This window comes from Myodes glareolus, chromosome 25 (assembly GCF_982192425.1).
Source record: "Myodes glareolus chromosome 25, mMyoGla1.1, whole genome shotgun sequence".
NCBI lineage: Eukaryota > Metazoa > Chordata > Mammalia > Rodentia > Cricetidae > Myodes > Myodes glareolus.
In genome coordinates, this window is record NC_142050.1 from 34,249,058 (window position 1) to 34,537,415 (window position 288,358).

A 288,358-nucleotide genomic window follows, 5' to 3' on the forward strand; every position below is an offset into this window, starting at 1 on the left:
ATAGCATAGCAGCTGGCAGAAAAATTGCAGGAGATCGGGGGGTCCATGATGTAATGTAAGAAATACTGAAAATCCTAGCAGGCAGTCACATTGTGCAGGGAAAAGGTCCGATTTGATTAGTGAACTAGTTACAGGGAACTGGGGAAATAAGGTAATTATTTGCATTCATTTAAAGGAGGTGATTTTATTTAATTCATTCAATTAATTTAAAATAGATAAACTTATTCCTTAACCATTGATAACAGGAAAGAGAGTATAGCCTACGATTCTCCTCTTTTAATTTTTCTTTTGAAACTCCTTTTCATCTTTCCCCCGAGTTCTTTCCTGCCAAGCGCTCCTTCTGTGCCTGCAGAAACAATCACAGCCAAGGTCTGGCCTGTGTCGTTCCAGCTCCTTCCTCACCGGGTGATTTGTGGATTGGGGCTGTGCTGCTGCCTCAGTTCCTCCATGGTTTTTGTATTCCTAGCCACTGTCCTCTTCAGCCCAGGCCAGAAATTCACCCTCTGACCCTCCTTGGTCTCTGTTACCTATCTAATCCTTCCCCTCCTTTACAGGACTACAATCTTAGTTATTTTCTTTACCACCCCCTCCCCCGCCGCCAAACTCCAATGACTTCCTGGCACCCACAGGATCAAATGTAAACACTTTTTCAGGAGCCTAAGTATTTGCCACTTTCTCAGTCCTGGCTTCTGTCTGCTTCCTTTCCCGTGCCCCAGACTTAGCTAGCTTCACCAGCCACTTTTCCTTAAATGGACACTGCCTTCCTGCTCTTCCCAGCCAGCCTGCTTTCCTCACCCTCATCCCCTGCCCCCTCCCTGCTTCTCTTTGATGATGAATCATCTTCAGGACCACAGACCGAACCACACCCACCACGCAGAGCCTCTCTCCTCTCCTGCACCCATGTGCATTATAGTTTCTTTGCTCTGCATTTGCCTATAAGCAGAAAAATCCTGCGCTTCTAGAGCATTTTATTGTTTAAATAATAGGCAAGATGGCATTAATCTGATGTCTTATTTTATGGAAGAGCTCTTTGGCAGTTCTTTTATACAATGCAGGTTGTAATGCAAAGGGAAGACATTGCATAGTGGAAGTTCTTTATTCCGTTAATTTCTCCTTAGGAATTTTTGAATGTAGAAATGTGCAACTCGAAGTGAACTTAAACTCCTATAAGGAACAAAAGGAGCAATTTTAACTTTTATTTAAAGAAAAGAATGATAGCAGAGGAAAGAATTAAAATCTTTCATGGGGGTCCCTTTGTAAGTTTTCCTAGTCTGGAGGGAACTCCTACTACTCAGGCAGTTGAGGAAGGGGTCAAAAGGGTGTTACTTTCTTTTGCAAGTGCTTAGAACAGTACACGGATGCCTTTGTGTGTAAATTTTCCACATAGGAATTCGAGGAGAGATGCCAGCTAATTTGAGGGAAAGGGTCAGTTAGAGCGGCTTCATTCAAAAGAAGAGAAAGGCTGCCTTTAAGAAGAACCATTTGTGCTGCTTTAGAAACAGTGCAGTGCATTTCACAGAAAACTGCAGCATTCATGGCTGCATGGAAGTCAATTAATCAGGAGCCATTAAGTAAATGAAATCTTCTAATGTTTCCTTGGTTCTCTGAAGTATCAATATATTACCATGGTCTGGCCAGGCTCTCAGCCATTACGGATAATAAAGCCGGAGTCGCACAGACTCGTGGCTCTCAGGGCTCTCGCTCTGCTCACCACAGGCAGGAAGTGGGATGGGAGTGAGGTACAACCTTTGAGTCTTTATTTCTCAAAGCCTTTGTGAGGATGCTCCAGGGTCTATCCAGCACTTCCAAACTCCATTGTGGGAGTGGCTACCTACCTACCATCTCTGTCTGTCTGTCTGCCTGTCTTGTGAAATTGTATGAACAGAGGCAAGTCTTCAATTTCATTGGCTGGAGGATGCATCTAAAGTACAGCACAGGTGTTTAGAAAATGTCTAAAAAATCAGGATGACTGCTATTGGCTAGTTATCTTTCAGTAAGTCACAGGCTTCAGTTTCTGTACTTAGTAAATCTGGTAGAGAATCGGAAGAAGAATGAGAGAAAGAGCTGGCGGGAAGGCAGAAAAACCGCCACCATTTGAAGTGGTTTGGCCACGAGTAAAGAAGCTTGTGTCCATTAGTGACACCCAGGGTTAAAGATGTGAGTGGGAGGAGGGACTCGATAGCAAAGAGGAAATCGGGTTGTGGGCATTGGAGAACACTCAACATTTACAGATCTAGAAATTTCAGGCAAACTTAAGATCTTTTCCTGGCATTTCAGTTGACTAATCCTGGGCAAGGACTATATCTCCCAGTTTCTGACGCTAACAATGCTATGCCAGCTTGGCAACTGTAGTTCTTCTGAGCAAGGGACGTCGGGATTAACACACAACACAACTTCAGGTTCTACAGACAAACCTTTATTTCACTTTCTCACACAGTATATATAGACCTCAGTAGGGGAAGCTGAGTCAGCAAAAGCAGGAAGCTCATCACCGTAACTCATATGGCTTAGGGGTAAACATCCTTAGAAACATTACTGGAAGCAACAGATTGTTCCTGGTTTTGTTCCTGCTTTCAACCAACCACAAGAGAGCAAAACAGATCAAATGGAGGTGCGAAGGCCTGTTCTCTAGGGACCCAACAAACTGCACTGATAAAATAGAGAGATAAGAAAGGACGAGGGAAGGGAGACATCTATGCACGGGCTCCTCTCTGCCTTCTGTCAAGAATTACCTCTGTTATCACTCTGTGTCATTCCCAAGATGCAAGTGAAAAAGGATCTATCAAGTTTGTGTGCAGCATAGAGAAAAAACTTGGTACGACTACGAGACTGTTCCCAGCGGTCCCGAAGGTGAAATGCTTCTCAGGAGCAAAGTGGGTATAAAGGATTTCTGTAACAACTTCACACAGACAGGCTAGTGTTTTTCATTTCAAGTGCTCATTATTGCTCTGTTTCTACTCTAATAATCCTGCCTTACTTCTAACTTTTCCATGCTTCTTCTTCCAGCACCGTCTTCTATGTTAAAAGCTCTTCTCCTACCGGAGCCTTGAAGTAACAAAAAGCTGAGCTGTTGACTATGGCAGCACAAAGGCCCAAGGTCATAGGAGCAAAACCTCAACCAGACAAGGGGGGTGCACAGTGCCCAATGACAACTGTGAGACACAGATCTACTGTTAGTAGACTGGCAAGTGGTTTTTCTTAGTAAACTTGGTTGGACATCTGTGACTCCGACCTTGAGTAAGTTGTAAAGTTTTCTTTTTACAAAAAGCCTTTAGTCTAGTTAAACTTGTTCTGAGGTAAAAATGAGCTAATTATGTGTAGTTAAAAAGGCAGGCTTTTAGGTGTCTGTGGCCCTTGTGGAACAATAGATCTAGCTATGAGGCATGTCCCAGTACATAGTCTGTATATCAGAACTATATAGCTAAATGAAAAGTCATCTATTTGACCATCCCCAGATATGTGTGCTGATGTAGGTGGGTCTTCTGTCTATGTGCTACTTTTATTGGTCAAATAAAGAGATTGCCTTGGCCTTTGATAGGACAGCATCTTAGATAGGTGGAGTAGACAGAACAGAATGCTGGGAGAAAGAAGCAAAGTCAGACAGACACCATGATTCTCTGGCCTGAGACAGACGTAGGTTAGAATCTTGCCGGTAAGCCATGAGCTTGTGGTGACATACAGATTATTAAAAATGGGTTGAATCAAGATGTGAGAGTTAGCCAATAAGAGGCTAGAACTAATGAGCCAGGCAGTGTTTAAATGAATACAATTTCTGTGTAATTATTTCGGGGTTAAACTAGCCAGGTGGCGGGAAGCGGCCTGCTGCTGCTTTTACCACAGTGTGTCTACAAGACTGAGATGCAATCGTAAGAGTACACGAACATATTGTATGAAAATGTATGATAATAGGGAGTTACCATAACTGCCATCCCACAAGTGAAATTACAGAAGACAACCACAGTTTTCAGAGTAAGTTGTAATTGCATCATGACCTGCAATCGCTGGTCATAAACACTCCTGATGGGCCATAAGAAAGAAGACTTGAAGATTTTATACCTGAGATTTAACACTGTCAGAGGGTGTTGAGCTGGAGTCTGTCCAGAACTGTCCCTGCTACCTATTTGAATCCATTATATCTTGCATTCTCTTAATGGAGTTACTTTTTTATTAACTCTGCAAATATTTGTGGGGCTTGTGGTGTATGTCTGCTAGTCTTCTAGCATACGGGACTATCTGAATGAGAAGGATGCATGATTTCCATGTGTGTGAATGGTCCACTTTCAAGAATGGTCTTAAGTGTTTTGTGTGGTTAATTCTACCTTAGCCATGAAATTCTACACAGTTAACAACTGTCATAGCCATGTAGGACATAAGAAAATGTCATAAATACCAAGATGCCAGGAATGCGTGAATGTGTTAGTGTTTGTGACTAAAATCATAGATTTCATACCCAAGAGCTTAGAAGGAAAAGATGGTTGTTTTGATGATTAAGATTCCTGGGCAGAGCACTGAGGCCCTGGTGACAGAATTACATCTTCCATTCACAGCAAGAGCCTCTTTTTCACTCAGCCTGGACCACTCTAGGTGGAGCTTCCAAGTGGGGTGGATGAGGCTGCATCAGCGAATTCTCCCACAATTTCTCACTGTACTGAGATCCAGCCGTTTTTGGTGTGATACGTGTCTCCAGCCTGCCGGACCGCACATGATTTCTCTTTGGTTCATACTTGTTTCTCTCATCTTCCCATGTTTCTCAGAAAGTTCAGTACCTATCTAAATTCCAGTTTTAGACAGGGTGGGCTCTTTTGCCACGAGTCTTCAGGAACCCATGCAGATGTGCTGGAGGCAGTATTTTAAGTTTACAAAAATCAAAGATTTTTCTCACAGTGTCCTACTTTTTCCTCTTACCTCTCTGTGTTTTCACAAACATCTTTGCCAAATATTCTCTGTATAGCATATGTGGAAGAATAGAATTTCTCAGGCCCCAGCCTTAACTCACTTTCCTTCCTTATATGTGAATTTAAACACCATAAAGCTTTTGACAAGCTGGGGTTCTTGGCTTGGTTTCTGACTTTCTTCTTTCCATCACATCCTTATGGTCCACTTAAGAACCACTTGTGATTGTATCACAAACAACTTCAACCTCAGACCCAGCACTCAACTATTTATACTCTAAATCTGCATCTAAAAAAATGACCTCGCAGTGACTTTAGACAGAAGCCTGGGGATCTTTCCTCAGGCAGGCTTTTCTGTCACACCTCCTAGCAATCTGCCTTGAAACCTTATGACTCCCGCCACCAGATTCCTTCAGTGATGAGCCAGCTCTCTGCACCCCTGCTGCCTCCCAGCCCCTGCAGCAGCAGCACTCAGATGCTGCATGATCCCCATGCAATGTCCCTCCTGTGGCTCAGAACCAACTCCAGTTCATGCTCATGGGACAATTGGAGTCATTTCTAAGTTAAATTATTTTCCATGTTTGCAATATTTTGTTAGCAATTTAGAAAAAAAAAACTGTCAGGAAATTCCAGGATTTGGCATCGCCTTTGATCCTAGCTTGACCTCATACCACTTTTCTTCTCGCCCTCTCTCTAGGCCAGACATGGTTTAGTCCTGGTCCTCATCCCCTCTTCCCATCCATGTGCCTTCAGCTCCCTGCTGCTCCCTAGGGTCAGGTGATTCTTTGATGGTTTGCTGAGAGGGATGATTTCTTTTCAATTTAAGCTTCAGTGTAACTTATTTCAAACAGTATCTTTCTGCTACTGGCTTGTTACATTGTTCCTTCTTTGCATGCTGATACATAGAACCACATCCTTCCATTTGTGATATTTATTTGAAATTCTTGCTGCTTCTTGACAAGCTGAATTTTTGCTCTTACCCAATCCATACTATAAGCATTTTACAGACCTAGGGGTCATAACTATTTTGCCTCTTAGAGTGGGAAAATAGAGCAACAATTGCCCTTGCAACTTGCAATGCAAATTCAGCACATATTCATGAACGTTTGCTCTTTAAATCAATTAATCCAGTTGTTTTTGTCCCTGACTTACAGAGGAAATATTGTCTGGTCGTGCACATCAGCTTGCAAATTATGGGTAAGTGGTATCAATAATGATAACAGGGACAGGCCAATATCGTTTAACAGTTTCTAAGTGTCAAAGACTGCTATGTGTGATTTACTTATTTTTGTTCTTTTAAAAAGAATATGATGATGGGATGTCCCAGGCGGCTCGCGGAGTCCGGCAAGGATGGCTGTGAGTCCCTGCAATGCCATACGGCCGGGGGAGTCAGGCGGGCGGTTACGGCGAAAAAAAGGCTCACAAGACATAGTAAATAAACATAAGGCTAAACATTTATTACTTAAAAAGAAATAAAAAAACAGAGAGACAGAGATAGACAAATATAAAGACATAAAGACACAGAGACAGAGAGAAACGTGTGCACACGACAGGAGACAACCACACAAGAGAGAGAGAGAAAGATGGCAAAGGGGGAGGTCAGAAGTGGCTGGGTGGGCATGGTTAGTTCTTAAAGTGACAGCAGAAGACTAACGCTTATATTAACTTTTTCATGAAAATTAAAGGTCTACATATTGCCAGTAGACAAAGAAATCACTCTTAATATGTTCCATTTATCTTAATTTATAGATTTAAATGTGTATTATTGTTGAGGAGAAAAACAAAGAGAATATGCCTCTGCTTTTAAGGAATTTTTAGTTTGAATGGGAACACAAAATACAGTCAACAAATGAAGGTTTCATCACAGACTACTGAGTACACAGTGGTATTTACGGCAACTGTGTGTTCAAATGACAACCTGGAAGAATCACTTGGCATGTGGCATGCATGAAAATAGACTGGCTGACGTGAGCTAGAGGACGGGAGGGACAAAAATTGGAGGACATTTGGGGCTTATCTGGGTTTAATTTTAGAGGCAAAGGATCTCTACTTGGCAGAAACTAAATCAGGATACTAGGAGCTGAGAAGCAGGGCTGGGGAGTGGAAGACAAATGGTTGAATATAATCAATGTGTGCTGGATGCACATACGTAAATATCACACTGAACACATTCATGCACATAATTAATAGATACCAATAAAAATGTAAGCTCTCGTACTATTTCTCCCTGTGATGCTTAGTATTTGGCGGAGCCTCTTTAAACTCAGGCCTTGCTATACCTTCTGCTTGAGGGTGGAAGGGAAGAATCAGTGTTCAAATGTAAAGCTCTCTCACTGCGAAGGTAAAGTTGCCTCTTAGCCAGGCTGTAATTATTTCTGCAGCTTCTTCATGCCTTTTATATCAGATTTTGTTTTGTCTTCTTTGCTTTCAAAAACTGATTTCTCTTTCCTTCTTGGTTTAGCAAACTGCATGCTCTTTTAACCCCTACAAAACCCTGGCCACCTCTGTGCACTCTGCTTGTCTTCTCGTCTTTTCCCCTATTTGTGCACATGTTACACACTCATCTATGCCACAGGATCTTTTCTCCAAATTTAATCTGTCCCCTAAAACAGGCTTGATAAAAACTTTTCTTAATTTGCCCAAGTGATTCCCTAGTCACAGACATATATATATATATATATATGTTTGTGTGTGTGTGTACATATATATATATATATATATGATTAGCTATAGATAATGTCATAATTATTCCATTTTGTTGTATTTTCTAAATCCATAATCTGTATGCACTTATCAAAACATATTATACTAAGATCTGAAACATGAGCGCCCTCTGAGCCTGAAATATGAATGTAATTATGATAAATATCCCTCATGCTCAGGAAGAAATCCTGTGTATGATTTTAAAATTCTAACATAATTTTCCATTTTCTCATGGTAGGTTTGTGATCGTGCATTCATTTTAACTTCTTCAGTGAAAAGATGGAATCTTATACCTACCTTTTTAATATAGGATTGGCCTTAGCCAATAAAATGTGAATAATCAAGTTGCATGAATTCTTCTATATCATTCTCACGAAGCTCTAGGGATTCTGTCCCTGACCCCTGCATGATCATTTATCTATCCCATGACTAATGTAAAATGACATCAACAGATGTCCCAGTAGACGGACGGTGACAAAGACTCTGAGCCGCAGCTATAAGAATGAGACAATCGTACATACAAACTCTTACTTACCCCAGGTAAGAGGTTAGTTGAGGGCAGCTATGAGAGTGAGTACGAGAAATCTTTACCCAAACCCAGATTCATGACAATTGAATCACCATTCTAATCTACCATGTTTGGAGATGACTCGTTACTAGATGAGAATGATTATATTCAAAATTTCCCTTCAAATCTCCCTCAGTCACTGAAAGAGAGGGGAACTAGTAGTTAGGGAGATATGGAGGAAGGTGAGGGGGAAACAGTTGGATAGGTATGACCACAGCTCATTTTAGATGTGTTTAAAAATCCCCAAAATAAAAAGTATTTAAAAAATAAAAATCATCTTTAAATCTAGTTATTTTGTAGTCTTAATTTTAAAGTTAAAATAATAGCATAAATAAATATAAGACACCTTAAATTTTAAAAATAGAGAACCAAATATTATGAACATGATATGTGAAGATAAAGAGGTTGAAGACCATTTCATTTTCTTACGTGTGAGATAGAAAATTAAAATTGTATTCTTCTTGCTATTAGCTCTGTTTGTAATATGTCTTTGGCCTAGTGTCACTCCATAAATTCTAGATGTATTCAGAAGAAATGAAAAAGAGGAAAGATGAAAGGCACAATGTGCTGACATTCTTCTCTTCAGCACAATTGTGCAGTGCTCAGATGTCATTATTTTAAATTTTACCTGTTGTCTGCCCTTCATGTTCATGGATTTGATTTACTTCTGTCAGAGACTGAGCCAAGACAGTAAGAACTAGTTAAATCCCACTACTTCAGAAAAGCACAAAATAGTCCATCATTCCAGGTCATTTTCAAATAGAATAAAAGTTACTTTGGTGCCAGGATAAAGGGGAGAAAGAAACATGAATAAAGCAGAACAAAGTGGAATCCCAGAAATCACTAACATTGTTCTCATCCCAGGACACTGGGTCAGCCAAAAAGTTGGCTCTGCTAGCTGAAGGAGGCACATTTGGTAGGAAGGAAGCCAACAACAGCAGACAAAAGAAGCGAAATGTAACTAGCCACTCGGTCCCAGCAAGAGGGTAGCCCAGTCTGTGTTCATTCTACAAGCACGGTGACTTTCCGTTTCAACCTGAGTTCTAGTTGTGCTTGTCTGTATTAGATTGGAGAACTAGGCTGACTTCTGCACATCCATGGCATGCGTCCTCCTTCCCCTCATGGAACTCATGCATGGCTCGGTAGCAGTATTTTAGGCGAGGTTGGTGATAAGACAGTTGCCATGGTGGTTCTCTTCATGTAGGCATGTGCTTTGATGGGAATCCAGATCTCACTCACATGTCCTAAAGCATCTGACTTCACCAACATGAAATTCTCTGCCTTTGCATGCAGTGGTATTTTTATAGTTATGTGCTATATAAAATATCATATTTATTGACAGACTTTCGTATGTTGAATCATTCCTGCACCTCTTGGATGAAGCTGACTTGATCATGGTGGATGATTTTTTTCTGATGTGTTTTTGGATTTGATTTGCCAGTGTTTTATTGAGTATTTTTGCATAAATGTTCATGAGTGAGATTGGTCTGTAATTCTCTTTCTTGGTCATACATTTATATGGTTTGGGTATAGGGTAATTGTAGCCTCAAAAAAAAAGAGTTTGGCAATGTTTCTTCTGTTTCTATCATGTGGAACAATTTGAGGACTATTGGTGTTAGTTCTTTGGAAATCTTGTAGAATTCTGAGATGAAACCCTCTGGTCCTGGGCTTTTTTGATTGGGAGACTTTTGATGACTGCTTCTGTTTCTTTAACAATTATAGATCTATTTAATTTAATCAAGATCTGGTCTTGATTCAATTTTGGTGATATTTATCCAGAAAGTTGTCCATTTCCTTTAAGATTTCTCCTTTTATGGAGTGCAGGTTTTCAAAATGTGACCTAATGATTCTTGTTTGTCATAGCCAGAACCTGGAAACAACCTAAATGTCCCTTAACTGAAGAATGGATAAGTAAAATGTGGTATATTTACACAATGGAGTACTACATAGCAGAAAAAATAATGACATCTTGAAATTTGCAGTAAAATGGATGGATCTAGAAAACATCATATTGAGTGAGGTAACCCATATTCAGAAAGACAAATATCATATGTTCTCACTCATCAGTGGCTTTTAGACATAAATCAAAGAAAACCAGCCTACAATTCACAATCCCAGAGAATCTAGACAATAATGATGACCATAAGAGAGACATACATGGATCTAATCAACTTGGAAGTAGAAAAAGACAAGAACTCCTTAGTAAATTAGGAGCATGGGGCCCATGGGAGAGGGTTGAAGGGGAGGGGAGAAGAAAGGGAGGTGAAACAGAGAAAAATATATAGCTCAATAAAATTAATAAAAAATGCTGTATTTATTTATTTTTATTAAACTAAAGTACTATCTAGAAATTTAATACAAGCCTTGGCTTGCTTTGCATCTCTAATAAATAGTCATATAAAATGATTGTCTTTGTTTTTGTTTTTGTTTTTTGGTATTTGTTTTTCTTTTATTTTGAGACAATGTCTCACTATGCACACCAGACTTAACTCAAAACTGATATCCTTCTGCCTCTCCCTCCTGAGTGTTAAAATTACAGGCCTATACCACCACAACTTGCTTGGTATATGACCTTGAATATAATATTCCAGAAGGTTGTTTCAGATCCAGCTCCAAACACTGAGCAACATATTTCCAAGACTTCATGATCATTACTCTTCGATGACCTTGTCAGTGACACAAAACCTTAGCAAGCCCTGGTGCTGGTGTTGTCTCGCCTATGTTCTGGGTAACTGGTGTGGGCAGGGTTCATCCTTGAGTTAGGGGAATCGACTTTTCTAACCCCGATCCTTCTCTTGAAATTATTGTGCTTTCCCCCCCTTTTTGAAAAGAAGAATAAAAGTTGCCAAGTTTTCAGGCTTTTCAAAGAACTAGTAGAAAATCTGTGAACTCTATTCAAATTTCTAACCACCACCCCCACCACATACAACTTGTGTAAATGAGGTTCACACATGGAAAATAGGTACTCATTAATATTACAATGATTTATTCTTGGTTTCTATTGTTACCACACCTCATCTGAAGATGCAGGACCTACTCTTTGTCTTAGCTGGAGTGAACACAAAATGTTTCTGATTGATTATTTTCCTGGATTTCAAATTCAGTTTAAATCCTTCCAAAACAAGATTAGCCCTATAATAACAAAAGAAGGATGGCAGAAATGGCCAGGTCCATAGATGGTTTCAGCAGAAATAGAACCCTCAGTATATGGGAAGGAACATACTTGAATTTTTCTGAAGATGAGTAACAGCTTTTAAAATTTTATAGAATGTTTCTTTCTACTCTTAGCAATTTAACACAAGACACCACCAATTCAGAGTCCAAACGAGCAGCTAGTTGGCTAACACAAAAGTTGGCACCCACTAAGAGCAACATTCTCTTTATTTTATTTATTATCACTGTGTGTGTGAGATGTCCTGTGAGTGTGGGTGTGCACATTCTACAATTCTCCTGGAGAAATCAAAGGCCAAGTTCCAAGAGGTGGTTCCCCTCTTTCACCATGGGATCTGGAGATTGTACTCAAGTTATCAGGAGGTCCCACAGCACCTTTAGCTGCTGAGCCATCTCATCCATCCACCATTTGGTTTATTAAGAAATAAAGTGAAGGAGACTGACGAGATGGTTCAGTTCATAAAGTGCTTGTTCTGTAAGCATGAGGATGGGGATGTGTTTTTGGATCCCCAGCATCCATGTAAACATCAGATACAATGGCATAAATCTGTCACCACAAGTTAGGGGGAAGGCAAAAACCTGGAAGATCCCAATAGCTGGCCGGCCAGCAGGTCTACCCAAATCAGTGGGCACTAGACTCAGTGAGAGAGCTCCTCTCAAAAAAATCAGATGGGGAGTAACTGAGAAAGATACCTGCTGTCAAATGATTCTGACCTCCTCGTGCACAGCATGGATATGTGCACACACACAAACACATACAAACGCATGCACACACATGCAAAACCAGAATAAAATGAAACAAAGATGCCCTGCAGAGACCAGCCTTCTACACTCTCCTCTCTCATATCAGGGCCAAAACCCAGCCTCCTTCAAATATTTCCCTCTGCTTCCCTGCTCTATTTCTTTGCTGCCCATCAAATTATTCCTGACACATGTCTGTGTTCTATAACTGATCCTGTAAAGTAGGATCCTATTTTCAATTATCCGATAAGTGTGTTCAGGGATTAAGAGGCTTTAAAATGTACATGTGAGGTCTGAATCCTGCCCCATCATTTACTTGCTATATGTGCTTAGGGGATTTTCTTAACTTTCTCTGGGCATTGCTTTTCGGTTTTTTGTTTGTTTGTTTTCTACATAGTAGGGTTCTATTGTCTCCATCATGGAGCACTAATAAGAAAAAATTCATTTAATACATGTAAATCTCAGAATACTTGGTACAAAATGGGAGCTGCACATGTGTCCAGTGTCACTTACATTCTAGGAATATATATATATATATATATATATATATGTATATATATATATATATATGTGTGTGTGTGTGTGTGTGTGTGTTAACACTTGAAAACATAATTATCAACAAATCTCTTAGATTTATGAAGGAGGAAATGTAATTATAATTTGGGATCAAGTGTCCTGATCTGGTGGCTTTAGGTCTCATCACTTTTATGTTATTCTTATCACACAGCATTTGGAACAAAAACAAGATCTTGACCTTTTGTATTTGTGAATTAAATCCTTAGATCACACCCCTCAAGAAAGCCAGTCATGTGGTGGTAAGCAGGCTTGCTGCACGGGAGGATTAGGATAGGAGACTTCACTGTCTGAAGGAGACACCTAAGTAAGTTCAGATAGCTCATCTTCATTCTCTATGTTGTAACTCGAGCATAAATTCTTTGATAAAGCTTTCTCTGAGCTCCATGTTTGCTTTTCCTGATAAAAACCCCTAGAACCTGATTGCTTAGTATCTTCGTACACCATCAGGTCCGGGAAAGGGCTCTATCTCTGCATACGTGATTCAGCATCTATCTAGGTGAATATTACCTGTATTGCATTTATTCCTCATGCTCATTCACTGCGTGTTAACCAATAGACAACACACGGCACTGCAGGGAGAATCTCAGCTCTGTCACACCCGCTTCAAAGGGTTTGTAGGGAGATGGGTCCTGAATTGTGTGTGTAAAGTGTCTATGAGAGCCGCTCAGATAGACAGCTCTGGATGTCTGGCAGCTCTGCGACTTCTTGCTTGATCAGGAGTCCATTTTCTTAGCATTAAGCTACCAAAATTCTTCTCGTAGCATTTCTTCTCATTTCCACATCTGCAAACTTGATGACACCCATCTGATGCAACGCACCAACCAAAATGGCCTGGCTGGTTTTCTTCTAAAATTGTCTGATATTTTATGGGGGGACTAGTTGTCCTGATTGCACTTTGATCCCAACCAAATGAGATGAGTCAGTCACATTGGGAAATGACTTTTGTGAAAGTCTGAAGAGTCATGGCAGGAGCTTCCCAAAGTAATCAAGGAGAAGAAGAAAGACAACCATGGAAACTTCAGCCTTTGATAGCAATCAGAGACTGAGATCCCATTATTTCCAGGTGTCCTCAATATGCCAATGGATGATTATACAAGACTTTCTTTTTTTTCAGTTGTCTTAAATTTCTTCACTTTTCATTTACTTTCTATTGAAGGAAATAAAGGAAATGAATAAATATGACTATTTGTAGCAGTTATAAGAAATGTCTTTAAGAATTGTCATCTCTTTCTCATTATTTATTTCTCCCAAGTATCTTTCTTCTCTTCCTTATTTATTTCTGGCTATTCTTTGTGTACCCAAGAGAATATTGATTGTTCATTTTGTGACAGCAACATTGTCTTCTCTGCCCGAGAATTTTCACAAAGTTTAAAAGATTGGCATCCAATACATTAATTTCTTCATTATGAGGTCCATTTTTGCCTCTCCATTCACAGGCACCACAGAGGAATATTTCAGCCCTATTTTTATGGGCAAAAATTCAACATCCTTTATAGATGAAAACACTCTATTTCTCAATTATTTGTATTCTAATATCATTAATTTATACTTCACATCTTAACTATTTGCCATTCTCAAGAAACTCAAAGCTGACAAGCACTAAAGTGCTAGAGATTCAGGAAAAAAACTGGCCTCTATCTCCGGCTTTTCAGAACAGGAGACATATTGACATGAAGACATTCTGAACTGTTGTTATATTTGATACCCACAGAGGTAGAGGTAACTTAGCTCCTCGAATATGTGGTATACACCGCCACGTATAAACTCATATGTAGCAACACACAGGCAGAGACATACATACATACAAAATTAGTCTCCTTGTGTTTGCCTGTGTTTGCATATGTGGGCATCCATATGAATACTCACAAAGTCAGAACAGGGTGTCTAATCGCTTACGTCTGAGTTACAGGCAGCTGTGCATCTCCTGACACAGGTGCTGGGAACTGAACCCAAGTCTTCCGAAAAAGCAGCAAGTGCTCTTAACAGCTGAACATCCTTTCAGCCAGACAAATTCCCCTTTGCATTGGTAAATGCTCCAGCCACAGGTGTGAGACTGCAGCTCAGTGGATCTGAATCATGTTTCCCATATTGCTGCGATTGAGTGTATTCCCACGTACCTGTTGACCATCTGCTTCTCCTCATTGGAGAAAAGTCTACTTGAGACATTTGTTCACTTTTAGCAAAAGTAGTTGTTGCTGTGAAGATTTTTTTTTCCCACCAGGTCATAGAAGTTCCTTAAATATTTTGACTGTCAAAACTTCATCAGACACATGGTTTGCATTTTTTCACTTGATTCATAGATTGTGCTTTCATTTTTCTGAATGCTTTTTTTATGGCCCCCATGCATTTGAGTTGGTGTAGTCCTGTTTGTTGATAGGAGCCACTCTTGAGATTCCTTCAAAACTGAAATCAGAGCTATAGTAGGATTCAACAGCTCCATTTCTGGGTATTTATTAAGACAGCTGAAACGGAGTTTTAATGGGATAGCAGTATTCTTCACAATGGCCAAGATGTGAAAACCTCTCAAAATCTAACAAAATCTTAATAAATGGATCCTCAAATAGAATATTTTTTCATCTTTTAGATTTTTGAAGTTTTATACTTTTTATTTTATGTTTATGAATGTTTTCATATATATATATATGAAAAATATATATGCAGGAAAACATTATATATATATCTCACTATGTATTTGTCTGGTGCCCATGGGGATCAGAAGAGTGTACCAGATCCGTTCAAACTGGGTTATAGATGGTCGTGAGCCACTGTGTGGGTGCTGGGAACTAAACCTGGGTCCTCTGCAAGAGGAGTAAGTGCTCTGTCCCTGAGCCAGTCCTCCAGATCCTTACTCACATTTGAAAAGCAAATCCTGCCATACATAAGCACATGGATAAAGCTGGAAGACATGTTTCATGTGCACAAGTGAAGTGAAATAGGCCACAAACCGGAGTGCAGAGAACTTCACGGCTCTACTAAGACAAAGTACCAAAAATCAGCAAACCCACACAGTAGAAACCAAAGTATCATTGTCAAGAGCTCAGTGGAAGGGAGCAGGGCAGCCTGTGCTACTTAGTAAGTTTCATGTGTTATTTAGTGTCAATCATGTAAGATAAGTTTGTTCTAGAAATCTCCCATACACTGTAGCATCTAATACCAACAATGCTACAGTATACATTTAATTCTTTTAAGATAAGAGGGGCTTGGAAGAATAAATCAGTCAGTAAAGTGAAGTGCTGCCTTGCAATCATGAAGTCCTGGGTTCCAGTCCATAGAACTCAGAAAAAAAAAGGAAACCCTTAAGCCCAGTACTTGAGACTCAGATCTGTGGATCTGTGGGACTTACTGAACACTTGGTTCAGTAATCAGCAGGTTCTAGGTTGCGTGCTAGATCCTGTCTTAGAAAACAAGATGGAGAGAGGTGAAGGAGATCCTCTGACCTCCATATGTGTATACACACACACACACACACACACACACACACTTACACTAAGAGAGTTCTTCCACATTACATGGTCTTTGTAACATAGAGGGCCAGCTTGTTGGGGTATCTGTCCCACCCAGTACCCCACAACCGGCATACCCCAAAGAAAATCTTACAGAGGACTCTATGATTATAAAACTGACTGATCCATTAGCTCAGGCTTCTTGTTAACTCTTGTAGTTTATATTAACCCATTATTCTGAACTATGTTAGCCATATGGCTTGGTACCTTTTTCAGCTGTCAGTTCACATGTTGCTTCTTTGGAGGTCTGGGCAGGAATGTAGGAATGGGCTTCCTTCTTCCTAGCCTTCTCCTGTTCTCATCACCCCACCTCTACTTCCAGTCTGGTTGACCTGCCTATACTTCCAGCCTGGCCAATCAGCGTTTTATTAAAATACATGATTGACAGAATACAGACAATTCTCCTGCACCAGGTCTTGCCACAATTTAAGTGAGGGGGAGGGGGGTTAAAAGCAAAACAACAGCTCAAGAGAAAACTTTGTAGATAATCAATTTTTTATTTCCTAAACTGTATGAATGGTTTTATGTTTGTACAAATAGGTCAAAGTTCAATAGACCCTATGCTATTACTTTTTAATGTCACTCATTCCTTGATAAAGGTATTTAATTATATGTGTGTATATATGGTCTTTATGTTAACACACAATGAAGTTTACATGTGTAAACAGAGTTCTATGAATATCAAATGCATTTTTCACAGTTAGTCACCACTATCAGGACATATGGCAGTTCTAGCATCCTGAAAGGGGCCCTTTGCCTTTTCTCAACACGGGGTCCTCCTTCCATGACATCAGGAGCTGCTGATCACATCCACAGTTCTGTCTTTATAGAACTGTTGATAAAATGCGACTCTTTAAGAGCATTTTCTTTTATTCAGAAATAAGTAAGACAGGTTAAGCCTGGATCATATGACCTTCTTTACACTCTTCCATCTGATAGAGCACAGGTGTGTGATGCTGTTCATTCTTCACCAGGCCATCTGAACGGCTGCTGACACTTGTGCACATGAGCGTGAACTGGAGTTTATGGTTTCTCAAGTGGAAGCACTTAGGGGCGAGATGGTTAGATCCCATTATAAGTGGATGTTTATAAGAAACTTCCAAACTAGCTTCCAGGGAAGCTGCGCCACTTTCCATGCCTTCCACCAGAGAATGCGAATTCTGGCTCCTTATGTGCCTTGCTAGCACCTGTGTGTTCAACAATCTTCACTGCCACCTTGAGTAGGTTTAACATCAACCCGGGAATGTGCCTCTTGGTTTGTCTATGAGAGCCTTTGGAGAAGGGATTAACTGGGGGGAGAAGACCCAGCCTAACTGTGATCAGCACCATCGCAAAGGCTCAAAGAGGTTGGACTGAAAAGCATGAGCTGAGACCAGTATCCACCTATCTTTCTATTCCCTGAATATGGATGCAATGTGAACAATTATTTCCTGGTACTGACTTTGTGGCTCCCCTGCCATTTCGGACTGTATCCTTTCTTAATCCATGCGTCAAGATAAGCATTCCCCCTTTAAGATTCTTTAGTCAAGTATTTTGTCAAGCAGTGAGAAAAGTAAGTGATAAAAAAACCAGTACTTCTGGAGATCAGTTGAGATGAGGGAGGAGCAATGATATGAGCAAAGGGCTCAAGACAATGATGGAGATACCACACCAGAAAGAGCTGACCTGAGCTAGTGGGAGCTCACTGACAGATAGTGAGGAATTCTGCAAAGGACCAAACTAGGACCTCTGAATGTGGGTGATAGTTGCCCTAGTGCTTGAAATGGCTTTTGGAGTGCATTCTCTTTGGAGGGATACCTTGCTCAGCCTAGACACAGTGGGAAGGGCCTTGATCCTGCCGCAAAGAGATGTGTCAGATTTTGTTGACTTTCCATGGGAAGTCCTACCCTCTCTGAGGAGTAGATAGGGGCTGGGGTGGGAGGAAGGAGGGGGAGTGAAAGGATGGAAGGGAATGGGAACTGGGATAGACATGTAAAATGAGAAAAGATTTTTTAAGTAAGGAAAAAAAGGAATTAAAACTGAGCGGTTGTGGCATGCTGCTCTACAAGAGTTAGTCGCAGGACAGCTAGAACTGTTAGATGAGAAATCCTGTCTCAACCCTCACCCCCAAAAAAGTATTAAAATAAACAAAATAAAAAACACGGCACTGGCAGAATACTTTATTTTACCTTACTGTTAAGTTGGCCAGTGGTTTCACATGGTAATTTCAATTTCCATTTTCTTTTGTACAGGTTTTAGAGGTTGTCATAGATACCTTGCTCAACACTTGTGGTTATTTTCATCCTTTTTTTTCCATACCAAGATCTTTTCTAGTAAATAAATCTATTCACCTTTCCAAGTCATGTTGTAGTTGTTACATACATTACATTGGCATTATACACATTGCCACCCAGTCTGTTGCCTCACAATGGTTTAGACCATGAATTCTCTCTAAAGCACTTCTGGTGGACCTGGTTCTTTGGCAATGACACCACTGTGAGGCGGTAGCACCTTCACGCAACAGGGCCCACACTAGGCAGTGAAGTTGTTGAAGGAATACTCATGAAGGCTGAAGTGAAATCCCAGTCTCTCCTCTTGCCATCTCCATGGGGTGATTAGCTGGCCTTCCAGAACTTCCTGTCCTAACGTTCTCTTCACCAAAAAACTGTAATGTGCCAGAATGACATCCTACCCCCAAACAGATATTCAAACCACCCTTGTGATATTCAGAGCCAAGATTGCTCTTCTGGATTCACAGCTGATTTTAATTTTCCTTTTACACTGTGGATATAAAGCGGGTGCCTGAACTGGCCTTCCCCTGTAGTTAGATTGATGACTACCTTAACTGACTTCATAAAAACTTCATCCAGCAACTGATGGAAGCAGAAGTAGAGATCCACAGAAAAGCACTGGGTTGAGCCCCCAAAGTCCAGTTGAAGAGATGGCAGAGCGATAATATGAGCAAAGGGGTCAAGACCATGATGGGGGCACCCACTGAAACAGTTGACCTGAGTTATTGGGAGCTCACCAACTCCAGACTGACAGCGGAAGAACCAGCATAAAATCAAACTAGGCCCTCTGAATGTGGGTGACAGTTGTATGACCGGGGCACACTCTGGGGCCACTGCCAGTGGGACCAGAATTTAACCCTACCGCTTGAACTGGATATTTGGAGCTCATTCTCTTTGGGGGGATACCTTTCTCAGCCTAGATACAGTGAGGATGGCCGTAGTACTGCTTCAAAGTTGAGTGCTAGAATTTGTTGACTCCCCATGGGAAGTCTTAAACTTTCTGAGGAGTGGTTGTGGGACAGGAGGGGAAAGGTAAAGGAAGCTGAAGGTGAGGGAATGGGCACTGGGATTGGTATGTAAAATGAGAAAAGATTGTTTTTTAAATAAATAAATAAATAAAAAATTAAAAATCAATTAAAATTTGAAAAAAATCTCCAAAATGATTTTTTAAGTGGTTATATTATTTTTAAGAATGCTATATTTCAGCTCATCTTTGTGCTTTTAATATTTTTCTTATATAATTTGAAACACTTTGGTTATGCTATGCATAAATGTGAATTCAAAGTTATTTCTATTTTTCTAAAATTGCTGATCTTCTTGATCTGTAGGTTTGTGTTTTCTGCCAAATTTGGAAAGTTTTAAATATTGTTTCAAAAGTTTGGAATGGTATTTTTTCTATTTCTCATCTTAGGCATGAATCTAGTAGGTGCTTCATGTTTCAAAATTTTTCTAAATAAACTTGAGCCTCCTTTTGATTTTTTTCCCATATTTTGATTCTCTACTATTCCTCTTGGGTGATATTGATTTATCTTCAAAGTCTTTCTCCTGTTTACCTGTTCTGTTTTTCTCATTCAATAAGGTTTTTTGTTCAGACTGTGTTGGTTTTGTTTATTGTACTGTTTGCGTCTAAATTTCCATTTTGTTCTATTTTATAGAAAAAAAATGATGTGTCTGTTTTCACTATATCTTGTTGTTCTTTTCTTGTACATGCTGAATACTGATAGTTTCTTTTTCTTCTCCATAGGGTGCACATTAGCAATTTAAATGTTTTATTTATTATTCTGCTATAAGTTCTACAGGAGAATATTAATATGATTTTAGTCTTATTATCATCCCATTTGGGTTCAGAGTGCAAGTCCTGAGAAACCGTCTGAGAACTGTGTTTCCCATGTTAGAGCAGCTCTTGAACTTGTGCAGAACCGTTAGAACCATACCATTGGTACACCATGCCCCACTGCCCACTCTGGGGTTTCAATGGTGTTCCAGTCCATAACTCAGTAATCAAAATCTTTGTACACTGAGGAGAGCTAGTTCTGCCTATCTCAGCTTAAGTCTGGGAATCCATCTGGGACTTTAAGAGTTCACATTCTTCAGCCAAGAATGAGACTTCATAAGGTCCTCCCCTACCCATGATAGGATTTTAGATAGATTGATCTTATGCAGAAGGTTTTGTTCATGCAGCTAAAACCACTGTGAGTTTACATGTGCAACAGCCCTGTCGTGCATGGCAAATCCTACTTTGTTGTAGACATTTATGACCTCTGACCATCTTTCTGCTCCTTCATCTGCAGTGACGCTTGACCTTCAGCAAGAAAACCAATATAACAAATGTGTTGTTTAGAGTGAATCGTTGCACAGCCTTTTATTCACTGCATACTAAGAGGTTGGGGCATCACTTTTCTCTCTCAGTAACATGCATAGAACCTATCTATGAAAACTGGCTAGTAGGCCAGCCTGCCTGACCTCGTCCAGAGCCAACAGGCAAGGAAGGCCTGCCCAACCATATGACCTCCACAGGAGCCAGCCCAGGCAGGCCCAAATCCACCTCGAGCAGGTAGGACCTTGGGAGTGCTGAGCAAACTCAGGCATGAGCAGAGCCCTGTCCTCCACTCCACCATGAGGAGTGACCATCTGAGCCTGAATCCACTGGAACCTGGAAGAGTGATCAACAAAGACAGTTCCAACTGCAACAGTTGGAGGAAAAGATGGGTCAACAACAGATAAGAACATACTCAACAACAGAAAGAGCAACAAGGGACCACCAAAAATTTGTGACTCTATAACAGCAAGACTTGAACACCCCAACACGGATGCTGAAGAAGCAAATGATCTAAAGTATAATTTTAGGAAAATGCTTGAGGCTCCTAAGGAGGAAATGAAAACGTAGAAGAAAAGAAAAACAAAAAAATTGGAAGTAATCAACAAATCCCTTAATCAAGAAATCAAGAAAAAGCAATCAAGCAGGTGAAAGAAACTATTTAAGACTTGAAAACCCAAATAGAGACAATAGTGAAAAACACAAATCAAGGGAGTTCTGGATATGGTAACTATGGGTAAATGATCAAGAACCACAAATGCAAGCATAAACAACAAAATACAAAAGATGGAAGAGAGAATCTCAGGCATTGAAGATACAATAAAGGAAATTGATTCATTGGTCAAAGAAAATATTAAATTTAAGAAAAGTTTAATGCAAAATATCCAGGAAATATGGGACATCATGAAAATACCAAACCTAAGAATAATAGGTATAGAAGAAGAAGTCTAACTCAAAGGCACAGAAAATATATTCAACAAAATCATAGAAGAAACTTTCCCAACCTAAGGAAAGATTTGCTATGAAGATACAAGAAGCTTACAGAATGCCAAAAAGACTGGACAAAATTCTAAAAAATTCAACACTTCTTCATGATAAAATTCTTGAAGAGAGTAGGGATATAAAAATCATACCTAAACATTATAAAGGCAATATACAGCAAGCCAACAGTCAACAATCAACCAAATGGAGAGAAACTCAAAACAATCCCACTGAAATCAGGAACAAGATAAGGTTGCTCACTCTCTCCATATATTTTAAATATAGTACTTGAAGTTCTATCTAGAGTTATAAGACAACAAAAGGAGATCAAAGGGATACAAATTCGAAAAAAAGTCAAACTCTCACTATTTGCTGACAATATGATAGCATACATAAGTAACCCCCAAAATTATACCAGGAAACTCCTACAACTCCTAAATAATTTCAGTAATGTTGGTACAAGATTAACTTAGAAAAATCAGTAGTCCTCTTTTACAACGATGACAAATGGGATAAGAAAGAAATCATAGAAATATCACCCTTAACAATAGCCACAAATAACATAAAATATCTTGGGATAACTTTAACTAAACAAGTGAAAGACCTGTATGACAAGAAATTTAAAACTTGGAAGAAAGAAATTGAAGAAGACACCAGAAAATGGAAAGATGGGAATGCTCTTGAGTAGGTAGAATTATCATAGTAAAAATGGCAATCTTACCAAAAGCAGTCTACAGAGTCAATGCAATGTCCATCAAAATCCCAGAACAATTCTTCACAGACCTCAAAAGAACAATACTCAACTTCATGCAGAAAACCAAAAACCAAAGGTAGCTCAAACAATCCTATACAATAAAGGAACCTCAGGAGACATCACAATCCCTGACTTCAAACTCTACTATAGAGCTATAGTAATGAAAACAGCCTGGTATTGACATAAAAACAGACAGGAAAACCAATGGAGTCAAATCAAAGATCCGAATATCAATCCACACATCTACAAACACCTGATTTTTGACAAAGAACCTAAAGATATAATATGAAAAAAAGCATATTTATCAAATGATGCTGGTATAACTGAATATCAACATGTAGAAGAATGAAAATATATCCATATCTATTACCATACACAAATCTTAAGCCTACATGGATAAAAGACCTCAACAAAAAAGCGAATCACACTGAACCTCACAGAAGAGAAAGTGGGAAGTACAGTTGAATGCATTCACACAGGAGACCACTTTCTAAATATAATCTCAGTAGCGCAGACACTAAGAGCAACAATTAATGAATGAGACCTCCTGAAACTGAGAAGTTTCTGTAAAGCAAAGGACATGGTTAGCAAGACAAAACAGCAGTCTACAGAATAGGAAAAGATCTTCACCAACCCCAAATCAGACAGAGATCTGATCTCCAAAATATACAAAGAACTCAAGAAAGTTGACACCAAAAGAACAAATAATCCAATATTTTTTAAAAAAGGAAATAGATCTAAACAATGAATTCTCAAGAGACAAATCTCAAATGGCCAAAGGACACTTACAGAAATGTTCAACATTCTTAATCATCAGAGAAATGCAAATCAAAACAACTCTGAGATTCCATATTATATTGTCAGAATGGCCGAGATCAAAAACACTGATGACAGCTCATGATGAAGAGGGGAACACTCCTCCATTGCTGGTGGGAGTGCAAATTTGTACAGCCACTTTGGAAATCAGTATGGCATTTTCTCAGAAAACTGGGAATCAATCTACCTCAAGACCCAGTGATACCACTCTTGGATCCATACCCAAAGGATGCTCAATCATACCACGAGGACATTTGCTCAACTATGTTCATAGCAGCATTATTCATAACAGCCAGAACCTGGAAACAACCTAGATGCCCCTCAACTGAAGAATGAACAAAGAAAATGAGGTGCATTTACACAATGGAGTAATCCATAGTGGTAAAAAATAATGACAACTTAAAATTTGCAGGCAAATGGATTGATCTAGAAAAACAAAACATATTGATGAGGTAACCCAGACCCAGAAAGACAAATATAAAATGAACTCACTCAAAAGTGGCTTTTAGACATAAAACAAAGAAAAACCAGCCTATAGTTCACAACCTCAGAGAACAGAGACAACAAAGGGAACCCTAAGAGAGGCATACATAGATCTACATACGACAGAGAAAAAAGACAAGTTCTTCTGAGTAACTTTGGAGCATAGGGGTCACAGGAGAGAACAGAAAGGAAGGGTAAGGAAGGAAGGGACATGGAGAAAAATGTATAGTTCAATAAAAACAATAAAAATAAAGCTAACTAATACGAATGAAAATTCCAGGTTTGTGCCATTTTAATTTATCCATGTCCTATGACTGAAGTACTTGATGTCTTTAGCAGAACCTTTTCATAAAGCTCCACAGAATAGTAAAGGGCAATGACAGTGGTCAGTAATGATTGATGGGAGTGCTAGCCTATGGGACTCCAGTAATCAAAACCTAAAAGGAGTTAACACAGTCTTCACATTGGACTTTTGCTTTTGATAGCCCATGCTGTCTTGGAGAGGTTTTAAGTATTGTCCCTAAGTTAAGGGTATACATACATACATATACATATATTTATATACATACATATATATTATGTATGTATAATGTAGAATAAAGTGGAACACATAATATAGACATGTATAATACATATAATAGATAATATATAATATTGTGAAAATATCTATTTCTGTAATAGTAGGTTTCCATATGGCTTTTTGAAAGGTCTTTAGAATTAAAGATCCATCCCCATATTCCCTCTCCTACCTTGCCCTCTCCTCGCCCACAACACTTAAACTTTTCTGTTTCACTATTCCCCATTCCCACTTCAAACCTTTTCCATTCTATCTCCCATGGCTCATTTCTAGTTCCTGACTTCTAAAGGTATTCCAATTTAAACATGCACATCAAAAGATTTAAATATTCAAGGATCCACATATGAGTGAGAGAGAAATACAGCATTTTTCTTTCTGAATCTGAGTTACCTCTGTTGGAATGATTATTTCCATTTCAATTTACCTGGAAATTTCACTTTCCTTTACAGCCAAATAATATAATCTTTGGATATATGTACTACACTTTCATTATCTATTCACCAGATGATGGACATATATGATAATTTTAGTTCCTGAATATTGTGAATAAGGCAGCAATAAGCACACCATTAACAAGTATTTCTGGAGTGGGATATGAAGTTCTTTGGGATTATGCTGAGAGGTGATATAGCTAGATCTATTAGTAAATTTATTCCTAGCCTTTTGAGGACCCTCCGTAGGATTTCTATAACGGATGTGCAAGTTTGCACTTCCACCAACACCCATGTCTGCATTTATTCTCATTTGTCTTTTTGATCTTAGAATTTCTGGCTAAAGCAAGATGACACCTCAAAGTAGTTTTAATTTTCCTTTCCCTAACAGCTAAGTATGTTAAAATTAAAATAAGCAAGCAAACAAAAACATTTCTAAGACATTTACATTTGTTCTTTTAAAAATTCTCTGTTTTAGTTACATGACCCACATTTTAATTGGGTTGTTGGATTTCTTGGTCTTGATCTCAAGTATTTTTGTATAGTATGGCCAATAATTTGTATCAGGCATATGGCTGATAAAGATACTTGTTCCCATTCCGTAGGCTTTCTCTTCACAGAAATGATTATGTCTTTTCTCTATAGATGAGCTTTTTGATCTTAATGTCTTTGCTACCGTTGTTCTATTCAGAAAATCCTTTCCTGCACCTATAAATTCAAGCATAGCTAGAAATTCTGGCTTCTGGGCAAAGGCGTGTCAGTTTTCATCAAAGATACAGGTTCTCGTGGACCAGTCACGCTCCAGAAGACTGTTCTAGACCCTGTACATACAGATAGGACTAAGTTGCTTCAGTGAGACTTTTGTTTTTTTTTTTTTAGCACACAAAGTTGGGAAGGAAAAGTGGTGGGAGGTAGAGAAAATTGAAGGGAAGGTAACTGGAAAAAGTTTGGTCAAAAAACATCTAAGAAATGCTCAAACAATAAAAGGGTGTTTTTAAAGAGTTCACATTCTTATCCTTGCTATCTACCATGACTTCAGCACTTTCAGCATGCCTGTAGCAGAATCTATAACCTCATGAACTGTGGTGTTCTGTTTAGTTCCACAGTCTATGCTTAGAGTTGTCAGGACAGAGACACATGAGAGTAAAATGAGTCTCCCATTGCCAGCTCTGTCCATAATCCATTAATTGGAGAGAAAGTTCTCTCTCTTTCTTGGGCCATTGGGTTTTTCTAAGTTTCCACTGGCCCTCTGGGTATCTCTGCCATTGTATTGCTTGGGGTGGGATATAAGAAAAAAGAAAGTTAAGAGGTATGACATTCCTCCATAATAATGGTGAGTAAGAACTGTTTCCTAAAGATCCGCACACAGCTAGAAGTATGCCATTCCAATCAAATAAATAGAAGCATAATCTCTATTAATACATTATGATGTGTTTCTAGAGATACGGTAGACTCATGTGTTCTGTATACTTGGGCAATATTTCTGCCCTCTCTGTAGGTTTACTCGCCTTTTAATTGAGTTGAGCTTTGATGAATGTCATTCTTATCCCTATGCAAGACTGTCATGTAGGCCAGTCAGTGTAGTCTCCTTTACCTTCTTAGAGTGCTTCATTGTTCCTTCAGATCCAAATGCCACTTCCAAGCAGAATTAATCTCACCAACTAACATCCTTAGGATTTATTGTGTAGCTTATGTTCATAAAGAAACAAGTGAACTAGCAACACAGGAAAAAATAACCTCTGTCTTTGCTCTTTCTACTAAAAAAAAAAAAACTATCTTCTTTAGTGGCCGAGTTATTTTCAATGGACTGATGAAGATTATCTAAGGTGTAAATTAGTTGTGCCAATTAAGTATGCTACAAAAACCTAATCTATTTCAGCACTGTGATATCCAGAGAGACAATGGAAATTTAGCAAAGCCCGGGTGCCAGAGACAGAAAAGACTTTCTGTTCTAGCAATGAGTTATGGACAGAATTGTGCAAAGTTGCTAAAGGCTTAGTCACGGAAATGTCTTGGTGTCACTTCTACTGTATTTCATTGGTTTCAGTGAGTCAGAAGACCTGCAGACATGTGAAGATTCAAAACCAGGAAATACATCCTATTTCTTGGTGGAAAATTATGAGAATCAATGCCAAGAATGAAAGCACCGTGGCCAGGCTTGTGTGTGTGCATATAGTTATAGAACTATAGAAAATGTAATGTACCTAGTGAGATTTACAAATGTATAAACGCAAAGGGAACAGGGTTAATTTCAAATTTCATTTAAACCAGTCATAGAACATATATCTAAACACGATTATTTAGCAAATAATTTCGCATGTGGTATTTGGGTGTGGAACAAGCAAGGTGTAACCAATGGTGTGTTGCTAAAGGATTTAAAAGCACTTTTGATTCCTTTCTGCTGTTTTGATTTTATGATGCCCCTTTCACATTATCTCTGTAGCCTGTCATTGACAGGACAGTTTCTGAAACAGCAGGTGTTATTGAAGGATGTGTCTCCTACTGTGGCTGTCTAGTAAGATTCTGAGTTCTGATTGGCTCTTTCATCAGTTACATTAGCAACGCTATGCCTCCCTTTCAACTCTCTCTGCTTTTGCTTTCAACCAACAACTATTCTATGAAAAGCTGGGGGCACTTGGAAGAGAATATAAGTTTCTACACCTGGCTTACATATTAGGAGTGAATCAGACTTAAAATTAATCAAAGAGTTCATCTGAATTTCTTAAAATTCCCCTTGATAATCCTATAAGGGCCTTTTGAATTTGGTATTCATCATAAATGCATTAAAGAGCAAAGCAAAATTGGTTGTGATTATTTAAAAATGTTCATCCTGGGCTTTTTCCAGCCAGTGGATGTAGGAATAAAAGGATGACTCTTTGGTCCTCGTCCAAGCCAGATCTGTATGAAGGCAACAATTAAGAACAAAAGGTGGGCTGCTAAGTTGGAACACAGTTCATATAAGAATAGCTTGTTCTCGTTGTAATGATAGATAAAGGTAGTAGTTTATCTTTTCTATGAATAAAGGTATTAAAGAAACTGAGCCAATATTCACCATCTTTAAAACTTCACCCATAAACATGCCGTCCAGCCACTCACTCCTTCCTCTAATTTCTTTTTGAATCACAAATAAGTGGATATAGTCTACTTAGTCTTCACAAGAAATCGAAGCATAGGGTGCTAGAAACTTGACCAAAACCCATGTTGTGATCATATCAAACATTGTATGGTTGATATGACAAATTACCAAATAATACTCTTGTTGAATATTTCTTTTTGAATCACAAATAAGTGGATATAGTCTACTTAGTCTTCACAAGAAATCGAAGCATAGGGTGCTAGAAACTTGACCAAAACCCATGTTGTGATCATATCAAACATTGTATGGTTGATATGACAAATTACCAAATAATACTCTTGTTGACTAATTACTAGATATAGAAAAAGAGCTGCTTATGTAAAGTTTAAAGTTAATATAAATATTGCACGGTGAAGTCTCATTGTAAATCCTCTTCTCTTTTTTTACATTTTGTCTATTAGTTCTATCAACATTTGCTTTGTTTTTGTATATTTCCATAGCGTGTGTTCAGAGGGAGATTCCTAATTCTACATCTTCATTTTTTTCTTTCCACTATAGCCTAGCATGAGGTTTCTAAGTGCTCTACTATTGTTATTCACCCTCCTGACTTCTTTTGACATCTGTCACAGTTGTCTGTCTTCATGATCTTATGCTAAAGGCTAACGACAGAGGGATTATATCTATGGGAATTCTAGGTCTCTTGGCTTTGGGTAGGTGGTGAAATGTGTGAAAATGGAACCATGTGCATGGCATAAGGATGAGGAACAGGAAGAAAAAGAGGCTCTGGGAAGTGGTCCCTATTCAGGAAAGGATCTAAGATCTGGTATCCTGCCTAGAAGTCCTAAACCCTACACATCCATTTCTTTCCACCCGTTTAGGGTCCCTTGAACAGTGCCTTCTTGGAAAGGTAATACATTTTTAAAAAGTTCCGGAAAACGTCAGCCATTCTTCAGGAAATTCTAGACAAACTCATCAAGTCTTATGTAGTCTTCTTTAAACCGAGTGCTGGTATGATTCCAGGAATGTCTTAGACCTGCCCCGAGACAGAGAACTGCATACATACAACTATGAAATGCTGAGAGCAGTAAAATTTTCTTTCCGAGGCCCAAATTAGTTACTCAGTACCAAATAGTCAGTCATGAAATCCTATATTATCTATATCTATTTATACACACAAGTAACATTATACAGACTGATAATAATCATATACATACAAATAGCATTATATACGCTGAAGAGGTTCTGTTTATATAGTTAAGAAATTCGTCCATCTATCCATGTATATTTGCATGTACATATATGAATATATGCATATATATGCATAAATTCAAGATGAATTTATGCATATATACATAAATTCAATTACAAGAGGTCATGAATTTGAAAGAGAGCAAGGGAATTAAATGTGAGAGACTAGTGGGAAGAAAATGGAGGAGAAAATGATGTAATTATATTTTAATTTCAAAATATTTTCAAAATTATATAAAATTTAAAACACTGTATAAACATCTCTCTGGTTATATACCACAGCCAGAGATTTTTGCTCATATTTTTTGCCTAATGGCTCAGTATCTGTCCTTGAACATGGAATTGTTTACCCAAAAAGATTGGTATTTCCAACTATACTTAGCATTGACTCCTGACAGTGTGATTCTTTTTCTCTTATTGGATTTCTTTGTCCACCTTTGATATGAAGGCTTTTGTTTTGTCTTATTGCATCTTGTTTTGTCCTTTTCTACTGTTGTCTCTTGGAGGCTGCTCTTTTCTGAAGAGGAAGCAGAAGGGGAATGGATCTGGAAGAGAGGGGAGGTGGGAGGGCCTGAGAGGAGTGGAAGAAGGGGAAACTGTGGTTGGTATGTATCATATGAGAAAAGTATATATTTTCAATCAATAAATAAAAGCTTAATATTTCTAAAAATTATTTTGTTAATAATTAATTAAAACTTAACATGCTAAAATTGTTAAAAGGCTTAATTACTAAAAAAAACCCCAATAATTAACCTTTGGATACACATCCTAGAAATGGTTATCAATTGCCCCATTAAACATTCCCTGTGTGCTTATCAAAGCCCTGTATGCCTTTGTTAGTGAGTGCCTGTTTTCTTCAGTTAAGAAATTAGCCCTCAATGCAGTTTATCCACAGCAGAGGCGCACGTCTTTTAAAATCCAATTCCACTGTGTGAAAAGTAGTGACTGCACATATTCTGATTTGTGAGGCAAAGAAAAGGGTCAGAGGTGTCAGGGAGGAGATGGAAGGGCTCCCTAACTGCCTGAAAGGGAGTTGAAAAGACCCAAAAGTCAGATTTGAACAAAGCACAAGGAAGGTTAAATAAAACATGGATTGCTTCGCTACCTCGCCTAAAGGCAGCTCTTTCTCACTTTCAGTTACAAAGATGTGCTGGCCCCCTGCAGAAGAGTGTCTTAAGTCATGCATGGCTGTGCACAGGAGCACTTAAGAGACGGCATTGCCACTCGGGCACTAAATCATAAACTCTGAGGGCCAGGAGGTACTTCAGAAACCATCTATTCTAACTTCCTCATTTTACAGATGAGGAAACTGGGCCCCAAAGAGGTTCAACGACTTGCCCACATCAGTCATAACGACTCTGGGCAGAGAAGCAATCAGCCACATCATCAAGCCAGTGCCCTGAGGGCTGCCTGCTCCACCACTACATCTTGAGAACCAAAATCATTTCCAGCAGACTTCACCACCATCACCTCCAAAACCACCACCACCACCACCACCATCACCACTAAAACAATCACCACTACCACCACCACCACAAAACCACCACCACCGCACCTTTGAATATTTCTATCCCTTGCCTTCAAAAGATCACATCATGTTGCCTTTTGTTAATTCACTTTTCCTTCTGCCAGGTGAAACTCAGAGTTAATCTTTCACTTCAAACTGACTTAACTAATTCAAAGCAGGTTCTAATCAATACCGGAAACCTGCCTCTGCCTCCCAAGTGCTGGGATTAAAGGTGTGAGCCACCACGGCCCAACTTTCTTTTCTTACTTTATAGAACTGTTTAATCTACAGTATATATTTCTATTTCTTGAGAGTTTTTAAGGGTCAGATTCCTCTATTATGCTTGAGGTTGCAAGGTTACCTAACCGGGAAGTTAGTTATCAATCTGCGAAAATAGGCTGGAGAGATAAAAGTGAAGAATAGTACTCTAGAGAATGTTCTGGAAATCCATCTGCTTACTTGGACTACAATTCCACTCCCAAGGAGATTCTGATAAATCTTTCTTAAATCACTCTGTCTCTAGCATATGGCTTGAGGGTGGGTCCGCCTGTGCTCATATGGCTTGGAGGTGGGTCCCCCTGTGTGTTGAATAGTTTCCATGTGGCCTAGAATACTCATCCAAAGTATAGCATTTACAGACTGGAAATGGAGGTTGTGACCTGGGTTAAATATCATGTTTGCTCCTGAAGGCTGCCATTCTGGACCAGCTTGCTTAAACTCTTTCATCAGTAGGAGCAGAACATTCATGGAAACATGGTCTTCTTAGTGTCACTTCTGACAATCAAGCCTTTCCCATGGATACATCCCTGTGGCCTCTTAGAAAACTGCTATAAGAAGCCCAAGAAGTCATTACCAGACACTATCCTAAAGCAGTTAAAGAATTTTGTTTATTGCATTAGGTAGATTATCTAAAAACTAATTTCACGGTGTGTGTTTATATTCAGCATTAAAATCCTAAGCTACTGTAGCGGTGTGCTGGGATTTCAGACACACAGACATTTTGCAAAAGCAAAGGAAAAGCACTGTGCTTAGACAGGGCCAAAGGATGACTGTGAGAAAAATGGTCCCCTGTCTTTTGCTAAAACCAACTAGTTCTGGCATCTGCAGATACTTCCTCAAAATGTGAGCGTTGGTGTTCGTTTCTATGTATTTGTATAAATATATACTAAAGTGTGTATAGGTGTATAAATATTTATTAAACTGTGTATAGATGTCTATTTGATCGACTGTGCCTATGTATTTGTATAAATATATATTAAAGTGTGTATAGGTGTTTATTTGATTGGCAAAATAACTCTGTGTTTACTGAACACACACTTGTGTTCAAGCATGAATAAGTGTAGTGATGAGCCTGACATTGGAAATGTACCTGGACATATATGAATGATTATTCCAGAGGGACATGCTAACACATGAAACACTCGAGGTCTGATTGTAAAGAAGGGCAAGAACATCCCCCAGCCTCTGCTGTTTTCTCTTTTAAAAAGAACGTTTTCAAGAAATGATAATCTTCTTTGCATAAATTATGCCATTTCCTTATGATAAAAATATTTGGTCTTTCTAAAATCTAAAAGACTCAAACATTATAAGATGTTTAGATTAAGATATTTATTGTATTTTTCATCTTATTTACCTTTCTTTATGTTTCAATTTTCAGACTTTTTTTGTTTTACATAAATTGTTGCCCCTTCCCTGATTCTGCTCATGTTTTTCCCACACTGTCATTGTTGGCTTCTTTTTAATAATGTCCCAGCAAGAGACAGCAGTTTAGAGTACTTCATTGCCTTGGAAATTTTAGCTGAAAAATTGCTTCTGACCTTCATCGTCTATGAATGACACATAGCATATGAGGCCATGGCAATATTACATTGTATCAGCTACAAAGTTCACATGTAAGTAGGGCATTATTCCAAAGATGTTGAACAGAGTCTATAAAAATGCGTTTCTACTCTAGATCAAATACATTAGCCTTCATATACTGAGCATATCAATATATGCGTGGTCAGTGTGCTTTTTATATGAGATGTTATTTCAAAATAAAACCATTCTCTTTTTCTCCTATATAGAATAGAATTGAATGAATGTATGAAAAATTTTCCCAGAGGCCCCCCAAACATCCTGGTCAGCGATAGTTTTCCCAGACTCCCAGTCGCCTTGACTAAGCTGTGTGCCCTGACGCCCATGTCTCTACACACTGTCCCCACAGTATCCCAGGAGTATTTGAATCAAGTCTCTCTTAGCCAAAATGCTTGGAGCACCGTTTCTCTGGAATCACAGGTTTTACAGATTTGGGACGTTTGTATAGATATATTGAGATATTTCAGAGTTGGTTATCAAGTCTAGGCAGACGATTCATTTGCGTTTCATATAGACCGTAATCAAAAGTTAATACTGAATGTTCATTTAATAATCTTGTGCATGAAACAGGTTTATATACAGAGTTTTCTACTTGTGTGTTATTGGCACAAAAAAAATCAATTTTTTATCATTTAATATTTGGATTTTCAGATTAGACATTCTCAACTATCATAAGAAAAGAACAAAAAGCTTGCTTATAACCATGTATAATATTAATTCTAAAATGGAATGAACAAAATGATTTAGTTTGATTTTTTTTCTGTCGGCAGGTGTCAGGAGATCAATGTATTAGCCTCACAACGCTCGTCACAGAGCAGAGACCAGAACATTCATCTCTCCGGAGTGTTCAATACCATACCCACCATCCAAATCAAGAGTTGTTTGATGTATATGAAGTCCGGGTCCAGTCTGCTGTGCATGGATGCACCAACAAAGATTAAGAGCAGAATGGCTTATAAGTAGCATATGTCTCATTCTCATAGTCCTGCAGGCCGAGGAGCTCTTGAACAAGGCACTAGCCCCTTGGTTTGTGCTGGGGTCTGGCCCTGAAATTCATAAATGTAGGTTCTTATAACCTCTTCCCATGATGAAAGGAGTGATTTCTAGGGGAAACACTTTGATAATGTCACCAGTCTCTCAAAGGACCCATAGTACAGCCCAGTCATCTAAGTTATACATCAGCCCAGAAACACAGAGTAGAAACATTCAGGCCCTAGTAACTCCTGATCTCCACAGGCTACCATAACCTAACAAATCTTCTGTGCATTTCCAATGAATCATATTTCAAGGTAAATTAAAACAACATTCTTATTTCAATTCCTCTATTTTGAAAACAATTCTAACCCCAGGTTAATTTAGGAGTGGGCTGGGAGGGAAAGGTAGATGGGGACAGACCAAGATGTGACAGACGCTCCAAAACTGGAGGGAGGCTACAAAATGGGAGAGGCAAAAGAACAGCGTAACAGGGTCTGCGTTTTGACTTTGAACCCTCTACCAAACCACCATTTCTTGTCTTTATTGCCTTTAATATATATGGAATCACTTCTTCCCTGTGAAGGAGCTCATGTAATAAAACGGGTGCAAAAGATTTGGTGGAGTTTCCCAAATAATGCATGTGTAGTACTTAGTTTATTTTATGACTATTTAGTTCCTGAAACAAATCTTGAGGTTTTCAGGATGTGCTCCAAATTATTTAGTACTATAATATTTTGATTAAAATATACATTATTATATATACTTATCAATTGATGGTTATCATTATATATACCTGTTGACTAACATATATTATTATATACACCTATTGTTCAGAGACGATTATTCTTCAGGCCATGGTCATATTTTGGTATACTTACTTTTTGAGAGGTAACATTTGTTAGTTCTGTCTGATATCCCCCTTCTGTTCTTCCCAAGAGACATAAATGAAAAGTCTTAAATTTTTATATAAAACTTCCCTAAAGTAATAGCATGTATGGTTCAGCGTCTGCAAATTAATTGTCAGAAGGTAATTTTTCTAAACAAAGGAAATCAGTGGTTCTTGACTACTATGCTCTTAGCTATCTCTAAGCATACAGAATCCAAATTATCTGATCTACTCAAAACTCGTGTGTGTTTGTGTGTGTATGTGTGTGTGTATGACTGTGTGTGTATCTGTGTGTGGTGTATGTGTGTGTGTATGACTGTGTGTGTATCTGTGTGTGGTGTGTGTGTATGTATGACTGTGTGTGTCCATGTGTATATGTGTGTGTCTGTGTGTCTCTGTATGGTGTATGTATGTTCTGTTTCTAGGCAGACTTGGTGGCCATGAAATACCTGAAGCATTAAAGAATCAAAGACTTAAAGTGATCTGTGTAATATTTTGTTGTAATATTTTGTAATCATTGTAATATTTTGTTTCATGTCTCTCTTACTTGATATCTCTTGGAGAGAAAAGAGATGTTGTTTATGTTTTAAAACTTTCCTGAGATGTAGCTAACACATAATCCAATTGGCTTGTATGTAATTCAGTGTCTTTTAATGCTTACAGAGTTGTCGACCTAATGCCACAATTCATTTCAGAGTATTTCATGTATCGAAAGAAGAAACCCTGCATTTCTTTTAGTTTTAATTTCTGTGTCATAGTTATTCCTAAAGCAATATACTCTCTGTTTCCCTAGTTTCATATGTTCTGGGCATTTCATATATGTGGGATCATAAGTATTTAGTTCTTTGTTATTGACTTCTTTTCTTAGTCCAGTGTTTACATGAATTGCCCAGCCACGACACTCATCAGTATTTCATTTACTTTATTGAGCTATTGTTCCATTGTATGGGTAGATCATTCTGTTTAGTGATTCATCAACTATTAGACATTGAGTTGTCCACACTTTTAGTTGTAAAAAAAAAAAGTGTTGTTGCAAGCATCGTTGTGCGAATTTTATGTAAAACTCTCATTTTTTCCATTATACAATTAAAATAGCAGGTACTGTTTATTATGTTATCACTAGCATTGCTCATGGATGAATACTGACGACTGTGGTTTTGGCTTGTGAGTTGTCTCTGTGCTGTACAACTTGAGGAAGCACCCTGTCTCTTGAGCTGCATCACTTTGTATTCCCATGAGCGCTATAATTTTGGCTGATGCTTTATTAAATTAAAACCAGTACCAGGCACAGAGTAAGCATACTGATGTTTAGTAAATGTATTTATGAATCATACAGTTATTTCATCCTCAAAATTTCTTAAACTCCTTGAAAAGGCAGAAAAAATATTCAACAAAATGAAAATAAAGTAAGCTAAGTCTGATGTAATCATGTAAATCTATACTTGATGTACTAACATGCGCTGGCCCACTTGTTGGATGATAATAGATACAAGGAGCAGAATAAGGTATGTTAACAAAACCAATCTCAGAAACCCTTTTATAAAAACTCTTGAAAGTTTTTCTCCTTTTCCTCGGTATGTCACTTTTCTTTAATAATTGTTTATAAAACTTGCTTCCACTTTTTATACTCCAACGATCACTAGTGTGAGAGAAGCAACTCAGAGTCATTGCCCACGATGGATTTCTGATGACTGCAAGTGTCTGGTATATTACGTCCTTGGGCCATGAACACCTGGCCAAGTTCCCTGCTTTCAAAAACTGTACGATGAATTCAGTTCCAAACAAAGACTGACATATTCATGGCTGTATAAAATCCAAAGACTTGGAAACTTCTCATTTCAAGTTTTGTTGCTGTAGCGGCTGCTGCTGTTGTTGTGTGCGTGTGTGCTCGCATGCACATGCACACATATGCGCATGAATGCACATGTACATTTTCCCATAAGGCATTTCCACCACATCCATCCCTCAATGGTTGCCAATGGAATCACAATATTCCTACTCATGATTCTGTACTTGGTTTGCTTTGCAAAAGGATGATGACCCTCTTGGGAAAACACCGTGACATACATACAGCACAAAATAAACTAAACTAAAGGAAAGGTTGGGCATCACAGAAGGGATCCTCTCTCAGGGTCAATCAAGGGGAAGTTTAGATTAGAATCAAATGCACTGACTGTGTTTGCTCCTTTCCTTTGATTCTCTTGGTAATTTTAAGTATGTTAGAGTTTTAAAGTTCCTCTTTAGTAGGAAAGTTCATTTTGGTATTATGTATTTGTAGTCTGTATGAGCTGACAAGTCCTCCTGGGATGTTTCAGAATGGCCCATTCACTGTGTTGCTTCCCACAAGCTCCCATCTTCCAAATAGCCAACCACTCCCTTTTTGAAAAAGGCAATAGAAAATGGAAATCCGCACAAACATAAGGAAGTAGAATCGATTTTGTTCCAGATTTTTTTGTGTTGGCATAAACAAAATCTAAAGCTGGTGTGCCTCATCGAAACTCGCAGGATTGAGACGTGCATAATGTGGGACCAGCTACATCAGAAGACAGATATCTCACAGCCGTTGGGTGGACAATGAAGCTGGCACACAGTGAACACAAGCGGTTTCAGTATCCTATAATGAAGCTGATATTCATTCATTTCTTCAATTAAATCACCCAGAGTGCTAGTAATTATGTAGCCCTTGTTACTGCCACTTAAAAACTGAATAAAAAAAAATGCAACTTGGAGAAGTTAATTTTTCCTAAGGTCATAGAACATAACAGAGATAGGGTTCAGATCTGTCTGCCTCAGAGCCTCTTATATTCCCACAGTGTTGCTGCTCGAGAACTCAAACTAATAAAGGGGAAAAGCATGAGTTAAAAAAGTAAGTATAATAATTAATTCTAAAAGCAAAAATTCCAAGATTCTTGAAGTGGTTATAGGGGATGTGTATTTCCTCCACACGGATGGTAATTGATGTAGTTTCCCCCAAGAATTAACTAAACACCATTTGGAATTAGAGCATTATAAGCCAACATCTGTTGCAAAATCAGTTTCTAAAGAAGCCTGAAAATAGGTTGTTATGTTTTCAAAGCAGATTATACCTTAAATTCTTGTCTGCTCCAGTGCTGCAATTAACAAGCATCCCTGAAATATGCTGTTGAGTAGTGAAAGTCAACATATATTGCAACAATAGATCATTTTTTACTATTACAATAGAATGTGAGATTTAAGGCCAGGAGTACCACATTTCTTTCATATACACTCAAATGCTCAATAGCAATGGTCTGCTTGTTGTCTAATTGAAAATTAGATTCACAAAATCAGTAGTTTTAACTTTATACATGGTTCATGACCATGTATGTGCTTAAATGTTTAATAACTATTGATATAAATCAATAGTGAACTAAGAAATCAAACTCTTATTGAGTCGCCTTGCTGTATTACATACTGTAATTTCAAATTACACATATATATGTAGGGTTGAGAGATACACACACTTTTTCTTATTGAAATAGTCTAAGCTGCTGCCATGAAGGACCTCAACCCTTGCATAAGTTGGGAAACCTCCAAAGACTGAAGCTGACCAAGGAAAAGAATTGGAGAATAAAGAAAGTTTAAAGGGTTAAATTTTTTATAGTCTTAAACTGTAAGAACAAAACATTAAATAATTGTACCTTAGTTCTCTTATAAAGGATAATAATGGATAATGTCCATATTATGTAAAAGTTGGGATACTTTGATGCTCACAAGCTTATTTCTCGACGTTTCTGCAGTCAATTTGTTTATTAGGCTCTCTAGTGGGCTATATTCAAAAGAATGGCAGGAATAACTTGAAGTGGGAATTATAATTGTGATGAGATAACAGTTATGGAGTATAGTGAGTGTTTCAATTAATTTAATCATTGGACCACCCAGACACATTTCAGAATTCTGAGTTTGGAGGAGGAGGACAGAAGCTAACCTTGCGACACGGGTCACAGGAACACACACAAAGAAGCAAGGCTGTCTATTCAGGATAGGGGCTAACAAGGACAAAAACCAATCTCCTTCCTCGAGAGACACTTCTGCATTAATTTATGTGTTAAACTCAACATGCTGTAGGCAGAAAATACTGCAGGCTACAGGCAGTGGTGCGTTCTAAACATGGACTGTGTAAGGTCTCAGTCAGCAGTTGGGTGAATTAATTTGAAAATACTATGTCAAAAATACATTTAATACACCTGCTATACTTGAATATTATAACTTAGCAAGACAGTGCTCACTGTAAAGTGCCAATCATTCACCCTTGTGATTGCACAGTTAGGGAGAATCAGTCTCTGCCAACCTCAACCTTGGCGTTGTAAGAACGTACCTGGCCACATACCGATAATGCAAAGGGAGATAACAACCACAAATTCTAAGGTTTCCACTGAATGTAAATCACTTTCACACCATCTTAAAATTGAAAGTGTAAGTCCAGACATTATAAACCAGGAGCTGGTTGTGCGTATTTACTATTCTATTTTAATCTTTTTATAGTTCATGAAAGACTGTCTAAAAGTTTATTTGATATAAACATCAACATTTACAGAGAGATATTAAGCATGAGAAAATAACTGAATATACTAAAATGTAGATCCCTAAAACATTGAGCTATAGCTGTGAACATAGTAATATCTCTGTTAAGTACCAAATTATCAAATAAATTTCTTTTGTTTTAAATTATTTTGTAAAAGATCTATTTATTTACCTAATATTTTGTGTATGCTTGTGTATATTAAAGTGAAGTGTGTGTGTGTGTGTGTGTGTGTGTGTGTGCAAGTGCACCAAAGCCTATAGAAGCCAAAAGGTATTGCATCTCCTGGAATTGGAGTGGCAGGCTGTTGTGAGCCACCTGCTGTGGGTGCTGGAAGCTGTGTTCAACTCTTCTGAAAGAACAGCAAGTGCTACTAACTGCCGAGTCATCTCTCAAGCCTCTCAGGTCAATGAGTTTATTGTGACTTTGTAAGGGAGGATTAGGGAGAACAAAGATATGAAATAAATGTGCATATATACCTGCACACCCATGCAAACCACACAAATGTGTAACATCCATGCCAAATTGCAAAAAGAAGTAGTGATAACAAAATGGTGCCTAGCCTGTGGCAGAATGTGTTTTTCCTGTAGTTTTCCACAAATTTAATTTCCTTCTCACAAGACCTTTCTATGTCAAGGGGAATACATAATGTATAAACATTCTAGACCAGTTGTTCTTAACTTCCTAATACTTTGGCCCCTTAATACGTTTCCTAATGTCATGGTGCCCCCCAACTATAAGATTATTTTTGTTACTACTTTGTAAGTGTAATGTTGCTACTGTTAGGAATTATAATATAACTTTATGATATGCAGATGGTTTTAAGTGATCCTTGTGAAAGGATCATTAGATCCCAAAGGGCTGTGACCACAGATCAAGAACCACTATTCTAGAAGAAGGAGGTAGGTGATGTATATGTGATGGTAACAGGATGTGGAAATGGGGAAAGACAGATGGGGAAAGTTTATAAGACACAGGTGCACCTACCTGCCTCCAAACTAATAAAGATAGTTATTGGGTTTTCAAGTGAAATTTTGCCTCTACCATGACCAAAAAGCAATCTGGGGAGGAAAGGGTTTATTTGACTTACACTTCCACAGCATTGTTAACCACCAAAGGAAGTCAGGACAGGAATCAACCAGGGCAGGAATATGGAGGCTGGGGCTGACGCAGAGCCTTTGGAGGTGTGCTGCTTACTGGTTTGTTCCCCATGGTTTTCTCAGCCTGCTTTCTTATAGAATCAAGGACCACCAGCCCAGCGGATGGCACAATCCACAATAGTCTGGGTCTTTCCCCATCAATCACTAATTAAGAAAATATTCTAGAGGCTTGCCTACAGCCTGATCTTACAGAGGCATTTTATTATTGATGTTCTCTCTTCTAAGATGACTTTAGCTTGTGTCAAGCTGGCAAAGAACTATCCATCTCAACATTCCAATAAAAACAAGAAAATGTTTCTTTTACAGCATAAATTGGGGATCATTCTCTATGGATTTCCGTGCTGTCGAAAGTGGGTGGGAAATCCTCCAACTAAACTCAAGTTAGTCTGACAATAATCACATTGGGTTGTGTGAGAAGAAAATTTTAGAATGAGAAAACAATATAAATTAAACTTGAAAGATGTGTTTATTAGTGTTGCCTTCAAAATCATGCATCTATTCTTCCCATGGCAAACAGATTAACAATGATCTTGGAAGAATTCTGTTTTTCAAGTGGATGTCTAATTCACTGGTCATTCACCACTGCATAATACTGATTTCTCTACTTTCTTATTGAATGTGTAACTTTTCCATACTTTGGTCTTGTTTTACTTCCCTCTCAACAGTGAGTATTTATACTTTCATATTTTGCCAAACTTCAAAAAGTTCTTTTCTTGAGATACATAAAAACATGGAGTGTGTGACTAAAGTAAAAATAACATAGAAACTATGTTATTTTCTTGACCCAGATTTGGGAATACAGATCAGACAGGTGGAAGCATTAGTTTGAGCAGCCCCTTGAACTCCAGATCTAATTTCTCATCCCTTAGTTTAAAACACTCACCATCACAATCATGATCATCATATCAATATCAGAGACAGAAACAGAGAGAGAGAGAGAGAGAGAGAGAGAGAGAGAGAGAGAGAGAGAGAAAGAGAGAGAGAGAGAGAGAGAAGTCTGCAAAGGTTAGAAGACAACTTTTGAAGTTTCATCTTTCCATTTATCATAATAGCTAGGAATTGAACTCAGGTCACCGATCTTGCATAGTACCTTCTCCTGCTGAGCTCTCTCACTAGCCCTCCCTTATCTTTTGGAACCATAAAATTGAAGGTGATGGAGACAAAGAGACAATAGTATAAGTGGAAAGAAATACAGCAGCTCCTTCAATCTTATTTTCTGATGAGGAAACTGCACTTTGAAATTTTTTAATTTTTTTTTTCAAGTTGGTAGATTAAGCATAACGATTATTTGCTTGCTAGGTCATTGATCTTTCTGTCAAAAAAGACTTCCTTCTACAAGTTGGCAACAATAAAAAGAGCCCCAATTGTTTTAAAAGGCTATGAATCATCGTGAGTCTCGTAGAGTATTGAAACAAATCTCCAAATAGATGTCATCTCTTGAGAAATAACCCCTGCCAAAGAAGACTCATAATTTCCAAGTTTCTGAGATAATTGCCTTGTGCATCTCCCAGACATCTCAAACTGTGTCTATTGAGCTAAAACAAATCGAATTGAAATTCAATTGGAGTGGTCTGTGGGATGACTTCAGTGACTGCACAGGTTCAGTCTGTCTAATCAGCAAGATGAATTGCAGCAACTTATGCAATTTGCCCTGGAAATGAGTTTCGTTGTACAGGTGATCCTGACACAAAGACAGTAACTTATTTTAAGAAAGGTTTATTTTGCTAAAAGTTTTAAGGTACAGTCCTAGGGGATGGGGAAGACATGCTGGTGGGAGCTTGGGGCACATCAGTCAGCACGCTGAGAAAGATGTACAGGAGCTTTTTGAAAGTGTGTCTTGGGTTTCCAGAATCCTTCTGAATTCAAGTCCCATTGTGTGTTTTGTGTCAATCTTGTTCATTTTCTGAACAATTTTTTGTTTGGGTATAAAGAACGCATCAGGCCAAGTAGACACATAGTTTGCATTTTATAATTTTGTCTTATCACCAAGGCAGCAAGCCTTGTTTGTTTAAAATGCAACACCAGCATCTCTTCTTCAATGACCTCTGCAGACTTCTTTGTATCTGCCTGAAGCAATAAAGGGAAGTGATTTCGTCTCTTAAAGATGTAAAGAGTGCTTAGCCTCACTACAGTCAGAGTGACTGGGACAAGATGACACTCTTCAGTTTGCTACAACCAGAGAACTGAGTCCTGGTCAACACCATAGGAGAAAGCTCTAAATTATATCTAGCCAAGGCTACTGAGAAGGTAAGGGGAAGCAAGACACTGGCCTTTCTCTCTGACAAATAATACCACTTGAGTACAGATGACTGGCTCAAACTAGACTGAATCCTGGATGAGGATGATGTATGACTAACATCTATGACTTGACCCTTTGAGCCTCCATGAAGTACAGTTAAACTTGTATACTCGAGTTCCACATCCAGATTTTAATAAACCTGAGATGCAAATACTTTTTAGAAGTTGCATTCATTTTAAACGTAAATAAACTGTTTTTCTTGTCATTTTTTAAATCAATACAGTATAATAACTGTTTACACAGTATTTATCTTGTGTTAGTTATTATAGTCAATCTAGCAAAGATTTAAGGTACATGGATGGTATGTGTAAGTTTTATACAAATGCTACTTATTTTATTTTAGGAAATTAATTTAGTAGAGTTAGACTTTAGTGTCCATGGAAAATACTGCAGTTGGTTTCCATGGATGCTAACAGATAACTCCCCCATGAATATTGGGATAAAATGGAAACATAGACCATGATAAACTGACACTTAAAAACAGGCTTACTGATAGAATCTCTGAATTATTTATATAACTATAACTTGCAAAAATGTGTTATTTAAAAAATGTAAAATTTTTACTTATAAAATGAATGTGCAGTTTATTTAGCAGTATTGTTCTTCAGAAGAAAGGCTTCAGAAAGAAGATTTGACCCAACTCCCCATCCAAACAGAGGTACTAACAGCAGCCCTCTTTCTCCCTTCTCAACTTGCTGGGTTTTATATATGCTTGTTTTCAGCCCAAGGTTAAACACAGTGTCTTGGGTTCATCTGGTACCCATTTTCTCCCTCTCTTTTCTCTTCTCACACTTACTGTGGCAAGAGGTACAGATACGCCAGGCTGTGAGCTAACTACTCCCCTGTTCCTGAGGTCTACAGCAACATAGGGGGTCGGGGGAACAAAAGTTGAGTGACTGATGTCACTTTGTGGACTCTGGACTCTGCCTATCCAAAATGTCTAGATGAAAAAATTACAAGTAATTTTAGATCATTCATGAGAAACTCTGTCTCTTTAATACATAAAACAAAACCCTAACTAAAATTACTCTGATCAGAGACTCTTCTCTTTCTGGAAATTAAAGAAATGGAGATTGATAGCTACATAAGATGCTGAGAGTAACAGGTGAAGGCTCAGCTTGAAGTAGTCATTGTGCCACCCTCATTAGTGCTCAGGGAACACTATAGAAGAGGGGGAGGAAAGGATGTAAAATCTAGAAAATAAGGATAAGCGATATAAAGTTGATGTGGGAAGTCCTTCTGTATATGTGTTGCTTTTATTGGTTAATGAATAAAGAAGTTTCTTATGCCTATGACAGGGCAGAGTAGAGCTAGACCAGAAAACTAAATTAAATGCTAGGAAAGAGAAGGTGGAGTCAGTGAGAAGCCATATATATGTATAACTGCCACAAGAGACAGACGCCAGACACCAGATGGAACCTTTTGATAGACCACAACTACATGGGCTATACAGATTAATAGAAATGGGTTAATTTAAGATATAAGAGCTAGCTAGAAATATGCATAACCTAATAAGCTAAGCAGTGTTGTAATAACACAGTTTCTGTGTGATTGTTTCAGGCTTGGGCAACTGAGAATGAGCACACAGCCTCTGCCTACAGGATGGCATTCACTATCTGGTGCATAGATCTGCATAAGACATTTTTAAAAAGTGTTAACAAAGAGGACTTCTAGACCCACAAAAATGGGAACCAAACACAGTTTCTTGGTAGACACCTTTTTTTGTAGATAGGCTCTGTTTATGGTGGCAATCAGAGTTGTGGCTCCTTTAAGAGAGGTCTTCCTGATTCAGTGTTAGCAACAAAACAAAACAAAACAAAACCCACACAGCTTTTAAAAGAAACAGGAGCTTTCTGATTCATGCTAGTTGCACAAACAGCTCTGGCTCCTTCAAGAGGCTGAACATTTGAGTGGGGTTTGTGGACTGTGTGCTGAAAGTTAGCTGGTGGCAGCATGGGCCAACTGTTTCCAGCGTTGAGGTAATGAGTCCAGCTTTCACTCCAGAGCCAGGGGTAAATTCCTCTGCCATATTGAAAGCCTGAGAGAGGTGGAGTAGGCATCCAGGACCACTGAGACCAAGTTGTTTAGCATTTTAAGAAGTATTCATGGACAGAAAAGGATTTCAGATACACAATAGTACATATTTAGACATAAAAGATTTCTAAATGAGACACAGTATGTTTAAAAAATGTATGTAGGCCTGGGAGAGAGAAGAAAAGAAGTAAAAAGACAGTATAAATAATATAAAAGAGTATAGACAGTCATAGATTAAAGGAGTAAAGATAATAAAATAAATATTAAATTTGTAAATAAAAAGTAATAGAGTAAGAAAAACAAATCATGTAAAAATGGAAAATACACAGGGAGTCTGGATTGTTTTTATTATTGTGTTTTATTTATTTTTTTGACTGTGAATGAGCTAAGTACAGAAAGATATTTCATTGTATGTGTTGCTAAACTAAACCAACATATATACTTTAAAGGCATCTTGATTTCAAAATTTGGGTCTAAGGATATGCTGCTTTGAAAAAGAGGTTTTGCTTTTCTTTTCACAGAGGATGAGACCCTGTGGACTCTTTTCAGACTAATGTGGTTTAATGGACCAAACCCCCCCCCAAATGTTCTCCATGAATCCCAGAAATTATTTCACCCAACAAAATGCAGGAAGCAGTTTGGAGAGACCTATGCCCAAATTCAAAACTATTGTTTATAAATGTTTTAAAGGGGGATATGCTATAGAGATAAATACTTTGCATTGATATGAATCTTGGACTATGGATACAAATTTAAGGTCAATTTTGTTATATGTATATTTCTGCTTTTGATTAAGGTGTTATGTTTTTGTAACTCATTTAAAAATGTAATGTATAATTAATAAAATCAGGTTAAAAGACAGTCATCTATAATGGTCAAGCTTATAGTCATATTACTTAGGTTTTCTAGATATATAGAGATATATTTCAGATGAATAGTTATTCTTCAAACCTTTCAAAGCCTGACAGAATACAGCATTTAAAATGTTTTAAAAATTTAGGACTTTTCATGACAATGAGACACATCTGGTCCTGGCAGCACCAATTGCTTCAAGAGGAAGATGGGTATCAAAGAGGCTCTTTATGAGGTTTACTAGCCATTTGGACAAAAAAAGTGTTCTTGCCTGGATTGCTTGATGTTTGCTATATGACCTGGACAAGTAGGACCCACAGAAAAATCACTTTGTGTAAAGGTGAGATGGTCATTTGGGGTTCTTACTTCATGAAAGAGTCTGCCAGGTATTCTGCAGGACACAGAAGAAAGTGACTAACAAACTGTCTATATAGGTGAAACTGTCTGAAATTTCCTGATTCATGAAAAAGTTTGCCAGATACTATGGGCCTTTAGGCTGAAGATTGGGTGCTCTAATGTTATAGAAAACTTTGGGTGACTATCCAGGCAATGAATTGTCTCTGTCAATTCTAGAGTTTTGGAAGTTGCTTACAGTGTACTTCCTGTTAACTTAGGTAATCCTATAACCTTCTGGGGTCTTTGATGGAGTTGAAGAATAGTTATGAAAAAGTTATGAAAAAGGTAAAGTAGATATAAATATTGCACCTGTAATTATTGCTTGATACCTGTTTTGTTATATGTAATTTTACTATGTTAAAGTTAAAACCTTTTTTTATAGACAGAAAGGGGGAGATGATGTGGGAAGTCCTTCTGTACATATGTTGCTTTTATTGGTTAGTGAATAAAGAACCTATTAGTCTTATGACAAGGCAGAATAGAGCTATGTGCAAAACTAAATTGAATGCTAGGAGAGAGTAGGTGGAGTCAGTGAGAAACCATATAGCCAGACACCAGTGCCAGATGGAACCTTACCTGTAGGCCACAACCACACGTCAATACACATATTAATAGAAATGGGTTAATTTAAGAAATAAGAGCTAGCTAGAAATATGCATAAACTAATAGGCGATGCAGTATTGTAATAATACAGTTTCTGTGTGATTATTTCGGGTCTAGGCAGCCAGGAATGAATAAGCAGCCTCTGCCATTTTCTGGGAAAGACATAGGCATTCTAATCAAAGTATCATAACAGCTTCAGATGAACGGTCTTCACAAGAATGGCCCATTGATAATCCAACATGGATGAAGGGGAATTTTAAGTCCCCATTCTACAGTGTTGAGCTATTTACCAGTTCATTGAGATGGTAAGCCATTGCCATCAGTGATGTATACACTGGTATGCATATAGTTGTGTACCCATTAAGCTCCAACAGATAATTCTAATAAAATCACCACCAAATGACTCACAAAACCCCAAAGTCATGAGTTTGGCAAAGAGATTAAAGGTATGAGGCACACATTTGACATGGGTAGGAGGAAGATAAAAGCAATCAGACTATATTATATACATGTACAAAACTGTCAAATGACAAAATTAATCAACAAAATGTTATCAAAATAAACCAAGTTGGTGCAGGAGAATTGTCTGTATTCTGCCAATCATGTATTTTAATAAGACGCTGATTGGCCAGGCAGGAAGTATAGGCAGGTCAACCAGACAGGAAGTAGAGGCAGGGCAATGAGAATAGGAGAAGGCTAGGGAGGAGGAAGCTCCTTCAGCCATTCCTGCCCAGACCACCAAAGAGGCAACATGTGAACCTGCCCAGCTGAAAAAGGTACCAAGCCATATGACTAACATAGATCAGAATAATGGATTAATATAAGCTATAAGAGTTAACAAGAAGCTTGAGCTAACGGGCCAATCAGTTTATAACCTAATGTAGACTATGTGTGATTTTCTTTGGGACTTGCTGGTTGTGGGGTACCAGGTGGGACAGAAACCCCAACAAGCCGGTTCTCATGTTTCACCAAGTAAGCAAGCAAGCAAGCAAACCAAAGCTAGTATACCAGGTCCAAGACATTCAGTTTCATGAGTATTCATTTATATCAGTTTGACCAGGAATAAATCTATCAGTTTGCCAGTTTGATATCCCAGAATGCTGAACAATAAGAAAAAAATGCAATAATAATGATTAACAAGAAGCAGCTAATGCTTTATCTTTTTCAATAAATATTATACTTTACTGGAATGTAGTAAAATAAGACACCTCTTATTTTAAGGGTGTCTAATAAAAATGAATAATGTTTCTACAACATAAGAAGAGAGTTAGTATTCAGAAATGAAGTATGTTTGGTAGAAGTATCTTAGTAGCAGACATAAAACTTCCAATATTTTCATTTTTTTATGTTCTTGAAAACTTTTAAGAAATTATGGTCTCTAAGAAATGGGAAATTTGAGGTGAGAATGCGCTTCTGTGACCCAAGAATGAGAAGTTTGTGGAAATGATGCAGCAACCTTGTCATTAAATTAGAAGCAAAGAAGCAAAGGTAAAATAAGCATGAAAACAAATAAAGAAGAGGCACTTTACAAAATTAAATTAGTGATGAGTAAGATAAAATTAAGATAAACCTTTGGGGTGAAGTAGAGGAAATGGAGGAGATGAAACATTCCAAAAATATGAAAGATTTGGGCACTTTTGGTCGACCAGATGTTCTACCTTCTGCACTCTCTCGCCAGAAAATTTAGATGCAGATGCCAAAGAGACACAGGCAGTGGTTAAATTCTGCATAAGACAAAACTAATGGTATATTTCTGGGTCAACAATTCATCTTTCAAAGAGTTAGAGGATGTTTTTAAAAACATTGTGAGCAGCAGGAATTCCCAAGATCAAGTTTGGGCTGAAGATAATGGCCTTAGTCATTTAATGTCAGGAACCGGAGCCTCATACTGGTTGAAAAACACATTTTCAATGGGAGTCCTGTGTCTTCATGTATGAGAAACTCTGGATCCTGGCAAAAGCTTAAGCAAACTATCCTGAGGAAAATCATCTTAAAATTAGACCCACAAGAATCCTACAAATTAAGATCAAAGCATGGCAGTCCTAGCAAAGGTCTAAAGCAGGAAGAGATGACATTTTAAATCAGATTCAATTGGAATGGTGGCTTATGCCTGTAATCCTGGCACTCAGTGGATGAAGTAAAAGAACTAAAGAAAGTTCTTTTAAGGCTAGCCTGAGCTACACAGAGTGAGACATTCTCTCGGAAAAAAAAAAAAGCCAAGCCAACCCCAAACAAAACATGACAGCAGATATCAACTCCAATTACTGGAGGTGTTGTGACCTTCAGAAATAAATTATAAACTCGTATTGAAAGAATCACTTAAAGAACTGAAAAGGGCACCAAACCATAAGACAACAACCAGTTGGAGTTCACTGGAACTTCAGAAATGATACATACTGGTGAAATCTAAAACCCAGTGGATATTTGAAGCATTAGGCAGACACATCTAAAAGGCTAAAATTAAACATTAAAAGTCTCCATATACCATGCTAAAATAAATAACAATAAAACCAGAAGACGGTCTTAAAATCAGGCAGTGAGAAATGGTAGTATAAGAAAGAATGCCAGTTAGACTTGACAGCAGAACCAAAACAACCACGGACCCCAGACGACAGTGTGAACTAAAGGCTCATAGTGTTTAAAGTGACTGTCAAGAAAAATTGTGTATCTCCCAAATAATCTTCCACAAACAAGAAAGAAATACTTTTTAACAGAGTCAGAGGCAGCAGAGGGCATCATGCAATAATAAGCCTCCCGGGAAAGGGCTTTCCACTTGTGAGAGAGAAAACGACCTAAGAGGAAAGAGGTTCAGAAGAGAGGAGAGTCTTGCTTTAATCTTCTGCTGTGTATATTTCCAGCTTTTCTCTGACATGTATTTTTTTTAGCATAAATCAATCTTCATTTAAAATATAGAAAAGAGGTCTATACAGGATTGGGATTTCCGAGTCTCAAGGAAAATTCATTAAAGAATGTGGCTGACAAGGAGGACTGACTGAGAAGCCAAGGACAATGGCACTGGGTTTTGATTCTACTGCATGTACTGATTTTGTGGGAACCTAGTCTGTTTGAAAGCTCACCTTCCTAGAACTGGATGTGGGGGGGGGGGGGAACTTGGACTTCCCACAGGGTAGGGAACCCTGACTGCTCTCTGGACTGGAGAGGGAAGGTGAATGGAGGGAGGGGGAGGGAAATGGGAGGAGGGGGAAATTTTTTTAATAATAATAATAATAAAACCTGAAAAAATTTAGCTTTTTAAAATTTTTACCACTTGAATGAAGTCATAAATGAGAATAATGTCCTGTAAAGAAAAGATTTCATTTCTCTGATCCAAAAAGAGAATGAAAATTATTTAAGAAGAAAAACAATAAAACCCTTGCATTCCTTACCACCTACTCTTTTTTGAGCACTGATGAGGTAAATGGTTCACAAACACTTTATTTAAATCCTATATTTTTCAAAACCTTTTCTTCTGTTTGTCTCCCAACAACTTGGAGTAGCAGGCAGGTAAAAAACAAAACAAAAACCCAACATTTCTAGCTTGCAGAATCAAGGATAAGTGAGGTTAAGACTCCTTCTTTCAGTTGCACACTTTGCAAAAGGCACAGCCTGGACTGGAGTCTTTGTTTCCTTCCATCCTGTAATTCTTTTCGACCTGCATGCTTGCATCTTGTGGTATGACTGCCCTTTGTCATCAGCCACTTTGATTATACCACTTTGGGGGAAATTATAGTTACAGGGTTAAAAATTATAGCCCAAAGAGTTCTTGGACTTCACAGGGTTTTTGGAAATCACTGACTTTTTATTGAAAGAGCAAGTTTTGACACATGAAACAAACTGTAACGTTATTCTGTATGCCGTTGCTCTCTTATGCATATTATTTGGGTTCAGTTGTTTCCATCACCACTAAATACATCATCTAGTCTTTCTTAGATATTAAAAGGAAAGTCATCTTCCATCAACCACAAGAAAAATCTCTTTCCTCAGTCACTGTTTCTGTCCAGATTAAGATCCCCCTGTCTAAACTGATGTAGGTTGCCCCACCCCGTTTCTATATTGTTTCAAACTAGGCAGTCTTCCTTGGAAAAGATGGGTGTCACAATGTTTCCAGTTGTTTTTGGTTTCCTCTATCATAGAGGGTTTCCATCAGCTCCTGGCTGAAGTACAAGGGCAAGAGTGGAACAAAATGGAGATAAACAATATCATGCTTTAGTCTGGTGTTTTTATGCTCTGGCTTTAGCAGATATTTAAAGTTGACTTCCCATATTGTGCTTTGTGGGAGCCTTTTTGATTCCCAAGAAAAACTCAGGCTACTTCTCTCAGTGTGAGCAAGAGCTCCTCTTTCTGCCTTTCTCTATCTGTGTACACCCTCAGGACTTCCGTGGAGACTGCTGCCCTCTACAAGGAAACCATCTCAGTTGAAGCCTCTTTGTAAATGGCGCACAGTCTCCTTGGGTAGGGCTCTCAGCTGAGCTGAAACATGGATGGTTTTCTTATGATGGGCAGATGCTCAGCTGACTTTCAATGCCAAAGTTCTCTTTGCCACTCTGGTTGAGCAATGACTCCAGCCTAAATTCTACCTGCAGACTTCAGACATACACAACAATCTTTTGTCCCTGTGTTCTCTCAGGTTGTAAGAATGTGTCTCAGTCTCTCTGAGGCGCCCTCTCCAAAGCCATCTCATTTAAAATAAAGTGAGGAGGTAAGTATAGACTTAACCAATTTATAATTTGTCTTTAAGAAAATCCTCTCAATCAGCTTCTCTCCTATAGCCTAGAAGAGAGAGAGAGAGAGAGAGAGAGAGAGAGAGAGAGAGAATTTCATATTTCTCTGTTTCAAAGCTTGAAGGCAGCTTGCAACTAACCTATACTTTATGTTTTAATATCTACATGTTAGAAAGGACAAGGATTTCTTTCTAGAGTATTTCTGGTTCTTCTTTAATCCTCTTCAACACAGATGGGCTTAGGGTTTAATAATATAGAAAACACAGATGGAATAAGAAGGAAAGAGCCATGCCACCTGGCCCCAGGCTCTCGTCTTTTCATCTGGAGACTGTTTTCTAACTTGTGAGTAATTAGAAAGGGAATGAAACTGCGTTTCCTTTCCTGAATTTTTGTTAATAGCATATGGTTTCCTTTCATGTGCGACCTTTTGAAGCATATTGATATTGGGGCTATTTTATAACTGTCATCAGAGAAAACTGCCGGGGATTTTTAGGATTGGGGAACCAGGTGTCATGTTATTATAACTTGAACTTGACTATGATGAGGGAGCTTACAAATAGAAATCAGTAGATATTGCAAGTCAGAGTTCCTCTCTCCTCTCAAAGTATAGGCTGTGGAGCATTTTTTCCAGCAGCCATTGAATATAAGTACCAGAAAATGCTTCTCAAATATATCTGTAGTTTTGAAGTTTTCAGCTGGATGTTTCCTTTTCTTCTATAAATATAAAAGAAATTTTTTATCTTTTTAGTATTTTTATAGAAATAGAAAATGAGAAAATAAATATGCTCATTTCTGTATACTATGCACTTCCATATCTGGACTACTGAAGTATGTTTATCATAATGAAGCTATAAATATACCATAGTGTCTCTTGACTTATTAGCCTTAATTGATATGCTTGAAATAATTATGCTTTACTGATTAATATCCATCGTCTATGTTTTTCCAATTTAGCCATGAGCAAGCAGTGTTTTTGCTTTTCTAAATGTCATGTTTATTTATTTTGTTGTTGATGTGGTGATACGTCTGAGTCACTTCAAAAATTGTTCCAATGAGTTCTAGATAAGTAGCGTTTCTTTCTTCTCTGGAAAATAAGAACACATTTTAAGAGAAGATAATACTATTCAGAATTATAATACCTTGTAAGACTATGCTGGTATTCACAAAGGGAAGGTACCGTAAAATGAAGTCTATGATAAAAACATTCTGAGATTACAGATTGTTTGTTGACCATTTTCATAAGTATTTTCTCTTTCATCAAATAAATTTAAGGTGTAAATTTAACCTATATAGAACAAACATTCAGTAAAACAAAAGAACTAGATAGTGCTAGTTATTTAGTGCATCAACAATGATCAATGTTCAACACTTTCGTTGCAGATAAGAATAAATAAATACACATCTACTTACAAATTATCTTGGCATAGACTTTATTAACTGGTGTGCGTATGACTCCTATGATTCTTAGCCTAAGCAAATGTAAGTCCTACTATGCCCAGATCTTTCTGTTTTACATTCTCTTTTCAATGGTATGCCTACCCCCTCCATCTCAACACATTCCATGTTTCAGTTTTATTGGAATTCTCAATGATCTCCACTTTGCTAGGCCACTCTTCCTGGCTAGTACCTCATGACTCAGGACTCCATTCTAAGTTGTTCCACCATATCCTTCATCTAAGCCTACAGCCTCTATTATACTGTTTCATCCCGGTGAGCAATTACCTCTTCAAGGGTTTCTATAGTGACACAGTCACCAACCAACAACAGAGAAATCTGGTTTTTCAGTCCTACTGGTACTTACATTTTAAAGAGAGTGGTCCCTTATAACAATCAGTGGGCAATCAAAGTGGATCCATTCACAGACTTAGAACTTCATACAAAATCATGTAAAGAATGTTAGAGCAATTTGGAGGGTAATGGACATTTGTCAGCACCTATAAAATTTCACTCAAAGTGGCTAATCTCTCTCTATGGGAGGGAGATCCACAATAAACACACTGAATGATGATAGACTTGCTGGTAGCAATAATTCTTTCCGGTTAATATACTTAACAGTATGTCTGAACTACACTTGTTTACTATATACTCAGCTCTTGAGCCTAGTGTATGATTATAAAGAGGAAATATGGGGGTTTGTTAAGTAACCCTTTCTGAGCCCACCCATCATACACATTATACTTATTATAACTCTCCGCGCCAGTCCTATTTATTGTTACAGAACATTCAGGTGTGGAATATTGTATGCCTAAGCCACTTCATTTAGGAAATATCATTAAGATATGTTAAAATCTTGGGATATGACAAGATGTGTCACTTTTCCTGTGGAGGCATGAAAAAATGACTATGCACCCCAGAAATGACATCCAAGTTTAGCTTGGCAAACAGAGGAGTTTATACGGTCTATTTTCAGGAGTGAGAGGGAGTACTGCTTAAAGGAGTATGAAAGCTCAAAGTCAGTCATACCACTAAAAAGACCTTTAAACTTAGACTGTGCTTTTGTTTCCTGGCTACCCAGACCCAAATAATCAGACTGAACTTATATTAATTGTAGAATTCTTTGACCAATAGCTCAGGCATATTCCTAGCTAGCTCTTACATCTTAAATTAATTCATTTCTATTAATCTATATATCACCATGAGACTGTGGCTTACCAGTAGCGTTTTGGCATTTTTCTCCTTTGCCAGCTATGTGGTATCTCCCTGACTCTGCCTACTGTCTGTCTCTTTCTCTGTTCAGATTTCCTGCTTGACTTTACTCGGCTAAGCCATTGACCCAAACAGCTTTATTCATCAACCAATAAAAGCAACACATATACAGAAGGACATCCCACATCAAAGACTACTCCAGCTTATGTTAAAATTTACCAAAGCAGTATCTCTGAAGCTTTTTTTGCATGATTTACAGGCAGTTTAGTTGGCCAGACTACCTAGAAAATGTTGCCACTTAGATAACATTGGAAAGGGATCTTTTCAATCCTATGACTTTCAAGAGCTTCTGTGCCTCATAAATTCTGTGTGCTTCCTGAGCTTAGTAAGTTTCCTTCACCTCCTGAGGCTTAAACTTCCTTCCATGAGGGAATATTTCTTTTAGAAGTAGTTTCATGACAGTTAATGAATTTTATTTCTCAACACATTTTTAGAAACTTATTATAGAATGCTATCTATCTGTCTATCTATCTATATCTATATATCTATGTCTATATCTATATATGCCTTGTATATTATTGTAAAAGTAAATGTTTGGAAGAAATTTATGATTATTTACTATTTATGATCCAATCAATGACCAAGTCTTATATTGATGAGTTCACATAACATATAAGAAGCAAGTTTAGGCTGTCATTTATGTGATGTGTCATCAGTGAAATCAAAAGAACACCTGTCACATAAAATTTAAGAGTAAATCATGCCCTTAAAATAAAGGAGTAAATTTTTCTTTATGTCTCAGACAACTACAGTGTAGTACTAAACTTTGAGGAGACTAATGAGCATCAACTCTATCCCAAACATCTGCACTGACTAAACAAGGAACTGGGTTACATTCATTTCTTCCCTGTTCCCCACCTCTCAAAAAAAGAAAAGGGAATATTGTAGGTTGCAAGAAATTCAGAAAACACAGAGAGAACCCATTCTCCATTGCTGCATCTCATAACAGGCAAAACTTCATAACATAAACCAGGAGTTAACATCACTTCTCTTTAATTCCCTCATCTCTCAATTTTCTGGGTATGGATTTTAGAATGCAAATAGTAATTTTTAAAGTTCTTTTTTCACTGATATTACTACAGCCTTGTTATCTTCCCAGAACTCATTTCATTGCCTTTCTTTTTAAAATTTTAGCTAAAATCTTCCATCTGCTGTCACTGAAGTGGAATGTACCCAAAATGTAAAGCAAGTCCCAAAGGGAATTGCCTCAAAGAATCATTTCCCTGATAAACAGCAAATAACCAAATGAGTTTTATCTCTTTTCAGTTACAACTGGGGTGGGGCATATAAGAAAGAACTAAAAGAGGAATACTTCAGAAATCTCTGCCTTTTCTCAACCTTTGCCAATACAGTGAAGGGTGCTGATGAACAACACTTCCCATTGCATGACTGAGGGAACTGCAATTTTCCTGGGGTGAAGTGCTGAATAGCAAGGGACACAGAGAAACAGCTCCCTGAATTGCGTTTTCCCATCCAATGTTTGTACCAAGAGTGGTTTCTGTTTGTCAACCCAGTAGGGACAAATAGAAGTGCATTCTCCTTCTGCTGTATATGAGAAGTAAAAGAATTTGAGATCCAAACAGCAGTTTTTGGATGTCAGTGCATAAGGTCTCACATACTCCTGAAATTAGATTCTATAGACCCCCTTAGCTCACCAAGAAAGACTTGGGTAGAATTTTGATCTCAGTACATAACATATGGCATCACTGACAATACATCTTTGTCTTGAGGACCTATGTCATGCCAGAGCTCATAATAGTAATGACCAGATAAATAAAAGTGTAGATAGAAATGAACAACCCAGTTTCAGGAGAGGAGACAAATACTGATGAATGAGCATAGATAGTACTTCTTAGTTGCAATTATAACTGGGACAGTGAAGCTTCAGAACAAGGTGTGTGAGAATCTGTGCCCCACAAATTTTTTCTACTGAGGGGTGCCCACGTAATCTTGATCTGAGACCTGGGGTTGATAAGAGGGTTACTGCTTCAGAAGAAGTGGTCATTGGTGTCGCTGAAGTTGCAGGAAAAGGTTCTGGGCAGAAAGCCCTCTGAAGGAGGGAGCATTCCAAGCTCTGTCGGTGAAGAAGGCCACACTGTATGCAGCAAGAAGGAAAGACTGGATGAGACTGCACAGTTTGCTGTGTTGGCAGGTGTTGTAGAGTTTTGTTTTGATAATTATTAAGAAATTTAAAAATCAATTTAGGCTTTTGAAAATGTTATAAAAGATAATAGAGCTCCTATGTCTCATTCATTAAGACTCCCCTAATGTTCTGAATTATATCCACCATGATGTCGTTAATAAAAATAAGAAATGAAGGGTGGTACAGTGTGATTATCTACATTGGACAAGCTGCTTAAATTTTGCCCATCTTCCACCATAGCTGCTTGTCTGCAGCAGGATTGTATTTGGGTATGCTGGGATCTAGTCATCAGCTGTTATAGTAGCCTTCAATATGTGTCTGTTTTGATAGTTATATGTATATATAAACCAATTTTAAGCAAATATAAACATGATATTTTACAAAGAATAAGATGATGAAAATATATTCTATACTAATCAATACACTAGGAAGATATATCAACTAAAATGTTTATGTACTAATAGAAAACCTTCATATACATCTAGGAAATAGATCTGAAAGGAGAAATAGTTATATTTAGGGCCAGTAGTATTTTATTTATAAAATATTTATTTTAATAGTTGATGTAAGACAGAAGCAAAGACACTGAGAACATAATACATTATCAATCAGATTTATTTGATAGAATATTATACTCACAATCTTTCTGAAACATTGATTAAGACAAAATAGAATTTTGGCCATAAAATAAGGTTTAATAAATTTCAAATGATGGAAATCATGCAAAGTACTTTCTCCAACAACGAAAGTATTAGATTATAAATTAACTACAGGAAGACATCTGTAATTCCAATTATCCAGAAAGTGGAAATGGTAGTTTATATGAATTCCAGGTAACAAATAAAATCTGAAGCTGAATTAAAATATTATGACGAATGAAAAAAAGATAGCAAGACTATGTTGAATACATCTACGGTAACACTCCCACACACAATCCTCTCATTAATGATGTGATAACATCAAAGGAATGACAGCAAATTTCAAAAATAGCCTTACGTTTTCCCAAATTAACTCAACTCTCTCCATTCTGAACGGCTAACAAAAGACGCATGTGAATAACAGGCATAAATACTAATTATTCCAGTCCGAATGTCTTACTCACTGTGCCAAGTAATTAGGCAAAATGTAAGGACGTCTAAAAATTCAGACAGAAAGCAAGACGTGGTCAAGAGACAAAGTAAGCAGCAGAGCCAATTGATGATGATGGTGAAATTCCAGATAAGCATTTGAGACAAACCGTTATTGATGTGTTCAATTCTCAAGCAGAAGAAACTGATAAAAGTGCAACAATGAATGGGGAATTTAATTAAATTAAATTATGAAATCAAAAACGTAAGAAAAGTTAAAAATAAAATAAATCTAAGAGTTGAAAACTGTCCAAACGGTGATGAAGACTCATTCCGAGAGACTTGCACAGACATACAAAAACATTGTGAAGAGTCTGGAATCTTGAGTTCTTCGTATATTTCAGAGATGAGACCTCTGTCTGAGGTGGGGTTGGTGAAGATCTTTTCCCATTCTGTAGGCTGTTGTTTTGTTTTGTTGACCATGTCCTTTACTTTACAGAAGCTTTTCAGTTTCAGAAGGTCCCATTTACTAAATGTTTCTCTCAGTGTCTGGGCTACTGAGGTTATATTTAGGAAGTGGTCTCATCAAAAGAACAAATAATCCAATTAAAAAAAAAAAGGAGTACAGACCTAAACAGTGAACTCTCAACATGAATCTAAAATGGTTGAGAGACACTTAAGGAAATGTTCAACATTCTTAGTCATCAGAGAAATGCAAATCAAAACAACTCTGAGATTTCATCTTACACCTGTAAGAATGGCCAAGATCAAAAACACTGATGACAACTTATGCTGGAGAGATTGTGGGGTAAAGGGAACACACCTGCATTGCTGGTGGGAATGCAATCTGGTACAGCCCCTTTGGATGTCAGTGTGGCAATTTCCCAGAAAATTAGGAAACAACCTTCCTCAAGACCCAGTAATACCACTTTTGTCTATATATCCAAAGGACGCTCAATTGTGCCACAAGGACATGTGCTCAAGTATGTTCATAACACCTTTGTTTGTCATAGCCAGAACCTGGAAACAACCTAAATGTCCCTTGACCGAAGAATGGAAAAGGAAGATGCAGTACTCCATTGTGTAAATGTACACAATGTTTACACAATGGAGTACTACACAACAGAAAAAAAGAAGTTGTTTTTTTTAAAAAAAAATAAATCTTGAAGTTTGCAGGCAAATGAATGGAGCTAGAAAATATCATTTTGAGTGAGATAACCCAAACCCAGAAAGACAATTATCACATGTATGCACTCATTAGTGTTTTTTAAACATAAAGCAAAGAAAACCAGCCCCACAAATCACAATCCCAGAGAACCTAGAAAACAATGAGGACCCTAAGAGAGACATACATAGATCTAATATACATGGGAAGTAGAAAAAGACAAGATCTCCTGAATAAATTGTGAGAATAGGGACCTTGGGAAAGGGTTGAAGTGGGGGGAGAGGCAGGGAGGGGAGCTTTCAAAATGAAGAGCTCAATAAAAATCAATAAAAAAGAATCTGGAATCTATACATTTGTGAACAGGAAGATTTATCTAGCTGAAACACAAAGGGGGGAAATAGCAAAACAAAAATTAAAATAGAGCCTACTAAATTGGAATACAAAATCTAATGGTTTAGCATATAATTCCATATAATTTCCATCAAAGAAAAGAGAAGTAATAGGACAGATGAAATATTTAAAGAGATAATGGCTGAGAACTTTTGAAAGTTAAAAACTTTATCAAAACACACAAGTGAAACATTTAAGGACCAACAAGGAGGGTTAAACAGAAAATAAAATACATATACCTATCCCAAGATCAGACACTTCATATTCATTATTTCAAAGTCACTGATTTTTTTAAACAACAAAAAAAGCATGTACACATAGATAACACTGAAGAGACCCAGCAAATAGTATTTCCATGTAAATTCATTTGTGTGTTTGTAACAACAACAGTTAACTAGATCTGAATTTGGGAGAGGAGGCAGCAATGGAAGAGAAGAAATGATGCAACTATACTTTAATTAAAATATATTAAAAATGTAAGTAAAGTGAAATAACCATTTTTAGAGAAAAACAGTATAAAAATTGAGTTGCTAGCTGGAGTTAATTATAAAAACATATCTTATAAATGGCATTTAAGAGCACACAAAGAAATTAGATAAAACTATATCACCACACAAAAAAAATTAATGTTGAATGGCAACTTAGATACCTAAGAGCAGAAATGAATAGAGGTGGGTTACAAAGGGAATTTTAAAAAATGTGTGAATTAGTGAAGTTGACATCTTGATTGTGGTAATGGTTTTCTAAGTATATAAGGGTATCAAAATTAGTAAATTATACAATTTAGCCTATACTTATAGAGTTCATTTTACATCAGTTATACTTTGATGATCTCATGAAAAAAAGAAAAATTGTGTTCTATTACAGGTCAATGTATAAATAAAATAGCACTGTTTCTTAGTCAACAAATCTTTTAATTGGTACTTTTGGAAATGGATTTTGAAATACAGAATTAAGAGAACAAAAACCTAATCTAAAAATGCAAATTTATAATTGTTTTTTGTTTCCATACCATGCAAAATTTGAAAGTCTAATGGCTATGAACAAGATACATAATTAAAAGACAACAGTAACAAAAAATACGTTATTTGAGAAAAGGTCAATTCCCAGGACATTATTTTGCTGATGCAAGGAAACTATGAACCATATTAATTTTTTTCTATCTTCTGCCCATATATTAAAGTTGCCAGGAATCTAATGCTTAGATATAGTTGAGTAAGAAATACAGCAAGACATATTAATGTCTTCTCTTGTATCTCATTACTTTTACAATGTGAGACTCTGTGTTTAGTGCACAGGAGCTTAACCAGGGTTAAACTGTCAGCGTGGACTATGAAGTTTAAAAAGAAAGCCCCAGAACTGTACTCAAAGAAAGTCTCAGTCAGTAAGACTCACATCTTGATGGCACACCTGTCTTTATATCATTTCCTCCTCTCCAACGCCTACCATGCCCCCCAATCCTTCCCAAATTTATGATGTCCTTAATGTGTGTGATTAAGGACCTGCTGAGTCCATTTAGTGTTGCTCAGATGAACATATGATGAAGACTGCCATTTTCCTAAACTAACGTAACTTATAACTTTTAAAAATGTGAATATTTGGGGGCTGGAGAGATGGCTCAGAGGTTAGGAGCGCTGCCTGCTCTTCCAGAGGTCCTGAGTTCAATTCCCAGCAACCACATGGTGGCTCACAACCATCTATAATGAGATCTGGTGCCCTCTTCTGGTCTGGTGGCATACATGCAGACAGAACACTGTATACATAATAAATAAATATAAATAAATAAATCTAAAAAATGTGAATATTTATACCCACAGATAACTATAGATGTCACCTGTTATAAAAAAAAGTTGCTTCTAACAGTAGTTGGAGCCAATTACAAATATGCACAAGTGATCAATATAGAGAATTGGTGACTCTGTGGTGCCCAAGCCAACTGACCCATTTACAATGCAACCTGTACACTTAAGGCTCAGGAACATCATGGAAGAAGAGACAAAAAGATTGATGGGAGTCTGAAGACTCAAATGTCTTCAGTGAGCTCATACCTGCTAGATAGGATGAATAAAATCTCAACAATATGATCGCTTGCACAAGAGCTGCACAATGTCAAGAAAGCTGGGATGACTACATGGATGGGGCAAATTTCACAAGATACCTGCATTTCTTTTAAATCCCACTGAAGGGGAGTGAGGCCCCATCATACTTGACAGAGATCATTTGCTCTTGCAAGTTCAAGGATCTGAAACCATGCTGTCTGTGATCACAGAGACGATTATCTGTGCTAGAGACAAGAACTCTAGAGAATTGTTGATTGTAAGTGGAAGAAACACAAGGTAGTCCAGTGTTGACTTAAAACATGGGATGTAGAATGCATAATTAGCACTTAAAGATTTGGAAATGGGCAAGATATTTTGCTTTGGAATACTTATTTAATTCACTTTTGATAAAAATTGTTTCATCATAATGGTTTTACTTTATTAAAGCAGAATTTTCTCCCTCCCTCTACTCCTTTCCTCCTTCCCTTCTTCTCCCTCCTTCCCTCTTTCCCTCCCTCCCTCCCATATTCCATGTTATTAGTTCTCACTCTGTCAAATAAATCCATGGGAAGTTTGGTTCTGTGAAACATCAAGTAGATATGACAGCATCTTAATTTTCCTGTGAATACTTGTCTGACATTGGACAAGTCAATAAGAAGAGACATTTTGAAGGTTAATTTTATTTGTGATCCTAGAGAAGCTAAATAGGAAGGTGAATCCAAAGAAAAACATGTAGTTATCCTCCTGGATATTGGAAGTAGACAAGATTGCTAGGCAAAAATTGAGAGCTTGGAGGTGGGGGTGGGGTGGGGGTAAGGGGAGATTGGGAGAGAGAAGTGAGAAGGGGAGGATGGGGAAAGCTTGGGGGAATGGGAGGGTTGGGATGGAGGAAGAGTGGATATGGGAGCAGGGAAGTATAGATCTTAATTAAGGGAGCCATTTTAGGGTTGGCAAGAGACTGGACTCTAGAGGGGTTCCCAGGTGTCCAAGGAGAGGTTCCCACATTGTTCCTTGAGCAGCTGAGGAGAGGGCGCCTGAACTGGCCCTCTCCTATAGTCACACTGATCAATATCTTGCATATCACCATAGAACCTTCCTCTGGTGATGGATAGAAATAGAGACAGAGACCAACATTAGAGCACTGGGCTGAGCTCCCAAGGTCCTTATGAGGAGCAGAAGGAGAGAGAGCATGAGCAAGGAAGTTAGGACCGCGAGGGGTGCGCCCACCCACTGTGATGGGGGGCTGATCTCATGGGAACTCACCAAGGCCAGCTGGACTGGGACTGATGGAGCATGTGATCAAACCGGACTCTCTGAACGTGGCTGACAAAGAGGGCTGACTGAGACGCCAAGGACAATGGCACTGGGTTTTGATATTACTGCATGTACTGGCTTTGTGAGAACCTAGTCTGTTTGGACGCTCACCTTCCTAGAACCGGATGGAGAGGGGAGGACCTTGGACTTCCCAAGGGGCAGGGAACCCTGACTGCTCTTTGGACTGGAGAGAAAGGGGGAGGAAAATGGGAGGCGGGGAGGAGGCGAAAATTTTTAATAATAATAATAATAATATACAAAAAAGAAAATGTAATGTGATTCTTTGGGGTTTTCATTATTTGTAGAAAAACTCCTCCCAGATACCCCACACCTCCTAATTCACCCCTATAACTGAACACTTTCTTTTTCTTGAGTGATTATTTCTTATACTATACTTCTTTATACTTCTGTTCCTATACTATTTGGATATTCAGCATAAGAAAGATTCGTTGTTCATGCCATTACAAAATGAAAATCGCAGTCACTACATTGGAAGACACCATTTGCCTTTTTCCCCAGAAAAATTCACATTCAAGTATGAAAAGATTTTTTGCATATCTTATGTAAGTAAAATAAAATGTCTGTTATTGATATCTCCTCTTTATTTTCTGTAATAGATTTCAGTTCATTTGTTTTAACTGTGTGTCTCATTTTTATTCAGACAACTTTTATTTCTCACTTGCTTTATGATGATTGTTGAGGATTTCTATGCTATGCAAAACATGTTTGTTTAAAAAAATAGCTTACTCCTGTTACTGAATATGCCAACAATGCACACACAGTCTTCTTTTTCTGCCTACTTTTATTCAAAATGATATTCATGATATGTGATGGACCATTTCTTGTATTTATCCAAGCTTATGTCTCTTTGTTGTTCAATAAAGGACATTGTTGAATATACTACATTTTAATCCTATATTTAAATTTATGATAAACAAGAAAAAGAAGAACCATTGATATTTACTGACATTTATCTTTCAGACCTTGTGCTCAGCAATTTACATGTATCCTACAAATTAATTCCCACTAGGAATCTATAAAAAATAAGGCACATTTTATTGTATTGACAGGATAGTAGTGTTTCCTTTTAATTATTTAAGTTAATGTCCATTGCATGTATATATTAAATTTTAGTCATTTTCAATCCCATATAAAAGACTGCTCCTACATTATATTACATTATGTTTGTGCACATGAACAACGACTTTAAATCAGTCCCTGAAAACTCAAAACCCAGTAGCTGTTCCTTCTTTACCCACCTCTAAAAGCGGATGTCGGGGTTTGCTTCTGTGCTTCACTACTGTAGTGACAAACAGATATTCCCAACAGCTGCAACCGATGCTTCACTTTGACAACAAATGACATCATTTTGCTGCATAAAGCAGAATGGCATTTTGAACACATCCCAACAGATGCTTTTGGGCTTCTTCGGTGTCCTTTCTACAGTATTCTGGTGTTCTTCTCTTTTTGATTCTTTCATTGTGGCAAAAAACTCCTACAACCCCAGACTTTCCTAAAATTTCAGACGCAGGAGACACCAGTGAGTTACCCACACAGTTGCCATATTTAGAAAAAATGCATAGGAAGATACATAGTTAAATAGGAGTTTTAGTTGAGAAACAAGGACAATTAAAGCACATGTATGCCGTTATGAAATATTTAAGACAGCTAAAGCTAAACAGTACAGTAGTGTTGTAAATTCAAACTTCACCAGGTAGCCTCTCTTTGATCTGATAATTCTAGTCTTCTTGAGCTCTCCTTTTGATGAAATATAATCCTGCATGCCCTGGGCCAGTAAAAATAAGGCATAATTGCAAAATTTGCTGTGCTTGTTTGCACAAAAAGGATGTTTAAAGTCTACAATTAAAACTATTATCTTTCCTCCTCCAGAAACCCTTTTCTTAAATCTGTTCCCAAATAATTTTGTGGAATGGAATGCCAAGGAATCAATCATAGAATGAATAAGTTACATAAGTGGAGAATCCACATTTTGTTCATGGAAGGGTATCCTCATGAAGTAATATGATCCACACTTTCTGGATTGTATAAAATCTCATGGGGAGACGCTTCTTCCAGATACAACCTCTTTTCCTTTTTCACATGGTTGCATCTTTGACAAAAATCTGAGAACAACTGCTTGATGAAGATAGTCCACTCATTTCCAAGCAGTTAACAGGACCCCCCCCCACCACAAGCAGAGTTTATTCTCCTTTTTCTAAGCATAAAATTGATAAAGATTAAGGGAAAACAACTAGGGTCCTAGAGTCGGACATCATTAACCTCTTTGTGGGACAATCTCCAAATGCGTGGCAGCAAATGACAGTGAGGCTGTTTGGGATGTGCAGTTACTCAAAGTTAACATCCCACTTGATGCAATCTATTTAAAACTTTATCGGGAGCTTGGATTTTTCACTCCCCTATAATTTAGAAGGCAGAACAGAGAGACAGTTTGTTCTTAAAACAATGCAAGTGTGAGCTCCTGCAATGTTGACAGACCAACTTCCCTTCTGTGGAATAAAGGAACTCCTTTGACATAAGCAAGCAATCGGTAACCCTAAGTCAATAATCAAGAGTTCACATAGCTTGTGCTTAGTTCCAGACCCTTGAAAATTGGTGAGGTAATTATCATAGAAGGGATAGAGGAAGGAACATAAGATACAAGCAGGAGTCTGGCCCCTCGTTTCCCATTCTGCCATCCATATTGATATGGCCTTTGGTAAGTCCCATCTTGGAACTGCAGTGTCCTTTGCTATGAACTGTTGAGGATTGACTAGAGTGTTGTAAAAATTTCCTTTGAAAACAGAAGTCTAAGGTATTTTACATTAGCTCTTTGTTTCCCCTGGGATGCTCGTGTTTTGTTCAATTCTTCCAGCTAAGCTGCTGACTGAGCAATCGTCATAAATCACAGGGTTCACTGACTCGCTAACAACTCCTTTAGAAATCTTTATGCAACAAACCAGGCTAAGAAATATCAAGGGCTGCTGCCATAAAGGACCTCTGGGAAGGAAGGAAGGTAAGAATGCATAATTTTGAAAACAGCAAACAAAAGCAAAAGGCACCGGGGTATAAGAGAGAAAAGGGCGAAAGGGGAAATTTATCAGAATGAACTGTGCAGATAATCTGACCAAAGGATGAATAGGAGAAAATGGAGAAATGTGGCTGCAGGATGGGGTGAGCTTGTGGTGCTGCTGGGCTGCATGGGGGTAAAGATGTGATGCAGCCGGAGAGTGGAGCAAGATTTCAGCACCAGGACAGAGCAAACGGAGGTGGCAGCAGCAGAACTGAGCTCACTCTTTTGGCAATCGGAGGGCTCTGAGCTTTTCCCGACATTTTTGAGGAATAAATAAGCACAAATTCTCATATACAATGGCTTTCAATCTATTGGTTGTTGAACCATACGACAGAAGAAACGGAGGTTGAGGTAACAAGCGGAGTAGAGTAATAGGGTAGCTGTTCCTATGATGGAGAGGGAGAAACTAGTCATCTGGAAGCGAGGATGCTGGAGGAAATTATGGGGAAAGAGAACAGTGATGGGTGCCGATCCTTCCTGGGAAGTGTGAGAAACAGCAGCAGATGCAGGGATTCTCCAGTGAGTAAGAGAAAAGTCTGGGTGTTGAATGCAGAGAGACTGAGCTCTCACTTCCCATTGGCAGAACAAAAGCACATGCAGCTTGATGGGACACGTGAGATTAGATTTCATTCCCCCCACATTGGCCATTGAATCGGGTGGGGCTTCCTCAAGCTCTGTAGAGACACAGGCTTGTTCTGAGCTTCTGCAACAGCTGACACTATGACAAGGGGGTTCTTTTTGATACAACACAAGCATGAACACATGGTCTGGTTATGAACACGATGTCTTACACTTCCACTATTATCATGCAGTAAAAATATTTATCATTTTATTTTCATTTTTCTGAGCACATGCATGGGCCATATTCTTATCCGATCAAGAAAAAAGGGGGATAGATTAAAGTTTAAACTCTGGCAATTTTATGATGTAGATATTTTTTGTAAAAAAAAGAAAAGTGTCTTTTATTCTAATAGAGCCTCTCTAATTTTAGGTGACTTTGACTCTCATGAAGAGGCACAGCCCTTGGAGCTAAGGATGCTGGGTATTCAACAATATTTTCTATAAGAGTGCTTGAATTCAGACCTATCTGAGTGGTCTACCCTAACACTCATGGTGCTGGAGTTTATGGAGCCTCAGTCTCTTTCGATGTAGTTCCCCTGATAACCATATGTTACAAGCAGTAATGACTTCCAAAGACCCCTCACAGATCTCTTATAATATCTGAGAATAAACATAAAGGACCAAGAGAAGACAGTTTAGGGATTCCTTGTGAAATTTGTAATTGAAATGTGTCTACTTATCAGGAGTATAGCTGCTTTGTGTAGATGCAGATGGATGCACTAAAGGTTCATTTGTCCCTCTTTTCATGGCCAGTAAGTACAGCTGTTTGATACTATTGCTTTGTTAAGACTGTAGTCGTGGTTAGAGTGTCATCGTTCTTGTTGCAATGATTATAGCCTAATCCATTTTGTTCCTGTTGAACTCAGGAAGATTATGTTTTTCTCCACTTGGATGCACATGATAGATTAATTTCTAGAAATTTCAACCACATTTTCTTCAACTGTAACCGTCTCAAAAATACAAAGCTTTGCCAGATTGGGAAAAATGTTCGTTGTATGTAATGAAGGTAGCCTGAATAATAATTGACATTTCCTTAGAATGATTTGTAGATGTCTCTGAAATACTTAACGAGAAGCAGTTACTTTTCTGTGTATGGTGATACTCTCTTTGTGTATGGTTTTCCAGATGCTGGGCAAAGTCATGATGCTTTAAGCAGGAAGCAGACATCTTGCAATGTCTGTAGTCTGTAACATTTGCACCATTTTAGACATGTTAAAAAGAAGATAGTCATATGGATTTAAATGGCTCCCATGCTTTTCCTTAGGGAAACCTGGATGACGAGCTACCCACTTCAGGTAGGGAACCAACCACAGACCAAAGAAACCATTCCAGCCAAGTCTTGGTGAGTCAGTAAATTCAGTGGGGATACTTACAGGAACATGGCTGAGGGGTTACCTAAAGACACATGAGTGAATAGTTGGTTGCAATGCTGAAAAAACCCAACACTACATGGGTAATACTGATAAAAAGCAGTTGGATTGCTGCCCAACTTGCCGGCAGCTCCATTGAGGAGTTTCTTTTCTTCAGTAATTGTTTTCTGCTTATTTGACACTGGAGAATAGCCTTGCGAACCTTATATCACGAGATTCCATAGTCTTAGGAGTCTCTTCCCTCCAGGAGAAAATGTTCAATTTAGTTTTTTTTTCATTCAGTTATTGTACAAAGTCCCATATTTTCCTGAAGCATTTCCATGCTCCCATTGCTGTGATTCATCCCCTCCCTCTTTTGTTCCTCCATTTCCTTGTCCCTCTATTGTATTCTTGCTGGTCATTTTCCCCCGGCAGATCACTTCTGCTTTATGTCATTTTTAGAGAAATAACTAGATCACTGCATGTGTGACTTAGTAGGAAAAAAATCAAGCAGAGGCAGGGAACTTCTTTACAAAGGTTTGTAAAAGTATCATTTCTGGTAGTAAAATTGAAGACAGTGTAGATTCAGAAAAACAAAGGTTGAGCCACATCACAGTTTCAGGCAAGGGTTCTGTCTGATGAACTCAGAGACTGAGTCAATACCACTGGCTCAGATAGTCCCACATTTCACCGTAATGAGCCTGCATTGATCCCCTGCCCATGATGGAGAGCTGTCTACAGGAAGAAGAAACTCCATGAGACCTACCTAGGGTGAACACTCAGTGATGTGCAGCAGAGCAGACAATCTCAGATATGCAATTTCATAGGGTGTTATGATCATGGCATTGCTTATTTTCTGATAAAAACATGTTGTTCTAAAATATTTTGCATCTGAATATCACTAATAACTCCCAGTTTTATTGGCTATGATACTGAAGTGAGTCAAGTATTAAATTTAATGTGCACTTAAAAAACAAATCAGCTACCATTAGTAGTTAAATTCCCCCTTTCTGTTTATACATAGACTCATAAAGACAAATCTCTATATAATGTATAATGTATTTTTGGAATAGTAAATATTTTGCATTTATCTTCTACTGAAATTTAGATTTTACATGAGAAAGGTATATTGACGTGTCATTGACATCTCTATAGTAACAGGACCAATCAGTGATTCTCAGAGACAAGATTTCTTGAGATCTGGGGCACAATGATTACTGTTTCCTGCAGTGTTTATTAAGACCTTCACAAATGAATCTGAAAAGCAATAGTTTCTGTTCATTAAACTTTGCACTTCTTTCGACAACATAGCAGAACTTCTGGATTTTAATCAAAGAGAGATGTCTGGTCTCTTAATTAAAGAAATCAAGTTTTCAATAATATCTGAGCAATCCAGAAATCTGTGTGCAAAACATAATAGTTATATGAACTTAGTATGTAATTATTAGAAGCATGAACACAGCCATAACAATAGAGGAAAATCTGAGTTTGTGTGTGCATTCTGCCATAGTATGGCTTGTACCCTCAGAGGAGTCATGTTAACTGGCCAATATTCAGATTCTTTATTTGGGAAAGGTTTTTTTAATATGACTTCTTCATATTGTTTCTAGGAAGATCAATTGAGCTATGATATCACAATGCAGGGACTGAGCATCTGTGAGATCACACTGGAAACTAGAAATTGAGATTGCAAAATAAATTATTCATAGAGCTTATTCTTGGTATGCTAACCTTCCTTATTCAAAGGAATTGAATAACCTCCTGAAAGCTGTTCTGTGTTGTCTTCAAGTAAAACTATGTAGAATTATTCTGTGTACATAATTAACCTGTAGAAGACTTATCTACCCTCTTATTCATTTACCTGTTCAACAAATGTTAATTGAGCACCTTCCGGGCATCATTTTAGAATGCAGATATTTAATAGCTAATAAAAGTGGATCAAAATTATATAAAGTCCTATCCTCTGAGCTTTACACTCTACCTAAATCTTAGCTTGTGCCCTACTATACACTCCCAGGAACACGGATTATGTAGTCAAGATCTGTACACAGGTAGTTTCATTAAGCACTGATATATGTGAGTCAGAGAAAGGGTGAAGCAGGCTTGGTAGAGGGAAACATTAAGCTGAGGCTGACTGATGAGCAACAAGAACCTCAGCAAACCCAAGATTTAGTTCCAGAACTGTTCAACCTTTTCATCAGTCGCTTATGAGAAGTAGGCTGAAGATGCTCCTACCCAGGTGCTGTTTCCAGTGGAGAGGAGTTTATAAACTGGGAGCTGAGGGTAAACACTATTCTATGCATCTTGGGGAATGAATGTCTAGCTCTCAAAGTTTCTCTGAGCTGTCTAGTGTCACCTAGGATAACAAACAGATGCCCAGTATCTCTTTTCAGATGCAACGGAGACCAATCAAACACAGAAAACATGATGAAGCTTTGGGGAAAAGAGGGGATTTTATGCAACAAAGTTTCTCTTGAGAGATTCCCAAAAGAATTGAAGAAGTGACGCATAAAGAAGCAAAGAGAGCAGCATCTGCAAAATCTTGGAGGCAGGACATTTTAAATGCAGCAAATGAAGCCAAGATTTACAAGGAGGGAAGTCAGAGATCTGCTGGGTCCTATGAGCCGTCCTTCAGAGCCATCCTTCTCAAATGTTACCTAATTTTGTATCGTTCCCCATCCCTGTTGGGCAAGAAACCAGTAAGAAGGGATGCCCAAACTCCAGTGCTGTAATTGCTCTACTCTCTTTAGCTGAGTATAAGATGCTACTTAATGGGCTCTTGAAAAAGAATTTAGCAATCAAATCTGTATATTCATTTTACAGGGATTAAATCAGAGTCCTAATCTATCCCAGCTCATTAGATCATTTGGGCAATACAAGGCCAATGAATGTCCACAGAATAAGATAGATGAAATGGGCCTAATTGAGCCACCATTTGTCAATTTTTCATTAGTTCTCTTAATTAGAACTTGGTGAACAAGACTCAGACAATCTCCTATATGAGTCAATTAACTCCACAGACACTGAGGAATTGTGTAATCCCAACTTGGCTTTCAGTTCAGTTCACCTCAAAATATCCTTTTTAATGATAGACCATGTACAAAGCAGAATTCTTTACATCAAGTATACTAAGATAATCAATATGCAGTTCATACTTGCAAGAATATTACAAGAGAATTAGAGGAGAAGAAAATTTAGACCATGGGGCTCATTCTGGTAAGCTTTGTGGAAAGGCAGTAGCTGGTCATCAATTATTAAATTGCCTTTGAACACAAGGAGGATAAGGCAAGTGAATTTAAGGCAATCCATCAATACTACTAAAGTTTTAAGTTTTTAGAATGTGCCCCGATCAGCCTTAATGGTGGGCACAAAAATCATATATCTATTTGTATATTTATGTATTATTTTGCACAAATACCAATTATCATGGTTTAAAATATGTCCCCATACTTTCTAATTTATATATTGGAGTTTTAGCACCCAGTACCCAGAATGTAGAACTTTGGAGTTCATGTATTTGCCAAGTTCAAAAGAATTCATTAAGATGGATGCTAGTCCATTATGACCAACAAACGACAAACAGGGCAGATTTAGGGAAAGTATCTACTAAAGAAGAAATGCCATGAAAACACCAAGCCAACCATCTGCCTACACACCCAGGAGAGAAGCCTAGAATGAGTCATTTTCTCATATCTTGGAATGAACTAGATCTGCCAGCCTTTCTGTTGGTGTTCTCTGGTTCTTAAAACTTGAAGCTATGTGTTTCTGGTCTTCAGACACCCAGTTTGCCGGACCATGCTCTAGCAGCCACAGGAGAGAAATGCACTTAAGTGTAAAATGCACTATCAAGTAATGCCTTCTTGCATAAACGATTATGAGCTAATGCAATGGTTGATCTATACTCGTGTAGTTATCGAGCCCACAAGGAAACAAGAGGTTCAGAAGTGCTCGTTTTAAAGACTGGAGTCGACAAATTTAGCAAATGAATATTAAATGTATCCATTAAAAGGGGAGCTTGGTATCAGCCGATCTCAGAATTGCTTGGATAACTGAAATGGAGGAAAAACTTGAAGGGAATGTTGGGTAAGAAAACCTGTATATTGTGTTTACGACCCTAGATGGCTCTGTTTCCTGGCTTTCTGAGGTAGTTAGTCCTTATTACCATTCTTTTTCAACACTCTTGCCAAGACTCTAGTCAACCATTCACTTTGTGTTTGCCTGCTTTCAACAGTTTCTTAGTCCTAAGCATCAGGCACCACTGCCTAATGATTAGAAATCGGGTAACACAGTCTAGAAGGTTCTATGTAAAATAAGAGAAGATGCTCTTCATAAGTGTCTAAAGAATTACAATAAAGACATGGCTTATGGTATTTTTAAATACCTTGTTTTAAAGCAGAGAAGATAATCCTTTGCTTTTGATGGTGCTACTTTTTATGTATCCATTGTCTGGATGGTGCTGAAAGTTTGGTTTTTTAAGTAGACTACTATGGCTCTTCCTGGGTCCTAAAACATTCCAGCAGGGGTAGAAATGTGTGCAAGTCTGTGCAGACTTCATGTTTGCCCTTTGTTATTAGAATGGATCTTTTAAAATTCTTTTATCATTTTGTATGTGTGAATATTTTGACTACATATATATGTGTGTATTGTTATGCCCAGATTGTGGAATCCCCGCCAAACCAACTAGGAAACTGAGTTCTGTATGTAAAAGCAAAGACCCTTTATTCTTACACAAGTTTGCAAACTCGAACTCTCCATGTGTCCAATGTATCGGAGTGATCTGAGAACCCCTGAGCTCAGTTGGGGTTGGGTTTTTGTGGTGGCAAAGGTGGGCTGAGGTTTTTCTAAGTTTCAGTACCCATGACTGGCTCACATTTGTCTAGGGGTGTCCTGGTGAGAAATGATGTGTGTGTGCTGGTAGATGATCCTACTTACAATGGTTAGGAATTTCCTTTGGATGGTCTGTGCCTGGGTGGTGCCTGGGTGGTCTCAGTTTGTGGTCTAACTGGAACCAGCCCTCTACTGAACTTGTCATGGCTGAGTCCTACACGTACCACATTCACTTAGTTCTCTGGAGGCCAGAAGAGGGCATTGATCCTTGGAAGTGGAGTTCCTGATGGTTGTCAACCACCCTGTCAGTGTTAGGAATCAAATCCTAGTCCTTTGTAAGAGAAGTCAGTGTTTTAAATCGCTGATCAACCTCTTCATCCCCAGTGAAATGAATCTTTGATCTACACACACTCAATACTGGAACAACTTGTAAGGGAAAGAGAAGTATCCATTCTGGGGGAAGAGTGTTATTCTTTATTCTTTAATTAAGATCATCTGAAATGGTAGTTAATAGAGTGAGGCCTCTTTTACAACTCTTATGTCATGGTGCATACACTATTTAAAACTGTGGTAGGGGCAGAACCAGAATCTATGGCATGTGTTTTGATCTCGATTCAAATGGAGCCCCAACCTGCACCTGCTGTGCCCTCCCTGCCTGCCCTGTTGAGCTTCTACTACATTCTGGCTCCCTAGGCAGTCTCAGCCTTGCCCACAGCTTCAATTACCACCTAGGAGCAAATGACTCACAAGGTTATATATCGAGCTTAGACCTTTATTTTGAGATCCAGATCTGTATTTTCAACTGTCTCCTTGTCAGCCCTTCTTGTTTGTCTCTAAGGTCCTTCAACCTCAATGTATTCAACATGATGCCTCCTCCTGAGAGCTTTGTTTGCTCCCAGTGTTTCCAGTTGCCACAAGGGGCAACCCTATTGCAGGATGTCATCCTTAGAATCTCTTCTGCCATTCATATCAGGTCTTCACCAGATTCCATAAAACGTTCTTCATCACGTTTTTTGGAAGCACCACCTCATTTTCACATTCTCACCCATAGCTACAACTGCCTCTGTTTATTATTTGACTCTGTCTTTGGCTGTGCTCATTTTTCTCCTTGTCTTTTTAACCCCTTCCCACTCCTCCCCTCAATGGTAAGAATGCACTAGGCGTGTCCTGGTGTGAAGCAATGGGTGTGTGCTGGTAGGTGATCCTACCTACAATGGTTCAGAATTTTCTTTGGATGGTCTGTTTCTGGGTGGTGCCTGGGTGGTAAACCAGGGTAAACTACTGAGACTCAGCCCTCTACTGAACTTGTCATGGCTGAGTTGAAATCCACTGTACTGTAGTCCTTCACCCGACTCACTTGAATCGTCCATGAGCCCCTGCTACTTTTATCGACTCCTTCCTGCCTTCCTGATGCCCTCTTTCATGAAGATTGTGGTTCTCCTCACTTCACTTGCATTCCTTTTTTGGCTTCCTGTCTTCTTTCTTACCACAGAGCATTTGACTGCCTTTTTCTATCAAATCTTTCTTTTTAGTACCCATCTGATTAATTTCTACTCATCTATTTAATGTTAATGCACATTTTATTGCTTCAAACAAATCAGTCTTGAATTTGCAAGCAGATTCAAATGTCCCTATTGTGTATGTCTAGTGCTAGTAGACTTTTATTCCACTCCACAGTCATAGTTTTATTTTTTAAGTGAAATTGTGTGATAACTTACTTAATATTATAATTCATTTTGCTTCACATTTTATTTTAGGTATATTTCCAAGAATAAGGAATATTGTGATTGCTTAATAAATGTTGTGTCAATAAAATATGAGCTAACAATTATTTATGGTCTTCTACTTATTGTCACAATGTAAAATTTTCAGAACACTGGGTGGGGAAGATGTCTTAATGTGTAATGAACTTCCTGTACTTGTACTTGTTCAAATCCACAAAATCCATGATAGCACACATGTTGTGTCCTAGTGCTACCACTATGGAGAGATAGAAGACCAAAACAAGACACTTGTCAAAAGATCAAAGGGCAGCTAGACTGCTGTATACAGTTGCAAACAACAAAGAGAGACCATTTAAAACAAGATGGAACATGGGCCATCAACCCATCAAACTTGGCAAACCAAGTTTGCCATCTTATCTGCATATGTACAATATGAAAAGTGCATTCACACACACAATAAGAGCATGCACACACATGAACATAAACATCATATACACAAACACATACACAAATGCTAACTTTGACTACAGAATAAATATGATGCAAAAATGACTATACCTAAACAATTTTAGAAATAGAAATAAATTAGTCTCTGATATACATGTCAAGGTAGATACTGGTTATAACATCTATCATATTTTAAACCATTATATTAAGAGGAAATGGGAAATATTAGGCAAGAAATAGAGAGGGATGACTAGCAATGTTCTAAACTAAGACCTATATCCAAGTTGGTTGAGAGTTACTTGGCACTAACACGGGAACACACATGCTGCCAACTAACAGTTTTTACTAGCTCTTTTTTCTCTCTCAGAACTTTTCTTCCACCATAACTTGACTTTACTCATTCATTATGCCATTTAGTTTCTGCATCAACTTCAGATTCTGGGTATCAAGCTTTGCTGATTATCTTTTCAGATCAGAGGAGGATAATCTGTAAAGGAAAACAAAACTATTTCTTGAATAAATAGCCAAGTTTTATCCAATACTTTGACTTCATATTCATGTTTGCAAGCAGGAATTACTCAGATATCTACATTGGGATTACTAACATCAGAAATGCTATTGTAAAATCAGAGGGAAAGAAAACCTAGAAGGTTCTCACCCTGATAAAAAAAAAAATACTTAGCCCTGAGTCCCATCAGTACTACCCATGCCTCAGAAACAGACATAATCACATGATCCTATCTCATGACACCAAAGAGTGAACCATGAGTATTTGATAAATAGCATAATAGACCATCTTTGTTAGTTTATTTTTTGCCTGTGACTTTTATGAAAATTATTACCATCTGGTTGGTTTCTATCCTTATTAATTTTTATTTCTTTACCCTTTCTACAGGAGGCCCACAAAGACAATACTCTATCTTGGTTCACCTGTATGTTGAACATGTAGGCCATGCATGGCCTAGGAGAGGCACTAAGTAAACACAATTTAGTAAATGAATGAATGAATAATTCATGGTGGTGATCTTAATCTCACCTTCCTCTGAGTGAGCACAGTTAGTATTTAATTCAGTATTACTGGTGGTCTATAAAGACAAGCCAAAGTTGAGGACTGATCAGAGAGACCTGGGAAAGGTACTTCAGACTTGAAGAGTTCACAGAAACTGCATTACCAGGTCAAAGATGATCCAACGCTATGGCTGCTATGGGCTTCGACAAAGCTCAGATGAGAGAACTCAGAGGTGACCAAAGAGGTACTTCACAACAAATGCTTTTGAAAATATTTCTTTCTCAGTTTACAGTTGCCATAATCACTCTCCAAAATTGCGGATGTCTTAGAAGAGGCTAGCTCAGACAGAAATCCACCAAGGGGTCTATACACCCTAAGTGTCCTCTCTCCAAGGTACTGACTTAAAACTGGAAACGGTGACTGCACTGTCCCTAGTGCTGAATGTTCAGTGACAATAAGCCATTTTCCCAAAAAGTCTCTCCTCCTTTTACTCTCCCAGAAGGATTATTATCATTGCTATACTTGACTGAAACAGTACTTGGCACAATCATGCCCCCAGTAACTTAAGCCTTCTAGTTGGGAAGGAAGTTAAACATTTGTTATTATTACTACGTCATTTTTATGGGGATTCTAAACTATACAAATTTCTTATCTTAAGTTCACAATTAAGAAGTCAGAAATAAGCCTCATGGGGATAAATTTGAGTTTCTAAAATGACTGTGGTTTTTCTTCAGGCTCTAAAGAACATTTTTCTTTCATATTTCATTCCCAACTAGAAGAGTTGCATTCTGCTCCAGACCGGTAGCTCCTTCAATGCTATTAGTGACCACTCTTCTCACATAACTTCAATCAGATTCACACATTAGCCTGAACACCTCATTGTAATGTCACCTTTGTTCATCTTGAGCTTATACAAATCATTTAGCTTGTTTAAAGTTAACTCCTCACCAGACTTTTCTCTATTTGCCATTTAAATTTTTGATGGTGTGTATGGTGACCTAATTGGTTTCCAGGGATTAAAAATATGGAAGTCTTTGAGGAGGCACTATTCTGCCAACCAGACTTGGTAAATGTAATCATTTCCATTAACAAAACAATGATAAACTAGTGACAAAAGCATAATGGATAGACAATGTGTGCCTTTGAATTATGTTTAGACTTATTTTGACGCAGGGTTATAACAAAATGTCTTCAGTCATCTGAAACCTCTTAGGATGAAAGTATCACCACTTTGTCTTACTGTAGATAAGGAAAATTAAATATGAATTAATTAAATGGTTTATCCAAAGGCATGTCCTATGGAAAAATTCAAATTGCTATTCAGATCATTTTCTGTTTTACATACCTGTAGCATTTTATTTTAGAAAACAATCAGAGCAAATCAATAAGTGGTTAACCTCTTCAGTTTATAAAGGATAAAATCATAAAATAAAATCAGTGACATAAGTTAAAACTATAGACATGCGCATAGAATGTGTGTGTGTGTGTGTGTGTGTGTGTGTGTGTGTGTGCATGTGTGTAAGTGTGTGTGTTGGCAAAGTGAGCACTGCTGTAACTCTGGGGTGTGATGAATAGTCCGGTGCTCTGTGTGACCTAGTTACAAGAATCTGACATCTCTAGATACAACTAGACACAATCCAACCTGTTAATAGTATTGTAGTAGGAAAATACTATGTGTAAAATTGAGCCATTCTGTGAGAAGCTCCAATTCAACATTTAAAGCTCACCCCACTTCATGGATGTGTTCACATGACAGGCATATTTCAAGAGTTATTTTTAAGTGAACCAGGGTGGTCAGTATTGTGATGGTAGGCATTTTTGATGGAAATTACATTTAGGAGGTGAATTGTGACTTCAGATATATCCCTAAATCAACTGTCTTCTAATCTGTGCAGCTTGGTACTGTATTGTGATGAATTGTCTACATTAGGGAACCACTTTTGTCCTTGTCAGCTAACTGAAAGCTAAACAAACACTCTTCATGTATAAACACAGTCACAAAGATGATCTCAAAGTATGCTGTCTTCTGGGTAGTGTTTGCTTTGTCAAACAGGCATGGAAGATGCTATTTATATGCTTAATAAAGCATTTAGATTAATTTTTATAATTCATCATGAATCCCTTTGGAGAGAAACGGTGCACACTGGGTTAGGGTACTAGAGTCTGACCCTTATCTTCAGTGACTAGCCTGCCAAACATTTCAATTCTCTCCTCCACCCCGTCAGAACACACCCAGACTATTTTGAGTACATTCTTTCCCTCTGTGCCGTCAGGTTTCTAAAGAAGTTGAAGTGCCGCTACACAGGGGAGACAGTGAAGGAAGGGAAAGCCATAGACACATTTTCACAGCTGTTTTGTTTTCAGAACCCACTTTCCCTAAGAGCTAAATACAGTGGACTTAAGAGATGCATTTGAACAGATTAGAGCTTCAAGTTTAGTATGACAGCCATGCTGCAGCTCTAGAAGTTTAACAAAGGAGCAGAAAAGTGTAATGACTTGCTCTCTTTTCCTGACGGCTCTTATTTTCTTTGCTTGTACCTTCTGTGGATCTACTTTGGGGTTGATGTAGGAGGAATGTTTCTCGGTGGTCTTTTATGGGTCATGAGCACCAGATCCAATGGGACATTTAACATTTCTTACTAAATGCCCTTTCCATAATTTCCCACCAAACACTCTACACTCATCTATCTATCTATCTATCTATCTATCTATCTATCTATCTATCTATCTATCTTTGTGTATGTGTCTTTCTCTCTCCTTTATTCACTTTCCATCTTGTGAAATAATATGACAATTCTTAATTAATTTTGGTTTTACGATTTCTACTGGTCTTTTAATTCAGTGTTTTCCTTTTAACTATTTATTATTAATTATTTAATTATTAATTTGTAAGTTGCATTCACTATACATGACTCTAGCTTGTAAACAGAATATCAAGTATAAGTTCTATAATGAGTAAAGAATAAAATAAAAAAACCGTGTTGACTCTTACATTTCAAATAGAGCCATGTCTAAGTAGTCATAGTAAAAAAATTATACTAGTGTGAAATTTTCAAATATTTATGAATAATCTAGGACTAGAGAGGTGGCTCAGTGGTTAAGAGTACTGCTCTTCTAGAAGACCTGTGTTCAATTCCCAGCACCCAGAAGGTGGATGGATCATAACTGTCTAGAAATCTGGTTCCAGAGGATCTGATGCCCTCTTCTGGCTTCAGGAGGTACTGCATGCACATGGTGCACAGGCATACATGGTGCAAAACAACATTAAGCAGAAAGGAAAATAAATAAAATTTTGAAAACTTATAAAGTATTTATGTTCACATGTATAGTAGTTTATAGGCTCAAATGAAACTCAATAGCAAGTACCACTTCTAACCTAGCATGGATTTCGAAGTCTTCCTTGAGAATCATCATGTTTTCTAGTGGGATTTTAAGGAACATCTCCTACAATTGTCAAGTTGTCAACCACCAACATTTCACACAGAGTTGGAACTCAATGCACATAGGCAAAACTGACTTGGCCATTGAAGAAAGAGCTCATTGTACTTACAGCCTACCTATAGTGACAACACTCTAAAAAATTAAAGACACAATTTAGGTCAAAAGACTGTCCAGTAATACTCTAAGAAGGGAAAATCTCACTGTTGATAATAACTACCGTGTCAGAACTGATGGTTAGCATTGCCTGGCGACTATACAGTATCTCCTAGAAATGAAAAATATTGAATAATTGGACATGAGATAATACTTAGAAACCAATAACGGTTTGGAAAACATTTCTGAATTAAGTGATGAGAAAAAGAAACTGGGTTTGTCTGATAAATACATAGATTATAGTGTCTTAGTTTATACTGTTTTAGCATCAGCTGTGTTTTTAAATGGCTCAATTTGTTTAAAAGTGGTAGATACCATTGTTCATGGTTTTAGAGCCCAGAGAAATTCTAGTATTAATGACTTTCTGTGACAAGATCTAAGACAGCCTTCTACCTCCGAGTAAAAATTTTACTCTTCCTTATTGATGTTGGCCAAAAATAAGGGGTACCTAGAGTTCATAGCTTAGACCAAGAGCAATTGAGTCCATAAAAGTAAAGAAAGGGAGTGACCCACAGTATTTACTGGTATAACTTGGGAAAGAGAATGAATTTTCTGCCTAGATATAATTTCCTTCTTTACAGACATGTAGTTCTTGATAGTCTCCTAATAGTTATTTTTAATTAGGAAATAAACAACAGCTGAATGGAAGGAATGTGAATTTGCAAAGGAGAGGTGCAGTTTTAGCAAACCTACTTCTTAATTGTTTTCCTTCCCTAGTTCCTCTCTGACACTGTCCAGCAGACACTGATATCGGCATAATGGCACAGAACTGTCTCCCCAGGACCACTGTTCTTAGAACCCTCAAGGTTGCAGTCCTTGTCCTTCCTCATTCTCTCCTGTAACATTGCTGGTCAGCCCTAGGATAAGATTCATAGAAACCGTATAGAATATCCTTAGGGATGGTCAAACAAAATGAGGGTATGAATCATGGTTCAAGACAGACTTCTAGTTTTTTAGTTCATTCTGTGAATGAGGACTCCAGTTCTTGATTACCTTTCCCCCGTCCTCACTGCTACTGTATAATTAGAACAAACTACAGCAGCCATAGTTAAGTGTCTTTTTCCTTGAGAAATTACAGAAATATTCATGTGCCAGAATTTATTTCTAAATACACAGTCAGCTTATTACTTCTAAAACACAAAATTTTAAAAGTTAATAAACGAAAGAGTCATATAGAGGAGACAAGACATAAAGCCTAAAGCCCATCACCTTGGGTGAAGGGTCTGCAGAAACACCTTCCTAGCATTGACTCCATCACTACTACGTCACTGGAGACTAGACCGCAGGACTCAGAGTGGGGTTTCGCGTGTCCTCCCCGGCTGCTAGAATACATGGGCCCTACACTCTACTTCGCAAGCACTGACAGTGTCTCTAACTTTGGTTACTTCACTGGTGACTAACTGGAATATTTAAACATTCTTTCATCACCAGTAAGATCACACTTGTCCCAGGCTTCCAAATCATAGACACAGTATAAGTCAGCTAGATGTCAGTCCTAGAATCAGCTTCCTGGTGTACACAAACAGCATGGTTCCTTTCTTCATCCTCCATGTCCTACATCAAATATTTTATCCATGGTTCATAAGAGAAATATTTTCAGTTTTCCCTTAAGTTGTATCTAAAAGCTCTTGGCTATTTCATATAGTGGATATATAAGAAAAGAAGGATTGTCTTTTATTATTCTGTTGAACTACTACCAATACCTTAAATCCAGTTTTTGTGGAGATTCCATCAATGCGCAGACCAGCTCATTACACTGCCTAGCACTGTTGAAGCAAAGCACAATCAAGGTAGCCTGTTTGCTTGAGATTTGTTCAATAAGAAATGTTTTTCCACCAAGCCATAGACACGGTGTGTCCCATATCTGGCATCAATAACACAACAGTACATTGTGTCTGCTATGGAGTTCTCAGGGTAGGTGTTGAGTGGTAATCATTGAAGACTCACCGAAGACATTCAGTGATTACCAATACATGTGTAGTCAGCATCCATTTAAAATTAGCTCTCTTTATAAGGTAACGTTTGTCAATGAAGGAAGAACTTGTAGAGATGGAGCACACGCCCTGTACCTCGGGCTGCTTGATTTGCCTCTCTGGGGATTTATAGGATATTGCCCTTGAGAACTCCTATAAATGCTGTTCATAAGCCACAAATTCAGCCACCTTGTGGAATAAATGAGGAAGAAAGGACATGTTCAGCCTGTATCTTTTTTGGCACGGTAAATCAGGCCTTGCTTTAGCGGTTGCTTCCTCAGGCATCCTACTAGGAGAAGGAGCAGATCTGCATACGGTTATATTACTACTAGCCATCCTCAACTGCTTGATAGCTATCTCAGTCACTCTGGAGGGATAGAGAGTAAATCAAGTTTAGTGAGGAAGTTTTTGGGTGCTGCCATGGTCCTCCAATGAGTTTCTTTACCATGACTCAGCATCTCCAACTTTCCCATGGCTTGCTCAGGAAACTAGTCTGTTATTTGATCTGAGGAAATATATGAACTCCCATGAGTAAGAGATTAGTTGGTCCAAAATTCTATGGAAAGCGGGTTTCCCTATAGACTACATTGGTGTTAAGCCTCCCTGGAAGACTACTCTCTTCAGAGTTCAAATCATTCAAATTATTGGGGAGCCTCGTGTGCAACGCAAGAGCAGGCTCCCTTTGAACTTGCTGGAATCTTATCCCCACCTGAAATTCCAGCATCCAACTTAGACTTCAGAAAAAGAATTTTAAATTGTGTGTCAAAACTATGCTTGGAAACAGATGCAGTTGGCGCACCTCAGTCCCTGTCTTACGGGCTTCCCTCTCTAAGTGGGCCTTCAGCATTGTCTCCCAGTTGAAGAAGTGCATACAGACTAAACGCACTTCTAAGTAACCTTGCATCACACCTGTGAGCTTCCATCTGTGGACCTTACTGCTGACTTTTCAGCAGCTGCTTAGCATTTTGCAGTCATGGTGCCCCTCCTACCCCGCCGTTTCCTCCTTCTTAATATTCCCTGTTTGTAACAGAGCTCGGTATTTTAAATATTTTAGACTCAGCAGCAGTAAATGTTTTCAGGCTTTGGATAACACTTTCAAGGCTAAGACAGAGTGAGTTTAAAACATCTGTGATGCCAAACCTCAAGGAAAAGGAAAAGGGAAAAAAATAGCAGGGGCATTGTTTGTCAGCCTGTCGCTAAACATTGTCGCTCAGAATCAGTCCCGTTTGTGTTTGAAAACTTCTGTTGTGGGATATGCAGAAGAAAGGCTTAGGATTTTTCTGTGAGAAAAGGACATCATCTCTGCTAGCCGAAGAATAGAAGCTTTAAATTACTCTCTGGGAGGGTTTGTAGGAAAAATAAATAACTCTAGCAAGAATGGCATGTCTAGTGTAGGACTGTTATTAAGATTTTAAAACAACAGAGCGACTGAAAAGCCCATTTCAAGTGGTGGCTGACACTGGAGGACTCACTTCGAACCCAGAAATGTTATATTCCTAAATGAATCATGACAAAGAAAAGCTGCTCGGCTATGCATCCCAGGAATTGGGCTGCTTTTCCTGAACCTCCGGTTGCTAAGCCTCATGGTCCCTGTTCACCTCTTGGAACACTTTTGTGAGTGGGAGACTGAGGGAAACAGGATCTATTCTGGTTCGTTTTCCTGCCACAAGCAAAGCCTTCCCCTGTATTTTCTCAGATCACTGAAAATAGAAAAAGTGGGAAGGGGCAAAAAAGTAGGGCTGCCACACCAGGCGGGAAACCACTGGAGCTCAACTCCTCATCCTCTTAATTCACTTACAGTGACAGAGGGCCGATTTGTGCAGCTGATTACTGAAGCCCAGTTACTCTTGCACTGAAATCAACCAGGGGCAATAAAATATGAACCGCATCCCCAGGAGTGAGACTCAATCAGATCTCTTACTGGTGACCTTATTTATAGTCTTATTCAGAAGTGAACTTTGTCAAAGATTCAAAGTCATACCCTCCAGGCATTGGCGCTCCTCCCTGCATGTGTAAAACTATGGGTATAAGGAGGTAGGTAATGAAGTTTGACTTCACAAGTGGAAATTACTAATTTATTAGAGTGCTATGAGGTGGAAAATAGGCATGCAGATAAAGGAAAACCCACAGATGCATTCCACAAAGTCTTTAAAAAGTACTTTTGAAACTGTTCCACACCAAGAGTTACTAATAAATGCAAGGGCTATATTCCTGGGGTGAAAGAACACTGTTTTATCTCAAAAAGTGAACTTGCTTAAGAGATGAAAATCAAATTCTCAGAAGACACATGATTATTTCCTGTACAACAAGAAACTAGAAGAGGGGAAAAATAAGGACCCCAGGGCCAGTGTGGGGATGGATTATGTTTAAGATGCATCTAGCATCTCTCTGGTGGGTAGTTTCATTCGCTCTGCTGGCAATGCTCCCTGATAAACACTCTCAAAGAGGTCACAGGCATGACCCAGCAATCAGAATCCTTAAATCTTGACTGCCACCTTGCAGTCATAGCCAATTTGTCGTGTGCCAACAGTTCTGCTGAGGACTCTGCAGTGATTGATTCTTCTGTTCTATGTAACAAATCTAGAAGATATTGCTAAACCCATTTTACAGTCTAAAAAGTTGGCTTTCCGGGTAGTTAAATGATTTCTGCATACCACACAGTGAGAGGCAGAGATACAAGTAAACATGATGAAGTTGTTCACAGCGATGACTTTAGAGAAGGAAATGGGCACCATCGATGTTTGCTTACTGAAAGTGCTGGTTCTGTTTGCGGCTCCCCACAAAAGCCTGATGTGTTTGTGAACCTTTGCTGGCTATTGACTTCCCTTCTTGCAATAGGGAGAATCCTATCAGGAAGAAAACATGCATGGTGGGAAACAAAAACAGAACCAAAGTACTAATGAACAAATGTCTGGATTTTCTTCTTTGTTGCTGCTCAGGAATGTATCATTCCTTTTTTCCCCAGCTTCAGAGTGTGTGTGTGTGTGTGTGTGTGTGCAAGCATGCAAACATATCCATTAAAAAAACTCTCAGGTACATTATGACAATGTGGCTTTCTGAAGCCTTTTTAGAGGTAATGGCAGATGGAGTGATTGTGCACTGATTTTCAAGAGTACCCAACAGAGAAAATAATGAAAAAATTCAGATATTTACTGCCAGAAACCCAATGCTGATGGAGGTTGGGGGCAAGGATGAACTGAACAGCCTTTCTCAAACAAGACTCTTGGTGGTATGCCTGTATGGGCACCGAGAGCAGAAACATCGCATTGCTGCTCTTTATACCAGGGTAGCTTTGATCAAGCAAAATTAAATTTGTGTCAGGGCCTGCTCAGACACAGCAATAGGATTTTCATTTATCAGTGAATTTATATTAGAGTATAATTCATCGTCTTAATGGTGAACCTGTGTATAAGAGCTCCATGTTCATGTTTCTTCTCAAAGATGAAAAACTTAGAGAGAAAAGGAACTGTGGCTTCCTTATTCTGCGTGCCCTTTAACACCCCACAAAGGCCAGGGCAACAAGACTGAGCTGCAGTTCACTGGGCATATTAAATAGGAATTTCTCTGTCTCAGTTATCAAAAAGCAGACGTGTCCCATTCTTTGTCATTTAGTTTAAGGTCTCAGCTGTTTCTTCTTTAATTCTATTTGGAAATCATGTAACATCATATTTATGTAACACATATTCATGCCATCATATGCAGTATAGATTATCAAAAGTAAATATTGTCTTCAACTACGCATCAAACAGGGTCCATGCTTTAAAGTTCTGGGTAAATTTTTGGAAGGAATTAAAATAAATTAATTAAATAATTAAAATAAAGTAAACCAAAAATTAGTCCATGCTCTAAACACAGGAAGTTCATACCTTTTATTTTCTCAGAGACATCTACCCCCCCCCAAAAAAAAACTTCACAAGCACTCTATAGCCTACTACTGCCCATTAATAGGCAGAAAACATATGCACTGGCCTGTGTATTAAAAAAAAAAGCAAAGACAGATAAATAAACATCTATTTCTCCCTAATACATTACTCAACATCAAAGAAATAAACAAGCTGAACAGTTCGCCCTGACTGTAAAGTATGCTGCGTTTATTCTAGCATTTCCCCACCTGGAAACACCCGGGGCTTGTGTCTTCTGCAATCAACAAGCCTTCTTCCCAACGTGCCCTGTCACCTTTGTAGCAACCGGGCACTTGCTGGCATAGGATCTAGGGGTGGTGGTGGTGGTGATTGCAAAGGTTGTGGTGTAGAAAATGCAGACGGAGAGCTGGGCTCTGGGGACACGGACATGGAGAGATGCAGAAAAGAGCCGGGAGAGAAAGCTGTCATATGTGCTCGCAAGAACCGCCAAATCAGAGCGCAGAGAAGATTTCATTGGAGGAGCCCCTTCAACGGCAACTAATCCTGTCAGATCGAAAGAAAATTGTAAATGTTCTCTCCAGAAACTGTCCGCCCATTGCAGCTAATCGAACACAAACGCACAAATAGAGACACCACTCTCGCTCTCTTGCTACACACAGCGGGTGAGGGCGCAGAGACCCATTCTGGAGAGGAGGCACGCGGGAGCACACACACACACACACACACACACACACACACACACACACACACACACACACTTGCTCGCACACACGCACACGCCAGCCTGCGGGCTTGGCCAGAGCCCTGAAGTCGCAGATCCTACTAGGAAATCGCCAGAGGCGCTGGGAGAAGTGGAAGAGCGCAGCTCACAGACTCTAATTACTACTTCCCCGACACTCGGGTGAAGAAATGAAGCCCGCCCTGCTCTTCGTCATATCCAGGTCTCCTTTCTGTTTCGGTGTCCACAGTCATCTCCCTGAAAGTCAGGTTTGAAAGTCTTATTTGTCTATCTTTAGGGGGGTGTGATGTTCAAGGTGGCGCGCAGAGGCAAATTAACTCCAGTCTGAACAGCCCTTTGGGTCCCAGTCTGGCCAAGGTGCAGGACCGATGTGAGGTGCCCCACAGCTATCCGGGAGCCTGGGGGTCTGCAGTCTCCCCGCTTCTTCGTCCCACCCGTCTAAGAGCCACGGCGACAACTAATCTTTCGCTTTTCTCTTGCAAGATCCAGGGAGAAGGAGAGCGGGTGGCCAGCTGCGGACTCTAAGCTGTGCAGCTCGCGCCGGAGCGGGTCCAACTTGAGCCCGCCAAAGGCTCCTCGCTCCGGCCAGTCTCCACCAGATCGCAGCCCCGGGCGACTCAGTCAGCTACAGGTAAAGACAATGCCACACCGCCGGGTTCTTTGATTGCCCACACCAAGGGCCCTGGTACCTTGCAGTTCCTCCCAATCACCCGACTCTGGCCCCAGAGGGGCTGGGTCTGGAAGAATTGTTTGGTGGTCCCCCGCACTTGTCGGTTTTCTAAAGGAAACTTTAGCATCTGGGGCTTGCAGGAGGGGACGCGTACCTTGTCAGGTCTGAAAGGGGGGCACAGCTGGGACAGGGGAACCATTGAGGTCGCCAAGTCCAGGGGAAGGTGACGGAAGCTGCCTGTGAGTGGCGCTACCTTAGCATATCTGGGTCTTTGAGCTTGACATCCGACTCTTCTCCTCTACACCCGCTCCCCACTCCCCAAGATGCTGCTTTGGAAAAGGCAACCAGAGCTCAGTCTCTCTGGCCTCTCAGTCCCCTTAGCTCTGTGCCCCTAGAGCGCACTGCGTTTAGGGAGGAGGCTGCTCTGGTTCCCACTCCACACTGTCCTCTGACTCCGCCTTGGGAGAGAGCCTTCACTGAGAGAGACAGGTTTGCGCTGCGGTCGGTCCCTGGCAAAAGGGCAGGGAGAATAAGGTTCTAGGGAAAGGTCCAGAAGGGATAGGGGAGTCCTCTGCAAGCCAGTTCTCCTCCTCACAAGGTTGATTGTCCACTGTGGCTGAGGAAAGGGGCCCCAGTTCAGAGCTGGTGGGGGTCTCAGAGTCTGAGGGACCTTGGCCACTCAACTCATGGTGGGTACTGGACCACTCTGCAGGGCGTAGATAGGGGGACATTGTGCCGCAAATGACCTTTGCTGTTGGCACCCGCGGAGCTGGGCTATCACCACTAACTTGTGGCTCTGGGAGCCTGTGAGGTGTGGTCCAAACCCAGTGGCAGACAGAAAACACAGGAATTCCACCTTGCACTCCACCCTTCCATGTCCCTGGAGTGTCACTAGCTGAGTAGGAGGGGAGGCTTGCATTTCAGAGCGTTCCAAGGGTAAGAATTCGCCCAAATTGTTGACACCTACGGGGGTGAGGGGGCACAGTCTGCCTCTGTTCTCCGACATAGACATCACATGCATCCCCCCTTTGTATCTCTGCCCTTCTGCTCCCTCGAGGCTCTTTCGAGCCACAAAATAGTTCAAGAGAGGGTCGACCGGTCTTTCAGCCCCTTTCTGTGATGCAGACTCAGGAGCTTGTGTGCATATACCCGCGGAGAGAAGCGCTCGCTGCCAAGAGGCGGGAGGAGGGCAGAAAAATGGAAGTAAACGCTTAAGGCAAGTAGAAATGCCGCTGACACATCACCCAGGCTGCCCTCTCTTGTCCTTGTGTCACGTCACGGTCCCTATGCGTCTGTTCCTACAACCTTACTGCTCCAAATCTTCCCGTGGGGTGGGGGTAGGGAGAAAGGGAGCCCCGGTTAAATCTTTTCCCCTTGCCTCTATGCTCGAGGTTCACAATCTCCCACGCTGACCTTACGTTCCTCTCTACTTTTTTTTTTGTCTAGTTTTGCTTTCCTTGCTCTTTCTTTTGCGCTGAGTGGTGGTGGGTATATGGAAATCTTATGGTGTTCAGTCCCTCCAGTCGCAAGCAGCCAGCGCGACACAAACCCACATTCCAATGCTCAGCCACGCAGGTTTTAGAGCTCTAGTGCCCAACCACCGTTGGGCATTCCCCCCAGCATCTGCAGCCTTGGCCATCTTTGCTGAGGCTTCTGCCTTGGTCCAGCTAAGTGGCAAGGGGAGTTGTGACCACTCCCTGGAAAAATCCTAGGGCAATCAGACAGATCTTGGCAATTTGATGTGTGTGTGTGTGTGTGTGTGTGTGTGTGTGTGTGTGTGTGTGGTAGGGAAGCTGTGCTGGGGTAGTTGAGAAAGGTGAGCACTTCTGAGGTGTGGTGGGAGGCAGTTTTCCTGTTCCAATACTGGGTTCCTTGCCCCAGAACAACTAGTTGCAGATTTTTTTTCTAACCTGTGCAGAATAAATAGTCTGATAGCAGAGTGTCAGAGTAGATCTGCCCCATCCTGTCCTTCTCTTCCTTGCAACTGGTCCATTCCTGTATTCAGTTTTCCCTCCAAGCATCAGCTGAGCTCCTAAACTCCAGGTTAACCGACTCTGGGTTGTGGGGTTAAGGCTTTCATAACATTTCTGCAATTAGGTGCAGAAGCACAAGCTGCCTTGATAAGCATATGGGTGGATGGATATTCATGTTTTCATTGCTGACCAATAACGGGGAGGTGGATCCACTTAATAGAGAAACCCTTCACAGTCCCTGGGTCGTCTTGAAGAATATTGCAAAGACACTGATGATTGTAGATATGACCAGTCGATTTAGCCAACACACAGTTCCATTCTGAAAACTGTATTGGGTTGCAATATGAGACTGTGGTCAAATGAATGGAAGAAATTTGTGCCAACAATGTCGCAGCCTTGCCTTAGGAAACAGACGGAGAAAGTCACATTAAAGCCAGAAGAGTTCTGATTGTCATGCTGTTATTAATAATGTGTTGAGGTTTTGGCAATGCAATTGACAAATCCCTTCTTATCCATTCTCTAGATTTTCTGAGATGATATAGTATTGGCAAATACGTTCAAAAAATACAAAATAGACTCCTTAAAGACTAGGGGCCTCTGCCTAAGTTTGTCTATTGCTTGGGAGTTCGGTGAATATAGTGGAGTGTCCACTATAGTGGAAAGTTGAGTCGTAGGACCCAAAAGAAGAAGGCTGTCTGACAGATGTTTTGTCATCCTGTAAAAGGAGAAATGATGTGTGCTTATGTAAGTGTGCCCGAGGCTGCCTGGAGGGGAACTGGAGGAAGAAAATAAGTGGATTGCAATATCCCTATCATAGTTCAAGTGCATGAGAACCCAGAAAACATGTTTGAAGCCCTCAAATGACTTCAGAAGTAGCTGTGGAAGAAATATACAGTTAAAATATACTTGAAAATCTTCCTGCAATGAGCTCCCACAGGCAACCAATTTGTGTGTTGGGGGGTGAGTAAATTGTTTTCTTTAAAAAAAAATAACAGCTTTCTCTAAAAGTGACTTTATATTATTCTTTTCCCAAACAGCACCCCCACCACTGCCCCAGTCAGGCAATTGCACACATTCTTATAGGACGATTTCCTGATTCTTATCTAGAGTAGCCTGCCCTCAGGACCAAGGGTGGTGGAGGGCTTAAGCGTCTTTAGAAGAGGCTAGCCTGCTGTTTGGCAGAAGAAAATCGAAGGTGTGCCTGCTCAGGGGTCAAGGCAGAACAAGCTGTCTGATAAGAAGGTGTGTGTCTCCCAGGTCCACAGCAATGGATAAAGTAGAAGAAGGTGTAGAAGAATAAGAGAATTTAGAGCAGAATGCAGGAGAGGTGGAGAGGGGAGGGAAAAGGAAACATAAGGGCAGGGATCTCGGAACATGACCTTAATAGAAGGTGGTTCAGCATCCACTCCTGACGTGGTCTTGGTACCTCACTATGTGAAACAATGTTCCCAAGTATCTTCCTGTCTAAGTACCCAGAGACCTTTCTCCATCTGATCTTTGTATGTCTTTTATTTAACTTGTTTACTCGGTAAGATAAAAACTGACAAACAACAGAGTTCCTTTGAAGGACTGGTTTTCTTCATAAAAATTGCTTGCCCTGATACATTATTTTGGATGTCCATGCTGCTGTATTCCTCAAGGACTCATATGTCTTAAACCTTGTTAATGTCTCCCTTGTGGCTATTTACACCGTCTTTATCATTTGTTCCCACTCTGTTTCCTTAGGCTCATTGAGCAGATGTTTCAACCCCTTTCATTAGAGGCCAGTAGGCAAGTGTACTGTCTGCACGTCCTAGGTTCTGCTCGATTGTCTTCTTGTGTGATAATATGTATGTCATGTATGCATGCATGCTCCTCTGTGTGTATGATTCCAAGACAGACAGACAGACAGAGAGAGAGAGAGAGAGAGAGAGAGAGAGAGAGAGAGAGAGAGAGAGAGAGGTGGGAGGGTGTCAATCATGGGAAGCAGGTCATCTTTCCTTAGGCACTTTCAAACTTTAGGCTAAATTCCTGGCTACTTTCCTAAGCAGCTTACATGCATTATATTATCAGTTTTGCTACAAATCCTTACAATTTTAAATAGTGTCAAACTCATACCAAGAGCTTAATAAATCTTTTTTTGAATGAGTAAATATATGAGTTCCATTTTCTCACTGCAAAAATTCTAAAACATAGGTGCTATATTTCTTGATTTTACAGGAGTGGAAACCCACAATCACAGAGATCCAGTGATGATCCAAAATTAAAAAGCTAGTATGTTGCAAACCCAAGATGCCAATGCAGGCTGTTGAACTCTTGTGTTATCACTCTAATACTGTGCCAACTGACTGTGTACAGAGGCCTATCCTGTGGTTTGCCTGTGTTTGGGGAAACAGCATTGTGATATCAAGTTTTCAATCATATTCCCTCCACCCGTTTAATTCAACTCTGCCTTTTCTGATTAGATCCCCTATATCCCAGGAAAAAAAGAATAAGTGCCAACTAGATTCTTAGTTGGCATGACATGCTTATTCTACTTAGTTAGTTATTACCCCTGGTAGAAGAAAGCAAAGGCATTAAGATTGCCAGGCATCTCGCCAGGTGCCACATCCACTTCTCAGCTAAAAAGCAGAACAAAATAGAGTTCTAATGGCTTCCAGTTGAACTCATGGCAGGTAGATAAATAGAATCCCCCAAAGTGAAACATCTGAGTACTTCATGAGAACGTTCATAAGTCAGCGTCCATTCTAGCTGTCTCTTCCTTGTATTATGGTGAATGGATTGCTCTCTTCTATTTTTTTTTTCCTTTTTGACACTCAGGTTCTAAGTTTCAATGGTTTCTTTTAATTTCATTCAGACTTTATTATCGACTTCTGCTTTGCAAGGAATTGTGAGCTTGTGGACTGCTATCAGCTGAGGAGGAGAAAGAGGAGGAGGAGGAGGAGGAGGAGGAGGAGGAGGAGAAGGCTTGTAGCTTCTATGCTATCTATTCTTGTCTTACTTCATTTTCTTCTTCTCACATGCCCAAGTTCCTTTTATACTATGACCTAAATATACAATCATTTTAGCTGCTGCTGTTACCATGGTAATGTTTCATGGTAGATAAGGGTATACTATAAGAATTGGTTTCTGTCATTAGTAGTGGAGTTCTTTCTCCCCCCGAACCTTCTCCCTCTAGTCCAGCTTACTATGCCTAATAATGCCCTCTGGTGTTCAAAGGAGGGAAGCGCATTGGTTTGTTTATGAGTAGTTCATTGTTGCTTAAAGCTAAGGAGGCACTTTAAATTAAACCTGAAAACGGGCATAAGGTAAGATAAGGTTTAATTAATATAGTTTAAACAATGATACTATAAGAACACTTCTTGTTTCCTAAGTATGTTAAATGCTTTTTATTCTGTGGAGTTTTAGAAAGTTCCGGTTAAAGGAGGTAGACCCTTGTATGCTCAAGATAACTGTGAAATGTTCTTATGGGAGACAGAGAGCTAGCACTGAAGTATTTTTAGAGGAGAATCTAGTATGCTTTGGTATGTGGACGTATAAACGGGAAGTCTTCTGTCTTTAGAGTGGGGAGTGTTTCTCGCTGGAAATGTTACTCTTACTCTACAATGAGCACATTTTTATTAGTTGCTCATGACCCAACAAAATGATATGCTGAGGGCACATTTTCCTTCTTTCTTACTCAAATTCCTCATCTCCTTCTTCTTTAGTTGCAAGGCAGACCAGAGCCTTCTCTGCTGCTTCTCCGGAACCTCTCTCCAAATCTCCATTGGCAAAGGATTTTCAGACGTTTGTCATGATGTCTTGAACTGATCTTCCATTCTCAAGTCTCTCTAGTCTCTCTTTGCACAGCCAGTGTACCCTTTTTATAATGCAAACCACAACATGTCATTCTCTGTCCTTCATCACTGATGTAGTATGTCCTCCATCACTGATACATTGAGTCCTCCCACTGATACAGTGAGTCCTTCATCCCTGATTGAATGAGTTCTCCATAACTGATACAGTGTGTCCTCCATCACTGATACAGTGAGTCCTTCATCACTGATACAGTGAGTCCTTTATCATTGATGCAGTGAGTCCTTTATCGCTGATACAGTGAGTCCTCCATCACTGATACAATGAGTTCTTCCATCACTGATAATAGCTTTTTTTCCAACTGCATGTTTTCTTGCCATTTCTTCACCTCTAGTATGTAGAGACAGAACACACAGTAGCTTAGTATCCTGACCCAATCAGAGTAAATGCTGAATAAATATTAGCCAATATGTTCTTCCTCTTCATTTCTTTCTTCCTCTTCTCTTCTTCCCTTTCATTTATCACTGGAATTATTTTTATTGCAGTAAACAGTGACAAGTAACCAGTTTTTTTATTTATATTCAGAACTAATATAATATGTCATTGTTTGGTGTTTTATATTCATAATAATGTGTTTTAGAGGAGAAAATAATGTGTTATGATTTTAAAGCAATCCATGGATCTGAATAAGTGGTTTTCTTGAATATTGAACTAAATTATTTACAAAGTGAAGGAACTTGCAAATTTAGCTAATTTAATCTGGTACTTACCATGAAACAAGAATTATATCTCAGCATTTCAAATTAAGAACAATAGAAGAATAGTAGTCATATTTATTAGTGATGAAAAGCATGGATTTATAATATATTAGTAATAAGAAGCTTTGATTTTTATACTTAATCTTAGGCAAAAGGCTGAGAAGTGATGAGACAGGATTTTTTTAAATAGCTAACTGACTTTCTAACAAAATTTTTGCATAGATGTTTATAACTCCATGAATATTCATAGTTCCTTTCTATTTTATTGTATAAAATCTCCCTAGGCTACACACTAGTATAGGTTCAGATGTCTAGTATATGGAACAATTGTGCAAAAAAGTCAAGCATCTGTATGTTTAAGATAAATGAAAATGGATATTTAAAGTGTGATAGGGATGGTGTTCTGTTTTCTTTTGGCTCAGGAAGGCAGGGTTTCTGTTTTGAAGGCTAAGACGTTTGCCCTTGGGTGGTGACCTCTAGGCACACAGACACAGAAGTTTCCAGTAGTCGGCATGCATAGCTGGGGCTTGGGATGACAGGATTCTGAGAACTGGCTAAATCCCCACTCTCTTCTATGGATTTTTAGAGAGAGTAATCCATAGGTTGAATGCTTAGTATACTCTGTTCTTCTAGAAGGGATTATGAGCAAGCAGGCAACACTCCCAGAACGTAGATCTTTAACAAGCACCTCGTATGATCCCAAAGTGAACAAGAGTGAAGCACAATTTAATTTATAGTCAAAGGGTACTTTAAAACTTATTAGAGATTGAAAAGAAAAAGCAAACAGAATACGCAGCCCTGAAATGTGTCTATAGGAAAGTTTTGCCTCCTGTCAAGATCCCAACAGAGTGATCGGTCAGCGTGGTCTGAAACCTTTGATTTCCTGAGCGGATAGCAGTGTAAGGGAGGAATAGCAAGTCAGCCGTGGGTGGTGGTGCCTGTCTTCTGCACACCCGTTTACGTATGTGCAGTTACATCCCCATAGCTACATCCTTAGAGTTAGCTCTGGGCTGGGAAGGGCTGTGGACTTGGTTCCCTTTGTAAGCCTTGTTTCAGTTTCTTCCCCTTCTCACTGACGGCTTCTCAGGCCACAATATCCCTTCGGCTCCTAAGCTGTCCCGTGCTACCCTCTTTACAGGCCCTTGTCTAGGTTGTCACTGGAAAACAAATGAACAAGCAACTGCTCGTCTTTCTCTCCCAGCCTCTCAAGGAGGATTTAGTAAGAGCAAGGGGATTGTCTTCAGTGTTAACCATGGACATCTAGCGCTAACTGCTACAGGTACTCACCCACTGTGATGACCCCAAGGGGGCAGCCTTAGGGATGATCATTCCTGATGCTATCATTCACTCTTAGTCAAGAAGCTGGTTTCTGTGTTTTAACAAAGCAGATACGTTTTTCCTTACCAAAAATAAATAAATAAATAAACCAGCCTCTTATCTCCCGATCAATTAATTATTCAGGGTCTCTTTACTAGGGGTGAGTTAGATAGCTAAAGAATTACCTGAAGATTATTTTTTTCTACATTTCATAAACACTAAGCATGGAATAATTTGATTTGTAGAGGTAAAAAAATGCATTGTACTCACAATTCATGAACTAGATATTTCTGTACCTTTCTTGACTTTGTTTCAAGGGGAAGAGGCTTCTGCCTCAACCCACTTGAAATAAGTAGAATTTCCTTCTTGTCCCCTAATTCAATTCTTTGGACTGAAATATTTGGTTTCATTTTATCAAGAAGAATAAGAGTAGCCTCCAGGCCAAAGTATGCTTTCCAGATAGGTCCCTTGTTTACTGTGCTTTGTCCTCAAATTTACTTTTCCCCCAAACTCTGTCAATGAAGTTAGCAGCTATGTATTTATATGTAAACCTTAGTAGCATAGATCTCTTCTCCTGTATATTGAGTCCTGAGGGTGCTGAAGGAGGGGGCCATGGCTTAAATCCTGCAGTCACCAGGGGGTAGATACGAAGTTCTGGTGTAGTTTCCTTTTCAAATCACCGTGATTGTTTTCTGTAACTAAGTACTTATATATTATTGAATGTTTCTGATTTGTGAGCGAGACATTCCTCTGTGACAATGATAATGACCAGCTCCCCTCCCCCCCGCCACACACACCAAAGAAAGTAGAGCAAAACATGAAATAAGAATTCGTGTACCATGCTTCTACGAAACTCCACAACTTCTGCCATTGCTTTGGGTATATTGTTCCTATGCCTCAGGTCTACCCTTCGTAGTGCGTGCTTCTTGCATTTTCTTTATAAACGTAATAGGAACTGGGAATGTTTTTGACACTGAACAACTTGGCTTAAGTCTGAATCCGAGGCAATTTTCATCAACACTACAGCTAAGAGAAAACACGAACTCCAAAGTACTGCTTGCCTTGCTTTGCTGTGTAGCAGGAGCCTTTTAAAGGAGGCCATCCCATTTGAGAATTTGGCACCCGATAAAAACAGGGACCAAGAGAAAGAGAAGAAAAATGCAGAGGTAAGCCTCTCTTGCAATCATCGCTCAGGAAATTAACTTATAAAATAGATGGAGCTCTCATTACAGGGGTGAGTGCAAGGTGAGACTCAGAACCACTGTGTTGTCCAGTAGCCTGGAGGAGGCCAATTTGTCCCCTTCTTATCTGGAAGTGGTGGAGCATGAAAACCCTCTCAGGAGTCCTTTTGAGGCATGGAGGTGAGAGATATTTCTGAGAAATCTTTTGGATATAGAAGTTTTTAGGCATAAAATAGTTTGCGGCTATTTATCAAAGGTGTGTGGCATTTCTTTTGATTAGGGCAAAATCAAGCAGTGTGATGATGCTATTCTTTATTTCTGTCTATTTCATACAACTACTCCCACAGTCTTTCACTATAAAGCAATTGCTCTTATTTAATGTTGACTTCTGCATTGCATATACACAAACAAAAGGTCAAAGGAACTCATTGTTGGGAGGAGTAAAAAAAAAAATCCATAGACAAATTCTCTCCTTGTTTATGCATCCATTGTTAATTCTTAACTATTTATACACCCTAAGACTCTTGAGAATCATTACTGTCTATTGGCAAATGTTAATACTAGTAGTTTTTAGTACAATTAATTGAAATTTCACACTCTCGTCTTTACATACCAGTCAATATTTTTAAGTACTGACACCTCTAATCAAGGATTATCTTTCACAAGGAACTGCCAACAAGGCCCTAATTAATTAAAGTGATAATTGCTCCCCTTTCCCTTGCAGCTTGTTGGTTATATAACACATTCCGCAGGAAACTCACGGCTTCAGCCTTTCTCCTTAAATGCTGCCACTTCATGAAGATTCTTCAACTCTGCAAGGGGTTTTAATTTTAATTAATTTTATTTTTTAATAGTAAAGGAGGTCATATTTGTTCTCCAGTGAGCTTTCTTATGTAAACAAATAAAATGGCATCTTTCCATTGTTGGAGTGTCTGTGTTAAATCCCACGGCTTGTTTCCATAACAGAGAGAAGTTGTCAGACACCTCTCCTTTGATGTCTTGTTTAGTTTCTTTATCACAATGTATGGATCCATGGTCCTTTTCTCTTAGATCTATTTTCTGTTCCGAAAGGCTCTGCTAGTATATTTCTTCTACAACGGTGCATAAGGTTTATTAGGGTTTCAGGGTTGGTGTGGTACCGTGATTTTAGTAGACATGAGATCTAGATTATACTTCGCAATTGGCACTCCGATTGCTTTATTCCTTAATAGACATTACTCCTCCATCTTTGTTTTGGCGCTCCTTGGTACTTGCTTCAGAAACAATTGATGGTGACTCTAAATCCATGAGACAGTTTCCCTAAGTCCTCAGAATCCATGAAATCCCTGTACTATATTTTGGTTAGGTTTTCTAGAGGTGATAGAATCATATTTGTTTCTTTTTATTAACTTGCCACAATTTATTTCTTTCACTTGCAGCAAACACTTACTTAACGACATTTATAATGAATTACTATTCATCCCAAATCCATGTGGTCTTACTTTATGTTTCTAGTATAATTGAAACGAGACCAAAAACCAACAAGTCGGTCATCTAAAACTCCAATTGCTCTTCTCCCCTTACAGTGTCGAATCTTCTCGCTCCTTTAGCTTCATAGAATGACTCTATGCTTTGGAACAGTTCGAGTTCACGATCCTCGAGTGAAAAATATATAGTGCTCTCACAGATTTCCAACCCTGTGTGCCCAAGGGCTCTCCACACAGCAAACATCCTCTGGAGAGTGACAGCATTATCGTCTGACTGTGTCTATCGCTTGCATTAGACATCCTTCTTGGTGTTGCACTTGAACACATAGATAATGATGCACACGCACTGAGCTAATGCCATGATGTGTGCTTCCATTCCTATGAAAATCTGCCAAACGCTGTTCCCGACTGCTAACCATCACCCATTTGCTCTTCTTTCCATCCCCATGGTTTTGTCTTTTCCAGAACATCAAAACAGTGGGATCCTTTAATTGCTTCCTTTACCTAGCGGTAGGCATTCACCTTCCCTTCCAGCACATTTCGCTATTAGGCAGTCATTTGTTTTCAGACCTGAATAAGATTCTGCTGTACCAGGCCAGTTTTCTCTGGAATTTAAAGCTTTCCCCCTTGTCCCTTCAATAATGTTTTTTAGCTAAACATTATAGAAATATTCTCCTCTCACCATAAGTAATACATTATTTTATTCTTATGCTAGATTTTCTCTAATCTTTCATTTCTATACTCTTTAATTGTGGAACTTTCTAATAATAACCACAGATCTCATAGTGTAAATCTTATAATTCTGTGACTCTTTCTGTACGTAACTTATACCCATTTCGATGCTTAAAAAGAATCTGACACTGTTTCTTACCACTGTCTGCATTTTATTAACTATTTCTCCACTGTTATATTTTACAGGAGATGATATTAATAATTTAAACAAAAATATGTTTATCGGGTTGGGGCGGCTCTTCTGCTCCCTGGAGTCTAGCTAAGGAGCAGGGAGGAAAGGACATCACAGAGCTATGTCTTTTTTATTTCTCTTTATCAACTGATTTCCCAAGACTCAGCAGCCGTGATAATGCCATGGTTCAATAAAAAGGCTAAACACTTCATTGAAAGCTGCCTCTGTGAAAGACTTATGACCCCTAGAAAGACCATGAATTTGAATTTGGCTGATTGGTATACCCAGTTCTAGTTCAGAAGCAAGAGGAGTCCTAAGGGGTCATTTAGCATTTCTCTGGATCGTGCCCTTTTCTTTTGTCTCAGACTTTAGGCAGGTTGATGTAATCTGATACCTTGGTGTATTCAATCCAGCTAATGGACATGGGTTTTGTACCAGAGAACTAATGATATCCACTAACTTTAACTTGACTTTTAGCACCGCACTGGGCCGTACCCTTTATGCTACTTGAATTTGTATTCATGATACATGCAGGAAAAATTTCACTGATATTTTCTGGTTTTGTTTGAAGAAACCTACTGCATAAGGGCAGAAGTGATGTTTTTCCTTTCTTTTGAGAATCATTTTATTTTTTCCTTCTGCTCGTCAGTGAATCTAGTATCGGTCTCTAATCTTAGCACAGAGATAAACTCAATAAATATTATCCAATGATGATTTTGTACTTTAGTCTACCAAAAGTTCCAAGTATCCTACTAGCCAGGTATACATCTGTTGCTTGTCTAACTTTACCTATCTTCTGAAATAACACAGGAGACTCTGTAAAACTTCCCATTGGGAAAAGAATTCTCTCAGAATACATTTCCCACATTGGAAACCAACATCCATTCAAGCTTTGGCATAGGATTTCTTAGTCTGCCCTTGAAGGTGTATGATGGCATCATTTGTTTAAGCTTAATCGAGATTATATCTCAAACACATGAACCCGTAACAAGACAGAACTTCTCAGGGTTTGTATATTGCATTAAACATCACATGTATTTGAAACGGCACACATATCCCTACCGAACTAGGGATAGGTCTAATATCACTTTTTTCTTATTACTTGACTTTATCTAATGGATATATGAGCAAAAAAAAAATAAATAAACAGCAATCTTAATCATGTAACCATTTGTTGTGCTAGGTACTGTTAAAATTGGGGTGTTCATTTATTTGTGCTTGTATTTAATGAATAATTGATAAACATATTTTGTTTATGACACTGTGTTCATTCCACAGATAATTTCTCTGATCCGACCCCCAGACCTCCACTCTATCTTCATGTATCAACAGGGGAAGAAACTTAGTTAACTTAAATCCCCACTTCCAATCTATAATGGGAAACTTTGCATTTATCTGTATCAGTCTTTCTGTAACCTTCTGTAGCTGCAGAAGAGCTGTGCTGACTGGTAGGGATTCTCAGTAGACACTAGGAACTCAGAAAGAGAAGATTCAAGCATCTTTCTTTGACTTATGAGCCAGATAAGCCTCAGACAGAGTAAATTAGTGGTAAAAAGACAGCTGCTTCATATGTTTTTGTCAAAACTTACTTTTTTCCTCCAATTACATACATTCAGGAAATCAGTGGAGTGTTCATTATAATCAAATCTGATAAGTTTATTTCACAGTTAAACATATTTTTCCAAGAAGCCGTAGTGGATTTATAACTTATCTTCTGTGGTGTTTGAACCAAGCTTAGAGTCTGAACCTCCTGCACCCAACCCATTATCAATCCAACCCATTATCAATTAATGATATCAATATCATTAATATCAACAATATTAGCAATTATTGTTGCTCTAACTGCTTTCATGAAATATGATGCTATTTGATTTTTAATCTTAGACATCAGCTTCTTCTAAGGAAGCTCTTGCTCCATAAAAACCCCTTGTTTTACTTCCTTATTTGACTAGATCATATTATTCTTTTTCTTATTACTGTCTCCCTCTCCATAATAGCTTAGCAAGCATCCCATGATTTAAAAGCGCTAATTTTATTGGCAACACATGAGTTAATCAGTGGTTTCAAAACTTTAATGACAGATAAGAAACGATGCCAACCCCTCAGAACCTGTGTTGGTTATTACATTGTTGATCTCAGTCTTACTAAAAATCAACCCTAGGTCAATGAGCTGCTGCTCTAATCTTGATAGTAACTGCTTTCTTATTTTTTTTAAAGACTTTTTGTGAACATTAGTCACTTTTTTGTTGGCTTTTTTGTTCTGTTTTCTTGTTTTTAGAGGCAGGGTTTTTCTGTGTAACAGCCATGGCTGTCCTGGAACTCAGTTTGTAGACCAAACTGACCTTGAATTCACAGAGCTCCACCCGCCTCTGCTGCCCAAGTGCTGGGATTAAAGGCAGGCACCACACGCTCAGCTCCCACTATTTTATTCTTAACAGTCATACAAATAACTAAGGACATTTTTTTTTCTGGAGTACTTACTTACAATGCCTTGTGTAAGTCAATGCATATATAAAGATACAAACTTAAGCTTCTAACATCATATAATGGAAATGGAATTAGACATTGTACTGATGTTTATTCCCTAAGAATGTACAACTTCAGAAAGTAGGTGGTAACATGATAAATATCTAGTTTTGTTGTTCTTTGAGATCAGTCTTTTTTCTGTATAGCCTTGGCTGCACTGAAACTTGCTCTGTAGACCAGGCTGGCCATATACTCAGCGATCACCTGCCTCTGCCTCCCGAGTGCTGGGATTAAAGGTGTGTACACTCAGTCATAAAAGGCTAAATTCGCAATCAAAAAGATATATAAACTTTTAGTGAGACTACACCAAATTCCACTTCTTGCTTTCTCGTTTCATAAGGTCATCAGGAAACTCTGTTCTCATATGTATTGCTAAGTTTACAAAATTGTCCATGCAGGATCTTTAGAGTGAGCAAGAGATGAGTTGAAAAGTCACATTTTAGTGCTGTCTCTCCTCATTATGCCAAAGGATTTTCCTTGCCTTGAAGTTCCAAACCTGTACATGTAATCAGTTTGTCATAAATCTTTTTGAGAGAAAATGCCAGACATTTTATTATTTTTGTATTATTATTATTATTTGTCATTTTGCCTTGTTTTTATTAGGAGAAAGAGAGAGGAGACGTAACTAGTGGTGATCTGTGGAGCTGGTATTGTCTGGCACACTGAATGTCTCACGGACCTGAGCAATTCAAAAGGAAGTGCCAGAATGCGGTAGTCTCAGGCCACTGTCATTCTCAGTGGGAACGTGATGTGCTCCTGAAGAATGCTGGGAAGGCACTTGCAAAGCTATTTTAAGAGGCGTTTGGAACAGACAGAGGACAGAGCAGTGTAGGAGAGAGTGCCAGAGAGCCTGGTTTGTAAATACTGTATTCTCTTCAGGGGTTACTCAGTGGCAAAATCAAAAAAGGATGTCTTGCCAGGGAACAAAGGTGCTTATCTCCACCTCATGAAATTCCATCCTAAATAGAGTGTGCAAATTAAAATTGAAACGTTTCACCCAATGACAGGAATTCTGCTTGTGTTTGCTTGCTTTGTGTCTTTCTTATATGACTTATCCCAACTTCCAGGCTGGTGTTATTGGTTGGTACCGGGAATCCACTAGAGGACAGATGAGATGTTGTATTTGAAGAGGTTGGAAACTAATTTGCCTCCACTTCTTTAGAAAAAAATAGTTCGTTTATCTTCATTTGGGCCCAGAGGGAAAAGGGTTTGGACAAGAATGATCATTTTTCCTTGTTTGGATGTGCCTCCCCGACAATGGATCAGAAGAGAGGCAAATAAAGCCCCAGAGTTTGAGTTCTTGCTCAGTGAAAGCCCCAAGACGTCTAGAAAATTGGGACAGGCTGCCTATAAAGACAAGTAGGTCGTAGAAGTTCCCTTCGACTCCTCCTCTACCTCAAAAATGACCTAAATCTTGGAGGCAGCAAATGAATCCACACACAAACTGAAAGCTACCCACAAGTCATCTACCTGTACGCCAGAAAAATACCCATCTCTCATGTCAGTTTTTTGAAAGTTTGCTTTCTGTCTCCCTCCAGCATCCATTAATCTATTATAGAGAAGACAGATGCAGGCTCTCTGTATAGGATAGCGACTCTTAAACCAGAAATACTGATGACTCATTTGCTCTTCAACACATATTGCTAAAAAGAAAACTAGGTGCATCTGGATTCTTGGCTAGATAGCTAGCATGCATAGAGGGTTCATTGTAATTCTAATCCTTTCAGTGTGTCATAGGAGATAAGGTGAGAAAAGAGAAACCACAAAATACGGGTGTTAACACTGGAGAATTTAGGACTCCTGAAATCACAGAGGAGACAGCGATGAACTCATCTGAGGCTTGGTTTAATGGAGGACTAAAGGGCTAATGGGGTTTCAATGGCTTAAACAGAAGGAATAAGGATCTCTTAAAGAGTGTAGAACAGGTACCAAAGAATAAGGATAGTACACGCCAAGGTTGTGAAGAGTCAGCTAGCAGTCCCAAAGTTTACCTGATTCATTACCATGTGGGGAATCTATCACCAATTCTATGTCATTTGAACGTGTCATAGTAGGATCATAGGAAATTAGATAAATCATTGTGGAGGAGGTTAAATTAGTTAAATGGCATCATCTAGCTCATACCCAACACAGTGTGCTGTGCTAAGAAAGAGTGGACCCATGTAAACTTGAAATAACACTTCTCTATTTTTCTAGAATTTCCCCTTTCACATCCTCAAGTAGTCTGGGTATCAGATAAAACAGTAAGACAATTTCATTATTTATATTAAAGCAAGTCTAGCCAGTTACTGCAGAAAACAGAAAACTATCTCATTGTTTTTGTTTTGTCCTCATAGGTTCACAGATGCTTGTCACGTTATGAGTAATCTCTTGTTGAGTAAAACAAGGTGAGGGAAACATAATTCGTCCAAATCACCTTGCCTTAATGAGTGACTCCTACAACTCTTTTCCTCTTAAGCAGCTACTGAATTAGATAATTAATACAGGTTGGGTGATGAAACAAGTCTACCATTTTCTTTTGTGCTGAATGTCCTCTCTTTAAATGTTCTATTTGGGACCTAATTATGACTTGTATATATTTACTAAAAGAAGCATTTACAGTCTAAAATGAATTAGTATATCCACCATCTTAATTTGTCTTTTCTTTTTTTAAGAGTGTTAATAACAAACTGTGGAAATATAGAACTACTAATTTAGGGTTACTTGTCCCAGATGGGGTAACCTGACTGAGAACAGAGTGTGTTCAACTCTTATTCCATCTAGATGTTTCCATCTAGCAACTGCACTGTGTCATTTCCTGAAATGTCCCTAGCTAACTCATCTACAATAAATCCCCTGGGTGAGTTATGGAGAAGTAAATTAGTCGTGATGAGTTTGAACCTTTCTGTTGAGTCACCCAAATCTCAAAAAGCATACAACTTCATTGCTAACCTCATGGTAATTTCATGGATCACGCCTCATAGTAATTATTTGCAGTCTCCTGAGAAAACCAAATGTTCAGTTAGAAGAAGAGATCAAGTGTTTATTATTTGATCTCTGTGAAGTAACTCTCCTTCTGAGGGCACTTAGAACTTTAACTAGCACTTATTACTAATTAATAATTATATAATTTATATGTATTACTATTATTATTATTTTATTTGAAAAAAATCTTGAGTTAAAATTTTCATTTAGAAAAGCAGATGTGGAGAAGAAACTTTCCTTGTCCTAGAAGGTGTATGATGACTTTATCCTTCTTTCACTGAAGTAACTCCAGCTTGGACATCTTTGGAAGGCAAAGATAAAGAGGAGTTGCCTCACGAAATGTCCCCTAGCAGTCATAAGGGATCTCTCTGGAACTTCCAGTAGACTCTACTTTTCACAAGGCTATTCTCTTTTTATTCTGGTCCTGCTTCTCCTAACTGTGCTTAGCCAATGGGTGCCTAGTAAGAACCCCAAGAAAGACTGTCTCAGAAAAGGCAGAAGATCATCTCCCTTCTCCTCCATGTCTATTGAAGCTACACATCCCTTCCCATCTCCACATGGGGTAGAGACAATAATGCTCAGATTTTTCTCTTTAACCTTTCCATCTCCCTGAAGTAGGGCAGTTGATATTGGTATTAGAAGCTGTTGAGAGTCTGTGAAAAATATTCTAATATAAGGACTGTTATACATGAGTAGAATGAACATTTTTCAGGTTCACCAAGTATCAGCTTTCAACCTTCTAGGGAAAAGATCTCCATGGTAGGGGAAAATTTTTGAGAAATGAGGTATTACCATTTTCTTCTCAGACTTTGACAAGATATGTGCCTCAGTTTCCTTTTATTTAATATGATATAATCTGTTTTATTTTGGTCATATCTTGTTAGTAAAATGATTCAGAAACTTCCAAATAAATATTAATTTAATGATATCCATTGAAAGTAATTGTGCTTAATGCTCAGTAAGCTTTCTTTGATTTGTTACAGTCCAGAGCCCAAGTCCAGGGAATAGTGCCATCCACTTTCATGCTAGGTCTTACCATGTCAATTAAGACAGTCAAAACAATCTGCCAGAGACATGTCTGTGGGTCAAGTTGATCTAGACAATGCCCCATTGAGACTCTCTTCATAGGTAAGTCTAAGCTGTGTTAAGATGACAATTTGAACTAACCATCACATAAGGTGATTCATGATTGAAATCATTACATTGTCATTTTGGATCCATTTCATAAGCACTGAGATGCTATACTTGCAGAGTATACTGAAATTACAAATACTATTTGCAATTACTTGGATTCAGATAGAACCTCCTACTGTGTTTTCTGGTTTATTTGGATATGCTGAGTTTTACAGGAATGTGATTTTATTTCTTTTAAACACACTTAAAATTATGTGCTTGCTGGATTTACTTCTCAGTCCATTTAGAGCTAGAGAAATTTGAAATGACACATAAAGACTAGACGTCTAGGCTGCCTGGAAGATACATTATCCTGAATTCCCCCATGTAGAGCAAAATCTATGCAGCAGATCTGATCATACATAGTTTGTCATTACGGTTTTATAACCTCCAATTATTTTTTCTGTACTTTTTTCTAACCAGGGGTTATAGGTTGAAGTTTTAAGTAAATTTTCAAGGGAGTTTCTTTAAAATGAAGACAATATGTTCTTAATTCTTAACAGAGTTAAGCGGCATCTAGAATATAATTTTATGTATGTGTTGGCTTATATCATAGATTAAGAAGGGAGTGACTGAATTGTAATCTAAGGAAAGTGGTGAGCGCAAGTTATAGACATCATGTGACCTTGAACAGACTTTTCTGGTGTGTGTGTGTGTGTGTGTGTGTGTGTGTGTTCATGTGCATGCGTGCACATGAGTGTGTGGGCAGCCAAAAATAACTGATATATTGAACATATTTTCTTGAGGAAAGTATTTGAACATAGAGTATTCTGTGGCCATTGGCTACCATTCAGATTAAGTACTTTTGCTTTGCAAAATCTCCAAAGAGTGTCAGTACACGAAAGAAAATCACAGTGTTCTGCAATAGTGAGAACCTGTGATGCAGAAGTAACAAGAGCATGAATAGAAGCAGTTTACCAGGGGTATTCGAGGGAGAAGCCCCAGAAGACTGACTTCATCCCAGCAGCCAGAAACTGGGAGCTATGCTCAAGTGAGTAATAGAACACACTTCTGAAGGGAGAGGAGCAGAGAAAAATGTATAGTTCAATAAAAGCAATAATAATAATAATAAAGAACAGACTTCTGGATAGAAGAGGATGCAGGTATGGCTTCCTGGACTTCAACCAAGATGGGATGGCTCTATGCGAAGGTATAGTTTGTAGGAACTAAACTCCCCTTTATCAAATACATATTAAACAACTCTCTCTCTCTCTCTCTCTCTCTCTCTCTCTCTCTCTCTCTCTCTCACACACACACACACACACACACACACACACACTGTCTATTAATGGAAAACTGCAACACTGCATAGGAACACCGAGACATGCGCATGCTTGTTCTCAACAGCACTCACGCTGGGTCCCTTTAGGAAGTACAGTTGCCAGGTAGGAGCAAACAAAGGCAGATGTGTGACAAACGCGCTCCTAAAGTGGAAAGCCATATTAGGTTTCTTTCCTTACTTGAAAACAGTTTATCATTTATTCATTTCCCTGCCTCTTGTTTTCTGTCTTTGCCTTTTGAATACTGCAGGTATAATTCAAAGTATAATTAAACAGTATAATGGTGGATGGTGCCCTTATTAGGGTCAGTTTTAGCAAGCATTAAAAGGAGTCATGAGAAGTAAAACAGACCAGGCTGAGGCTTTCAAGAAGAGAGTGCTCATGTGCGTATCCGTGTGACTTCTTGTCCTCACCAATGTCCTTCCTCACCTCTGGTCCTTCATTTATGTCTTTCTCAGCGTGATCCTATAGGAGTTTTATACTTTTTAAAGGCTTGTCAAAAGAAATTTCAAATATTACAACTACTTTATTTTTATGGAACTCTCTGTACCTGCAAAACCTTGTCTGGCTTGTATAGAGGTGTATGTTCCTCTAAATACCTTGCTACAGCTACTGTTGTCCTCAAGAACTGCAGTATAATGGCAATAACAATTCTCAGCTATCTTATTATGGTGATTAGATAGTTTAGCTAAAGGACTGAAAGTCAAATGAATAGAAATATAAAAATCTGACTTCAAATTAAAAACAAAGATTATGAAACTATTTTCTTGAGGTTTATGTGCTTTTTGTAGTCTCCATCCTTGATTTCTGGAATGCTTACCTAATAAGTTCATGGTAGCATCATGTGGGTTTTAAATTGCAATCAAAAGAGCATTCATTTGCCTCTCATTGAAGTGCCAAATCTAGTAAATGTTCTTAATTGAACAAGAAATTATCCCTAATGTTAATGAATAAATCCACATAAAAGAGATTGTATAAGCCAAATCACAAACTGATCTTTTTTAGACTTACTTTTATCATTTATGCAGTTGATTACCTCATGTTTAGTTTCTAAAACTCTCTCTCTCTCTCTCTCTCTCTCTCTCTCTCTCTCTCTCTCTGTGTGTGTGTGTGTGTGTGTGTGTGTGTGTGTGTATGTGGTGTGTGTTCAATTAAGGGTTATAAAATGGCTTTCCTGTCACTTTATTAGAGAAAAGATAAAGATACTCTACAGGGAAAGAGGCAGATAATCCTAAAAACACCATGATAAAGGCAATTTACATGAGAAAAAGTTTATCAGGGCTTATGCTTTCAGAGTATGAGTCCACTGACATCATAGTGGGGAGCATGACAGCATACAGGCAGACATGGTACTGGAGCAAGGACTGAAATCTTACATCTGAACAACAATCAGAAGGTAGAGAGAGAAGCGGAATGGAGTGGGCCTTTTGAAACCCCAATGCCTACTCTCATAGACACTCCTCTTTCATCAAGGCCACACCCCCTAATCCTTTCCAAAATGTTCCACTAACTCAGCATCAAGTATGCCAATATATGAGCCTATGGGGCATCCTCATTCGAACCTGTAAACATGGTAACATATTATAAAAATTATTCCGTATCTATTGAATGAAGTGGTTTTGAAAGAAGAGAAATGATGTGACAATGGCCACTCAGCATAAGTTAAACAGATGCAATAAACATTTTCTTAAAGAAACCATCAAGATGAACATTTAACAAAACATCGAAAAGAACATCAGATCTACTTGTTATTCTGAACCATATGTTTAAAGTCATCCAAGAACAGAAAATCTTAAAGAGTTAATAAATGTAAAACTTTATATGTAGAACAGATTTTAAATACTCCATGCTGAGTTAACAGATGTGTGGCTTGCTGTGAATTCACAGTGCTACGTAAATCCAAGTTGTGCAATTATTGACAATCTCAGGAAACTTACTTCTAAGGAGTGTTATGTAATTCTGATATTCAATGCTTTGATTCTGTTCCATGAAATCTCTGGTACCATATCATCTACATAATATCAACAGCAGTATAATGGGCACAGTCCATTACTCTCCAGAAAGGAACAATTTCATTTTGAAGTGTTTCTTAGGCATATGTCATTCTTGTAAATTATTTAGGAAGAATTCCTAATTCTACTTTCAAATTTCATTGTTTAGAAAACTAAAAATGTCTCCACAACTTGGTACTCCAAGGGTTGTTTTTCATTCTGCAGTGGTACAGTGTTAACCAGATCATCTGGGTAGCAATGGAAAAATAAACAGGCTTCCCTCCTTGAAGAATCCCAGCATCTGACCCTAGACTCAGTAGGTCTCTGTGGAGAGGCTATCCAAGAGTCTGTATGCATCTGTTTCATCTTTCTACCACCCAAATGAAATGTGCAATATGGAAAACGTTCTAAACTCTGTCATATCATCACATGCTTGTTGGACAAGCATGATGCTATGTCTAACCTATGACTCTTTGAATCAGAAACAAGAAATTAAATAGACATTAATTTAGTTTGAGTCACGTTTCTTTAATCACTGTAGAAACAATTCAGTCAACACATAGATAATATCACCTGTAATCCTAGTGTGTTTCTGTGCACTGTAAAACAGAGAATGACCTATCTCTCTCGCTTGTTTTTCAGAATTCCTTTCTTGGGCTCAACAGCCTGCTTTTTAAAGAGCAGGGATGTTCTTTAGCATTAATATATGGGAAGAACAACACAAAATCTTGTGCATTAGGCAATGTGTAGTAGATGTGGGTGTACTTTGTAACTGGAACGTTTGTGTTCATGTAAACACAGACACAGACTCTTACCAGGCATCACTGTGTCTACACATATTAACAAAACAAGAGTTGCACCAAAACACAGGGCTTGGTTCATTCCAGCAGGACTTGCCCCACCTGTGACTCAGAACCAGACAGTGGTCCAGAGTAGAAAATGCAGACACTGTGGAAAGAAAAAGAATTATTGGACAGTATAACCGCTGTCCTGCTCTTGGCCCACAGTGTAGCCACAGTAAGCCACAGGGAAGACTAAGACTGGACAGAGGTTTGGCGAGCGACTATGAGCAAGCTGTCCTGAAAAGCAGGAAAGCAGGGGTGATGTTTGAGGCAGCAGCGTGTGAATGACTTTTACTTCACACCTCTCTACACTGACTTTCCTAGAAGCCCAATCATTTGGGAGGTGTTAGAAACCATGTAAGAAGGAGGGAACATAAAAGAGGAAAGGGAAGGCATCTGGAAAAGGGAGTACAAAACTAGGGAGTGACAGAGCTTAAACACAGTAGAAATTCTAATATATGGTTTAAAAATCACTAGCTTCGTAATTATCTTGCCAAATACACAAATAATTATTATTTGAAAAAAATCTGCTCCTAGAGTTGTAAGTTCCCCGGGCGTTTATAGTTTCCATTAGCGGGAGAAAGAGCAGACCTCCTATATGTTGTAAAAGCTACTGCACTCTGAGAAGTAGCAACTTCCATATGGTGCCTTCAAGAAACCATGAATGACCAGAATGATACTGTCTGAAAGATCTGTGGGGGATGTCAGCTATAGACCATATCTTTACTATAATGCTTTATTTTGTATCATTTCCTTTGTTTTATTACCATGCGGGTCAAGCCCAGGGCCTCAGGCACATCAGGAAAGCAAACTGTCTCTCAGTACAGTATCTTGAATCTTGATTTGTGGGTAGATATTCATTCAAAAATTATATAGATGTATACAGAATTCCTGATTTATGCAAATTTCAAAAACAAGATCAAAGCTCTTAAGAATAGTGTTTTTCATTGTTTCTTTCACAAGCCAGTGGATTGTCTGTTACAGCCCACAATGTGACTCAATAGTCTAGTGCCTTTGGAGAGAGAAAAACTAAAATCCCCTCTTTGAAGACGGAGACACAGTTGAATGTCCCACCACACATCTGTAGTCTCAGAGGCAGGAGAATTAGGGTTTTTAGTCTATTATGGACTACCTAGGGAGACCCTGTCTCAATATATTAAAAGCAAAATATTGAAAAAGGAGCCGCTTGTTCATCCCGGCAGTCCAGAACCAAAATAACCACACAGAAACTGTATTAAATAAATCACTGCTTAGCCCATTAGCTCTAACTTCTTATTGGCTAACTCTTATATTAATTTAACTCATTTCTATTTATCTGTATATCACCACGTGGCAGTGGCTTACCGACCAAGATTTGGCATGTCTGACTCTGGCAGTTCCATGGCATCTCTCTGACTCTTCCTTCTTCCCTGCCTACCTACGTTCTGCCCTGCTATAGGTCCAAAGCAGTTTCTTTATTCATTAACCAATAAAAGTAACACATAGACAGAAGGACCTCACACATTATTTCCCCTTTTCTGTTTAAACAAAAGGCTTTATCTTTAACATAGTAAAATTACTTATAACAAAATAGTTATCAAGCAAGAATTACAGTTACAATATTCATATCTTTTTTATCTTTTATCATAGCTATAGAAACCTATATCTCTTCTCCAACTCCGTCAAAGACTCCAGAAGTATTTAATATTACCTAAGTAAACAGAAAGTGCATTGTAAGCAACTTTGAAAACTTTAGAAATGACAGAGACATCTCATTGCCTGGATAGTCACCCAGAGTTTTTTGTACTGTTGAGTCCTTCATCTTCAGCCTACAGGCCCATAGTACCCAGTAGACTTTTTCACAAAGTAGAACATTTCAAAGACAGTTTCACCTATATTGGCAGTTTGTTCATCACATTTTTTTGTGTGTCCTGCAGAATGCCTAGCAGACTCTTTCATGAAGCAGGAACCCTGAAGGATCATTTCACCTTTAGGCAAATTTAGCAGTCATTTCTCTACTGGTCCTACATGTCCAGTTAATCAGTTCAGGCAAGAGCAGTTTCTTGCCCAAATGGCTAACAAACTCCATAAGGAGCCTCTTTGATGCCCATCTTCCTCTTGAAGTAATTGATGCTGCCAGGAGTAGATGTATCTCCTTGTCGTGACAAATCCTAACTTCTTAAAACATTTTAAATGCAAAAAAGCATTTAATTGATAGCTTTTCTTGTCCCATGGGTTTTTATAATAGTAGATGGTACCATGGGTTTACATCTGCACTCAAGATGGAAGTGGACTTAAGCAATTCAGAGTCATAGACCCTTGAGGACAGGTTGCCAATGTCATGATGGCTTTGCCTTCCAAACTAATTTAAATCTAAACCCTTTAAATACAATTCAAATGAGAAACATATAGGGCCTAAATGCATGATGAACATAGTTACTTAGCATTTAACCACACATGGCCAGTACTACAGTGAATCAGACAGACCAGTCGCTGCTCGAGCAAGCTGTGCTCTGTGGAGCAAAGATCAATGGCCATCAGATCCCGCCCATCCCACCTGCCACTCCAGCTAGCATATTTCCTTTTCTTTAATTGCTATCTTTAGCAACATCTAAAATACCTTTTAATTGGTGGAGAGTCTAACCTTTTGCTTTTAGTTAGATGCATTAGTTAAAATAATTTTCTTAATAATTTTTCCACCTTATAGTTTTAAGTTTACAAAGAAGTTTTACACATGTTATACTTCACAAAAAAACCTTTCATTTTTTTTCCCATTTAATACTTGAAGAAATATGGGCTTGGAGACCAAATAGCTTGCCGAGATGCAGCTGGTGTTAATTGCTAGAGAATCAATATGTAACCTAAATTCAGGTACCCAGAGATAGGAGTGTCCTAATCCATTACATAATCATGCAGGAAAAAGAAGGAATGGCTCCTGATAAGTCTTCAAAGTGTTGGCTTTCACCCTGTGCTCCCCTTTCATGGGTCGGTGTGTGTTTGCTTGTTTGCTTGTTTGCTTGTTGTGGCTTTTCTATCCCGTGGAAGTTTAATCTCAGATGAAAATACCAATACAGGCATTTAGTACTTAGATTCTTACTATGACCTGTCTATCGTTCTTTAAAACTTCTTTATCTACACTCAACATTCATTACCAATATTCCATTCATCTCTCTATCTTCTCAGTCACTTACCAGTTATTAAAAATCATCAGAATAATTTTCAGAATAAATATTCGGTGTAAGCTTCAAAAGAATTTGGATTTCAAAGAGTGAGTTTGGCATCAGTAACAACATAATTCATAATGCCTTTTAAGAATATGCTCATCTTAAGTCTTGTCTCAGTCTTTAATTAAAAACTGATATTCATCTATGAGCATCTAATCATCAGGCACAGGAGGGATATGGGTAATAGACATAATCCTTGCTACATCTTACTAACTCATAACAGGTACTTTATTTGACCACACTTTGGCCTAGGGACTTTGACTGTAATTTTAGAAAATAGAAATGAAGGGTACTGGAGAAGCCACTGGACCCTTGTATATGTAGTGACGGAGCATAGTTGAGGTAGACAGTAGCAGAAGACCTCCAAGATCCACCAAATACATCTCCTAGTAGCCCCAATTGCAAACACAAGAGTTGAGCTTGTTGGATTTGGGGTCAAGTTTAGGAAAACCTGGAATGTAAAGGACAAGTCAACAAGGTTCTTATAAGATGGTGTGACCACAAGTCCAAGTCAGATTTTCACAAGAATGCTATCAGGACACTCTTGCTCAACTCTACAGAAGCAGACAATGACAATCAGAAGAGTAGCCCCAAATTTTGAAATTTTACCACGACTTGGAACTATTTGTAAGTAGTTTAATATATTTGTTACATAGCAGCTATACAGAATAAAATGTGGTACTCCCTAGGATTTTATGATATGACCAACACCACTTTCCAATGTTTGCTGAGTCCCTTGATCATTTTTCTTTATTAAAGCAGAAATGTTCAAGCCTAAGGTTATTATTCTGAAATGTTGGAAATGCACATAACGGCCAGAAGCTTAGACAGTACTGTGCAAACAGAACACAGTGATAGAAGAAGAAAATGAAGGGAACTGTTTGGGGCTAGATAGGTGCAGGTTGTGGATTCTTCGAGCATCAGTGGTGAAGAGGAGCACCCCACACTTTATGGAAGCCTGGCTGGCTTGGAAAGTTCATTGTTCGACACCATGGATCTCCAGGTGGGTCACGTTTAGAGATACACCAACCTGGAGGACTCCATGCTGTTGAGCTGTTCATAAGCAGCGGAGGAACTGGAGTCTTCCATAGCGTTATCACGCAAATTTCCTTCGCCAGGGAACCTCGTTCTTCTTCGTCCAGGAGTGGAGACAGATGTCACATTTTTGCATCAGACATGTGCTATTTTGTGAAAATGGTCTAACCTATTGTCACAAAGTACTATTTGGGATAAAAGTAAGTGTTAAATGGTGATCTTTTCAAAAGCTGTTTAAAACTGAGAAAAGTATAATTGTGATCTCAACTGTGAATTTTAATTATGTCTAAAATGAATTCTAGTAATGGATGAGTCTGGTACCTACAGCAACTATTATTTTTTGCTAAAATTTAAAGTTATTGAACATCTGAAGATGACATAACAGCATGCTATTCGCTATTAATGAAAAATGGATTGTGTTTCATTTTGAATACATATAATTTTTATATTTCAACATATTTTTGAATGCTTTTTTTGGATGCTTTATAATACAGTAGTTCCCTCTTCTGTATGGATGCCACAATCTAAGACACTCTGAGGAGACCCAAAACTGCAGATAATACCAAACACTCAATTCCTACTTATGAATACCAATGACAAAGTCCAGCTTAAAAATTAGCTAAGTAGTTGATTCACAACAAAGATTAATAATAAAATAGAAAAAGTATAGCATTGTGTCAAGCAAAAACGAAAAACTTACTTAAACTTACAAATTGTTTATTTTAGAATTTTCTATTTAATATTTTTGGAATGTGGTTGTCTACAAAGACCTACAAGTTTCAAAACTGAAACTGTGGGAGAAGGGGAAATACAGTAATATTCAGTTAGATTGAAACAGACATCCCAATGGAGTTTCATAAGAATTCCACTTCTCTCTTGGCAGTAGCATGGCATTGGGGTTTGCTTTAAGCTAGGTGTTGTGTGTGATCTTACTCAATCGATTTTTATGAGAGGTTTCATTTTTCATGGATCCAGATGAATCATGCCTATGTTTTTAATTGAGACTGTTATGCAGTGCCATATTAATAAAACACTGCTGCAGCCATCATGATGCCGTTTAATATGTGGTTGAATTAGATTTGCTGCTATTTTACTAAAGCCTCATGCGCAAATTAAGTTAAAGCTTTTTTAAAAAAAATTTAATAATGCTTTTACTCAATAATGATTTTAATCATTTTTAATAATAAAAATAACTTTTTGAATAAAATCTTAGCCCATACGTATATAAAAGTCTCACTGAGTATATGAAATGAATCACTGCCTGTCCCTTCCTTATAGCTTATAAGATTATATAGAAAGTTTATCCAGAAAACAAATCACCGCTGCAGTAACTGTTTCAATGACTTTACCTGTAATTATTTCTGTTATAAAGCAGCGACTATTACCTATAAAAAAATCTAAACATTATCCTGGGAAGACTGCTTAGTGGTAAAGTATTTGCCATCCGAGGATGAGAACCAAAGTTAGGTCCCTAGCACCCACGTAAGAGTGAGGTAAAAATGGTGAGTCCCCTCTGATTCCAGCATCAGAAGGCAGATACAGGAACCCCTCGGCAATCTGGCTGGTGGGACAAGTCCTGTCAGCAAGCTGTGGGGTTAGTTGAGAGACCAGGCCTCCAAGAATAAGGCTCAAGAACAATCAAGGAGGAGTAATGACATCGGTCTCTGGCTTGCACATCCACACACTTACATGTGCTCACATCCCTGTACATATGTGAGCATGCCTACATGCATGCATAACACACATGTACATGAAAAAGAAGAATTTAAGTCTTTGTAGTAGTATTTTCCTAACCAATTTGAATATTCACATTTTATACATATTTGGGCAAATTATAGATTTCATGTTGATCATCTACATAATGAGAACACACTTTTATCAGGTAATTATATACATAATTGTACTAATTATTTCCCAAGCTGACTTTGTTTTCCTCCCTAATCTTATTTGTTTTACTCGTCCATTTTTGATATGTTTTGGCATAATTTTGTGACTTCCAACATTTGTACTCATTTTAATTTTGATATAAAATGATAAAATGCATTACTTCTTCATTTTCTTTTATAATGCCCAAAGATTTCTATTTCCCTTCTTAGCTTCTTCAGTTGGTGACTTCTCCCTGCCTCTGTCCTTCTCTCTCCCTTCCTCCCTCTCTTCCCATCTTTCCTCCTCCTAGCTATCATCCTTCTTCTCTTTTTCTTTGTTTTCAATTCTTCCTAAATGGTATCTAAAACATTAAAGTTGTGATTTTGGTTTTGATAGTCTCCGTTCTCATTTAAACTATAGACCAGTTCATTGAACTGCAAGATTGGAATGTAACGGATAGTATTCAAGGGATTGTACCTCACTAGAATTCTTCAGTTACTATTTATAGTGAAATAGTTACTTTATGGTTATTTTTGAAGTTAACGATATAATATATTTGTAATCACATAGTATAATAACAGCAAAGTCAAATGTTCAACACAAATAAGAATGCTTTTGTAAATGAAAATAGGGAATTTATTTTGACAAATTATTTAAACTTTAAAATTTAAAGTTCTGAGATTTTGTTACTTTAAATGTTCTTTTAAATTTTTTCTCATGTATAAGCATACCTTTCACACTTTTTATTGCGTTTTTACAGAGAATGTGGCTTAAAGTGTCTTTCCATTCGAAATTTCTTGATTTTTCAGGTACTCGGACTACTGAAAATTCTGTTTTTGTTGTCAATGATGGGGACAAGATTGTATGCATACAGACACAGACCTGTAAAGGCAAACTATGCGCATTTCATTTCCATTCCTATGTCCTTATAGTATTCGTTTCGTTTCCACTTGCATTGTGACTTCCTTCTGAGTTAGCTGAATTCTCATTTTTAACACCTATTGTATTTGGGTCAAAATATAATCAAATTCTATCCTTTAAATATATTTTGAATTTTACAGATAATTGGTCCTTACTGCTGCTCTCACTGCTATCAAGTCCACATTCCCGACACTACCAATACATCGGGCATCAAACTGATTGCCTGTATGTCTCTCCTTCTAGCATGTCTGATTGATGTGTAAGATACTTTAAGATTTATATACAGTACATTTTATTATATTCTTTCCCCTGTTTTTAATTTCCTGTGAATTCTCTTCCTTCTGATTCTTTATTTCTCATTTTTGTACTTCTTTTATGAGACCTCTCTACTCTCTTCTGCCTCTCTTTATCAAATTAGTGGAGAATATTTATAATCTAAAAATTTAGTTCTTAATTTTACAACAGAGATCTGTACACTACCTTTGTCATTTTCTGACAATGATGAAAATTATCTTTGCATGAGATGTTTTTTATTTCTTTCACACTCAGTTTCTGATATTGGCTAATATAGTATGGTAATTTAGTCAGTTTTTTGCTTCTCAATCTTTCATGTGTATACACACTTTCTTTGATTCGAGTATTTTCAGTTAGCTGCACTGTGGAGTAACACCTGTATTGCTCCTTGAGTCACTACATCCGGGACTACACATCTTTGTATGAAAGGATCTATCTCTAAGTTCTTTTATTCTGATTCAACATCTTGTAAATGATTTTAATACTTAGTTTTATTGAACTTGCTATTTCCTGAGCCAATGCATACTTTTTGTCTTTGTCTATTCTTCATGTAAGAATAGGTTCAATGACTAAAACTCTTGAATCCCGCTTTGACATTTGTGGCTCTAAACATTACGAGGGTAGCCAATGAAGGTGGATTCAGAAGCACTAGCTGTTTTATTGCCGCTTTGACATGGCTCCTCCTGAGAGAACATAAGAAACCATCATTCAGCCCACAGGTGTGAATTGAAAACGTCCTTGGCTTTTCACGTAGCTGACCCTAGGGCATCCGGGTGCTCTTGTGTATGCACTCAGCATCCTTGTTTTCACGTTTCATCCCAACTCCGTTTTTATATCCTGGAGAGATCAGTTCTAACATGAAACTGACAATGTTCCACTTTGCCTCTCCTAGAAGTTCATTTCTCCCAATTCTGAAAGTTCTCTCAAGACTCATGCAAAGGGATACAGACTGCACAGTCTCTGACCCAGTACTGGATCTTTTCATCTCTTCCCTCTTTCTTTTTCTACTATCATGTTTTCTTCCTTTCTGTAATGGCTCTCCCCTGAAGACTGTCAGCTGCCAATAATTCCTAAGCTGGAGGTATCCTTCTCCAGACCATGCTAAAACAATGATTGCCTTGATCGTGTGCAGGTCATGTGCAGCAAGATTATTTTTTTTAACTAGACATAATTCAAATGGCCAGTAGTCCATTCCTGGTAGAGTTCCCAATTCCCTCTGAAATCTCTCAATCACAGTCTTTTGTCCATGATCCTAACAGCATTTTGTGATTCCATGCTCCCACCAGAATGAACCCGAAAGCCCTGCCCACAGAATTCTAGGGATTCAACAGCCTCCAGCTTCACAGTTTCCCCAAATTCTTCTCACAACCCAGTTCTTAAGGCCTGCAAACCATGCAGTCAGGATTTTCTCAGGAATGACGCTATTTCTCAGTATCCATTTTCTGTGTTGATGTGTTTTCCACAGATATGATAAAGAAACTCCTTTTAAAACACCACTTAGAAGAAGGACTGTGTATGCAGCAGTTAGAAAGGATGGACTCAGCATTGCAGAACAGGCATGGTAATGGGAACTGTTCACATCTGAGTATTCAGGAAGCAGAGAAAGGGGGATTGTAGTGCTTCAGTATTATTTGTATGTAAATAAATTTCTCCATACTTACAGAGGATATTTAACACATTCAATATAGCTAAGTAATGCTAAGTGTGCCTCTTAGTCAAGTTATGGGGTTTGACTGCAGCTAGAACTAGCAAAAAAAAAAAGTCTAAGTTGGAAAAAGCACAGACAATATTATCTTCAAGTAACTGAAGCAATTTGATCAAACCACAAAGATGTCTCTGTAATTATTCCACTATAATATTAAAGCACTGCCCAGTCCCTTGTATATAGTGATATTACTTTCTAAGTACTAAGCAGATATTAATTACCTATGATTTTGGTTTGTGTAGTAAATTAGCAACATTCTATTATATGCCTGACCTTCCTGCTTCCTTTTCATCTGAGTGTTTGAGCAGAATCCATGTAATTATTGCTGTAATAAGATAAATGCTTTGATGGGATTTTTGAATCGTCCTTTAGAACTTTAAGGTCCTGATATGAAAGCATCAAAAGCTGTATTGGATCTGTTACTACACCTGTCACCATTGTAAGATAGAAATACTGTGAGTCTCTTTTCATCCCAGAGAGTCTCAAAATAAAGCCTCCCATGCTTACTAAGGTAGTAAATGAAGAGAAATATGATTGGAGGTGTGAGGATACTTGAAATTCTTCACACACAACTCAGACTCTCATTGTGCTCACATCCCAGCAGCATGCTGGGATCTGGCTGTCTCATGATTGCCACTCATTTCTGGGCTACTAATGTTTTGTTGATGAAGAGTATTAGGTAATTTTAGAATGTAGCATTCTTAGACTTCAACGGGTTAGTCCAAACTAAGATATGTGTGCTGTGTGCATGTATTTGTGTGTGGTTTTGTGTGTGTGTGTGTGTGTGTGTGTGTGAGAGAGAGAGAGAGAGAGAGAGAGAATGATGAGGAATTAAATTTGATTCCAACTTAAATCATTCAAAAAGTCATTTTATTTTCATTCAAAATGGTGAGTTTTTAATTACTTCATAATTTAATTGTCACAATATTTAATTCTGCTCCTGCACAGCAGAGAAGATTTTGTGTGGTTTCTGTCACTTCTAATGACACCTTTATCTATTATTAGTTAATTACATTCCAATAGCCTTTACTCATGAGAAGAAACAAAAGCAGAGTCTTACAGTGAAGGGATCCTAAATTACCCCAGTCAACTAAGAACTGGATTTCAATAATGTTATAGATAAGTATTAATGTTTGATCCTTTCATGTATCTATGGCCATTGATAGATATACCTAATATATGTGATGTAATAACATGCTATATTGATAACTGATAACACCTTACACAGACACTAAAATCTATACACACACATACATAGGCATATAATATATATATATATATATATATCATTTGCTGCATATTGAGGACTTTAATTTCATTTACTTATAATTTACTATGTCCATATCAATGAGAAAAAGCATAAAAATTGCTCACTAATTTTCAACTTCCCCCAAGTGTGTGTGTCACAGCACAAAAAAATAAGGTTCTGGAATGAATAGAGTTTACACATCTATCCCACGTCCTGAGCAAACTTGGATCCTCTTTCTTAGTAGCACTTGTTATCACCCTTCTCAGGCCTGTCACATCTACCTCATGTTCAAGCATGCTGATCGCTCTGTCTCCAGTCTGGAGCAGAGCTGCCTTGGAGCCCAGAACTTCTGACTCTTGTAAAACTTATTAGATGGTAAGGTTTTTGTAACACACTGGAAATTTATTATGATAACTAAAACCCACAGTTAAGCGTCATTACTATTACTAAGCTGCTACCTAACTTTAAATAAGTGCAATACTAAACAGAGTTAAATCATTGAAGCTTTAGTATCATCTTCTTGAAATGAGATAATCATGTGATCTTCCCTGGACTAGGTGTGTCAATACAGCTATTTCTTTCCTTATATAGATGAGATAAGATGGAGAAAAACCCAGACTTTCAGAGGAAAAATACCTTTTATATCTGCTACACAGAAAATAAATTCATACGTTATGTATATATATTAATCTCCTGCCAAATGTCTGTTTTAATGAGTAGTTTTTAATCTACCTAAAAATGTCTATAACATAAAGCAGACTAGTCTATTAATTTTCATGATAAATGTGTTTGAAAAATCCTCTTTGTTGCTGGCATCTTTCAGATTGAGAAAATGGAATAATAAAATACACTATAAGTTAGCCTTTTTACTTTTCAAGGTAGTAGAATTCCAACTTTCTATAGGAAGAAGTTATTCAAGGGAATCCACTCTCAGAAGCAATAGCTCTTTGGAGACCTTGCCCAAGCAAGCTCTGTCTCTGGGAGTCTTGAAAACACATTTCCACCATTGTTATGGAGATATGCCTTCTCAGTAGATGCCCAGGGTACACAGGGCATCATGCTCTCTCTCCCTCTGGAGGTCTGGGATCTACAAGATCACTTGACCAAACATCTGAATATCTGCTGGTGCTTTTAAGGTTGGTGACATTTCATTGTCACCACAATGCTCTGAAGTGATTCAGAGAAAGGATTGACTGTGTAGGTAGCAGACCACGAGAGTGTGACTTTTTTATGCCTTCCTTTTTCCATTGCAATGGAATACTACTCCATTTCCATGCAGGGCATGAGTCTGACTGCCTTGCATGTCAGGATCGCTTCCCAAATACCATTTCCAAATGTCAGAGTGATGCTGGTTAGCACTGGCAATACACTGTGCTACCACAGGCCATCACCAACTATCACTTTCACACTCGGAATTGAATGCCTGTACTTACTTTGAAAGATCCACAAACATGACAGGTGAAATCCAACTTTACCTCCTTGGCTTGGGTGCCTAACTCATTCTCCTGCTTTACATCAAAATTCTAAAAATATACATGCAATTGCTTACCTTTGTTTCCTTTTATTTTATCTTATTGTTGTTCCGATTGTTAGCTTCCTTTCCTGGTTCATGCACTGTTTCTCAATTGATTATGCAATCACTGAAGTGGCAACTTCAGACTTACGCACTTTCCAGTTGATTGCAAAGATTCATAAAACATCTGAAAAAAGAGAATATTTGAAAGAAAAACAATTATAGCTGTCTTTTATTGTTGCATCTTATAGGGACAGACACTTCAGTCAGCTTATTTTGGGAAGAGCTGGGCTCATTGTGAGTTGCCATGGGGCGTTCACATCATCTGCCCACCTAAAATCTATTTCACCCTTCTCTTTTTGGAGCAATGTATAGCAGAATCCTGACCTGCTTCTGGAGAAGCCTGTGTAGAATTGATGTGAGAGAAAAGGAATATATTTTCTCATACAACCACAACCTTCCTGATTTATTGAATAGTTCAAAACACAGTGGAGTTTTTAAGATATTATATTCTCATTTACTAAATAGAAATATTGATCAAATATACCTTACTGAAGGAAAAAACCAGAGGATCATGTAAATTACATACAAATGTGTGTATTCTAATGAAAAGATCATTTCTGAGAGAGTGACGTGTGAGTCTTTGGGTGATTTTATTTTTTTCAGTAGGGTGTTGATTCCTTTTCATACCTGCTGATTTCTTTTGGGCACGAAAAGAATTGTGATCTGATACCCCTAGTGGATCCGAGGGAGGCATGGGCACTCTCATCAATGCCCACACTCTGTAGACTTTGATTTACCAATTTGAGGGGACTACTAATGGTATTAATTAACGGACTATCTCCTACTTCTATGCTGGCATCTTTCTTGAAAAACATGTGCTTTTGAGGCCAAGCTGTATATTTAGCAAAAGAGAAGCACAGCTATGGCGGGAATCATGTTTCGAGATTAAGGGAAGAAATCATAAAGTTAATTATCTTGTTTAAAGTCATGAAGTACAGTCATGAACCATCAATCTCAGGTGGGAGAAAATTAATGAACTAAGACTGTGTATTAACACCATCAGATTAATTGGCTGAATATTTTGATCAAATAGTCAATTTTCAATTGCCAAGACAATAAAGAGTGACTAATTTGCTGCCCTTGAACTGACTAATAGTTATGAAGGGGTCCATAACTTGAGAATATTACTCCCATCTTAATATATGGGTAATACGAAGTGCCAGAATATATTTTTCTTTATAGGGAAACCAAGATGTTGCATAATGTCTCAACTGGAATATCCTCTACCCTACGCTTGTCCGCTAGTTCAGTTCCTGCCCAAATGGCCAATACAAGAGAGGGTGTGTTGGTGGAAACAAGCAGGAGTCTCAGGGATTCTGGGAAGAAGGTTGACTGGGAAATACCTTCCATCTTCTTTGTGGCAGAGATTCTGTTCTGTTCTCGCCACCTAGGTAACTTGGTTCACTGTGACAGAGAACTAGAGAACATGGAACAGAAAACAAGAGATGAAAATCAGATGAAAACAAGTAATTCAATCTTGTCTCTTCTCTCTTCTGCCCCCCTTCTCTCCTCTGCCCCCTCTTCTCTCCTCTGTCCTCCTCCTTCCTTCTTTCCTTCTTTCAACTAGTGTAAAATGACTTTTAGAGGATCCCACTTAGAAACAGGAGACCTCCAATTCAGACTCTCTCTCTGCATAACGTCTGGCTGTGGGTCTCTGCACCCACTCCCATCTGCTGACAGCCGGGCAAGGCACCAGCTACGAGTACAGCAGAGCATTATAGGAATCACTTCATGGACACTTTTTCCAGTCATATTTGGTTCTAGCCTATGTTTCTGGACTATCCAGTCTCCGGTTCCCAACTATCCAGTCAGTATGGAACATGGGCTCCCTCTCATGTCATGGGCCTCAAGTTAAAACAAGCATCAGTTGGCTACTTCCACAAGGTCTGGGCCTCCATTGTACCAGCACATTCTTCTGTCAGGACAGATTGTTGATAGAGGCTTTATTTGTGGTTGTATTGGTGTCCAAGTTTCTTCTTCCATAGTTTGCAGAGTATTCTCTTGCACCAAGGAAACTAGAGCCTATGGGTGAAGGCTCTATGCAGGCACCTGCTCATTCTCTCTACATTCAGTGAAATGTGTGGGCATTGTCCTTGGCATGGGGTCTCTACATTTGGAGATGGAGAGACCTGCTGAGAGTGGGGAGGAAAGACTGCAGGAGTCAGAAGGGATGGAGGACACCAGCGGAACATGGATGGCCCACGCAATCAACTAAGTGGGGCTCATGTGGGCCCACAGAGATTGAAGCAGCAAGCATGGGACCTACATGGGTCTGTTTCAGGTCTGTCTGTTTACATGTCATGGCTGTTAGCTTGCTGTTTCTGAAGGACTCCTAACAGTGGGAGTGGGGATAGCTGACTCTTGCCTGCTTTTGAGATTCTTTCCCTCCTGTTGGGTTTCCTTGCCCAGCCTCAATTTAAAGGCTTTTGCTTGTTTTGTGATATCCTGTTTTGTCCTGTTAGGCTACTGTCTCTTGGAGGCCTGCTCTCTTCTGAAGAGGAAATAGAGAAGGGGTGCACTGGGGGAGAGGGGAGGTTGGAAGATCTAAGAGGAGTGGAGGGAGGGGGAAACTGTGGTTGTGATATAGTATATGAGAAAAGAATCTATTTGCAATTTAAAATGAAAAGAAATAGGTGCCATTAGTATGAGCTGTCACCTATGTTGTATTTTATTCCTTGCCAGGTCTTCTAGTTGTACATACTTGTTTACTGATGTTGAAATAGCAGGTCAGTGAATGGTGCAATCTGCTGGTGTGTATCCTGCTTCCAGAACTAATGACTGCATCCTGCTTAGGCCTTCACAGGACTCTTCCTCTTCTTGGGTGCACACTTTCCTTATACTTCTCTTCTATAGTAGTTAAACTTACTGTTTTGACCTCCACATCAGCACCTTGATAAGTTGTAACACACATAAATTGAATGTGGTCTGATTTCATTAATGCCTCAGTTGTTGAAAGAGATACACAGTTCTGAAATCAAATTTCATGTTCGAAAAATAAAGACAAAAATCAACACTTTTAATCCTTGTCTCATATAGCAAACTGTGAAAACAAAGGAATCTTCCTTGGGGAGGTAGGGCCCTGGAAACTGTATGGTCATGGCTACCAAAGCTTCCTCAAGTCAATGACTTTACGGTTCTTATCCAATGAATTCCAAGAATGAAATTCATGGTCTTGAGAAGATGATTTTATGAGAGAAGTTTACTATAGAGTTTATGTAGGATTTTAAGGGGGAGATAAAAGAGTTGGGGAAAGGAGGAAGAAGGAGGGAACGAGCGAGGGAGGGAGGGAGGGAACGAGCAAGGGAGGGAGGGAGGGAGGGGGGAAGGAGGGAGGGGTTGTGAGTTCCTTTGTAGCAGGAGGGAGTTCAAGAAAAAGGACACCCCAGAGCTAGTAGTCTAGGGCCTTTTCACAGGAACTTTGCCAGAGTGAGGTGTAGGGAAGGGGAGGAGCTGTCCAGTCCAGGTTCCTCCCCTCTGCTTCACATACAGCCATTAGGCTGATCAGACAAAGAAATGGGGCAGAACTCTCTCTGGCATATGAATTTCTGGCCTCTCCAGGACACTCTCTGCACTACTGGAGTCGTCATAGGTCTGGTTTGGCCTTCCTTGATGGACATATATCTCTTGATTGTATTAAAGGATCTCATCTTATCTATAGGATAACCTCACGATATGTACTCTTATGTACATTACATTACAAGTCCAGTCAAAGTTTCCCCACCCCTTTTATTTTATGCTTGCCATTTTTCTATCATCTCTAAATGGCTTTGCTGCATTTTGTGTTTTCGCATTATTTATCTGTTTTTATTCATCTTCACATTCGGCTATAAAGGGTATTCATAATAGTTTTACTTAGGTAGCCTCTTTCTCCTTATATGCTCATCTTTTATCAGTCCCTGCCCATTTTTGATATTAAAGGATAAAATGTGTGTGTGTGTGTGTGTGTGTGTGTGTGTGTGTGTCTAACTGTCTGTCTATCTCTGTGTGAGGCTGTATGATATGTTCTTCATATAAAGATACAAAACTGCAATTCCTTTCACAATTCAGACTTAGGGGAGATTGCTAATTCAGTGTTTCCTTTCCTCTCTCAGTCTATGATCCCTTCACCTCGCTCACTCACTCCATCCCTCTCCTTGCCCACCCCTCAACCTCCTCAGCCATTACTCCTTAAACCTTGGGTGAGTGAATGCACAAACAGAAAGTTCAAATTCAGCCCGGTTTTGAACTTACTTTCAGAAATTTTCTATTTTACATTTCTCAAACAGTTACTTTTTCCATTTTTTTTTTCTGTTGGATTTTTTTTTTTTTATTGTTTTGGGGACTCCTGTTAACCTGGGCCTTCTGTTGAGGACCTACCCCATGCTCTTATTTATTTTTCGGCATTGTTGTAATTTTTACTTTTGTGTTTTAGTCTTGTCTTGAGCTTTGCAGAGTAGCTGAGGATGATGAACTTTCGATCTTTCTGCCAAGTGGTGAGACAATAGGCACGTGCCCGCCAAGCCTGGTTGATGGATTTACCAACTCATTTTTTTTGGAAATAGATGTATTACAAGCTTAAAAAGAGAATGTAATGACTTCTATATTCAGTTCAACCTCACTCACCACGGTTCCTGCTCTGTCCCTCTGTTAGGCTGTGACTGCTGTTATCTGTTTGCTTGCCCATGCACATAAACCTTTCCTCCCCTCTCTTCTACCTCTTTAAGTAGTTTATCTGCTCATCATTAGTCATCATATTGTTCGTTTCTTTGTCCGTTTCTCTGGTCTAATGTGGGGAAATCACATATGCTTTGATATTCAGCATCCCTATATTAACCAGTTTCTCAGTAACTGGGATTTACACTGTCTCCTATGTGCTGCCAGGGTCAGTGAGTACATGCTGAAATGCGCAGTCAATGCAGACTGCATGTCAGCTTTTCCCACAGTTGTATATTTTCAAACTTACTTGTATGTGCTTTTCTTCATTTTTGCCCCCCCTTTTTTTTGCCAGACTCTCATTGATTCTCACTGACAAAGCACTGTACAGCCTTTCAGTTAAGATGATGACATCCTCAACTCCCGGGTTCTTCACCTTGAAGGCGCCCGTGAATTGAGAATTATAGCACAGGGCTGGAGTTGTCCACTCATATTTCAAGTGGCTCATGTCTTAGTCTGAAAGGAGATCTCATTCATTTGCTGAGGTTGAAAACAGCGTGCTCCTTGTCACTGGGATGAGAAGAGCTCATCTGCTCCTCGCTACAAATCTGTCTTGACCACATGTGAAACTCTTCATGGCGTTTAGAAGCTGTGTGTTCAGACAGCTCTGGGAGAAGGAAGGCACTGCTCCAAACCCTGTTGTTCGGCTGTGTTCTGCCCTGTTGAACTCTAATTCCCATGCTAGAGACACATACTAAGTATTATGGGGGAAGTGGTTCTACCCACTTTAAATCAGTCACACCTTAGATTCCTATCGTTGGCCCCGTCTAAGTGCACACTAAAGAACTCTGTATTGACTTGGCATAGTTTGTATTCTCCATTCCCTGGTGCTCAGTATTTCCTCTTTAAAGTCTCCACCAACCCATCTGTGCCTGAACTTTCTACCACCTCTCATAATGCCTAATTTTTGTGAGCAGCACATTTTCTTTCCCAAAGGGAAGAGTGTTCAGCTCTTCACCTGTGTGTCCCTTCACTGCTCAAGCTTAGCTAAGTTTTTGCTTTCTCCTGGGTACCACTTTCCAAACAGAGATCTCAATGGAAGCTTCCCAGGAACCTCCAGAGACAGGAGCTAGAATCTTGCACCTTCCTCCAGAAGATGCTTCTGAGTTGTAACCCAGTGACACGAAACCTCTGCTCCCTCACCTGTCAAACTCCTTGGCATTACACTCCCTCCACGAATATTTCCATGTCTGGTGCCCCCTCCACGTCTGCCTTGTGAATCCTCCCAACATTTAGGTGGTTTTAATGTCCCCTATCCTAAGACTTCTGTTACTTTGTTACTGCTCTTTCTTGTCTATGATGAAGTTTGTCTTTGCTTCACTTTAGACCTCCAAACCCAGATGAAGGTTATCACCAGGAATAGCTCCAGGACTTCTTGAAATCCTGAATTCAAATATTGTCCCTCGTACCCACATTCCATTCTTCTATCTCTTTCGTTCCAGTTGCTTGCGTCCTTCAACCGTGTACAGACCTTCACTGCCACTGCCCCTTCATTGTCTTCACAGCTTCTTTCATTTACACTTCCTTCTTGCCCAGGTTTAAATGCCAACACCCATCAATCCCTCCTCTTCATTGCTTCAAATCAGTTCTCCAACCGCCTGCTAGTGACCTTGATTAAAGAAATGCCTTTGCCTAGACTACGTATGAGTGTTGAATGTCATCCATGCAAAGTAGACACATTCAAGTCATGGTCTCCAGCCCCAACTGGCCATAGGAGATTCTCCTCAGTCAGAACTGTCATTTGTTCCCTCCCAAAGCTCACTTACTGAGGCAGCAACCTTGCTCTCCCCATCACCACCTACACTCTGCTTCCTTCATGCAACCCAGAAATCCTGTCAATTTTACCTAACATTTCTCAAATTTCTCTGCGTTTACACAGCTACTGCTCCTGTTGAGTCACACCTCTCCTCCCCAGATGATGCTCTCTGTCTCTGTCTCTCCCTCTTCCTGTCCTTATCCCTCCCCCCACTCTTTCACACACACACACACACACACACACACACACACACACACACACTAGACTGTTTCCCTGAACCTATTCATTTGTATCCAGTATAGCATAGTGTCTTGGAAGGTGAAACTCTGGACACTAACTAAAGATGTTCCTCTCATACTTCTTAGGGGAAAAAAAGCCAGTCTTTTATGTAACACCCTTCTGCCACAGATCATTACCCCAGTTTCTGACTTTCCACACTCTAGACATCTGCACATACTCTACATCTACAGTTTCACAATCGCTGCCTTTTATGAACTCTCCATATTCTACTTTCAACTGCAACTCGGGGCTGCTATTCTTCTCAACATACCTAGATAAGTACAATTGATTTTGCAATGGTTGCGCTTGATGGGATTCTGCTGGGAAGCAACTCCTGACTCCTTCCTCACACACTGAGAGCAATTAGAAAGTCTTACTGACACTCTGATCTCATTACCAAAGGTTCTGCATGTTAAATTGTAGGTAGTTGCATAGTCTGATACAAGACTTGACTTTTAGTAGCAGTAAATAATCTCAGCCTTACAAAAGGCTGAGAGAAAGTAATTCCCCCATACACACTTAGAGTCCTGTAAGCCTCAATGTATTTACCCACTGAATGAATAAGAAATGATACATAAAATGTTCTTTCCTACAGCGGATATTAACATGTAAAATTTCTAAGCCAGAATTTGTGTTCTTCTGACCAAAATAGCATGGTATGGGACACTCGTCCACTCTTTCAGGAAGGTGTCTCCTTCTCACTCTATACAGATTTATGGGACAACTTAACTGTGAAACTGTGTTGTTCATCAAACAACTAAGATAATTGTTAATAAGATATATAAGATAAGGTAATAACTAATTAGTTATTGAAAACTAATCAGGTTTTCAGTTTAAAGAATTCTAAACTATATATATCCTTTTCTAAAAACGTATCAGTTTATATAGAAATAACATTCAGAATGTAGTCTACACAATCTCAACAGGAATAAGAAGCTGGTTCTTCTGACCTGAGCTCATTTCTACTGACGAAAGCTGCACTTGCATTGGTTCTATTGTATGAGATATTAGGTTGCTGGTCAAGTGAAAACACTCATGGCCCTCTCAGACAGTTGAACTAGATATGGCTTTCTGTCTTTCTTCCTGGGTACCAAGTATTATCAACACCATATTATCATGGATACTGAAGGCTTAGAAAGTTGTATAACGGATGAACCTATAGAGAACAATTGACTAGTAATGGAGTCTAACTTCTCAGCAAGTACAGTAATGTATGCCTCATATTTTCTTCAACATGGTGAGGAAACATAAGAATAAAAATCACTTGATGACAGGTCGATAATACAAATATAGATGTTGATATATAGGCACTCATGATCCTTTGATATCTCCTGAAAATGGCAGAGTCCTATTCAACATACTAAGTATTAGGGAGCTAATGATTGGCATCTCCGGGGTCTACAAATGCTTTCAGGCTTTTTATTTAGGATGGCTCTCAATTTCCTTTCAGTTACCTTTGTCTTTGACTCTCTGTACCTCTTTGTTCTCCATTAAGGGCACACCTGACTTGTCTGGACTTGAAACTTCTGGAAGAATTTATCTTCCGTTTCCCTACTGGAACGTGTCTGTAGTCATTAAATTCTAGTCCCGGGCTTTGATCTGGTTCTCTTGATAGTGGTCATAATTGAACTCAGACAAAATTACTCAACTTCTGTTTTTTGAACACCAACAATGTGGCTGGAAGGAAAAGGACACTGCTTTTGAGCATCGGAAGCCACTTATATGTCAGTACCAGTGTGTGGAGTAAAGACCAATGCCTGACCCCATTTACCAAGCCATACATCTCACCCCATCACAAAAATTCACTGCTCTAACTTCAGAGTTTGGCGCTTTCACATTTGAGTTCTTCTATCAAGATATTCAGGCAAAGTATCAAGAAAATACTTTCATTATTCCATGTCTCATAATGGAGGCAGTGGGGTTCAAATACCTTACAGCAGTTGCATTGCATGCAGCACTGTGGAGGAAGAGGTGATAAAATGAGCTATATGAAGGAAATTATATGTTTGTGGAAGAGGCATGAGCTCTTCCAGGGGTCTGTGGGATCTGCCTGCATTCCTCTGCACATTTAAGTTTGCGCTGTGCTGTGAGCATCCAGGAGGAAGACAGTCATTGTGCTTGCAAAGCCTCCTCATGGTGCTCTTGCTGCAGCTGTCAGATGGGGGAGACTTAATTGATGAAATTCTATTTATACCCAGCGATAAACTTAGAAAACCAAGCTATGCTGTCAAAACTCCCATATTCAGTGGGTCCCCTTCTTGAAGTCTTTACCATTTCAGAGACAGCATCAACAATTCACATGTTATGTTTGCCTTTGAAGTTACCAATAACTTGGACTATACTTAGATGTGACAGATTGGATTGCAGCTTATGATGTCACATAATCTAGGTTCAAATCAAATTCTATTCAGAAATCAGATCTTAAGTTTATCAACAACTCATCAACAAAATGAAGTTAGTAGTCTCTACCATTCAATGTTAACATGGAGTGATTAGGTTACATCATATAAAACTCTCTACGTGATGCCTCCATGCATGGCTAACCCTCCTTGTATATTATTGCCATTTTTAATTTTCTTTTTAGTTTACCTCATGTTCAGAGTAAAAAGCAGAATGTAAGACCAGAGAGTTTTCTCTGAAAGCCTAAATGCCTTGTTTACAAGACCAAAATGCACAAAACTATATGGCCATTTAATGATGTGACCATGGGTAGAGTGGAACTTTGCTAGGCATTGTTTCTTTGTGTGTAAAACTGAATATATGTGTGGTACACTGTTTGTACTCACACAGAGTCTTTTAGCACTAGAAGTGATCATCAAATTACCATTTGATGAGTCCTCACAAAATACACCTACAAAAAATAACCAAAATAGTACTAAGAAATTATATTCTTAATGTACACAAAGCACTTAAAGGATTAATAGGAGTACTTATATAACATTTACAAGCCAGAATGTACAAATTATCTTTAAATGACTTTATAACTGAGGGCCTGTGTATGGAATTTACAGAATAATATTCAAGTGAGAATCAATACATTGTGTGAAGAGAATTTCATCATGTCAAAACTATGACAGACATTGCATGAGAGGATGAGATTCTCCATGTAACAGTGATACTCAGGGTTACCACCCCTGAAGAGCAGGCCCATGAGGTGGACCCTGCAAGCACAATTAGTAAGTTGAGAGTGATACCCTAATACTCAATGGTTTTTGTGTTTCCTGATCTTCCAAATGGAAATCTGGGTTTATATTATCTCAGCTCCTTTCAAAATATAAAAATTGTTTCTTGAATCTTGATGTTATAAAGGAAGTATCACTTGAATTTTGTGGGTTGGAAATGTAACTCCATAAAACAGAAAAAAAAACATAATCAAGAGAAAGAGATAGAGGCAAAGAGGGGAAGAAAAAATGCTATAATGGTTGAACCTTGGGTCAGATTGCAATTTTTACCTTCTGTGACCTTGCATAGGTTATTTATCCCCTGTGAGCCTCAAGGTTTCCAGGAGAAGGTTGAAATATAAAATAAATAAACAAACAAAAACATTGTGTTTATTCGCTTTTAAAGTGAATGAAATCTTGAAAGTTTCTAGTGTAGAGATTGGAGAATAGCGAATGTTCAGTAATTTGTAGTGACTATTTTCTGAATGTTGAGGGAGAAGCTTGTGTATCATATACTATGTTGATCCTAGAACACAGTCATGTGCTTTGTAGCTCTTCAAACTGGCAGAAGGAACAATGATTTTAATATTCATCCACTTTGCTTGTATTCATTGTAAATAATGGGACTGATTTTGTTAGCAGTGCAGCTATTCCAGCTGCTATTTTTTTTTCTAAGTGAGATTATTTAGTAAATATTCTTTGGAGAAGAATTCACTATGATTTCCATACTGTTGCTGCAGCTCTGCCACTCTTGATAGCGTTATATGTTGGAAAGGGTCCATGATTTTGAATCAGATATCTTGTTTGAATACTAACTGAACCACTTACAGGCTTCTGTTTCAGGGGTAAAGCATTTAACCTTTGAGAATATGTAAATTGAGATGGAAATAGAAATAAAAACAGCACTGTACCAAAAGATGAATAAGAAGACAGTCATGCCTGCATTTTTAAGGATGCACAGCACTGTGAATATGGATGTTGGTTATGGCTGTTGACCCAAGACCACAAGAAAATAATGTGTTGCCTCTTGGGTACTTCTGTGTGCCTGAAATATGAGAAGAACATCTCTGTGTCGTTCCATCCCCTACCTGTTCTTTTTTAACCAGCTCTAAATTCACTAACTGGATTATCCAGATGTCTTAATTTTTGACTGAATTAAAATTTTTGTCACTTTTTACTCTTTCAAAGTTTTTTTTAAGTACAGCAAGGAAAAGAAATATATTTTGATAATCAACTTTAGTCTATAGATCTATTCATCATGAAAGAAGATTGTGAGTCTTGTCTCCAAAGATTTTCTGACACCCCACAGATGCTGGAGGAGATAGACACTGTACAAACTACCTCCTCACCCTCCTATGAGTTACATCATGCCCTCCTATAGGAGGTTCAGAGACAGGGAGGAAGAGGCATGCCTTTCTTACTGCTCTCCCTCTCTCTGTCTAGTATCATTATTTCCTGTCTTCTTACCTCTGAGACATACTCTTCCCAGATCAGATCTGCCAAACAACAGATGACACAAAAGAGCTTAGTGGAGTGTAAATGTCAACCTGTGGGTTAAATGAACACAGAAATACCAATCACACAGAGAACAATCTCAGAAAATGCAAATGTTTATGGAATGGAAGAACAGAGCATACAGGAAGAAGAATGGAGTGTTTGGCATTTTTTTTTGGTGGGGGTGGAGGTGGGGGCCAGGTAACAGAAAGAGTGTATGCCTGTTTTTCAGGGAGGAAAGAGAATCACTACTGTGAGAGGGGTAATGTAATTCCAAATTAATGAAGAAAAAGCCTTGAAGATCAAAACCTTGATCTGTCAAAAAAATAAGGAAGAATTCACAAAGAAGAACAAGTAGAAAACAAAGGGATTGAAACCAACTCTTTTAGTCATTACACTAAACATGAATGGACTAAATGTTCTATAAATGATAGAGATTGTTGGGTGATATCTAAAACTAGGTGAATATATCAATGAATGAAAAATAACTACAGTAAATACAGGAAGTTTCATAAAAAGAAAAGAGATCAGAGTTGCATGGGAATTGAGGTGAAGTGCAATTTCTTAAAAACTCATTCTGCTCAGATATTTTATATTGGAAAAAATATAACCTTTGGCTTGCATAAAAGTGTTCTGAACTATATACTTCATAATTTGCATAATACATTTACAGTATTTTTTGTTTTTGTTTTGTTTCAAGACGGGAATTCTCTGTAGCTTTGGTTTCTGTCCCGGAACTAACGCTTGTAGACTAGACCAGGCTGGCCTCGAACTCAGAGAGATCCCCTGCCTCTGTCTCCCTAGCACTGAGATTAAAGGCATGCACCACCACTACATGGTGCATTTACAGTTTCAATAATCACATGGAGTGACTTCCATGTTGTGGGTAGCAGCTTTAATTTTCTAATCCTCAGTATACCTTTTGAGTGACTTAGGCCACTATAGTCTTCATTATCTAGTCTTCTGTCTGACGGTAGGTGAGGAGAGAGGAAAGTAGCATTTTGATTGAGCTAATATTTTTTCTTTTTAAATTTATTTTTTAGAATAATCTTTTCTAATTTTATATACCAATCCCAGTTCTTCCTCCCTCTCCTCCCACCTTCCACACACCCCACCCCCATCCACCCCTCAGAGAGGGTAAGGCTTCCTATGGGAAAACAACAAAGCCTGGCACATCACTTTGAAGTAGAACCAAGCCACCCACATAATATATAGACTGAGCAAGGTATGGGCTCCAAAAAGACAGTTCAAGCACTAGGGATAAATCCTGACCTCACTGCTGGTCACCTCACAGACTGCCCCAGGCATATAATTACCACCCACATAGAGAGAGCCTACTTTGGACCTATGCAGGTTTCCCTGCTGTCAGTCTGGAGTCAGGGAGCTGCCACTAGCTCAGGTCAGCTGTCTCTGTGGGTATATACATCATGGTCTGGACCCCTTTGCTCATATTATCACTCCTCCCTCTCTTCAACTGGGCTTTGGGAGCTCAGCCCAGTGCTAGCAGTGGATCTCTGCATCTGCTTTCATCAGTTGCTGGATGAAGTTTCTATGACAGTTAAGGTGGCCATCAATCTGATTATGGGGAGGGCAAGTTCAGGTATCCTTTCCACTATTGCTTAGGATCTTACTTGGGATCATCTTTTTGGATTCCTGAGAATTTCTCTAGTGCCAGGCTTCTCACTACATTCCTCAATCAAGATATCTCTTTCTTTGCTCTCCTTTTCTGTCCTTCCCAGTCTCAGTTATCCCATTTCCTCAAGCTCTCTTTCCCCTTCTCTTTTCCCCTCCCCCTACCTTCCCACCATTTCTCCCCCTGCCATACTCCCAATTTTCTCGGGAGTTCTTATCTATTTCCCCTTTCCAGGGAGTTCCATGTATATTTCTCTTAGGGTTCTCCTTGTTACCTAACTTCTCAGGGGTAATGGACTATCCTTTGCTTTACATCTAACATCCACTGAAGAGTGAGTATATACTGTGTCTATCATTCTAGATCTGGGTTACCTCATTCAGGATTTCTTTTCTAGTTCAATCTATTTGCCTGCAAATTTCAAGATGTCATTTTTTTTTATTTTTATTTTTTTACCACTGAGTAGTACTCCATTGTGTAAATGTACCACATTGTTTTAATACATTCTTTGGTTGAGGGGATATAGGTTGTTTCCAGGTTCTGGTTATTACAAATCATGCTGCTATAAACAGAGCTGAGCAAATGTCCTTGTGGTATGAGTGTGCATCCTTTGGATATTTGCCCAAGAATGGTATTGCTGGGTCTGAGCTGATTGTTTTTAAGACATGTTTCTACTAACTATTATTTTTGTGCTGTTGTTACTATGGAAATTGAAGTTTCTTTTGGGGGAATCCTCAATCTCATTATTAAAATAATTAACAATATTTAGAAAGAAATTCAAGAGCAGTTTTATCAGATTTTGAGAGGAACACTATAGTATAGGCAATCTGGACATCTTTGCGGTTGTCAAGAGTAAGGAGATGAAGATAAATCTTTGTCTTATAAGTTAAATAATGGAGGTCAGAGAAGTAGTAATAAATACCAGAGTATCAGGGGAAGCATGCTTAAGAGCATGGAGCCACAGATATAAACCCAGAGAGCATCCAATCTCAAGCTCTGTGTTCTCCCCCAAAGAAATGTACCCAAAACCCCTGATTATAAATAGAAATAGAGACAGCTTATGAAGAAGGGAAAAGTACCCCCCAAGAAAGGAAGTGAGGTAGGGAGCTGAAGAGAGAACCTAAGAGCATCTAGCTACATAGTGAATTGTCCTCTATAAAAAATTATCTGTATTTCAGGACTTTTTTTCTGTACATACTTGGTCAGTTAGATGAAGGAAAGGTTAGGAAAGGCTTCTAGTATTTCCTGAAAACTAGCTTCTTCCGTGTATTGATCTTGATGTTTCAGTTCAGTCCTTCTTCTGCCAAACCTCTAGTACTTGAAAATACCCTAAATTATATTAAGACCTTGAAAGAGATTTGATTGAAAGAGGGTATTATGTAATGAGTAATTGAAATTCTAGGCAATTGCTACTTTCTTTCTATCATCTTTAACTTTAGGACTATAATCTTATAATATTCTTTTTGTACTTAATAAGAAAACAATTTTTGGTAACCATGTGTTGCTAAGTTGCCATATGAATATCAGAAACATGGACTTTAGTGTTCTCTCATGGTTTCAAACTGCTATAGAATTCTGTTGGAAGTGTAGGCGCTTGGGTCCCAGCCTCTCTGAGGTGTAGTCTCATTTATTTGCAAATTAAAATTTAACAAACTCTTCTTTGGGAGATTTTTATTTTGACTGACATATAAATTCTGTAATTAAAATAATAAAGGCTTTATCAGAATTAAAATTAAATGCTCAGAATTATCTTTATTCCATTTACCCTCTTTGATTTCTTATAGAATTTTTTGATTATGGACTAAATGTGGAAGTTCAAGTTCCTCAAACACAAAAGAATATGTTTGAATATTTTGACTTAGGTAATGATTTCTTAAATAAGGTACAATGAATGCTAAAAGAAAAGTGAAAAGTAATATTTTTGATTAAATATACTGTCTCGCTCCTATCTCCAATAGATAATAGCTTGCCAGCTGTTGGGGAGGCTGTTCGTTCATTTCTTGTCTGTCCAGATTTGAAATAATCACACTGAAACTATATTAATTGTAATACTGTTTGGCCAATAGTTTAAGTGTATGTCTAGGTAACTCTTACATCTTAAACTAACCCATTTATATTATTTTACATTTTGTCATGAGGTTCATGGCCTACCAGCAAGGTTCCACCTGGTAACTTGCACCTTTCTTCTTTGGCAGCAACATGACGTCTCACTGACTACGCCTTCTTTCTCCCAGCATTCAGTTTAGTTTTCCCACCTAGCTCTATTTGGCCCTATCACAGGCCAAAGCAGTTTCTTTATTCATTAACCAATAAAAGTAACACATATACGGAAGGACTTCCCACACCAGCCAGTCACAGATCACTCACCCTACACTACTCATCCTCCTAGATAATGAGACTGACCAAGTATGGAGTCCCTGATGTGGAAACTTTTGCCCACACTTTATTGATTCCCTGTCTCCTACAGTTGACAGATAAGCATTCTTAGATCATGAGCCTCAGTCCCACATTCTCACTCACACCAAGTAATTCCAAATTCCAATTCTCAGTGCAAAACAGAAGCATGCAAATCCAAGAAAATATACCACCCACTCCTAACAGTACTAATCCCATAGCAATTAACCCTAATGAGAATGACCTCAATTAGCTTCAAGGCAACTAATCCAAAAAATGTTTATAACTGAGTTTAAACTACTCAACAATGATGAAAACAACAAAATAAACAAAATAGGGATATCAAGGCAGGATATGAAAATAAATTTCAGCTAAGAGATAGAATCACAGAAGAAACACCAAATTCAAACTATACTAGAAGTGAAATTTTCAATAAGCTAAATAAAAAGTCTTAAAAGAACAATCTCAGTAATAGGATAAATCATGTGGTCAATAGAGTATGAAGCCAAGTAGAGATCAGTAAGAGTCAGTTATTAATTTATATAAATCCATTAACGGAACATAGGAGAGTGTAGGGACACCATATAAAGACCCAAGTTTCTGATTGATAGCGTAGAGGGAGAATACCATACCAAAACCAGAGAATGTATTTTCAGTGAAATCATAGAAAAAAGGTTTCCATTCCCAAGGAAAGAGATGACTATCTAGATATCTAGATGACTATTAGAATTACAGAATTCTAAATAAGCAGGAATAGAAAAGAATCTCTCCAAGACAAATCATATTTAAAATATCAAAAACACAGAATAAATAAAGGGCACTAGAATCAAAAATAGAGAAAGATCAGGTGTCAAGTCAGTTACAAATGCAAAACTATCAGAACACCTTATCATTCAACAGAAAAATTTAAGGCCAGCAACGCCTGGAAAAGTGTATTTCAAGTTCTGAAAAAGTATAACTGCCAACTCACACTATTATATCCAATAAAATTTTCTATTAAAATTGAGGGAGAAATAAAATCTTCCACAATGAAAACAGACTAAAGGAGTTTATGACCTTTAAGTCAGCTCTATAGAGAATATTGGAAAGTATAACTTTTGTCTGAAGAATATAAATATTCCTCAAATTATTTGATAAAAGAAAAAAGAAAAACACTTATAAACTATTTTTAGGAAGCCATTAAAACTCTAATATCAAAGTCATTTAAAAACAAAGGAAAATTTCTTAATGAACATAGATGTGAAATTTTTAAATGCCAAGTTTGCAAACTGAATTCAAAAACATATCAAAAAGATCATCACATACAATCTATTTGGCTTCACACCAGAATTTCAGGATGTTTCAACATATATAAACCAACAAATATTGTAAGACACTACATAAATTAAATCAAGGATAGAAACTACCTCATCATCTCAATAGATACATAAAAGGCTTTTCTCAAAATCCAACATCTATACATAATAAAAGTCCTGAAAAAAAATAGAAATGCACAAGATATAGCTCAACATAATAAAGGCAATATATAAAAAGCATGCAGCCAACATCATCCTAAATTTGAGAAAACTCAAAGCATTTCCATTAAAATCAGAAACAAGACAAGAATATCTACTCACCTCACTGCTAATCAGCATAGTACTTGAAGTCTTAACTAAAGTAATAAGACAACTGAAGAAGATAAAGTGGCACAAATAGGAAAATAAGACAAAGTATCTGTATGTGCAGATGATATGATTCTAGACATAAAAGACCCTTAGGACTCCACCAGAAAATTCCTATAGCTTAAAAACACATTAAGCAAAATAGTAGAATACAAAACCAATACACAAAAATCAGTACCTTCCTATATTCCAACTATAAACACAGAGAAATAAATCAGGGAACCAACCACAATCAAAGCATCTAAAAAATAAAATGTGTCGTAAAAAATAATCTAGCCAAGAAAGTGAACTATTTGTATGATGAAAGCTCTAAAACACTGAAGAAAGAAAATGAAGAAGATACCAGAAAACAGAAAGACTGCCCGTGCTCATGAACTGGCGGGATTAATACTGTGAAAACAACCACTTTAACAAAAGCAATCTACACAATCAATGCAATCCCCATCAAAACTCTGATTCAATTCAACACAGAAATTGAAAATATAATCTCAAAATCCATATGGAAGCACAGAAGTCGCAGGATATACAAGATAATTTTGAACAATAAAAACATGCTGGATGTGTCACTATACTTCATTACAAGTACACCAGGGAACTATAGTAATAAAAGCAGCAAGGTATTACCATAAAAATGGACATATTGACCAATTAGCTAAAACTGAAAAGCAAGGTATAAGTCCGCAATCCTATATCCACGTGATTTTTGGCAAAGAGACACACACACAAAAATGTACATTGGAGTAAAGAGAGCATCTTCAACAAATGGTACCAATTCAATGGGGTACCCACATGTAAAACAACAAAGCAAGATCTTTACCTCCTCCTTGTACAAATCTCAATTACAAATGGATCAAGAATGCTCTTGCTTGTAAAATGTTGAAGATAAAAGCGACTTCATGCTAACTGTACCAGGTTTATCTCAAACTAATGTCAATGTTATCAGTCACATTCCTGGGGACTAATGATGTCAGCATCTGTTCATTAAATTCCACACTACTCCAATGATTTTATTTATTTATAATATGCTGGAAAATTATGCATGGAGATTGCCCAGGCTTACTCCAGAGCAGTCGATCATTAGACTCTAAAATGATTACTGCTAGGTCAGGATGAAGCTTTATGACCTCAAGTAGGAATTTTCTTAGCCCTCCAAGCAAGATCTAACATTTTGTGAAAGACTAAGAGGTCGGCTCTCATTGTCAGCCACATTCAGAGTGTCCGGTTTGATCACATGCTCATTCAGTCCCAGTCCAGCTGACCTTGGTAAGCTCCCATTAGATCAGTCACACTGTCTCAGTGGGTGGACACACCCATCAAGGTCCTGACTTCCTTGCTCATCTTCTCCCTCCTTCTGCTCTTCATCTGGACCTTGGGATCTCAGTCCAGTGCTCCAATGTTGGTCTCTGTCTCTATCTCCATCCATATCTGGACGAAGGTTCTGTGCTAATATTCAAGATAATCATCAACGTGGCTATGGGACAAGGCCAGTTCAGGCACCCTCTCCTCTGCTGCCCAAGGACCTAGCTGGGGACATCCCCTTGGACACCTGGGATGACTGAGAAGCCAATGATAATGGCACTGGGAATTGATTCTATTGTATGTACTGGCTTTTTGGGAGCCTAGTCTGTTAGGATGCACACTTCCTAGACCTGAATGGAGGGGGAAGGGCCTTGAACTTCACACAGGGCAAGGTACCCTTACTTCTCTTAGGACTGGAGAGGGAGCAGTGAGAGGGATTCGGAGGGAAATGGGAGGAGGGGAGGAGGCAAAAATTTTAAATAAATATAAAAAAGCCTTAACTGGCAGTGAGAGAGTGAGAAAGAAAAGACTAACAGGTCGGGGAAATAGAGCTTGCTTTTCTATTAAAAATTAGGACAATTATGAAGTTTTAACAAGTAATGTATTCATTATCATTTTTATGTAGGTATAGACAAATTGGCGAAAACAGACTTAAAAAAAGTTCTGTGCTTAGACTAAAAATTATTTTCTTATAAACAGTGAGAAGTGTAAACTATGAAAGAAATTGGATAATGTAAGAACTAAAAATGGCACTAGAATTGGAATGAGTAAAGAGTGCTCTGTTTGGAAGCAGTAGATTTGATGACTTAAATCTGAACTGCATCTTTTCAATTACCAGAAATTAACAAAAACCTACTGGTAAAGCTTAAATAAGGGCAAGGAAACACTTTCAACTACTGATATTAAAATATGCATGCTTTTCTTGAACTCTGCGTTCTCTCAGGGAACAGGTCTTTGAAAGCTGTTTTGGACTGCATCTTGCTATCTGCATGCTAAGATCATCCTACCTTGTACGATTTGCCCCAATGAACACATTCTGCAATTATATCTATCTAGTTATGTTGAAGGCAGAGAGGAGTCTTCAAACTTATTACCTCTATTATAACTTTCATTGGATAGGAAAATGATAGATTTCACGGAACTGCTCCTCTGCTCTGAGACTATGAAAACTCCATGTTGATTAAGTGCATCGGCCCATTTTCTCTTTACCTAAGCACCCGTTCCCGAGAAAGCATAGCTTTTCTGGTAAGGACGACTGAATTAGCTCCAGGTTGCCACTCTCTTGCCAGTATCTGTCCTTTCTCTTTGAGTAAGTGGTTCCTGATTAAAGTGGATAAGATCTTTCACACAGACAACACATGTGGAAAGAAACAGAAAACAAAACTTAAGTTTAATAGTCACATTTATGTTTGGGCAGGCTGAAATTTTCACTAGTTTAACCAGATCATATAACATGTCTCCTTAATATTCCAAAATACAGGAAACTGTGTATTTTTCTAATCTTGTGTTTTCTCCTAACCAGTGGTTAGCTACTATGACTACTGAAAATCAAAATGGTGGTTTTACTTTTTAAATACTACAGATTGCAATAAGTATTTCTTCTGTTGAGATGAAGAGGGCAAGCAGAATTTTATAGAATGTCTCCAAGTCTTTGAATCCTCATTCTGAGGAAGAAAAAGAGATACCACAGTGCCATGACACATTGTCCCGTACTTGAGTATAACATGTGATGGTAATCTACTCACAAGAATACTAGTTGACTCTAGAAATTACTTAACATGAATGATATTTCAAGCTATCAAGTAGGTAGAATCAGATTGCTGTAACACAGCAGGATCAATCACACAGAAATGCTTTAACACTGTCTGATGTGTGAGTGAGGCTGTGAGGGTGTTTATGACTGAGTTCTGTACAAAAAATGGGAGGGGACTCAGGAAATACACACCTTAAGTAAAAGCATAATTTCTACTCTGTCTTTCTTTTCTTGTTTGTGTTTTCTTTCCTATTTTGTCCTCTGAATTTTCTACAAATATGCTTGCATTGCCTAGTAGTCAGAAGCAAAACAAATTATAATTTTTCGGGGTTTTACTCTAAGGTATAAATAATAATGAGGGTATGGTTATCATTTTCCTCTTTATCAGTTCTTCTGCCCTTGCTTGCTTCCTCTGTAGATAGAAGTGTTTGAATTCAGTGGGTCCTGTTTGTAGCTGCAGAGTCTGCATTACTGCTCTCCTATAATCAGCTCTATTTCAAATAGATCAAGGTCACACACGCCTTCAAGCCTTAGGATAAATCATTTCTATCAACTACTCAACATCAATAGAGTTTCGTATAAGCACGGTGATTTAAACCAGGAGTGCACTGTGCCTTGCTGCATCCTGAATACTAATACTCTGTGTCTTAGCTACTTTTCTGTTGCAATAAGACACCATGAACATGGCAACTTACAGAAGAAAGTTTATCTGGGGCTTCCAGTTTCAGAGGGCTAGCGTCGTTGTCTTCATGTCACGGGGCATGGCAGCAGGTTTGCAGGCAGGTATTGCACCGGAGCACTATTTGGTGTTTTCTGTTCCGCCCTGTCCCCCAGCTATTTAGTCCCCATTTTTTTTTTAAGTTATGAAGCTGATTGGCCCGTTAGGTCAGGCTACTTATTAACTAACTCTTACATCTTGATTAACCCATTTTTCTGATCTATGTTAGCCATGTGGCTCAGTACCTTTTTCAGTGGGGCAGCTCACATCCGGCTGCTTCAGTGATCTGGGCAGGAGTGGGAGGAATCAACTTTCTCCTCCCCAGAATTCTCCTGCTCTCCTTGCATCATTTCCACTTCCTGTCATGGCTTTCCCGCCTATACCTCCTGCCTGGCCAATCAGCGTTTATTTAAAACATGATTGACAGAATACAGACAATTCTCCCGCACCAGAGAGGTTGCATCTTGAGGCAGAGAAAGCACACTGGAGATGACTCAAGTCTTTTCAGACCTCAAAGCCCAAGCTTAGTGACTCACCTCCTCTAATCTTTCCCAAATAGTTCTACCAACTGGGGAGCAAGCATTCAAATATAAAAGTCTATGGGGCCATCCTCATCCAAATCACTAGACTTGACTCTTCCTACCTCTGGTCCTAATGAGAGAGGTTTTTTACTGGAATGGAAATGAATAGATTTCCGTAACTTTTCTTTTTTTCTTTTTGATGATTCACACTGGGATCAACCAAATGACCAGAGCTTTCAGTGACTGCATGAAGTCTGATAACTCTGTGACTTAAAAAACATCATGTTGGGGATAGGTATCATAACTTTCAGAGTTAAGGAAAATCCCAACTACTATAATACTTTTCTCTCTTCAATCTTATGGGTGAAGAAGCCAAATTGAATGTAAGAATTAATTTGACAATTGGGGGTTCTAATATGCAGACACCTTTTATCAATTTTGTTTTTTTCTTAACTATTAGTGTATTTTCTCAACTTTCTCTTGCACATAGATTCACAATACTGATAGTCGAGTGTAAGTTTACCATTTGGTTGTCATGTTACTTAATAAGCTAAAAATAAGAGAGGGCTTGAGAAGTATGAATTGATAGCATATCATTGCCAAAAAACAACTGCTTTGCTACATCAGTTGGTGTTAAAAATGGCATCTGGTCCGACCATAATTAAGTTTTCAAGTGAGCTGATGAGAAAGCAAGCTCTATGCACTTATCCAAATGGAGAAGTATAAAGAATTTTCTTTTGATTGACACAAAATATGTAACAGGCTTGAAAATTTGACAATCAGATCTGGAAAGATTTCCATGCTTTGGACATCAAACATGATGGCTGCTCTCCCTTAGGAAGACAGAGTGGAACTGGAATCCTCTCTTGTCACACAGTCCATGTGACATAGCTGGCTTATAGTTGGAGAGTATGTCCTGAGAATTTGAACCAGATATAACACCGACTCAAGGTGGCTAGCTTCCAAAGGAAATACACCCAAAATGTCAGTAGACCCAGCAGGACTGTGAATACCACTGTATGCCTAGGCTTCAGTTGTACAAGAGCGTGGAGGGTATTTCTATGGTTTGGAATGGGCAGACCAGGTAGAAAGGAAATAGGAAGCCTGGTCCCCATCTCTTCCTTCTGCTCGTCTCTAAGCACCCAGATTCCAACTCTAGAACAACCCGTTGCAAAGAAATCACAGACGACCTGATGGTGCAGTTATGAGTTTCTTCTCTATCAAGATAATTAGAGTTGATCAATTTCTGACTTTTGCTTAGGAAACTTGGTCTCCTTTTTCAGTTGCATTTAGAAGGCCTCTGCTAATTTAGATCCAGCTGGGCCATCACAGCCACCAGCCAGCTTGTCCCCATGAGAGAGCAGCACAGAGGGGATCTGCCAGTTGGTACCCCTTGAAGGCACGCAAACCTGTTAACGCCTTTTCTCTAAGAGTGGTTTTCCTTGGCTGTAGAAAGAATTGCTATTTTTTTTAATCTCCTTTTGTGGAGCCATGCATGTGTGGAGCCATTTACCTTGAAGTTTCTTTCTCAGCTTTATTGGGTTTAGTAACAGTAACACAGACTTGAGTTAAACAAATCTGACTCAAATTCTCAATCTAGCGATGAGTTCTTTAAACTAGGTGGCTTTGGGGGAAAGCTTCTACAGTTTTACCAGCCCTGTGTTTTCTCAAGCAATACACTATAGAAGATAAATGAACAAAAAACACACCCAAAGACTTGTGTTAGCAACCTAAGCAAATGTTATCAATTTTCCTTTTTCAAACAGGATTAGGAGATTGAAATAGTAAGTGAATAATCTTAGAAGTTCAATAATTTGACTTCAGGAAACCTAATTAAAGTAAAAATAGCAGATTGTAGTATCTATGTTTTCCAAGCAAAGAAAAAGAGCTTCATAGAAATGAAATAATTAAGAAAGGTCATATCCCTGGTGCAGTGAGAGGAATAAAACCCCAATTTTAGACTGTTTTAAATGGTCAGGGTACCAGTGGGATGACTTAACTGTTAAAACACTTGGTGTACAGCCCTGGAGACCTGAGTTCCATTTTCACAGAAGGATGAAAGGTGAGAATTGTCTCCACAAAGTTGTCTTCTGAATTTCATATGTGCATTGTGGTGTGCATGTGCACGCACACTGTAACTGAATAAAATCCTTAAATTATCACTAGATAACATTTCATAGGACAAAAACTGCTTTGGATAAAAAAATTAAATGTTGTAAAATAGAATAGAGCTCATATGAATGACTTTATAGCCAGTTTTAAAAAGTGCCTCAAAATAAACCTTGCTAGTGTGTCAGTGCCGGTCTAGGGTGCATTGCTAGCTGTGGTTTATTCTGTACTTGGTTTAGGGACTCAAATGAAATGTACAAACTAATAATTAAAAACTGTACATAGTAATAGCTGAGTGGCATAGGACTTTAGAATGTAGATAACGTTAGTGGGTTTAAATAATAAGCCAAAAATAGCTAAATGATGCTTAAATAATACATACTGTATGATATGTGATTTGAAAAGAAAGAAACCAAATAGGAAGAGAAAATAAAAGTTTATATTATGGAGAGGAACTGACGTATCCTGCTGCATTAACCTTGGGCATTATGTAAATGAGGAAGATCTATAGAGACTGTGTAGGGCCAGACCCTCCTCTAGTGACCCCCTTACCTAGGAAGGAACCCTAGGAAAAGGACTGAAGTGTACTCCTTAACCTTCAGTTAGGGCTGAAGAATGGGTCGGCTCTCTGACTTCCAATGGGGGACAAGACTGTACCCAGACTGAAGCTCATAAGAGGCCAAAATGCTGAGAATAGTGGGGGTACTGGGCCCTAAATAGGAAAACTGCATCACTTCCTCCAAACTTGAGGGATGTTGCAGAAGAGGAAGTGGAAAGACTGTGAGAGCCAGAAAATAGGGAGAATGTGTAGCAAAAATATGCCTTCTGGATTTGATATAGTACCCCGACCCTCATGACCTCACGAGAGCTGAGGGCATGTGCAAAAGACCAGTATAAGACTGGGCCTAGCAACATTCCATCACAGGTAGAGGAGGCACCCATAAGGTCCACCCCTCCTAAAGGGGCAGCTGTTAGGGTGGGAGCATCAAGTTCTTCGATAGTGTAACCACTGATAAGCTGCCCTTACTTCCCATGCATGCTCAGTCAAGAGATGCTAATTAAACTCAATGGACCACACACAAAAGGAAGACAAGAAAGTAGGAGGAAAGGCTTGCTGAGAAGAAGAGGAGCGAGAATGGGGGAGGGAAATGAAAAGTCTGGAAGACTAACACACATTATACAAATCTAAATGACTGTTAGATGAGTAAAAAAAGATAAATTTCATATTCAAGTTATTCAAGCAAAACTAATGCATCGAAGGTGTGATTTGGATGGCATAAAAGCAGACATGCCATCATTGGTAGTGGCCTGACTAGGATGCAGTAACAGTGCCCGTTCTGTGGCAAATTGCTCCCACAGAAGAAACCTTATGTAGTGGTTACTGTGGAGTTAGATGGCCTGGTTAAGTGGGGCCTTTGTCATTGTCTTCTCATTATGGGAATTTGGGGACTTTTTCTTTGATCATCACTTACTGTTATGTTTTATGAGTGGAGTTACAGGGTTGTTATGAGATTTCCAGTCCTTGCTAGATGTTCAAGATGCCACCTGGCCTACAGCCTCCTACAGTCACCACAGTTATCATGGAGTTTTCTCTGTTGGTGTCACTAACCACAAACTGAGGCAAACACAACCAAGCTGGAGTATTTCCAGAGAAGCCAGATAGGGTGGGGTTAAACAGTGATGCACAGTTGTTTGTAGACCACATATGGAGTTCTGCCCCATTTAATAGCATCTATAGATCATTTGCTTAATACCTCTGGGCATTCAGTACCATTGCTTTGATGTCTCGTGTGAAGGAAATGAACCAACTTTGCGATCGAATTTTGCTTGTTTTTAAAATGCCATTTCCCATGAAGAAACACTTTTTTAAGGGCCAGTTGAAAAAAACTTCATTTAATGTCGGCAAGCACTGACCAAGAGCGAGCATAATGTTCCCTCCCATCTGAAGGACTGTCAAGTACACCAGGGCTCTGACCTTGCCCAGCTAATAGTGCAGTCCTATATAAAGTTACCAGAACAGGGCAGTAGTTCAGCCCCTTATCTGATCAGGCCTGAGTTTATTGCATTAACCTCTTATCTGAACTTCTTACCACCAAGCTTTTCTTAGCACCATTCATCCTGCATCCCGTGACGAGATTAATGTCCCGAAAGCACCACCACTGCTGCATCAGCCTCCAACCTAAATCTCCTCAGCGTGGCCTCGGTGGTTTTCAGGATAAATTCCATATCCTTCAGACTTCCATGGCTTGGTGGCATCCCACATCAGGGGTCCTTCCTTGTAAGATCTGAAGGTATCTGGAACACAGTATAAGCCTATGGAATCAACCGTTATGAGATAACAAGGCAGGGCTTGGAAAGATCCATCCCATATTTTATCAACAATGTCAGCTAGCAGCAAAGGGGTGTGAATACATGTCCTGGACTCTCTAGCACTGACAATAGTGTTCCAATCACGACTGGTGGCTGAAACAAGGCCAAGTATGGTGTCCTGGGTTACATGGGTAAGCTATGTGTTTCTACCAACCCAAGGTTGGTGTAGAGTTTTGCACTCTGTAATTATTATTTTTTTCCTTTGAAACTGTAAATATATCTAGACTGGCTTATTGTAAAAGACATGTGTAATGACAGGCTAAGCCAAGGGAAGGGCTACTATTGTGAATATCACTGTCTACAGTTTGCCAATGTCCTTTGCCATGCCCTTTGGAGGGTTATCCTTCATTGAAAGCCCTACAGAAGGTCTCTCCATGGTAGGAGTGTACCTTCTCAATTGCTAGAATGTGTTCATGGTTCACTCTGCAGACGGCTAAGAACAAGTTCCAGGTTTAGCAGTCCAATGATAAGTCTTGAGCTCTAACCATGTCCAGCTGTGTAACCTCAGTATCATAAGACTCCTTGCCACTCCTCACTTTCCTAAGGACTAACTATGACCCATCCTATTTTACATTTAGACACTGAGGAGATTTTATGGAAATAATAGTACAACCCTATCAAGAAACTTGGGGTTACATCAGGTCTCAGAAGACATAAGTTATTGCTAGTGGCAGTCATGTTTTGAATTTCAGTACAGAAATTTGCATATGAACCTTGTAGAATACATGCATTTTTTTTAAAAAAAAACCTAGATTACATAGATTTTATTACCTCACTATCTCCCGGAAGGGACCTTACCTCTACAGCAGTTAGAAGGTTCCATGAGGAGGTTCCTATCCAAGCACATCACTGCAACCATTTTCCACACTCCTGTTCTATGCATGTATGTACAGGAGACTTCAGGATTTGGGGTCTTGGAAGCTTCCTGAAAATGTATACTTCTCTCCTTTGGAAATACACCCTTGACCAATTGTTCTTAGGACCCTTGTTGATCCTGTTATTAAAATGTAACAACAGAGTCACTATGTGGGACTCAGTTTCAGCATGCCCACACTGAAAGATAAAAGCATGCTTTTGTGTCCAAAGTCTGTTCTCTCGTTCTTTCAGAAACGCGTCCCCTTTCTCTGTGACATCTGGCGTTTTTAGTTCTCCTTTTGTCCCTTTGTCCTTTCATTGGTCACATCACTCCGCGATAGTGGCTCACCTTCCCTGCCGGGGAGGAGTCACCTTCCCTGCCAGGGAGGAGTCGCCCCAGAGCAGGCATTTGTCTCATAGGCCTCTGTGTAGAGAGAGAATTTAGTGGTTGCCTTCTTTTTGTTTGTTTGTGTTTTGTTTTTTCCAAACATCATTCTCACTTGCTTCTATTCCAACTAGATCAGTTTTTCAGCACTCACTAGAATGACCACAGGCAGTGCACCAGAGAACTTTTTCTTTTTTAAATTTAGTTCTTTGCTCTTTTTTATCACCATTCAAAATGTTGCTTTCCTTCATGTCTGCACCCAGTTTCTTTCTTTCTTTCTTTCTTTCTTTCTTTCTTTCTTTCTTTCTTTCTTTCTTTCTTTCTTTTCTTCTTTCTTTCTTTCTTTCTTTCTTTCTTCCTTTCTTCCTTTCTTTCATTTTTTCTGTCTTTCTTGTTGTTACAGATCTAATCATATTTTTCTTTTTTAAAATGTTTTAAAAGGAAAAAAATATCTTTTTTGTTTTGTATACCTGACTTTGAAACTCCCCCCCCCCCCAATCCACTCCTCAGAGAGGGTAAGGCACATTGCTTTGGGGAAGGTCCAAGGCTCTCCCTACTATACCTAGGGTGAGCAAGGTATCCATTCAAAGAGAATGGGTTCCAAAAAGCCAGTACAAGCAGTAGGGATAAATCCTGGTCCCACTGCCAGTGGCCCAACAGTCTGCCCCAGCCATACAACTGTCACCCACATTCAAAGGGACTAGTTTGGATCTATGCTATTTCCTTCCCTGTCCAGATGAAGTTGGTGAGCTCCCATTAGCTGAGGTCAACTTATTCAGTGGGTGTCCCCATCATGGTCTTGACCTTTTTGCTCATATTCTCACTCCTCCCCCTCTTTGACTGGACTTTGGGAGCTCAGTCCAGTGGTCCACTATGGATCTCTGCTTCTGTTTCCATCAGTTGCTGGATGAAGGTCCTGTGGTGATATTTAAGATATTCATCAGTCTGACTACAGAGCAAGACCAGTCTGGTCCACCCTCCTCTATTGCTTAGGGTCTTAGCTGGGGTCATCCTTGTGGGTTCCTGGGAATTTCTCTAGTACCAGGTTTCTTGCTAGTCCCATAATAGCTTCCTCAATCAAAATACCCCTTTCCTTGCTCTCATCTCTGTCCTTCCTCCATCTCGACTATCTAGTTCCCTCAAGTTTTCTTCCCCCTCCCCTTCTCCCCTAGTCTTTCCCCTTTGTCCTCCCTACTCCCCCCACCCACATGTTCCCAGTTTTGTCAGGAGATCTTTTCTATTTCCCTTTTATCTTTGTTCCAGGCTGGGAGTTGCTTATAGGTTCAGATTCTCGCTCTCATCACGTCCCCTTGGGACTGCAAGGACCTGGAGATCAGGAAGCCCTGCTCGCAGACGATCTGTCTTTATTGGATGTGACAGGCAGCCATATTTCTATTTTATTTGGTGTTTAAATGTTGGAGAACTCCCTGGGTTGAGCACAGCCCATCTCCATATGGGATTATTCTCATCATCTGGGTCTTTTCCTGTGATTTGTCTCTTTGTGATGCCTAACTATTCCTGAGGCAGTCTCTGAAGCTGAACTGGATAGAGCTATCGTCTTGGAGAAATGTTTATAACTTTGGGTGGACTCTTTTTATGTCACACACCAACTGTCCCTAGCTTCCTGCTTTGTGTCTTTAATTTCTGGTTGCCACCAAGCTTGCAACTATTTTTTTCTCCAGAGTTAAAAATAAAGAGACCAATAGAAACATATTTTTGGGTCCCTTGAGTAGGATCTGGTTTCTTTTACTAATGTAACCTAAAATTTTTACATGATCATAGTAATTCTTCAATTATTTTAATTTTTCCCCCTATGATACAGTATATTCTGGTCAGGTTTTTAACAGTGGTCAGGCTAATAATTTGTTAACCAAAAGTCTTTTCATGGGTTGGTGATGTGTTTTGCTTGGCATTGTCTTCTAAGCACATTTTGATGACTTCTTTTAAAAGATTAAGGATAAAATGCAGGAAGACTTTCAAGAAAGGATAGTCTTGCAAGCTGAAAAATGTATCAGATCATATAAAGAGTGTTCAACAAGAAAATGAAATCAAGATTCAGATAGCCTGTAAGTTTCTTCAGTGAAACACTAAATATTTTAAAATAAGTGCCACAAAATAAGAGAACGTGCTTGTTCAGAAGAACTAGAGGAGACCCGGAGTGATAGACTACATTCAAACTGTTTTATATATTTATGAAATATTAGAAGCCCCCTGTCCATAGAAGAAAAAGGAAAGTTTGGTTTCATATTCATATACTGGTATAAGGCAAAACTGGATATAGTCCCCAGCTTGATGGCAGATCTAAGGACCCAGATGTGGGGACCATATTAGAGTGGGGGGGGGCTGTATATATAATAGAACTAGCCTGACCCTCAGCTAGTTTTTACCTGAAATCAGGTAGAAAAGCAGAGAGGAAAGAGTGGTAATGTAGAAGGCTTACATTCACCAGGCTACTGAGAAGCCTGGGAATCATCTGCAGGTGTCAGGATCTAGGTACTGATTCAGAAAGAGAAGCTCAAAGAGGAAGATCCTGAGGTCCAAAAAGTCGGTAATGAATGATGGGTGGGTGGCCAGGGAACACTTGGTAAGATAGATCTCAAGTACAGCAAGGGATGGGGGAGCTAAAGGAGGGAGGAAGCAAAGCTTCATATTCACCATCTTCTTTTATATATACAATGTGGAAAATCGTCCAGCGACTTACACCCTTAATCTGTAAGAACATTTTTCCCTATATTGTACAAACAGTAATGTATTATGTCATACCAATCATTTATTAGACACCTATGGTGTCCTTGTCAAAACAGTATATGTTTCTCTGTTAATCCTCACAGCTTGAGAAAGTAGATACATTATTGTTTTATTAGTGACCAGTAAGGCCAGATAAGAAAGCTAAAACAGAAGTTCAAGATTACACTGCTGATATTTCCAGATTCGACTCAGCTAAGCAAAAGATCAAAGACTATAATTCCATCCCATGAGACCACACAGTAATTCTCCATATTCACCCAAATGAGCTCCAGTTATCAGCCTAGTTCCTCTTATTGTGCATAGATTGTGTTGTATGAAATGAAAAATAACAGCCAAAGCGTTGGAAATTAAAAAGAACTGACTGGCCAGAGAATTTCAGGACAGAGATTCCTTCCCCATATTCCATCTTAGGTACACTCACAGCAAGCAAGTCACATGGTTCTCTATGGACTCAGATGTGTCAGCTGTCAAATGGGGATATAAGCATCAGTGCTATTACTATATCAAATTATATGATATATATCAAAATTATGGGACTATATGAATCCAGGGTGTGTGGAGCAGGGAGGCTAAGAAACTTGCAGGAATCTGAAATAAAAAAAATATCAAAATATATGTTGATAAAATACTAAGTGCTTAATTTGGAAATCATTCATGAGTAGAACATAAATTAGATAACATACTGAATAATAAAAGATACGAAGATCTATCACACAGGATTTCTTCTTTCATTAACGACATAATCTAATGCTTTTATTGGTCCTGTTGAGTTTTAGATATACTCTACTGTTTTTAGCACATGCTTATGTGTTGAAGGGCACATGTTTCTTCATAAGCTTCCTATAACTGAACACATAGGAGATGAAATGGAGATTTGAGGTTTGGTCAGGTTTTGTATTCACTGTCATTAAAATATATGGTTTCCCAAAGTAGCTTCATTCCTTCTGCTCTACTATAGTCATACTACAAACTGAATGATGCTTTCTTTGTAAGTCACCCAAGCCACGGAGAGGCATAGCATGCAGAAAAAGCCCACGTGACAACGTGGATCTACTTAGGAGCAGAGACATGGAAGCATTTCTAGATGAAGCATTTTCCTCCTCAGAGGGTAGAAAAGAACAAGAGAAATAGTTTCCAGTCTGGCAGTGCTCTTACTCTAGAGACCCTTTGGTTGGCTACCGCCTAGGAAAATGGCAGCTGGGAGACATGACAACTAGATTCTCTGGTGGAACACCATCCAGGGACGTAAGAAGTCTAATGCTGGATTCCTCCGCTAAAGTTCCTCCCCTGTAAGATGCTTCTGTTTTTTGTACCCAGACAGCCTTTCTTTCTCATCGCTGGTAAGAATATCCACAAAACCATGAGTGTCTCAGAAGACTAGGAAGGACATGGCAAATCTTATGTTCAAGGGCAGTATTATTTTGGAAGACCTTGAAAATATTTGCTCTTAATTCTTTTTTAAAGTGTTTTTTCCTACTCTTTTTTAAACAAGAATCTAAGTTAAAAAATGAGAAAACTGATAGACATTTGATATAGAAAGCACATATGTACCCCTTTCCTTATTTTCTCCCATTTTTTTTTTAGGATCTAGAAGTAAGAAGCAGTTTAAAAGGATAAAGATAATGTTACAGATAGGATGAAAACATAAAACTCTGATAATCGTGGTATATGGAATTTTCCCATTTTGTCAACAAAGATTAATGCAGATATTCAGCAAAGTGATTATTATAGATTTTTATCTAAGTAATGACATGGTCCACATTGTAGGGAATTTGTTGTAGCTCTTATATCATCATGGGCTTGGCCACCTGCCCAGAAGGCCTCCTCGGTTATGTCAGCTACATGTTAATCAGAAAGAAATTCCCCCTTCCTGGAGCTTCTACTAAGTAGCTCTGCTTGCTTGGACAGAATTATTTCTTCCATTAATAAGATTATTAATTATAATTTCCAGGCAAAAAGAGAAGGATTAATGACCTAGAAGCTAGAGTCGATGGGTCAGATAGTTAAATGCAGTTAAGAGATTGTGCCTTCCCGAAAGCCAAGAGAAAAGATTAGGGTCAATTGGTGAGAAGTTGATATGTTGCAAAGAAGAATGAGCAGAGATTTCTGTCTCGAGATCGTCTATTAACATACAGGGAGGAAAACAAGAGACACTGTGATAACAGAGGACATTGAAGAGACCAGTGGAGGCTTGACCTAGCTAGTTGAAGTCTAAAAAGAGATAACTCTGGAGGATCTGCTTGGGGCTGGACTCTCATCTTGGTTCTGGTTCCAGGTCTTGTGATTAGTTGCCTGGGCAGTGGTAGGCTGAGTGGAACCTATACTCGAACAGTTGGAGTAGACCCCTGCACACTATGGATGATTCTGTATGATGGAAAGGAGCACGGGATGCGAGCTCACCAATAAGAAAAGCGATATACTGGAGGACTGCTTGTGACAGGAATGGAAATATGAAAATACAGTGAGGCGTTCCAGTAGGGTATTTCTTCAGCGAAGATGTTACTATATTATAAACCAAAATAGAGAGCTAGAATCCTAAGCTGTAGTTAGAATAAATGATCAAAGTTCAACACTTCAAAGAAGTAACTCTGTTTTCTCTCTCTCTCTCTCTCTCTCTCTTTCTCTCTTTCTCTCTCTCTCTCTGTGTGTGTGTGTGTGTGTGTGTGTGTGTGTGTGTGTGAGAGAGAGAGAGAGAGAGAGAGAGAGAGAGAGAGAGAGGATTATATATTCACATGTAAGTGTGGACATATGTGACCATGTACTGACCATGTAAATATATAGGCCAGCCGTCAATGTTACATGTCTTCTTCTACCCCCTCCCCCACATACACACATACACTTTTTTTCTTTGAGTCAGGTTCTCTCATTGAACCTATATTTTTCTGGTTAACTAGGGTGGTTAACTGGGAACCCACAATCCTCTCAGTGTTGGAATTATAACTGCCTTTACCATACCCAGCTTTTTGAGTAGGTGCTGAAGATCTGAAATTGGATCCTTGTATTTATAGCAAGCATTTTATCCACTGAGCCCTCCCTGTAGCCCCCAAGGAAGAAACAACTCTGATTTACTAATAGGTCAATCTTGTTAAATGGGGTTGGGCACAGAAAGCTAGTGGGAGGGCGAACAGACAGAGTTACAGAATCTCTGGAAATGATAGTCTTGAGCATCGGAGGAGTGAACAGGTCAGTAGTTAGTGCACTCAGAAGTGCTGACCAATATCTCAAGAGTCACAACATTCTGAAAGTGGACGGGTGATGATAGCCTTGAAGAAGTGGTAGATAATCTAGTATTAAAGGGAAAGAATATCACCTGGCTCTTATTTGACTAAATAGGATGGCTTTGAACAATGAAAAGGAAATGGATCCTCTCCTACCAGAGACTTTTCTTGTCCTGAAAATGAGAGGATGATCAGTCTCCTACAGGTAAAGAAGAGGCCATCCAGTCAGCAGAGCCGTACGGGAAGGCATATAAGGAAGCTGTTGAAGACCATCAGGGAGGGCTGAGGTGCATGAGCAGAGGAAGTCAGTCTGTAGAATGGTGAAGGACGCCAAGAAGAAACAAGACAGAATTACCCACCTCAAGTACAACTTGAAGGACGCCTGGGTTTAGTCATGCAGAGACACAGGGCAGCAGCGTCCTCAGAAAGAAGCTGTCTGTCCGTGGCCCATCACAAGGAGGCCAATTAGAGGGGAAAAGGAGCCAGAAACCAATATATCACAGTGTAGGTGAATCATGTCATTTAGTCATCAAATAACACCAGAATGTGGACATAATTATATTCATTTTTTTTTTTTTTTAGCGATGACAGAAACCCAGAGAGGTGGAATCCTTCTTCCATGCCTGCTAATGCAGTGCTCGGTGCAGAAGCCAGTCCCACATGTCTCCAAATCTTCTTATCCTACGTCATTTTAAAATAATTAATATTGAACTCTGAGTCACAAGTAGTGGTTTAGTTAGCGAGTCAATAAACTCCTTACTTTTTTCTCTAGTTCTTTATCTCAAAAAAAAAAAACAACTATATGCTGAGTATGGTGGTAAATGCCTGTAAATTCATACTGGTAAAGACACAAGGAGCAGGAATCAGGGCAGCTTTGACTAGAGCTAGCCTGGGCTACATGAGACACTTTATATATATATATATATAAAGCATGTTGGGTGGTGGTGCATGTCTTTAATCCCAACACTCTGCAGGTGGATCTCCGTGAGTTCGAGATCAGCCTTGTCTACAGAGCAAGTTCCAGGACAACCAGGGGGCTACTCAGAGAAACCCTGTCTCAAAAAACAAACAAACAAAAACAAAAACAAACAAAAAACAAAACCCATAGGTCCTGCAAAAACAAGTTGACACAACTTCAGCATATCACATATCTAATACTGTTTCCCTTTACAAATGATCGAGTAAAGCCAGGGAGATGGTCTAGAAGATGAAGAACTTGTCTCTCTTCAGACCTACAGAAACAACATAAAAGTAGATCTACTAGCATGTCTATTATCTTTACGATCCAACAGTGAAATCTGAAGCCAAGGCAGGAGATCCTCCACAACTCGTCGGTCAACTAGCCTGGTGTGACACAGTGGTGATCTACAAGAGATCTCGTGTCAAACAAGTGAAAAGTGGGGACCAACATCCAGGGCTAGCTTCTCGCCGAGACAATTTTCTGCATGCACTTACACATCTATTGTAAACGAGCATGCGAGCGCGCACACACACACACACACACACACACACACACACACACACGCACACACACACGGAGAGAGAGAGAAAGACACTGTAGAAACAATTAGCTATCAACATTTAAAACAAAGAGCATCTATTACCTCCTCTATAAGTGTTCGTTATTTCATCCTTAATCTCTAAGTATGGGGAAACACACATATTCATTTCTTCACTAACTTTAAATGTAAAGGCTTTCTGTTATATATGCCTATATTATGAGCCATTAAATCTAGAAAGACGCATACGCGTTTATAGGACAAATCTTTTTCTGCACGGGGAAACATCTGTGGCCCTGTCTCCTGTGAAGAGGTCATTCCTGTGCTTGTCCTTCTCCTTACTCCCCACTGCACCATTCCTTTGCTGTAGTCTCTGCGGTGCAATTGAAAGGCCTCTGACCTTCCTTTGTGTTTGTCTGATTACTAATCCGATTACTAATGAGGCTGAGCATCCCTCCGCTGACCCACTGGCCATGTCTCCTGTCCTGGGAAGCATCTGTTTATGCTTTTCTTGCATTCACACACATGTTTTGACTGGGGTGATGGAGCGCTCTTCTCAACCAGGACAGCCTCGTTTTTTTTTGTAAATGGAGCACAGGCCTCAACGGGGCACAGAGAAAAACGATAGCATTTTCACCTGGGGAAGTGATAGAAGAGACTGAACTAGGCACACAGGGATCAGGAGGGTATCCAGGGCGCTGTGACTGCCTTCCTCCCACAATCCCTCATCCTCTAACAGAGGCGGGTGGAGCCCTTTGCACAGGACCATGTAGTTTCCAGACAGAGCAGATCTTACTAGTACACTCTGATTTTTCGAAAAAGAAACGAAGCAAAAACAGGCTGTGTGCACCAATTGCAAGAGAATACTCTCCACTGTGATGAGATACAGAATGGTAATATTATTGGTAAAGGAGGAAACTGTACAGAGAACGCAGCATGGGGAAGGAAGGGTGGGTGTAGATTTGATTTGAAGCCTCATAAGATACACGGTACAAGAAGGAGAACGGCACTTGAACCAAGAGTAACGAAACGGGAACTGCTAGAGAAGCCGGAAGGAACTGCTAGAGAGGCCGGAAGGAACTGCTAGAGAAGCCGGAAGGAACTGCTAGAGAGGCCGGCAGTCTACTCAAGGGGGAGGTTTACTACTGAGGACCATTAGCACACAGGGGCTCCTTATTCTTCCTCTAACCACATGTGAGGAAAGAGGGAGTGGGGGATGGGAGTGGCAGAGAGGGCAGGAGGAGATGATCTGCCATATTAATTAATACCATCAAAGGGTTGCTTGGGATTTGGGATGGGATGGGAGAAACCGCTCAAGTACTGATATCCAGTGAATGCACAAATCCCCCGTCTTTCTTCTTCCCATCCCCATCCCCATCACTCATCAGCCTAAGCAGGGACCCCTTGAGCAATGCGAGGTGATGTTTCTGAACCTCCAGGTGGCCTCCTGGGACCTATAGGCAGCTTCTGCCTTTCTTTGCGGTCCCAGCCTCTGAGTTTTGCAGCGCATCTCTCCTTCTTGTTCCGGGATTTTCATCCTTTGCGCTGTCCCTTATATTAAAAAGACACTGAGCTGAAATCATAAGTGTTGAATGTGACCGAAGCAGAGTGCAAAATGCGTTCTGTGAGAAGAACCCTGGAGCCGGGGAGGGGGGGGGGGGGGGAGGGGGGGGGCGGGAGAGTGATTGCGGGAAATGAGCCGAAATAGATCAGTGACTTACGTGGGGAGGTGGGTTGGGAGGCTTGAAATGAGAGCAGGACGAGAGCATCAAGAACATATCCAATCATATCTGTCTAATATTTGACACATGATGAATGGATTTTTGTCTCCAATGTGACAATATAAAATAAACATAGCTGTGTCATGTCCTATCATTATTAAATTGAAAATAGTGAGCTAAAGACAATAGGCTAATTTCTCCTCTACTTCTTTTCTGTCTTCTCTTTCCTTCATTCTGTCGTCACACGTGTATTTACTCTGACGATGAACAGAGTCCACTGAAGAGCTAATCCAGTCCTCCACTTTGTGAGAAGAATGGGGGACCAGGAGCTCTGCTCAGTTTGCTGTTTTCTTGAGCTATTAAGCTCTGGTCCTCTGATGTCGACGGTGCTAGGCTCCATTCATTATGGCCAGAATTCGGTTATAGAGAACCGCCCCTCAGAAATCATTCGACAAAACTTCGGAGTAGCCTTTTTCAGTTCAGTAAACTTAAGCGTAGTTGGGCTGTCCTGACACTGAGCATCTCTGTGTTCCACTCTTAGCCTCCACCCATTTCGCCATCTCTGTGGTCTTGCCCAGCAGACCCCACAGAGAACCCAGTAGAGGTGATCGGTTGTTCTCTGCAACAACCTATGAAACGCATGTATGCAAAAATGTGCAAATCCCTTTCCAGGCATAGTCGTTTATTGTGATTTCTTCCCAAGGTCACAAATACCTGAGTTGCACAGGAAGCTTCATTTGCTTTGCTGACATTGAGACTAGCATTTAGTAAAAATCTTTTATCATTTACTTGTGCTGTATGCCCCATCACAGACAGTGGCTGAAATAGACATGCCAACCAAAAGTTTAAACTCTGTACCGGAGCATGTGTCTTTTGCCTTAATTTCCAGAATGAACTACGCTTTTAAAGGCAGACAAAGCAAACTCAGAGGAAGCATGGCAGCACTGGAGATGCTCTACTGAATGTTGGGTCTCTTTGTTGTCGTTCTCTTCCTTTTTCTTTTTTATTTGTTTTTGTTTTTGCTTTGTTTTCAGGTAGTCCTTCTTGGAGTAGATGCGCCAAAAAGGCAGGTGATAGTTGAGACTAGAAATTGATTTCGAGGGAAGGATGACTCCAAACAGCATGCACTTTCTGACCCGTGTCCCTATTCAGTGGTTTTCTGGTTCTCTCACCCGAATGGTGAGACGGGGTGAATGGCGAGCTTGTATCAGAATTGAACTGCATAACAAGCAATAAATCTTAGTGGAGAAATGACCTTGTCTTCCCCAGAAGGAGCTTCCAGAGTTCAGTTGCTTATATCAGTCAGATCAGCGTTGTTTCTTGGAGTCAGGACAGACCATGAGCAGCCACTTTAATAAGCTACCAGAAGGATGTGATCCAAGAGTAGCAAGATGATCTCTCTAGTAAATGAAGAGAGACGTTATTATTAAAACTTTGGTGACCTGTGTTCTAGGAGTACTGAAGGTGAAGTCCCTTTTTAATTGTCTTTTTTTTTTTGTATTTTCATATTTAGGGTCAAATGATGTCATTCGTTCCATAATCACATCAGTTTCCTTCTCCATGTTACCTGTCTTTCTGCATGGTTCCACTGAATTTATGCTATCTGAACTGATTAATTCAGTTTCTTGTTTGGACCCTGGCCTCTTTTCCTCTTCATATTGGTACTTTTTTTTTCTGAAGTCCTCTCTACGTTTCATTCCCGTGAATGGTGAGCTCATGGAATTACAAACAATCTGCTATGGTATAAGATGACTAAACTACAGGGGAAAGGTCAACACCAGTAGAAAAGAAATCTGTTTGGGGTCTAGTTCACTATTGCTCTTCTACTGTGCCTGGTGTTTATGGAAGAGTCTAGACAGCGTAGACTAGAAGAGACTAGACAGGGTAGACTACTTGTGAACGTTCCTTCTTCCAGCGGATCAATAGCAATCAACCCACAAGAAGCACCAGACGATGGCCAAAGGGAAAGGGTACTTAGATATGGGGAGCACTCACTATGTCTTCTGCTGAGTCACTACGAACTACTATACTGCGATGTGGAAGGCTACAACTCCGTCATCCAGAGGCCACCGGAGAGCTAAGCTTCTAGGAGTCCTTCCATCTCTTTCCTTGTTAGTCAAAGGTAGTGTCGTTCCCTGCTGAGCGGCACCCTGGACACTGCAGATTCCCTTCTGGACCGTCTCAGGGCAATCTTTGAGAGCTATATGGTAGGTAGATTTAGAAATTAGTCCAACTGGAAGAATGAAAGCTCTAGGATAAAAAGAAAATTTAGAAATTGAATGTGCAGAAGGTGGAATGGGTGATGTCTGAGACGCCAGGAGAAGGCTGAAAGGAGGCCATTAGGGACTCAGTTCCTGCTGTTCTAACTTAGCACTTCATGCTCTTTCCTTCACCCTTATGCAATCCCTCCATTCAAGAATATACAATTGTTAATTGAATGCCCTGGTTAAAGAAGACAATTTGTAGAAGACAATTTGTATTGGGTAAAACTATGAATGAATACTTTGTAACATTCTGGCATGTAATATTAACTGGTGGCATGTTTGAATCTTTACAGAGCCAAGTTTTATAAACTCTGGAAAGGTACTATATATTTACTCTATAGAAAAGGGCTTTAGCTAGACTCTCATTTCACAAATAGCTTTCTCGCTAACTGCTTCAATTGTTTCCCCCTTTTCTGGAACATTAACTTAAATAGAATAGGTCTTGATCTCGGGGGTAATTTTCATTTAGTTGGGTGTTAATTGTTTTCACAGGTAGAGAGACCCCAGGATATGCCATTTTCACAGTTTCTCCTCTCGCGTTGCCGGTCTCTGTTTCCATCTGGCTACAAGAGACTATTATTAAACATCCATGTTTTCCTTTAACTCCCAACAACTCCTTTTGAGAAAAAAAGCTCTCACCTTTCCCGTTAATTTCTTATGGAATTCTAAAACAAATATCCTGATGGCTTCCTTCACATGTCATGATATTTTGTTTCTGTCATTTTGAAACATTAAATGATTCAGGGTTTGTAATTATGCTTTAGCAAGTGATAATAATATGATGAAAATAATATTTTACCCATTCCATTGATGTTTCAATTTGGTATTTCTCTGTTGCCTTAGAACATATCTAGCCTTCGTCTCTGACTCTCGACCTGGCTATTTATGATTTCCCTAGGAGTGGATACAACTTCGATAGAAATAATAAACCAGCAGAAGTCTTATTGTACATTCCATCTGCATCTTACCCATCAAAATATACCTGAGTTGGGTGTAATACAAATAGGCAGAAGCAATAGAACAGAGATCCACATCCAATTTGTACTGTTAAATCAGTAAACATTAACTTCTCATGGTTTGGAGTCTGGAAAGTCTACCATCAAGATACTGTTGCTGGGTGATGGCCTTCTTATTTTATTATCACCTGGTAGATGCTGAAAAGAGAAAAGTACCGTTCGCTTCATCTTACTCCAGCAACCCCAAGAGGAGAATTGACAAACAGTGTTGTGCAGGGAAGTCATTGCATCCAAATGTGGAATGTGTTTCAAGCTGTAGAATGGCATTAGAATATCAGCTGTGGCTTTTATGTGTGAGGAAAGAGAAAGAATTAATCCATAGCCTCTTTATTTAATTCTTTGGTTTTCTTTGCTTTCCTTTTAATGTACTTTTTCCCCCTCTCTGAGCTGTTTGCAAGATGAACTTTAGTATAAATGCACTGTTTAAGGGGAAATGCCAACTCTTAGTCATCTAGAAAAAAATACTTCACTCTGACCTAAGATTAAAGCATATAGATAGCAACAGGGAGCCCAGATTGGAAATAGATCTAGTTTCTGAATCCTCCATTACCAATAGATAAAATAGATGTCCGTGGGCTTATTGGTAGCAACGGGAGATGGGAAGTCTCCCCCACATCATCTACCTCTTCACTTCCTCTCTTCCCAGAGGGTTTTAAGATTACTAGTGCCCTAATTTTCCCATTACCAGAACATCCCAATATTGCCCTTTATTGTTAAAGAAATGGGAACTGCAAACACATCCACCCCAACCCAAATCCCTTCGCCTATGGCTCCATTGTTATTTCCTAAGAGGATTTCCTTAAAATGTGAACTGAAGTAAGAGATCAATATAGCCAGGAGACAGAAAAATGGGATCCTATAAAGGTTATTTTCTTTTTATTGTTATCACCTTAACTCAAATTTACCAGAAGGTGTGGACGAGCAGCTGGCGATGACCTACCTCCCTTCCCCCTGACACCTCACCAGTCACTGGAGAAGCCTCACTTGGAAGCTGCAGTTAAAGCCATCTGGGGGTGGCTCTGGGGCCCACTGTTCAAGGAAGCTGGGAAATGTTCCCTCATCCAAGTCTCTGCAGCACCCAAGAAGGAGGCGCGTGCTTTGGTCCGTGTCTGGCTGCTCCTATCGACACAGAATGAGCATTCCACTTCACTGTGAGTCTGTCAGGCAGTCTAGCAAGCAGGAACTCCCTCGGGGAAGGAGAATGTGGGTGACAATGGCTGCCTATATCCTGCCAGTGTGTCTTTGGATGCAGCCCACTTTTGTTGACACGAAAAGCACTCACAATATTTTGTTGTTGTACTTTTCCCAGAAATAGCTCTAGCAACCTGGAGACCTCAGAGTTCACAACTGGTGAAAGGGTCAGCAGGCAGTTTGGCAGATTGTTGACTTAATGGTTCAATGCCCCCACACATGCACTGAAAACATTCAACAAACCAATAAGCAAGCAAGTCAGAGAGAGAAGATGGATCTACTGGCTTGCTCGGCAATGACACCTTTCATATTGTGAAAACATGAGATTATCATTTTTTTTCTTTCTTTTTTTTTTGTTGGCTATTCTTCAGAGATATCTGAAAAATGAGTTAAGATCTGTAACTAGTAGAGAGTGACCAGAGGAAGACATATGGATGTGAAAAAGGCACAGGACAAGTGTCAGGGCCACATCTCTCCATAAAGCAAAGAAAGTCTGTTCATCTCCCAGGCAGTTAGCAGCTTTATTTATGTTTGTTTTCTCTTATTGAACATATTAGATGTGCTACATAACTCAGCAAAATAATAAAATATTACGGTGTCTTTGTACCTTTGTTTAACGAATAACATATTTTTTCTTGTCAGGAGTCACATCATATTAAACCTAAACCACTAATTAGTTAAACAGTTTATCAATTCAAATATTTTTGATTCAAATCACTAAGAAAATTGGACACGTTATAAGTCAATTTAATCCAATTAGTGAATTTTATCAATTGACCATGTAATTTGGATAAATTCCAATTTCTTACTGTGGTTGTTTTCATTAAGGAACACATTTTGAGATGGCTTACACTGGTGTGTCATTTAAACTTTTTTCTGTTTTTTGAAGAAGAATTTGGCAACTTTTCCCGAGCAGTACATTTCTGTGGTGCTGGGGATGAGTCAGCTGGAAGGGAAATCAAGAGGATCCCATCTTGGAGCAGGTCAGAGAAGAAATTCAGTGATCAAGCAGAAGTGTTAGCAGGCATGCACACTTTGTCCCTGTCAGAAGCAGGGAGGCCAAAATCCTTGGTCTATCGTTCCGGTGGCTTTGTAAATGTCCGGATGGAGAGAAGGGAAACCTGTTCTTTCATTGGTTTCTATTTTTGTTTTTTTTTTTCTCATGCAATAGCCAGCTTTATTCAGAGCATTGGTTTCTATTTTCATTAGAAGGAGAAGAATAAAATCTGAGAACGAGAAATGGTAAGAACATCACGGGGATGGGGAGAGACCCTACACTGCCCTGCTAGGGCACACAGGGAGCAAACAGCTCCCAGCTGAAGATGCAATCTCTTCAGGGGACATTGGTGTTGTGACTCCAGGGCTTCTGCTTTGGCTGTATGCTCCTCATCACAGTCTCAGAGACGCATCAGTGGGTCCTTTACATTTCAGAAACACCTGGAAAGGGGACTGAGAGGTGAACTTCGTGTTGTGCCCTGGAGACCTTGAGTGTGCTCTTGGACAGACACCCATGTGTGAATAATGACAGCCCGCTTGTCTTCCTTTCCCCTCCCTGCCCTTTGCGTCCTCTCATCCACACATCAGAGGCTCTCTCCAGTTTCTTCTCTTAGTATTCCTCTTCCACTTTCTTCCCTTTTTCTTCCATGACCTCTTTTCCTGACTTGTTGTCTTTACTAATATGAACTCTTATTGCATTCTTCTGTTAGAAACAGAGAAAGGCTTTGGCAATTCACCCACATACACACACAAAAAAAATTAGTGCAAGTTATAAATCCATGCGCATGTACTGCTGCTGTGTAAATTCCCACATAAAATAGTCTCAAAGCATGGATTTAAAAGAAGCTATGCTCCTCTGCCCAGTACAAGCAAAGTAATTATAGTGGAAGAATAGTAAGAAACATATTGTTGAAATCAGAGTTCACTTAGGAGCAACTGGTCCCAGAATAGTCAAGTCATCAGGTCCATGGTGGCCACCAATGGAATGGAAATAGACAGAGAGGTTGGTGGGTAACTTATAGAGAACTCCCTAGAGTGTATGTGGGAGCTGTGTCTACAGTGACAACAGGGTCCAAGCTCTACGTCTTTCCATTCCAAAGATTTCAGAAGTGGGAGAAAAAAGCAGCAAACTGCACACTCCGAAAGTCAAGAATGGGGCCAGTTCCTAGCAGCTGCACATGGTAGAGGAGCTACCTAAATCCATTGTGAGGCAGCAGCTGAGAGAGAACAGACCACAATGCAAAGGGTAGAGGAGGTGATACCCTGCTCTCTCATCTCAAACTCCCAACCTATTAAGTGTGCTGCTCTTTTATCTTTTCATATTCAAAGGTTGAACTGAGCCTTCGGTTTAATGGTGGTGGAGAAAACTGGATAAAGACGCGCAATTTGTTTCTGAAGGAGTAAGAATCGCACCACGTTTGGGTCAGTGTATGGGGCAGGGGAGACTATCAATTCTAAAGGCGGGCTTCACCTGCAAGAGAATCGCATAGCTTTGGGAATGAATTGCAGCTTCTCTGGAATAAGAGCTGGAGGAGGTCTAATAAACACACTCATGCAAAGTGCTGCCTACGCTAGCGAAAGGCCTCAAGGACTCACAGTTCACTCAGGAAGGATCTAAGCGCTTAGAAGTCAACAAAATATTTTTCAGGGCTTAAAATAACATTATTCTGGGAGTTAATTGCAAGTATAATTCTTCTTTGAAAGAACATAAGGACCAGCAGATAAACTCGAAGACAGACGTTGCAGCAAGGGCTTGATACAGTTATGATCAAGTGTGTTCATTGATGTTTATGAAGAAAGACATTCACTAAATTTAATGGAACTAGATTGGAGAAGTTCTGCCTGTGTAAGAATGGGAAGGAGACAGAACTGAGAACAGGGCGGGAGAAGGATTTCCTTTGAACTAAAACTTTGTCTCGGAGTTCAAGAGAAAACAAACGAACCAACCAGTAAGCAGGAGCTAGGAGCTCCTGGGAACCTCGGGCATACTCTAGAGCAGCGTTTGGATGGGACCCAGCTAATACATGCACTGTAAAGGTCTCCAATGGATGCAGATGTCTTCCCAGAGATGAGTTGTACCAGGATGTATACACAGGCTTGCAGTAACTTCAGATCCTCTAGCAGGTTCCAAACGTTGTGCTAGAATCAAGCTTTCCTTCTAGCAGACATTTAATCTTCTCATTTCCCTTCCCACAACACAGCTAGTTGGATCTATGTGAGACTATAGGTCTCTCTCTCTCTCTCTCTCTCTCTCTCTCTCTCTCTCTCTCTCTGTGTGTGTGTGTGTAATTTTTCCCCAGGCGCACCAATAGGGGAAAAGTGAATTCTAATAGTAGGATGTTTTTATTAGAATATAATTTTCAAAAATATTATTATTTGTTAATTGCATACACTCTAAGAAGTGAGTGTATATGTACATACTGATGAATTTTTAAAAGAAAATTCAAAACCAACTTCCGTACAAATATATTTACATACTATGGTCATTAAATTGTATACATTTCCTTTAACTTGTTCTTATGCTTACAGGCTTAGTAGACAAGAAGGAATGAGTAAATGTCAACACTGTGTGACCACACGATGCTTAAGTCTGGAACCTTTACATTTTGATCCTTGAAGGTTTAAGAGCCCAGAACAAAAGAGTCCTCAACTGTCTGCCTACAAAGTACCAGAAAATAGGAGACTAGTCACACTGCTAAAATACTTCTCCATTCTGTGTCCAGTCTCCCAAGAAAAAAAGCAGATTTCTGCTTCCATTTCAGACAGAAAAGGAGAAGTCCCTTGGAGAACTGGTACTCCCTTTAGAGGCTGCTGCTGGGATATCTTTCCCCGAAGTCTGTGTCACAGGCAGAGATGGCCCACTCACTGTGCCCCCCATGATGTCTCTCAATTTCCCCATCTCCTCTTTTGTCCAGTGGAACAACCAAAACCTCATAAAATAATAGATACCAGTGTTTTAGAGTAACTAAAACTGCCTACTTCTAACTTAGCTTTGTTTATCTTCTGAATTATTTTTTGCCTACATTATAATGAATAATTACTTTCTAGGTAGACTAAAGCCTTGCAAATACTGGGAAGCTTGTTGCGGGGTTCATGATGGACATAATACCAGGAAAGTTATTCATAGTTTAGATCAAAACGATGCAACATATATGAAGGGAACTCTAAGGCAAGGATTGTATTAAACTACAGAAACAGATGAATTGATGCAGGAAATCACTATTATATACCTGTATAATGAAATAATCCGGTGCAAGCACTATTGGTGTTTAAGGTGATATAAACTACTCAGTCAAAATCCTTTCAGTCATCCACCTAATGTGATGTCATATATATATATCACATATATATATATATATATATATATATATATATATAGTAATGATGATAGAATTAAGTTAACCACTTAGTGGTCAAATGTTTTCACTCAAAACTATTTGAGAAATGCAGATTGTGTAATATCTAAGACGATATGCATCTTCTAGATTCTGACATGCAAAAGTTGAGAAAGTAATGAATGAACTTTGTATTATGGATTTATCACTCCTTGATAACAGAAAATTGGTAATTTAAACAAAAGGACATTTTCAGAGAAAATGGCCAACCTATTTCATTGTTCATAAAGCACAAGAGACACACAGCAATTTCTGGTTTATAAAGCAATTGTTTAGAAAATGAAGCAATCTAGAGCTAAAATGATGACATCGTAAACGATCTTGATGAAGTCTTAGCTGACACAAACGTCAATATAAGAAGAGATGTCCTCCTAATTAGCGCCCCAGTGTAGTCTTTTCAAATCAGTGTCAGTCTCAGTGACAAAAGCCATAAAATAAAGAAACACAGCTTAGGCAGATGCATAGAATAATGTGGTCTGGTAATACAAATTCAGTTCCCGGCACCCAAATCCTGGACAGAGAGAACCAATTCCCCCCGGTTTTCTTCTGACCCTCCCGGATGCACTGTTGTATATATACTTTTCCCACATGCAAGAAACATAATTTTTTAAAAGGGAGTTTAGATCACATAGTCAAAGAGATACAAATGGCAAATAGTAAAAAACTTGTAAGAGACAGATTAAGATGCTGAGAATATTTGGGAAGAGGTATGTGTTCATGAGCTAAAATGTGCTATAAAAGAAGATGCTGGGGAGCTAGGTGTAATGGTGCGTGCCTTTAATCCCCCACACTCAGGATGTAGTGGCAGACAGATATCTGAGTGGTGTCCCGTGCCCCCCACCCAACCCCCAGCCTGGTCCACATAGGGAGTTCCAGGAAAGTCAAGGCTACATAATGAGACGTTGTCTCTTTTTTTAAAAGGTTAAAAAAAAAATGCCAGGTGGGGAGCTAGGGACACGGGGAATGAGGACTAAACTCCTTATATAAATTTATGAAAGTGTCGAAGAACCAAATTTTTATAATATTACTATAATTATCATAAACCCTTAATATAAAATCTGGGCTACCACAGAAAAAGTCTTTGGTATGCACAGAGGGGAAGTTTCCCAAGTGTGGTGAGATAAGCCAGACTTACAAACACATTGCATGCTTTTTCTCAGACACGAAACTTTGGGAGCAAACTGTGGACAGGAAGCTAAAGGAGGAAGTTGTAAAACTATAGAAGAGTCAAGGGGAGCAGGAGGTGAGTAAGAGGGTGGTAAATATGACGACTTCGTATGACATACAGTACGAAAATGTCACAATGAGTACACGACTTTATACAATTAATGCACGATAATTTAAAAAAGTAAGAAGGGAAACACGGTGTCAAAAAATAACCTTCATCCTGTGTTTTACCAAGAAGTCCAAAGAAAAGCTTCTGCTGTGAAGGGAAGTGGAGCTCAGATGACATTGTTTTTCCTTCACCGTTTTCTATGACAGAAAATACACTATTAGCGGGGAAGGGCAGGATATAACATTTGATGGCAAAAAGGAGACATTAGCACAGAAAAGCCTTGGTGGTTTGGATTACTATCTCTGAAAGAAAAGGGGGTTAGCTGATTTTGTTAAAAACCGCTGAAGTTCGGACAGTATGCGCTACCTGGCTTCAGTTCCGCCAGCGCTGCAGACTCCATATGCTCTTACTTGTGCTTTGCTTTCAGCAAAATGATGGCGGTGGGGGACTTCCGTTAGCAGCCGTGCTTTGGCCTAGTGAAATAAAGGGTGCAAAGCCGTATTACTTACCAGTTTCAGCTTCTATTGCTTCATAAATTCCTGCAACTTTAGTCATTAGAATTTTCCCATTTTTGAAATTATTTTGAGTAAGAAGATAAACAGGACATAAAATAGAAATGAATATACAGCTGACAGCATGTCACTTCTAGCCTTCTGGCCTGTTTAAAATTCATTTTTCCCTAGAAAGACACAGTTGTGCATATCTTCTGGAATTATTATCTTTTTAAAGAATAGCATATATAATTAATTTGTAACTTGTTTCAATAGCAATATAGGTGTGTGTGTGTGTGTGTGTGTGTGTGTGTGTGTGTGTGTGTGTGTATGTGTGTGTGTATCTACCAGGATATGAAAAAAATCTTTCTATTTTGGTTTGCCTACTTGTTTTTCAGGATTTTACAATGTATCCCAAGCTGAACTTGAACTCACTGTCTAGCCCATGCTAACCTCAAGCATGGTTATTTTTGCCTCACCAACCCCAGCACTGGAACTACAGATACTCACCATCATATGCAGCTGGGAGAAAAGATCTTCACTATATTTTTAGTTGAACTTAAATCTAGATACCAAGATTATTTATTGATGTGCCTACAGCAACAGTGTGGAAAATTCTTAAGACTTCTTCTAGGATGAAATTTTGTATAAGAAAAATGATGCTTCAATAGTTTATAATTTGGAAAAAATCATTTTAAGCTTACAGGCTGGTGATCTGGACTTCTGACTCAAGTTCCTTCTTTAGACCTGGGCTGCAGTCAGCAACATGTTTTGGATTAGATGCACAAGAACTAGACGTGGTGTGAAATTCCTAAGGAAAAGTCATTCCAAACCTCCTCACTCTCCAGACCGACATAGTGGAGGAGCACTGTATCTCCTGTGCTGTTGAGTCTAAAGAGCCGGGTTCTCTGTTCTGGGTTCTCTGTCTGAGCAGACTAGGGAGAGGACAGGAGAGGTTCAAGTGAGGCTCAGCCCTGATCCAACAGGCTTATCCACAGGACAGAAATTAATGACCTTCGGAGATTCTCTACCCAGGTGTAAGGTTTTATCTCTTAGTACTTCCTGAGACCTTTGATAACAAAATGGAGAATTTGCAATTTATCAACAAAGTCAACAGAGGCTGGAACAGGAATGGAATCTTAGTGGATCCAATCCAATTGATATTATAAAGCAAACACGTTTAATTCCAAAAACAATGGAAAATACTGATTCCCTGGGTACATAAAAATGAACCTGGCTTAATTACTCACATAGAGAAAAGTTGGATATTTCTGAAGACGAAAGCAGATAGATGTATTCTTCTGGATATACAGGAGGCTTTTCCAGCCTGAAGACTTGGACTTGGTTTGCTCCAGAGGTGATCCACGACATACCTGTAGAGGTGATCCTGTTTTTTTCTGCTAACGTTTTTTCCTGGCATTGCTGTTGGATCTGCCCTGTCTTCCGGACTCGGCAACCACAGCTTCTTCATTTCTTTGCCTCCTTTACTTCTGTCCTCCCGCTGAGCACCATGCTACCCCCAGGACTATAAGTATGTTAAGGAATCTCCTATAATGTTCCCTCTTTCACAATACGACCTCCTGCTTGTCTGTCTCCCAAGAATTTCCGTGGGGCTGGAGAGATAGCTAAGTAGTTCAGAATACCAACTGTAGGGAGGTCAGTGGTGACACTCACCTTGAATCTCAGTACTTGGGAGGCAAGGACAGGTGGATCTCTGAGTTTGAGGCCAGCCTGGTCTACAGAGTGAGTTCCAGGACAGCTGGGGATACGTAGAAAAACCCCGTCTCAAAATCAAACAAACAATAAAAGAATGCCAGCTGCTCTTCCAAGAGATCTGAGTTTGACTGCCAGCTTGAAACTCCAGCTCTAGGACATCTGACAGCCAACAACTTTTTCTTGCCTTTGTGGGCACTCTGATCACATGGACACCCCCCACACACACACACACACAATAGGGTTAAAAAACAGAACTTCTGTATTATTCTACATCTGTTCTAGATTGCAGATTGCTTGCATGCACACACTCACACACACACTCATTCATGCACACACACACCATCAAAGAAAATTGAAAAGGAAGAAGCCTGGTCATTGTGTTCATTGTTTTCTTTTTTAACTTAATGTGCGTGTGTGTGTGTGTGTGTGTGTGTGTGTATGTCTGTGGGCAGTAGCATGCGTGTGGAGATCAGACACCATTATCAGGTAGTCTTCAAGCACTGACTTCCACTGTGTCTTTTGTTTAGTTTTGTTTTGTTGTTTGAGGATTTTTTTGTTTGTTTGTTTGTTTTATTTTTGAGACATCTCTCACTGTCCTGAAACTTTAAAACGTTCTGTCTAATTTCTTCCAGTTCTACAAACTCTCTTTGACATTATAGTTTGCTGTCTCTTGTTTGAAGTAAGGCAGCTCCTGCTTACGGTGTAGTCTGATGTCACAACCTTGCCTTCGGTTCTCCTGTCCCTTTGTGATGTCCTGGCTTATGACTCAGCCAGTTATGACCCTGAAACTCCTTTGCTCCTACCTCATAAATCATCCCACCTTGAATCTTCTACATGATCTCAAAACCTGGCCATTGATTTCACCGCTATTGGAAGGCTGCTCTGCCCATGCCTCGTCCTTGTTCTTCCTCTTCTTAGTGCTTTCTTCTGTTGTCTCGATTCTGACGAGTTAGCCATTAACATCACATGATCCTAGGTCCTTCCTTCTCTCAGGGTTTTGCCACCATTGTGTGTTCTCCAAGCACGTCACCCCCGCTGTAACAGGACTCCACAGCTTATCACACCAAATCACTCTTTCAAAAACCAGTTCGCTCTATGAGATGAATGTACATTCGTCATCTCAGGCTGATATTCAAGATATAATAGACTGAGCAGTTTAAACTCATGAGAAGAGATTTCTCTCATGGTTCTAGAGGTCAAGAAGTCTTAGACTCCATTGCAGATGAGAGTTTTATTCCTGACTTGCAGAAGACTGAGTCTTCACCAAGCCTTCAGGGGCAAGAGAGAGGGAAAGTAAGCCTTTGCTGTCTCTCTGGAGAAAGGCTCTAACTGCTCAGGAAGCTGCCCAGCTCCCTCATCATGCATTCATCCAAGACGAATTACTCTCCAAAACCACCATGTCAAATACCAATTCCTGGGCTTATGACTTTAACATATAAGTCTGGAAGAGATACAAATCTCTAGTCTTCAACGAACTTTCAAACTTTGTTTATTTTAGCTTATTTATCTTCACTTACCTCTGCCCTTCTTCTCAATAAGTCCTTGCATCCGTGCTTTCTTCCTGATGCCTCTGTTCTCATGACCTCCTTACTAGCCTGGTCTCTCTTGAATTTACAGAAATCTTACTGATTTCCATGACGTTGCTGTTCTTCTGTAATGCTCAACTTGTGTATTTTCCTTAACTGCTTGTCTGCACGCATAGAGGGGAGTGGCTCTGTCACCGCTACACTTACACCGAGGTTCTCTTGGAATGTTGAAATCATATCTTGAATATTTTCCCAATGAACAAGTCAGGTCTGGGAAAATAATTGGTGGCTACATTTCTCTTCAGACCATCCTTCACCCCAGAGTACTTCACGAGTGTCTACTTTGGACTTCCAGTTAAATACTCTTTTTCTATCTCATTTTAACTCTCCCCAACACCTGAATGTCAAGACCTCTTTTGGAAAGTCTTGATGTTTTCCTTTATCTTTCTAACTATACAGCTAGGATCTACCTCACTCTGGCTTACGAGTCACTCAAGAGCTATGGCTTGTGCCTAAATGTCAACATTTTCATTCATGTTTCAGTGAGTAACTGAGAGCTAGAGTAAACGCACAACATCCCTTCAACTTCCTCCAATTTCAAAACATCCCAAGGAGGCAAAAGACAGAATTAGACAACAATTGATTACTTCTCTTCCTCACTGTCTTAGCCTGGTGTCTGACAACAGCAAGCACTAAATAATTGGGCTGAGTGAAGAATGAACTAATTTTCGAGACGAATGTTGAAAGCAGTCAGCATAGAAATGGGAATCCATATAGGCAGACTTCGGATCTCTAACCATCTTCAGTAAGTCCTTCACTTTCTAGAGGATGAATGGAAACTCATGGATACTAAAATGCTTGCCTTCAACAAACAAGAGTGGCCAACCCAGACAAGAGCTCAGACCAACCCTACCCCATACATTCCTTTATCCACAGTCTGTAATTTAGAACTCACAGATTAGAAGAGTTTCAATGGGCAATTTAGTGACATGTGGAAATATTTGGGTGAAAATACAGTAAAAACATAATAGCTGTGACAAGATCCTAGGTAAAACTGTACTCCAGAGGGCAATTTACTTTAGAATGAGGAGAAGTGAGAAGAAACGAAAAACAGAAGGGAGGAGGGAAGGAAAGAAGGATGGAAGGAAAGAAGATGGAAGGAAGGAAGGAAGGAAAGAAGGAAGGAAGGAAGGAAGGATTGAGGGAGGGCGAGAGGGAGGGAGGGAGGGAGGGAGGGAGGGAAGGAGGAAGGAAGGGTGAGGAGGATAGAAAGAAGGAAGGAATTCCCAGCTTTCTTATATGATTTTAGTAAAGATCTGCATTCAAACTAAAACGCCAACCAGGAGCACCTTGTATTCCAGCCAGGATCTGTTTTTTATTTTTGCCGCATCCGCTCCTGCATCTGTATTCTTGTCAATCTCTGAAGGGCTATAGGGAGTCGGTGGGGGTAAAAATCTCTGAACTCTCTGACAGTGGCTGAACCAAAATAACTCTCCAAAAACTGCAGCTTGTTTACATGGCTGCAGAAAGGGCAGACTGCTTTGACAGGCTTGTTACCCGCTGATCTGATATTTGAACCATATGCACGCTGAGACTTGGAGGAATGGCCAAAGCAGACAGTTGGGGGGATAACAGCCTGACACTGTTCCCCTGACTTTTCTGCTGAAGTTTGATAAAGGCCATCTTTCAGAAACACATAAATCTACTTACAGACAGAAAAAAAAAAGTCAAGGAATTCATTTTCTTTATGTGAGAGAGATTGTGTGTTTCCTTAAAACCTCTTCTACGCCCACCTTTAGGGGAAGTTGCTGGCATCCTTGTTCTTTCCAAGGTTGTCCCATATCTTCTCTTTTTCTTTGAATCCCTGCCTTGTTTCATCCAAACTAGAGGATAACAGCGCCTATTCCTTTATATATCTTGTTTTCAGAAACAATACCCTGTGGCGCTTCCATTATTTATTTTTTTTCTCCTTCTGTCAGTGACACAATGGTCTGCTGCTTGCCAAGAACTCTGCTTTTCCAAGTCAGTGATTCCATTTCCTACAGCATTTTCTCAGCGTTAATTGTGAAACAGAAAAGAAGGTGGATGATTGTTCGGCCACACGGTAACTGGGCTGCAAATTAATCCTGCTGGCCGTTGGAAAATGTTCAAGATGAACGCGCTCTGAATAGTTGATGAAAGCAATGGCCTTGATCATGATCCTGATAACGTCAGGGGTGAGTGTGATGGTTCACGCCAGCTGACAGCCAGAGAACACCTAGAATCACCTAGGAGACAAGATTCCCGGCACACCTGTAAGGAGTACCTAGATTAGTTTCCTATCGGGTATAATTGAGGAACAGTCCTTATTGGGCTAGATGATGTGAAAAGACCCACCCTGTGTGTAGACAGCACCGTTTCTGTGAGCTGAAGCTCTAGACTGAACAAGCTGAACACAATCATTTACAACTCTTGCTTCTTGGCTTTCATGTAAGATGATCTTCTCAAGTCCCTGCGGCCGGGACTTCCCCATTATGAAGGACAATAATTTTGAACTTTGTACCACAATAAACCATTCCTCCCTAAGGTTGCTTCTGTCGGGATATTTTGTTGCACTGATGAGGAAAGAACTAGAACAAGAAGAAGAAAGGTGCCAGTGATGTGGTGACAGCAACGTTTGCCTTCACAGCTGTCTTAACTTTTTGATTATTTTCTGGTATTTGAGCACCCCACATCAAAAAGAGGTACAGAGTCAGCGAGTTTCATATGCTTATATCACCCAAGTAGTCAGTGCATCAACCAGGATGTTCTTCCTAATATTTCCCTCAGCTCCTGCTGAGTCTGTCCCCGAAAGGGTTAGCATGGCTTCTCTCTTCAGGTTGGTGCATTTCAGGTCAGAACTTACACTCTTCATTCATTCTGCAAATAGCTATTGCACGCCTTCACCAAGGGATGCTGCAGAGCTAAGCAGAGGAGACGTGATGCCTTTCCTGAGTTGTAATTGAGGACACAGCTTTGTAATCTCCAGTTAACATGAAGAAGTCTGTTTGGATGGGCGTACATAGCACAGGCTGGAAAGAAGAGGGACAAACAACTTTTAGTAGAGCAAGGCAGAGAAGGTATGGAGACAAAAGTTCAGTAGGAAGCTATCTGAGTAGGAGAAGCTCAGCCAAGAAAGTATCTGGCCTGAGAGCCTCTGCATTGCTCCAGAGAATGACTCAAGGGAGAGTGTGACGCAGGAGAACGCAGTACTGACCTCAGAGAAGCATGAACACTAAGCAAACCATCACCCGGCAGTTTTTAAGGGTCATTCTTTGTAAGATTTTATTCTTTCTTTAGTAGTTTTAACAGAAGAATGACATGCTTAGCTGCTAGAAATATAATATCACTGAAAAGCCAAGGGAGAGGATTCAATAAGAGTGAGTGGCCTTTGAGGGTAGAATCAGCTAGGGCTCCGAACCAGAATGGAGCAGTGGTGAGCAAATGTAGGGCTGAATATGTAGTATGGAAGACAAGGATTCAGTGAGACACTTTTTTTTTTTTAAATGTAGGATCTAAAAGTTACTGAAACACTGGACTAAACAGTACAAATCAGGATGTGGTTTGTTGTCCCATTATTAAGCATCAAAATTACGTACTTTAGATCCTAAGAGTGAGTTAGAATTGATAACGTTTTGCTTAAGTGTAAGGGTATAAGGTGACATAGCAGAGAAGCACTATCACATCACTCTCACAAAAGGCAAGTTTCCTTGGTGACTCTCGTGTTGGGGTTGCTCAGTTTACATTTACAAGGATTAACCTTTCTTCCATTTTTTCCCTGGAAAAGTGGAGAATTAGATATGTCTCATAGTCTCGCCCCACTCCACAAAAAAAATTAATTTTGGTTGGAGACATACATAAATTCTGTCACCTCAATACAGAACACAAAGGAAGAGGAGAAGAAAGACAACAGGACTAAATAGTAATGAACGAGTATCCCAGAGTCAGAGTAGAAGTTAGAGAGAGCCGGGTGGTGGTGGCACACACCTTTAATCCCAGCACTCCAGAGGCAGAGGCAGGCAGATCTCTGTGAGTTCAAGGCCAGCCTGGTCTACAAGAGCTAGTTCCAGGACAGGCTCCACATCTATAGAAAAACCCTGTCTTGAAAATAAACAAAAAGCCAGAAAGAAAGGCTTACCTTTGAGGTTGGAAAACTAATCTAAGATAAAAATAAAATGAAACAAAATCAAAACAGAAAAGTCATTACAAAAAAGCATTTCCCAAAATTAAAATGTTATTTTTCTCTGTCCCCAAACAAGGTCTATGGCATCAAGAGACAGCTTTTGTCATTTTAATAGAAGTACTATCATTTTCCATTTGCTTTATCTCTTCCCACTGGCTTCAGTCTTCTAAGTTGGTTAGTATTTGAAACAAAGCCAATGTTAGTGTTCATACTAAAAAAGCCAATCCAAATAAACAAGGCAAGTCAATAGAATATCACCACTTATCACTTTCTCCAACCATATTTGGTCAGCGCGAGATGACGGCAGTGCAGGTGAGGATAATAATGTTCTTGCTCAGACCAGAAGGAGAACATGTTGGGATGTGTCTGTGTGAACACACAGAAAGATTTTCTGTGATATAAAGGCCAACCACATCTGTTCCCTACAGAAAACAGGTTATGATTGCAGGAACATGAGAATAATCATTCTTTAAGGGACATCAGAGTGAGACTTTGAACGTTGATGAAAAAGAGTGTGGAAAGGGACACAGATGCAAAATCTGCAAGTTAAATTTCGCAGGCAGATGTATATTAATGATATCCCTAGGCCGAGCGCTATACTGGGAGGTCATGGAATGTTGGCCCATCAGACTACATATGATAGAATAAGTTTAGAAACTTGCTTTGAGAATGCCTTAGCAGATCTTCAAGAGAGGAGGAAATTGCAGCATTATTGCATTATGAATGAGAGCAAATTAATGTTATTAATATTAATGACATTAACGAAAAGCTAATAGTACTTATTGTGTGACAGACGTTTAATAATTAATTCAATAATGATAATACAATATAATTCAGGCACTATTATCCTGGTACTATTTACCGCATTTATAAACTGAGAAGCCAAACAGAGAAGGACTTGGAGCAATTAATGTAACACATAGTTCAACATGAGCTAGGTGCTGCTGGAGACCTCTGTTGACGGAGGTTTCTGTCCCACCTGGTCCTGCAGTTGTTCAGTCCCAAACAAAACACACAGAGGTCTACATTAATTATAAATTGATTGGCCTAATAGCTCAGGCTTCTTATTAACTCTTATATCTTATATTAGCACATAATACTTGTCTGTGTTATCCTTTTGGCTTGGTACCTTTTTTTGGGCAAAGCAGTCACATCTTGCTTGCTCTGTGTCTGGCTTCCTCTTTGGCTGGGTGATGACAGTAGACTGAAACCTCCCTCTTCCCAGAACTCTCATTGCCCTGCCTCTACTTCCTGTCTGGTGGCCCTGCCTATACCTTCTGCCTGGCTATTGGCCAATCAGCACTTATTTAAAATACAAGTGACAGGGTGCAGACTATTGTCCCACAGCAGACCTCAACCTCAGAAGGTTGTCCTTTGGATGGTGACAGGAAAGGCAAAGAAAACTGAGAAGCTATAAACCTCTGGTCAGTACCAGGGACTGAACAATAGAGTTGACAGGAGTGGCCCATTGGTAAGTCTGTGGATGTCTTTGTAGGTCAACTTCAGTTTATTTAAAGAGAGAGGCTCTTACCTCTCCTGTAGAGACGGATCTCCCAAGCAGGCTTGAGTCAGCTTGGCCTTTGAACAGTGGAGTTCAGCTTCTAGGTGAGATATTGACTTTTCTTTTAATGATCATTCCCCTAATGACTCTCACAGTGTTTTGCTCCTGGAATAGCTCAGTCTGTGTGTTCTCCATGAAATTGGTGTAGCTACCTTTCTATGGTAATGTGTAACATGAGGGCCGGCTTGTTGGGGTTTCTATCCAGCCCGGTACCCCACAGCCGGCAAGTTCCAAAGAAAATCAATCACACAGAGATCTCTATAAGTTATAAAGCTGATTGGCCCATTAGGTCAGGCTTCTTATTAGCTCTTATAACTTATATTATCCCATTATCCTTATCTACATTAGCCACGTGGGCTCAGTACCTTTCTCAGTGTGACAGCTTACATGTTGCCTCTTCGGTGGTCTGCACAGGAATGCAGAGAGCTTCCTAGAATACTCCCAGTCTCTTTGCTCCACCTCTACTTCCTGTCTGGCTTTCCTGCCTATACTGCCTGCCTGGCCAATCAGCGTTTTATTAAAATATGATTGACAGAGTACAGATAATTCTCCCGCACCAGTAATGCATTAAATTCTTATTGCCCTGTGTGTGTGCCAGTGTTGACTTTTAGAAGAGTAAGAGTATGTGGCCATGTGCCATTGTGTAAGAAAGGGTATTTTTTGACTCCAGAATCCAAAGGAAGACAGATTGCCTCAAAGATCTTTCTCACCTGTATGACTAACACTTTAATGTCTCTTAGAAAGGATTCTGTCATCTGGATGGGTACCAAATAGTCATTATCTCTGGGGTAGATTTCTACCAATTGCCCAACCCCCTCCTCTGAGGATCTGTAATCTTTTCCTGATCATTGGAACCTAAGTGAGGATTCAATTCCACAAGGTCTTTCAAATTCCAACACTGTGGCAACACTCTGTGTGCACGTTTCCCAGTTCCTTTTCTCTAGGGAGCAGTGCTGTGCACTAGGCTGGTGTGAAAGGCATTCTGTAGCAGAGGGGAAGAACAGAGGCGTGGCTGGGTTGCTAATGAGAGATGATCATGACAGAAGAAGAAACTGTATGCAAAAATGTAAGGATACCAAAGAATTAATTTCCAAGGAACCGTAATTATTTCAGCTCACATGCCCAGTTAATTTCTTGATTCATTTAGCATAGCATCCCCAACTGTAGATTATCCAGTTCTCTCTCTCTCTCCCCTGCCCCCCCTCTCTGTGTGTGTGTGTGTGTGTGTGTATGTGTGTGTGTGTGTGTGTGTGTGTATCCTTTCTTCCTCCCTCCTTTTCCTACTTCCTTTTTCCTTTCCCCTTTTCTTTCAGTGGTGACAACTAAATACAGGGCCTACACATGAGACAAACACTCTGTCACTGAGTTATGATATGACTCAGTTTGAAATGGGGTCTCATTACCCTGGCTGTCCTCAAGTTCGCGCAAGTTGAACTTGTGGGACTCAATCCTTCTTGGTAGCTACAAGTACAGGGGCAAAAGCGTCTACCTGCCCAGTGTTTCATAGTTCTTTTTCTGTAACATGTTCATGTATGTACTGGGAAGCTGAATGCTTTTAAGAAATAGTAAAGATAAAACTGAATTTAAAACGGTCTTTCTATAAGAGCATCTTTAATACAACACCATACCCCATGACTCACTTAAGTGGAAACGAGCCCTTAAGACTTATTTCGTATTTTTACTAGATTGTGTAAATTTTCTTCTACACATCAAACTCAGCAAGTGTTGCTTCAACATCACAGTAAGGTTAAGGAAAACTGAAGTTAAAGAATCTAGTGCTAAAATTACAAATGGCATTATTGAGATAAATTTCACAAATGTGAAAACGTGTGCATTAACCGTATTATGTTTTATGAACTGGGGTTTGCGGAGGAACTACCAGAATGGAATCTGAAATGCATCTTTGATACCTACAGTACCCAAAGTCTTGACACTGAAGGAACAAAAGGAATTTGTAACCATCTGAATCAGGATTACTTCTTGGCCTTCCAAAAATATTTTCCAGAAAGGACCTGGATCAGCATCCTGGAACTGCTGGAGTCCCTTCAGCTGAACTTGTTTCTCACAATGCAGACATATTGTAAAAGCTGCATTTCTGAAAATTTTTTATGTAGAATTTCATTCTAGAAAACCAGTATTAGGATATTTTGGATGAGTTTCCTGGCTGATGATGCCTATCTGAGAATGATGGAAAAAAACATTGTTCTTCTCAGTGAGCTCGTTACTCAGTAGCTTTCTTTTATTTTAAAGTCACAACAACAAAGTACCACAGGATGTCATTAGTTTGGGACAGCTAAATAAAAATAAGAAAATGGGCTAGCTAAAAGTATTAGTGAGTAAATGCACTAGCAGCCAAGCCTAGTGACCTGAGCAAGAGCCCTGGGACATGCTAGGAGAAGAGAACTGGCATTCATATATGCATTGTGAATGTGTGCAAACACAGTTAATAAAAAATTAAAGAACACCTGAGAAAATTGGGAGCAAGGGGACCTTAGAGGAGGGTTGAAGAGGGAGGGGAGAGGCAGGAAGGGAAGCAGAGAAAAATGTAGAACTCAATAAAAATCAATAAACAATTAAAGAACATTAAACAGCCCATCCAGTTTACTTTCTTATATTTTCCCTTCAAACATGAAGTTATCTATACTGATGATTTTTTAAGCTTTTCAATGTATTATTTTAAAAAGAAATCTAAGCATATGTATAGAAGCTCCATTTCGTTTTCTGCTGTTCTGATTCTCCTATTTGAGATCAGGTGCTGCATTTTCACAGTGACTTGTCAAATTTGTCATGAACTGCTGAACCGCTTTCCAGACACTGAAAGCTATTTGGCCAATTAAAATCAGCCCTTTTTTCTTCTATAATTCTCATGATCATAACATTGACATATTTCCTGTTTAAAAGGTGGCTTTATGTCTTTCAAAAGAAGCAAAGAACTATCAAATTATGGTTCTCTCATTCCCAGAGGTAGGCACATTCTCGAGCATGGTGAACCAGGAACGCCTGTGTAACCGCTCCCTGGGCTAGACCTGCCGTGCACGGCAACTCTTTCTAGTTCTGGGACAAATGGAGGTTTTCAATGCTTGCTCAAACTCATACTGATAGTGGATAAAATGCATTCATAAATCATCCAGTATTAGCTTAATCTCTTCCTTATCCAATTAAAACAAAGAACAAGAAAAACCTCACACTTCCAAAGGGTCTAAAGACTAAACAGTTAAGTTCAGGGACCACCAAACAAAACCTGCTTTTTTTCTTCTACTTGAGACAACGTACCCCATATGCCCTGACAAAGCTTCTGACTGCCCTCTGTATCATTTCTTCCCTCTTTCTCTGTTGCTTAGTTTTTGTCTTGCCCTCTGCTTTTCTTCTGTACCTCAAGTCCAGGTTCACAGTCATCTTTCTTCTTTGAGTAGCAGGATTGTGTTGGGCATCGGAAGTGCTCTGTCTTCCTGTACACTCAACCTCATTCCTCACAGAAGGGACTTCTTTGGCTTCCTGTTGGAACTGCATGAAGGTTTGCCCATTGTGCCTGAATCCACTGCTATTCAGATTAAGGATCTCAGCAACTAAATCTGGAGAACACACCCCTCAAAGCTCTACCTAGATTCCCCTAGCCCTGTGCTTAGACTGTCCAAATTCCTGTGAGTACCAACACCATGGATGGCACAGACAATGTCATTATGGTTCTAGCGGTTACACATAGAAACTAGCAACACAGTTCTCAAGTAGCTGGCTGCATTCGCTACTCCCACAGCTTGGCCAGTGAACCACGGAATGCAAGTGGACAAACTAACCAAGAGGTGGATGCAGCCAGGATGACTTCAGAAGCTGCCCTTTGTGAGTTGCATTTCTCCCATTCGAGTGTTATTTAAACTATTTTCTCTGAGGACACACATATATTCTTTTGAATACATCTGGATCTTAATTGTTCTTTTTCCTAGGACTCCAGATAACATCGATCCCAAACATTCTAATGACGTCTTACTTTATTACATATTTTACAAACATATAGGAAAGATGCACAGACATTACAATATTAAGACAAGAATATTATATATGTAAATGCTCCTTTCAAAAGTAGGATTTACATATATAATATGTAAATTGCCTGAGTGGGATGGTACCATGGGTCAAAACTGACCAGCTCAGTTACCACCCAGACCCACGTCCTGGACTTTGGGTCGACCCACCTAACATCTACACTATCTATGGCCTGCTGGAGCTCATGAAAAGAATGGTCCAACAGCCACAGGATCTCCATGACTGTGACAAACAGCAGGGTGTCTGAGAGGAGTTTCAATAAGGACTCTGTGATGACGGTGTGCCAGAGACCTTGAACCAGCCCAATGACTCATCGCAAAGAACATTTGTGGGTGGAGTTGATTGGACAAAAGGGTTTGATGCATGGCACACAGTGCCACTAGGACAAACGAAGAGGTCTTGGAGAGTGGAAAAGATGGGGGAGCAAGGTGGCTTTTGTTTTGTTTTGTTTGTAGTTAATTTGGGAGTTTTCCCTTTTGAGGAACTGCAGTGGTGAGAGGCAGATATGGAGGGATGGAGAGGTAAACAAGATTGGGTGCCTGATGTGAAATTCCCGATAAACCAATAAAGAATATGTTAGGAAATATAGATATATTATAGGAATGTTCTATGCTGTGGATCATATTCGGGTTCGAGCCTTTCTGACCCCGGTATTGTCTCTTCAACACGATCTCCTTCACAACTTTGCTCAGTTATCTACTTAAAAGGCCAATTTATTCAGAATTCTTGCTTGCTTAGAAATGTCTTCTGCTCTTCATCCATTCCAGGGGATTCTAGAATGTGATACAAGTTTAAGCAGGATGCTCCTTCTCTCGCTGTCATCTTCCTGTCACTAAACTGTGCAAGTCTAGGGCCACTGAACTTCTGTGCACTGGAGATTCTTGCTCATCTATATTCTCAGACTGTTCTTCAAGACTTCATGCCTGTATTTACTTTATATATATATAATATTATATATAATATATAGCTTATATTATATATAATATATAAATATATTATATATATTAATATATATTAATTTAAGGCATTCTGTGTGTGGACTTGTATCTATGAGTCCAGTGTCTATGGATACCAGAAGAGAGCCTCAGAAGCCTGGAGATGCAGTTACAGGCAGCTGTGAGCTGTCTAATGGGGAGTGTAGGGGCTGGACTACTTCTTCAGCCCTTGTACGTATTACATTGCAAAACTTTTTTCCAAGGACATTTTAGGTTGTTCAAACCAAATTGTTTATATTTATTTATTTATTTATCATTTATTTAAATAGAGACTCATGCACTTCAGTCTAGCCTCAAACTCAGTATGTAGACCAGGATAAGTATGAAATGCTGATCTTCCTGCCTCCGCCTTCTGGATGCTAAGATTAAAGACTTACGTGGCATGAAGTCCAGTTTTGTGACGCTGGGAATTCAGGCGGGTAGGCAAGCACTCTGCCAAAGAAGACTGTCCTCAGCCTGTGTAATGATTAATGTTAATTGTCAGCTGAACAGAATCAAGAATCATCTGGGGAAATTAGCGTCTGGCCATTGCTATGGGTTGTTATATTGTATGGGATGAGGTGGATGGACTGCCTGCTATAGGTAGGACCTCGGAGGGGTATAAGTGAAGACATACTGCATTCATCCTTCCTTTCTTCCTGAGTGTGGAAACCATGTTACCAGTGAGACACCTACCCCTAACACCATAGTATCGTCATGCCTTCTCAGTCATGGCAGACCGCATCTCCCTGGAACTCCAAGCCAAAATAAACAATTTCTCCCTTGATTTGCTTTGGTCAGGGTACTTTAACACAGCAGCTAAGAAAGAAATGAAATGATCTTCATTGAAAAATTAGAAAATATATGGGGGATTAATACCCCACATGTACATACCCCTCCCATTACTAATATCCCACAGGACATTAAAACAATGAACCTATTTTTCTTTGTCATAAATAATGTCACAGATTTGTTTTGGGGCTTGACTGTTCTATGGATTTGAACCACGTCCATCACCCTAGCACCAAACGGTGCTCTTCATTGCTATAAAATTGTTCTAGCTCTGCCTATTTAATCTCTTCCCCAACTTTTGACAACCATTTATACTTTTATGCCCTTCACAGCTTTGTCTTTTCTGATCTATCATGTATTTGTGATCATGCAGTATGTAACCACATATGTTTCTACCTTTACTTATAAATATGTGTTTGAGGTTCTACCATACAGCTTTATGAGTTGATAATTTATTTATTATTTTAGTGCTCTGAATAAATGTTTTCCATTTATTCATCTGTATACTGAAAGATATTTTGATGGTTTCCAAAATTTGACAATTAATAATAGATATAAAAATCCATATTCAAGTATTTCTTAATGAACATAGGCTTACACCTCTGTGTGTAAATACCAAGAAATGAGATTGTTGAATTGTATGCCAAGAGTATTCCTGTTTTTGAACATAGTCATTGAACTGCTGTTCAAAGTGCTTGTGTGGCCTTTATTCCCACTAGTACGGAATAAGTATTTCTGTCACCCTACATAACTGACAGTTTTCAGTGCGACCAGCATTCCAGGTATTGGTAATTAAATGAGTATGCCATGGTACTCATTCATGCTTTAATTAATATAATGTAGAGTGTCTTTACATGTGTTAAATGTTTATCTATATTCTTTGATGAGATCTTTGATCCTTGTTCAATCATTGATTTCCTTCTTATTGATTTTTAAGAATTCCTTGCCTGTTTTATCAGATGTGCTTTTTAAAATATGGTCTCCCTTTCTGTCTGTGACTTCTGTTTTCCCTCTCTTGAGAGTGTCTTTCACACAGCATACAGTTTTGACTACAATGGCCTCTGACTCACCAACTATTTCTTTCATGGGATGGACATTTAGTGTAATAGCTAAAAGTCCTCATATACTCCAAGTCATCTAGGTTTTCTCCTATTGGCTTTAAGAATTTCATAGTGCTGCACACCGTGCTGGGGTTATAACCTATTTTGAGTGAATCTTTACGCAGAGGATGGGGGTCTATGCCCAGTGGTTGCATTTCTCTTTGTTGAAGGCCCTCACTTTAGAATCTTAAATAGCCCACCCCAGGTGACAGGCAAGCTATGCATTAATAAATACATGCCAGCTATTCCAAATTGCACTCACCCTACTTCTTAAGAAGAAGATCCACCCTTTACCCAGATCCTATCACTTAACACACCCATTTTTTTTTCATTTTTTCTGTCATTGTTATGTTTTCTTAATTTCAAGCTTTTCTGAACCTGAGCTTGTATTTCTCCTGGCAGAAATGGTTCAGTGTTCATGTTGATTTTATAGAATATAGTTACAATGACTAACAAAGAGGTCTTACTGTTTACTCTGAAGGCTTCAGCTGATTGGATGAGGCCCCAGTGCACGATTAAAGGAAATCTCATTTACTTAAATTCAAGTGAGTGCAGATGCTAACTCAGTCCAGGAAAACATGCTCTCAGCATTAGCTAGGTTCATCCTTGGTTAAACACGTGAGTGCCCTGGTTTAGCCAGGTTGACTCATGTCAGGCAACATTGTCAACAGTCATGATATAAATAGATGAATTGAAAATATCCTTTGTTGTTGAGTAGTTTTTACTTAAAGAATTAACCTGCAACTGACTTTACGGAGGGTAAGAAAGAGTGAGCCAGAGAGCAAACAAGCACAGAATGTACATCCCTCAAGGGAGAATGCCACAAACACTGGACCAGAAGTATTGCTTAGTATCTGACACCAAGCAAGTTTCTCAGTGTACCTTGTTTTCTACCAAATGAGAGGAATAGTGCGGTGCTCATCACTTCTATTCTTCGTAGATATTCAAAATTCTTATTCTTCTCAGCCGTAGCTCCTTAAGAGCTGTGGAGGGCTGTGAGGCAGTGCAGGCAAAAGTCTGTCGATGGCTAGTGTATGCTTTTGACCCTACATCATCAGTTAAGAGAAACTTCATAGTCATCACCTTGGGAACACATTTTAAAATCCTCACAAGGAAGAACTCAACCCGAAACTAAAGGCGAAACTAAGATGGGAGAAAGTGCAATTTCTTATTAACTCAAGCAAGAAATCACTCATGAATTCAATTTCACTCTAATTGATTTAGTATGCAATCATGTATGTAAATATGTGTTTGTAGGTGTGTACCGGGCTTCCACTGATTTACTTAAAGGTGATTTACCAGTCAGTGTTTCTTGGAATGCCATGCCAATGTAGGAGACTAATAACAAAAGTTGAAATCAAAACCTTGCCATTGTCACATGCTGCATCCAGATCTCTGAGTGTTCCCACTCCCTTGATCGGACCAGTTCCTGACTTTATATCACACAATGACGAATCTTAGAAAGAACCAGGGATGTACTGGAACAAAAATAAAGCTGCCATTTCCTCTCTAGTCAGAGTGTCAGAACTCAGACATCAGTGATGATTTGAGAGTCGGCCATGTATTGTATCCCTGCTAACTGACATTTAGTAGCTCTAACCATAAAAATTATTTTTGAGTTTTTCTTGCATAGAAATAGAATCACTCACATCGTATTTTTGCTCTAGTGTGGGATTTTTCCATCCCTGGGCTATGCTGTATCAGCCACACTGATTATTTTATATGGAGTTGGGTCTTTATATACCAGTCCTTTATACTTCTTTCCTTGTGTGTGTGATGTGTGGCAAGTATGTGTATGTAGTACAGGCATGGGTCCTCATGCCACAGAGTTTGAGTAAAAGCCAGAGAACATACTGGTTATGTTCTTTTCATCCACTTGCTTGGAGACAGGCTATTTCTATTGTTAGCCTCTGCATGTGCCAGGACAACTGCCTGCATCCTTCAGGGGATTCTCATGCTTCTGCCTCCCATTTTTCCATGGGGACACAAGACTGCAGATATGTGATATTTTGCCCACCTTTTACACACACTGTGGGGATTTGAACTCAAGTTCACATGTTTTAATGACAACCTTACCCACTTAGCTGTCTCCCATCTCCTTTTTACTACCGTCTAAGAAAGAAACACACATAGCATCTCAGCCCCACCCCAAAATAATGGTTAAAAATCATCAGGTTATTTTGCTGGAAATACATTATTAAATAAAATGCTTTGAGTGCTTGGGGTATGCATTTTGAAATTCAAAAGTACCACGAAATAATTACTATAGGGAGAAAATTTATGTTTCAGAGGCATTAGACCTTTCATGACCTCTTTGAATGTAAATTGAATCAGTTTTAATAGAGAAGAGAGGTTCGCAGATTTACGGGCTCTGTGCTTTATATTACAAAACAGTTCTATGGAGAATACATTTGTGAGAGAGTGACTTCTGCAGGGATGAAACATTTGTGGATAGGATTTATTTGACAGCAAATTAACATGAGCTCAATTTTTAATTAATATATTGTGCATTTATAAAAGAGGCCATATATAAGGCAATAGCTTTTATTTGTTAATCTGCTCTAAACCTTCGATGTAGAGGTAAAAGCTCTACTTTTATTAATATAACCTCTGTAATGAATTTTATATATATATATACCCACGGCACTTACAGACAGGGTAAGAAGATTCAACTCATTGCACAACAAAAACGAAGCAAAGGCAGTCTCAGCAGGATGAAAACAAATATACATGCACAGGCAGGTTGATGAAAAGTTCATATATAGTGTATGAATTTCTTTAAAAGCACAAAACCCCAAGTAAACACTGCAATTGCATGAGTTGAAAACACACCTTACCATGAATGGGGAAAGTTACGATAAATACCAACTAAATTGAAGCAGCCCAATATAAATTCATATAGATAAATATTTTAGAAACATTGTAAAGTCGATATAAATAACAGCATGTAAAAAAATAATAAAATTAATAACAAAGAACATTGATGAATAAAATCATGAGCAGAATGCTCAATAAAATTTCAATAGGAAAAATAATGTTATTGATGCACAAATAGATGGATAAAGCAAGAGACTATGAAGGAAAGTCTAGTTCGGCCCAAATATATGAAAATATTTTGTGGGTGACAGAAAAGATTTTTAAATTTTTGAAAATACTGCAAATTATCCAAAAAGTTCTTCTAGGTCAAATTTTACACTTCTGGAAAGTTACTACTGGAAAATCATACCTTATTCTATTGTAGACCTTATAAATTTATTTTGAGTATATAATGCATGCAATAGCTAAATTAATTTTATTACATAGTTACTATTTTGGCACAGAGAAAGATTTTTGAAGATGCAGTAAAGTTATTAAGCAAAAATATATATGATATATGTTCCAAAGAATCATTGTCAAAAACAAAAGGCAAATTTTAAAATATCAGTACATGTAAATAAAAAACTTGGAAAGCCAATAACATGAAATTAAAACGTCAAACATGCAGAATATTTTATTTATGAGATTTGTAAAGTGGTTTGAAGTGATTTAATTTTTATTTCCAAGCTATAGGCTAGCAATATAACAGCAAGTGCTTTTTACAAAATCAGTCACTGCATGTAACTCTGGCTAATACCTGTACTTACAGAAATTTGTATTAAGAAAACAGTCAGAGATGTATGAAATTAAGATCCAGTACAATGATGTTTCTTGCTTGTGTGAGATAAAAATTGTTAATAATCAAAATTTTATAAATAGATTTTTTTAATGACATAATATGGTGACCACAAAACTCAACACTGTGTACCCACTAGAACAACATAGCAGAAGACTATGTTCACAACCTTTATTTAAAATTTCTATAAATCAATACAAATCAAAACTTATGAGACAGATTGGAAAAATGTTTTTCTTCCTCGTTTAGTATCCTGACTATGAACCACTGTTTAACAACTGAGAAAACACACATGAAGATGTAGGTTTCTCACGTTATTTTATTATTCAAACTAGCTAAAAATCCTGTCTCCAGAGGGACACCTTCTATTCTGTAACTGAGCAAGCCTTACCAGCCACTCAATATCAACATGAACCCCTGAACCAGACTGGATATCTCAGTTCCCAGCTTCATACAGTGGAGCAGTGTGTTGAATACTTCTCAAAATAAAACTTCCAAATATTCCAAGTATGTACACTGCACATGTGTGTGAGCATGAATGTTTACACACGTGCGTGAGTATGCATGCCACATATGTGTGCGAGTATGCACATTACACATGTATACGAGTATACATGTTATATACTGAGGTGTGTGTAGGAAGATAAAGACTCCAATAAGATTCAGAATTTGTAATTGCTTTCAGCTGTGGTTCAAGGCCTTTGACAATGGCAAACAAATCAACACCCTTCGTGAGCATTCCCCTGAACTTAACTAGAAGCGAATTATCTATTGCAAACTCATACTGAATGGTTAGCTCTGTGGGTCAGGGATCAATGATACTAAATACATTTTCTTTTCCTTTTGATTGGTTTCTCCGATGTTACAATCTGAAAATCAGACAAACGAATATGCAATCATTGTTAGTGCCCAAATGCAAAGGGAAGTTTGTGAGCAAAGTCCGATCACAAACAAAACTCCTTGTTTTAGTTTAAAAATAAAAGCTTACTGTTTTTGTTTGTGTTTTGAGCTGGAACGGATTTCGGATAAACTTTGGCACTGAAGCTTTTGCTCTACAGTACAGAATGTAATGCACGGGTGGGTTTATTCTCATCTGTTCTTTGGGATGTTGTCTAGCTTTCAGATTTCCACGGGAATTGTCAAAATAGCCTTCCCTGCACTTTGCAGATGGTGCATTTCTTCTTCCCCACATTCTCTCCAGGAGACTTCCCCTCATTCCACTCTCTACTGGCAAAGCTGCTTCGGCCGTGATTATCACGATTCTGTAAAAGAGGATGTAATTCGTCGAGTGACTATTTTGAGCCTGTCCACTAAATAAGTTCAGGATGAAGTCATTGGCGCAGAGGTGTCAGCTAATTGCAGAGGCAGACGGCAGAGAGAGCAGGCTGAGGGAGAGAGCACCCTTACCCCAAGGACAAGTCTTTGCTCTGACATTCCAGAGAATACACAAATGAGCTTGCCGACTAAATTGCCTTCCTCCTCCAATATATGATCCCCTTCTCCTGTGCTGCAGCCACATTTTAATGAGTTGGTAGGTAAATACACAGCACAGTTGGGAGAATTAGTTCATGCTTGCACGTTTGCAATATTGAGAGTGAAATGAAGATGCAGATAGCAATTTGAATCTAATTTTCCACCTTCCATGGATGAAGGGTCACAGAAGGAAGCCAAGAGGCACTTGGACATGGGGGCGGGGGTGGGAGGGGAGGCACCCAGACAAAAAAAAAAAACAAAAAAAACAAATGAGCTCAAAAAGATGGCCCTGTTCAGGGAGGCCAGCGAAGCGCAATTGACTTAGATTCAAGGGGGAAGGAGCTGTTTTCTCGTTGTAGGCCCTCAGGTTACGAGGGTTCATGCTGTTTGGGAACATTCAAATCTCGGGGTGACGCGCCATCCTGACCGCTCTGTGGCACCAGATGGAACCTAGGAGAACCAAGTGAAAGTGGAACCCAGCGACTTTCAGAGTCGAAAGGTGTGCGAGAGTCAGAGGTTTTCACTGCTGTGGAGAATAGAATCCAAAGCAGGCAGGTGAAATTGCTTCTCCGCCGTGAGGGTGCGGGCAGCTTACCACCACAGACACCTGCGTTTTGCTGGAGGTTTTAGACAGTACTGTTTAAAAACAAACAGATCTGTGTGAGAAGTAGAGAGGCGGTGTGGGTGGACAATGTGTCTACTGTCAATCTTCTTGAATTCTTGAAGACACCATCTTGCAGAACTAAGCATTTTATTTTTAAGCAGTTTTAAAATTAAAAAAAAATCCTAGAATAGTGTCCCCCAGGTCTTAAACTGAAGGAAGAAAATACACTTGAACACACACTACACGTACACAAAACACACACACACACACACACACACACACACACACTACAACATTCCAGGAGGAGAAGCAACTAGGACCCAGATCGCAGCTAGGTAAGACAGACTGTGAATGCTGTACACAAAATAAAGGTAGCAGAAAGGTGTCCCAGACTCCAATCTGCTGCTTTTATTCAGTAGTAACAAGTTTTAACTTTAAAGGAAAATCCACAAGTCAATAAACAGGTCATTTGAGACTGAGTCTTAATTCACTGCATATGTTTATCTAATCCAATCATTACACTGGTCTCTGAATATTATTGATTACCTATACTCTCCCCTTTTGGGTGTTTATTTCCTTTTCATTGTATAGCCTACACATGAAAATCATTTATCATCCTTAATAGCATCCTTCAGGACTGTATTGATGATCAAACAGAAGCCATCTGTTGGTCTTATGTGGATAAGTAACCAACAGTTCGTGTAGCTGACGACCCAATGCTTATGTTGGCATGATCAGGCAAGGAGGGATCCATTTATGGGTACCATAAGTGAACAGAAAGCAATTACAAGCTGACTATAAACATGTAGAGAGTTGGATAATAAATGGGGACTATCTGAGTAAAAGAGATTATGACTTCATGAAATTTTTATCGAATGGAATGAATAGACCCGAGTTACGGAATTCACCAGAGATTAAGAAAATCCATCATAAAACTATCTAAACAAGCAAATATTATGAAAACATCTCAAACAGACCTACCACACAGTGACAATGTTAAAAACTGAGAACTCTCTTTAGACGTCTCATCCTGACCTAGTCACAGCCAATTTCTAAGCCTTGAGTCTCACTCAGGACTTCAGTTTTTCATAATCTATTTTATGTTTTAGAAAGCTCCTAAACCAAATATTTTCATTTGGTTTAATATATTTACTTATTCAGCTGCTGTGAACTACCCACAGGGTCTTGCATAACTTAGACAAGAAGTCTATACCACTGGTCTACATCCCTATACCCAAATCAAAGATCTTTAAAGGTTTCCCTTAAATTTCCCTACTTCAAATTCCATTTTGCTGCTTTACTTTAACCTTAATGATAAAACGGGATTATTGTTGGTCACTTTAATTTTTAACATCTATTCCAGTCTCACATTCCATAATCCAGATATTCAGAGATATCTTTGATGATTATCTTATTCTCATATTTATATATCTGTGTTTTACTGAAGGCAATTCATAATTTTCCAAAATCATTTAACCTCAGCATATGAAAATGTTTGGATCTATAAATCCACTGAGTCTTATAAAGTAACTGCTTCATGGTTTATTTTCAGAAAGTTTCTGCAATTCATAGAAAGAATAAAAGAGTCAGCTATTTCAGGGACTCTCAAATCTTTATTTTCATGCATGGTTTGGGAATTTTGGGATGTACTGGATATTCTGACAGCCATCATGACGGCTCTCACTGTCCCTACCCCACACTGTGCCTGTTTGGGATATTTCTATAATCTAGCTAGCTACTTTGCCGTTTAGATAGGGACCACTCACTGTGACTTACTAGTTTAGATCGTGTTTAAAGAGGTCAGCCGTGTGTGTTTGCAGTTTTTTTTTATTTAACTAATAATAACTAAAAGAATAAAAGGAAATGTACTGAATGAAGCAGATCAAACTGTCGACTTTCAGCTTTACACGGGGCTTTGCTTTCAACCAGACAAGGGAAAAGCCAGAGGCAGATTGCTCTCAAGTTAGTTCCCCAAGTGTAGATACAGAGCCAGGGACACTTTAGCATAAAGAACAGAAATTAATACAGTATCTCTTCTTGCACAAGACCTAGGCAACCCAAATAGGGGAAGATCGCAGGATGCCCATACAGATGAATAATAGCTCATGGAAGGAGAATCATTCTTCTTAGGGGCTGTGGCCCCTGGCAGGTTTTCTAAGTTTCAGTTGATCCTCCAGACCTTTGTAAATATGGGCAACTCTAAAGGAATCTAATGATTTTAAAACAAATGACTAGACAAAAAAAGGAAAGAATAGAAAAGAAAGTAAGCAAAGAAAAGTAGATGGGTGGAATGAGACTGAGAGGGTTTAGAAGAACAATGGACTTGTATGAATATAATCATGTCATATATAAACCTATGCAATTCTCAATAGAGTAAAAAAGAGATGATCTATCATTGAATCTATCCTGAGAACATATGTGCAAATATTCCCATTTTACTGGTAATCTGTGAGTCATACATGAGGACTGACTGAGGTTAATATGGGTGTTGTCTTTAGGATTGGAATTCTTAGTCCAAAATGACCATTAAGGCTGTCAGTATCCCTTTTCTGATGTATATGGGCTTTCTGTCTATGTGTTATTTTCATTGGTTAATAAAGAGACTGCCTTGGCCCTTGATAGGACAGAAAATTAGGTAGGCGGAGTAAACAGAACAGAATGCTGGGAAGAGGGCTGTGAGGCAGAAGCCATGGAGCCAGCCACCAGGTCAGACATGCTGAATCTTTTCTGGTAAGTCACACCTCATGGTGCTATACAGATTATTAGAAATGGGTTAATCAAGATGTGAGAGTTAGTCAGTAACTAACTCTCTAGAGATAATGGGCCAGGCAGTATTTAAATGAATACAACTTATGTGTTATTATTTCTGGGGCTAAGCTAGCCATGCGGGAGCTGGGCAGGATGAAAAGCAGGCCTGCCCGCAACTCCGAACTCCTCACTACACTTTTCTTCTACTGGAACTCAGCTGCAATCTAGTTATAGTTTCTGGGTTCTAGAATCATGAAGCTATTCCTCTTGTCCTTGGACTATTGCCATAGAATGTTTTGAAATCATTACAGAATAAACCAAGTTAAGTTTCTTTCAGTGATGGGGGAAGAGGAAAATGATGGCAGAGATTTGACAATGGATTCTGTGGAGTGGCTTTAAACAATCAATGGCATTTCACACACGCCATGTAAGCTAAAGATAGGGCAGACAGTGAATGGACATTGAAGACAAAGACTTGGATAAAGGAACAGAACTGTCTACAGAAATATGAATGAAAGAAAAGTTCTAAGGCTGCCCCAGCCCCCTTGAACACCAACATCATTAAGGTGGATATTCTTTATTGTGTTTGGACCAAGGTATTTCCTTCCCATTAGTAAAACTGCAAAAGGAAATGTTTGTTTTTTTTTTTAAAAAAATTGTTTTATTGAAAACAGCACCTACAATGATACGTTATCAAATGTGACATCCAAGTTAACTTACGCATATTCATAAATCATGCTCTGAGCCTCATAGTTTGACATAGAGTAAAATTTTTGGTATTTCTTATTTGGTAGTTGATACCTGCTTGGGGAGGAAGAGCCATTCTTCATTGGTGGTATGGTCAAAGGAGCTTTTAGGATTAGGGTTGGGTGTAAATCTGTGAGGAGCTACATTCTTTTCTTACTCCCTCAGGAAGAATAACATCTCTAAGGGTATGCAGCTTTGAACTAAAACAGAAGTTTACAATCATCAAATAATTGTTCTTGGGTCTATGGGCATAATTTTTAAAAGGGGTTCGCTGTCATAGCCATCAGACTCCTTGATCAAGAAGATATTAGTTGTTAATTTTCGTGTGATAAAACTGGATGCTTGGCATAAAAGCGACTGATACAAGGGGACTGATCGAATGAGAGCTCACCGAGGCCAGCTGGACTGGGACTGAACGAGCATGTGATCAAACCGGATTCTCTGAATGTGGCTGACATGGGGGCTGACTGAGCCCCCGAGGTCCAAATGAAGACTGAGAAACCATTGACAATGGCACTGGGTCTTGTTTCGTCTGCATGGACTGGCCTTTTGGGATCCTGGCCTGTTTGGATGCTCACCTTCCTGGACCCGGAGGGAGGGGGGAGGAACTTGGATTCCCCACAGGACAGGAAACCCTGACTGCTCTTGAGATTTTCTTGAATCCTGTGTTGAATGGAAGCAAATAAGAGAATAAGACATTGGATTAATTCTGGAAAAAAAACAAAACAAAGAAATACTCAATTTGTTTTCTAATGTTTTGGGAGCAATACAGAGTGCATGCTTGGTTCTTCATATTGTTTCTTTCAGTTGTTCTGTAGTTGTTTATTAGAACCGCCTTCTAAATTAAAATCAGCTTAATCATCGGGACTGACCACCTGAAAGGAGCCTACTGTATTATGTTCCTATAAAAAATTGAGAATGGTGCATTTTATTTTCTACAATATTAGATCAATTCACTATGAAAGGGGCTTCAGCAGATCACAGACCCAGCCAGGAAAAGAGATAAACTTCTGTTTTAGGTTTTGCAAAGCTAAAGCTTTAACTACCACATCCACAAACATATCACAGTCATCCCATAAATAGAAGTTGCCAGAAGAAGAGCTGTGTCACCCTTACAAAGTGAGAAGCCAGCCTTTTGCTGGCACCTCCCATAGCTAGATAACCAGGACCTTCTCTATTGCTTCCTTCAAAAAGAAAGGCACACTAGACCTATGTTGTTCTTCATGTCTGGACGTTGCTTACGGGAGGCCAGCTGTGTGGCTTGAAATTTCCCTTTCTATATCTTTCTGTAGTATGTTATCACGGTGTACTGATCTTTCCTGGGAGACTTTCCTAACCCATGGCTTTTAGAATAAGAGAAAGACTGTTTTGTTTCCCTCTCATTAATGTCACAATCCTTCCCTACTCAGCAATTATGCAACATATGTGTGCATATATATGCATACATACAGGGGTTGGGTGAAGATTCAGGGGCAAAATCTCCTAGCTTCTCATTTCCTGCCATCTTGAGATGTGCTACAGCCTAAGTAATTGCAAAGATATCTGCGAACTTTTTTAAAGGTCTCACTGTGAATACTCCCATCTCATCTCAGCAGAGAATTTGTGCTAAACCTCCTTTGACTGGTAATCTATAGATGCTGCTAAAAATTGACTTTCTACCAGACTTCAGCATTTGCTCCTGTCCATGTTCCAGTCATATATTGGAATATCTTTCCTTACAAAGCATTGTTTATGAATGAAAATTTTGTTTCAAGGCCTATATATGAACTGCTCAAAGTCTATTTATTTATTTATTTATTTATTTGGTTTTGTTTTTTGAGAGACAGAGTCTCAGTATGTAACTCTGGATTGGTGCGGGAGAATTGTCTGTATTCTGTTTTAAATAAACGCTGTTTGGCCAGGCAGGAGGTGTAGGTGGGAAAACCAGGCAGGAAGTGGAAATGATGCAAGGAGAGCAGGAGAATTCTGGGGAGGAGGAAGTTGATTCCTCCCACTCCTACCCAGATCACTGAAGCAGCAGGATGTGAGCTGCCCCACTGAAAAGGTACTGAGCCACATGGCTAACATAGATCAGAAAAATGGGTTAATCAAGATATGAGAGTTAACTAATAAATAGCCAGACCTAATGGGCCAATCAGCTTTATAACTTATTTAGATCTCTTGTGTGATTTTTCTCTGGGACTAAATAGCTGGGGAGCTGGGCAGGACAGAAACCCCCAACAAACAAACAGGCCCCCTCATGTTATACTGGATAGCATAGAACTCCATATATCTGCCTTCCTTTGCCTCCTGTATGATGAAATTAAAAGTGTGTACAATTATCCTTGCATCAATTGCTCAAATTTTAGCAGCCATTTACTATATGGCATGGAAGAGATGAAGGCAAATAAATTCTGCTTGGCTCGTTTCCAAGCCCAGATGGTACAGTTCAAGAAGACAAGTGTCATTTCTGTTATATCTTCATACTGGGTTCAACCGACACAAAACTTGTCTCTTAGAGAAAGGCGAAGGTCAGGACTTCATACTCATTAGTACAGAGCTCAGGTTTCATGAAAGACGTGATGCCAAAGAGTGTTTGGAGCAACTGGAGGTGAAGGGGCTGGGAGTTCAGCCCATTAGGATGCACAAGACCCTGACTTCATTCTTCAGCAGAGTCTGGAGACAAAGGGGGCGGTGTCAGGGACAAGTAAATATTTAAATGGTTTTTAACCGATATAAAAGGAAAGAGGAGGGCATCAGAGAAGAAAGGGTTGGAGCTATAAGGGATGGCCAACTATATTACACACATTTGGTGACGATGTAATTCCCCCAGCATTGTCAACAAGAAATGGTTTTATTCCAAGCACTTAGAAGAGTTGACTACTCTGGTTTCAAACATAGACTTCTTCATTCTTTCTGACCAACGTGCTTCCTATTGGGACTCTAAATTAGTGCTTTAGATACATGAATCTTTGCTGACTCGATGCATCTTTTTATGCTCCATCTAAACTGCCATTCGATCATTTAGCAAAAACTTTAATCTTCTCAACGCTCTTGGGTTTCAAATTTTTGTGAGATAACACTGTGGTCATTTTGCAGAGTTCTAGAAATAGGCTGCAATCAGGCTCTGGGGAAACAATCATTTCGTGTTTCGATTGGAAACAATAAAAATAGTTGCTGCCCATTACTTTATATACTTCATTACTATTTTATTTTTATAGCCCCATTGACTCTGGTATGAATCATAAGTCTATGAAGCAGGTGTCATTTGTGTCATTGAAAAATTGGAAGATCCAAAGTTTGGATCTTTCAGAGGTGAATTCATTTCTCTGGTTCCAGACAGTTACATTCTAGAGATTGCAGACAGAAGAAAGATAAATAGTCTTTGTTGTACAGTCCTGTGTTTCAAATAGTAATAACCATTAAAGCCATGTCTATAAAACCAATGCTACTCATTTGTACTTTTCAGAGAAATGTGTGTTTTTATGGAATGTGCCCCTGATGAGTAAAGCTTCCTTTCTTTTCATAAATTGTGCACCCTCAGACACATTTATAATAAATATACGCCCAAGTACAATCGAGTGTCTTACTCTCTACCCAGTTCTTGCAAACCGTGCTGTCCAAGCTTCCCATTACACTCATAGGAAATGTCACTTGTGTGTGCACTGTTCACTCTGTGCACAATTTATGATACCATGTATCTTTTTCCTGGTTGCAGTGGTCCACCCTTCAAGGGCCAACATAAAGCCTTCCAACTACTCCTAAATGAAATTCCATCTTGTCTCCCACCAAGGTTTGTATCTTTGAACTATAACCCAAAGCTGCATGTTGACACATGGCTCTATCTCAGCCCCCAGCAGAAGGCATGAACACCCTGGAAAATTCTCCCTAAAGGGTTGTGTTGTTTGTAATTGCTCAGCTTCTAGAGAACAACAACTTTCATTCTAGAATTTTCTATCAGACTTATAACAAACCTCAATTCCTCTGCAAATTTGATTCGCATTTTTAATTCAAAGCAATGAATTAACTAATTTAGTGTTATTAAACCAGCATCCTGCCAATTGCAGGGAGGAAAAACACCCCACAAAAACAAAATTTAAAAAGCCACTACATAGTTCTAGCTACTTGAGACAGAGAGAGAGCTGCAGATACAGCTGTGAAATCTCAGGCAGCTTCTCACAGCTCTGCAGCCACTGGTTCATTTCCTCCTCTGCTCTTCCTGGAGGGGTCACAACCACCTGTAGACACAGGGTTTCCTCTGATTGGATATTTGATCTGGACTACACAGGGCAGTATATGTTTCAAGATGTAGTTTTAGGCCCATGCATTTTACTGTAGTAGGAGTAGGAGCTGCTTGTTCATCAGGCTACTCAGAACCGAAATAATCACACAGAAACTGTATTAGTTAAATCACTGCTTGGCCCATTAGCTCTAGCTTTTTATTGGCTAACTCTTATATTAATTTTACCCATTTCTATTAATCTGTATATTACGATGTGGCAGTGGCTTACCAGCAAAGTTTTGGCATGTCTGACTCTGGCGGGGGGGTCCATGGCGTCTCTCTAACTCCACCTCCTTTCTCCCAGCATTCTGTTTAGCTTCTCCTGCCTATCTAAGTTCTGCCTTGCTATAGGTCCAAAGCAGTTTCTTTATTCATTAATGGTAATCAAAACACACAGAGGGGACTTCCACATCAATTGAGATGCACTTTCCTGAATAAGAGAAAAAAGTAATCAAACGATGACCCTCGTCTGTTTCAGAGATCTGTCAAATTCAGTGTAGGAGACAATCGAAAACAATGTGCTTGTCCACATACGATGTGCTTTTGAAAAGCTCAAAGCCTAACCATTCCCTGGCTTCACTGTGCTTATATACATCCAGACCCCTTTTGTCTTTGGCAGGGAGAACACTGTGTGTGAAGAAAAACTAAAATATGACGTGCACGAAGTGAGAAAGCTAGGATTCTCGTAGAACCACAGCTGCCTGTTAGCCATGACATTTTTCTAGGGCAAGTGGTGTTTACAATGTGTTTTGAACAAGGGAAAAGATAGCATGGCTGACATGGACTGGAAGCTTGTCCCAGAATCACTAAGAATAGTGTCGCATTTGACAGGCAGCCAACACAGCCAGCACGCTTACCCTGCAGTCAGCTTGTGCATAATCCTGATGTTTTTCACATTGAAAGAATTCCTGAACCCTGTGTGTACTGCCCCGAGGATCAGAACGCTGCTTCAGCTGCTTCCGTTCTTCTGTCATTTGCTTTCTGTTTTTTGTTTTTTAACAAAGTACAAAATAGGCATGGATCTTAAAGGTACAACAGCTTTCAGCACGACTTTTTTTTTTTTTTTCCTTAAATACAAAATAAATTGTATTTTTTTTTGTTTTTAGTTGTTGATGGTGGTGCTGTTTTTCTAGGCAAGGTTTCTCTGTGTTACATCCTGGCTGTCCTGGAACTCACTTTGTAGACTAGGTTGGCCTCAACCTCTCTAAACTCTGCCTGCCTCTGTCTCCCAAGTGCTGGGATTAACCATGAAGCTTTTAAGAAATTAAGGCTGTAGTTCAGTGATAGAGTGCTTACCTAGTGTGCATGAGGTGCTGGGTCCAATCCCCAACATCACAGAAAGAAAAGAAAATGTGAATTAAAATGGAAAACAGGATTTCACTTGGATGTGACGGCAGTGGTGGTGCCAATGGAGACCACAGTAATCCAGATTTTTGTCTACTGCATATCTAACAAAGTCTGCCATTTTTGTGATACAGTTTTCTAAATGCAAAAAGCTCACACAAATACAAAAAGCTCACACATTTCTTTGAGAATATTACTGAGACATTTTCTTTGGAAAAAAAAAACGTGTTGATTCATCTTGGGTAAATAAGTATGTGTGGGTCTTCTTTTATGTTTTTTAACTTTCGGGTTCTCAAATTGAAAGTCTTAGAGCAGTGGCCCCCAAACCACTAAATTGCAGTTCCTTGAGAACAAACATGATGGCACATAACCTGGAGAACTGCAAGAAAAAAAAGGAGGCAGGTATGGTGGATGAGAGGCAGAAAAGGAAAGGCGAGGAGATGAGTGGATGATATTTAGGGAAGACATACCAAGGAACCTCTGTTGATTTCTTTCCATTCTAGTCAACCTTCCTCCGAAATCCTTAAGCCTTGGCACCTGGCCCCACGTCTATCCATCTTTCCAACGTCATAGGTAGCCGGTGAGTCTCATTGTCAGTCTCTCTTAGATTAGAAATCTCTTGCAGGTGAAAACACGGCCTATTTTCTATGGGTTCTCGTTTGTTCTACACTTCCACCCCCTTAGCCTCTGATGGCATTTGAGGACCTGATCATAGCAGTGCTTCAGAAGACATTAAGAGGACTAAGAGAAGCAAGGCCTTTGTGCTTCCCTGTGACCATCCCCACTGCAAGCACTACCAAAGGGAATGCAGGAGTTGGTGAGGAAGGCGTCGGGACCCGTGCTGACTCACAGTGTCTCGTCTCAAAGGAGAATCAGGTTGAAGGGGGGAAATTGGAAATGTGCTCCATGTCTGTGCAACCCTGTCCCAGCTCCCAGGAGGAGGTGGACTATTAACACAGCCAGTTCTGTAAGGACAGACTGGTTCGTGACTCATCGACCAGTAAAAGTTAACAACACATAAGATAAAAACCAACCAAGTCAGCCTTAGCTGCACCAGTGTTAAACTATGTGAAATACAGCATTTCTCAGGAACAGGGACTTTGCTCCCTGACACTTCTTGGAATAAATTACTCCTTTTTTTTCTTAAATTTGTTTGGTTTTACAGTGTTGATGGAAAAAAACAACATACTCAATATCAGAACCCACGCTATTCGTTAATTAATAGGGTTAAGTGAGGGTTGCTAAGACCTAAAACAGATCATGGATTCTACCACAATGACCATCCCTTCCATGGCAAAAAGTAAAAATGACATTTATAATATCATTTATCAGATTAACACACAGCATGTTTGTTTATAAATACTACAAAGCAAAGAAAAATAATAAGCTTAATTTTCATTTTAATCAATGACAACACAGTACAAGAATACTGCATCTCATTCTTAAGACAGGAAACTAAGTTTTCCATATGATCCCCTGCTAACCATTCAGTGGGTGAAGCCTCGTCTCCATGGCACTCTGATGCTTTCTGTAGTGCCCCATCAAATTAACCTTGCTTCATAGTTTCTACAATAGTATTTTGTGCCCTAAGCCTTCTATATAATATAATATAATATAATATTGTTGGACAGACTTTCAAGTATCTCAGAATATCTTATTATATTTATCTCTTATAAATGCTAAAGGTTGACAAGGGTTAGTCATGAGGATGATTGTGACATTGTGCTTTCCTACCCTACTCTCAAATCTCTCAAATCCATGACTTCTGCTACAACTGTTCCTCTCTCTCTCTCTCTCTCTCTCTCTCTCTCTCTCTCTCTCTCTCTCTCTGTGTGTGTGTGTGTGTGTGTGTGTGTGTGTGTGTGTGTGTGTGTGTGTGTTTAGGCTGAAAACGCGGGACTGGATAACCTATCAGGGACTCAGGAAACTAATTCTTCCTCCATCAGCAGCCCGTCTTAGATTTTCCTGATTTTCTTTCCAGTCTTCTAAAGCACTGAAGTGTCAGGCTGCCAAGTCAAGGCCGGATATAGTAAAGATAAGCGATATCAGACTTCAGATAAACCTGAAGATAAACTGGGCACTAACTCTCCACACCTCTGACCAACGTCAACTTTATGAGTAAAAAAGTGAGACTGGTGCTTTTTAAACTTACAAAAATTATATGAAATACTGAGTAAAACCTTGTACTACTTAGGCTGCTCACACATTGATCAAGTCATGTAGCTCATTCGACCCTGAACGCACTTTGGGCAGAGCTGCGACCAGGGCTGTGCTGCCCCAGGCAGACAGAAGTCTCATCTGTATCGTCTATTTCTCCACTACTCTCTATACATATCAGAATTTATGTTTTATAACTGTAATTGGCTTTCTCCAAAAGAATTCAGAGTGGATGTGAGTGAACTGTGAGAGAGCACTTTTCAATGCATTTGGGGATATAGTGGCTGCCGTGTGTGTGTGTGTGTGTGTGTGTGTGATGGAAACCTGGGCATTTCACATGCTAAACAGACACTCTGGCACTGAGCTACCTCTGTCTCCCCGCCCAGTATTTTTGGTGATATAATTCGATAGTGATTAATTTTAGAAAATGTTTAGAACTATAAATGCCACATTTTTTATGTGTCAAACACATTTACTAATTCCAAGATTTATTGCCAGCATTTCCCCTCAAAGATATAGTACTGCTGTCTATACATGATGCTCGCACTTTTGTATAAACCAAGAACCAAACTTGATATCTGGACATCAGGCTTCATCTTGCAGGTCACTGCTGTTTGCAAATGGTTTCGGCTCATGGAAGTATTTTTTAGATAAGCATTGGTTATTAATTGGTAACAGAGTCTGCAGAGAGAGCCACTAGTTTGAAGATCAAGTAATTTTTCATCTTTGGTCCTTTGATCAGTATGTGTCATAAAAACACCAGCCACCCCAGGACTTGCTCTGAGGAGTAATTATGCTCACAATGTGCTAATTGTTCTTTGGATGATTTTCTTGATTACACTGTTGGTGACAGTTCACTAAGATCGATAATGAGAATTTATTACATCTACCAACTCATTCTACCCCAGAGTTTCCCATCCATACACAGCTCAAACACACGTGGATTTAGCCTTTTCTGTTGGCCATTGTGAAGGGTTGAGAAGTGATGCATTTACATCTTCTTGGCAGATTTAAATATTTAACAGCGTGTGTCTAACGCTTAGCCTTTATGGACTACCATTCAGGGACATAATATCACTTTAATCCTTGCTACAACGCTGAGAAAAAACAGTTTGAGAAAGTAAAGTTTATTGAATTTTAGCAGCAAACTCGAAATACACAGCTAATAATTTAAAAATGACACAAATGCCCAAACTTTGTGACAAAAACATAGAACTCTGTGTGTTCCTCTCTGTTATGTGTACAAGGGAACTAGGTGAAGAAAAGTTTTCTTCTCATGCTTCCAAAATATAATCAAGTTCTTGTTAGAAACTAAATTGTGGAATACCACATTTCACATTTATTGAATGCTTTGAAGTTCATTGAAATTGTGGACCTCTTCTTCATTTGTGATGTAACTTTATTACTTTAATGGCCACATAAATTTGGGAAACAGGAGTAGTGAGAGGTTGGCAGAAGCCAGTTATTCTCTGTCAGAGAAGAGAAACAACCCCACATAGTGTGTATGTCCTGTTGAAAGAAAAGATGTCCCTGCTTCAAATACTTGTTCTTGCTTCCAAGTGACATTTCCATGTCAGCATCGCCATAGCCTAGTGGGTAGCTCTGAAAACTGCTGAGTTGCAATAGTGACTGTAATTCACATCACATAGAGTTCCCCATGTTCAGCATGGATAAAGGTCCCAGGCTCACTAAGCAATCTGTTCTAACTAGCAACCTCTGCATAGATGACACCATTACACGGTTACTCAGAAGTTTCTCATTAAGTGAAATTCTTCCAAGGAGAAGGGAGACAGAGGGAGGTCATCAAAGAACTAGAAGTATTAGGTAAGGTACTGATTTTAGTTGTAAATTGTGTACTCACTGTCCTAGTGATAAAGAAGTCCCTTAAACTCATTTGTTATCTCAACTTTCTGCTTTCTACAAGGGAGATGATATAATATATTGCAAGGACTTTGTGTAGCCTTTAACAGTTACTGAGAAAACACCTACATGAGAGACCCAAGGCTGCATTTTCTTTTATGATTTTTAGTTAAAGGCGATTCATAACCCTTGTAAACAAGAAAAAGGAAAAGTACAGCATTGTAGCATGCCTATCACTGACTTGATGTGTGGTGCTATGTCACTGTCTGCAACCATCTGGGCCATAGCTTCCTCTTCAGCAAAGCAGAAGGTTTGTCAAAGAATAGTTAAGCAATAGACTTAATAGTGGCTTGAAACAAAGAAAACATTTGGAAAATTGGTAGAATCACATCAATAATAAGGGATGATTCTTTTACAAGGGATGGAATTTTTAAAATCCTAGTGCTAAGCGGAGATGATTACAATTGTAGAACAGAACTGAGAATAACAAATTTACTTTGGTTGGGTGCACTGGCTAGTATATTGTCTTTTTATCAGTGTTTTCATCAATATTAATAAGGTAAAGGCTCAAAATGCCAAAAGGGAAATTGTTATTGACTATAGAAGTTACACATACAATTTTGTGTTCTGTCCTAATGTTTTGGCTCTCGCTGGTTTGTTAGCTTTTATTTCAAAGCCAGAACTTTCTGATTGTTTTGGACAGTTTTAACTATAAACTTGATTTAGTTAACTCAACTCATAAGAATTTGTTAATGTAAACAAACAGACACATAGACATACAGATGCTCATATCTGTATATGAAGTCACTCCTGGCATTATTGGGTCATAAACTTATAGCCAAGTCAACCGTTAAGAAAAATTTTCAATTCTCTATCTAAAGTCTTTGCCTCATGGGTGGGTCAAAGAGGATACAGTAAATATTAAGGACACAGAAGAGTGATTGGGAAGTTTATCAAAAGGAAGGAAGCTGATGTGTACTTAAACTAATGTTTCTATTACATTTGTTAACTTCATTTTATTTCCCTACAGGTTTAAATGTTTATTTGGACACTTGGTTACTGAACACAAAATGAATAACTCAACAAACTCAACTAACAATGGCTTGGCTATTAGCAGTCCTTACAAGACATTTGAAGTGGTATTTATTGTCCTTGTGGCTGGATCCCTCAGTCTGGTGACCATCATTGGGAACATCCTGGTCATGGTTTCCATTAAAGTCAACCGTCACCTTCAGACAGTCAATAATTACTTCTTGTTCAGCCTTGCCTGTGCTGATCTCATCATAGGTGTTTTCTCCATGAACTTGTACACTCTCTACACTGTGATTGGCTACTGGCCTTTGGGACCTGTCGTATGTGACCTTTGGCTAGCCTTGGACTATGTGGTCAGCAACGCCTCTGTTATGAATTTGCTCATCATCAGCTTTGATAGGTACTTCTGTGTCACCAAACCTCTGACCTACCCAGTTAAGCGGACCACCAAAATGGCAGGCATGATGATTGCAGCGGCCTGGGTCCTTTCCTTCATCCTCTGGGCTCCGGCAATTCTCTTCTGGCAGTTCATCGTAGGGGTGAGAACTGTAGAGGACGGGGAGTGTTACATCCAGTTCTTTTCCAATGCCGCTGTCACCTTCGGCACTGCCATTGCAGCCTTCTATCTGCCCGTCATCATCATGACTGTACTGTATTGGCATATATCCCGGGCGAGTAAGAGCAGGATAAAGAAGGAAAAGAAGGAACCTGTGGCCAACCAAGAGCCAGTGTCTCCAAGTCTGGTGCAAGGAAGAATTGTAAAACCAAACAACAACAACATGCCGGGTGGTGACAGCGGTCTGGAGCACAACAAAATTCAGAACGGCAAGGCTCCCCGGGATGGTGTGACTGAGAACTGCGTTCAGGGAGAGGAGAAGGAGAGCTCAAACGACTCCACCTCGGTCAGTGCTGTGGCCTCCAATATGAGGGATGATGAAATAACCCAGGACGAAAACACAGTTTCTACTTCTGTGGGTCATTCCAAAGATGACAACTCCAAGCAAACGTGCATCAAAATTGTCACCAAGACCCAGAAAGGGGATGCCTGCACCCCAGCGAGTACCACTGTAGAACTCGTGGGGTCTTCAGGTCAGAACGGGGATGAAAAGCAGAACATTGTGGCCCGCAAGATTGTGAAGATGACCAAGCAGCCTGCCAAAAAGAAGCCTCCTCCATCCCGGGAAAAGAAGGTGACCAGGACAATCTTGGCTATTCTGTTGGCTTTCATCATCACCTGGGCGCCATACAATGTCATGGTGCTCATCAATACCTTCTGTACACCCTGCATCCCCAATACGGTGTGGACAATTGGCTACTGGCTCTGTTACATCAATAGCACCATCAACCCTGCCTGCTATGCACTTTGTAATGCCACCTTCAAAAAGACTTTTAAGCACCTCCTTATGTGTCACTACAAGAACATAGGCGCTACACGGTAAAAGACCTTTACGAAAGAACTGCTTTCAAGTGGGACTTGGGATGAGGAACAGAGACAAAAAAAAGCCGTCTGTTTATAGTGATCTCCATTGCACTTTACAGTCTCACTACAAATGTGCAATTAAGGAGCTTCAGAATGACACTCTTACCGTGCCCATGCTTCAGTTTGAAGAAAAGAAAAGAAGTCAACTTGTACCTTATAAACGCTGCCAGTTTAGGAGACAATGAAAGAGACACAATGAAATTGTGGATCTGAGAAACAATCTATGCTGTCTCCTACTCTCTTGAAGAAGGGCTTCTGAATCTGCAATTTCATGTCTCTGCACAGAAGAATGACCTTGTTTGTTCTTCCTGTTGCCCCCATGTGTCTAGATGAGGAAGAAATGACCTGCTAACACAGAGACCTAGACACAACGAAGCAGACACTATACAATGAATGGTATGAAGAAAGAAAATCAAATAGGAATCAAAAACGATCTATAGAGCATTGAGCACTTTCTAGGCTATGTTGTGCTCTCTGATGGGTTTCAATGTAATCTCTGCTTATCTCTTCTCTCCTCCCCTTTCCCAACATGAAAAGCAAGAAATCATAACAACGGAAACCCAGCTAAGTCATACTATTTTTTCTACTATTTTTGTAGGTTCTGGTTTTATATTGGGTATGGATAATACCTGCAGGACTTCTCCTTAATCTGGCCAGAGTCGACCATAAAAGTGGGCACTCTGCCTCTCCCCACTGTGTCCTTGCATTGCTCGAGGATGTACAAGCCTATAAGGATTTCATTCACTTGAGTTCCTTTGTGTGGAATATTTTCACCCATCTGATTTTTTCTTCTAAACTAACCTATCTTAATAGATTAGTCTGCCTAAGACATAAATATGCTTGGGAAACCAAAGTCATTTAAAATTAAATTTTAATTACTTTAGAAAATGGTCAGTCTAGTTGGGGAAAGTTCACTGAGGTCAGATGAATTTTGAAATGAGAAAAACAGAAGGTCAGAAGGGTGGTCTGTTTGAAATTGAACCTTCCTGACCTATGTGTCTGACCATGTTAAAGTGTACAACATGAACTCCTGAGAGTCAGCAGGAAGACGATGCTGCTTTGCTCATTTGAAATCTTAAACAAGATTAGTTTACTGTGTCAACCCCAAGAAGAAGAGACATTATATTCCATGTCTGTTAATAGATGATATTCAAATTATACTCAAATGGGGTTTTCTATAACCAAACTAAGACACAGGGGTTGGGGATAGGGCCATGCAGAAAATATTTACCGATATTACCTGTTTCATGTTCTTCAAATTGTCTTCAAATCTCTATAAGATTATATTGCTTCAAAATTCTCTAATCAGGAGAGTTATATTAATCTTTGTGGTATAAATGTAGTGGATAGCCAAACAAAGGCAAAACATGCCCACAGGATCTGATGGGAGTGTTTATGTGGTTTTCGTCATGCTATTTTTTCGCTGTATAATCTGATCACAGATAGCTGTCACAGACATGATTAGTAAAGAACAACATTAAACAGATCATATCTGTGTAGGAAATCCATTCTTGATACTCTAAATAAATACAGAATTATATCACCCCACATTTAACTAGTTCTTTTCTCCCCATTATATGTTATGGTCTTCCAATCAGATTTTCGAAGTGTGGGCCTAATGGATAGAAATTAAAGGTATAAATTTCTTTTTTCAAAGTTCAGAGTTTCACTGATGAGCTTTGATTACTTCTATGTCCGCCCCAAGATTATTACAAGGCAAATTGATCAGTCTGAAGTCCTAAGACTTATGAAAGGTATCTTGTGTGGTTTTGCACATGAGCGTCATCTCACCAACTGGAAGACAAGGGATATGGCAACAGCAACAAAAAGTGTTGTAAGCTAATAAGAGACAAATTGCTAATGATGTATGTATTTATCCTTAATGAACATAACTTCTTGTTTGAATAATTTTGGTTGTTTTTACCTGAAAATCTCCTATGTGTACAATATAGCATTGGTTCAAACAGATTTATTTACTCTATAATTAGCTGATGTAGTTCCTTTAGTTCAGAATCACTAAAATGTAAAGTCTGAATTTTAAGATCACATTTATTTTTTGTGTTGTTTCTTCAACTAGTTGAGTGGAGAAGACTCCATTCCAATGTGCTTCTTGGTCTCCTGTTAGAAAAATGATCCGTTAGCTAACTTTCATTTAAAATTGGTTATGTTCCATTGCGATGCAGATATGACTTCCATCAGAACCACCACTTTGGAGGCCAGGATTCAGGGTTTATCTCTGTTTAGTTTAAACCCAACTCACCATGAGCCAATCTTTGTCTTGCTCTGTGTCTCTATTGTATCTTTCCTTTGATGCATTCTGTGCCTGATAATTTGCCACAGCTTCCGCAACTTTATTCAATGGGAATCTGTCAAAGTCACGGAAAGAATGAAGACAGACCAACAACCACAGAAACTTTCTCTACCAGGATCAGATGATAAAGGAAGGACATTGAATTAAAGTGAGACTATCTTCAAACATCTGTCTCTAATGTTGCTGGACTTGCTTGTTTTTATGACTCTCGAGCAGAGGCAATTTTTACCCTATGGACACTTAGTGATCTGTAGAGCCATTTTGGCCATCACAAGTGGGAGTAGGCATTTGTATGTAATGAGAAGGGACTTTGAATGCTGCTGCACAGGTTACAATGCACAAGATAGGCTTCCTCACCCCCTTCCAAAGAAAATGATCTGGCTCAAAATGGCAATGGTAGCAGGACTGAGAAAGACTGGTTTCTAATAAGGAATTTCTGGAGCTTCCTTTCTTAATCATCATATTAAAAAAAGGATTAATGCAAATTGCGTACTTGTTAGACTAAAGCAAAACTCACTCATCATCTATCAGAAATGCTCCCCCACTAACTATGGGATTTGGAACTCACAGATAAAAGCACAGACCACATCTACAAACCAAAACTAGCAGCTCTCACCCACCTAAAACACTGTGGCATCTTAACATCTGGTTACAACATCATGGATGCTAGTTGAGAGACTGCAAGGCTGTCCACGAACATAGCTGCTTCTAGTATGATCAGTTTCTACTGAAAACATCTTTCTTTTCCAAACTAATGAAGAGCCCTTTAAAGAAACAACATGACTCGCCTCCTTTGCTTTCCCTGGAAATGTCAGTAGCTCTCAATCCTTTATTTTTCTCCTCGTAGTAATAATGTAACTATCCCAGAGAGGTATTGTAGAAAGAGAAGATTAAGAGAATGAAAAGAGATAGTTTATGTCTGGAGAAAAGAACTGACTGCCTCTTGACCAGTTCATCTTTCCCTTAATGACAGATTCCAAGTACTAAGACAAGGTCACCAATACAGTAAGTAATCTGCCACATCCTTTCACGGTCTGCCACTCACTGCTTTTGATCCTGAAGAGATGGCATGAGGGGAGACTGAATTTCAAGATGATACCAACAGTTATTCGGCAGTGCAGTCAACTTTTATTTTTTTATTTAGTTCATGGACAGTTGCTCCCCTCCTCGATTTGATAAGATCTCTGTCAGCAACCACCATAACGCTGGTGTTGCAAATAGATTAGAAAGGCACCCGCAGCTGGATAAACTTGTGCGACATGTATTCTCAGCATGTATATACAACGCCATGCCTCTCCAGTAGGCTTCCCTTAAGAGGGTGCACGCTGTAGCATGAACTCTGTGTATATTTAATCTATCCTCCCGTAATATGCTGTATGCTTCCTATATATATTCTATAAATAAAATGTATAATAGAAATACATATTTCTGTATGCAAATAAATATATTATACACAAAATTGTAACAGGCACTCTGGCATATGTGTTGTTTCATAGAATAAGAGGAGAGTTAATGCCCTCCATTTTCAAGGAAAATCATATTTTGCATCAAAGGAAGAGATTTAAGAGCAGCCAAACTCACATCCACATTAATATTCAACTGATTTATCATTGAGTGTCTGGCACTGATTTTAGACATCTCTTGGAGGAATACATTAATAAATCTTTCTGGTATCGGCCCATGTGACAGCCAAGATTTCATTCCCTGAGCCTGTCAAGCCTGCAGTGAGAACCTTCCCAGCTGCTGTGGGCCCCACAGCTGTGTTGATCTCCTGTCTGATTGCCCTGATGAGGCTGCAACCAACCCATTCTCAAAGAGTCGCACTCTCTTCCAAATTAACTGATTTTAGTGAAATGAAAAATAATCACACTGGGAGAAAAGGATGACCTTCAGAGGGTTTTTTTCCCCCCATGACAAACAAGGTAAAGATGGCTCAGGCTGTGTGCCTCAGAAACCACTGTTTCAGCATGGGGCCAACAGTACAGCCACCCCTCCATGGCACACCAGAAAACCTTAATGAACTACAAAATGGCAGCTTTCCCAAAGAATTTACAAATAGATGGTTTGTTTCAGAGTATCTACATTTTCTCCGCATCGCTCCCTTTTCTTTCTTCGTTCATTGTACTATCTACGTTCCTCAGAACATGCCTATGACCTAGAGCTTAAGTTTATTATTATAAGGGATACAGGTTAGACAATCTCAAGAAATATTTACATCTTACCAACATTGTGGTTATATTACAGTATAAACACCAAGGCATGCATTGGTATGTAGTAAGGAGGCTGCTTCTTTGTCTCAGCCACCCAGAACTGAAATAATCACACAAAAACGTATTAATTAAATCACTGCTTGGCCCCATTAGCTCTAGCTTCTTATTGGCTGACTTTTACATATTAAAATAACACATTTCTATTCATCTGTGTATTGCCACGTGGCTGTGGCTTATTGGCTAAAGTTCCATCTGGCTCCGGTGGGGCTGCATGGCTTCTCCCTGACTCTTCCCTTCTTTCTCCCAGCATTCAGTTTAGTTTTGCCCCACCTAGCTCTGTTCTACTTTATCAGGCCAAGCCAGTTTCTTTATTCACCAATGATATTCACAACATACAGAGGGGAATCCCACATCATTGGTAGAGATTATTTCAATAATTTTAGTTTCATTCCATTCTCTTACTTTGGTGTCTCTTCACCAGCTCAGTTTTGTCCGCGTGACACAATTAAATCACAGGAACTGGTGTTCCCAAAGTGACAATTATAGAAAAACTATTGGGAAAAAATGGTGAGTTCCCATTGGTTTTCTCTTGCTCCGGTGAAATACGCTCACTTCATAGTCTAGAATTTAAATGATTTTGTGTAAATTAGGTGTTGGAAGTGAAACCTGCCTGAAGGTTATAAACACTGACACAGGGGAATCATCTTGTCATGTCCAGAAGAATTTTCCCATACTAACAGAACTGCAGTTCTCTCCAACAAAAGAAACAGTGTGGCCAGTAGTGGTATTTAGTATTCAGTTAGCTCTTTGGGTTTGATTACTTACTGTTGTTTGTTGTTTGTTTTCTGTTTCTGTTTTGTTTGTATTTAGAGATGGTGTCTCCAGTAATCCAGGTCAGCCTTGGACCTGTGATTTTCTGCCTCAGACTCCTGAGATGTCACACGCAGCTCAGCTGTTTAATCATTTAAGCAACACTATAGAACATCTGCTCTTTGAATTCCTGAATGCACCCATAAGAAACTACAAAGAGAGACGACGTTATACATATGTCTTCTATCTGGAAACTTACCTAAATTCTCACACTACCTAAGTCTTTGAAATGGGAATAAAATTGAGGTTTTTCTTGAGGGATTTAAAACTGAACACCTTTTAACACACTACAGTAAAGTGGGGACTTTGGGTGCCTCTGCTCAAAGCAAGGGCTTACAGAAATGGCTAACAAACTGGACAGTGTCTTCCCCACTGCACAAAGAGTAAAACTTAGCATGTACCTTGCAGTTTCTTTTCTCCTGTGCTACCTGCTCTCTTTGCTGTCCTCACTTGGAAGGCAGGCGCTTTCCCTGATGGTTGCCTCCATTAGCAATGCTGTGATGCGCTAGGCATCACCACACGTCTGATATCGCCTGGAACCTCTGTTGAAAGCAGATGGTTACCCCATGCCAAAGCTTTCCGAGGCTTGAGGGGCAGTCTGGGAATCTGTGTATCTAACACATGCTTGGGTGTTTCTCATGTAGATCACACTTTGAAATCAACTGACTGTCCTTCAATGGGAATTTTCATGACTCACAGTGATATACAAACAAGGTTTCTTCGCATTGTAGTCCTGTCTACATAAATGGAAGTTGTTTTCAGATAGAAGTTGGATGCTTGCTGACAAAGGGCTTCTCATATTTCCTCCCTTGGGGGTCTTTTTGCTGCTGTTCACCTTAACACTGGAGATTAAAAAGAACCACATTCATAAATGCTTGAAGAACAACTGGAGTTTTTAAATTTAAACACAAAAAGTGAGGCCCTAGGATCCTATGGTAGCACTGCTAAAAACACACAAACTTATTTTATATGAACACCTAAATGACTTATTTTTTGATATATTATGTATGGGAAACAGTCTTCACATGAGTTTTGAGAATGAATCATTTCATTAGAATGTTGTTTAGAATTGATGCCTAGCAAAGAAAAAAATGCATCTAGATATAAATTTGTCAACTTCTCTTTATACACACAAACACTTGTCTTAGATTGCTATTGCAGTGATAAAACCCCATGATCAAAAGCAACTCAAGGAGGAAATGGTTTTTTTGTTTGTTTGTTTTTGTTTGTTTGTTTGTTTGTTTGTTTGTTTTGGTTTACAGCTAGCACTCCATTATTAAGGGAGGCCAGGGCAGGAACTCAAAGCAGGGACTTTGAGGCAGGAACTGAAGCAGAAGCTATACAGGAATGCTGCTTACTGTCCTGCTCTGCTTTCTTTTTCACGCCAGGCAGGACCATCTACTCAGGGGTGATACTGATCACAGTGGGCTAAGCCCTCCATATTGATCATTAATTAAGAAAATGTTTTGGGTTTTTTGTTTCGGTTTGGTTTTTTGTTTTTCGAGACAGGGTTTCTCTCTGCAGCTTTGGAACCTGTCCTGCAACTCACTCTGTAGACCAGGCTGGCCTCGAACTCACAGAGATCTGCCTGCCTCTGCCACCCGAGTACTGGGATTAAATATGAGCGCCACCACCGTCCAGTCACATTTTCTCAGTTGAGGTTTATCTTCCCAGATCTCTGGCCAGTGCCAAGTTTACAAAAAAGCTAACTAGAACAATAGACCTCTTGTGAACACAACCTGTCAATATGTTACTATTAAACCATAAAATTGACATTTTTGTTTATCCCCCAAATAATATGTTAATACTGATATCACAACATAAAACATACTAAACCTGAAAAGTCTCAGTCTTAAAATTAAAATCAAACACTTGACAAGTTTAAGCTCTTTAAAATATCCAAAATATCCAATCACTCTAAACCCCCAAAGTCTCTAAAAGCCCAGAGTCTTTCAGCTGTGACATATATATATATATATATATATATATAGTGTGTGTATGTGACTGTATATATATATATATATAGTGTGTCTGTGTCTGTATATATATAGTGTGTATGTGTCTGTGTCTGTATATATATATATATATATATATATATATATATATATATATATATATATATATATGAAAGAAGAGAAAAAAGGAAAAAGGAAAAAGATCTGGGACACAGTTACAATCAGATCAAAGCAAAACGGAAACTCAACAGTGCGTTCAAGCATTCTTAAAACTTTCACACAACAGCTCATCAATTTTTTTTTCCCAGGAAAAGTTCCAAAGTCCTTCCATAATCCTCTCTGAACCGACATTGCCAAGCTTTTCACAGCAATATCCCACTCCTTGTAGCAATTTCCATCTTAAATAGATTTCCATTGCTGTAGAAAAAAAGAAAAATAGAAAAGAAAAAAAAGAAAAAAAACCACCAAGACCAAAATCAACCTAGGGAAGAACAGTTAACATGACTTATAGTTTACAGCGCTCAATGAAAGAAACCAAAGAAGGAGCTAAAGCAGAGAAGCCGTACAAGAATACAATTTATCAGACTGATCCTCCTGACTTTGTCAGTTTGCTTTCTTAGAGTATTCAGGACCACTTGCCTCCCTCCCCCCACATTAGTCACTAGTCATGGAGAATGTCCTGTGGACTTACCTACAGACAATCTAATGGAGACATTTTCTCAACTCAAGTTCCTCTTCTCAAATAACTCTTGCTAGTGTCTAATTTATAGAAAACTAATAAAACTAACCACATATGTGCAGGCACATAGAACATCCATGTACATACCATAACATAAAGATTTCACAGTATGTACTCACATGAACACACAATATTCCCTTTTGTTTCCTAGCAGTTCCCAGAGGCAAACATTTCTACAACTTCCAAAAGTATTTTTAATTTTTCTATACGAAGCATTGGACATTAGAGCAGCTGAGTAGTAATCAAAGAGAAACACCTACTCTTTCCCCTTTGCAATGTTATTAATTCACTAAATAATTTTCTCATAGCTGTTAGGGTCACAGGACATTCAATCATATGTCTTCCGCCAACAGCCTTCCAGGTCTCTGTAAGTCTTTACTCCACTGCAATCCATGGATTGCCTTGGGTACTGGTAGGAAAACATATCCATCTGAGATCACTTCCCTACATATAAAGATTCAATGTGTGTGTGTGTGTGTGTGTGTGTGTGTGTGTGTGTGTTCAAAATGTGTGCTACCATCATCAGGAAGCTTCCCAATACGAGACACTTCAAGGCCAGCTCAAATATCTTGAAGGGGGAGAAGGAAAAACTGACCATACCTTAGCATACCCCTTCCAAAGCTTTTCTCATTCTGACTCTGTAGCTATAGATTGTACAGAATTTGGGAGTGATTTTTTTTACAGTAAATATGCAAGTCAGACATAAGTTATACATCTCCCATCTTGCTTAGCAAGTAAACTTAGAGACCGACATTTTTTTTGGGGGGGGGGTCTTTCAAGACAGGGTTTCTCTGTGTTGCTTTGGAGCCTGTCCTCGAACTCAATTTGTAGACCATGCTGGCCTTGAACTCACAGAGATTCACCTGCCTCTGCCTCCCGAGTAACAAACATTCTTCTGTGACTTCCTGCTTTTGGATAATTAAGAATGGAATCATTTAAAAGAGCTGAATAAAGTCATTTTTTTCTGCACTATATTTGGTGATTGGTCTAGATATTAGCCACATTCTCCATAACTTGGGATGTAAGCAAGAAAAAAAATCACAAGGAATAAAATAAAGAATGGAATGGTGACAAAAATTTGGAATTAAACAATAAGGCAATGAAAGGCCTCAGAATGAAAACAGCTTCTTCCTAAATTCTTTTATAGGAATACCACTCAAGTTTGAATAGAGTATCTTTCCTTTGCCCCATTGGTCGGTTGTAGTTTTTCATATGTGTACATTCTTAATTTTTTTTTATTTTTTGCTGAAGCCTTTGAACTAAAAATGTTTTGAAGGTAATATTTGTAAATGTAATCTCAGAAGTTGATTCTCCCCAGTCTTGTTACTATCTATCTATTTGCTTATTTATTTTAGTTGTCCTTACTTTGTAGCCCTGACTAGCCTGGAACTTTCTATGTGGCCAGGTTGTCCCTGAATTTACAAAAATCTGCCCCCTAGTCCTAGGATTAAAGGTGTATACCAGGATACCTGACAATTCGTGCTTATTTTTAACTTGAGTTAGAGTTTTCCTTGCTATTTTCAAATGTAAAAATCATTTTTAGAAATTACTAAAAATCACATCATAGCACATTATACTTTAGTGTGAAAAACAATATAGCAAAGATACAAAGAGTAAAAATAACACTTTAAAAAGTAATTGTGTTACATAATGGTTTTCATATGCCATTTTTTCTGAAACGGATGGACATACTCATTTTCCTCTTTGGTCTCATGAGTTCTCTCCAGCTTGTTTCCAGTACAGAGGACAGTGTCCCACAGCCTTTGTGTGAAGAGCCGGAACACACCACATATTGTGTGAAGGCAAATGCACTCAATTATGAGACAAGAATTTGTCATAATTAATTACTTGGACCAAAACCAGAAGGAAAACTTGCCAAGCCCTTTGCTGAATATACAGTATATGAGAAACTATCAGACACCCCAGAAAATCAAGAAATAATCAAATTATTAAAATTTCAGACAGGATGAAAAAAATTCTAAGTTTTATAACAAGCTGACAAATGCCTGTTAAGGAGCCAAGTTCAACAGACAAACATCGCTTCTTGAACACGTGGAGGATAAATATTCTATATTACTGACAATTATGGATTATTTCACTGTACTAACTGCGAAGATTCCTAGCTGCTTGTAATGACAAAGGAAGGCAGTACTTTATTTTCTTCCTCTGCTTTATGTGGCACATTCACTGGAGGGAAACAATCGCTTAGTGCAGACACCATTGTATAAATCCTACGATGAGATAGTGCTTTAGTTGGATATGAAATCCACCTCACATGGCGAGATTATTTAATAGCTGTATATACTAGAAAGGTTTAAGACCTACAATGTTATAAAATACATATTTTATATTCTTTCAATTTTATGAGTGTGGTTTCCATTAAGAGAGTTAGATATAATCCAAATTTATATATGCTTGATGTTAAATATGTATGGTATTTCTATGAATTTTGTTTTTAACTATATACAGATTTATAGACTTACTTGCCTATAAAAAATTGTCTTTATGCAAGGAAAAGAACATATGTACGAGGCCAGTACTAGGAACTGAATGGAAAAGTATTCACAAAACAAGAACCAAATTATGTACCAGTGGAAAATACTCAGCATACCAAAGGAGTGTCGGCTAAAGTGTTGATGATGCCTGTGTATGATGACTTTCCAGCCTCCAAGTTCAGTGTGGAATACAGTGATGCCAAATACCAGAGAGGACTGGAAAATAGCAACGGTCTGTCATGTCTAAAGACGTCATCCTACCAAACTGTCCTAAATGAAGCATTCCAGAGTCAGAGACTACAAGTAACCAAAATAAAATAACGTACATCCCTCAACCACACACCCCCAAATGAGTCGCTCTGTTAAAATGCATTCGTGAATTCCATAGATGACAGACCCTAAAACCGCTTGGTGTTCTCTTAGACAGAATACTGTCAGTTGCAGGTAGGTAACTACTTCAGTGAAAGTAATTGGGAGCTTGGGCATGACCCTTGTAGAGGCATTACCCTTGTAGACTTTCGTTTAACTTCCTCTGTCTACCAGACAAAGACTGATCCAGGCTGTTCTTTTCATTCTAAGATCTATATATGTCTAAGATTCCTAACTTGTTGGGTGATGACTTTCAGACACAGTCAACAGCAACGCTAGGTGGGAGATACAGCGAGTGCAGTTTCTCTGGCTTTGTGCATTTCCCAATGCGTGCACATTGGAACACTGATCTGAAATCCATCTCTTCATCCCAAACTTAAAGGGAACCCAAAGCTCCATACAAACTAAAACAAAATGCTTTGAAACATATCTCAGCTCTCTAGGTTCTTGTAGCACCAGGAGACACTTCAATCACATTGACCCACACACTCAAGTTTATGACAAGCTTCAATGCTTTAAACCTTGTAGTACATCAAACCCTTATCACCACCGACGCAAGAGAGTCTCGGTAGTGTCCCTGGTATCTAAAGCCTGAGTTTCCAACTCCTGAGGGAGAAAATGCAGATTTACCAGTGCTTCACAGCCAGTGTCCTTCCAGCCCATTGCCGTTACCCAGTCTCATTAATAGTCTCAACATCCATTATCGCCTTACCAAAGACTAAAGAATGCCATCAATTTTCCAGTCTTGGCTCCTGCACAGAGACACTGCAACAGACCAATGTGAGCTGTTGTCTAACACATACACACCTAGGAGAGCACTTCATCCAACACACTATTGATTTCTCACACAAAAGTATTCCTGTTGTGCTGTTTTTTTCAACTTTCACCAATTTAGTTACACAAAAGAGAAACAAAGGCTGTGTCTATGATGCTTATGCCACGTACTTAAAAACCCTCCTAATCAGTCCAATCTATGTATTTTTCCATTTCTTCTGATAACACTGCACAGTGGACACACCTTTCTGAATTCATCATGTCCAGCCTGTTTCTATCCCATCTGCCGTTTATTTGCACCCACAGCAATCTTTTCAGAAGGCATGGGAACACATCACCTTCTGGATTAGTCTATTGTTGACACACTCCATGGACAAAGGTCATTTACGGGCCCTGAAATTCTTGCAGGGCCTGAGTTTCTCCACCTGCCTTATCCTACCCTCTTACCATACCCCTATAGAACTTCTTTGTTCTTGCCACATCGCCTCAAGTCACACATGTGTGCATCATGTCCTCTACCATCAAACACTTTTGCAGGGGCTCCCAACAGTACTTTATCTAGACAAATCTCCCAACCTATTAATCCCAGGATAATGCGTAATACTCATTTGCCCTGGCTTCTTTAACTAATTAAACCCTCTACTGTAACTCCTACCATGGCTTTCAGAGCACAAATTCATGTATATGTGAGAGTTTTTTTAAACAGATTTTATCACTGCCTATAGATTGTAAGCTGTGCAGATACAAAGACGATGACAGTCTTTGCCCACCTAAGGTGGACACTTAAATGTCATCCTTCTTGTTCTCTCCAGCATTTTATTCTAGCTATTTGACCTTGAAAAAGGAATTTAATTTTTATGTAGATATAAGCCATATTTTTATGTGCAGCTGGCTCTCTTTCTATGCATCTATGGATTCAGTAAGCTGCAGAGAGAAAATATTTGAAAAAACATTCTGAATGCAGTGGATACATTTGCCTGTTTTTCCTTCTTTCCCCCCCACGATGCATGCAACCACTTATACAGAATTTGTATTGTTTTAGATCTAGAAATGAGTTGAAGTATTTGCAAGAATGTTGATAGTTATGTAAAAATACTATGTTTTTAAGGTGTCCTACACCACTGCTTCTTTAGACATTGAATGACAGTTGTACATATGAGTGCTATAAATAATCCACATTTATACAGGAATTAGTTGAGGATTAGAAGTAACTGGCTGAGATGATGAAGTTGCTAACAGTGTGCCTAACAGAGTGGGCATCCAGTACGTGTTGCATGGTAGGCACTGTGAATAGACCAAGGCTGTAATAGGATCCACAGTGTTTGTTTCCCACACTGTATTTTGCCAAGTCCTAAAAGTCCTGTGTGCAAAGTTGGTGTTTTGCTCAAACTGAGACATCTAAGCACATGAGAACACATTCTCAGAACAAAGAGTTGACTCTGAAACATCCAGAGTGCAAATTATCTTTTTCTTTTGAGGCATGACCCAAATCTTTTAACATAGGATGTGCTGTTTGAATAATCTCACATATCCTGGTAATAGGGTTATGGAGAGTTGATACTGATCTAGCTAATCTTCTGTCAGGAACTCTGGCAATAGTCATCTAAGATGGCTTGGTACTAATTTGACAGCTGAGGAACTGGAGATTCATTAAGGTTAAGTCATTGCCTTGGACCATGTCCAGTTAGTATAACAGTTAGAACCCAAATTTGAAAATTGATGATTATAAGCAGGAAGCAGATGGCTTGACTTTGTTCTCTGAATCCAGATAAATAGGACAGACTCTCTCTCTCTCTCTCTCTCTCTCTCTCTCTCTCTCTCTCTCTCTCTCTCACACACACACACACACACACACACACACACACACATACACACAGTGGGGGGGGGAGAAATAGATTCACACACACGTACAGGCACAAACATCTTTATACCAAAGCTCACTGGAGCTACAGTACAATGATTCAAAGCTTCCAAGCAACTTTTTTCTTTGGTTTTGGTTTTGTTTCCCTCCCTGCATCTTCCTAAGTTTCTTATAGGCTTTGAGATTTTTGTCACTTGTTATATGCTTGGCTATTTTAACAGTAAACTTTTTTGTTTCTTTATTATTTGTTTTGTGCTTGTTTTTCATTGTTTTTGTTTTCTATATGAGCTCTCACTCATAATTGTAGCGCAGGCTGACCTTGAACTTATAGAAATCATTTCGTTTTAGCCTCCCAGCACTGAGGTCACAGGCATGAGCCACCTTCCCCAAATGACAGCAACTTTCATCTTTTAGTGGTATTTCAAAACAAGAAACAAATATGCATTTGAGTACCAGTGCATAGGTCTGTGAACATTGTGGAGTCAAGAAGAGGGTGTCAGACCCCCTGAATCTAGGTAGTTGTTAAACACCCTCTTCTTGACTCCGCAGGTACGTGTACTCCCATGTTCACAGAAGACCTGGGTTCAGTTCTGCAAAAGCAGTACATGGTCTTAGTCAATCAGCCATCCCTCTAACTCTGACCAGAAACTTTAAATAGAAACCCTCCTCATAACCTCCAACAAGACAAAAAGCACCACTGTCGTAGAATGCAACACCCTTCATAAGTACCTGCCAGCTCACTCGGGGAGTGTTATCCATCTTAACAAAGCCTACTCTTCCATGTGCTTTCTGAGAAAGGAAACATTTCTTTCCCCATTATACTGATTAAAAATGTTAAATGACTTAGCCCGTACCACACCCATATCCTGTACATAAAGAAGCGCATTGCACTTTTGTATTCAAAAGAGCGTACTTAGTTGGAGAGTTAGGGGGTCAACATTAGAGTTCGAGTGTGGGCCTGCTCTAGCCTGTTGACGTGTCTCCTTTAAGGAGTTACTCTCACATAACAAGGAATGGTGAGATATAATCCCAAGACAAATGAGCACCGCTTAGGGGAGCCCTGTGCCCATGCGGTTGCCTGGGCAGGCCATAGGGTGCAGAGATCACATCTTTCTATTTATTTCAAGACTTATTTCAATAGTTACTCTACTTGCTTTTCAGGGCATATTTTTTCTTTCTTTCTTTTATAATTTTATTTATTTCTTTTGCATCGTGACTGCATTTTCCCTCCCTCCTCTCCTCTCATTCCCTCCCCCCTGCCTCATCTCTATCCCTCCTCAATCCACTCCTCCTCTGTCTCTGCTCAAAAAGGTGCAGGCCTCCCAGAGGTATCAGCAAAGCATGGCCTTTCAAGTTGCAGTAAGACTAAGCACCTTTCTAGTCAGCAAGATCTGTCATGCACTGTCTGTCCCCAACTAGAATGTTACTTGCTATAATTAAATTTTCACTTTTTTGTTGTATATATTGTGAGTTAAGGAGAAGGGAGTATTAGTCATCTTTAGAAATGTTCTAGGATATATTCCAGTAAAGCTACTTGAGGTTTGGAAAAAAAAATTATCGAATATAAAAGTTGATTTTTTTTTTCTGAAGAAAACAGCTTTCAATTTTGGTTATTCATTCCCAAGAGTTCTAATCATGTTTCTTATAAGAACTGCCTCAAGGATCAGAAAGATCCGCTTTTTTTCCAATTTAAAGTAAAATAAGACCTTCAAGGCAAAGTCAGAATGAAAGAAAGCCATAGAGCTGTGTACTGTGGGAGTAAATTGGCCTGAAAGTCCCCAACCATGGGTTAGGTAGAACTGGAGCCGAAAGCAGGAGAGAGCCACAGAGAGTCTGGTTAGAGACTGGGATGCTGTTGTGATATCATCACCCATCCTGAGGGTCTGGTTTTGGTTCCTGCTAGTCTACTGGTCTTTTTCACCATGCTACCTGAGTTTAAGAGATGATCTCTGTGCATTATATTAATAGACTTTGCCTCTGCCTCCTGAGTGCTGGGATAAAAGAGAGGTGTGTGTGTGTGTGTGTGTGTGTGTGTGTGTGTGTGTGTGTGTAGTCAGAGTCAGATATTTTCATCAGGACCATCATCTCCTTGTTTATCATTGGTGCCATCTTGAGGATCTTGCATACAAGAGCATGGTGCTGGCTGGGGGCTGGGAATGAAATCGCAGTCTTGGTTACGTGGTCTATATTTGGTGAGTGTACTATATTTCATGTGTGTCTTTGGCCAAGCAGGAGTTGCCCTGTGCTCAGTAGTTCCCATAGGTGTAGAGACAGCTCTTCACTGTCACTAACGTTAGTCTCTTTCATATTCAGCAAGAATTATTCTCCCCTTTGCACACAGTACCTCCCCTACAGTTTTCCTACGCACCTGTTTTCAAGCTCCCCAAAAGTAGCAAGGAATATTTGTTCATGAAAGTATAAAACATGAATATGTCTACAATTTACGTAAAATATTTTTAAAAGAATTCAGGTCTCAATCCTGGTCAACGAATTAAATATACAGAATATCAGAACAGGCCTAAGAAATCATAGAAGAGTCAGATATCTGTTGGCTTTTTAGAGCTATAATCTAATTTTATAGATTGAGAAAAACCAAACAGGAACCAATTGTAATTTGTTTTTCTGTTTGTGCATAAAACCAGGTACTCAGCAGATATTGACAAGGCAAAACTAGTGTACTTGGATCTGTTCTGGGGGCTGGAGGTCAGCTCTGCTCAGGAGCAAGCCTTATCTCTCTCCATCAGTCTGTGTGGCTGAACCCATTGGAGGTGGGAGACTGAAGGCGGTCCCTCTGGAGGGTGGTGTAGGAAATACACACTAGGGACAGTACATCTCACCCTAAACTAAAATAGAATTTGAAGAAAGATGAGATAGAATATCAGAATTGAGATTTCAATGTGTTCTTCTTACTAGAACATTTTCTAACTATTTTTTGAGATAGTAGTGTAGAATGGGCAACATTATTAACAGGGAGGCTATAACAGAATTATTGTGCAAGTTGAGATTTCTATACTTGGACAAGGGAGTGAAGGAGAATATTATCTATTGATAATGTCCTTTCTTCAGCCCGATTTTTAAAGACAAATACAAAATTTAACCAGTTGGAATAGGGCTTGTTCTGAATTTCTCTGGTTATGTGAAAAATATATTAATTAAAAGAAATGAAATATTTGCTTAATTGCTATATTTATAATGCTACTTTCTGTAAACAATCCTTAAGGAGATATGCATAAAAGGAAAGCTGCAAACAACATGTCATAATCATTATTTATCAGACTATTTAGAAATATTCACTCACTATAAGTGCCTAAAATCATGTAAAATTAACACAACCGAAGAAGAATATTGGCTTTGTAAAAAAAAAAATAGTAAAAATTAATAAAATGAAAGAAAAGCAAAACCATCTCTCAAGCACTCCTAACATATTCCCTAGTGATCTGAAACCATATCACCAGCATCTAAAATTGATACATTGAACAGACCAAAAAATCTATTAAATGGAAAGACTCAGAAGCTTGGCTGGAGAACTTGGAGATTACACATTTTACACTCAGCAGAAATAGCTCACCTGTCAGGGAGGTAATTGTTCTTTTCAATGCTTGTCTGGCAACCTTGAGGTGGTGGGATATCTGGAAATCCATTTCCAGGTTTGGGGGAAGTATCTCAACATTAGATGATAAATAACCTCTATGAAATGTGTAAGTGTTTTGATATTCATGAAATTTTCTTACCTGCTGCTTCTATCATTTCTAACTCTCTCGACAGAGTTTCTTTTTAAAAATATAAATTTTAGTAAAATTATTTCCATATTGCATTTAAGATATCTACTTTAAAAAATGTATTCCATTATGGTGCAAATTATCAAAAGTTAGAAGCATAAAAGCATAGTATATATCCACTCATCTCAAAGAGGCAACTCTCTTCAGATACTGTAGATTGCAAAACTTTGTGAACTGAGAGGCTGTTATTCCATCCTATTTTTTCATATCAAATATTTGAGAATCCTTCTCAAGGTAGCTACTTTAAGAAACATAAATTGTTGACAACCAAAGCAGAATCATAAAGGAAGATTTCTTTTATATTTGCCTTTTTAAAATGTTTAATATCATGCTATGAAATTATTTGCAATGAAGCTAGAAGTAAAATTTGAAATTCACCACAATACAAATCAAGCAGAAAAAGTAATATCCTTAATATACGAGTAGCTTTGATGAATAGACAAGCCTCACAAAAAAAGTGGTCTGAGACATTGTTCTGGTTTTGTTCTGGTCCTGTGACCAACACCAGGAGCAAAAGCAACGCAGGAGGGAAAAGGGTTTCTTTGCCTGACATTTCCAGATCCCAGTCAATCACGACGGAAGCCAGGGCAGGAACTCAAGTAGAAACTCAGGAGGAGTATGTCTGTGGGCTTCCTCACTCACTGTCTCAGTTTAGTTAGCTTGTTTTATAAGCCCAGGACCACGAAGTCCTGCCCACAGTGGGCTAGGTTCTCTTGCATCAATTAGTAATCAAGACAACCCCCTAAAGACATGACCATGAACCAGTCTGATCAAAGCAATTCTTAAGTTCAGGCTGACCTCTCCGATGACCCTCGTTTATGTCAAGTTGGCAAATAAGGCTCACCTAGACAGACTTGAAGCAGTACATTCCACAGTACAAAAGTATGTCAACCAACAAACTTGTCTCATCTTAACAGAAATGTAAATGAAAACAGTATGGCTACCTTTTCATATAAAATAATCTGAGTTTTATTAAAGAACATCTAACCCCTATTAAAGCATGTCATCTTGAGAACTCTAGCAAACTTTTTGATAAATTTATGTTTATTTCGAAAATGGAATGTGCGTTTATCGTTAAGAACTCTCAGGAAGTCAACAGCAGATGAAACCATTCTCAAGCTGGTAAACAGCATCTACAAACAACACACCTACCGTTCATCTTTTTGAGTAAATTTTTATTGATTCTTTGGGAATTTCACTCCATGCACCCCAATCACACTCATTTCCTAGGCCTTCCATGTCTGCCCTCCAACCTCTGCCCATGTAACTTCCCCCCTCCAAAAAAAAAGCTAAAATAAAAATAATAATAATGATTTAAAGAAAAAAATACAACTTCACTTTCCTGCATCTCCATCACATATCTGTTCGTTGCAGTGCTATTGGACTGTGCGGTGTGGTGCACAGGATACCCTTTGCCCAAACAGCTTTCCTTGCAAATGTTCATTGCAATGAGTCATTGGTCTGGCTCAAGGACTCTGGCTTCTGCTACACCATCAATACTGGATCCTCATCGAGCCTCTTCTCTGCTATCCTGCTGTTGCCCCAAGTCAATGACTTCCTGTAGCTATGGTTCTTCAGAACCAGCCCCTTCACCTGCTCCAGTATCTCATAGATGAGGTAGATGCTGAGGTGGACCAACTCAAAACCTTGAGTATGGGCTTGGGTGGTGGCTGAGTTGGTTAGCCTGGGAAGCCCCAACCCCTTCGGGTGCTCCTATGGTGGCCAATGAGGGGCAGAGCCAGCTCTCCAGTGCCCAGGTCACCAGGGCCAGCTCTCTTGAGCATATAAACTAGGACCAGCGGGGAGTGGGGTGGGGAAGACTGATCAGCATGACCCTTGGGCAGCAGTCTAGACCATAGGTATCAACATGGACTTTGGTGATAACATGGGCCACAGACATCAACACAGACCCCAAATGAAGTAGGACCATAGACTCAGACATGGCCATTGGCAGCAGCACAGGTTGAGACATCACATCGTCTCAGGGGGAAGCACAGGTCACTCACATAACCCCTTTCCTCACTGCAGTTCTGCCTCTCTCCACAGCACATGAACTGCTCCAACTCTCTTTCTCTCCCATTTCCTCAACACATCCTAGCTGCATTCATTGTAGCAACATCCAGCAGCCAGTACTGAGGAGCAATGGGCAGGCCTGTCCTAACATTATTCTTAATAGCGAAAGACCAAATGCATCCTCCATGCTATAAAAGCCAACACAATAGTATTTTGAATCCTAAGACTAAACAGACGTCTATGAATTGTTTAAAAAAAGAATTCAGATGTTGGCCATGTTCTAACAAAGCTTCTAGAAGTGTATGCTGAGCTTTAAACAATGTTGAGGAGTTGCTCTGAGATCTAAATAAACTCCAAGACGTACTGTGTTCATGTCCTGAAAAGACTAAACATAGTAATGATGTCAGCTCTCTGTAATTCATATAAAGATTTGACGCAAGTCCTGTGAAAATCCCAGCAGGACATTGCTAAAATACAGATGGAATTGTCCGAAAAGGAAATGAAAATCAAAGGAACTAGAATAGTCAGAGCAATTTTGGAAATGAGTAAATACGTGAAGAACCAAGGTACTTGATTTCAGGACTTCCGTAACGACAGCAGTGGCATGTGTGGGGGTCCAGAGGTCTGTACACATAGGCCACTCGGTAGAAAAGACAGCTCGTGTGGAGAAGCGATTCAGTGGCAGAAAACAGCTTTCCCCCAACCAAGCCAGAGCTATGAGAGACCTACAATCAAAACGTGACCAGCAGTCTCTGCCACATGCCTTGCATATCACTCAAGTCTTTCACAAACTTAAATATAAATGCAAAATGACAAAACCTTTAAAGAAAAAAATCTGATAAAAATCACACTGAAATATCAGTATATATTTATAAAGTATACTAAGTTGCCCATGTATACACATAGTTTACATACATATATGAATATACAAATCTAACAAAATGTGGCTGGGAGGATGTCTCGGGAGTAACGGGCTTGGCCTCTAAGAGTAAGGATCTGAGATTGGATCACCAGAACAAAATAGCAGTACCTGTAATCACGGTAGTCCTAGGAGATGGAGGTAGAGACAGGAGGGTCTGTGGGAGCTTGTTGGATCTATAGTCTGGCTTACACAAAGAGAACCGGACCTGCATTAAATAAGGAAGGAGAAAATAAACTTCCGAGGTTGTCTTCTGAGCTCCATGTGTGTGGAGCACACCACACCAACCCTCCCTCATGGATATGCATACACATACATAGCTATACACACATCACACACACACACACACACACACACACACACACACAAAAGGTTTTAAAAGAGACAAATGAAAAATCTTAATTCGGGGGAATAGGCCATAGCATATAAATAAACCCGCACCTATTATTTCATTACTATAAGAACATGAAACTTACCATCTTCGTAACTGACGAATCAACACTAAGTATCCAGACTTCTCCTCGACAGTTTATCGTCCTGGCAATTGATCAAATACTCATCTTATTTTCTTTGTCTTTCTTAACAGTCTCCCAATTGCCAAGAAGACCAATGTCAAAGATCTCCATGGTTGGTTGCCCTTCCTTCTTCGTCCAGCAACCTATGCCAAAAGGGAAAAGTCGTGCTCCCTGTGACCATTGCTGATCTCTCATTCTGCCACACACACACACACGCACACGGACACACACACACACACACACACACACGCATACAGGACAAGCACAGAAGACACTCCCTTTGCAAATGGAGATGAGGTGGAGGCAGGCTGCAGGGAAGGAAGTCCCTGAGTTCTGTATTAGGGCTTTATCTTCAACCCTCCTTGCCCTGCTGCCCTGAGAAACAGCCATCCTTCTCTGAGCTCTGCCTGGCCTCGGGGCAGTGTGTGATGAATGAGTGATTTGCCCTCTGAGAGCCTACGTACTGCCAATAGAGGAAGCTTAAGTTTCTTTGCTTTTTGTTTAGTAATTTTGTATTTTATTTTTAAGTAGTCAATTTGGTCTGGACTCATGGTTTCTTTGAAAGTACAATTTCTTTAAACACCTAGAAATGTGTTCTCTATTGGATGGTTATTTCCCTGGCATTCTTCAGGGAGAAGCAGGAGGGGTGATAGATGCATCTCTTCTGTTGACTGTTCCTTTATTTGTATGCCACTTAACTCTTTACTGCCCCTGGTAAATTTCAGCTCACTTTAAACTGTCTGAAGTAAAGTCAGGAGAAGGTCACAGGCTATCTTCAAACTAGTTTATGCCGGGGAGACATTCTGAAGCCGCCCCAGTCAGGGCTCTTAAAACTGCCTCTCTTTCCACCTGAGACCCTCCAAGCGGATAGTTCCTTCAGCCGGCAAAGATGGAACTTCTGTTCTTTCCCTTCCCTCTTTGTGTATTTACTGCCCTGTTAGCTTCCAGTCTCTTGAGTAATCCTTACTGCTTTCACGATTGCTGCTGCAGCTGCTACCATCTTCCCCTTGACAGCGGGCAGGCTCCAGTTTCTTTGGCCTTCCAATACAAACTGGATACTGGCGACTCTCAGGAAACTTCCAGGCCGTAAGTGTCACATTGGGACTGCTGAGATATCCAGGAGATGAGCAACTGTGGGCTTCTCTACTGTCTGGTGGGAAATGGCCACCCTTAGACTACTCAGTCCATATCACATGAGCCAAACACATACATGAAAAGCAAACAAACAAAACAAAATAAAACCTCATTATACTGGTCGCGTTTCTTAACCATCTCAAGCTAGCTTAAGTGATGAATAATTTGTCCTTAGGATCTGGTGTCCCAGCCTCATGCAGGTGGCAGAAATATACCTTTTGAAAGACAGAGACGGCAGGGTACTGCTCACGAGGGGTCAATGTGGCCATTCTTTCTCTCTCTCTGTCTCCCAATTTAGAAATGAGAGATGAGGAAATGCTGGCAATATCTCTTAGGACAGTCTGATGTATGCATTTTGGATCATTCATTTATTCCCAGGTCACATATTAGTTATTTTTACCCCAGGGATGAAGGGAAAATATGAGTGAGGTGGGGTGGGGTCTGAGAGAAAAGACTCAGCAGTGTACAGCTGCTGTTTACAAGTGAAGAGACTCTGACTTCTTTACAGACCGTGAGATCTGGGAAGAAAACAAAACCAGAGCGCTAGTACATCCTCCGCATCGTTCAGAAAACAAGCGGTTCAGGATGACTTCCCTCCTAGTGATGAAGCAAGGGTGTTCAGGACCTGACCTTGGGACTTACTTCTATTTCTTGTGGTATTTAATTTCTCTGGGTGTCCTGAGAGATGCCACTGAGAATTTAAGGCCTGAGCTAAAGGAGAGGACCTGGCATCTTTGATGGTGTTCATCATATGAGGGAAGTTAGTGTGGGTGGGCCTTCTTGTGTGGAAGAAAGAACATTCGGGAGTCACCTCCTAGTCACCTGCCCAGACCCTCTAATGGTGTTTTCTAGTGTTGTCTGTTTTTGTATTTCAGAGTTCATGGCTCTCAAGGCTGTTGCTCCATGAATTATTAACGGCGAATCAATCCCACACCAGTTAGGTTTTAAAGGGGTATTTATTTGGGAGGGTAAAACTTACATACACACAAATCGTCAGGGAAGGAGCCTAGTCACTGGCGCAGGAGCCGGAACCAAGAGGCCAAGCCGAGGCTTGCCGCTCTTTTTTAAAGAGAAATATACCATGCCCCAGTGGGCTGGTATTTCAGCAGCTATTGGCTGAAGGAGCGGAAGGTGTTCCTGCAGTACCGTGGGCTCGTACTTCAGCGACTATTGGCTGAAGGAGAAGAAGGTACTCCCGCAGCAAATTATATTATTGTGTGACTTCAGATCACCAAAAGCCACCATCTTGAGTGAAACTGAAGATTTGGTGACCTATCTTGTGTGTCCCAACTCGCTCTGTCTTTTGGTAATAAGAAACCCCGTATATTAGTGCTTTTGAGTAAGTTCAAACAGTCTATTTGCACTAACATCTCAGAAAACTGACCTTCAGGGAGAAGAATCAGTGTAACTAAATGTGGAAACTTCAGTTTTGAGCATACAGAAGTCTCCAGGACGTTACTGAAGAAGTTTGTTCCTACTTCAACACAAAGGAATTTGCTTCAAGAAGAAGAACGACAGCACTGTCAAATCCTTCCCCATCATTTTCCTCCAACATGAGAAAACTATTGAATGAATATTCAGTCCCCCTTCCTGCATTCTCTAAATACATTAAGTATGGGAAGTAGCTTTTCCTGTGGGGTTTAGTGTTACCTGGTTGAAAATTCTGCCCATTTTTCAAGGACTTTATACTGTTTTTACAGCATATACTTTGAGCCCAAATGCAACCACACATTAAAATTCTCACAGCACTTGTGATAGTGTTGCTTTTGTAAGGACCAAAACCAAGACCATGATGCCAAAATTCAAAATCTGGTGTCACCCTTGCTTTCTTTTACCTCCTGGGCTAGGAACAAAGACTTTATTGTACTTTCCCTGTAACTCATGGGAGAGCCTGTCACTGCAATGGCAGTTGTCGTAGCCCAGTGTTTTCCATAGTTTCTTTTAGAGAGTACACAGGCAAAACTGATTTTCAAATAAGAGGAAGGAAAATCTCCAAAATAAAATCTCAGGAATGAAATGCAGTGCCAATCAATTGGACCGAGGATCTCCTCTGACATTCAGGATTATTTATTTTTTAAAAAACTCCCACTAAGATAATGTCAATGACTTCATCCTCAAGATCCAAATTTCTACCAAAAGGCCACCATGACTATTAGCATCACACCAAGGGTTTGGACTTTAACATACACATTTCAGGATTGGAGGCACTTCAGGTAGTTATAAAAACAGGTACCATACATGAAAATCATTATTTTTATATTGCTTGAGATGGTGCTTTAAAATCGAGTTGTCACTTACTGGTAGAATCCAGAGAGTTTCCCGGTCCCAGTTAAAGAAATAAATAAATCCTAGAATGGATAATGCAAGGAAAATAAAAAGACCTTTATGGTTCGAGAGTGTTACAAATAAGAGTTCATCTTTGTCTTTCCCGCTTCCCAAGTCTAGCAGACATAGGAACCACCCCCAACCCTCCCTCCCTCTTCTCCGCATGCAGGAGTGCCACGAAGTCAGTTGGAAATAGCAGAAACTCAAACGTGAGTTCTTTCTAACATAGTGCCCTTCCACCACTCCTAATTAGTATGCACGGTAGCTAGTACTCTATGATAGTCACTTGCCAATCACAGAGCAATCTATGAATACTGATCTGAGAGCATGCCGAGCACCAAGGAAAGACAAAATGCCTACTCAGATTGGCTAAGGCTAATGAGAAACTCTGAGCTGAATAAATGACAGCCCCTCATCTGCGTGTATCTCTACCCTCTTCTTGACCCTTCTTTTATATTCCATTCCGTGTAGAATAGTAAAATCCTTTTAGGAAGACAGATCCAAATCCAATCATGACATTTCTACTAATTTCTGTATCTGCTCTAGAAACAGGAAATATGAATGCTTCATCGATAAGTACATCCATAATTCCCGACTTTCTTTCTTTGCAGAATCATCAAACGGATCTTAGAAATATAAGATCATATTTAGTATCTCTCCTTTTTTAATATGTCTTCTCTTAATTGCAGTTCCTACATGCTACTATAGATCAAACCACATGGGCATCACTAAATGAGCTCTTAACATAGCACCAATGCCTTGGTTTCCTTACAATGGAGCCTAGCTTCCCGGAAATATCTATCTAGCCTCTGTGGTTTTTAAGCCCAGTAAGTGCATATTGAGAAATGAAAAATACTGATTCTGGTTACTCGACTCTTAGAGACTTAACAACACTGTCTTTTCTAGAATCAGAAGTGTCACTGTTGTTCCTGGAATATATGTCATTTAGTCAGTAGTGAGTATAAAAAATTACTGGATGGAACAGAGATCTTCCCACTTGATAAGGAAAGCAGTTTTTCTGATGTTAAAAGCAATAGTAAGAATTTTGTACAAGATTACTATGTGGAAGATGGCTCTGAGGGTGATGCCCTTGCTGTCGAGCCAGATAACTTGATTCCTGGGCACATGATGGAAGGTAAGTAACAGCTGCAGTCCACATGCATTCACACCCCCAAAACCAGCTAATTAATAGATGAATAAATCTTTAAAAATACCATCTTAAGTTTAAAGACCTTATTATGGAATGACTTTAGATCAATAGAAATTTACAAAGGAAACCTGTAGTTCCTACTGATGCTCCTCCCAGTTAGCTCTAGTATCAGCATCTTATTTAATCCTGATACATATGGCTAGATAAATACAAAACAAGTTTTAACATTCTTACAAGTTGGTGATGTAGAGCAGAGACTTGACGGTCCTTTCCCAGGTCTTCTGTTCCTATTCCCTTTCTGTTCCAGGGACAACTCGAGGACACATCCCACTTGACCACCATCTCCCTTGGTCTCCCGACTCTTGCAAGCTTTTCTGTCTCTCCTTGTGCTGCATGCCAGTGGCACCTTTGAAAACTGTTCATGAAACATTTTGTAGAATACTCTTTGTGTGTGGCTTATGGGTGTTTCCTTGAGATTAAGCACAGCAGGATTTTTCAGCTCTGGAATGATAGAAATGGAATGGAATTGTGTGCTACAGCAGACCGGCAAAGCTAACATCTGGGCGAGTCCAATGCTAAGAAGAAGGGACCCAGCACTGATGATAGATCAGACTGCTTCTGAACAAAGGAAAGACCAGATTTCGGTTGAACTGCTGGAATGACCATATTGTAATTTCCCACCAGCTATGAATGTGGTAACTTTTGATGGCTCTTTCACATGTTAGATACCTGTGAGCTATCAATTAGTCCTTACGGACATTATGGTACCACCCTGGTCCTTGAGCAGAACCTGGTATCTGAAGCTTACGATGACATTTTGAAACAGGGAGAGAACAAAGGAAAGCCATATACAATATATGGCAAACTTTTAATGGCTTACTAAGTACTTACAACAAAGTCTCGCTTTTCTAAGAACTATAGAATTCCTGGGAATATACTATCTGGGGAAAAAAAAGACTCACTGTAACCAAAATAAATGAATTCTGTTTCTGTTATTGGGGCACTAAATTATTGGGCCTGTTGAAGAATCTGGCTCGTTTTTCCAGATAATTTTAATGTCTGTCCAAGAGAAATTCTTGTAAACTGTGTAGATTCTGTGGTTGACACATTTTTTTTTCCAGGCACATGGTAGATTTACTTTCATTGCCTGTACATTGATATTCAACTGTATACCACCAGGAAAAAAATTTTTTTGCACACAGTACCTTCTTCAACTTTCTCAGTGGATCTCTTTCAGTCAACTGTCTGCAACAGCAAAGAGCTGACAGGTGAGTGATTCACCTTCGCTGGCACTGACTGTCAGGAGCAGCACGCTGCAAGGCTTAGATCAAAAGAGGTTATCTCCTTCGTTTGAAAGACTTGGAGCCGTTCGACTGCAGTTATTTGCAGCTAATACTGTCAGAAGACCTCCGTAGGTGGTGCAAGCTGATTTAGTGACCTCAGCATTTGAAGCTGTCATTCTAGGAGTGAGGACGCCCCAATATATAGACTTCATTCGTGACCATTAAACTCAGCACAGCAGGAGAAAATACTTGTTAGTAAATTGAGAACAGCGCTGACAGGGGTTCTAGGTGTGGGCATCTGCGCAGTCAGAGCTCCTCATTAAATGATGCTGGGATTCCAGGGCTAACACTCACCCGGGTCTGTGCATCCGCTTCTCTCTTGTGGCAATACCTATGGGAACAGGATGGGCAGGAAAGTGAATTGTAGCTTCTGAGAAAGGAAGCAATACCACATTTCTTTGTGTGGGGCACAGCAACTGTCCAAAACAGCCAATAAGATATCCTGTGGTCTCTGCATTTCTAGACCCCAGTAAATGAAATTACTATGCTACGCTGAGAGATGGCCTATCTCAATCATTTACATGGGTCTTTATGTTCATGAGGTGGGATGAAAGTCTGCCAGGAACACTGAAGAACAGCCTGTGAGCATCAGAGCCGTGCCTTGCTGTAATATGACAGCAAGCTCCTTCAATGGAGGTCTTGCTGGATCGAAGCCCTGTTCAACGGAACTGTTTGTAACTGTGCATGGCTGTGCTCCTTTCTTCTTGAGTTTGATACTTTCTAATGTACATACTAACCTTTAAAAACATGTCTATCTTTTAACACCTGAATGAAAATAGATAGTAAAAATAAAATCAAAATAAAAAAAATGAATAATCAAAAAGGGCATTTTTCCCAGAAGGAAGAGTTCATTCATGAAATAAAGGAAATGATGAAAGTAAGGACTGTTTCCAGAAATATTTTCTTTGCTTTTTAAAATTGTATTTTAATTCAACTTGGTCTTTTGGGTACTCTGGAAATAACTTCCCCTGAAAGCCAAGCATAAACACTCCACTCCATAAATGCTTAAGGTAATTGCTTTCAATGTATCTCTGGTATGAATGCCTTGGCAATCGGGAACAGTTTAGCAGTTCACACACACGCACGCACATCCACGCTGAGATGACAACTGGCATCAGGAAGCATCTTTTGGTCTAGTTCAGGATAATCTTATAAAGCACAGGAGAAGGGAGCAAAAAGGGAAGTGAAGGGAGAGAAAGATGATGGCAAATCCTATTACACTGTTAGTAGAAAAATCTATTTCCAATCCTTCCATTTTCTGTGTATTCCCCCTCCACATACAGAGAAGAGATGCATTTTCCTTTAACGAAAGCTTGATAAGTAAAAACTTGCTACCACTGCCAAGGATTTCCGGGGAGTCTCCCTAGCTAAGTACAATTGCCCTCCTGTTTGTAACATAAAATGTAATGCTTGAAACTAATCAAAGGGAAGCATTTCAGCAACGTTTCCATTTTAAAGATGATTTCCCTGGATATTATACCGTCTCACCCTGTGGCCTTCTCTCTGTGGCTCTCTTTCTATTAATGGAACTACTTATGATAGTGAATAAATTTCAATGACTGTCAATTAGTCAGCCTTGCTATTAGCATCCTATCCTGTGCAGTGAAAGATCCAAAAGCCATAGAAAGTCAAGTTCTCTGGTCAATATTTCCCCAGACTAATGCTTCTACCAGGACTATATTTTATCTAGTAAATTTTACAAGCAAGACATTCTGATGTAGGAGTTCCTTCTGTATGTGTGTTGCTTTCATTGGTTAATGAATAAAAAGACTGCCTTGGCCTAGTTAATAGGATAGAAGTTAGGTAGGCGGAGAAAACAGAACTGAACGCTGGAAGAAGGGCAGAGTCAGAGGAAGTAGTGTGGGAGAATGTTCTGTATTCTGTCAATTATATTTTAAATAAATTATGATTGGCCAGTAGCCAGGAAGCAAGTAAAGGTGGGGCAACCAGACAGGAGGTAGAGGCAGGTCAATGAGAACAGGAGAATTCTGGGAAGGAGGAAGCCCATTCCTCTGTAGTCCTGACCCAATCACAGAAGAAGCAAGATGTGGCTGCCCCGCTGAATAAAGTACTGAGCCATGTGGCTAATATAGACAAGAATAATGGACTAATATAAGTTATAAGAGTTAATAAGAAGCTTGAGCTAATGGGCCAATCATTATATAACTAATGTAGACCTCTGTGTGATTTCTTTGGGACTTAATGATTGTGGAAACTGGGCAGGACAGAAACCTTACAACAACATTATAAGGTCTATGAATTCTTAAGATGAGAGCCAGTCAAGAAAGTACCCACCTCTAATCCCAGTATTCAGGTATCAGTTCAAGAGTTCAAGGCCAGCATGGGCTACATAAATAGGTCCTTGCTAACTTTAACTACAAAGTAAGATTTTGCCTTACAATAAACTATCAACAACAACAAAAGGATTCTTAAGTTTAGATTCTTTAAAAATAATAAAGAATAAATTTTTAACTAAAATGCAAAATTTGGATCTGCTGAAAAATGTAAAATGACTATCGTGTCTGATAATCTAGTTTAGGCTGTAGAATTCATTGTTCCAACCATGAACGTCCAGCACTGCCCACTGAGTATGTATTAACTGACCATTAACTCCTGAACCTAACCACCACAATAGTATGTGTCAATAAATACAGGCTAAGGGTCAGAAAGGTGGAGAGGAGAGGCACATCTCTTTATAAATCAGGGCTGCATTGCTTCATTCTTGAACATTAAAAGGATGGGATAGACCAGAGACCATACTGCAACCATGACATGGGCCAGAAAGTTGAGCAAAGAAAACAATACAAATCAGATAACAAGTTAGATAAGTCGGAGATAACTTAGATAAAAAAAAAAACCAACTTAACCATATTTAATTGCTTCTTTCCAAAGCATTATAAAAGATCTTCCTTCACTGAATTACAGGAACAGTCTCTAGGTCTAGCAGCACCCTGAACTTCTTCCCATTTTGTCTGCAGTGGAGGAGCAGTGGCTGGCTCTCCTGGAGATAGATATGAAAAAGAAATCCCACACTAGCTCAGAAATGAGTACAACAAAGGGTTATTTATTTACGGGTAGACTCACAGAACAGAGTCCTCTGCATGAATGGGGAACAGGAACTGAATCCATTAGCCAGAAGAGAAAAGGAATGTGCTTTTTACATAGGCATTTATAGTATAAGAGGCCACACCCAAGTGGGCGGGTAACTTAAAGGCTGCTGGCTGTAGGATTGTACCTTTATTAGAACCTTGGAGTGAGGGGAAATTCTCCAATCTCTGTCATTAGCATTGTCTTAACATTTGCAGTTTCCAAGCAAAAATGAGTGCAAATAATGAAAGTTTTAATTTTTTTTCGTCCTTTATAATTTTTTTTCTGGATCTCCCAATGTTTTGTTTAGCTGTTTTGCCTTGGAACTTTTTTTTTGTCAGCCTCATTTTTAAAAGTCTCCAGAACTATTAATATTTACAAATTTAAAAGGCAAGTTGACAAGCACTGCCAAGTTAAAAGAATATTTAATTTATTAATCTATGCACAGGGAATATGTCCATTTTCTCTGATCTTCATTTACTGATGGTGATGCAAGAGGCTTGACTAAATGTTCAGCATAGAGATTTCCTCTGTGCACTACAAGAATAGAGCAGCAAGATCAAGGGTTTATTCAAGCAATATAAAAAGGATCCATCAGGAGAGACTCAACATAAATCTTTCTCTCAACATACTTAAGTATAAAAGTAAATACGATTACATCAATAACTGCTTTAGAGGCATTTAATAGATGATAAGTCATTCTGAATAAACACTATTAAGATAGCTGGGATTAAAGTCTTTATGTGTGATAAAGACTATTTATCTGATACCTAAGATAAATAACATAGGGATATGTGTTCAAATGCTTATTTGAAATACATTTACAAAAAGATTAGAGGCTAAGCAGGTACTTCCTGGCATAATTATTACTCAGTACTATTTGGGATGCTTTAGCAAAATTTAGTGAAGTGAGAAAATTCAGACGGAGAAATAAATGTCATCAAAGCAAAGTAATCTCTGATCAGACTGAAATTGGAATGAAAATGCATTGATACCAAAGCTGTTAGGATCATTCAGTTAAGCTGTTTAGCTGCAAAACGAGTGTACATTAACCCAATTGCTCTCTTCTCCCAAGACAGCAAGAACCAAAAATCAATGAGAGAAAAATGATTTCCTTTATCTTTTGTGATTTAGGAATAAACTAGGGATTTATGACAAAGAACCTACTTAAAATATGCATAGCAATGAGTATTCACTAGTAAGTTGCTAATGGCTGGCCTGAGCTTTGAGAAAAGCATCCTTAGGGAACCCTGCTGCTGTGCAGCAACCTGGACTACACTTAAGAAAACTTAGGTGTCATAACATACTGCACAGCTGGACCATAGGACACAGCCCGTTGTTTCTATGCTATGGACCCATACATCATGGCAAAGTTATATCATGATGGTATTTACATATCCAAATGGTTATAGTTTAAAATCCGCTGAGTGTATAGTATAGAAATGCAATCACAGCCAGATACATAGGGCATTTGCCATCAACTGAGCTTGACAGACTGGAGGTTTCTCAGAGTGAGTGGGTGAGTGAGTGATTGGTGATAGAATCGCTGAGTGAGTGTGAAGGCCTCGGGTAGCACACCTGCAATTTTGCACTCTTCATAAACATGGCACACTTAGGAGATGATGTTTGTTTTCAGTTCTTTCCTTCAGCGATATAAATGAGCCGCAGCTCAGTTGAACCTTCTGTACTTTATTCCTAAGAACACTCCTTGATTCTGGAATAATTCTTAGGTTAAATGCAAAACACATTATATAGATTCACATAAGTAGTTTCTTTTCACAACATGTTGTAGGTGACTTCTGACACCCCCCAGTTTAAGAAGGCCTTTAAAACTTGTTTGGGTTTAATAGTTAGGTCATCCTTTTCTGAAGACAAATGGCAGAAACTAAGCAAAACATTATAAAAATTATCAAATGATTTTAATAAGGATTTATTCCTCATTAAAAAATAATAGCTGAGTGCAGTGTTACACGCCTTTAATCCCAACACTTGGGAAACAGAAGCATTTAGATCTCTGTGAGTTCAAGGCCTTCCTGGGCTACACACGATTGAATCAATCTAGAAAAGAAAAGGAGCCCATCAGTGGTGGCTCACACCTAACCAGCACTAGGGAGATAGGAAAGAATAAGTCTGGACAGAAAGAAGAAGATAAGGCAGAAAGAGACAGGAGCTCAGGATTCAGTCTGAGGTTTTGTAGAGATGGCATTCAGTCTGAGGTTGCCTAGATATAGGATTGCTCATTCGGTCTAAGGATTTGGTAGAGTTAAGAACTATTGGCTGGCTGCTCTGCTTCTCTGATCTTTCAGCATTTATCCCTATATAGGACTCCGGGTAAATTATTATAACCAATTAGAATTTGTACTACAGTACAACACACCCAAAAGCATTGCTAAGAGTAAAGTTCCTAGCACTAAGTGCCTACGTAAAGAATTTGGAGAAATTTCACACAAGCAACTTACCAGCATACCAGAAAGCTCTAGAACAAAATGAAGCAAACTCATACAGAGGAGTAGTTGACAAGAAGTAATCAAACTGAGGGCTGAAGTCAATAAAATAGAAACAAAGAGAACGATACAAAGAATCAACAAGATAGACAAAACCTTATCTAAACTAACTAAAAGAGAGAATATTCAAATCAACAAAATCAGAAATAAAAAGGGGGCATAACAACAGACACAGAAGAAATAGAGAATCATTAGGTCATGTTTCAAAAACCTGTACTGCACAAAGATGGAAAACCTAAAAAAATAAAAAAATCAACAATTTTCTGGATAGGTGCCACATACTAAAATTAAATCAAGACCAGGTAAATAACTTAAATAAGTCTATAACCCCAAGGAAATAAAACAGTCATTAAAAGTCTCCCAACCAAAAACCAGGCCAGGGCCAGAGGGTTTCAGCACTGAATTCTACCAGAATTTCAAAGAACTAATACCAATAACTTTTCAATTGTTTCACACAGCAGAAACAAGTGGAAGATTGACAAATTCTTTCTATGAGGCTGCAGTCACCCTGATACCCAAACCACACTAAGATGCAACAAAGAAAGAGAATTGTGGGCCAATCTCCCTCATGAACATGATGCAAAAATACTCAATAAAATACTGGCAACACGAACCCATAAAACACATCAAAAAAATTATGTATCATGATCAACTAAGCTTCATCCCAGAGATGCAGGAACAGTTCAACCTATGAAAATCTGTCAATATAATCCACCACATAAACATACCGGAAGAAAAAAGCCACATAATCATCTCATAAGATGTTGAAAAAGCCTTTGACAAAATCCAGTACCTCTTCACAACAGAGGTCTTGGAGAGATCAGGGATACAAAGAATATATCTAAATAAAATAAAAGCAATTTACGGTAAGCTGACAGCCAACATCTAACTAAATGAAGAGAAACTCAAAGCAGTTTTACTAAACTCAGGAACAAGACAAGGCTGTCCACTCTCTCCATATCTATTCAATATAGTACTTGAAGTTCTAGCCAGAGCAATACAATAACGAAACAAGAGATCAAGGGGATCCAAATTGGAATAGATGAAGTCAAACTTTTGCTATGTTAGATCATATGATAGCTTAAATAAGTGACCCCAAAAATTCTACCAGGGAACTCCTACAACTGATAAACACCTTCAACAATGTGGCAGGATACAAGACTAATAACAACAAAATGTAGCCCTCCTATACACAAATGATAAACAGGCTGAAAAAGAAATCAGGAAAACACCCTATACAATAGCCACAGATAACATAAGATATCTTGGGGTAACTCTAACCAAACAAGTAAAAGACCTATATGACAATAACTTTAAGTCTCTGAAGAAAAAAAAATGAGAAAGATATCAGAAAATGGAAAAATCTTCCATGCTCTTGGATAGGTAGGATCAACATAGTAAAAATGGCAATCTTTCCAAGAGCAATCTACAGATTCAATGCAATCCCCATCAATATTCCATCACAATTCTTCACATACCTCAAAAGAACATTATTCAGCTTCATATGGGTGTCAACAGAGTGACAGTTCTCTGGCTTGGGCAGTTTGTGGGGACCACTGGCAGTGAGACCAGAATTTATCCCTAGTGCATGAACTGGCTCTTTGGAGCTCATTCCCTCTGGTGAGATACTTTGCTCAGTCTCAATATGAGGAGGCGGGGGTTGGTCCTGCTTCAACTTGATATGTCAGGCTTTGTTGACTTCCCATGGGAAGCCTTACCCTTTCTGAGAAGTGATTGGGGGCTTAGGGTGGGGGGAAGGTGGGAGAAGCAGGAGGAGGGGAGGAAAGGGTAATTGTTATTGGTACATAAATTGAAAAACAAAAGTTTTTAAATAAAAAAAGAAAGAAAATGCACTAGAAATGGGATAAGTGATTGGGAAAACCAATGAGATGGAAAATCAGATTTGAATGCTTATATATATATATATGTGATCTCTAGTCTATAAAGCTCTAAAAACACAGAACTGTTATCACTGTTTAGATCAGTGGTTGTATCATGTCTGAAAAGACAGTAGAAAATGGCTGTGTGACATTTTGCCTTTAAAAAGAAGGGCCAGCTTCATATGTGTTTTGTGGGCAAGCATTTTTTAGAAAGCTTTGTGTTCAGAAGAACCTCAAGCTTTGCTTTCATGCCCTGCTGTCACTCTCTCGAAATTCTTTCCAGTCTTTAATAATATCTAATACAGTAATAGTTGAAAAAAAGGCATGCATTCATTTCACTGGTTTCTGAAAAGTATGTTCACCAACTGCAGACTACGTTTATCAATGATTTCAAGACGGCATCCATTTATGAAACCCATAAAGTTAGGTTTTTTTCAAAAAATGGTTTGAAGGCTTGAAAGACAGCTCAGTCGTTAAGAGTGCTTGCTGGTTTTGCAGAGGACTTGGGTTCAGTTTCTGACACCGACATAGCAACTCATAACTGCCTGTAACTCCAGTTTCAGGGGCTTTAACATGCTCTTCTGACCTCCATGGGCACTGTACTCACATGGTAGGCACACAAATATGTAGAGAAAACATTCATACACATGCAGTAAACAAATAAATATTTTGACAGTGGGTTTATTATTTAAGTTGCATATAAATAAAAATTTAATATTTAAAAAGTAATATAAAGAGCAATAATACCTACTTTTTCATTCACCATCACTCTGCAAAATTTATATACAAAAAACTACCATACATACTACCATAAAATGAATGAGTGAATGAATGAATGAATGAATGTGACCTGGAAGTATGTCAGAAAAAGATATATAAAAATCAATATTACATAAGTGTTTCAATCCTGACGCTCCATGATTTTCACTGCATTTCATAAAAATAAAATAATGATTTTCAAGTTGAGAATGCAAACAGAGGACTTTAGATGACTTAATAAATATGCCAAGATCACTCTTTCCTCAGCACAATAGGCACAGATGAGTACCCGAATTATCAGGTGAGTAACTGTGGGAGAATGCAGAAACTAAAGGAGAGGTTGGGGGACCTAGACATATTCAGAGATCAGAGACTGTAGCATGTTATGAGAAACAAAAGAAACACTTCATGTAAAATCAATTCAGAAGGGCCAAAGATCTAAGTGTAAGACTTAAAATTCGACCCATGGAGGCAATGCGGTGGTTTGAAGGAGAATAAACCACATAAGCTCATATTTGAGTGCCTGGTCCCTTGTTGGTAGACTGTTTAGTAAGGACAAGCACGTATGGCCATGGTTAGGTAGGCAAGGTGTGTCTCTGGCAGTGGGCTTTGAGGTCTCAAAAGCCTATACCAGGCCCAGTCTCTCTTTGTCTACTGGGTTTATGACCAGATGTAAGCATTCAACTAGTGCTGTAACACTATGCCTGCCTGTCTGCGGCCATACTCACCGCCATGATGGCCACAGACTCACTCTCTGAAACTGTAAGCAAACCCCTAATTAAACCCTTTCTTTTATAAGCTGCTTTGGTCATGGTGTCTTGTCATAGTGATAGAACAGTGACTAAGACAGGGAACCTTGGGGAAAATACTTCAAGATGTTGGCATGAAGGATGGACTGCTCACTAGGAGACCAAGTTACATGAAGCAGAAGAGAAATGGACAAATTGGGTTACATGAAAGTGAAAAGCTTCTGCATTGGAGAGGAAACAGAAGAGAATGAAAATAAAAACTACGAGGTGGAAGGAAATATTTGCCAACTATACATCAGGCAAAATGTTCTATGTTACCATATAGAACATGTAAGAACTTCAAAACTGAACTGCAGGAAAACAAGCATTATAGTTCAAATTGGGTAAGTAAGCTGAGTAGATGCCGCTGAAAAGAAATGTACAAAGTCCACAAACATAGGACAAAATGTTCACAATCATTACACATCAGGTAAACACAAATAAAAATGACAGATAAAATCTTACTCCAATTACAATGGCTATTATAAAGAAAATAAGAAAAGCTGGCCAGGCTGTGGAGGAAAAGGGACTTTTGCTGTTGGTGGGGTAATATTTGATATATCCATATGGAAAACTGTATGGAGATTATTCAATCTAAAAGGCAGAAATATTATCTGATTCAGCAATCCCACTTCTGGGGTACATATCCAAGACATTGGAATCAGTATGTTGGAGAGATATCTGTGCTCCAGTGTTTAGAGTAGCATAGCCACAATAGGTAAGATTTAGAATTAGCCTAGGTGTTCAGTAATGGATGAATGAAAAAAGAAAATGTGCTCCATAAATTAATACATTAAAATATTATAACATTTAATATATTATATATTAAAATATATTAATTAAAATATTATATACAGTATAATATAGAAGGTAGCATGATGTAATAAACATAGTACACTGTGTGTTACATTAGGCACACACACACACACAACATGATGCTTACTTAAATAAACCAGGAACAGAAAGACAAAATATCAAAGATCACGTGATCTCACTTGCGTATGGAAGATGAACTTATAGCAAACAGAACAGTGGTTACCAGAAACTGACTGTTAGTGGGAAGTGGGTAAAGAATACAATCTTTAGTTGCACAGCAGATCAAGCTCCAGTGTTCTGTCACTTTGTCCACTGTATAGTCACTGTGGAAACCACACTGAGTGAAAAGAAACTGCATTCTGAAAATTTTTTAGTAAGTAGATTTCAAGTATTTTTTACTGATGAAATCACAAGTGAGGCGATACATTTGTCAATTGGCTTGACTTAGTCATACCATAATGTGGCAATAACATGGTGTACAACCATAAATGTGTGCAATTTTCATCAATTAAGACTTTTAGGTGAAAAAGAAAGAAAAGAAAAGAATTGACATAGACTGCCGTATTTCGTAGTGATTTGGTTAGTAGAGCTACAGGAAGATTGCATCTGTAATAGTGCCTGGGCAAACTAACAGGTGCACAGAATGGTTTGAAAGCAGTATAAGTTTCTGTATAGAGAAAACTGGTAGCCTTGGGCAGGAACTGCAGTAGAACAGGAACTCAAATATCAGCCCTCTGCTGGAAAATCTGGTAGAAGAAGTCACAGCCATACTTCAGCGAAAGCACAGGACCCAGAGAGGGACAATGAAAACTGTTGCTAAACTGTAAGGTTGGTGAGCCAGAGTTCGGATTGTCAGGGTGGGGGGTGTACAAGGCCTGTCTGGACATCAGTCTAAGAAGCAAGGGCGTTTTGACACGGTGCTGCACAATCTGTAGTTCTTGGCTTTCTGAGTGCTCAGTTTCCCAGCATCACTTCCTTCTGGAAATTTGCAATTCACCAAGTGTCTTATCTCTAGTTATAATGCACACTCTAAATAATGAAATTCAAAGAAGAATGTCTGAAACAGTATGCCTCACCTGTCTGCCTTTGCCCAGCTTACTCTGAAAGGAAGAGGGGTGATGCCAAGCAAGCATGATTTCCTCATCCCGTTGGGACCGGTTTCTTGTTGGAGGATAATCAGAGAGTAAAATTGGGTGCCATCAAATCCTCTGAAGCCTTTAATTAAAAGCCCGATGATTCCTTCCCTCCTTCCAAATGTGTTCCTGAATTCATTGTGGATGGAGATTTATTCAAAACCAGATTCTGTTCTGTCTCATGGACTGAGGCTAACTCTGTCCTCTTCTCTTCCTCCTAGAAGCTATAGTTTGAGAGAGGAAGAAAACTTATCTACAACTAATGAAAAATAGTGAGTTTGCTTCTTCAGTAAGACAAAGTTTTGGGCTGATTTTTATAAAGGATGAATAGCAATCTATTCTTTGGACAAAACAATGAAAAAAAAATGTTCTCAATTGTAACCAAGCCAGGCATCTCCTAGTAGGAAACAATGAACACTAAAGAACAGCATGCTGTTGCTAAAAGTCAGGACAACCATTTGAAAACATGCAACTTTAATTTAATGTGTTTACTTATTTTGCTAAATTCTGGTTTTTTTCTCATGTTAATCAAACAAGTAAAAATATTGGTTATTTCTGTTGTTTTTTTAAACTTCTTGGTGTAGCATTGGTGTGTCTTTTTCATTTTAAAATACTAAAACTTTGCAGTCAAAATCAATAAGAAAATAAAAAAGTACATGAAGTCCATTTTGAACTATTCTTACCAGAACAAATTAGATGTGTGTTTTCAGTACTTTCTATGTAAATTAATCTTTTGAAACTAGGATTGTTGAGGAGTAACTTTTTCAAAAATAAACACACACACATAAGAAACGTATCTCCAACTTCCATATTATTATCAAAGTTGCACAAGGAATGTGTTACAGAAAGGTGTACTCCTGATTAACTCAAAAATTCTATGGAAAAAAATGAGTGAAGTGATGTTCTTTTTAAGGAATCAAGAATCTATAAGAATCAAAGAACCTGGAGTAGAGGTGAGTGTAGCAAACATTAGTGGAAGCAAAAGCCGGCGGGTGCGTAGTAACTGAAGGAGGAGGGATGAGAGAACAGCAGGGCAATGATACCCAGAGAGGGAGAGAGGTATAGGAGCGAACAAAGTCAACCACATCCAAATACTGGTGATCTTGGAACTAAAGACAAGCATGACTCAATCTGCCCCGTCCCCTTGCTCACCCTCCATACTACGCAGCTTCTTCCCTTGCTAGGGCTATGCCCTGAAGAGAATAATTAAGATTGTCTCTGCAGTAAGGCACCATGGAAACAGAAGACATGGTTGGAAAATCAGAGCTGATTTGTGGAATGAAAAGTTTAGGCTTCCAACTTCTCTTTCCCACCAAGATCATACGCACAGGCATAAACGTTTCAGATGTCGGATTTAAAAGATGATTCTCTGGAAAACTGAATAATAAGAAAAAATGTAACAGGCCTCATACAACAAATATTCATAATAATCTTGTCTACAAAAAGGCCAGGCAGATCATACAGCTACTAAGCTAGGGGTGTCAGGGGGAATATCCCATTATACCCAAAGATTGGGTTTGGCATTTGGTGTACTCCTACACCAAATGTGGGAGCAATCATCTGAAGAAGTTACCTAAGAAAGAAATATAGATATGAAGGAAAAGATTTAGAACAATCATATGCCAAAGGAAAAGACTGCCTTTCCTGAAGATAAATTTTGAAAAATATTTACCCTGAGAAAGAACACATGAAAAGAAGAATGGACACTTAGGCACACTGATTAATGCATTTAGTCCCCAGACTCTTTCCTGTTACCCTATTCAAATGAAGAATCCTTAAACCTCGTCCTAAATAATTTTAACATATGTCACCTAAAAATGTGATTTTACCAACAAATAGTACATTTCACAGTTAATACCAAATTCTATATTATTTTTGCCTCCCATACGCTCATTAGTCCATGAGTGATTTTTACTAATGATTCACTCGTACTCTATGTCACTATCAGATTTCATGGTCTGCATTTTGTATCTGTGTCTTTTTGCACTAAATGTAGAATAGCCCTTTTGTGTATTTTGTCCACATTATGTTTAGTGTGGTAGTTTGAATGAGTGTCTCCATTGTCTCATGCATTTGATCACTTGATCCCCAGTACGGGGTACTGCTTGATGAGATTTAAGTAGTGCAGTGTTGCTGGGAAATTATGTCCCTGAGGACTGCTTTGAGAGTTTCAGTTTGGTCTCCCTGTGTCTTACTTACAGTTAAGAATGTGAGTTCTCAGCTTCCTACTGCGGCCTGCATGCCATGCCTGCCACTTGCTGCCGCCACACCTGGTTTTCCACAGGGGCACTGGGGATCAAACTCACTCAGGTCCCCATGGGTACAGAACAGGGACTTTATCAACTGATCTCTCAAGCACTCATAAAACCACCTTTAATATTCATTGAGACAATTTCAAGTCAATAGCATTAATTTTTCTTTAAAACAACAGTAACGTGTTAAAGGGCATTGGGATATTTTCCCTTAATTCTAATACTAAAGGCAGAGTTAGATGAGCCACTGTCAGTACAAGGTCAGTTTGGTCTACATAAGGAAGTTCCAGGTAAACCAGGAGTGCAATGTGAAACTGTCAACAATAAACAAAAGCTTATGTAGCAGATTTAGGTAGCACATTATCTGAAAAATTTTGTACTCCTTAATCTTTTAATAAACTTGAAATAAGTAAAACAAAAGATTCAAAAAAAGCTAACAAATAAATACAGGCATATATAAATCTCTGAGACAAATAGCAAATAACAATCTCTCATTAGTCCCAAACTGTAAAACTCTTTGATGTTTCTTTTACCTTGAATATAAGTTTTTACAATGTTTAGCATGTTTTTCTTCCTATATCAGCTTAAACCCATAGATGAACTGTGCACATCGTTCTGAGCTGTGCGGTGGGAATCAGACGTTTTCAATCTACAGAATTCCTCATCCAGTAAATCCTGTAGGCTGCTTGCATTTATTCTGCTTCTGGTGCTACAGAATATTTATGAGCATAGAGGGCTTCAGGTATTTCTCTTTCATTTATATCCTAGCCAGTACGGTAAGCAAAAGAGAAAATGTAAAAAAAAAAAACCAAAAAACTCTTGTCTTTTACATATTTTTCCTTTTCAGATTTACTCATCATTTTTTTTTATTTTAAGCATATGGGTGTTTTGCCTGTACATATATCTATCCATTATGAGTGTGCCACAGAGGTCAGAAGAGGGCATTGGATCCTCTGAGACTGGAGTTACAGTAGGTTGTCAGCCACTATAAGGGTGGGGAATTGAACCCAGGCCCTGTATGAGAGCAACAAATGTTCTTTCCTGCTGAGCCAATTCCAGTCCCCACAACTAGCTGTCTTGAATTTTCTTCTGTTCAAATATTTTTTTTGTGACTAATGCACACAGAGGGACCCCAAGTTTCTGAAGTTTCATGCCACCAACTCCTAGAGGCCTCCTCGTATGCAGCATTGAGTGTGATACTTTATGACTGTGCCAATAATTTCAATTATCTGGCAAATAGTCCTGGTAAGAATTCTATTTTGCAAGGATATCGTAATCACAATCTCCTTTCCACTTGTCTGTATAAAGGTGATCTGCTTAAGCTCTCTATTTCTATGAAGATTAACTTTGGTAAATGATTCTTTCTCAGGAAAGTGTTCCTATCCGTTAGGCGTACATACGTACTGCAGCAGAGATGTCTAATGTGTTTATGTGCAGCTAAACCTAGAACACCTTGCCTGTGAAGGCCTCATTTCCCTTTTGCTAATAGTCAGTAGTTTTGAAATGTTTTCTTTTGCTTACCGTACTGGCTAGGATATAAATGAAGGAGAAATACCTGAAGCCCTCTATGCTCATAAATATTCTGTAGCACCAGGAACAGAAGAAATACAAGCAGCCTACAGGATTTACTGGATGAGGAATTCTGTAGATTGAAAACGTGTGACTCCCACCGCACAGCTCAGAACGATGTGCACAGAAGCTCTCTCCACTTTCATCTATGGGACCTGACAAGACAAGGAGTATGTGTGTAACCTATCAATAATTGAATAAAAATGACTAATTATGAATTGAGAAATTTACTGCCAAGAAGGATCAACTGCCACTGGCAAAGGCAGGATGAACTCACTACTCTTGTCCTTGAAGAAGAAGCTCTCTGCTCATATGTGTTCTTGAAGCAAGCACAGTCAAATAAATATGAATAGTGGTGGGCTAACGAGACAGACTACCTATGTCTGTATTTTTTGGTCTGTTCCTGAGGTCCATGAGTTTTAAAAATTAGCGCTTTCTCTGCTCATTCCTGATGTTTGTGTTTTGATTCCTATAATTCCCTTATAGATGACTGCAATGGTGAAGAACAGGTAACTCCAGCCTCCTTGAGGCTCCACAGGTATATTAATCCTGGACACTGTCTAGACCTAGGATACTGCTCTAGACAGTGACAGAGAAACAGAAGGAGGTGGGGAGAGAGAGTTTGCACACTCAATTTATTCCAGAGTGGGTGTGACAATGAAGACTGACATAAACACAGAAAAAATAAAATAAATTTGAAAGAATATCTTATAAAACTTGGGAACTGCTGGGCGATGGTGGCACACGCCTTTAATCCCAGCACTCGGGAGGCAGAAGCAGGCAAATCTCTACAAATTCGAGACCAACCTGGTCTACAAGAGCTAGTTCCGGGAGAGCTAGGACTGTTACTCAGAGAAACCCTGTCAAAACAAACAAACAAACAAACAAACTTGAGAACTAATGTAAGACCTAAACCAGTGTTGTTTGTTTACAAAATACGTTTCTAAAACTAAATCAAAGTAAAGTAAGAAAACAGAAGTATATCAGTACCGGAAAAGCTTTATTAGTTATATATAGATGTCTGTCAGGTAAGGAATCAGAAAGCAAAGGCTCCACAGCTCAGCCCCAGGGGGATGTGATGAGCAGAGGACTCTGGGGAAAGCAGAGAGCAGGAAAAAGATGCAGTGCATAGGCAAAAGGCACAGGAATACTGTGTTTGAAATGAAAACCTGCTAAAGATGGTATAAATTATTTTTCATCATTAAGTGAATGTGACTTCATTCTAATTAGGGCTTTAGAAGAAAGTCCACAGAAATCAAAATCACAACCCAACCATTAGGTACTGCATGCCCTGGGAATTAGAGAAAGGTTCGGTTTCAAAGAATCAAAAATGTGTAGCTCTGGGATAGAAATTATTATGTCAGTAAACTTCAAAGTGAATTTTAAGGGGTGTGTGTGTGTGTGTGTGTGTGTGTGTGTGTGTCTCATAGAAGCATTTTATTGAACTTGTTTATATATTTTATCCAATCTGAGAATCTCCATCTATTGATTCCTCAACTCATTCATTTATTTATATGGTTTGTATCTAACCACTGCCTAGAATGTCTTATATCTTATGTAATTCAATTCAATTAATTTCCTTATTCTTCCTGTCTAGCAAGTACATTACACTTTTATTATTTTAAATATTATATAATCCTTACCTCTGCTGTGGGCTTAATTTTTGAGTTCCCACAGTTCACTTAATTAAGTCCTAACCTCTAAGGTTACTGTGCTTGAAGGCAGAATCTTTGAATGGTTAAGGTGAAAGGAAGATTTAAGGAGTGGACCTCAGTGACAGAAGTAGTGGTCTTATAAGAAAAGGGAGATATTCATTCTCTCCTCCCATCTCAGTCCTGCCCTCCTTTCTTTCCCATTCCTTTCTCTGCACTCTGTGTACGCTGTTGCCCTCTCCCCAACCCTATCAAGGAATATTCACCCAGGACTGGAAGCACACAGGAAGAGAGCAGCCATTGACATGACATTGCTGAGACGTGAGTGCTGACGTGCTGGCCTGGGACTTCCAGTCTCTAGAACTATGAGAAAAACCATTTCCATCAGTTAAGCCAGCCAGCCATTCTGTCATTTTTGGTTCAGCACCTCAAGCTGACGGCTACAAAGTGTTTCCCCCGCAATCATATACGACACTTGGGAGAAGGAGCTGCGATGAAATGGACATAAAATATTCACAACCGATTTCTTTCAAATTTTCTACTTCTGTAGCTTGTTTTCAACCACCAACTTTCTGCCAAGTTCTGGTGTAGTGATCCTGAAATAGTGCCTGATATTTTTGTACTTCCCTTGACCTCAGGCTGTTGTGTTTCCCCCAACATCTATGTTATGATGCCAGGCTTGTGACAAACTGTGTGTGTTTGAGGCAAGATAGGAGGTGGCACATCACGGAGATGCTCTTTCTCCTGGGCTGAGAGCCAGACTTCAGAACAAGCCAAGAAAATCTGAGTACATGTGACTCCTGCCATCACCCAGTTATTAAGACGTTACTGATTTCTGTGTTTCCACAAACCCACAATCAAAACGTTTTCCTGTGTTAGTTTTGGGAGGACAATAGTTTCTATGTATGTTGAGGAAAAGGTAAAACACCTTGTAATTTTATCTCCTTTGTAACATGGAGTTCAGAAGAGCTCATCCCCAGGTCATAGACAGAAGGTGCCAGCGCCTTCATCTATTTCAGGACCCATAGGTTGCTGTGGGCCTCACTTCTCCCCAGCTGAGTTTATAATCCCCAGAAACTGACTGATCAACCCTAGAGATTTTTCAAAATAAGGGAGAGGAAGACCAGCTGATGGAACCTTCTTGTTTCTGTCTGGTGTGAGCAACACTGAATGGATAAATATGTAGCTGAGTTTCTTACTGACTATATAGATACTATACACAATAATTCTCTATTACTTTTAAATGAAAAGTATTCTGTCTCAGGAAAACTAGCTGGAAAGCCATATTGTATACACTCAAATGCTCTTCAAATAAAGTCTTTTCAATAAAATTTTCTTTGTGATCTGTTTCCATTCATCTAATGATGACATTAGAACTGTCTTTGCCTTTAGCCGTTTTTAACCAAAATTGTCCTTCTTAATTGTAATGACAGTATCTCCTTCACACTATTTTTCCTTTCTACAAAAATAGGCAACTGAATGCAAAATGATTAAAATACCAATTTTTAAAAGAATTTTTGTGGGGTTTCCCTTGTCCTTCATAAAAGAATTATAAGCATCGTGAGTATTATGAATATCAAATTTGTAACTGAAAACTAAAACAGAAAAGTCTATTTGTTTCTAGATGGAAGAATTACCACTCTTCTGTGTGGTGTGTGAATTTTTTAGAAAGATAAAAAAAAATGAGAAATGTGTTGAGTGCTCATAGCCTCTAAACCCAGCAGATTTTTTTGGTCTGGCTCTATAAATACAAGCTTAATATAATCAACATTTATTTTAATGCAGAATTTGGTTTGATACCAGGTGATATCTGGCAATTTAAGAATTTATCATGCAGTGTTCCAGGACTCCTAAGTTTCCATTATCAGCCATAGGTGCAGGCAAGGTGCTCTGGCCACTCTTACCCCATCTAATCAGAGGTTTAAATGGATAGAAATATTCAAGAGGAATAATAGTGGCACCAGGAAAGCCCTTTATTCTTTTTGTTGTCTCCTAAGAATACAGATCAGAGCCTTGTTTGAAAGCGTGAAGTCAGGGTTCATAGAAAGTTCATGATACTTACATTCTCCGCAGTCTAGTCATGTGAGTCTCCTCCATAAACACTCCGGCATCTATGAGACATGAATGACTATAGACTCTCGGATTTCACTAGTAAGAAGAAACTACTTCTAAAATAACCCCTTACAGAGTTGACAGGTGTCTCCGTTACTGTTCTATGGCTGTGAGAAGACACCATGACCAAGGCAACTTGAAAAGGAAGAGTTTATTGGGGGTTAGCTTACAGTTCCGAGGATTATCCTATAAACATCATGGTGAGGGACATGGTGGCTGACAGGCGTGGCTCTGAAGCCATAGCTAAGAGAGTTCACCTTGAGACAACTACTACAAAGCAGAGGGAGAAAGAGCTAATGGCAATAACATGGGCTTTGGAAACCTAACCCCACACACCAGTGACACAACTCCTTTAGCAAAGTCATGCCTCCTGAGCCTTCCCAAACATTTTCACAAGCTGGGGACCAAGCATTCAAATATATGAACCAATTAGGGTCATTATCATTCAAACCACCACAATTTGACAGCTACCTCATGGCAACATTGGTGATGGCCGTTGGTGAGGAAGTTTCACCCAATTGTACATTTCTAAAAGAGGTCAGAAGTAAAAAAATTACTGACTTGTCAATAATTCACATTAACTTGTGACTTTCTGGATCATGATTGTTTTTCTTCCTTTCCCAGTTTATTAGAAAAATCACTTTCTGAACTTTTAGATGGTTATCAATTCAGAAAATTAGGGGTAGGCTGGCTTGCAAGTCATGTCCCATAGATAGAGAAGAAAATGTAAGGTTGCTTAGGGGGATACTAAATATTCCATGAAATAAAAGACAGACTCATAGATATAGGAAATGCAGAGATGGCTTAGATAAAATTTGTCTTATTTAAACAGAGGTATGAATAATTAGTATATAGGAGTTGATATATTCAATATTATTTAGTGTTTGTGTATATGTGAACATGTCAGTCTCCCTGGTGAATTTCAACAAGATAGCTACCTATACAGACATAGTATTGGTGTTACGGGCATAACTTCCTAATGTACCAAAATAATGTAGTAAAAGATAAAAATTAAGTTGTGAAAATGTTTAACTTAACATAATTATTTTACTTCTTAAAAGAGATCTTAGCTGGGGATGGCTCGTTATAGAACAGAGTGTATTTCATGTTGAAACTCAAACACGCAGAAATACTAAGTACATCAGGGTATCAGCTCATTTATACCAAGCATAAACTGATCCTTTTATTTTTATCATCATACCCCCATATTCATGCATCTCTTAATCCTCATCAGAGAAGCGACTTTTGCTGTTGATGGCAACTAATATAGAAATCTACAGCTGGTCAACACACAGACAATAAAAGACATTGGAGTGCCCGTTTCTAAATGGGAGACCAAAATCACACTCATTCCTCACAAGGCTCAGGGACCTTCACAGAAAAGAGCTGTGGAGATATTAGAGTCCAGAAATACTGAGCATCTGGAGCAAGAGACAGTGTTTGCTAGACACAACAGGGTCTTCTCACAAATGGATTCAAAACAGTTATGGCTGTGTGCATAACACCAAGATGGAGAAGGGAAACACAAAGCCTCACATTTTATATATGTATATATATATATATATATATATATATATGTAAAATTTTCAATAACATTTAGCTTGTATTTAAGTGGTCTGAACTAATTTTAAGAATAGATAGTAAAAGGCTCAAATACAAAGTTACTATTTTTATATTTATTTCTTTTTAGGCTATAGATATAAATTAATTATATTTGATGATTTTAGGGTCATACCTTTGTATCTCGTAATGCTTTGAGGCAACATCAAAGATATAAAATGAGCCCGTGATGGAAGAGTACGCAGGATACAATTGACAAGGAGAACTTTTCTACCTAAATGTCAGAGTAATTTCTGAATTGCTTCAAGCTAATCTTTTTTTCCCTCAAAGAGTAAATTTGTTTCACATTTGCCGAGTTTTGTTAGCTGGAGATAATCATTCACTCTAATGGAAATTTGTCACTTTCCTCATGGATCAGCAATCTTAGGAAAAAGTCAGCACTGTGACAAAGACAGCGGATCTGTGATTGTTCCCTGTGTGACACATGGCGCTTCTGCCCTATGTACCCATCAAAGATTCTGAGCTTGGGCCAACGCCGTGTGAAACTCTTAGTACAGGGAAGAAGTTTTGGAATGTACATGTGACCTCGCCTTTGTGCACAGGAGCTACTCAAGAATATTTCATTTTTTGAAGCTCAGGGGTGCTTTCTTGGGAGTTCTGATGAAGTCTGCCTGGAAATGAGTTTCATTCCTATGTAAGAGAATCAAGCACATAAAGAAATCGCTGCCTCGAGCCTTCTAATGAGAGGAGATAATAGTCCCCACTTGATGCCAGAGGTAAACCTCCTTCATATTTATCACTGAATACCAAAGAGCTCTGTTTCATTGGCCAGTGATTTCTTTTTACATTCTGAATCCAAAAGAGTTTTGAGTTGTGGAGATGCGCCAGTCAGTATAGACCTTACCAATCATGATCCCCAACACTGGTGTAGAAGCTGGGCAGAGTGGCAATAGTTTGGAACCCCAGAGTTGGAGGACATAAACAGATGGGGTATCCAGAGCTCAATGGACAGCTAACCAAGCTGAAATGATGAGCTCCGAATTCACTGAGAGACTGTGTCTCAAGACAAAGTGGTAGAGAGCAGCTGAGGAAGGCATTCAATGTCTCCCTTTTGTCTTCATGCACACACACAAATAATAATAATTATTTTAGTATAATGTTTTGAGATCTTTCTTTTATCTTCTCCATATTCTCTCTGAACATGTCATTTGAATGAGCCATGCTCACCACCTGAATTTTAGCTAATCACATCATAAGACAGGCTTTCATCTTTCCCGTTACTTCTGCTTCATTCTGGTCCTCCAAACTGCCTAAATATCAAACCAAAGCAACCACTTGTAAGTGGTCTATCTGATTAAAATCTACATTACCCCTTGAGGGTTTTGCTAAATATGGTTATGTTTCTCAAAGAGTGTGCATTCATTGTAAAAACATCTTTGTGCGATCTCGTTCCATGTTTTGTATTTTCTTCCCAGTTTAGCATTCTCTATGTCTAGTCAATCGAGTATTTTACATCATTTTCATTTTTCAACAAACAACTTAAAAAGTCAGTCACTGATACAAGCCAGACGCCAGTGCATTAATAAGTTTACACGGTCAAATTTATATTCACTCTCTTTCCATCCCTACCTCTGGTCTTATGCTCCATTAGTTTATTTGGTCATTTTCAACTAATAAAATTACTCATTGCTGCTTTTATTAAAGTATGTGCTTTCCTGTAAGAAGATTTAAAAATAGAAAAGAAAACTTCTAGTGACAACAGGGATAAGCAGATTTGGGGTAGCTATATCAGTATCAATATCTGCATTTATTAGATTAGATCAGAAACCCTCTTCCTATACGAGCACTTGCAGTAATCATCTACCTAATCACATATGCGTTTGGACTCTACTCATACAAGTAGCGAGGGCCATGGTGATGGAAGAAGCTGGGAAGAAAAAAATGAATCTTTCGATGTAAATGTTTTATTTTGCCATTGTTATTACCACTGCAAATCTAATCTTTCACCTCCAAGTCTAGTTCCAACAGCTAAAATTCCAAGTAGCAAATGGGATGTTCAATTTTTACATTCTTCAACCTTTACCACACAGAGAGAGTAGAAACCCCACTTTGTGTGCCCAAGAAAAGAGGGTAAAAGTACAAGAAGAACAGCGTTATTCTGTAAATGTCTGAGGGCACGGTATTTGCTTATAGACACGGGGCAGGAACAATTGAAAGGAGGATGAAGATATTTTGTCTCTCAGTTTCAAAGGGTTTATTCCAAGGGTCTTTTGGTCCCATGGATTTTAGTAAAGAATCATGATGTCAAGAGCTTAAGGCAGAGGGGATTCTCAATTCATACCGAACATGAAACGGGGTAGACATTACTGTAAGGGATCAAGAAAAAATACGGATCCCTCAGTGACCTACTTCCTCCAACTATGTCCCACTCTCCAAGAGATTTCACACATATCAAAATAGAGTTATCAGCTGGGATCAAGAGTTCAACTAAAAGTTCATGAATCATAAAATGCTCCTAGAGCCAAAAAATTTTGTCTAGATTTTCTGGATGTAGCAAAGGAAATCGAATGCGGAAACTACCAAAATACCTGACATGCAGATTAGACATGATTTTCCGCACTGAATGACCCAGAGAAATATGATGCTGATGGTGCAGAAAATAATCCCCATGTGCTCCTGGGATCCACTCAGAACCGTGAAGTAGATGCATCAGAAATGGTGAGATGGAAGCAGCAATAAAGAGCACCCCACCTCCAAAGAACCCAATCCCAGGTGGACTCATAGCAGAATTTTCTGAAGAATTAAAACTAAGGCCTCCCAAATCATTTTTTTATTAAAAATTTTCCACCTCCTCCCCTCTTCCCACTTTCCTCCCCTTCCTTCCCCCCACTTCTCCTCCCCCTCCTTCTCCAGGCCAAAGAGCAGTCAGGGTTCCCCACCCCATGGGAAGTCCAAGGTCCCCCCCTTTCCCCCCAGGTTCAGGAAGGTGAGTATCCAAACAGACAAGGCTCCCACAAAGCCCGTCCATGCAGTAGAATCAAAGCCCAGGGCCATTGTCCTTGGCTTCTCAGTCAGCCGTCACCGTCAGCCACATTCAGAGAGTCCGATTTGATCACATGCTCCATCAGTCCCATTCCAACTGGCCTTAGTGATCTCCCATTAGATCTGTCCCACGATCTCAGTGGGTGAATGCACTATTTGTAATAGCCAGAACCTAGAAACAACCTAGGTGCCCCTCAATAGAAGAATGGATAAAGAAGGTTTGGCACAAATACACTTTAGAGTACTACTCAGTGGTAAAAACCAATGACATCTTGAATTTTGCATGCAAATGGATGGAAATAGAAGATACTTTACTGAGTGAGGTAACCCGGACCCAAAAAGAGGAATATGGTATGTACTCACTCATAAGTGGATTCTAGCCATAAATAAAGGACATTGAGCATATAATTCGTGATCCTAGAGAAGCTAAATAAGAAGGTGAACCTAAAGAAAAACATATAGTTATCCTCCTGGATATCGGAAGTTGACAAAATTGCTAGGCGGGGGTTCGGAGCACGGGGCTGGGGGTGAGGTGGGGATATGGGGAGATGGGGGAGAGAAGGAAGAAGGGGAGGATGGGGAGAGCGTGAGGGAATGGGATGGTTGGGATAAAGGAGGGGTGGATGTGGGAGCAGGGAAGTATATATCTTAATTAAGGGAGCCATTTTAGGGTTGACAAGAGACTTGATTCTAGAGGGGTTCCCAGGTGTTCAAGGAGATTTCCCCAGCTTGTTCCTTAAGCAGCAGAGGAAAGGGTGCCTGAACTGGCCTTCTTCTATAGCCACACTGATGAATATCTTGCATATTACCATAGAACCTTCATCTGGTGATGAATGGAGATAGAGACAGAGACCCACATTGGAGCACCGGACTGAGCTCCCAAGGTCCTAATGAGGAGCAGAAGGAGGGAGAACATGAGCAAGGAAGTCAGGACTCCCAAATCATTTTATAAAATACAAAAGGAAGGAATGTGTCCGCATGCTTTTGTGCAGCCAACGTTACACTAATAGCTAAACTAGATGAAACACAACATAAAGAGAATGATAGACCAATGCCCAGAGTAAACACAGATACAAACATGCTCAATAAAGTACATGTGAACACATCAAGATCTTCCAGCACACTCAGATGCCCTACATCCTAGAGATGCAGAATCTTGCTGCAAAGCTTTGACTGGCCTGGAAGTCATTATGTAGAGAAGGTTGGTTTCAAAGCATCAGTCTCCTGTTTCTGTCTGTGAAGTGTTAGGCGTATAGGCCTGAACTATCTCTTGTTACGTACAATTCTGATCATCATTACCATCCGTTTTACCATGCGATTCCCCCCTTAAGCAATAGGCAATAATTAACTGTAATGGAATAAACATGGTCAAATGAAAGAATTAGACACTCGAGAGAGTTCTGTGAGTATGTGATTCTCACAAATACGGCTTCTGGAGTTGGTGGTGTGCCGTTCAGTCTCGGGTCAGGCTAACAGAAATGTTTTATAACTTCATGCAGGAAAGGATCAGTCCCCTGTTGCCTGAACTAACCAGTTCCCGTCTGCAAACTCTGCATTTCAGGCAAATCAGGAACAGCTTGTTTCTCAGAGGACAGTGACTTGACAACAGTACCTTCTGGAAGCCGTGCCACATAGGGAACAGACAAAGAAAACACAAGTCTGACTGCGGATCATGGTTCAGCTCTCAGGAAGTCCTTTCTACTTGTTTTCAGAAGGATTGTGAAGTGGAAAGGAGGTGCCTGTCCATTTGATGTTCCAAAGAGCAAGGACACACACACACAAAAAAAAGAGCTTCGTAGCAATGTATGTAGGGTAACGCACGCCTCCTCACTCACGATGGTGGTGGTGGTAGCGGGTACGTGCAAAGTTTCCCAGGCTGGGTTTCCCAGCAGAGGCTCCATGACCATCTGTTAAAGATGCAGCCAAGAGAACTTCTACACCAGGTGGGAGAATCCAGGAATGGATCCCAGATTCCTTTCCAGAGGCAAACGCTCTGCTTCTAATTGGGCCAAAGACATATGGCCTCATTTTACCTTCTTCCAGAATTGTAGAAACAACACTTTGTGAGAGGGAGAAAGAAAAATTGACTTTTTCCCAAACAAAGAAAAAGGAGGAGGAGGAGAGAGCCAAGGAGAATGGAGAAGAAGAAAAAGAAAAAGGAAAAGAAAGAGAAGGAGAAGAAAAGGAGAGAGAGTGAGTCGTTATATGATGGCATGTTCTTGAACTGGCTTGAATTTCTCCTCAGATTCTGTTTTGTTTTCTCTTATTTTCTTTTTGTTTGTTTGTTTTCTGACAGAAAAAATTTGATCTTGAAATTCTCAAGCCTTCATAATGACAAATACAGGGGAAATCCCACTTGGATACAACATGTAACCATTATTTCTCTGCAAGGGAGAATTTTGGGCAGGATTAATACAGTAGTATGTTGGTACACTCCATTTTTTAGCAGCTTAGTAGTTACCTGTGTATTAGGGTGTATCTTCTCTTCTGGGCATGCCTACACCACTCTCAAAAACTAGAATCTGAAATTTCTTGGTGAACATGGTATGTTGAATACATTTCCAATATCTTTATAAGTGTATGTTTTCTCTTTTTTAAGATGTAAAAGTCTACAAATTCCTCCAAACACTCCATTTTGTGCCTAAACTGGCAGGAAATTTTTCCTTCCTTTTGGCAAATATCCTTGTCACTGGGATTCATAGAGAACTAAAGCCAGACTTCCTCAGTGTGGCGAGCTTGTGTTTGTGCAACAAGCTTATCATTCACAATGAACACATGGCTTTTAGGCACAGAAATTAATCAGTGCTGGAGAGACATCCTGGCACAGGTTCCGGGATGCCTGCTTGCATAAGCCTACATTTGGGAACCATTATACAGAACCGGAGCCAGAGCTACAGAACACAGAAACCTAAACACAGTTATCTGTCAGCCTCAAGCTTTTTATGAAGTACATAGCAGCTTGCAGGAAAATAGAAATATGGGGGGTTAAAATTGGGTTAGTGATGAAACTTTTCATGGGCTTTACAGGAGAATCAAAGAGAATGTCAAATATGAAAATTAATAATATGCGTCCTGTCTTATTTTTAAAAATAATTTGAAGTGGTTTATAGTGAAATGTAAACCTGGGAAGACACGAAACATTTAAAGTAAAGGAGTCTAAAATAGTATAGATACCAAATGTGAGTACTATGATCTTGGCTGTTGGTTTTTAATGAAATTATATATAGTCAATTATTTTTCATTTGACATGAAAAGACATCCAGTCAGTTCAGTCACACATACTGTTTGTATGATTAGCTGGACAGGAGAAGCAGTTTGCCCATAGATTGTGGAGATAGGAGCTCTTTTCTCTGGATATCCCAAAACAGAATACTCCCTGTCATGCTGAATAGGCTATCTATCTCGGTAACTTACTTTAGAGTCTGACCAGGTTGCACTGTGATATAGTCAATATAAATCTGAAAGTAATTCTCTGTTGGGTAGACTTCTACAGACTGAAGTGTGCCAGGATGAATGAATCGGCTATTGGCTACTGGCAAACCACTTTACAAATTGTAATGCATTGTACAGATGCAAGTGACAGTAAATTTAATCATCATTATGGCTTTACAAGCCAGGTGGTTAAAAAGGAGACTTAACAGAATCACAACAGCAAAAATAAAATACATACAAGTCTAAGGAAAATCTGATTTTCATTTTGTTGGGAAACAGTCCTCTTCCCAAACATATATGTTTCTCTATATTCATATCCAAACTGGGAAAGAAAACATTGAAACAGCCTTTAAGCTAAGCATGCCTATTACTGTTAGCCAGACTTTCACAGGTAAGAGACAGATAAGGAAATACCACTGATTTGTGCAGCAGAAACCCAAATAGGAAAACTCAAACTACTGAGCACATTATCTGTATATTTAAGTGTGAGTTTTTGTGATATTTTAGAAAACACTAGCTTTCTAAATTCAAATCCATATCTCCTTGCAAGGACATAAAAACAGACCTCTGTCATTAGAATTCTTTTTTTTTAACAAGAATTTTGAAAATTTTCCTTGTGTGGAATTTAACTCAAGATGTACTTATTTAACTGGAGCATCTATCTTCTGTAAAGATATGATCCATTTTACTATCGTGTTTCATAGGAAAAAAGGGAATGGCTCTGCTTTTTGTGTTCTGTTTTCTTTTTAATTTAAAATGGCTCCCTCAAAAACTAATGAAATGATCTTCATTGCTACTGAATAAAAACAGAAAAAAAAAGTTTGTTTATTAAATATTTTTTCAGGCTCTGCAACGAATCAGGCATTAAGTAGAAAACATCCATCTCTGTCTTCAAAAAAAAAATAACAATGCTGACAGCAGAAAATCTGTCTGGTTCTATTTACTCAGCAAAGCATCACTCTTCATCTGCATCACTAAACCTTACCAGCCAGGTAAACCCACAAAATAGTCATTGTCATTTCCACTCATCAGATGTTAAAATTAATACAGAGAGGACAATAACCATCTGAAAGTCAGAGAACTGGCTGCAAAGCTAACAATAAAGGACTCTTGAGCCCAAGTTTTAAATAATATCAAATTGGGTGCTTCTATCTTCTTAGCAGAAGCTCATCCTTAGAGTGAAAGTGATATGTGGAAATGCCCTTTTATCCTATCACTTGCATTACTTTTAATAAAATGCTGATTGGCCAGGCAAAAAGTAGAGGTGGGGCAACAAGAACAGGAGAATTCTGAGAAGAGGAAAGAGTCAGTTGGCAGTCACCACCGAGATGCAGAGGAAGCAAGATGAGAATGCCTTGCTGATAACAGGTACCAAGCCATGTGGCTAACACAGACAAGAATTATGGGCTAATGTAAGTTATAAGAGTTAATAAGAAGCCTGAGCTAATAGGCCAATCAGTTTATAATTAATGTGGACTTCTGTGTGTTTTCTTTAGGACTAAACAGAAGTGGGAACTGGTGGGACAGAAATCTCTGTCAACAGAATGGCACTGTTATGGACAACTGCATCCACATAAACTCTGAGAGAGCTTGTGAAGTAATTCTAGACAGAATAGAGTTAAGCACAGCTTATTGATAGCAGCACAAGTGCTAGAGACAAGTGCATCTTATTTAAGAGAGGCTTCCTGACTCAACTTTAGCTGTGAAACCTTGCAGCTCTTTTAAGAGGCCCTGCCACCAAACACTTAAATGGTGTTTATGAATAGCTGACAGCATGCGTTTTGGTGATGGCAGGGACCTTGAAATGCCATAAAGTTGTGGCAATAAACACAGCTCTGGTCAGTAACTCTGCCATGAGGCTACACTCTCAGAAAGCTAAGGAATGGGGTGAATCCAGCCATCAAAGCCACAGTTTTAATCCTAGTTATATTGCTTAGCAAGTTAAAGACCCATGTGATCAGAAAAAGAGAGGTATACAGTAAAGATAGATTTAAAGATGAAGGAAACATCTAAATGATTTACAGTGTGTTTTAAAATATATGTAGGTTGGAAGAGAAAAAAAGGATAAAGTCCTTAAATAAAACAGAAAGAAAAAAGGTAGTTGGATGTGGTAACAGACGCCTTTAATTCCAAACTTGTGGGCAGAGGCAGGTGGATCTCTGAGTTCAAGGACAACCTGGTCTACAGAATGAGTGCCAGGACAGCCAAAGATACACAGAGAAAGCTAGTCTCAGAAATCCAAAAATTAAAAATAAAAATAAAAGAATAGAATTTAAAATAAAGCCTTGTAAAAAGGGAAAACACACAAAGAAACTGGAAATTGTATGTTATTATGATCTCTTTGAACTGTTTGAATGCTGAGGAAAGAACAACAGTTGTAAAAGACATTTGATTATAAATATTGTTGGATTAATCCAACATATATATTTTGAAAATGCTTTGACTTCAAAATTTAAATCAAAAGATTTTGTTTCCACAGGAAATGAGAGGCTGTGGATTCATTCTGAAATAAGAAAAATAAGGTTTGATCAAGGAAGACCCCCCTGAGAGATTTCTGATAGGAGTAGATGGCCCAGATGTCTGAAATCTACATCTAGAACAACCTCAAGACGGCTGGATGAAATGATCAAGCCTCACAGAATATTCCAGCCAAGACTTGACCATAATTCTAAATTTTCTTTAGGTACCCATAAGATTATCAGCACCCCCAATCAGTAGGAAGTAGTTTGAAAAACTATACCCACTTTCCCCAAAAATGAATAGTGGATATTTATCTTTGTTTAAAGTATTGGTTACACTATGTTATGGATAATGATCTGGACAAAAAGCTAAACAAAGTATATTAGATTCAGAGTTCTTGGGTTTTTTTTTTTTGGACAATAGTCTTTTATCCTATCACTTGTATTATTTTTAATAAAATACTGATTGGCCATTTTCCAGGAAAGAAGTATAGGTAGAGCAACCAAGCAGGAAGTAGAGGTACGGTGACAAGAACAGGAGAATTCTAGGAAGAAGTAAGAGTCAGTCTGCAATCCTTACCCAGATGCAGAAGAAGCAAGATGAGAATGTCTTGCTGATAGCAGGTACCAAGCCATGTGGCTAACACAGACAAGAGTTATGGGCTAATGTAAGTTATAAGAGTTAATAAGAAGCCTGAGCTAATAGGTCAATCAGTTTATAATTAATTTGGGACCTCTGTGTGTTTTCTTTGGGGCTAAATGGCTGTGGGATATGGTGGGACAGAAACCTCTGTCAACATGGTAGGACAAAAGGTAGGGAATGAAAAAGCGTAAGAGACCATGCTGTTTTGAAGTAGAAAACAAGTTAAGTATCTCTGGAGCATGAGAAGACATTGTGAAGGTGAGTTAAACTGAGTCTCTTAGATCATGTGAGATTGAGTCTGGTGGAGGAGGAGGGAGGGAAAAAAGAAAGAAAGAAGTATTCCAGAAAGGGCAGACAGTGTGGTTCCTCCCCGCCGATGGGCTAGATGTAAATTCAACAGAAGATACAGAAGAGGAGATGTTCGTGAGAGAAAGACTCCACTGTGTATAAAGAAAAGCCATACACCACCAGCATGAACACTGGAAACAAAACAAGAATCCATTAGTGAGAAAAACAAGATGGCGTTTGATTACACTGAGATCTGGAGGTGTAAATCATATTGAATTGTTGTTCTCTCCCACAATGTTTAATAGACAGTTCTGGATTCTATGCACAGCTTAAAGTGCCGTCAAGGACTTTCTCACCTCCACCAGCTTATCCTCCAGCTTTATTTAGTCATCTTATCCAGTGACACTTGAAATATTGTCCTAATTAAAGCTCTGGCACTTTAGGGGTGCTGTGAAAAGTCTCCTGGAAGCATGCCCTCCTGTCTTTCTCATCATGGAACCAGGGAGAGGGTTGAGAGACTCATCATGCTTTGAATCTTTTTAAAGCCTCTGGCAACTCCTAGCGTCCTCTTTCCCGTGAGTGATTGTCAGATCCGAGGTGAAGGATCACCGCGCAAGACACAAAGGTCAGCTTCTGCGGCATTTTTATGCTTTTCAGAATTTCCATAAGAAGATAAACGCTGAAGGATCGGTGATCTAAACAGCTTGGACACCCACTGCTGCCTCACAGGCGTGTGAAATGCCTCCGTCTGACTCATGATTAGAGATGTAAAATTGTCATCCTGCTCAGGATTAGAGCTTGACATTAAAAGTATTTATAACGCTTGTGAGCAGAAACTGTGGGTTTGGTGAAGCTTTGCTGGGAAACCAGAATTCTTAAAAAGAAATTCCTGCAGGTTAAAAGGGTTCTGGGCAAAATGTGTAAATATGGAGGAAATAGTCTAACTACTGTGACACCTGCTGATTATTTACATATATTATTTAAAAGCAGATAATACCTTATAATCTTATTTAGCCAAGAAAATTATCCCATATTTTTTCTCTTCCTGGTTTGTGGCATGAGAAGCTATTTCTACTTTTTCTCTAACTAGCAATCTTGTAAATATATTGACATATACCATGAATTTGTTTACTCATTTTAGAGATATTTATGAAATGCTTATAGACAAACTACTAAAATTAAGGATCCAACCCTGTGAAAATGTGTTTTTATAAAATGATAAGCAAATAACAAAGACTCTGAAATGGGGCAAATACTGTTGTACCCCAAAACGTGCAAGGAATCCCATATCCTTTTTTCATAAGTATAGGGGAGGTTGATGTGTAATAAATTCCACATAGCCACAGTGAGAGCTTAGCCTTTCAGTTGCAACAGACGAGATGCAACACAACCTGGCAATTAGGATAGACAGTTTCATCATTCTTTTTTTTTTGAGAAAAAAACAGCAAGAAGTCCCATCAAATGCTGGTGGTTTTACAGAAATGTTTTTATTCAATTGTGTTTAAAGTTTGACTTTTGCTTAAAATTAATTTGATACTTTTAAAAACACAGTTAAGTTTTCCATTTAATATCATGCAATATGCTGGGTGAGATGTCTTTCCTGATGTGGCAGTTGGATCCGTTTTCATGAAGGGTTTCTGCTCAGTATTTGCTGACTGATAATGGCAGGTAATATAGTTTTCCTTTCCAGCATCAGGATTTAATTTGATCAAAAAAGGCAATTTCAAGAAAACAATCACTGCTTCTACCACTTCATTAAATAAAAACATGGCTACTAATTTAGGGAAAAAAATGAATTCAGAATCTTTAAATGGGAAAAATTTAATTTTATGGAAAGCTAATCAAATATCCTTGCATTTCTTGCTCATTTTTGTTAAAAACCTTTCCAACATTTGCCATTGGCCAGGAAACCAGCATTTGGTATTCACTAAACAGATCATTCCCTAGGAATCCAGTTGCTGCCTGGCACTTCTTAGTATGTTGCAGGAGAAAGCAGAGTTTGGTTACTAGAGGTATTGGTGTGGTTTTCTATTTGGATTAGGTGAATCTTTTTTTTTAACTATGCTTACCACTTCCCATGATGAACATTACATAAATCATATATGTATGCTCAATGTGCATATACATAAGATGGTAAAGAGGGTATTTTTTCTAAAACTTTTATTTGGAACACAACTTTGTCTTATTGAGTAGGCACTCGCATGCCAGTCCAAGCCAGATGAGTCTTCATTCTCTTATACCTAGATACAACAAGAATATGTTAGAATAGAAATGTCCTGGTTTATTGGCAATTAAAGAAAGATAACCTTGTTTCATTGTTCAGAGTGAGACATGCTTTCGGCTAATTTATCATAGGTGGGAGTTCTAGGTTGCCAACAGGTTGCTAGCTACTTGGTTCAGTGATGGATGTGTGTGCACAGTATATGCAGGAGAGTCTTAAAATATAAAAGAAATAACCCAAACCAAGTGGAGTGTCAAGTTTATAAGCTATTCCATATGCTTGCCTGCCTCCCCAATGCTCAGGAGACTGGACAAGAAGATCTCAAGCTTGATATCAGTCTGTATTACACAGTAAGACCCAGGTACTCTGAGATGCATGGCAATGCCCTCTCTCAATTGAGGAATGAAACAAACAAGAATGTTGTGGGATAGCTGTACACTGTGTGAAAATATATTTCTGTGATTGGTGTCATAAAAAGTTGAATGGCCAATAGCTAGAAGGGACACATAGGTGGGATTTCCAGAGAGAGAAAACAAATATAAGGAGATAACCTAGGTGCAGAGGAGATACAAAAGATATGGAGGGAGTCAGACATAGAGAATGAAAGAAAGGTAAAAGGCCACAAGACAAAACATGGATCAATATAAATGGGTTAATTTAAGTTATAAGAGCTAGTGGGAAAAGCCTAACCTAAGGTCAAACTTTCATAACAAGTCTCTATGTTATTATTTGGGAGCTGGCTGGCAGAACAGAGAAAGACTCACTTCACATGGTACCCAATGTATGGTACATATACAGAGCCCACTGCTCATAGCATACAGAGACATAGTTCTTTTAAGTGGTCCTGCTATGCAGCAAAGCACTTGAGCAGCTAATACATTAGGTAAAAAAAAAAAAATGCCTGCCAGTCAGAATCAGCAAATTCCCAGAGCTGAGAATTTAGGGAGCAAAGCTAGCAGCTAGAAACTCTGTGGCTGCTTAGCAGTTTAAAATTTGGTTCAGGTGTCAGAGAAACTGCAAGTGCATGGCTGTATGCACTTAGTAAAGTCAGGATCAGATGGAGAAAATCTATGAATACATATGGTATGTATGAATTGCCTAGATGCTGAAAAAAGAAAGGAAAATAGGCATAGAGCATCATAGAAGAAACACACAGTATAAAAATAAAGTCTTTAAAGAAAAAATAAAGTAATATAAAAAGAATAAGTCATGTAGAGATAAGAAATACACAGGATGTCTGGATCCTTTTGTAGCACTTTTTTGACTGAATTCTTTAGATGCTTATGTACAAAAAACAATAGCAGTTAAGAAACATTGGATTACAGAAACTTCTAAATTAAACCAACCTATGTATTTTAAAAATGTCTTTACTTCAAGATGTAAGTCAAAAGGTATGTTGTGTTGGGGGAGAGGTTATGTCTTTGTTTCTACAGAAAACAAAAAATTATGGTTCTCTTCAAAGTTAATAAAGATCAGATTTGATTGGTGGAGACCACCTGAAAATCTTGGCTACATACAAGAAGATAGAAACTAAGAAAAACTACAGGACAGGTAAAGTATATGCCAATTCCTCAACTATGGGAACAACTCTGAAACTGGATTAGACATAATAATTCTTGTTTCCAGATGTCTTTTACCTGCTCAAACATAGAACAAAAAAAAAATCATCTTTAGCTGACTTGTGCACACTCCATGTTTGTGTTCATGCAGACATATACAATACTTTGGAAAGTTTATGTGTTTTCAGAAAAAGAAGGACCAGACACCAATAAAGACAAGTACCCCAGGTGATCTATCATCTCAGAATGCCTCTATTGAAGTTTCTTCAAAATTCTTCACCCAGAACAACTTCAAAGCTGTTAACTGAGAGGATCCAGCCTCACAGACTACTCTAACCAAAACTTCAGTAAAACCCTGCACTTTCCCATTAAAGAGAGACTAGACAACAAACATTACAGCTAGTTTTCTCAGAACTTGACCATTATACCTATTTTTCTCAGGGTTCACTAAAGATGCCATTGCCCCCAAACAACAAGAAAGAGTCTGGAGAACATGATACCCACATTCTTTTATTTATTTATTTATTTGTTTGTTTGCTTGTTTGTTAGTTTAGTATATAGTATTCTGCTTACATATATGCCTGTAGACCAGAAGAGGGCCGCAGATCTCGTTATAGATGGTTGTGGGCCACCATATGATTGCTAGGAATTGATCTCAGGACCTCTGGAAGAGCAGCCAGTGCTCTTAACCTCTGAGTCATCTCTCTGCCTACATTCTTGAGAGGTAGGATGGGAGGTTATTGGTCATTTGGTGAATTATGAATGTTTTTCATCACTTAGGTCTTGGTTACAAGTTGTTATTGGTCACAGTCAGGAAAAAAAAAGCTAAACAAAGGAGATTAGATTCAGGCATCTCTTTATGAAAAGCAAAAGGGGGGATATAGTATAGAAATGATGGAATAAAACAGTAGATTGTTGTGTTTACTTTTGAACAACCACTAGTTTTAAATATCTTACATTGATATGGATTTTTGTTATTGATACAAATTAAGGTTACTTTGGTTAGAACATACTCTATATATGTTTCTACTCTTGTTTAAGACATATTTGTATATTGACACAAATTTAAAGTTACTTTTGTTATATTGTTTATGTTTTTATTTTAGTTTAAGGTATTATACCTACACAGTTCATTTAAAAATACAACATATAATTAAGAAATACAGGTTAGTAGTTAGTCATACGTAATAAACTTGTAGTCGTGTTAAATATACCTTCAAGATTAAACAAACATATTTTAGATAGGTCAATGATCTTCAGTTATTTCAGAGACCTACAGAATATGGCATTTAAGATGTTTAATAGCCTAAGGCTTTTCATAATAGTGAGACACGTCTACTCATGGCAGCAATGACCTATTTTATAAAGGGATGATAGGCATCAATAAAAACCTCCATATGGAGATTTCTTTCATTGAGGTAAAGTCAGATATTTGGGCAAGAAATTGCCCTTGCTACAACTGCTGACAGTATACTGTCTCAACTGAATAAACAAAACATAAAAGAAAGTGACTCTTGAACTCTGGGAGGACAGTTCTTCAAAAAATCCTGCTTCACAGAAAAGCCTATCAGATATTCTAGATCCCTAGGATGAAGATAAATGCCCCAGAATTACAGAAAAACCTTGGGTGACTGTCCAGGCAGCCAGACATCTTTGTCAGTTCTATAGTTTTGGAAATTGCTTGCTCCATATTTCTGTTTACTGAGATAATATTATATCCTTCTCAAGTCTCTGAGGGAGTTGAAGGTGCAATAGTTACAGCTACAGTTTTCCTTGTTACCAAATTTAAAAAAACTTATAAAAATGCTAATTTTATAATGTTAAAAAGAAACATGAAAACTTAAACTGTTTATTTAAGAAAATATTTTGAGATCTAAAAAAATAGTTTTAGGATTGCAAAACTAGTTATGATAGAAAATGGTTTAGGTATAAAACTTTTAATTCATCAAGATAAGATAGATAATAGAGTAATATTTCCAAGTTTGACAAATACAAACAGACTGGATATTGTGAATGCAATTCTTAATTAATAATTGTTCTTATTGTGTATAATTTTACTGTATTAGAATTAAAAACTTTTTCTTTTATTTAGATAAAAGGGGGAATGTGATGGGATATTTGTATACTATGTGAAGTGATATAATAAAGAACTGAATTACCAATAACTTGACAGGAGGTATAAGCAGGATTTCTGGGGAGAGAAAGGAAGTAGAAAGAGATAATCAAGGCACAGAGGAGATACCAAGGAGACATGGTGGAATTTGAACATACAGAATGGAAGAAAGGCAAAAGGCCATGAATCAAAATGTAGGTTAATACAAATGGTTAATTCAAGTTATAAGGGCTAGTGGGACAAGCCTAAGTTAAGGCCAAACTTCATAACTGACAAGTCTCCATGTCATTTTTTTTTTTTTTAGGGAGCTGGGTAGCTGCACAATAAACATCTTGTTAGACATAGCAAAACAGGCTTCAGGTATAAATTCTCTTTACTACGTTCTAAAATGTAGTTCCAGTGATGAACTAGGAGCTTAATTCGTCAGTAGGAATGCTTTGAGAATGGGTGGATGTGGGGTCTTGATTCACTGCCCCTTGTAAGAGAGTTCTGAAGAAGCAGCAGAAGAGGGCTACAATTAGGAAGTTAAACTGAAAGGCAGGAGAATGCACTTTGAGAATGTTGGAGTCAAAAGCAAGTCCTTGCCTTGAAATGCCTGGAATTCCATAGATGTGCTGGGGCTCACAGAGGGCAAATCCTCAGGCTCAGTAGGCACAAAGACACAGAGGAAGGGGCAGGGTTGTATGACAGAGACCCTGTGGATCTCATAGCTGGAGAACTTCTCTGTTTTCCCAACCCTGTGTTTACTGAATGACACCCAGTGTCTCTTACCAGCAATGCGCATACACTGAGAGGCATTTCAGCCACTTTACTGTTATTAAGAAGGCTAAACATCCTATTATCTTTTGTTCCAACGAAGAAACTATCCAAAGTTTTACTTTTTCCGATTTTATGAAGTGATACTGAGCAGTGCAGTATTTCTGTCCTCTCTAGAGTTCTCAGCTCCAAAACCCACCTTGGTGGAAAAGGAAGGCCTCCAACACCAGTGTGCACAATGGTTCCTTTTCTCCATAAACCAAAGATTTCTTTCTCTGGATTTTCTCTATTCTCCTTCTCAAAATTCTCTTTTTTAGATATCTCAGCTCCATACAATACTTTATTTTCTCTCCTATTTTTCTTTTCTTGCCTATTTGATTTATTCAATTGGAGAGTTTTCGTAACAAAATTTGTAAATATTCTAACATTTTATTTTTGGAAAACTAAAAAAAAATGTATTTCAACAAAATTTTTAATCCTTACTATTGTACCTATGGTCATTTATCACCAGTGGGCATTAAAAATGGCTCAGGACCAAATTAGGGTATTCTATATTATTATATTCTGATTCAAACTCTTGCTTTGAATAAATTCCTTGAATTCTATGTTTGGCATTGTATTCTTTTTTCATGGATCCAGTTGCTGGCGTTTGTGCTGTTTTTGTCTTTGCAAATAAATGATAGTTTTGTAACCTTCACAAAAACTAAGTGAGAATCATGCTTCTGGGATCCCCTTCTCTCTCCTGTCCTGAGCAGGAGTTTAGGGGCAACAGATATGCTACCATGGATCTCCTGGGTGCACTTGGCAGCTGGTCACAGCAAGTCCAGTTTCTATTAGCTGTCTTTTTAGCAAGTGCTTTAAGTCCTGGAAGAGCCATAGTTCTGTGCCTGGTCAAAGGAGCCAGTGTTGCTGAGGGTAAGGTATCATTGAGAGATGAAATGACATCATTGTCATGAGCCACTTTTGGGGGTGACTTCTACCATGATCCTAGCTGCAGTAGGTTCATACCTTCCAGGGTAGGGTTGTGAGGATTAGAAATGTTAGGTTCGAGGAACAAAGATGAAAAAGAAATACAAAGACACAGGATAGTAATTATTATATTAGGGGGCCTCATCTCAGTCCCTTGCACCCATCTTTGGAATGGAGCAGGAAACTCCATTTCAAGCCCTCTCCCCTGGGAGTTGCCTTGGTCCAGACTTAACCTCTGGAAAAGCCTTCCAAGCGGTGACTCCTTCCCAGGGAGGGTGAGGACCACTCCCACAGGCTATTTAGGCTGACCCCCCAAAAGAATGAACATGTGGTCTACGGGTTTTGCATGTTCTCCCTTTCTCTTTCTTCCCCTCGCCATGCTTTCCCGGTGCCTGGGAGTACTGCATTAAACTTGGGCATCTTTTATTTGGTCTGATTTGGTCTGATTGGAATTATTTGCATCAACAGAGAGGCTCGTCTAAGAAATATTCCTAACAGTAATGGGACAGCAACTCAGCAAATACTGGATGCTGAGTTCTGAGTTGTGATTTTGCCCATGTTTAATTTTCCATACACTTTTATACCCCAATACAAAAGGTGAAAGAAGCAAAAAAAGACTACTTTAGTATGATACAAAGGACAACCAGAACAGTTACTTGCTCCAATACTTGAGACATTAAGTCATTCATTCCTGGGAAAAGCATTTGAAATTTGAGACAGTGAATATACCCTAGACCAAGTATCCTGATGGCAGCCACTCCCTATGTCAAACCTCCTATTTCAAAAGAAGGAACAGAAGTGTGCTTGAATTTTCTGACCTTTGGTCAGCGTGGAGCGAATATACCTCTGTGGGCCATCTTAATCTCCAAAACACCAAGTAAGCACACCCTAGGCCCGGATATCTTGTTTTGTAGCCACACTTGTTGTCAACAACTTTGAGAGGGGAAAAATAAGCTCAAACTCTCTGACAAGAGAGAATAGGCTCACACTTTTGGGTCTCCACACATCGTGCCATCCAGTATGCTGTAGGTTACACCTTTCCCTTATGGTCTTGGTTGTTTTTCACGTCTCACTCAGCTCTTCCTCCAAATTTCCATGATTCACCATGGCCACCAAATACAGAGACTACAGCCACAAAAAATAAAAAATAAAAAAGATGTGGATGTACATCCACAGACAAACACAAACACACAGGCACACACACAAGCAATGGGAGGCAAACATATAAAACAATTTAATGCCTGTCACAGCTTGTAGGAAACAAAAATAAACAAAAATAAATAAATAAACATTTGACAAGGGAACTTCGCACAATTTTGATTATATTGTTATAAATTTGACTTGTGCGTGCTTGGAGCAACATTAATATACATAAAAAACCCTTTATGTGCTAATATCACAGTGTTAAAATAGGAATTAATTCACCTAATTTAGTCATGACAATGATTCATGAATTGACACCCACAGGTAGAAGATGAACTGAAGAGATACAATAAGATAAATAACAGGGAAATGAAGACACTTCATTCTGCTGTTGATTGTAATAGAAGCTGGGAATCAATGCGTGTGAAGTTAGTGTTTCCAGGACAAATTTGTTTCTGCTTCTCAGTGTCTCCCATGTTTACACACAGCAGTGATGGTGTCTGTCCAATACCTTGTTTCTCCCAATCCCACACCAACCGACAGCTGCATGGGAATGGATTCCTTCGTTGGAAGTTGTGACGGTCACCGCTTGGCAGTTCCTGGCAGACAGAGCTGACTGCAGCTGTCCTGCTCCAACCGGACTATTCCCTTGTTCCCTGTGGACAGGGGGATCCTGACAGCATACGCTGCAACAATGCTCCTTTTCATACTAATCAAGAAGAAGTGGGAAAGTTAGAAATACTACACACTGATGAGCAAGGGTTTTTAGAGCAGAGAGAGAAGCTTCTATGAGCCGTCAACAGTACACATTTCAAACTCCTTTGCATCGTCTGTGCTTTGGCAAATAATAAAAATAGAGCCTAAATGATAAGGAACAAATATTTTCAAAAAATGAAGTAGTAGTTGACTACACCTGGGAACTGTAGCAGAATTATACAAGAAAACAACTGAGGAATCCTGTACCTACCCAAATCATTAGTCAAGAGTAAAAAGGAGGGATCCTTTGAGGTGTGAAACTTATAAAATTAATTTTTTTCATTAATCCTTTCTTTGGAAGATACTCATATGTACATTTATGAACTCAGAAAAGACAGAGAAATGAGCTGTCAAACAGAATGAACTGAGCGCAGGAGGGTGGGGAAGACGGCATCTATAATTCAGGCCAGGACGGATGGGACCAGAAAGGCAGAGGAAACTAATTGAGAATATTGGCACAGCATAGCCTGTTGGTGTTCTAAATTAAACACCGAAAAGCTCAACAATAAATTTGCAGCAACGGTGGCATGGCGTATTAAAAGCCCAGACTGCCCTGGAGAACTTACGCCAATAGAAAGCATTTGAATTATTGATTAGCGTCAGAATGTTGTATAGAAAGGAAAACATATCTGCCTGACTGTCTACCTAAGTCCAGCCCAGTGATGGAGGACTAAATGGGCCTTGTAAAGAATGGGGCACTTCTAGATTTCTTGATTTAAAATAATAACCAGCATGAACTAGAAATATCAATAACAGCAAAAAAGATCCCTTTGAAAATATAATTTGGATATAGCTTGAGTGGCGATCACTTAATGGTTCCCTTCCAACATATGATGTTTGGGAAGAGAAAAGGTGAAATCTTCAACATAGGCAGAGCAAGGACAATAGACATGCCAAAGTGAACAGGGGAAAGCCTGTGAGCTCAACCTATGCAAAGAACTACAGGCAGTTAAGGAATGCTGAGGAGGAGGAAGAGACTGCATTCCACAGGGAAGAGCCCGCCAATTGGTTATGCAGTTCCAAATGTTAGCCCTAGAAACATACATTTGATAATATTATATTAACTGAGTAGATCGTGTTTAATAAAGTATTTGTATATACATGCATACATGTAATGATGATTAATGAGAAAGAGCAAGGAGAGATCTACAGGAGGGATTGGAAGGAGGAAAGGGAAGGGGGAAAGTAATGTAATTTGATTATAAACCCCTCAAAGAGTTCAGGAGGTAAATCAGAGGATCTATGGGAAAAATCACACCATGTGCATGTAAGCATAGAGATTATATATAAATATATATATATGTGTGTGTATACATATACATACATACATACATACATACATACATGCATGCATGCATAATGTGATATGCATGTTTGATATTTTTAAAAACCAATCTGGCACCTGGTGTGATGATTCAGTGGGTCAAAGTGCTCACTGCCCCAGTGTGAGAATTCAAGTTTTAATGCCCAGAAACAATGCAAATCCAGGCATGTTAGCCTGCCTGTAACTTCAGTGTACCTACGGCAAGACAAAAAGTGAAGACAGGGGAATTCCCAGAAATTCGAAGGCTTACTGGCCTGGGTATAGATGGAGCTGAATAAGAAACTCTGACTCAGGCTGGGAAGATAGCTAACAGCTAAGGGGCTGGCTGGGCAGTCCTGAGGACCAGAGATTGAACTATTAGTACCACATTTAAAAAAAAAAAACAACTTGGTGTGTAATCCCATGTGCAGTAGGAAATAAACTCTGCTTAAAAACAGTCAGAGGGTCCCTGGGGCTTGGTGGTCACCAGGCTAGCTCCAAGTTCAGTGAAGGAGCCTGTCTAAAGGGAATAAGACTGTCAGTGAAGAAGGATGGCATCCGAGACCTTCTTCTGTCCTCACTGACACACAATCACCACACCTGCATGTATGTGTGCACAAACCACGTGCCTGCACTGTCTGTACAAAGGGACCCTGCCTCAAGGACTCTGGAAGGTGAGGGCCCACACTTGAAGTTGTCCTCTGACCTCTATGCTTGTACCATGACAAGTATGTACTAACAGTCTCACACACATGGCCATGCACACACAAATACACACACAGATACATACACATGCACAGACATCATATGTCAATACACACACAGTCATCTGAGAATTTTCTCTAATTATAAGCCATTTCCATAGTATGTTTATTTTATGCCTTCATTTTTCTGATCAATTTTTTCAAGATACCTCACCCACAGCATCCATTTCTCAAACCTTCACCTTGCCATCTGTTCTATACTTGATTGACTAGTAGAACTCTTGAAAACATAATAGCTCTCTCTCATCTTCCAGTCACTCAAGAAGTAATCCCTGTGCTTGCCAAGCAAAGCTGTTTAGTTCGATGACCTCTCCAGCCTGAGGAGGAGCAGCCTATACTACCCGCCTCTTCCCTACCTGCAGGCAGGAAAAACAAACTCTCCTTCTGACTGTCTCCGCCCACTGATCAATCTGTTTGCCTTTGCTTCTCTGAGATGAGAGCAGCCAGAGTTCTTCACTGTAACCGGATCGTGTTCATGAAGTAATTCAGCATCTCTCAGTTGAGGACTCGCTGCTCAAGGTTCCAGTGAAAAGTGATTGACTAGAGTCCTACAACTGTAGCCAATTAAGTCACAGTCTAAAGTCTCAATTGTCCTTTTTTTATTTTTTTTTTATTTTCCCATTCAAAAATTTACACTTCCTTCCCTCCTCCTAATCCCCTTCCGCTCTCCCACTCACCCTCCATCCTCCCCTTCCCTGCTTGAGAGAGGGCAAGGAACCCTGCCCTGTGGGAAGTCCAAGCTCCCTTCCCCCACCTCCAGGCCTAGGGAACTGTGCATCCATATAGACTAGGGTCCCAAAAAAGCCAGAACATGCCTTAAAAACAAGTCCCAGTGCCTTTATCAATGGCTTCTCAGTCAGCCCTCATTGTCATCCACAAACAGAGAGTCTGGTTTGATCACGTGCTCGTTCAGTTCCAGTCCAGCTGGATTTGCTGAGCTCCCATTAGAACAGGCACATTAGAGTACTACTCAGCGGGGGGGGGGGGGGGACAAACAAACAAACAAACAAAAAAACCAATGACATCTTGAATTTTGCATGCAAATGGATGGAAATAGAAAGCACTATCCTGAGTGAGATAACCCAGACCCAAAAAGATGAATATGGTATGTACTCACTCATTAGTGGACTCTAGCCATAAATCAAGGACATTAAGCCTATAGTTCATAAGCCGAGAGAAACCAAATAACAAGGTGAACCCAAAGAAAAACGTATATAGATCTGCCTGGAAATTGGAAGCAAACAAGATTGCCGGGCAAAAGTTGGGAGCATGGGGGTGGGGGTTGGGGTGGGGGTGAGGTTGGAGGAAGAGGAGAGGGGGAGAAGGAAGGGAGAAGGGAAAGACTGGCAAGAGCTTGGGGGAGTGGGAGGGTAGAGATGGAGGAAGGACGGATATAGGAACAGGGAAGAAGATATCTACATTAAGGGAGCCATTTTAGGGTTGGCAAGAGACTTGACTCTATGGGGGATCCCAGGTGTCCACGGGGATGTCCCCAGCTAGGTCCTTGGTCAGCAGAGCAGAACTCTCCTTGCCCCACTATCACACTGATGATTATCTCGAATGTCACCTTAGAATCTTCGTCCAGCTACGGATGGAGATAGAGACAGAGACCCTCATGAGAGCAAAGGACTGAGCTCCCAAGGTTCAGTTGAAGAGCAGAAGAAGGGAGAAGATGAGCAAGGAAGTCAGGACCGCGTGGGGTTGGTCCATCAATTGTCCTTTTTGAGGGATTCAATTCTCTTGCTTCTCTGTTAAGTCTCAAGGGCAGCAGTAAGTCGATATTCAGTTCTAAGACACTAAATCATTTCACAGTTAAGTGGATTTCTGCTTATAATTCTGATTTGTGTAAAGCTGAGGACTTATTCCCACTGATGGCAAAAGCAAGTAATCTGAACTTTGATTCCATGGTGCGACCATGTAGACACTCCTGGCACGTAGCAGACGGCAGGGTTTGGTCTTTATTTGGTAACCGATGTCTGGGAGTTTGGAGAGCAGTATTTATGCTTACCCTGAAAATCCTACAAACTGATATTTGGAAATGCGGGGATGAAAGTCGTAAGTAATTGGCCCTAACATTCATAAATGGAATCTGTTTTTCTGTGCTTTGTTTGCACAAACTTTATTTCTGTATTTTCAAAAAATCAAAACTTGTTTCCTCCTCTCTAAAACTAAACTTTAATTTCTAATGTAAATTTCTATATTTGAAAAACAAATTGTCTTTGTCCTTTCCCAGCCCAAACTTGGTCTTCTGATTTTGTAATTACAGATAGAGTAGTTAAAAAGAAGTTAAAACTGGAATTTCAAGACTGACTAAAACAAGAAAGAGAAAGGAAAAGACGTGACCGCTCCTAGGCATGGTGGGGGAGAAACTTTACCGTAAATACATGGGCGAGCATAGCCAGAGTCAGGAATATCTGAAAGAGTCCAGGATATTTGAGAGTGGACAGGAGAAGGCTGAGCTGGACCATGTGGGAAGAAGAGGGGAGAAAGGAGGAGGAGAGAAGAAAAGGGAGAGAGGGGAACAAGGTGCCAACAGCAGGAGGTTAAGGTACAGGAGGGGAAAGTAGCCAAAATGTCTGGATTATATAGGGAAGAGCCTCTGGGGGAAGCGCAGCCCATGTTCAAACGTTTCCAGGAACACATTTTGTTGCCTCTTCACAGGTACCCAGGAAAAGAACGGCTGCATCAGATGGTAGCTGTGTGCTTCCCTCTATATACTGATCAGCTGTTTCCTAACTCCAGTGAACTTTTTGCACATGTTTTACTTAGAAGTTTAATTTATTTAGGTTTTGCATTTAATGCTATGGTACAATTTGAATTGGATTTTATATATCGTAAGATGTATATGTAAAGATCATTTTCCTTTCAGATACGGGTATCTGGCTGTACTAGAAACACTGCTTTGAAAGAACGTATTTTCTTATTAAATTTTATTGGCCTCTTTTCTTGGAAATCAGATATACATGCATGTGTGGGTGTGTTTCTTGGCTCTCTGTTTGGCTCTATTTTTCTATGTTTGCACCAACAACACATGGTTTCATCGGCTGTATCTCTATAATAAGTCTTGAAATCAGATAATGTTAATCCTTCTATTGATTCTCACTTTTTTTTTTCAGTTCTTTTGGATACTCCGAGTCTTTTGTTTGTCCGTGTGACTTTTAAGATGGCTACCCATTGCAACAAGAAGATGTCTCCTGGGATTTTGCCTGGCACTGTGTGGCAATAACTTCACAAGAGCAGTAATTTTGTCTCTTGATTCATATGCAGTATATCCTTCCACCTTGCGCAGTATTTTTTAGTTTGTTTCAGCTGTGTAATACAGTATGCTGTTCACAAGTCTTTTAACATTTTTTTGTTTGACTGACCACTAAGTATGTCATGTTTTTGTTGTTATTTTAAAGGTTGCTTTTCTAATTCAAAGCGTTTTATGTGTCCATCAAACTGCTGTCCTTGCCTCCCAATTTATCATTACTACCAGAAAAGTAAATATGAATTTCAGAATATGAACATTATTTCTGCTTCCAGAGTCCTTATTCTTAATCTATTTTCTTCTAAGCCTTTCTGATTCATTATTTATTGTAATGATGTACAAATCTATACTTTATATGAGTATGTTATAAAGTATGGATAGACTACTATGCTAATAAGCTAAATAAACAGTTTATTTAATGAATATCAATATGAAGTATTTTCTTTAATGCTTTATAGATAAGTTCAGACAGATATGCTCAGTATATACAATACTTACCTTTGCAATATCTTTTTAATGCTAAAATATTAGATAGTTAATTCTAATAGTATTTTAAAGAATATTTTGTAATATATTCTTATGATGTATAAGTTATTTCCAACAAGAATTACTTTGAAACAGAAGGAAATTGATATAATAATTCTTGCCTTACTCCTCAGCTTTTTTTTTTTTATTAATTTGGGGCTCTTTCTTTTCTTTTTTCTTTATTTTCGACAAAGATCTCATGTAATACAAACTAGCCAAGAATTCACCATGCGGCTGAGGTAGACTTTGAACTTATGATCAGCATGCTTCTACCTCATGAGTACTGGGATTACAGGCATGCACCATCACTCCTGACTCTGTAGCATCTCTTTCAGATCTGTAGCTATGTAACCTGTATTATACTTGAAGATAAAGTCTGTAACACTCTGAACTTCTCTGTCCCCTGATAAAACTTTGAGACAGACAAAATTCCACACAGTACCAGCCAAAGCCCCAGGAGACACCTTTGTTGTTGTAACTGACAGGCATCTCAAAAGTCACATGGAAACACAAAAGCCTTGGGGCATCAAATGTACTCTGAAAAATAAAACTGGTACCAGAGTGTCTGTAGGAGAACATAACACAAACACAGACATTTAAGGTTAGCTATCTAAGTGACTGTTGGGCTGCTATTAGGAAATGGCACATCCTTGTAACATGAGGGCCAGCTTGTTGGGCTATCTATCCCACCCAATACCCCACAGCCAGCAAGCCCAAAGGAAATCACACACAGGACTCCATAAGATTATAAACTGATTGGCCCATTAGGTCAGGCTTCTTATTAGTCCTTGTAACTTATATTAATCCATTATCATTATCTATGTTAGCCGCATGGCTCAGTACCTTTCTCAGCTGGGTAGCTTACATCTTTCCTCTCCAGTGGTCTGGGCAGAATTGTGGAGGGAGCTTCCTGCTTTCCAGAATACTCCCAGTCTCTTTGCTCCACCTCTACTTCCTGTCTGGCTTTCCCGCCTATACTGCCTACCTGGCCAATCAGCGTTTTATTAAAATATGATTGACAGAATACAGGCAATTCTCCCACACCATTTCCATCTTTTTTTTTAAACAAAGGAAAATACCCATAGTCCATTTGTTGGGAATGTGGGCGTAGTATTTCAGGCTATTTCCTGCCGGTTGGGGGGGCGCTGATGATCTTATGGGGACCTAAAGAAAATTTAGAGTTATAATCAAGTCCTGACTGGAGTATCTTGTGAGTCTTGATCATCTCAGGCAGCAGTCTTGAATCTGTTCTGGATGTAGAACTCTGCCATCTAGGCCATCTGTTCTTATTGGAGATTTCTCAGGTGGTCTTCCTTTTTTGGACCTGATTTTTCTTAACTCAGAATGAATCCACAGCCTCTCATTTTCTGTGGAAACAAAAGCAAAATCTCTTCTCCAAAGTAACATACCTTTTGACTTCAATTTTGAAGCCAAGGTATTTTCAAAATTCATATCTTGGGTTAGTTCAGCAGCATTTATAAACAAAAGTCTTTTAGCAGCTGTTGCTCCTTCCTCAGCATTCAAACAATTCAAAGAGAGCATAACAACACACAGTATCAAGATTCTCTGTGTATTTTCCATCTTTATGCGGCTTTATTTTAACCTCCATTTCTGTTATTTTTACTTTTAACTTTTGGCTTTTTGAGACAGGTTCTCTGTATATATCTTTGTCATGAAATAACTCTGTAGACCAGGGTGTCCTTGAACTCACAGAGATCCCTCCATCTCTGCCTCCCCAGTGCTAGGCTAAAAGGTGTATGCTACCACACCTTAAACTCACAGAGATCTGTCTGTCTCTGCCTCCCAGGCATTGGGATTAAAGGCGTGTGCTACCACATCTTGAAGTCACAGCGATCAATTTACCTCTGCCTCCCAGGCATTGGGATTAAAGGTGTGTACCACCACACCCTACTTCTCTCTCTCTCTCTCTCTCTCTCTCTCTCTCTCTCTCTCTCTCTCTCTTTTATTTTAATTTTAATGACTTTAACCTTTAGCCTGCATATATTTTTAACACGCTATAAAACATTTAGAGGTTTTCTTCAACTTTGAATCTCTCTTTACTGTATATCTCTCCTTTTCTGACCACATGAGTCTTCAATGGATAGGACTAAAGCCCGTAGCTTTGACAGCTAGATCCAGCCCATTCCTTAGCTTTCCAGCCTCATGGCTGAGATACCAGCCAAAGCTGTGTTCACTGCCACAACTCTATGGCGTTTCAAGGACCTTGCCAGCAAGCAAGCAGCAGCATTCTGCTCATAGACCACACTCAATTGGACTGCCTGCCTGAAAGAGTCAGAGTTTGCCCTGGCAGGACGGCCCAGAAAGTCGGCATTTTAAAACAGCACAGCTTTTTTTCTGCTATGGCTGAAAACCCGAAAAGCATGCATTCAGTTTTTCATCAACACCGTTTAAGTGTTTTGTGACAAGACCTCTTAAAAGAGCTGCAGGGTTTTGCAGCTAAAGCTGAGTCAGGAAGCCTCTCTTAGATGAGAGTGCTTGCTTGCCTCTAGCAAGTGGCACAGATCTGAGAAATTGCTGCCACCAAGAAAACATGATTTACTCTTTTCTTTCCCAAGCTTTCTCAAGCTTTCTGTGGATTCAGTTATTCACGTCTGGGCGCCATATGTAACATGAAGGCTGGCTTGTTGGGGTATCTGTCCCGCCCAGTACCCCACAACCGGCAAGCTCATAGAAAATCATTCACAGGACTCCATAAGACTATAAACTGATTGGCCCATTAGGTCAGGCTTCTTATTAGTCCTTGTAACTTATATTAATCCATTATCATTATCTATGTTAGCCGCATGGCTCAGTATCTTTCTCTGCTGGGCAGCTTACATCTTTCCTCTCCGGTAGTCTGGGCAGAACTGTGGAGGGAGCTTCCTGCTTTCCAGAATACTCCCAGTTTCTTTGCTCCACCTCTACTTCCTGTCTGACTTTTCCGCCTATACTGCCTGCCTGGCCAATCAGCGTTTTATTAAAATATGATTGACAGAATACAGACAATTCTCCCACACCACATCCTCAATTTGTGGAAGTCAGGAATAAAACTGTTATTATCACATATCAAGTCCTAATAAGTGGCAAAGCTAAGGAGTTAATGCCATATCATTTTCAACAAGGGAGAACTAGCATTTAAACAGCAGCCTTTACCAGCTGCTTCTGTGTGTGTTTGTGTGTGTGTGTGTGTGTGTGTGTGTGTGTGTGTGTGTTATGTAGTGTCTATGTGTCTGAGTACACATGTGCCATGCAGGCTGGCAGTTAACCTTGAGTATCTTCTCTCTCTCTCCACCTTATGCATTGAGGTAGGGTCTCACTTAACTTGGAGCTCATTGCCTGGGCTGTAAGACTAACTAGAGAGCTCTTGGGAGACTCCTGGGATTGCAGGCATCTACCATTGTGCCTGGTTCTTACATGGATCCTGGAATCCTAACAGAGGTCTTCATGTTTTTTGGCAAGCTCTTTATCAACTGAGCTGTGTGCCCAGGCGTATTAACCTTCTACAAAAACTGTGGATCTTACAGGAACAAATGGTGAAGTTGTAGCAAATAGTCTTGCATCTATTTCTTTTTCAAGAAGGAATTTGAGCATATATTCTCTTTTGAAAAATGTATTTTTAATTGAAAAAGAATTACATCACTTCCCCCCTCCTATTTTCTCTTCCCACCCCTTCTAGCTATGCTACTCTGTTGAATACCTGCATGGCACCCCACTCTCAAGTTGATAGCCTCTTTTTTATTATCATTGTATATATAAATATATACATATGTTTGTGTGTGTGCATATATGTATGCACAAATATATATAAATACAACCTACTGAGGCCTTTTTTTTGTTGTTTGTGTATATATGGTTTGGTAGCAGATATACTTGTGGATCTATTTTTAAAAATGTTCTACAGAGAAAATTCTGGGCCAGAACAGCTTTACTTCTAACTGCCGCACACCGTGACCCAGGTCTGTGCTCTATGCTAGACCCCAGTTCATGAGTTTCGGGAAAGGGACTGGAGGTTGAGAATACTCATGCAGAGACAGACCGACACACAGACCTTCAATCACTGGTACCAAAAGCCGTCTTTTAATAGTACCATGGAGGCTTAAATACACTGCAGTCAATGGCCAACAGGTGAAAATCCTATCCTCTGATCCTCTAGGCAAAACACAGCTTTTAGTCACTTCAATTAGAAGGCTCTAGTAGGGAAGAGCAGTTGAAGGCCAGGAACCCAATTGGTCCCAACATCTCCCCCCCACTAAATTTTTTATAGAATTTTTTATAGAAGACCTCCTGTCTTAGGTCATCTCAGAAGAGTAAACCCTTACCTGTCTTTGGGAGGCCCCTTCCCTGTCTTAGGCGGGCCCTCTTCTGTAGAAGTTGCCCGTCTACGGAGGAATCTTCATTGCTGGTGCAGTATTTGCAACCAAATCTTACTGGCCAACAGGCTCAGAAGGACTTGCTAAATGACCATATTCTGCATTCTCATGGGTTGTCTGATCTTACACAGGATTCAGAGATGAATGCCCATGGCAACAGGCGTTAAGATTGCCAGCAATAGGGTTCCCAGTTACCACCGGACCCAGTCTCCCATTTGGGCTATGGTATGATACCAACCCTTTGGCTAAAACAGTTACAATCTGGTGTGCTAACTGTACCATTTCAAGGGCTATTCAAGTAACCATTGAGTTGTTTCATAAGAGGCATTAGCAATATTAACAGATGTCACACAAATGGAATGATAAAAGTGTGAACAAGACATTTGTTGTACTAGCCATAAGTCCATCTGCTCCTACAATAGGGTAGTCTCTTGATTTAAATTCAAAAGTCCAAATTTAATGTGGACATTCAGGGCATTCTGAGTCTGGAGAACATCGTTGACTTGTCTCACCAGTTTATCCACAGTGTCTGACACCAACGATATTTGTGCTATTGCCAGTCCTGCAACCATGGCTGCAGCAGCAGACACCGCAATGACAGCATCCACTGCAGCTATCTCTCCAAAATCTCGTTTCTCTCAATACAGGCTCATCTCAGTCTGCTTAGCCTTTGTGGTGATTGGCAGTGGTATGATGACTGGTACCCGAACCAAGAAGGCAGCACTGGAGTGGTCATCCCAGCAGACGCTCAGGCCACAGTTTCTGAAAGAACAACCAAGGATATCTTTTCCCCCAAAGGTGCTATTCCATACTACAAAAAGGAAAAGAAAAAAGAAAGAAAACTAAAATAGTGCCTGGACTCTCAGAGAAATATTCCAAAAAAAGAAAGATAGGAACTACACTCACTTGTATAGGAGTCCTCTTAAAGTAATATTCTTAGCCCCCCCAAAAAAATGTAACAAAGCATAAAGCATTCACAAAGGAAAAGGTTTGATTAATAGAAGCCTGCTCTATCACCATATTGTTTAAAGCAGTTCCAGCAGTATAGTTTGAGGAATAAAAAGATGAATAGATGAATACAAGAACTAGCTTGATTCACTGACCAGTAAAAGGGGGTTCCTTACTGGGCTTCACACAGTGCTTTCCGCTTGATTGGGATTCACCAGAAGACTCAAGAGAATGACAGGTGTCATTCTCAGGCTCCTCACAGGATCCTTTCACAACATTGTCTCAACATTCCCGCGATCGGGAAAGCCAGCACTGGAGCGCAGACGTGCCCGCCATGAGGGAGATTGTGTGCATCCAGGCGGTACAGTGCGGGAACCAGATCGGTACCAAGTTTTGGGAGACTTTGTGGGCGACTCAGAGCTGCAGCTGGAGCAGATCAGCCTCTACTACAATGAGTCATCCTCTCCGAAGTATATGCCCAGGGCTGCCTTGGTGGTGGACTTGGAGCCAGGCACCATGGACAATGTGAGATCTGGGCCTTTTGGGCAGCTCTTCCGGCCTGACAACTTCATCGTCGGTCAGACAGGCACTGGGAACAACTGGGCCAAGGGCCACTACACAGAGGGCGCGGAGCTGGTGGACTCGGTGCTAGACGTAGTGCGCAAGGAGTGTGAGCACTGCGACTGTCTGCAGGGCTTCCAGCTCACACACTCGCTGGGCGGTGGCACAGGCTCAGGCATGGGCACCCTGCTCATCAGCAAGATCCAGGAGGAGTACCCGGACCGCATCATGAACACCTTCAGTGTGATGCCATCGCCTAAGGTCTCAGACACGGTGGTGGAGCCTTACAATGCCACGCTGGCCTTGCACCAGCTGGTGGAGCACACTGATGAGACCTACTGCATTGACAAGGAAGCCCTCTACAACATCTGCTTCCGCACGCTCAAGCTGACCACGCCCACTTACGGGGACCTTAACCACCTGGTGTCTGCCACCATGAGCGGCTTCACCACATCGCTGCATTTTCCAGGTCAGCTTAATGCCGACCTGCGCAAGCAGGCTGTGAACATGGTGCCCTTCCCACGCCTGCACTTCTTCATGCCCAGCTTTGCGCCACTCACAGCCCGGGACAGTCAGCAGTACCTTGCCCTGACAGTGCCCGAGCTCACACAGATGTTCGACGCCAAGAACATGATGGCTGCTTGTGACCCGCTCCACGGGCACTACCTGACCGTCGCCACTGTCTTCCGGGGCCTCATGTCCATGAAGGAGGTGGATGAGCAGATGCTGGCCATCCAGAACAAGAACAGCAGCTACTTTGTGGAGTGGATCCCCAACAACGTCAAAGAGGCCGTGTGTGACATCCCACCACGGGGCCTGAAGATGGCTTCCACCTTCATTGGCAACAGCACCGCCATCCAGGAGCTGTTCAAGCGCATCTCGGAGCAGTTCTCGGCTATGTTTTCCCGCAAGGCCTTCCTGCACTGGTTCACCGGTGAGGGCATGAAAGAGATGGAGTCCACCGAGGCTGAGAGTAACATGAATGACCTGGTGTCTGAGTATCAGCAGTATCAGGACGCCACGGTTAACGACGAGGAAGAGACTTTTGAAGATGAGGATGAAAAAGAGATCAACGAATAGGGAGCCTTAAGATCCTAGAGTGTACACTTGCTCTTTTCTTAGCCCTGATGGTAGGGGCACGCTGCCCTGATCTACACATGTCACAGGCCCCTCTCAAACACTGCACTGTTTCCCAGGTTATCTGGAACAAGCACTTTCCTCTGCTGGAGAGTTAGCAGTCCCATCAGACCAGGGGGCTTTTGTACAGAAATACTGAAAGCAAATTAAGGGGCTGTACAGGGCTAAAGATAGCAACCACCTTTCATTAAGTGCCAGCCATCAGAGTTAACAGGGGAGTTAGAATAAGGATTTGTTTTTCATCCTTGGTGTTTAAAAACTAAAGCCACACAGTTTTGCCTTAATTGAATACACAAAATGGAACTTGGTGACAATCCATTCGTAATAAAATGCTAAACGTGAAAAAAATGTGACAAAGCATAAAGCATTCACAAAGGAAAAGGTTTGATTACTAGAAGCCTGTTCTATCGCCATATTGCTTAAAGCAGTTCCAGCAGTATAGTTTGAGGAATAAAAAGATGAATAGATGAATACAAAGAACTAGCTTGGCTCACTGACCAATACAAGGGGGTTCCTTACCGGGCTTCACACAGTGCTTTCCGCTTGATTGGGACTCACCAGAAGGCTCATCGAGAGAATGACAGGTGTCATTCTCAGGCTCCTCACAGGATCCTTTCCCATCATTTTCCACAGCCTGAACATATCGTTCTGGTAGCCAAATGGGCTTATCTGTTCCTGGAGGAAAAACACAAACAGCTCCTCTCACCCTAGCCAACATTGGCGTGGGCTCCCTTTACCGTCCTGTAATAAGGTCTTTCCATCGTACCCATCCTAAGGACTGAGAATTTGGGGAATCAACACTAATTGTGCTATCTGCCCGCCTTGAGGAATTACCACCACCTCCTGTTGGACAAATGTCATAACCTTAATCTCTTCTTTATAGTCTGCATCTACTATCCCAGGATGTATCTGGATCACCTTTAAAAGGGTACTGCTTCTGCCTAATATTAATCCCATGGTTCCCGGTGGTAAGGGCTCATATGCTCCTGTAGGAGTGCTTGCACTCCCATTTGTGGAGTTAAGACTGCTCTGGCAGAGGTACAGAGGTCCAATCCTGAGCTCCCTGGTGTGGCTCCAACAAGGTCTGCAATGCGAAAGGATTGCTCTGCGGAAGGAACTGGACATAGCCTCTGCTGGGGTACCGTCCCTGCGGTCCCGCGGTCATTGCTCCATACACTGAGGTTTTGGGGCTCTGGAGCAGGGCCCTCTGCCAGGTTCCCTGCTGTTGATTAATGGTATGTGGCAGAGGTTTCCCATCTATATCTGTTTTAGAGAAGAAATCTTTAGCCCAATGTGCTCCCCTTCTGCATTTGGGGCACAAACCAGATTTCCTCCTTCCCTTCATTATCAGCTGTGTGCATTCCTTTTGAAAATGACCAGGAGTTCTGCAATTAAAACAATTACAGCCTCCGGCCCTCTCTCCCAGTCCTCTTATGTTTCTCCGAGGTTGAATAGCTGCCGCTATAACCTGGCCTTTAATGAAATTTCCATCTATATATCTGCATATCCTGATATATTCATTTAAACTCTTTGTTTTGTGAGGGCGTAATGCTTCCTTACAATATCTATTGGAATTTTCAAATACAAGTTGTTTTATCATAGGCATGGCTGTTGTCTCATCTCCAAACAGTCTACCTGCTACTTGTAACAGTCTATCTACATAATCTTGGAATGGTTCAGATGGTCCTTATAAAACTCTTGATAATTGATCCCCAGCTGCTTTGTTAGGCAGGGCCTTCCAAGCTTTAGTGGCAGCTGCAGCTATTTGGGCGAATACTCCTGAATCATAAAGAATTTGTTGCTGCAAATCAGCATAGGTCCCAGCCCCAGTTAACATATCTAAATTACATTGAGTTTGACCCGCTAGAGCATTTAACTGGGCCGTTTGCTTACAATTTTCCTGATATTCCCCTTGCCATAGGAGATAATCTCCCCTAGACAAGACAGCACGACATAACTGCTGCCAATCACTTGGTGTTAAATTCATAGCAGAGAAAGATTCTACCATGGTCAACGTGAAGGGTGCTTCAGCCCCATATGCAGCTACAGCTTCCTTTAATTGTTTCATTTCTTTAAATTTTATTGCAAAATGTTTTATTTGCAATAAACATTTGCCCTGGATTGTTGGTGTCTGGCACCTCCATCACCGGTGCAACCATGTGTACAGGACGAAAACAAACTCCTTTGTTTTGTTCAGTGCCAGAGCCCCTACTCAACTGAGACCACCAACCTTCATTATTATAAGCCCGTGGAGCTGAGGGAGTTGGATGTGAGTCTTTTTGTACTCTACATTTTCTCAGGTTTCTATAGAGGTTTCTTATTTCCTTGCATATGATTTTCTCTTCTGATGAATCCTCCTCACTATCTTCCACTAGCTCTAAATCATCAAACTCTTCCCTATTGTCCGACTCTTTTCTGAACCAAGAAAAGATACCTCCCATCTTTACTCCTCAATATGTCTCAATATGCCAGGAACGACGCTGTCCACTTCCCTCTCTCAGAGGGGCTTTCAAGGGCGGTCTCTCAGCGTTCCCTTTCCCGATATCTCGGATGGACCTCCAATTGCTGCGCTCTATGCGCTAGACCCCAGTTCGCGAGCTTCGGGAAAGGGGCTGGAGGCTGAGAATACTCACACAGAGACACACAGACACACAGACTTTCTATCATTGGTACCAAAAGCCCTCCTTTAATAGCACCATGGAGGCTTAAATACACTGCAGTCAATGGCCAACAGGTTATAATCCCATCCTCTGATCCTCTAAACTAGGCCCAATTTCTAGTAACTTTAATTAGAGGGTTCTAGGAGGGAAGAGCAGCTGAAGGCCAGAACTCATTAGTTCCAACATCCAGCTGAAGGCCAGGACTCATTAATCCCAACATCTAACCTTTAAGCAAACGTTCAAAGAAGTAATAACACCATTTCTACACAAAGATTTCCAAAAGCAAAGAAAAGAGGACTGCTTTTCACTTCAGATTGGTATTCTCCTAGACACAGACTCCACCCAGACAGACTAGATCCTGCAACAGAGGAAAACTATACAACAGTATGCTCCATGTCCATAGATTCTGTGTTAACTGAGGTTTCTCTCCCGCCCATTCCCACAATCATTAAGTTCCAAAAAAATCACACAGAGGTCTATATTACTTATAAACTGACTGGCCCATTAGTTCAGGCTTCTTATTAACTCTTACGACTTATATTAGCCCATTATTCTTATCTGTGTTAGCCACATGGCTCAGTACCTTATTCAGCAGGGCAGTCACACCTTGCTTCTTCTGTGTCTGGGCCAGGACTGCAGAGGACTGGGCTTCCTTCTTCCCAAAATTCTCCTGTTCTCATTGGCCCACCTCTACTTCCTATCTGGCTGTCCCACCTATATTTCCTGCCCAATCAATGTTTATTTAAAATATAATTGACAGAATACAGATCATTGTCCCACATCAATTCTGAACTGGCTTTTGCAGATTAAGTCCAAACATGTAGAATATATAATCATTTATGATCTAGGTGAGCTTATTTCAGAAACAAAAGGTCAATATAATATGCAAATTTTAACCATTACAATTCAAAACACTAGCACATTAAAATAAGGTAGTTACAATAAACGTAAAAGAAAACATTGAGAAGATCCAGCAACTATTCTTAATATAAACCTCAAGAAACAAGAAATATAAGAGCAAAAAATCCCCTCCTCCCCAAGTGGGGGGGGGGTCTACCCTGTTGGAATCTGTAGCCTGTATCTCTACAAAACTTCCATGTTTCATCAGTTTCTCATTAAGCAGACAAGGGCTGTGAACACAACTTTTAACCCAGTTTTCCTTCTCTTTTTCTGACCTGCATTTGCTGTCTAGCAACTCCCTTTCCAATGAGAGCAGGAAGAGTGAACATAGACATGTTACGTTGTTCCTGGTCTTAAAGGCGTGGGTGTAGAAGCACACTGAGGCCCGGGATGCTCTCTACTAAACAAGAGGAAACAAAAACAAACACCAAGCCAGGCGAGTAAAATGAGAACAAAGTAGATTTCTGGAGCCCCTGGGTGTTTATCAAATAGTTTAGTTGTAGATGACCTTTGCCTTTTCCTTTAGACACTAAGGTAGAAAGGAAAACTCCACCTCCTCTCCTAGGTGAGGCAAGGCAAACCTCAAGGAGGCACTAGGCAAGTGTTCTATTGCTACCCTGTATCTCCAGGCCTAATGATGAATTTTATAGCAGTAAATTTCTTGATACATGAAAAAATAATCTCCTTACCTTGTCTTTAGCCCTGCAAATTATTTTGGCCATTGTCTGAACTTCTCCCGTCATCATCTTCTTTGTTTACATTTAAAGTCCAGCCACATTCCAGAAAGAAATCCTTATACGGATAGATATCTTCATAATACTCTGTTTCCCTGCCTAGAACGTAGTATGACTCTTTAATTATTTTGAGTTTCTTAAATTGTGTTTTAAAAATATGAAACCTACTCTATCAAATTAATGATGCAATATTTATGTTGTAATGGGTATTTTCTTTTACCCGTGTTTGTAATTTATTATTTTTCCTGTGCGAAAAATGCTCTTATTTGCTCTGCTTCTTATCTTTTCTCTTACTTTTGAACCGGGCTCTCTTTATGTTGCCCTGTCTGTCCTGAAGCTTCATATTTAGACCAGGCTGGCCTCAAACTCACAGAGACCCTTCTGCCTCTGCCTCCTGGGTGCTGAGATTATAGGAGTGTGTCACCATGCCTGGCTGTTCTACTATTTCTGATGAAATTTCCCAGATTATCTTTAGTTTTATATGGCGATACTCTGATTGATTTAAAATAATGGTGAATGGATAAAAGTCTAAATTTTTCTGTTAGTATTAAATTGTATTGTTATTATTATAACTATATTTATCAAACACATACTCAGATGAGAAGATCCCTTTACTTTTATTATTTGAAACATGTGATTTTATTATGTTTAAAGATGGTCGTATCTTTAACTTGAATATAGTCTTTAGCTTAAGTCCCAGCTGATCTTGAAACCCTCAATCGCTTTTCTCATTTTATGGAAAATAGTAGTTGAGCTGTGCAGATTCTCAACAATTTACCATAGTGTGTGCATATTAACAGCCACACACACATATCAAATTAGGTGTGCAAGCATAATTTAGTTTCTCATGTTTTTGGCTTGTCGTAAAGAGTCATGCTTATTTGGATTCTAAATTTGCTTTACTGATGAATGCCTTAAGAGTGAGTGCCACCCATCTTCTTTGTTCATTATGTTTTATTATCTGTGATTATATAAAGCAATTTCTGACTGTTGTACTAGTAACAGACTGCATAATTATTTTCATATATATATGAAATGCCTTATATATAATATGCACACATACATATACATTTACATGTATATGTATGTTCACCCATATGTATGAAAACAATATACATGTTATGGTTTGTAATAATTGAAGAATA

General features: G+C 39.3%; 2 protein-coding genes and 1 long non-coding RNA gene across 6 annotated transcripts; 2 read left to right on the plus strand and 1 right to left on the minus strand.

The window, feature by feature from the left end:
- Positions 1-84,219: 84,219 nt before the first annotated feature.
- On the minus strand, positions 84,220-86,150 carry LOC146889499 (uncharacterized). Its single transcript, XR_014999964.2, has 2 exons — positions 85,802-86,150; positions 84,220-84,781 (listed from the first exon to the last, which is right to left on the minus strand). It is a non-coding gene; the product is annotated as an uncharacterized LOC146889499 (long non-coding RNA).
- Chrm2 (cholinergic receptor muscarinic 2) lies at positions 84,764-207,576 on the plus strand. 4 transcript variants are annotated; one of them, XM_085683851.2, is made up of 4 exons: positions 84,764-85,225; positions 85,461-85,608; positions 165,931-166,013; positions 202,325-207,576. In XM_085683851.2, exon 4 carries the CDS (start codon positions 202,365-202,367, stop codon positions 203,763-203,765), a length of 1,401 nt encoding a protein of 466 aa, XP_085539977.1. In that variant the 5' UTR covers positions 84,764-85,225; positions 85,461-85,608; positions 165,931-166,013; positions 202,325-202,364; the 3' UTR covers positions 203,766-207,576. The 4 variants fall into 4 exon arrangements, with proteins under 4 accessions (XP_085539977.1, XP_085539976.1, XP_085539978.1 ...); XM_085683850.2 differs by lacking the exon at positions 165,931-166,013; XM_085683852.2 differs by lacking the exons at positions 84,764-85,225; positions 165,931-166,013 and adding an exon at positions 85,313-85,334.
- A 73,979-nt stretch (positions 207,577-281,555) lies between these two features.
- LOC146889501 (tubulin beta-6 chain-like) lies at positions 281,556-282,862 on the plus strand. Its single transcript, XM_087901606.1, has 2 exons — positions 281,556-281,593; positions 281,689-282,862. The coding sequence occupies exons 1-2, from the start codon at positions 281,556-281,558 to the stop codon at positions 282,860-282,862; spliced, it is 1,212 nt and encodes a 403-aa protein (XP_087757732.1).
- The last annotated feature ends 5,496 nt before the right edge of the window (positions 282,863-288,358 follow it).

What these genes read in the sequence shown, in the direction of transcription:
- Chrm2 (XM_085683851.2), top strand. Translation starts at nt 202,365, where the DNA reads ATGAATAACTCAACAAACTCAACTAACAATGGCTTGGCTATTAGCAGT.
- LOC146889501 (XM_087901606.1), top strand. Translation starts at nt 281,556, where the DNA reads ATGAGGGAGATTGTGTGCATCCAGGCGGTACAGTGCGG. An exon ending in ATCCAGGCGGTACAGTGCGG is followed by an intron (nt 281,594 to 281,688) that starts GAACCAGATCGG and finishes GTCATCCTCTCC; the next exon opens with GAAGTATATGCCCAGGGCTG.